This window comes from Bos grunniens, chromosome 21 (genome assembly GCF_055505025.1).
Source record: "Bos grunniens cultivar Pamir isolate PY7600 chromosome 21, Bosgru_T2T1.0, whole genome shotgun sequence".
Lineage (NCBI taxonomy): Eukaryota > Metazoa > Chordata > Mammalia > Artiodactyla > Bovidae > Bos > Bos grunniens.
The window spans coordinates 14,336,888-14,625,245 of record NC_141185.1 but is presented as its reverse complement, the minus strand read 5'-3'; the positions used below and the strand labels follow the sequence as shown (position 1 = coordinate 14,625,245).

The following is a 288,358-nucleotide window of genomic DNA, read 5'->3' as shown; positions in this document are numbered from 1 at the left end:
TGAGGTGTTGGGCCTGGGCTGCGGGGCTGCCGGGTTCTCCTGGTTCCGCCGAGCTGGTGCAGGGTCTAGTTGAAAGCCTAGGGAACGCGCTTTGGCAGGATTTGAAGGGGGTACGGGGAGGGGCCTCGGAGAAGGCGATGGCACCGCACTCCAGTACTCTTGCCTGGAAAATCCCATGGACGGAGGAGCCTCGTATGCTCCGCAGTCCTACCAGGGGTCGGGGTCTCGAAGAGTCGGACACGACTGAGCGACTTCACTTTCACTTTCATGCATTGGAGAAGGAAAGTGCAACCCACTCCAGTGTTCCTGCCTGGAGAATCCCAGGGACGGGGGAGCCTGGTGGGCTGTTGTCTCTGGGGTTGCACAGAGTCGGACACGACTGAAAGCGACTTAGCAGCAGCAGCAGCAGCACGGGGAGGGGCCTACGGCTTGCGGCCCCGCCCCCTTCTCCGGTTCGCCGGCCGGCGCCGGCCTCCAGCTTCAGTGGGCGCTGGGTCCGCGTCCCTGAGGCAGCTCATCAGCAGCCGCATGAGCTTCTGCCCGCAGTTGTCGGCGCCTAGGCACCGGGGCACAGCCTGGTTCGGCCCCATGATGGCCTTCTGGGCGAACCGGCGGGCCGGCCGCCTTGCCCTCCTTCGTTTTGGTGGTCCTGCTGGTGGTGATCGCGGTGGTGATCGCCGGTGATCACTGGTGATCGCTGGTGGTGATCGCCTTCAATTACTGGAGCATCTCCTCCCGCCACATCCTGCTTCAGGAGGAGGTGACAGAACTGCAGGGCCGGGTCCTGCGCACCGAGGTGGTCCGCGGGCGCTAGGAAAACCCAATTCGGACCTCCTGCTCTTGGTGGACTCACACAAGAAACAGATTGACCAGAAAAAGGCCGATTACGGCCGCCTCAGCAGTCGGCTGCAGACCAGGGACGGCCTGGGGAAAAGATGTGAAGATGACAGGGTAAGGACGAACCCTTTTCCATCAACCCCCATAGTTTCTTTCAGCTCCGTGGTGGGGGTGTTTGCCTGGCCGTGGCTGCCTATGCCTTCCAGAATTGCAGCCTTGGAGGCTCCCTTTACTGCTAACAACCCTATTTCTGTCAGACTTTAACTGGTTTACCACTGCCATTTTCCGCTCCCTGCTAGACGAAACTGCAAGTTTTTGGTTCTCAAGGGTGGCATCTACGTGGATTCCGCCTTTTCTCCAAGCTCAGCTGCTGATCATCTCGCCTGTGTGGCCGGTCGCCTTACCTTTACAGATATACAGATCTGGAGACTGCCAGATTTGATGTGAGTATTGTTGCCTTATCCTTTATTCCGTGCACACTGAGCATTGTTAATTTCTTTATTTAAAGAATGTGGCCTCCTCTAATCCTTCTGCTTATGGCAATCACCATATATTTTTTAAGCAGTCTAACTGCTCGGAAATCTCTATAGGGCTAGAATCAGAATTACTGCCTTTTTTTGTGATCAAAATATTTTTATAGGTGGGCTGTGGAACCTTATATGAGCCACACTTGTGACTTGGATATAGGTAATTCAAAATTATGTACTCAGTTTGAATTGTTAGTGAAATTAGCCCAAAAGAATCTAAAAATACATTCTAAGCAACAAAATCTCATATCATTGTCCTAATTGATCTCAAAAGGAAATAAAAATGCAATTTTGTATGCTTAACTTTTAGGGTTAGTGTTGGGAAGCCATAACTAGGTTTAAATTGTGAAAGTTTAAGGCTAGACTGTAACTAGACCCATGCTGAGTAGTCTTCGTTCTCACCAGCATATTGGGAACTATATTATTAACTTATGACCTATGCAATTTTTGTTGATATACTAGACATGTGAAAATTTCTGGATGGGATAAGTATAATAGATACCTTTCTTTCTGGACTCTCTTTTGGTAATCGTTACATTGTTTTTGTGTGTGTCTGTGTGTGTTCCCATTATAAGTTTTTATTTTGTATATCAATTATTTATAGTTAATCGTTATAAATTAAAATCTCCTGAGCTCCCCCAACTTCCTTACTGTCACCACCCTCTACCTTGTTTCTTATTTCATGAAGATTGAGGCCCTCAGGTAAGTGCATTTCAATAGCTTACACCTTCACCATAACATAGCTTCTGAAAGGAGCAACAGATTGGCAAACTTATGCTGGTGCTGCTGCTGCTAAGTCGCTTCAGTCGTGTCCGACTCTGTGCCACCCCATAGACGGCAGCCCACCAGGCTCCTCTGTCCATGGGATTCTCCAGGCAAGAACACTGGAGTGGGTTGCCATTTCCTCCTCCAATGCATGAAAGTGAAAAGTCAAAGTGAAGTCGCTCAGTCGTGTCCGACTCTTAGTGACCCCCTGGACTGCAGCCTACCAGGCTCCTCCATCCATGGGATTTTCCAGGCAAGAGTACTGAAATTCTCTTGGGTGGAATAAGCAGAAATCCATGAAATTTTGGAGTATTAAAAGGACATCTTCAGACTTGGATGGTTAGGCATTACTATTCAAATTCTCTACAATCTGAAAAGAAAGATAAGTCTTCTCTAGTCGTTTATCCTCTGGATTCCATTTCTTCCATCTCCTGGACTGTGATTATCAGTTTCTTTCAGTAGGTTTTCACTTTTACCTTCAACCATATGTAGGTGCTTGCTGTTCTAAAACTTTTTGTATTCTTCTATATACTCCGTTCTCCCAGTCAACCAATGTCTTTGTTTTTACTTTCATTGCTAAACTCTAGTTATTGGTTGGTCGGTCTATAAATGTTTCATGTATTTCTTTTTTTCATCCCCATCCTAATTTTTTTCATTCTGTATACCATCCTTCTTTCCTCCTCTTTTGTGAAGCTATTTTCTTGAAGGTCACAAACGGCAGTCTTCCTGGTCAAATCAAAAAGCATTTTTATTCTTATTTTTTTCACTTTCTCATTTGTCTCTAGCATTTTGGAAACTATCTCCTTTCTTGCTTCTTTATCATTGAATTCTCTGGATTTGCTTCCTACCTTCTTCACTATACTTATTCTTTTCTGGATATCCCCCCACCCCTGCAACTGTCTAATAATAATTGGGTCTTGGTCTTGGGTCTTTGTTTTCCCCTTACACCAGTATTTCTCAAGGTGGTGTTAAGCAGAATACTGTCCTAGAAATTGTTCATAGATGGTCAGGACAAAAAAGGAAAACTTTCTTTTTGGAGGAAAATGTTGAACAGTGTAAATAGTATATCCTCCTCTTGGAATTTATAATCCTGCTAGCATATAAAGCCTCTGAGAGATGTGTTAGTAAAGAAACCTATTTAATTTTGTTTAACTTAGTCTCTATCAGTTAATTTGATCACAGACTATGATTTTCATGGCCTGCTTGTTACCATGGTACAGAAGAATGTAGCAAAGCACACTAGTCTGGGAAATGTTGCCCTAGGTATCTAGATGATCCATAGATAAAATGTGTCTTTTAGAGGTGTTTCCTTTATTCCTGCTGCTCCCTCAAGAGCTGAGAAGAGAGATTTATCATGTGTAAATGGTCTAAAATCCTTCTGGATGGTGATAATGTTGGAGAAAGAAGTAAATTTGACAATTAAAAATGTCTTTCTTTTTAAACTAGACTTGTTTGAATGTTTAATCCTGTTAATGTCGTCTCTTTAAAGGCTCTCTCTGCCTTCCAGGGTTTTTACACACAGAACACACTGGTGCTGACCCCTTTAGCGGTCATTTGTACCCCTTTGGTTTTGTATGTATCCATCCTGATGTCTCAGGGCTGTGTCCTGATTGGTCTAAACTGATAACAGTAATTTCATTATTCCCAGTGATTAGTTCAGGAAGGGGTTGACTAGTGAGTTGTGAGGGGAAGCTTCCTTGCTCCTTAAAAGAGTTGTACTTGCACCTCTGTGATATTCTTCCCCCAAATCAAAAATCTCCAGTCTAATCATAAGAAAGCATCAAACAAACTCACATTCAGGGACATTCTACAAAGTACCTGAGAAGTACTCTTCAAAGAGTCACACTTGAAGAGGCAGTCTCTTCTGCCAGATGTTGTTGCTTCACCACGTGATACCTGAAATTAAGGTAACCAGAGTGCCAGAAAAGTTAGCTAAGGAATGGCTGAGGCACTGAAGATGAAGATGGCAGAGTGGACTGTTACAATAGCGTATTGGCACAAATAAAGAAAAATTCTTGGGGCCTTCCCTGGTGGCTCAGTGGTAAACAATCTGCCTGCCAATGCATGGGCTCAATCCATGACCTGGGAACATCCCACATGCTTTGGAGCAACTAAGCCTGTGCAACCACAACTACTGAGCCTGTCTTCTGAAGCCCAGGACTTGTGACTACTGAACCCACAGCTGCAGCTACTGAAACCGGTGCGTCCTAGAGCCTGTGCTCTATAGTAGGAGAAGCCGCCGCAGCAAGAAGCCCGAGCACTGCAATGAGAAAGCAGCCCTGCTTGCCGCAACTAGAGAAAAGCCAGAGCAGCACCGAAGACCCAGCACAGCCAAAAATAAACAAAATTAAAAAAAACCAAAATTCCTGTTGTGTAAGCCAGTCATGTTGAGAGTTCCTTAGTTACAGCCTAAGTTATCCTGTCTATTAAGATTCTCATTGTCACAGTGGTGTCTGAGATGTAGATTAAATCTTCTATATCCCCAGGGTAGTGTGGGCAGTAGCCTCAAGTCTACATGTGGTTTGAGGGTTCCTTAAGGGACTTTATCTTAAGATCAATAGTGGTGTTTGGATGCCTGACTTGGTACTTGCTTCACAGTCTTTTGGAGATCAGGATCCCTAGGTGGCATCACCTCCCTATTTACCCTTCCCTACTCCATGGATGTTCCAAGCAAAAACTCCCTTTGCCCTGATGAGATAGCTGCCTTAGGTATGATGTGTGTGTAGGGAGTTTTGGCAAGGCCACCCTTGTTCAAGTTACCTTTAAAAAAAAAGTTATTTTAGAACATTTAAGATCTATGGGATTATTGCAAAGATAGTACGGACAGTTTCCTCATACCCCACACCTAGTTTTTCCTGTTTTCACGTTAACATGGCACATTTGTCATAATTAATCAACCCTTATTGATGCATTCAAAAAACTAAGATCATGGCATCAGGTCCCATCACTTCATGGCAAATAGATGGGGAAACAATGGAAACAGTGACAGACTTTATTTTCTTGGGCTCCAAGATCACTGCAGAAGGTGACTGCAGCCATGAAATTAAAAGACGCTTGCTCCTTGGAAGAAAAGCTGTGACCAACCTAGACAGCATATTAAAAAGCAGAGGCATCACTTTGCCAATAATGGTCCAAATAGTCAAAGCTATGGTTTTTCCAGCATTCATGTACAGATATGAAAGTTGGACCATAAAGAAGGCTGAGCACTGAAGAATCGATGCTTTTGAACTGGGGTTTTGGAGAAGACTCTTGAGAGTCCCTTGGACTGCAAGGAGATCAAACCAGTCAATCCAAAAGGAAATCAACCCTGAATACTCATTGGAAGGACTAAGGCTGAAGCTGAAGCTCCAATGCTTTGGCCACCTCATGCAAACAGCCGACTCATTGGAAAAGACCTTGATGCTGGGAAAGATTGAAGGCAGGAGGAAAAGGGGACAACCGAGGGTGAGATGGTTGGATGGCATCACCCATTCAATGGACATGAATTTGAGCAAACTCTGGGAGATAGTGAAGGACAGAGGAGCCTGGCGTGCTGCATGCAGTTCATGGGGTGGCAAATAGTCAGACATGACTGAGTGAGTGAAGACCACAATTGATGCATTATTAATAATTGAAGTCCATACTTTATTTAGATTTTCTCAGTTTTTCCCTAATGCCCTTTTTCTGTCCCAGGATCCCATCTAAGATTCCACATTACATTTAGTTGTCATGTCTCTTTAGGCTTCTTTTAGTTTTTTTCAGACTTTATTTTTTATGATCTTGACAGTTTTTTTCCGTAATTTTTATCTATTTAGTTGGTTATTTTTGGCTGTGCTGGGTCTTTGTTGCTGCATGAGCTTTTCTGTACTTGCAGAGAGTGGGGCTACTCTCTAATTGCAGTGCTCGGACTTCTCATTGCAGTGGCTCCTCTTATTGTCGAGCACGGGCTCTAGGGTGTGTGGGCTTCATTAGTTGCAGCCCATGGGCTTAGAAATTGTGGCTTCCAGACTCTGGAGCTCAGGCTTAGTTGCTCCATGGCCTGTGGGATCTTCCTGGATCAGGGATCAAACCTACCTCTCCTGCATTGGCAGGCAGATTCTTTCCTACTGAGCCACTAGGGAAGCCCTGATCTTGATAGTTTTGACGATTACTGGTTAGGTGTTTTGTAGAATGCACTCTATTGGGATTTGTTTGATGCTTTTCTCAGGATTAGACTCAGGTTATTGTTTGGGGGAGGAAGATGGCAGAGTAAAGTACAATTCTCATCATATCAAGAGAACGTCTATCAAAATGACTTATCTCTTGATGTTGACCTTGATCACCTGACTTGAGGTAGTGTTTGTCAGGTTTCTTCACTGTAAAGTTGCTCTTTTTTCCTCCTTTTCCGTGCTGTATTCTTTGAAAGGAGATTGCTATGTGCAGCCAACGCTTGTGAGTTGGGAGTTATATTCTGTCTCCTTAAGGCCAGAGTATCTATGTAAATTACTTGCAATTTTTCTGCATGGAGCTTTGTCTCTTCTCCCTTATTTATTATTCAGTTCTTTATTTATATCAGTATGAACTCATGGATATTTATTTTATACTTTAGTTTATAATCCACTGCTACTTTATTTTGTTGTTCAAATTGTTCCAGCTCAGGCCATTGGGAGCTCTTTCATTTGCCTCCGCACAGAATACCCCATCATTGTCACAAACCCCTTCCTGTCACTACTACAGTTTCTGTCACTACCAGATGCTCTGGCTTATCTTGTATACTTCCTGCCCCAGTCCTAGAATCCTTCTCCTTGGAGCTCTAGTTCCTTTTATTGGAAAACAGTATTAGAGACCGAAGTCTAGGTGCTAGGTGTACTGATTGCTACTGTCAGACTATCTTTGGAAATCTTGAAATTCCTGCTCCATAGATACCAGGAAGGTGACATTGGATAGCTTCCAATTTATTATTCTGTCTTGCCATTTTCAGTTTTTTACCCGGGCTGTTGGAACACAGAAATTCTTTCTTTTTTCCTACACTTTGAACTTTTTATCTTGTGTTGAGGTATAGCCAATTACCAGTGTTGTAATAGTTTCAGGTGAGCAGTGAAGGGACTCAGCCATACACATACGTGTGTCCATTCTTCCTCCACCCTCCCCCCAATCCAGGCTGCCACAGAACATTGAGCAGAGTTTCCTCTCCTATATAGTAGGCCCTTGTTGGTTATCCATTTTATTATTTTTTTTTTTTTGGTTATCGATTTTAAATACAGCAGTATGTACATGACCATCCCAAACTCTCTAACCATCCCTTCCCTCTAGCAATCATAAGAACACAGAAATTCTTTAAGGGAGCCTGAAATTGTCCTTGGAAGTGAGAAACAAGGTCCACTTCTCTGGGATTCCCCCCATATTTACCTTGTTTGTTTGTTTTTTAATCTTCCTCCCTAGTTTCAGTCTAGAGGGGTGTGTTAGTTGTCTACAGCTACCATACAAAACACCACAGATTGGTTGGCTAAAAACAGCAGAAATTTGTGTTCTGATGGTCCTGGAGATTAGAAACCCAAGGTGACGTACTAGCGGGTTGGCTTCTTCTGGAGCCTCTCTCCTTGGCTTGTGGATGGCCTCCTTCTTGCTGCTTTGTCATCACACGGTTATCCTTCTGTGCTCCTGCGTCCCTGGGGTTCTTCCTCTTCCTATAAGGGTACTAGTCATATTGGATTAGGGTCCCACCCTAATGGCCTCATTTTAACTTAATTACCTCTTTAAAGACCTTATTTCCAAATAGGTCACATTCCGAGGTACTGGGTGTTGAGACTTCAGTGTGTGGGTTTGCGGGAACACAGTTCAGCCCATGACAAGAGGGAATCTGTGATATACACGCTGCTTTTTCTTTCCTCTTTCTGTGAGAAAGACCCTTTCTTCTAATTCCTAGGTGTGGGCAATTTCTCCTATCCTAACTTGAATTCTTCCTGCCTGTATCTTGTACCAAAGTTATGGTGGGCCAAGGCAAGCTCTTGATAAATCAAAGCTGTTTGAATATAGAAAAAGTCCTTCCCAAAACTGTTATTTTGTTACAGATGGAAAAAAAGAAAATCAGTTTTGAGGTTTGAAGCCGAACAGTAAGTGACCTCTTTTCCCTCTAACAACCATAATCCTCCTTGAGGCAGTACATACGTTTGCTTGAACAAGGAAAAGGTCATGTGCCAGAAAGGAGGGTGGGAAGCATATTGCTTTTTTTTAAAATACCTTCATTGTGTGTATATGTTCACAATGCTCATATACATAACAAATGAATATATGTAAAAACCATGGCATGGAATAAGTGTTCATTACCATGATCTCAAGTCCTGACTATGCCATCTAGTATGTGTAGAACCTTGAACAAGCCACTTAACTTCTCTGTGCCTTGGATCCACATCTGTAAAATGAGGACAATAACAGTTACCTCTCGAATTCTTGTGAAGTTTAAATGAATGAATTCATTTAAATGCTTTGAACAGTGAGTACCACATTGTTAAAAAAAAAAAAAAGAAAGAAATGTTTAGTAAGTGTTATGTTAGCTATTATTCCACAACTACTTCCTTATTTCTGACCTGCCTTCTTTCCAGGATGGACTTCTATCTGTGTTCCTGCCTAAGATCCGGTCCCAGTTCTAGCCAGCCTGCCTTGCCCTTTGCTCCTGGCTGTCTGACTCTCCTCTTGCCGCCTTTCCTGCTGCTGCTAAGTCGCTTCAGTCGTGTCCAACTCTGTGCGACCCCATAGACGGCAGCCTACCAGGCTCTCCCGTCCCTGGGATTCTCCGGGCAAGAATACTGGAGTGGGTTGCCATTTCCTTCTCCAATGCATGAAAGTGAAAAGTGAAAGTGAAGTTGCTCAGTCGTTTCCGACTCTTCGAGACCCCATGGACTGAAGCCTACCAGGCTCTTCCGCCCATGGGATTTTCCAGGCAAGAGTACTGGAGTGGGGTGCCATTGCCTTCTCCGTCCGCCTTTCCTGGTCCATTTCTAAATAGGCGTAGTTGACTCCTCTCATGTTTGTCTCAGCTGACTCCCCAACACCTGCCTTTTTATTGTTGTTTAGCCCAAAGTGTCTGACTCTTTGCGACCCCATGGACTATGGTCCACCAGGCTCCTCTGTCCATGGGATTTCCCAGACAAGAATACTGGAATGGGCTGCCATTTCCTCCTCCACTGATGCCTGCCTCTGTAATTTGAAGATAAGCCTTGTGCAGTTCTTCTGACACTCTACACATGAAAATTCCTGCCTTTGCCTCCTCTTGTCATAACCTGGCCAAATTCTAGCTGTCATTGAATCGCTACTTCAAATTACTCATAAACCATACAGAGCTCATTCCTCCTTTCTAGACTGCATCTCTTTCCTACCTCCTTGGTCCCTGTAATGTAATGTATTGAGATTGAGGTTAGAAATTTTGGTATCATCTTTGATTACTTGAGCATCTCAGATTCAATGATCAACATGCAGAGGAATTACTTGATCAGATTGAGTTTAAAAAAAAAATTCACTCTGGTTGCAGAATAGAGAATTGATTGGAAAGGAAGCAGGAGCTTCCTAACTAGTCTCCTTGCCCTGAACTCTATTTCTTTCGGTTAGTCCTACCCACTTAAGCAAACCAGATCTCACTTCAACCTTACTTTCAGAATTGTATCACTCACTGTGTCAAATCAGAATTCTGCTGTCTAACCTTTAAGGTCTTCCATGGAGGCCCTCCGTCTACTTTTGTCTTCCACTGTCTCCCGACCCAAACTGTTCCAGATGTGTTGCTTTGCTAACCTTTGTCTCCTCGCCTGCCTTTCTGTGTCATGTCAATTCCTGTTTCTGCACTTCTGTTCTTATTATTTGACTCATAGCTTCTTGCCTCTTTTCTGTTATACTAGCTGTTCGGTGCATCGACCATGAAGCCCTCTGACTTCTGACCTGGCATGTGCTTTTTTTTAATATACAGTTAACATTTATTGTTTGAACCACACTAAATTATTTTGTTTTTCATTTTTCACTGATAGCTTCTTAGATGTTAACTTTGTCTTCTCAACAAAATTTTAAATTCCTTGAGGAAGGACCATATTTAAAATTTTTTCCAATGAGTTCTTGATCATTCTTAGTGCCAACACAAAATGTTACAGGTTACAGGGTTAGAGTGGACTCTAATCCAGTCTGTGTCCTTATAAGAAGAGGAAATTTGGATACATAAAGAGACATGGGGAAGAAGGCCACATGGAGATGGAGGCCTTGACTGGATAGGCCAAGGAATGCCAAGGATTGTCAGCAACCACTAGAAGCTAAGAAAAAGGCCAAGAAGAATCCTCCTTTAGGGCCTTCAAATAGAGAGCATGGTCCTATAGACAACTTAATTTTAGACTTCTAGACTCCAGAACTGTGTGAGAATATTTTTGGTTGTTTTAGTCACTGGACTTGTGGTTTGTTTTGTTGTTGTTTAGTTGCTAAGTAGTGTCCAACTCTTTTTTGACCCCACGACTGTGGACTATAGGACTGTAGCCCCCCAGGCTCCTCTGTCCATGGGTTTTCCCAGGCAAGAATCCTGGTACTTTGCTATAATGGCTCTAGGAAACTAATATAAGATTCAATAAAAACTCTGGCAGACTTTTGAGAGTTATTTTATTTTTGTAGAAATTGACAAGCTGATTCTAAAATATATGGAAATGCAAATAACCTAGAATGGCCAAAACAATTTTTAAAAGAACAAAGTAGGAGAACTTAATACTCCCTGATTTCAAGACTTATAATGTAGTAATATAATACTATATAGATACAGTAACAAGACTGTGGAGTTATTGAAAACAAGAGGCATATAAATCACTAGGATGGAATAGAGTACACAAATAGACCCACAGATATATGGTCAATTCATTTTTGGCGAAAGTGCCAAGGCAGTTTAATGGGGAAAGGGAAGTCTTTTCAACAAAAGATACTAAAGCAACTGGATATCTTTATGGTGGTGGGGTGGGTGGTGCTGTTATAAAACCTGTGCTACTTCACAACATAAACAAACAAAATTAACTTGGATCATGGATTTAGATGTAAAAGGTAAAGCTATAAATCTTCTAGAAGACAAAATAGGAGAAAATATTTGTGACTTTGGATTGGCATGGGTTTTTGAGGACACAAAAAGCTTGAACCATAAAGAGAAAAATAGATAAATTTGACTACCAAAATTAAAACCTTTTCTCCTCAAAAGGCACTACTTAAAAAAAAAAAATGAAAAAGCAAGTCATGGGTTGGAAGACATATTCAGAATACGTTTATCAGATAGGAGAATTGTATCAGTGCAGCCCCCTGTACCAGGACCCAGCCCACCTACCAAAAGGCCAGCACCAGCCCTGATACCCCCTTGGCCCCAGCCCTGCAGAGCATCAGGTTACCACCAGCTCTAAGACCCCAGGGCTGTACAACCAGAGACCCAGGAACCCTGCTCAGCCTACCAGCATGTTATCACTAGCCCCTGGGACCTCTTGGGCCCCAAACTCACCTACCAGCAGGCCAATACCACCTTCAACCCCTTAGCTAGCTACCCTAGTATCCAGCCCCACTCACTAGTGGGCCAGCACCAGCTTTGAGACACCCTAGACCCTGCAACCTGCTGTGTCAGGAATTAGTCCCACCCACCAGTGGGCCAACACTAGCCCTAGGATCCCAGGCCCCTCAGCCAGTAGCCTGTGACCCAGCCTCACCAACCAGGGGCCAGAAGCCTCCACACAAGGAAAGGCCTGGAAACCAATGGGACTGGGGGCCAGCCGTACCTATCAGACTGCCCACAGTAGACCACCAACAACAGAAGGACCCACGCGGCCCAGACAGGGGGGTCCCCTAGAGCATGTAGCTCTGATGACCAGAGGGGAGTGTGCTGTTGGGATGCATAGGATATCTACAAAAGCCCACTTTCCCAAGGTTGGGAAATGAAACCAACCTACCAGATACTTAGAAATAAAAACAGTAAATTAGGCAAAATGAGGCAACAGAAGAGTATCTTCCAAAAGAAGGGGCAAAATAAAACCCCAAAAGAGCTCAGTGAAGTGGAGATGGGCAATCTGCCCATCTTTGTAGATAGTTCACGGTAATGAGCATAAAGATGTTCAAAGAACTCGGGAGAAGATTAAATGAGCAGTGAGAAGTTAGTTTTTAACAAAGAGTGAGAAAAAAAAAAAGAACCAAAGAGATGAAGAATATGATAACTGAAATGAAAAATACACTAGAAGGACTCAACAGTAGATTAGATGATACAAAGGAATGGATCAGTGAGCTGGAAGGCAGAATAGTGGAAATCACTGAAGCCGAACAGAAAAAGGAAAACACTTTAAGAGAAACTTAAAGCGTCATGAGAAACTAAAATTACTGCATGCCTTGCCTGTGCCAAGAGGAACACAAACTTTAGTCAAAGGGAACGTTGATTCTCTTACAAAGAAGAAGCCAAAATGCAGAAACCATTGGTCTTCATTCACAAAAAAATAGTTCCTTGCTTAATGAAGTTACAGTTCAAGTATTCCCTGTTGCATCAGAGGACATATACCACATCACCACATGATATGAATTGCTTCTTTTCTTCTATGGAGTGGGTGGAAGGAATCTCCTGAATGTTTTTTTAGGTTTTTCTGTTTAAATTGTAGCCAACATTTTTCAAAAATCAGTTTTATGATCTTCATGGAACTTCCTGAGATTACTCTGACCCTTATCATGGGAGCAAGAAGCAGCAGAGAAATAAGGAAATAAGAAAGGAAGACAAAAAAGAAAAGTGGATACATGTGTCTAAGATCTTTGTAGTAGCAGTACATTAACCTCTGGGAGGTTGCCAACGAATCTCACATGGCTGGCAGGTGACTGAGTTGGAATTTGAACTCAGGTTCTGTCTGACTCCAGAGACCGGAATAAATGCTCGGCTATGAAGGGGCTTCTCAGGTGGTGCTAGTGGTAAAGAACTGGGCGGCCAATGCAAGAAACATAACAGACAAGGGTTCGATCCCTGGTTGGGGAAGATCCCCTGGAGGAGGCACTGAGTCCATACTGGAGGCAACCCACTCCACTATTCTGGTGTGGAAAATCCCATGGACAGAGGAGGCTGGCAGGCTATAGTCCATGGGGTCATAAAAAGTTGGACATGACTGAAGTGACTTAGCATGGAGGGTGACCTTGAATTAGGGGAAACCTTCCGCGGAGCTCTTTGGCCTTGTGGATCCCTTCCCAAAGAGAATGTCCAGTGCTCCCAGGAGAATGCCTGATCGCTGTTGTTGGAATGAACACAGATCCTTTCTTGGGTCACCTGTGTAGACTGATGGCACCACCCCTCTCCCCTCCTGCCCACCTCTTCCCCCCTCCCCCAATACCTGAACAAGCCCCAGAGAAGTCATTTCCTGTGTAGGCTCCCCTCCACCCACAGGAATTTTATATCTGCATCGAGTAGAGAGCAAACTTCCTGGAACCTTGGGACACGTTCCCCGCAAAGAGGATGCAGATGCAAGCCTTTTATTTTTTTAAAGGCCACCTCCAGCATGGAAACTGGGAATGCGAAAGGTCCACGTGAGCAATCTTAAGGTACCACAGCAGCTTCGGGAGAAGGGGACTGCAGGGAAGTGGACTCCCCGCTTTCCTTTACATTCTGTTTCAGCCCATGTTTTTCAGAGCGAGTAGGTGCCATGGTGATAGGTACCATAGAAGTAGATGGAGCACAGCACCCAGTGCAGGATGGTGGAGCCGGCCGTTTCCATGGAAACGCACCACCAGTGGGGAGAACCCAGGACTCAGCTGTGTTCTGCTGCAGTGCAGGGCAGGCCCCCTGAAGGACCGACTCCTGACCTGTCACCCTTGTAGCCAGGGGAGAAGACGCTGCTTTAGGGTGGCCCCTTGAGGCTTCCAACATTCTCCGCATGATTGTCTGAGCTCCCTGATTGCACACCTCCCTCCAAGGGCGCCTGAGGGGCCTCTCTCTGAGTCGACCCGGAGACTGCTTATGTAGCTCTGGCTTTCATCTAGGCCAATCGTGCGGTGCTCAGCTGCTCAGACCTGTCCGACTCTTTGCGACCCCATGGATTGTAGCCCACCAGGCTCCTATGTCCATGGGATTCTTCAGGCAAGAATACTGGAGTGGGTTGCCATTTCATCCTCCAGGAGATCTTCCTGACCCAGGGATCAAACCCACATTCCCTGAGTCTGCTGCCATTGGTTGGTGAATTCTTCACCACTGAGCCACCTGGGGAGCAATCCAGATCAATAGTGACCTCTAAACTAACACTGCCAAGGTTCCCGTCCCAACTGATGGGAGCGCCCTGTTCCCATCCTGACTAGATGGGGAACAGTGCCTGGTTTTATGCAATGGTAATAAAGAGCTTTTACAACTGGGATCGAATCCCAGACATTTGGTGGCCAGGAATACTCATAAAATGAAATCTCAGAAGATCTCAACTAGAAAGCAGAGCGGGGAGGGGAATATTAACGTCTCAGATTGTGCTTTCGGTTTGTGAACCCTCCCTCGGGCAGTACAGACTCAGGCCAGGTCTCAGCTGTTTCTGGAGGCACTGAAACACCCTTTGAAAGAACTGGTTGAGCCATCCTGTAGAATCTGTATAACCATCTCGGCATCCCTGTCTGTGACGTACACGCTGAGTTGCTTCAGTTGTATCCAACTCTTTGAAACCCCTGGACTGTAGCCTGCCAGGCTCCTCTTTCCAGCGGATTCTCCAGGCAAGAACACTGGAGTGGGTTGCCATTCCCTTCTCCAGGGGATCTTCCCATCCCAGGGATCTAACCCCCTTCTCCTGAGGCTCTTGAATTGCTGGCGGGTTCTTTACCCCTGAGCTGTTGGGGAAGCGCATCGCTGTCTATAGATGTATGTAAATGATCCCTTTGGAACTCAGCTTGTTTTTGTTTGGATTTAGGCCAATTATACATCTTCTGAAATATAACCCATATGTACACATGCCCTTTAAACTGAACTGTCTTATATTAGACCTGGCATAAGAGAATTAAGTTTAAAGGACATATGTTATATGTGTCCCATCATATATTCTTCTGCAATAGGGCTCTATTATATATGTTTGTTTCCATACATTTACACTGTCAGATGGCATACATCCTTCAGGGCAGCATGACTATAATTCTGGATTAAAGTATACTTCTGAGACTAGTAATTCTAAGTAATGACCAATTCAAGATAATCTTACTCTCAATTAAAGAAACACACACATACTCTTAACAAATGAATTTTTTTTAAAAAATTGATAATCATACCACCATCAACTCACGAATTACTGCCTAGGTAATTACAGATTATGAAAATCATAGCATGGGGGGACTTCCCCGGTGGCTCAGTGGTTAAGACCTGAGCTCCCAAAGCAGGGAGCACAGGGTCAATCCCTGGTGAGGGAACTAAGATCCCACATGCCAAACAAACAAAGAGAAAATCATAGCATTGGAAGGCTCTAAAGCAGTGTCTATCCTGGCATATCTGGGACTTGACGTGAAGAGGCTGAGCCCAGTGACTTGAAGTGCTTGGCTGTTGAGCTCAGCATATCTTCTGTGGATGCAGGCAGTGTGTCTGGTCATTATCACTCAGCCAGTCCTTTCCCAAGCAGTGGACATGCACGGAGCCTTCCGCTCCTCCAGCTAGCCAGTGATGACCTTGAAGGAGGCTTGTAGGTCATGCCATTGGTGGAGCTGTGCAGTGGAAGAGTAGTCAGACATTAAAGCAGTTTCCTGGTTTATCCCTAGGACTCATCCGTGAAACCACATGACTCCACACTCACTGTTAGTAGCATCGTACATGTAAACTGCCTCTGGGTCCCCTGTGTCCTGTTTCGTGGTTACAGGAATTTGGTGTGACTGAGCATTGCAGAATCTCTGAACTAAATAAGCAAACATGCGTGCTCTAGTTTTTCAGGCCAAGCCAACTATGAAACAGACAGGCTTGCCTTTCCCGCCCATAGCACTGTCATACCTTGGAGTTCTGCCACCGGGTGGGATTGCTTTTTTTTGGCTTAGTAACTACAAGCAGATTTGCTTTGAAGAACAAGGCTCTCAAATCTTCTGTAAGTCTCTAAGAATGGACATCCACAGTCAGGTTTGGCAGAAAGAGTTTTCCCAGATTTTTCAGAGTGATAAAGTTAATGTTTGGCCATGTGAAACATCAACACAGAAACCTTCCTTTCCAAGATAAGATTCTTTCTATGATGTTGGAACAGGAAGCCTGAATTAGAGACTATTTGATATTTAATTCAAGACACGCATAAACTCAGGTGTCACTTTTCCCACCAACAATTTGAAACTAAACATTTAATGTGAATGTAACTTAGCGATTGGTTTCCCTTTTTAATTTTTATTGTGGGGAAAAAATATATATATAACACAAGACTTATATCTTAACCAGTTTTACGTGTACAGTTCAGTGACATTGAGTACACACACATGGTACAACCATCCCCACCATCCACCTCCAGATCTTTTTCTACATCCCTGTCTTAAAATCCATCCCCATTAAGCACTAATTTCCCATTCCCCCATCCCCCCAGCTCTATGTTACCAGCCAGAGCTCTTGGCCTTCCTCAGTCAATAGAAATTGACTACGGGGAAAAAGTGGAAACAATAACAAATTTTATTTTCCTGGACTGCAAAATCACTGCTGATGGTGACTACAGTCATGAAATTAAGAGACACGTGCTCCTTGGAAGAAGAGCTATGATAAATCTAGATGGCATATTAAAAAGCAGAGATATCACATTGCTGACAAAAGTCCGTAAAGTCAAATCTATGGTTTTTCCAAAAGTCATGGACAGATGTGAGAGTTGGACCATAAAGAAGGCTGAGTGCCAAAGAACTGATGCTTTTGAACTGTGGTGTTGGAGAAGACTCTTGAGAGTTCCTTGGACAGCAAGGAGCTCAAACCAGTCAATCCTAAAGGAAATCAGTCCTAAATATTTATTGGAAGGACTGATCCTGAAGCTGAAACTCCAATACCTTGGCCAACTGATGCAAAGAGCCAACTCATTGGAAAAGACCCTGATCCTGGGAAAGATTGAAGGAAGGAGGAGAAGGGGATCACAGAGGATGAGATGGTTGAATGGCATCACTGACTCAATGGACATGAGTTTGAGCAAACTGTGGGAGATAGTGAAGGACAGGGAAGCCTGGCACGCTGCAGTCTATGAAGTCACAAAGAACTGGACACGACTTAGTGATTGAACAACAGAGGCCAGACAAGAAACTGACTAGAGGCCAAGCGAGGCTTTACTGGGGCCCCTGCTGCAGCAGGGGGAAGTGAGAACAAACAGCAGGATCCCTTGATTGCTTGCTCCGTGAGGGGTGGGTGAGCTGGTTCTTTATATGGAATGAGGGTAGGGGAGTGTCCAGCGGTCCAGCAGGACGGGTGGCTTAGGTATTTTGCCCACCCCTTGGGTGGTGTTGAGCGCAGGGGGCATGCGCAGTACCCTATTTTAGCTCCCAACATCCTGTTTTTGTCCGAAGCTCTTCAGAAGTAGCAGGTGGGGTTTTTTGTTTTTTGTTTTGGTCTCTTTGTATCTGTTTGGGTCCAGAATCTGCCCTAACTGCACATGCATGAAGTTATTTTTAGTCTAATAATTGTTTTGTATTTTGTTGCTCTAGAAGAGGTGTGTCCAGGCGCAGGCATTGCAGCCCTGCAGCAGAGAGGCCCATGTCCCAAGCCTGTCTCCCCTTGGCAACCACTCTTCTGTTTGCTGTCTCTGTGAGATTCTCGTATCTCATATAAATAGAACTACATGGTGTTTGTCCTTTTGTGACTGACTTATTTCACTTATTTCACTAGGGCTTCCCTGGTGGCTCAGCTGGTAAAGAATCTTCCTGCAATGCAGGAGACCTGGGTTCGATCCCTGGGGTGGGAAGATCCCCTGGAGAAGGGAAAGGCTACCCACTCCAGGATTCTGGCCTGGAGAATTCCATGGACTGTATAGTCCACGGGGTCACAAAGAATCAGACATGACTAAACGACTTTCACTTGCTCACCTGCTATTTCACTTAGCATAATGTCCTCAAAATTCACCCATGTTGTCTCATGTGACAGGGTTGCCTTCCTTTTAAAGGCTAAATAATATTCCATTGTATGTATATACCACACTTTGTTTACCTACCATTTAAATTTTCTGTATTTATTTCTTATCATTTAAAAATTTTGAAATAATCACCAAGTGACAGAAAAGTTGCAAGGACAGTTTGAAAATAAGATACCCCGATCCTCATCATCTTTTCATACTTTCTTGTGTTTTTCTATAAACAAAAATACTCTCCCACCTCATCAAACAGCCACCACCACCAGGAAGCTCACACAGATTCACAGCCACCGTGGAAGCCGCAGACTCCACCCAGGGTTTGCCAGTCATCGCAGTGGGGTCTTTTATCACAAAAGGATCCAACTCAGAACTACTCTTGCGTGAAGTGATATCTTTTGGTCTCCTGCAGGCTGGAAGAACAGCCCCTCAGTCTCTCCTTGACTTTCATGACCTTGACATTTTGAAGATCACAGACTTTGTAGAATGTCTTTCTAAGGTTTCCTCTTGGTCAGAGTCAGGTGATGCATCTGGCAGAAATGTCACAGCAATGGCACTGCATTCTTCTCCTTACACCCTGCCAAGAGGTTCAGTAGTTTGATTTGTTCCTATAGTAATGATGAGCACTTTGATCCCATGATTTAAGGTGGTGTGTCTACCGGGGTTCTCCATTATAAAGTTAGTCTTTACCTCTTTGTAATTAATAGGTATATTATGGGGAGATACTTGGAACCTAGGTACACATCCCTTGCCTCATCAACTTTATTTTTTATATCCATGTGGACTTACGGATTCCTATATTAGTGAGTTATACTCCATTCCCATCATTATTTATTTTAAAGCTCACTTTATTCCCAGTTTGACTAGTGAGAGTGCCTTTGATCTGCACCCTTCCTACATGGACCCATCGTTCATTGAGCGCATCCTTACTTTCTGGCATGACAAGATGTTATAGACTCATTTTCCGTCCTTGTCCCAGTTCTAGAATCAGCCATTTCTCCAAGGAGACTGAATTCATTTTAAAAATTTTCTGACATGTGCACATTGCTATATTTATTTATATTTATTTTTTATTTATTTATTTTTTACATTTTGAGAGATTTTTTTTTTAACTTTACAATATTGTATTGGTTTTGCCATATATCAACATGAATCCGCCACAGGTATACACATGTTCCCCCTCCTGAACCCTCCTCCCTCCTCCCTCCCTATACCATCCCTCTGGATCGTCCCAGTGCACCAGGCCCAAGCATCCAGTACCGTGCATTGAACCTGGACTGGTGACTTGTTTCATATATGATATTATACATGTTTCAATGCCATTCTCGCAAATCGTCCCACCCTCTCCCTCTCCCACAGAGTCCAAAGACTGTTCTATACATCAGTGTCTCTTTTGCTGTCTCGTATACAGGGTTATTGTTACCATCTTTCTACATTCCATATATATGCGTTAGTATACTGTATTGGTGTTTTTCTTTCTGGCTTCCTTCACTCTGTATAATAGGTTCCAGTTTCATCCACCTCATTAGAACTGATTCAAATGTATTCTTTTTAATGGCTGAGTAATACTCCATTGTGTATATGTAGCACAGCTTTCTTATCCATTCATCTGCTGATGAGCATCTAGGTTGCTTCCATGTCCTGGCTATTATAAACAGTGCTGCGATGAACATTGGGGTACACGTGTCTCTTTCAATTCTGGTTTCCTCAGTGTGTATGTCCAGCAGTGGGATTGCTGGGTCATAAGGCAGTTCTATTTCCAGTTTTTTAAGGAATCTCCACACTGTTTTCCATAGTGGCTGTACTAGTTTGCATTCCCACCAACAGTGTAAGAGGGTTCCCTTTTCTCCACACCCTCTCCAGCATTTATTGCTTGTAGACTTTTGGATCGCAGCCATTCTGACCGGCGTGAAATGGTACCCCATAGTGGTTTTGATTTGCATTTCTCTGATAATGAGTGATGTTGAGCATCTTTTCATGTGTTTGTTAGCCATCTGTATGTCTTCTTTGGAGAAATGTCTGTTTAGTTCTTTGGCCCATTTTTTGATTGGGTCATTTATTTTTTTGGAATTGAGCTGCAGGAGTTGCTTGTATATTTTTGAGATTAGTTGTTTGTCAGTTGCTTCATTTGCTATTATTTTCTCCCATTCTGAAGGCTATCTTTTCACCTTGCTTATAGTTTCCTTTGTGGTGCAGAAGCTTTTAATTTAAATTAGGTCCTGTTTGTTTATTTTTGCTTTTATTTCCAATATTCTGGGAGGTGGGTCATAGAGGATCCTGCTGTGATTTATGTCGGAGAGTGTTTTGCCTATGTTTTCCTCTAGGAGTTTTATAGTTTCTGGTCTTATGTTTAGATCTTTAATCCATTTTGAGTTTGTTTTTGTGTATGGTGTTAGAAAGTGTTCTAGTTTCATTCTTTTACAAGTGGTTGACCAGTTTTCCCAGCACCACTTGTTAAAGAGATTGTCTTTTCTCTACTGTATATTCTTGCCTCCTTTGTCAATGATAAGGTGTCCATAAGTGCGTGGATTTATCTCTGGGCTTTCTATTTTGTTCCATTGATCTATATTTCTGTCTTTGTGCCAGTACCATACTGTCTTGATGACTGTGGCTTTGTAGTAGAGCCTGAAGTCAGGCAGGTTGATTCCTCCAGTTCCATTCTTCTTTCTCAAGATTGCTTTGGCTATTCGAGGTTTTTTGTATTTCCATACAAAATATTTATTAAAAAATTTTTTTTGGCTGCATGTGGTCTTTCTCTAGTTGCAGACAGTGGGGTTACTCTCGTTGCAGTGCATGGGCTTCTCATTGCAGTGGCTTCTCTTGTTGCGGAGCACGGGCTCTAGGGACATGGGCTTCAGTAATTGCAACTTGCTGGCTCGAGGGTGCGTGGGCTTCAGGAGTTGTAGTGCCTCAGCTTAGTTGCTCCATAGCTTGTGGAATCTTCCTGGATGGGAGATTGAACCTGTGCCCCCCGGATTGACAGGCAGATTGTTATCTACTGAGCCACAAAGGAAGTTCCACATTTTAATGGAAAATGGTATTTAGAAGCCAAGATCTGGACAGTAGATGTGCTCATTCCTATTGAGATGTTACTGCTCCCAGGCAAAGCTGAGGAATGTACATTACCCTGTGTTCACTTGAATACACAGATACACTCCTTACCCTCTGATACCACATTCCAGGCTACCATTCCTCAGCCTTCTGAAGAATCCCCCCTTACCCTGGTCAGCTGGTGATACCACAGGCCAGGCCACCCTCCCTGCGTAAGTCCTCCTTGTCACTTGGGCTCTGACCCCCGCTTTGGGCCTTCATGACTTCCTGCCCTCCATCTCCACCATGAACTCCTACCTCTCTGCTCCACCTAGTGACTTTAGCACTGAATTGTTTAGGAGAAAGAAGTTGAAGGGACCACTACTGACTTTGGTTCAAAGTATTGATACTTGTTATTGTTAACAGTCGTTTGCATATTGGGTATACTTGTATCTAACCTATTAATTAGACAATACTAATCATGACTGTCAGCATTTCCCCAATCTTTTGTCTCTGCTATTGTAATGAAAAAATTTTCATGAAATATTTATACAGCTAGGATATTTATTTATATTATATTTATGCAGCCTTCTTCCTTACAGCAACATCTATTTTGCAAATTCGCAGTTGTATTTAGGCAACTCTTAGCAAACACTGAGCAAGTCCTACCTCAAGAATTAATGAGTGAAGACAAGGTCTGTAAACCTATTTATTCCATGCATTCATTATCAAGTTACAGGACTCTGGTGAAGTGATCCAGGGGACAGCTACAGAAATCAGAAATAGAGTTTTGTAATTCTGTGATAGGGCTTCCCTGGTGGCTCAGATGGTAAAGTGTCTGCTTTACCCTGCAATGTGGGAGACCCGGGTTCCATCCCTGAATTGGGAAGATACCCTGAAAAAAGGACTCTTGCCTGGAAAGTTCTATGGACAGAGAAGCCTGTTAGACTACAGTCCATGGGGTCACAAAGAGTCGGACATGACTGAGCAACTTCACTTTCTTTTTTTTTTTCTTTCAATACTGTGAACTATGTTGTGAATAACAAGATCTTCCTGACTAGACGGTGAACATCAAGGAAATGGGCTGTGTCTTCTACTATTTTTGTAGCCCTCAAGGTCAGGTCCTAAATACGATCTGTGTACAAATGTATGTGATGCTCCCTGTGCTTGTTGGCTGACAGAGCTGTGACAACATTGTCATGGTAGTAGAGTTACAAAATCTGATGGACTCCTATTGGACTTTATCCTCCCTTTTTTCTATTTGGCTGTGCTGGGACTTTGTTATGGCAAGCAGGCCTCTTTAGTTTCAGCAAGAGGCTTCTCTAGTTGGGGTGCATGGGCTCTAGAGCGCAGGCTCAGTAATTACAACATTCGGGCTTAGTTGACTTGTGGGATCTTAGTTCCCTGACCAGGGATCAAACTATCATTCCCTGCATTGGAAGGCAGATTCTTAGTGACTGGACTGCCAGGGAAGATTTTATCCTCCTTGAACCACAAATCACTCCTTGAAGTACTTTCTTGTTTGGCTGCTGAGCCACCAGGTTTATCTCCTGCCTCCCTGGTTGCATCCTCTTGATGGCCCTTGTACATCCTATTTGCTCTGCCCATCCCCACCTCCCCGATGGTGAGTGTTTATCAGGTGCCTTCAATGTGCCAGGCCCTGTGGTTGGCACTGGCGATACAGCAAGGAATAAAACAGACCAAAAGGCCTGTCCTGGAAGAACTGAAGGGAAACAGAAAGCCTTCTGCCTTGTGTGTGTACGATCCCTTGTCCCCACTTCACAGGAGTAACCTCTGCTGAGCACGGGCTGGTCCAGCAGGGCATATGAAGGGGTTAAGGCAGCCTCTGTCCTGCAAGGTTCTTTTCTGGGAGGGAGACTTTCTACATGCTCATCTCTCTGACCTGGCGCCCTCTCTCATCTGCCTGCTTCCAACTTTGCCCGCCCTGCAGTCAATCTGCTACCTGCAGTCAGAGCCGTCTTTGTAAAAGGCAAGTCTTACCAAGTCACTCTGTTGCTGAAAACCTTTGTGAGTTCCTGTTGCTCTGGGGATAAATCCAAATTCCTTCACGAGCTGGCCTCTGCTTACCCTTCCAGCCCCTGCTCCCAGCACCTCCTCCCTTGCATTATACACTCCAACAGCACCAGAAGCTAGTTCCCTCCACGTGTTTCCCTGCCTTGGCTCGAGCTGTGCCCTGGCCTAGAACACCCTTCCTCCCCACCCTTCTGCTAGTCAAACCCCGACTCTTCCTTTAGGCTCAGCCACTTTTCCTCCTCCACCTGCAGTCCTTATGGCCCAGAAGTGCTCAGCGGTGATAGTTACCTATTTATTTTTCTGTCTCTCCATTGGAGACAGACACAATGGTAATGATGTGTTTAATGTCTGCCGCCAGGGATGGTAAACCCTCTGTGCGTGTGATCTGTGGCTGTCTCATTCCTGCTGTATCTGTAGCGTGCTGGGCTGGGCAAGGAGTAATAAACACACATGATACTTGCAGAGTGAGCCCAGTGAGGAATTGTTCTAAGAACCTCACAAGTGTCAGCTAATTTCATCCTTACCACAACTCAATGAGGAACAAACTGTTTTTAGTCCCTGTTTATAGATGAGAAAATAGGCACAGAGGGTTAATGATCCCCTCTTAAGTGGAAAGGCAGGCTTAGCATCTAGTCAGCCCTGAAACTGTGCTCTGGACCACAATGCCTGTTGCATGGACCCTGGGCTCCCAGCAGGCGCTCAGTGAGTGATAGCTGATGATATTCACACTCCCAAGCATACATGCCTTTCACATAGGAGTAAGGTCACTTTTACTCACCTCTGTGTACTCAGCATACGCTACATGCTGCTGCTGCTAAGTCGCTTTAGTCGTGTCCGACTCTGTGCGACCCCACAGACGGCAGCCCACTAGGCTCTCCCGTCCCTGGGATTCTCCAAGCAAGAACACTAGAGTGGGTTGCCATTTCCTTCTCCAATACCCTACATGGTCAGGGCTAAATCAATATTTCCTGAATGAATGAAAAAAATAAGTGAATCCTCAGAAGTATAAGGAATAACTTATTTTATCATTATGACCTGAGTACCTCCCGAGCATAAGTTTAAATTTAAATTTCATTTTTTATTAGGTAATACTTACATGTTGTGCTAGTCAAGGTTGCAGAATCCTTTTTCCACCAGGACCGTCTCATGGCACAACTCCAGAGGGCGCCATTCACAAAAAAACAGTGTGGCATCCACTACTCCTGCTCAGGCCCCCATCCACCCAATTTCCCTCCCTGCAGCCCCCACTGATACCAAACTTCTCCATCCTTCCAGAGCTGGTCTCCGTGCATTTGAACTGATCAATTGCGTGGGTGTTATTCAACATGGACTTCTTCGTCTTGCCTTGTTCATTTTACACCTTTGGGAGATTGTTTCATTTGAGGTGTATAGAGTAGGCTCATTCTTTTAATTATTAAGTTACATATTATCTATGTATGGTATGGACAGATGGTATGGATGTAACAGAATTTAGCTATTCCTCTCTTTAACCAGTCCTCCATGTATTTAATCATCCTCTATGTGTTGTTTCTAAATTGTTTTTACTACAAATAGTGCTGCCACTTGCTGTTATTATCCCATCCACTTTTTAAACACATCTGAAGGTTATATTTGCAGAATTGGATTGCTTGGGTAAAGCAGAGGAATGACTTTCTAACAGTAGAATTTCAGTCATCTGTGACAGGCATGGATGAGATATATTTACATTGGGGCTTTGAGTATGTCAGATTCTGCTAGGAATTGATTGTCCATCCCCCTGCCTCCATATATTCCATGCTGGGGAATGATATTTGTGGATCTGATGGTTTGTTATCCATTAAAGAGAAAAGAGAGATCTCACAGAAGGCCACAGAAAGGTGGCTTCTTGGAGTCTGACCAAGGCTCACTGGTTGGATCCCATCCTGCCTCACTTCTAGAGAAAGACCTTGCTAGATAGCACAGCACCTGCGCCACTGAGCAGTAAGTTCACCGGAGGTCCTGAGAAGCCTGAGTTCAGGGGTCGTTCCACAAAGAAACATGTTTGAACTCTGGCCCCAGAGTCACCTTGCAGGGAAGAAGGAGAAGGTCATTGCTATTCCTGAGACTCTGAGGATGTGATTCCTACTAACACCACAAGATAGATGATGGATAGGTGGATGAATGGATGGATGGGAGGTGGGATGGACACATAGATGCATAGATACAGATAAGTAGATATCGATCAAGTTAGCATGAACTTAGACTTGTTTTGAATTTGTGCTCTGGCACTTCCTCTTTATGTGACTTTAAGTAACTTCTTTGATCTCTCTGAGCTCCAATTTCCTTGTTTATAGTGGGATTGTCTTCTTTGAGCAGTGCCAGTGGTTATAAACCAATGAGGGTAAATGGCCTAGCACAGTGCCTGGCCCACAGTGGTCTCCTCTATGTGGTTGTAGTTGCTATAATTTATTTTATGACTGGACAGTCTCTGGATGGTATATTGAGGGCATCTCTTTAGGAGTCAATGAGCATGTACTTCATGCTCTGTTTGGCCCCTGCCTTCAAAGGAATGAACCTGTAGTGTGTAGTTCTTGGCCTTCTTTCCCTCTCAGCATGCTTGGCTTATGACATTCAAGTGCCTGGCACTTTCCCAGCATGCATTGTACAGGGCAGGATTTCTAACTACACTCATCCATCTCCAGGCTAAGAAAATAATGTTATTATAACAATTACCCAAAAAAAAAAAAAATTACCCAGATCCTCTGAAATTATATTAAAACGATAAATAAAGGAAGGGCAGTTACCCTTAGATTTGGGTCTCCTGGCTACAATTTATTTGCAAAACAACATTAAGCTTGCACCTGCTGCCTTATAGTACAATGATGGGGGGTGACGGCTAACAGAAACTTGTGGGGTGTCTCCTTCCATTGGGTTTGGGTAAACTCCATTCACTCTCCAGATGTGAAGTGAGGTCGGTTATCACTGGGGTCCAGCCACTGTTCCCATATGACTATTGAATGGTTCTCTCTTGTAAGACGTCACTTTGCTGAGCGTCTGACTTGAGGTGCTAACCCCCCACAACAGGGACCTCAGGGAACCACAGACATCAGGGCCTTAGCTGGTGCCTTGGCTGTTTGGGTAAAGGTCAGGCTTGCCAGGCCTGCCAAGCCCAGGTGGGCTCTCTCAGTCCAGCAGGTAAACACAGGTTGACCTGCCAAGAAGCCCCTGTGTCTTCAACTAGGGTGTGGAAACCAACTTCACCTGACCCTCCCAGCACCCCCACCCCAGCCCATGGGGGGCTACTGTTCTCTCCTCTATGCCCTCACAGCATGTTGTTCCTGCAGCTATTAAAACACCTGCTGTAAGTTTTAAATACATCTCTACATCACTTTGCCGACAAAGGTCCGTAAAGTCAAAGCTATGGTTTTTCCAGTAGTCATGGATGGATGTGAGAGTTGGACCATAAAGAAGGCTGAGTGCCGAAGAATCGATGCTTTTGAACTGTGGTGCTGGAGAAGACTCTTGAGAGTCCCTTGGACAGCAAGGAGATCAAATCAGTCAATCGTAAAAGAAATCAGCCCTGAAAATTCTTTGGAAGGACTGGTGCTGACCCTGAAGCTCCAATATTTTGGCCACCTGATGTGAAGAGCTGCTGCTGCTGCTACTAAGTCACTTCAGTCGTGTCCGACTCTGTGTGACCCCAGAGACGGCAGCCACCAGGCTCCCCCGTCCCTGGGATTCTCCAGGCAAGAACACTGGAGTGGGTTGCCATTTCCTTCTCCAATGCATGAAAGTGAAAAGTGAAAGTGAAGTCGCTCAGCAGTGTCCAACCCTCAGTGACCCCATGGACTGCAGCCTACCAGGCTCCTCCCTCCATGAGATTTTCCAGGCAAGAGTACTAGAATGGGGTGCCCTGATGCTGGGAAAGACTGAAGGAGGAGGAGAAGGGGATGACAGAGAATGAGATGGTTGAATGGCATCACCAATTCAATGGACACAAGTTTGAGCAAACACTGGGAGATGGTGAAGGACAGGGAAGGCTGGCGTGCTGCAGTCCATGGGGTCTTGAAGAGTCAGACATGACTGAGCGACTGAACAACAACACCTTCCAAGGCAGTATTTTTTATATTTTGTTTGTTAGAAATTTTATAAAATCTTGAATTCTTTATGAAAATGGCCATGGGGTTTACATGATCTTCTATCTGGGAGGTTAGAGCTGAAAACAACACATGGGTGATTTGGAATTCCATTGGGCTCTTCTCTGTAGATAAAAAGAATTGTGGGAAGTCAAGCTTGTACAGCTTCATTACGAACCTTCACTATGAACACTGCTCTTGAATCCCATTTTCATCCATTCTGCAGTCAGTCAGTCATTCAACAAACACCTATCAACTCTCACTTTGTGCCAGGCACTATGCTAGGCATATGGTATAATTATGTGAGGAAGACATGGGCTGTGCCTTGGCAGCCAACACAATGTGACTATCTAGCCCTAAATTTTGCTAACATATTGACACCTCTTTCCAGAGTATAAGAAGTCAATTTATAGAATTACTTTTGGAGCATAATTTCCTGGAGCTTTGAGACTATCTATTTTTAAATTTACAGTATGTGTTCATTCACCAAAAATCTGTGTAAGACACTGTGTCTATAGTAGTGGTGAGAGGAGGATATAAAGAAGAAAACATAAAATCTCTACTTTCTAGGACCCAAATCTAAATAACAGAAGTCATATGTAGGCAGAAAATCCAGCCTGTTAATTCCTTTGTGATTGCATGTGGCATTGACTCATTTCTTCATTTCTCATAAGTCTGTTTGGTGTGTGCTGTGTGCTGAAGCTGTGATAAGGGCCTGTGGAAGAGTTCTAAAATGTAGTCTTGCCCTCTAGGCACTCTGGAGTCTCCCCAGGAGAGAGAAATAGGATTCAGATTCAAGTAGAACATCCGGCCAATTGTACCTGCAGACCAAAATCAGTAGCTCAAAAAATGCTTTGGTGGCAAGGCAGCCCAGCACCAGCCAGCGTGAGCCTGTTGGATGCTTCGTGGGGGCAGAAGATTCTGCACCAGTTCTGAGGAATGGAAAGGCCTTCGGGAGAGAGGCAGGGAGGACATTCCAGGCCAGGGCAAGGGCAAAAGCAGAGCTCTTGAAGTGTCAGGAATTTCTCTTTAGAAACGGAGACATGAGGGGATGGGGTAGGGCGGAAACTTGCTCCAAACAGTAGCCCATCCCAGAGCAGTGCCAGGAGCAGTCCTGGGTGGCGGTCCTGATGCTGAATCTGCCCCCTTAAGGGGAGCTGTGAGTTCTCATCTGTTCCTCTCTGTCCATTCCTCAGGTCCTCTGTGGCCCACTCAGGGATGGCATAATGATCTTCACATTCCACTGGAAGTCCTGCCTTCCCTCTGCCTTAAGGAGTTTGATTATACAAAAGAAACCAAACACCAGAAACATGTCCAGCATGAGTAGGGTGGAGTAGTACTTGGTGTTAAAAAAAATTCCCTGGAAATACCAGCCATGTCCGTTCCCAGAAACTCTCAAGACTCCCAGCTTCTAACTGGGAGACAGAAGGTCAGAAGCAGAAGGAGATTCTCCTTGGTCACTGCTTAATTTTCTAGAAGAAGCTGATGCCTTGGACCAGACTCAGGTGTGAAGTCTAGTACGACCCAGCTCTGCTTGGTACCCACAGATCCACAGGGAGAACCCCCAATGACCTCTGATGATAAGGTTTTCCCTCCTGGGAGAAGTTTCCCCAGATTATGCTACATTTTAGTTTAGTTTTGATTGAGACCAAGTTTCCCCACATGGGCTGGTCTTTTCTGGGTGGCACCCATCCTTACACTATCTCCCAGGAGTGACACCCAAGGCTCCAAAAGGTCCTGAAAGAGAAAACAGGTATCCGTGTTGTCACCAACCTAAATCCCAGCAAAATTTCACAATAACAAAGACATTTCTGGTTATGGTGGAGTCACCAGCAACATAGACTAGAGTACTAACGCAGGACAACTTTCATTGTTTATGGACATATCTGTCCTCTGTTGCCATTTGAGGGCCAACAGTTACCTATTGTTGCCTATCAAAGCACCCCCAAACTTGGTGGCTTAAACCATAATTCTCATAATCTACACTGAGGCTAGGCTCAGTGGGGTGGTTCTCCTGCTCCACGTGGTGTCTCCTGGGCCAGCCCACCAAGCTGGTGTCTTCCTCACATGTCTGGAGAGTCCACTGACATGGCTGGAACCACTGGGACCAGCCTCACATTTCTCTCTCTAGGAAGCCTCTCCATCAGTAGAGGCCAGAATTCTTTACAGAGTAGCGCAGGCCTCCGTGGGAGATATTCCAGGAGAACAAGCCCTAATGCACATATCCAGCCTCTGCTTGCTTCATACCTCCTGAAGTCCTGTTAGTAAAGCAAGTCGTGTGGCCCAGGCCAGTGTCAAGGTGGAGGGGCCTCCCAGTTGTGAATACCGGGGAGCGTGCTTTATAGTCAGCACGTAACAGTGGACCACAGCCCTTCATTTACATGATGGACCAACAAACACCAGCTTCACCAGATCGACCTCCACCCACTAGAACCTGGGGGAGAGGGACCAAGGGAAGAGCACGGCTCCTTACTGGCCATCTCTGGGGGCAGACTGTGCGATCTCTCTAAGCCTCACCTGTTAGAAAGCAACCACAGAATCCTGCCCACGGAGCTGACATAGGTGAGGTGCTGGACCCATATTTGCTGCCACCAATCACCTCAGATATGCAGATGACACCACCCTTATGGCAGAAAGTGAAGAGGAACTCAAAAGCCTCTTGATGAAAGTGAAAGAGGAGAGTGAAAAAGTTGGCTTAAAACTCAACATTCAGAAAACGAAGATCTTGGCATCTGCTCCCATAGCAAATAGGGAAACAATGGAAACAGTGACAGACTTTATTTTTGGGCTCCAGAATCACTGCAGATGGTGACTGCAGCCATGAAATTAAAAGATGCTTACTCCTTGGAAGGAAAGTTATGACCAACCTAGATAGCATATTCAAAAGCAGAGACATTACTTTGCCAACAAAGGTCCGTCTAGTCAAGGCTATGGTTTTTCTTGTGGTCATGTATGGATGTGAGAGTTGGACTGTGAAGAAAGCTGAGCACCGAAGAATTGATGCTTTTGAACTGTGGTGTTGGAGAAGACTCTTGAGAATCCACTGGACTGCAAAGAGATCCAACCAGTCCACCCTACAGGAGATCAGTCCTGGGTGTTCATTGGAAGGACTGATGCTGAAGCTGAAACTCCAATACTTTGGGCACCTCATGCGAAGAGTTGACTCATTGGAAAAGACCCTGATGCTGGGAGGGATTGGGGGCAGGAGGAGAAGGGGACGACGGAGGATGAGATGGCTGGATGGCATCACTGACTCGATGGACATGAGTTTGGGTAAAGTCCGAGTGTTGGTGATGGACAAAGAGGCCTGGCGTGCTGCGATTCATGGGGTCGCAAAGAGTCTGACACAACTGAGTGACTGAACTGAACTGAACTGATGGTGGATTCTCCAGGAGGAAAGTGGCTGTTTCTGTGGGCCAGCTGGAGCTCTCCAGCTTAGAGAGCTATCTTCCAGGGCTTTAAATCAAATTAGTACTGTTAAAAGGCTTTTGCGTCTTCCTTTTCTGTCTCTCGTTATTAAGTTTAAAAAAAAAAAATGGGAAAGCATTGCTCTTTGGGTAAAAGGACTCAGAGGACTCATTTCATTTCTCTCTGCAAAGAAAAGGCTAACATGACCTTAAATGGAGCCGGAGAGGGCAGACCGTAAAGTACCCCTGCCTCACGTGTCCACTAGTGACTAGTGAAGTCACTCAGTCGTGTCCAACTCTTTGCGACCCCATGGACTGTAGCCTACCAGGCTCCTCTGTCCATGGGCTATTCCAGGCAAGAGTACTGGAGTGGGTCACGTGTCCACAGCCCCTTCCAAAAGGGCACCATGGAGGCCTCTATTCCATGTCCTATTACTGATGAGGATGATGTGGAGACTTTCTATGACCGGCAGTAGAGGTGAACAAAACCAAAACACAAAGCCTTCAGAAGTGCACTTAATTAAAAAGGAAACAGAGAAGCTTTGTGTGCATAATACCTCGTGATTTATAGTAGTCATCCAATTGCTCTGGAAACAGGCTTCAGAGGTAAGAGAGTGGTGGCCAGGGGCTGGGAGGCCTCCAGGCTGGCTGAATTCCCTTCCACTCACTCTAGATTATTTCTGAAACACTCTGGGCTTGCTCAAGCCATGCACCCAGCTTCCTTGGGCTTTCGGCAGCAGGGGGTGTCCAGTTTGTCCTCCTTTGGAAAGTCTGTAGCACTGGCAGGCACTACAGGCTTTGAAATAATGAATTCCAGGCAGTTTGAGTGGGGACCAGTCCCAGACTTGTCCTGCAGAGGATTGCATCTGCTTCATTGCTCTATTCCTGAAGGAGGAAGGTGCCGGAGGTGGTGATGGACCCATCCTGGTTGGGGGTGGGGGACATGCCTGCAGCCCAGTGGTGACCTGAGAGGACCTCAGGGGTCACCTGTCTGAGGCTTGACTCCTGACTGTGCCACATACCAGCTGTGTAACCCTGGGAAAGTCACGCCATCTCTCTGAGCCTTATTCTACTCGCCTCTTGTATAAAGTGCAGATGATTCCACACATAAATTTCTGAGCACAGAGAATGTGGCATATAATAAGCATTCAGAAAAATATTAACTGATAAATATTACTGCAAAAAAGAAATGTCCACATGTTGATAGAGCAAGTCTGGCATTTAGGAGATTTGTCACCAAGATTATTTCTCCAAAAGAGTACAATTATGTTTTTCTTTGGGATGATCTTCTTTTTAAAGGAAATAGCCATTTTTTTTTTTGGAAACATAAATTTCTTGTTTGTTTTTCCTCCAGCTACAGATTGATACCTGTTTATTGCATAATTTTTAGCATATTAAGGAAACCATAAAAAGAAAATTAAAATCACCCACAATCTTGTCAGTAGAGATAACCATGATGAACATGAAGATATGTTTCCTTCTGGTTCTTTTTTAAAAATTAATTTATTTTTCATTGAAGGACAATTGTTTCATAGAATTTTGTAGATTTCTGTCAAACCTCAACATAAATTAGCCATCAGATCAGATCAGTCGCTCAGTCATGTCCGACTCTTCGCGACCCCATGAATCACAGCACGCCAGGCCTCCCTGTCCATCACCAACTCCCAGAGCTCACTCAGACTCATGTCCATCGAGTCAGTGATGCCATCCAGCCATCTCATCCTCCGTCGTCCCCTTCTCCTCCTGCCCCCAATCCCTCCCAGCATCAGGGTCTTTTCCAATGAGTCAACTCTTCGCATGAGGTGCCCAAAGCACTGGAGTTTCAGCCTCACCATCATTCCTTCCAAAGAAATCCCAGGGCTGATCTCCTTCAGAATGGACTGGTTGGATCTCCTTGCAGTCCAAGGGACTCTCAAGAGTCTTCTCCAACACCACAGTTCGAAAGCATCAATTCTTCAGCGCTCAGCCTTCTTCACAGTCCAACTCTCACATCCATACATGACCACAGGAAAAACCACAGCCTTGACTAGACGGACCTTTGTTGGCAAAGTAATGTCTCTGCTTTTGAATATGCTATCTAGGTTGGTCATAACTTTCCTTCCAAGGAGTAAGCATCTTTTAATTCCATGGCTGCAATCACCATCTGCAGTGATTTTGGAGCCCCCAAAAATAAAGTCTGACACTGTTTCCACTGTTTCCCCATCTATTTCCCATGAAGTGATGGGACTGGATGCCATGATCTTCGTTTTCTGAATGTTGAGCTTTAAGCCAACTTTTTCACTCTCCTCTTTCACTTTCATCAAGAAGCTTTTGAGTTCCTCTTCACTTTCTGCGATAAGGGTTGTGTCATCTGCATATCTGAGGTTATTGATATTTCTCCTGGCAATCTTGATTCCAGCTTGTGTTTCTTCCAGTCCAGCGTTTCTCATGATGTACTCTGCATATAAGTTAAATAAGCAGGATGACAATATACAGCCTTGACGAACTCCTTTTCCTATTTGGAACCAGTCTGTTGTTCCATGGCCAGTTCTAACTGTTGCTTCCTGACCTGCATACAAATTTCTCAAGAGGCTGATCAGGTGTTCTGATATTCCCATCTCTTTCAGAATTTTCCACAGTTTATTGTGATCCACACAATCAAAGGCTTTGGCATAGTCAATAAAGCAGAAAAAGATGTTTTTCTGGAACTCTCTTGCTTTTTCTATGATCCAGCGGATGTTGGCAATTTGATCTCTGGTTCCTCTGCCTTTTCTAAAACCAGCTTGAACATCTGTAAGTTCACGGTTCACATGTTGCTGAAGCCTGGCTTGGAGGATTTTGAGCATTACTTTACTAGCGTGTGAGATGACTGCAATTGGTGGTAGTTTGAGCATTCTTTGGCATTGCCTTTCTTTGGGATTGGAATGAAAACTGACCTTTTCCAGTCCTGTGGCCACTGCTGAGTTTTCCAAATTTGCTGGCATATTGAGTGCAGCACTTTCACAGCATCATCTTTCAGGATTTGGAATAGCTCAACCAGAATTCCATCGCCTCCACTAGCTTTGTTCGTAGTGATGCTTTCTAAGGCCCACTTGACTTCACATTCCAGGATGTCTGGCTCTAGGTCAGTGATCACACCATTGTGATTATCTGGGTCGTGAAGATCTTTTGTGTATAGTTCTTCTGTGTATTCTTGCCATCTCTTCTTAATACCTTCTGCTTCTGTTAGGTCCATACCATTTCTGTCCTTTATCAAGCTCATCTTTGCATGAAATGTTCCTTTGGTATCTCTGATTTTCTTGAAGAGATCCCTAGTCTTTCCCATTCTGTTGTTTTCCTCTATTTCTTTGCATTGATTGCTGAAGAAGGCTTTCTTATCTCTTCTTGCTATTCTTTGGAACTCTGCATTCAGATTTTTATATCTTTCCTTTTCTCCTTTGCTTTTCGCTTCTCTTCTTTTCACAGCTATTTGTAAGGCCTCCCCAGACAATCATTTTGCTTTTTTGCATTTCTTTTCTATGGGAATGGTCTTGATCCCTGTCTCCTGTACAATGTCATGAACCTCATTCCATAGTTAGTTCCTCAGGCACTCTATCTATCAGATCTAGACCCTTAAATCTATTTCTCACTTCCACTGTATAATCATAAGGGATTTGATTTAGGTCATATATGAATGGTCTAGTGGTTTTCCCTACTTTCTTCAATTTAAGTCTGAATTTGGCAATAAGGAGTTCATGGTCTGAGCCACAGTCAGCTCCTGGTCTTGTTTTTGCTTCTGTATGGAGCTTCTCCATCTTTGGCTGCAAAGAATATAATCAATCTGATTTCAGTGTTGACCATCTGGTGATGTCCATGTGTAGAGTCTTCTCTTGTGTTGTTGGAAGAGGGTGTTTGTTATGACCAGTGCATTTTCTTGGCAAAACTCTATTAGTCTTTGCCCTGCTTCATTCCGTATTCCAAGGCCAAATTTGCCTGTTACTCCAGGTGTTTCTTGACTTCCTACTTTTGCATTCCAGACCCCTATAATGAAAAGGACATCTTTTTTGAGTGTTAGTTCTAAAAGGTCTTGTAGGTCTTCATAGAACCGTTCAACTTCAGCTTCCTCAGCGTTACTGGTTGGGGCATAGACTTGGATTACTGTGATATTGAATGGTTTGCCTTGGAAACGAACAGAGATTATTCTGTCGTTTTTGAGATTGCGTCCAAGTACTGCATTTCGGACTCTTTTGTTGACCATGATGGCCACTCCATTTCTTCTGAGGGATTCCTGCCTGCAGTAGTAGATATAATAGTCATCTGAGTTAAGTTCACCCATTCCAGTCCATTTCAGTTCGCTGATTCCTAGAGTGTCGGCATTCACTCTTGCCATCTCTTGTTTGACCACTTCCATTTTGCCTTGACTCATGGACCTGACATTCCAGGTTCCTATGCAATATTGCTCTTTACAGCATCAGACCTTGCTTCTATCACCAGTCACATCCACAGCTGGGTATTGTTTTTGCTTTGGCTCCATTCCTTCATTCTTTCTGGAGTTATTTCTCCACTGATCTCCAGTAGCATATTGGGCACTTACTGACCTGGGGAGTTTCTCTTTCAGTGTCCTATCATTTTGCCTTTTCATACTGTTCATGGGGTTCTCAAGGCAAGAATACTGAAGTGGTTTGCCATTCCCTTCTCCAGTGGACCACATTCTGTCAAATCTCTCCACTACGACCCACCCGTCTTGGGTTGCCCCACGGGCATGGCTTAGTTTCATTGAGTTAGACAAGGCTGTGGTCCTAGTGTGATTAGATTGACTAGTTTTCTGTGAGTATGGTTTCAATGTGTTTGCCTTCTGATGCCCTCTTGCAACACCTACCGTCTTACTTGGGCTTCTCTTACCTTGGCGTGGGTATCTCTTCACAGCTGCTCCAGCAAAGCGCAGCAATTGCTCCTTGCCTTGGACGAGGGATATTTCCTCACCACTGCCCTTCCTGACCTTCAATGTGGGATAGCTCCTCTAGGCCCTTCTGCGCCCGCGCAGCCACGGCTCCTTGGACGTGGGGTTGGTCCTCCCGGCCAGTGCCCCTGGCCTCAGTCGAGCTGATTAGCTCTAGTGATTTTCTGACACTATCTTTAGGGTTTTCTATGTACAGTATGTCATCTGCAAACAGTGAGAGCTTTGCTTCTTCTTTTCCAATCTGGCTTCCTTTTATTTCTTTTTCTTCTCTGGTTGCTATAGCTAGGACTTCCAGAACTATGTTGAATAATAGTGGTGAAAGTGGACACACTTGTCTTCTTCCTGATCTTAGGGGGAATGCTTTCAGTTTTTTCACCATTGAGAAAAATGTCTGCTGTAGGCTTATCATATATGGCCTTTACTATGTTGAGGTAGGTTCCTTCTATGCCCATTTTTTAATTATAAATGGGTGTTGAGTTTTGTCAAAGGCTTTTTCTGCGTGTATTGAGATTATCATATGGGGTTTTTTAATATAAATTTATTTATTTTAATTGGAGGCTAATTACTTTACAATATTGTATTGGTTTTGCCATACATCAAAATGAGTCTGCCACGGGTGTACATGTGTTCCCCATCCTGAACCCCCTTCCCAATTCCCTCCCCATACCATCCCTCTGGGTCATCCCAGTGCACCAGCCCCAAGCATCCTGTATCATGCATCGAACCTGGACTGGCGATTCATTTCACATATGATATTATACATGTTTCAATGCCATTCTTCCAAATCATCCCACCCTCACCCTCTCCCAGAGAGTCCAAAAGACTGTTATATATATCTGTGTCTCTTTTGCTGTCTTGTGTACAGGGTTATTATTACCATCTTTCTAAATTCCATATATATGTGTTAGTATACTGTATTGGTGTTTTTCTTTCTGGCTTACTTCACTCTGTATAATAGGCTCCACTTTCATCCACCTCATTAGAACTGATTCAAATGTATTCTTTTTAATGGCTGAGTAATACTCCATTGTGTATATGTACCACAGCTTTCTTATCCATTCGTCTGCTGATGGGCATCTAGGTTGCTTCCATGACCTGGCTATTATAAACAGTGCTGCAATGAACATTGGGGTACATGTGTCTCTTTCAATTCTGGTTTCCTCAGTGTGTATGCCCAGCAGTGGGATTGCTGGGTCATATGGCAGTTCTATTTCCAGTTTTTTAAGGAATCTCCACACTGTTCTCCATAGTGGCTGTGCTAGTTTGCATTCCCACCAGCAGTGTAAGAGGGTTCCCTTTTCTCCACACCCTCTCCAGTATTTATTGCTTGTAGACTATTGGATCGCAGCCAATCTGACTGGCATGAAATGGTACCTCATTGTGGTTTTGATTTGCATTTCTCTGGTGATGTAGAGCATCTTTTCATGTGTTTGTTAGCCATCTATATGTCTTCTTTGGAGAAATGTCTGTTTAGTTCTTTGGCCCATTTTTTGATTGGGTCATTTATTTTTCTGGAATTGAGCTGCAGGAGTTGCTTGTATATTTTTGAGATTAGTTCTTTGTCAGTTGCTTCATTTGCTATTATTTTCTCCCATTCTGAAGGCTGTCTCTTTACCTTGCTTATAGTTTCCTTTGTTGTGCAGAAGCTTTTAATTTTAATTAGGTCCCATTTGTTTATTTTTGCTTTTATTTCCAATATTCTGGGAGGTGGGTCATAGAGGATCCTGCTGTGATGTATGTCAGAGAGTGTTTTGCCTATGTTCTCCTCTAGGAGTTTTATAGTCTCTGGTCTTACATTTAGATCTTTAATCCATTTTGAATTTATTTTTGTGTATGGTGTTAGAAAGTGTTCTAGTTTCATTCTTTTACAAGTGGTTGACCAGTTTTCCCAGCACCACTTGTTAAAGAGATTGTCTTTTCTCCATTGTATATTCTTGCCTCCTTTGTCAAAGATAAAGTGTCCATAGGTACATGGATTTATCTCTGGGCTTCTATTTTGTTCCATTGATCTATATTTCTTTTTTTTTTTTTTTTTTTTTTAAATTTTATTTTAAAAAAAAAAATCACATGCTCCCCATCCTGAACCCTCCTCCCTCCCAACCTCCCCATACCATCCCCCTGGGCCTTCCCAGCGCACCAGCCCCAAGCATCCAGCATCGTGCACTGAACCTGGACTGGCATCTCGTTTCATACATGACATTTCACATGTTTCAATGACATTCTCCCAAATCTTCCCACCCTCTCCCACAGAGTCCATAAGACTGTTCTATACATCAGTGTCTCTTTTGCTGTCTCGTACACAGGGTTATCGTTACCATCTTTCTAAATTCCATATACATGCGTTAGTATACTGTATTTATGTTTTTCCTTCTGGCTTACTTCACTCTGTATAATAGTCTCCAGTTTCATCCACCTCATTAGAACTGATTCAAATGTATTCTTTTTAATGGCTGAGTAATACTCCATTGTGTATATGTACCACAGCTTTCTTATCCATTCATCTGCTGATGGACATCTAGGTTGCTTCCATGTCCTGGCTATTATAAACAGTGCTGCGATGAACATTGGGGTACACGTGTCTCTTTCCCTTCTGGTTTCCTCAGTGTGTATGCCCAGCAGTGGGATTGCTGGATCATAAGGCAGTTCTATTTCCAGTTTTTTAAGGAATCTCCACACTGTTCTCCATAGTGGCTGTACTAATTTGCATTCCCACCAACAGTGTAAGAGGGTTCCCTTTTCTCCACACCCTCTCCAGCATTTATTATTTGTAGACTTTTGGATCGCAGCCATTCTGACTGGTGTGAAATGGTACCTCATAGTGGTTTTGATTTGCATTTCTCTGATAAAGAGTGATGTTGAACATCTTTTCAAGTGTTTGTTAGCCATCTGTATGTCTTCTTTGGAGAAATGTCTATTTAGATCTTTGGCCCATTTTTTGATTGGGTCATTTATTTTTCTGGAGTTGAGCTGTAGGAGTTGCTTGTATATTTTTGAGATTAGTTGTTTGTCGGTTGCTTCATTTGCTATTATTTTCTCCCATTCTGAAGGCTGTCTTTTCACCTTGCTAATAGTTTCCTTTGATGTGCAGAAGCTTTTAAGTTTAATTAGGTCCCATTTGTTGATTTTTGCTTTTATTTCCAATATTCTGGGAGGTGGGTCATAGAGGATCCTGCTGTGATGTATGTCAGAGAGTGTTTTGCCTATGTTCTCCTCTAGGAGTTTTATAGTTTCTGGTCTTATGTTGAGATCTTTAATCCATTTTGAGTTTATTTTTGTATATGGTGTTAGAAAGTGTTCTAGTTTCATTCTTTTACAAGTGGTTGACCAGATTTCCCAGCACCACTTGTTAAAGAGATTGTCTTTAATCCACTGTATATTCTTGCCTCCTTTGTCAAAGATAAAGTGTCCATAGGTACATGGATTTATCTCTGGGCTTCTATTTTGTTCCATTGATCTATATTTCTGTCTTTGTGCCAGTACCATACTGTCTTGATGACTGTGGCTTTGTAGTAGAGCCTGAAGTCAGGCAGGTTGATTCCTCCAGTTCCATTCTTCTTTCTCAAGATTGCTTTGGCTATTCGAGGTTTTTTTGTTTTTCCATACAAATTGTGAAATTATTTGTTCTAGCTCTGTGAAAAATACTGTTGGTAGCTTGATAGGGATTGCATTGAATCTATAGATTGCTTTGGGTAGAATACTCATTTTCACTATATTGATTCTTCCAGTCCATGGACACGGTATATTTCTCCATCTATTAGTGTCCTCTTTGATTTCTTTCACCAGTGTTTTATAGTTTTATATATATATAGGTCTTTTGTTTCTTTAGGTAGATATATTCCTAAGTATTTTACTCTTTTTGTTGCAATGGTGAATGGAATTGTTTTCTTAATTTATCTTTCTATTTTCTCATTATTAGTGTATAGGAATGCAAGGGATTTCTGTGTGTTGATTTTATATCCTGCAACTTTACTATATTCATTGACTAGCTCTAGTAATTTTCTGGTGGAGTCTTTAGAGTTTTCTATGTAGATGATCATGTCATCTGCAAACAGTGAGAGTTTTACTTCTTCTTTTCCAATTTGGATTCCTTTTATTTCTTTTTCTGCTCTGACTGCTGTGGACAAAACTTCCAAAACTATATTGAATATCATATAGTTTTTATCTTTCAATTTGTTAATATGGTGTATCACATTGAGTGATTTGCCTATACTGAAGAATCTTTGCATCCCTGGAATAAACCCAATTTGATCATGGTATATGAGCTTTTTGATGTGTTGCTAAATTCTGTTTGCTAAAATTTTGTTGAGGATTTTTGCATCTATTTCATCAGTGATATTGGCCTTAGTTTTCTTTTTTTTGTGTTGTCTTTGTCTGGTTTTGTTATCGGGGTGATGGTGGCCTCGTAGAATGAGCTTGGAAGTGTTCCTTCCTCTGCAATTGTTTGAAAGAGTTTTAGAAGGATAGACATTAGCTCTTCTCTAAATGTTTGATAGATTTCACCTGTGGAGCCATCTGGTCCTGGACTTTTGTTTTTTGGGAGATTTTTGATCACTGCTTAAATTTCAGTGCTTGTAATTGTGTTCATAATTTCTATTTCTTCCTGGTTCAGTCTTGGAAGATTGAACTTTTCTAAGAATATTTCTATTTCTTCCAGGTCATCCATTTTATTGCCAGTTTAACAGCTGATTTTTCAGTAGAAACTCTGCAGGCCAGAAGGAAATGGCAGGATATATTTAAAGTACTGAAAGGGAAACATTGACAACCAAGATTACTGTACCCAGCAAGGATCTCATGCAAAATTGATGGAGAAATAAAAAGCTTTTAAGACAAGTAAAAGTTAAGAGAATTCAGTACCACCAAACCAGCTTTACAACAAATGTTATATAGTCAAGAAATACAAGAGAAGAAAAAAGATCTACAAAATCAACCCCAAACAATTAAGAAAATGGCAATAGAAACATATATATCAATAATTACTTTAAATGTAAATGGATTAAATGCTCCAACCAAAAGACATAGACTAGCTGAATGGAAAAAAAAGCAAGACCCATATGTATGCTGTCTACAAGAAACCCACTTCAGACCTAAAGGCACATATAGACTGAAAGTGAGAGGATGGAAAAATATATTCCATTTAAATGGGAAGCAAAAGAAAGCTGGAGTAGCAATCCTCATGTCAGACAAAATAGACCTTAAAATAAAGAAGATTACAAGAGATAAGGAAAGACACTACATAATGATCAAGGGATCAATCCAAAAGGAAGACACAACAATTGTAAATATCTATGCACCCAACATAGGAGCAACTCAATATATAAGACAAACACTAACAGACGTAAAAGGAGAAATTGACAGTAACACAATAATAGTGGGAGACTTTAACACCCCACTCACACCAATGGACAGATCATCAAAACAGAAAATTAATAAGGAATGTCTTAAATGATGCATTAGACAAGATGGATCTCATTGATATCTTCAGGACATTCCATAGAAATGCAGAAGAATACACCTTCTCAAGTGCACATGGAACATTCTCCAGGATAAATCACATCTTGGGTCACAAATCATACCTCAGTAAATTTAAGAAAATTGAAATCATATCAAGCATCTTCTCCAACCACAATGCTATGAGACTAGATATCAATTACAAGAAAAAAAAAAAACTGTAAGAAGCACAAGCACGTGGAGATTAAGCAATACATTTCTAAGTAACCAACAGGTGACTGAAGAAATCAAAAGGGAAATGAAAAAATTTCTAGAAACAAATGACAGTGAAAACATGACTCAAAACCTATGGGATGCAGCAAAGACAGTTCTAAGAGGGAAGTTTATAGCAGTACAATCCTATCTCAAGAAACAAGAAAAACATGGAATAGACAACTTAACTTTACACCTAAAACAGCTGGAAAAAGAAGAAGAACAACACACACACAAAAAAAACAAATTAGTAGAAGGAAAGAAATCATAAAGATCTGAGCAGAAACAGGTGAGAAAGAAATGAAAGAAACAATAGTAAGATTAATAAAACTAAGTGCTGGTTCTTTGAGAAGATAAGCAAAATTGACAAACCTTTAGCCAGACTCACCAAGAAAAAAAGAAGAATCAAATCAACAAAATCAGAAATGGAAAAAGAGAGGTTACAACAGACAATACAGAAATACAAAGGATTATAGGAGACTATTGTGAACAACTATATGGCAATAACATGGATATCCTTCTAGTTCTTTCCCTTATCTTCTTTAAAAAGGAGAATATTCTGAGAATACTATTTTCTTAACTAGTAATGTTCCTTTAATGATACATCCAAAACATCTTTTAATATCATTAAATATTTCTTATTTACCATAATCTTATTTTATCTTATTGGCCATGCCCTGTGGCATGTGGGATCTTAGTTCCCTGAGTGAGGATCAAACCTGCACCCCCTTCATTGGAACCACTGGACCCCCAGGGAAATCCTTGCATAATAATTTTAAATGTCCTCGCAAGATTCACTGGATGAATGTAACTCCAACCCCTACTTCCTGAGTACCCACGTGTTGGGTAATTCACATATAGGAAAGGACTCACAGAGCTCTCTTTGAGGTATGTATGATTACTATCATCTAATCCATGGCAAAAGCAAGCCCGGGATCATAGCACTGGTCAGAGGCAGAATTGGAATTCAAACCTGGTTTGTTTGCCTCTAGAACCAAAGGACTTCCCATTCCAGAGACGGGCTGGTTGCCCCCAGAGGAGAATGTGTCCTGCAAGTGGTGGGCATGGCAGGATGATCTTCCTCTAAAACTATCTCTTTGGAGGGAGTCAAGGATTCCTTGAACCTGCTCAGTTAAGAACGTGCTCATACAAAAAGTGTGAACCATCTCTTTCCCAAAAAGGATACCCAAATGGGCAGTAAAACATACAATAAGGCACTCATTGCATTACTCATCGGGGCAATGCAAATTAAAATCCCCATTTGATGCCATTGGAAAGGCTGGAATGAAAAAGGCAGGCAATACCAAGTGTTGAAGAAGATACAGAGCAACCAAGAGCTCACACGCCCCTGTTGGGTATGTCAATCCGTGAAACAGACGGACTGGGACCTGGCACCCTGTGCTGAAGTGCTGGACTGCTTGTACCCGGGCAAACATCTCCTCAAGCAACAACATGCAGAGAAACTACATGGGAATAAAAACAGCTGCGTGCATGCGCAACTGGGGTAAATTCTGGGCAAAAATACAAAAAAGACCAAAACACCCAACTGCCACTTCTAAAGAGCTGGGAGCAAAAATTGTGTGTCAGGAGCAAAAGCAGGGTACTGCACATGCCCCGTGCACTCAACACCATAAAGAGGTGGGCAAAACACTGAAGCCACTGTCCTGCCTGACCCCTGGACACACCCCTACTCTCACCCCATATAAGGAACCAGCTCACCCAGTCTCAGGTGTGAGCCAAGGGACCTGTTACTTGTTTTTGCTCCCTCCTGCAACCACAGAACACCAATGAAGCCTTGCCTGAGTGTCTTGGCCTGGCCTCTTATTAATTTCTGTTGACTGGGGAAGGCCAAGAACACTGGTCAATATCACAACCACCTTGGAACCTGCTTAGCAGTATTGGCTCAGACGGTAGTGTCTGCCTACAATGTGGGAGACCTGGGTTTGATCCCTGGGTCAGGAAGATCCCCTGGAGAAGGAAATGGCAACCCACTCCAGTACTCTTGCCTGGAAAATCCCTTGGACAGAGGAGCCTGGTATGCTACAGTCCACAGGGTTGCAAAGAGCTGGACATGACTGAGCGACTTCACTTTCACTTTTCACTAAAGATGAGCAAGTGTATTTCCTATAATTGTAGGTGTGTGCCAAACAGCACTGGGCATGTGTGTGCACAAAACGAATGTACTCAAGTGTTCTTGGTGGCACCATTGGTAATAGCCCTACACTGGAAAGGATTCCAATGTCCATCAGCAGTAGTTTGGGATAAAAGCAGTATGGTAATGAGTGTACCTAAAGAAAATCAACCCTGAATATTCACTGGAAGGACTGATGCTGATGCTGAAGCTTCAGTACTTTGGCCACCTGATGCAAACAGCTGACTCACTGGAAAAGACCATGATGATGGGAAAGATTGAAGGTAACAAGAGAAGGGGACGACAGAGGATGAGATGGTTGGATGACATCACCGACTCCATGGACATGAGCAAACTCCGGGAGATAGTGAAGGACAGGGAAGCCTGGTGTGCTGCAGTCCATGGGGTTGCAAAGAGTTGGACATGACTGAGCAACTGAACATCAATGAGTATACCACACATCAGTGAGAATGAACCTGCTATTGGTGAGCAAAGAAAGGTAGCCTCAAAAGACACATGCTGTATGATTCACAGGAAGAACGCGTGTGAAGAACAGGCAAACATGATCTGTCGTGTTAGAAGTCAGGGTAGTGGTCACCATCATGAGGGCTGTGGAGGGGGCTGACTGGAAGGGACATGGGGGGCAGGATCCTGGGATGCTGGTAACACTCTGTGCCTTTACCAGGATGCTGGCTCCATGGGTCTGGTCATCTCATGAAAGTTCATTAAGATGTACACATAGGTGCATTTTTCTGTGTGTGTTATGCTTCAATAAAAAGTTGAATTATAAAGGCTCTCCAAGAAGAAATAGACTGCATTCTTCCCTTTTCTCAGCAAATTCAGGGCTCCAGCCAGCCAGTGTGGTGGTCCCGCCCAGGCACCTTGCTCTGGCCTTTGAAAAGCTCTGCCAGGTTTCCCCCATTTAAGTGGCGCTAGTGGTACAGAACCCGCCTGCAAATGCAAGAGACATAAGAGACTTGGGTTCAGTCCCTAGGTTGGGAAGATCCCCTGGAGGAGGGCACGGCAACCCACTCCAGTATTCTTGCCTGGAGAATCCCATGGACAGAGGAGCCTGGCAGGCTACAATCCATGGGATCGCAAAGAGTCAGACATGACTTGGCATGCATGCCAGGCCAACAGTGGCCCTCTGCTGCTGCTGGGCCAAAGTGAGCCAGACAAGTGGAATTGCCCACTCTGGCCACTGTTCCAGGCACCAGGTAAAACACCTGAGTTTTGGGGTTAAAGCTTGGGAGTGGCCAGATGCTGCAGCCAGGTGCATCTGTCACCAGGGATCACTCTGTCCTGCCTTGGGGACCGTGGGTGCCCGGCACGGAGCCTCACTCATGACTTGCGCAGGAAGGAGCTGCCCACCCCATGTTCCCACTCTGACCCCTGTCCTCTGCCAGGTCAAGAAATTCAGGCAAGGCTTTATTGGTGTTGCCACGACTGAGAGACTAAGCACATTACCAACACCCAGAGATAAACATTGTTAATATTGTCATGAATGCTCTCCCAGCCTTTTTTAAAAAAATAGTTATGTTTATTTATTTTTGGCTGTGCTGGGTCTTCGTTGCTGCTGGGGCATTTCCTCTAGTTGTGGAGCGCGGGCGGGGGCTACTCTAGTTGCAGTGCGAAGGCTTCTCATTGCAGTAGCTTTTCCTGTTTGTGGAGCACTGGCACTAGGGTGTGTGGCTCCCGGGCTCTAGGGCACAGGCTGAACAGTTGTGATACAGGGACTTAGCTGCTCTGTGGCACGTAGGATCTTCCCAGACCAGCGATAGAACCCGTGTCTCCTGCATTGGCAGGCAGATTCTTTACCTCGGAGCCACCAGGGAAGCCCTCTCCCAGCCTTTTAAAATACAACCTCTGGAATAAATGGCCCCACTGACTCTGCTTCCACAGCAGTGCTCTGGGGAGCCGTTTCTCCGGGCCTCCTGGCTCAGGCTGACGTCCCTCTCCCTAAACTCCGAGGACGTCTTAACTGTTCCCTGGTGCCACTTACTCCCTCCTCCTCTCCCCTCCACCCCTCATTCCCATCTGCTTCTCTCCCACTGGAGTGACTTTGTCCGCATCTGATCACGTGACTTCCTCATTTAAAGTTCTTCGGCGCCTTCTCGTGACTCGTCCTTTACCCGGTATCAGGCCAGTAGTGACCACGCCCTGGCCCAGTGCTTACCCCACCCCGACACTCTGGTCATACCTGACACTCTCCCCATAGAGAAGCCCCCAGAAGCATTCTTCTGTTATCGTTTGTGGATTCCAGGAGTCGGAGGGTCCTTCAGAGCCCCCACATAAGCCCAGTGTCAGCTCCTTGACTCATCCCTCCCACACTGCCATCTCAGGGGCTCCTCGGGTCTCAGTGCCTCCATGCTGTTTACACGCTGCTTCCTTTGCCTAGGATGTGCTTTCTTCCGCCTCCAACTGGCGAACTCCTATTCATCCTTCAGAACCCCATCCATCTGTGGGAGAGAATGGATTTCTCCCTTCTCTTAGTCATTCCTCTATCTAAGCAGTTGGCACTCACTGCTCTGTATTGCAAGCATCTGATTTCAGTGGCGTCTCAACTGCCAATGTAGGATTTCAAGCTTCTGAAAGGCTGGCTGGTGTCCTGTCCATCCCTATAGTGGTCATCTGACCTGTGTCAGGCAAGGTGGGATGACAGCAAAATGGTTTTGGAGTGAATGAAGAATAGGCTTGTAACCAAAGACTTTCAACCCTGCAGAGTTTTTCTGAGAAAGAGAAGGTCTCTCCACTGCTGGCACTGAGAGCTTCCTCATCCCTTTGGTCTGTGAGTCCTGCCTCCATGGCAGAGAGGGCACCATTGTTTTTTTCTTGCTGGTTTGGCTGGTTTCTGGTCCAGGTTCCAGGAAATATAATAGAGTGGAGACAGGAGGAACGTTATCTTCACGCTGATTTAATAGTTTACAGTCTGGCAAGATTTGAAAGATACTAACAAGGCCCTCTGCTCAACCCTGTGCTCCCCGCCTTGATGCTGGTACCTGAAATTTCAGACCCGGACGTCCTCTTCTCTCTGCCCAGCTCTTTTTAAAAACGCATTATCCAGTATTGTGTGATTCTGCTTCCATGAGGTTCCAGGAAGAGGCAAATTCATAGATAGACAGTAGAACTAAGGTTACCAGGAGCCAGGGAGGGTGGTGCAATTGGAGAGTTCTTGTTTAAGCACAGAGTTTCTGTCTGGGATGATGAAACAGTTTTGGAAATGAATGGTGATGACAGTTGCACAATTTTGTGAATGTAACTAATGCTACAGAATTGTATACTTTAAAATGGTTAAAATGGTGAATTTTATGATATATATATATACACACACATATTGCCACAATTTTTTTTTTAAAAGCTTTCATCTGATAAATAAGAAAAAGTGCATTTTCAGAGTCCATATTGAGTCTGGGGGCCTACGAGCTTTCCTTTGTGTCCCCAGGATGGGCTGTCCCCAGTTTGGGGAGTGTGAGTTCAGCGTGTACACGGGTAGCCTGCCCTCGCTGGAGGAGTCCTCGGAGCAGCTGAAGGACACGGTGACCTTCCTCCTTGGTGGCAGCTTCTCCCTGGGAGAGGTCTGGGAGGACATGGGCCTGCCTGCATATAAGGTAGGGACTGGTCCATAGGAGCAAACTGACCTGAAAATGTGGATTATCTTATATTTTCCTGCGGTGGGGAGAACACTGTCACAGGAGGAAGGAGACCTAAGCTCTGGCCCCTTCCTAGCTGTGCAACCCAGGACAGGCAGTGAGCCTCTCTGAGCTTGTTTCCTCCTCTGGAAAATGGGACCGCCAGCCTCTCCCCTGCCCACCGCTGGGTCTGTTATGAGTACCCAGCCTGCCCCTGAGTGTGGGGGTCCAGCCCTTCTGGACAGATCACTGTGCTGTGTAAACCAAGCCTGCTGGGAATTTGTCTGGCTCCTTTGACTTCGGGCATCACAGTGAGATTTCTGAAAAAGCTCCCTGGCGTCAGGGAGATGTGCCTGGCTGGGTAAATGCCCAGGGATTTGTGGTGGAGCCTTGGACAGGCTGCTCACTGCTGGGTGATGTTTGTCAGGGAAGCTGGTCACGTTGTTGGCCGGAGGCAGCCTCTGGTGGTCACAAGCACAGCGTGGCCATGTCTCCGGGACATGCCTGCCGTGGGGCCACCTCCCTGCCGTGTCCCTGAGGTTTCATCCCAGCCACTGCCTGTCATGGTGGGGAGAGAACCAGGTCCCTCACTCCACTAACCCCTTCCTGACACTCATGTGAAGTCTGGGAATTCACTCTGCTTCTGAATGGATGGGCAGCCAGGGTCAACAGCCGGCCCCAGGTTTCTTTCTTCCTCTTTTGACATTTTTGCCACACCTCGTGGCATGTGGGATCTTATTTCACCGACCAGGCAATCAAACCCACACTCCTTGCATTGCAAGTGCAGAGTCTTAACCACTGGAGCAACCAGGAAGCACCCAGGTTTTTTATGGAGGGCTCAGATTGGAGATTTCATCTTGGGTCCAAGACATTTATTAAACCTTGCCTGGAGAATTCCCTGACTAGGATCCCACAAGCTGCGTACCATGGCCAACAAACAAACAAAATGAAACAAAAACAAAACCTATTGAGATCAAAAATAAATAAATAAAAATGAAACTTGCCGGGTTTGGGCTCCTGCCAGAAGGGCCTGAGCTGCCTTTAGTGAGGAACAACTATGTCCACAGTGATCGCTGCTTTTCATGTGTGAAAACTGCGCCTGAGCGGTTTTCTTGAAGGTTGGGAAGGATAGGGGCAGAGCCGCAGCTGCTAGCTGGCCCGGGAACATACCACTGTTTGTAGCAGGTAGGAGCTGAAAGGGGCTTGAGGTTCATTGTGGGCGGCCTCTCATTTTATTTTATTATTTATTAATTTATTTAATAAGTAAATAAATTTATATTTCATTTTAATTGGAGGATAATTACTTTACAATATTGAGATTTTTTTGCCATACATCAATATGAACCAGCTGTAGGGGTACATGTGTCCCCCCCATTTTGAACCCAACATCCCTCCCCACCCTATCCCTCCAGGTGTCACAGAGCATCAACTTTGGGTGCCCTGCTTCATACATCAAACTCACACTGGCCTTTCATTTTAGATGCAGAAACAGAGGCTCGAGAGAGAAAGGAACCTGCCCAAATCCCAAAGCCAGGCTGGAACCCAGGACTCCTGACTCCCATCTGCAGAATGCCCAGAGTGGAGGTGTGACGATTACCAAGATGCTTTGCATGGAGGCGTCTGTTGCTACTCACAGGAAGTGCTTGGTAGAGCATGGCTTAGCCACACCTCAGTTCAGTGCTTACCAGGTAGCTTTCTGTTTAACACTGACTCCTCTGCTGGGAGAAATGGCCAGGCTGCCATGTGGATTCAGTTGATGGCCTTGAGGGGATGCAGTGAGCACCCTCCCACCTCCCAAGGAGTTTCCTTGGCTTCAGGGAGTGCTGCCTGTCTCCTGTGAGCCTCCCTGGCATGTGCCCTTCCCAAGTGCTGTTAGTCAGACCCGAGCCTGGCAAGCACACCAAGGTTTCATCCTGCTGCTGACAGGGTGCTAACAGCAAGCCCTTCAGGTGGCTGCCAGAACTGTCCCGGTGGTTTAGCCTCCTGGCCATGTACTAAATCTTTCATAAGCCCCACTTCAGGGACCAGAAACCTCATCAGTGAAAGTCACACAGGTCACCCTGGGCAGCTTCTGCTGAGGAAGAGGAGTGAGCGGGGGTCTGTGGATGCAGGAGGGCAGAGGAGACCCTGGGTCCCCTTTGGAGGTTCCCACCCGCTATGGACTCTCTGCCTCTGATTCTCCAGAGGCCTTCATGGGCCCCTTGAGGTCTATGGAGAAAATTCAGAGGATCCATGAAATTGGGTGGGAAAAAAATTTATTTTTTAATTTTCATAGCTTCAAACTAAAATTGAGCTTTGCCTTTCATTATGAATGCAGTGGAAATGCTGCACCATGTCAGCAGACCCGGTGATTTTGTGGCTGTCCAGAGAAATCAGGCATTTTCATGTCACACTGAAGTTCCTTCCTGATATCTCATAAATATCCTATACCCAGATCACCACTTCAAAATTCCAGGCAGAGGTCTGCCATTTTGTTCCTTGAGTTGCTAATGAAGACACATACGAATTGCCATATCACAGTTTTTTCATAATTTGATAACTGCATTTGCAACATAATTGGTTTCCTTTGTAATCCTATGCATTTCCTTTTATGCAGGTAAAAATATGACTTCCATAGCTGCATTAGACTACCAAAGGGGTCCAGGGCACATACAATGTTAAGATTCTGTTTTAGATAATTACCAGCAATCTTCCTCATCTCGACATCACATAAAAGTAGAAACTGTGTTCTCATTGATAGCTTCTTGGACTTCTTCCTTCATTCTGCTGCCTTGAACACAGTGCTCAGGGCTTTGATCTGTGCTGATTCTTTTTTTATATATATTTATTTCACTTGATTTCGTAGCAGACAGCTGTGTCTTATGCCATCATCACTGGCTTTTGCTGCCCTCTTGTGGTCACAATGATGCCCGCTCCCAAGGACAAGCTGGGAAGGCTGGGGCAGGCCACTTGGTCCATGCCCGGGTGAGCAAGGACAAAGGCATTCACAGTGGTGACCCAGGTCAGTGTCCACTCTCGTTCATGGTTCTGACAGCTGCACTTGGACTTCAGCCCAAGAAGACAGGAACTTGCTGTGTTCCTGAATTCCCCTGATTTGTCCTCATCTTTCCCAGAGGTCCCAGGAGTTAAGGTCCTGGACAAGACCCAGATTCCGGCAGCGGTACCAGGGCTGGGCTTGCAGATGCCCTTCAGGTTTTAAGGCAATGCCCTTGTTTGTAGAGCCAGCCTCACCCATTAGTCCCTGTGAACGTCAAATGAAGCTGGGGTAGGGGAAGCAGGTGGTAGGGAATGTCAGCTGAGTTGTTTGTCTTGAGATTTGAAATCATAGTAACCACTAATCTAGGCTATTGTTTGGTGGCTTATTTGAGCAGGGGACGGCTCCTTCCAAATGTTAACTTGAACTGAAAGCCATTGATCCCCAGTGTATTAACTCAATCTGACAGCAAGTGAACAACAGATCCAAGTGTGGAATCTTCCCAGGCCTCTTGGAGGCTCTCAGAGGCCTGATGAGAGCTTGGGATTTAGGCCTTGGGTGAGAGTCAGAGTTCAGCATAATTGAACTCACTCAGCTGCATAACAAACAAAATCAGACAAAGCCTGCATTCTGTAAAAATGCAGGTGACACTTGCCAACTCGCTCACAGAAAGATGGTCTCAGGACCACCCAAAGCAAAGTGTCTGCTGAGTTGTTTTATCATTAGTGGATGGATGGTACCCAGCACACCCATCTTTGCTGTCCTTTTTGAGTACTGATGGCCAATGGTAGGGACATTGTTAGTGGTCAAGCCACAGAGTTTCTGTCTGGGTCATGTGACAGTCTGTAGCAAGATAAACTCAAGATCGCTGGCTTTGTTAGTGATCTGTATGATAGCAATGCTGAGCAAAAACTGCCTGCAAGTCTGCCCCAGAAATCATACTAGGCATTTCAGATTCCATGCTCTGAAACTGGGGCTTCCCTGGTGGCTCAGACAGTAAAGAATCTGCCTGCATTGTGGGACACCCGGGTTCGATCCCTGGTTCGGGAAGATCCCCTGGAGAAAGGAACGGCAACCCACTCCAGTATTCTTGCCTGGAGAATCCCGTGAACAGAGGAGCCTGCGGGGCTACAGTTGCAACTATTCTTCTCAAAATGGATTAGAAGTCAGCACACATCCTGGGCTGTTAAAGAGACTTCTGGCCTCCTCCCCATCCTTCTCCAATGCAATTTACAGCAATTCTGTGACTGGAGTTCCTCTTGGAGAAAGAACCATAAACTACTCAATGGGTCCAAATTGGATTGTACCAGCCAGTACAAAACCCTGTGGGATTCACTTTCTTTTTCCATCAGAAGAACTGTTGGGCATCAGAGATCTTTCCAAACCTGACTACAGGGAGGTTGTGGTGTGTCAGCCTGGGCGTGTTCCAGTGTTCTGGCCTTCTCAGCTGACCAGTCTCAAAGCTGTCGGCAGCTGCATTATGTCTGGGCTTAAGGGGGCTGTTACTCTGACCTAGGAGAGAATTGGGTGGGTCTCCAGTTCCTGAGTGAATAAGGTTTATGGTGCAATGACTTAAGGGGCTTCCCTGGTGGCTCAGAATCTGCCTGAAATGCAGGAGACAAGTTCGATCCCTGGGTAGGGAAGATCCCCTGGAGAAGGGAATGGCGACCCACTCCAGTATTCTTGCCTGGAGAATCCTATGGACCTGGTGGGCTGCAGTCCATGGGGTCGCAAAAGGTTGGACATGATGGAGTGGCTAAGCACTGACACTTAAGAAATAAAGCAAATGGCTAAGCAATGACTTAAGAAATAAAGTCATAAAACACAGGAGTGCAGCCCACAATGAAGATCTGTTTTCATTCTTTTCATTCCAGTGCTGGGCCCCACCATAGGAGCTTGAATTTCAGCTCAAAAATGGTTTTTTTTTTTTCCTTTTTCTTTTTTTTAAACTGAAATATAGTTGATTTATTGGGTTGGCCAAAAAGTTTGGGTTTTTCATACCATCTTTCAGAACTGAATGCAAAGTTTTTGGCCAGCCCCATACAATATCGTATTAGTTTCTGGTATATTTCTATCAGCAAAGGCTAACAGCCCATTCCAACAGAAGGACCAAAGTGTTGCTTGACCTTTGGAGACATTTTTGGACGTTGGTGGAGCTTTGAAAGCCAAAGTGAAGACAAGCAACTAAACGAAGCATTTCACATGGTGTTTGTCAGATACTGGTCAGTCCAGTTTTTCGAAGGCTGAGGGTGATATTACAATAAAGTGACACACGAGGGCGCCCTAGCTAGCACACAGTTAGGTAGGGATGTGACAGAAACATTAAAAATAACTGTTGCAGCCCATTGTCCTAGACAGAAGAAAATTCTAGCCAGGTTAGCCTGGCTTATATTACAAATAATAGAATTTAGTGCTACTTTCAATTTATTTTTCAAGCTTTTATGGAAGCTTGGCTATCAGAATAACCTCATGAGAGGGGAAGATTATCTCTAAAATGTTGAGGAGGCATAAACACCAAGATACACAGGATTCCATTCATTTGTTTATTTCATGTAAACATACTGGAAACGTACTGTGTGCCCAGATCTTAGGAGTGAGATGCTGCAGGAGACAGGATGTAGTCCTCAGGGAGCCTGTGGTCGTTTCCGAGTGTGTACTCGTGTATACACACATCCACCCAGTGGCAGTAAATATCTTCCCACACGTAGGTCTCAGCCCTCTCCTTCCCCTGCCAGGGGAATGCCCTGCAGAAGGGCTCTCACTGCAGCCACTGTCCCAGCACATGGTAACCCTTCAGTTCTGGCTTTCAGTAGCATATTTGATTGTAAATGAGAACAAATGACACCATTGGTCAGGGATCACCTTGAATCTTCCTGCTGTTGTTGTTCAGACGCTAAGTCGTGTGCGACTCTGTGACCCCTTGGACTGCAGCATGCCAGGCTTCCCTGACCTCCACTATCTCCCAGAATTTGCTCAAATTCATGTCTGCTGAGGTGGTGATGCCATCCATCTTGTTCTCTGTTGATCCCCTTCTCCTTCTGTCTTTAATCTTTCCCAGCATCAGGGTCTTTTCCAATGAGTCAGTTCTTCACATCAGGTGGCCAAAGTATTGGAGTTTCAGCATCAGTCCTTCCAATGAATATTCAGGGTTGATTTCCTTTAGAACTGGCTAGTTTGATATCCTTGTTGTCCAAGGGACTTTCAAGAAAATTCCTGCTCAGACTTCAGTATTTAAACTTTTATTAGCAATAGATTAAGTGCTACACATCTCACAACTGATGGATCAAAACCCAATGTCATACTCGAACTGATTGTTCTAATGTGTGATGGCTTTAGAGTGACCAATTTTAGGTTCTGTCCAAAACACATAAAACCAATGATTGGATTCATCAAAATCCGTACTTCTTATCCTTTACATCAAGGCTAAAAATTAATTTAGAACACTTGAGGTTCTAACTTAATTGTTAGAACCTATTGTCAATAGGTTTTCCTTCTGCAGTTGCCTGACTTTGGCTTTCTGTTAGGTCTGAGAAATTTTACTGTTTTCTGTGAGATCCAAGATGCTGTTACTTGCTCAGTTCATATCTGCATTCACTGAGCAGTTATTGTGTGCACTTGTGAAATGAAAAGGCAATGGTCCCTCTTCCCTGGAAACATACAGAGGAGTGGAGATGGAGTACTCAAGGATGATAATGACACTGAAGAAAGCAGAAGGTCTAAATGAAGTATAGTGAGGATTAAGCACCTAACGGAGAAGGCGATGGCACCCCACTCCAGTACTCTTGCCTGGAAAATCCCATGGATGGAGGAGCCTGGTGGGCTGCAGTCCATGGGGTCGCGAAGAGTCAGACACGACTGAGTGACTTCCCTTTCACTTTTCACTTTCATGCATTGGAGAAGGAAATGGCAACCCACTCCAGTGTTCTTGCCTGGAGAATCCCAGGTATGGGGGAGCCTGGTGGGCTGCCGTCTATGGGGTCGCACAGAGTCGGACACGACTGAAGTGACTTAGCAGCAGCAGCAGCAAGCACCTAACAGGCCAGGGTCAAGGACATGAGAATGAATAAGATACGGCACCTGGTTCAGTGATGCAAACCATCCTTCCCGAGGGCTTACACTGGGCCAGGCACTTTGTTAGACACTTTCACGTGCATTTTCCAGCTCGGTTCTTACAACAACCATAGGAGGCATTATCACTTTATAGTTAAGGAGGCAGGTTTAGAGAGGACAAAGGCACATCTCAAGCTCAGGTGGGTTCGCCACGCTAAAGCCATGTTCTTAATGACTACACTACAGTGTATCGCACTGCCTGGGATCTAGTAGGGAAGAGTTTTCAAAAGGACAAAATTAGCATAAACTAAAGCAAAATATATGGGATATGAGAAAAATAGAAACTGTTCAGAGAGAGTTGCATGTGTGTGTGCTAAGACATTTCATCATGTCCAACTCTTTGTGACCCTATGGACTGTAGCCCACCAGGCATCTCTGTCCATGGAATTCTCCAGGCAAGAATACTGGAGTGGGTTGCCATTCCCTTCTCCAGGGGATCTTCCTGACCCAATGATCAAACCCACATTTTCTGTGGCTCCTGCATTGCAGGTGGATTCTTTACCGCTCTGAGGGGAAGCCCCTGAGAGAAAGCTGCTGCTGCTGCTAAGTCGCTTCAGTCGTGTCCGACTCTTTGCAACACCATAGACGGCAGCCCACCAGGCTCCCCCGTCCCTGGGATTTTCCAGGCAAGAGTACTGGAGTGGAGTGCCATTGCCTTCTCCAGTGCATGAAAGTGAAAAGTGAAAGTGAAGTCGCTCAGTCGTGTCCAACTCTTTGTGATCCCATGGACTGCAGCCCACCAGGCTCCTCCATCCATGGGATTTTCCAGGCAAGAGTACTGGAGTGGGGTGCCATTGCCTTCTCCGTCAGAGAAAGCTACTTGTTAGCAAATCTAACATCTGCTGCAAAGTAGTTAGATTGCTTGAAGGGTTCAGCAATTGTAAGGGTAAGGATAATTAAGGGTTCAGGAGGTCCTTTCTGATATCCATGGGATAGCATTGAAAGAAACTACAGCCCCAGCTGTAGCGGTGGGTACTTCATTTCTTTCTGCACATTTAACATATCATCACTTTCCTGAAACTTGGGGTCCCCTGTTAAAATGGAACTTGATTTAGCCATAAGCCAACTTGTTCTGCCCTGGTGCCAGTAATGGTGTAAGGAGTCCTAATGGGTAAGTCCAGGCATGGGTGCCATCTTTTCCTATCAACTTGATGGAACGGACAGGTTTGATGAAATGGGCTGGGCTCAGTCACTCCTGTTGTGTGCCTTAGAGACCCCACTGGCTTTCACCAGCACACCAAGGTTGCACAGTTACAACCAACCTGAAGGGTACAGCAACTCCAACCAGACATCTCACCCCTGAGGGAATTCCAGAGATCCATCACATTTCCCAGGATCCTTTGCACTACAGCATGGCATCAGCTGCAGCCATTCAGAGAATCAGCGAACTGGAGATGATAATTGCCATCGACCCAGGTAACAAGCCAGTCACAGCTGCAGACATAGAGAACAGACTTGTAGACACAGACAGAGAAGGGGAGGGTGGGACAAAATTGAGAGAGTAGCACTGAAACGCGTATATTACCATTTGTAAAATTAGACAGCCAGGGGAAATTTGCTCTAGGACACAGGGAGCTCAAATCCAGTGCTCTATGACAACCTAGAGGGGTGGGATGGGGTGGGAGGTGGGAGGGAGGTTCAGGAGGTAAGGGACATATGTTTTCCTATGGCTGATTCATGTTGTATGGCAGAAACCGGCATAATATTCTAAAACAACTATCCTCCAATTAAAAGTAAATTTAAATTAAAAAAAAAAAAACAGTAACCAAGCAGTCATACCTCAGAGACCTAGAGAAAGTCATCAATGATGTAATGTTCAGGGGGAAAAGCAGCAAGCAAACTCTATCTACAGTATGACTTTTTAATGCTACTATTATGTATGGATCCTGAAAAGGTAAATGCAGCAAAATACTGATGATGGTGATTGTGATTGTGGATGATTTTTGTTTTCTTCTAATGTTTTTCTCCCAAATTTTCAACACTAAACACATGAGAGTTTGAGAGGCGGGCACATTCCCATCCAGAACTAAACTGGGGTTGAATAGGGAGGAAAAGGGGAGAAATGTTTCCTACATCATCAACTGCCACCGTTTACCCCGTGTCATCGGTTATATAATATTGTCCCTAATCTTTCTCTTTTGTGTCTTTGTCCAGGGTTGGTGTAGACTAGATTTTGTGTGCCAAGCAGCTGAGACAGGACTGGAGGGTTGAGTTTCTTCTCCTTGGGGGATCCTGGTGGGGCGGGACCCTGCAGAGACAGTCTTATAACAGTTTGCAGCCAACATGTATATTGTTTACGGTGCCTCGGAGGACAGTCTTTTGAAAACTTCTGACTTTCTAGACATGATATAGCATTGGTGGAGTCCAGTAGGGGTCTGCTGGTTCCAGTTAGGAGGAAGTTTGCTGAGAGCTGGTTGAGGGGCTTTGAACTCCCAGCAACATCTTCCTTTAAGAGCTGAATTGCTAATCCCAGATGGCCAACAGAGGGCGCCATTGTGCGTAGAAAAATTCAATCTGTTTTGCTGGCAAAGGCTCAGGAAAGAAATAAGGTGTGGACCTCACAGCCACTCCCCACCTGCTTCCTCATCAGTGTAACAGGGGTAATGAAAATTATTCCTCCTCCTTGAGGGTGTAATAGGCAATAAGAATAATCAGTTCAGTTCATTTCAGTCGTTCAGTCGTGTCCGACTCTTTGCAACCCCATGAATCGCAGCACGCCAGGCCTCCCTGTCCATCACCAACTCCCGGAGTTCACTCAAACTCACGTCCATCAAGCTGGTGAAGCCATCCAGCCATCTCATCCTCTGTCGTCCCCTTCTCCTCCTGCTCCCAACCCCTCCCAGCATCAAAGTCTTTTCCAATGAGTCAGCTCTTCACATGAGGTGGCGAAGTATTAGAGTTTCAGCTTTACCATCAGTCCTTCCAATGAACAACCAGGACTGATCTCCTTTAGGATGGACTGGTTGGACCTCCTTGCAGTCCAAGGGACTCTCAAGAGTCTTCTTCAACACCACAGTTCAAAAGCATCAATTCTTCAGCGCTCAGCTTTCTTTGTGGTCCAACTCTCACATCCATACATGACCACTGGAAAAACCATAGCCTTGACTAGACAAACCTTTGTTGGCAAAGTAATGTCTCTGCTTTTGAATATGCCATCTAGGTTTGTCATAACTTTCCTTCCAAGGAGTAAGCATCTTTTAATTTCATGGCTGCAATCACCATCTGCAGTGGTTTTGGAGCCCCAAAAAATAAAGTCTGACACTGTTTCCACTGTTTCCCCCATCTATTTCCCATGAAGTGATGGGACCAGATGCCATGATATTCGTTTTCTGAATGTTGAGCTGTAAGCCAACTTTTTCACTCTCCTCTTTCACTTTCATTAAGAGGCTTTTTAGTTTCTCTTCACTTTCTGCCATAAGGGTGGTGTCATCTGCATATCTGAGGTTATTGCTATTTCTCCTGGCAATCTTGATTCCAGCTTGTGCTTCTTCCAGCCCAGCGTTTCTCATGGTGTACTTTACATATAATTTAAATAAGCAGGGTGACAATATACAGCCTTGACGTACTCCTTTTCCTATTTGGAACCAGTCTGTTGTTCCATGTCCATTTCTAACTGTTGCTTCCTGACCTGCATATAGGTTTCTCCAGAGGCAGGTCAGGTGGTCTGGGATTCCCATTTCTTGAAGAATTTTCCACAGTTTATTGTGATCCACACAGTCAAAGGCTTTGGCATAGTCAATAAAGCAGAAATAGATGTTTTTCTGGAACTCTCTTGCTTTTTCATAGGTATCAGCTAATCAGTTTCACTCTAGGCCAGGCATATCCTTAAAATATTTACATGTTTCAACTTATTATACTGTCCCAGTGACTTGATTAGGCAGCTATTATTAACCTACTTTAACAGATGAGGAAACTAAGGCATATAAGGCTAAGAAATTTACCCAAGTCCACATACCTAGATGGTTGAGGCAGAACTTGAACCCACACCCACTAACTCCAAGGCCCATGATCAGTAGGTATCGGATACTGCATATTAAAAAGCAAAGACATCCCTTTGCTGACAAAGGTCCATCTAGTCAAAGCTATGGTTTTTCCAGTAGTCATGTACAGATGTGAGAGTTGAACCATAAAGCTGAGCACCAAAGAATTGATGCTTTTGAATTGTGGTATTGGAGAAGACTCTTGAGAGTCCCTTTCTTAGACAGCAAGGATATCAAACCAGTCATTTCTAAAGGAAATCAGTCCTGAATATTCATTGGAAGGACTGATCCTGAAGCTGAAGCTCCAGTACTTTGGCCACCTGATACAAAGAGCCGACTCGTTGGAAAAGACCCTGATGCTGGGAAAGATTGAAAGCAAAAGGAAAAAAAGGGCGGCAGAGGATGAGATGCTTCAACAGCATCACCGACTCAATGGGCATGAGTTTGAGCAAACTCTGGGAGATGGTGAAGGACAGGGAAGCCTGGCATGCTACAGTTCATGGGGTCTCAAAGAGTTGGACCCAACTTACTGACTGAAGGACAACAACATTGGAATCTAAGTCTAAATGCTGTGTCACAGTTTCGCCTGGGCAGTGAAAAGAATCCTCTTGGCTCATACCTCATTTCCTCTTCTGCACCTTCTTGTGGGCTGTGGTTCCAGAACTGCAAGTTCTTTGTACTTTGAATGTTTGGGGAAGGCACTTGGGATGTCCCTGCTGGCCCACCTGACACCTGTTTCCCGAGCAGATACGTGCTTGATGGTGGCAAGGGCCCTGTGGAGAGCAGAGCAGTGAAGCCAGCTGGGGAATTTGATCATCCGGGCCAGGCTCCCAGGACCCAGGCAGAGCCGACCATGGTGATGTTAGGGTGGCAGCCACTTAGACCATGCCTGTGCCGGCTTGTGGAGCTGTCAGCCTGGGTGCCCTTTGCTGTTGGCCAGCACTCGCCCAGAATCCGATGGTGCAGGTCAGCCTTAAAAATGTCTGCTCTCTAGAGAACAGACTTGTGGACATGTGGGGGAAAGAGAGGGTAGGACGGATTGAGAGAGTAGCATTGAAACATGTTCGTTACCGTATGTAAAATTAGACAGCCAGGGGAAATTTGCTATATGACGCAGGCAGCTCAAATCCTGTGCTCTATGACAACCTAGAGAGGTGGGATGGGGCGGGAGGTGGGAGGGAGGTTCAAGAGCAAGGGGACATATGTATACCTCTGGCTGATTCATGTCGATATATGGCAGAAACCAACCCAATATTATAAAGCAATTACCCTCCAATTAAAAATAAATAAAATTTAAATTTTTAAAAAGTAAGACCAAAAAAATAAGATGTCTGCTCTCTTCTCTGGGCCTGGAAGCAAAGGTTGCCCCCCAGTTACAAGGGGTCTGCAGTAACAAAGCTTCCTGTGACGTCACAGGGCGTAGTTTTTTGCTTGTCCATTGGTTAGGTTGTTCATTCATTCATTCTGCAGAGAACACAGTTTCTTTTACATGCAAAAGCACAGTAAATTTGGGATATGTGTTCAACAAAAATACACCTTTGAGGACTCACGCATACAGAGAGGTGACTGCTCCTGTCTGCGTAGACACAAGAGTATCTGACATAGTTGGCCTTCTGGGTGAAAACGTTTAGAAAATCTGCAACACTTGCTCTCACCAACATTCTTATCCAAGCTGACAGCCCTCCTGCTAGTACAAGTGTCATGAGGGAAGATGTATTCCGAATTCTGCCATTGGCTCAGATTAAAAAAAAAAGTAACTGGGAAGTAAATTCACTGCAGACCCAGTGCTCCGGCTGCTTAATACAAATGCTCCAGGAGGTCGTCCACAGCAACCCCCTCAGCGCTTGTGCAGACGCTGTGTCAAGGCTTGAGGGAGGCTCGGGGGAGAGGCAGATTAATGACTGTCCGGATATGCCAATATTGACTTTTAAGGAACATCTTTAATCCTTAAGAAAAACAGAGCCTCCCAATTCCCACTGTATTAAATAAGCAGACGTAAGATTGATGGCCGTGTACTGAACACTAGTCGCTCGGCATAATAATAGAGCCACTCAGTCATTTTTGAGAGGACATTGGCTGGCATTTGAGGTGTCTGGGGAAGATGAAGTGCCGGGTTGATCATCGTGATGTTTGTATTAATAATAACATCATCATAGGTGGAGGGACTGCTTTCAAGCTGACAAGTTTCAAGTTCCCTATTCTATTGGCGCTCACCACATCCTATGAAATGGGTTATGTTCCCGTTTTTTCCCCTTAAAATGTTATATTCGTCTCCCCACTTATCAACAGTGGAGAGAAACTTTAATCCATGTTTATTGTAGAAATATCAGAACCATGAAAGAAATGAGGCAACAAAGATAACCGTGATCCCATCACAATTAATCATTATTAACATTATTATTTGTTAGTGGTAACCATTAAATAACCATTATTTTATGTTTGTCCTTAAAATCTTTTTCTTCAGTCTTGATCCTATAAGACTGAGTATGTATATGTGTTGCGTGTTAGTCACTCAGTCGTGTCTGACTCTGGACCCCATGGAATATGGAATGCAGCCCGCCAGGCTCCTCTGTCCAGGGGATTTCCCAGGCAAGAATACTGGAGTGGATAGCCATTTCCTTCTCCAGGGGATCTTCCTGACCCAGGAATTGAACCCAGGTCTCCTGTATTACAGGCAAATTCTTTCCCATCTGAGCCACCAGGGAAGCACTCACTATATGTGTCTGTATATATATATATATATGAATATATCATATATATGAATATATGTATCATATATATGAATCATTGTTGTTATTGTTTAGTCACTAGGTCATGTCCAACTCTTTGTGACCCCATGGACTGTAGCCCACTAGGCTCCTCTGTCCATGGGATTTCCCAGCCAAGAACACTGGAGTGAGTTACCATTTACTTCTCCGATAGTGGAATCACTGTGATCCTATTTTAGAACTTGCTTCTATCCCTTTTAAATATATTTTAAACACCCTTCTGTATCATTAAGTAGTCTCCACAACATCCTTCATAATGTTTGCATAGAATTCTATTTCATGAATGTTCTACCATTTTATTAATAGCAGATTGTTTGACACCACAAACAGTGCTGCAGAGAACAACTTTCTGACCACATTTGCAGACCCATGAGCACTTTATTAGAATAAATACCCATGAGCACTTTAGTAGGATAAATTCCTGGAAGTGAATTGCTGGCTCCAGTGGAATGTACACGCTAAGGTACAAATCAACCTCCAGGGAAATGTTCCCGTTTCCACTCCCTCGGGCGGTATGTGAGGGGCCCTGGCCTCTCAGCCTTCCTTCACCTGGAGCACTCTCTAGCTCCATGTAGGAAAACTGACATTCAGAGCGGTCAAGGGAGGAGGCCAGGGTCCCACAGCTGCCCAGGGACGAGTCCAGGGTCACAGAGCTGCGATACATCAGCACCTGGACTTGAATGTGTGAGTTTCCAGATGCTGAACTTGGAGCTGCTCCTCTATAGCCAGGATCCACACCCTGTGCTCCTCTATGTGGTCCAGGCACCTTGAATGCAAGCCCACTGGGTTCCTCAGGCCCCTCCCCTTTCTACCAGCCGCTGCTGGGGTGGGTGGGAGTTCTAAATCACATTGCCCCCTTCCACGGCACAGATATGCCCCGAGGTGCCCTGAGCGTAGACAAAGGCGCTGCTGTGTGTGAGGAGCCTCTGGGGCTGTGCTGCCTTCTGGGGCTGGCTTGGGAGCCACGGTGACATCTGCAAGATGCAGCTGGTCCCCCGCCCAAACCCCCAGGTGAACTGCAGCTGCAGTGGGTGCTCCCAGCATATGGGCTTCCCACCTGGGCCTCAGGTCTCTCTGCTCCTCCAGCAGGGCAGGCACAGCTGAAACAGCCGGGCATCCACACCCCGACAGGCAGCCTTCACCCAGCAGTGATGGAGGCGGTGCATACAGCCCAGTCTCCCTGTCCTCCAGCAGGACCATCCCCAAGGACTGGCTAAGGTACCACACAGTTTCTTAGAAGATCTCAAGCAGGACCAAGCCCCAGTTGCATTCAGAGTTAACTCACTCACACACACATCCTTCGGTGGCCTTTCACCTTCTTCCACCTTCTGACTTCTTTCCTGGGCTCACTCTCCACTGAAATTCATGCCCTCAAGCCCTTGTCTTAGGGTCTGCTTTGGGGGCCTCCCCAACTGGGACACCCCTAGTTCCCTTCCTCCTTCTGTGCTCCCTGTGCAGATTGTTGTTGGTGGTTAGTCGTTCAGTCGTGTCCGACTCTTTTGCAACCCCGTGGACTGTAGCCCACCAGGCCCCTCTGTCCATGGACTTTCCCAGGCAAGAATACTGGAGTGGGTTGCCGTTTCCTCCCCCAGACGATCTTCCTGACCCAAGGAGTGAACCTGCATCTCGTCCATTGCAGGCAGATTCTTTTCCACTGAGCCACCTGGGAAGCCACCTGTATGGGTCACGGTTTGATAAACTGTTCTAACAAATGATTCCCAAGAGGCTTTGTGAAAACACAGCAGAAATGTGTGCCTCTCACACAAGAGTCCAGGGTGAGTTCTGCAGGGTGAGTGTTCTAGCTCAGCAGGAAGGGGATCTGATTCCCTGTCACTCGGGGACCCAGCAGCTCTGCGTCTCGTCCTGAAACCCCCAGGGGGCGCTAGTTGTCAACATCCCAGCCCCTGGAAGTGGCGGGAGCTTGGAGGAGTGCCTGGAACTGTGTGCGTGGCCAGGCAGGGAGGAGGCCACATGACTCTACCCATGCCCCCTTCCCACAGCTCTCTGAGAGTCTCCAGGAGAGAACCTGGTCTTGAGGCCATGCATACATGCTAAGTCACTGCAGTGGTGTCCGACTTTTTGCGACCCTATGGACTGTAGCCTGCCAGGCTCCTCTGTCCATGGGGATTCTCCAGGCAAGAATAATGGAGTGGATTGCCATGCCCTCCTCCAGGGCCTGTTCCCAACCCAGGGAGCAAAACCACCTCTCTTAGGTCTCCTGCATTAGGCAGGCAGGCTCTTTACCACCAGCGCCACCTGGGAATCCCAGTCTCGAGGCCACACTTAACTAAAAGAGAGGCTGGTGAGCCCCTTACCCAGTGATCATTCTCGACTGGACCAGGAGGGGTCTGCCACACCCCCAAATCCATTTCACAAACAAAAAAAAAACCCGAATGAGTGTTCACATAAAATTCTACTTGAAACACAGTTGCATGATTTTGTGATTTTACAGTTAAGTCTCCTACATACAAACAAGTTCTGTTCCAAGAGTGTGTTCCTAAGTCCAATTTGTAAGTCCAACAACGTTAGCCTAGGACCCAGTTAACATGATCAGCTATTCAGTACTGTACTATAATAGGTTTATAATACTTTTCACACAAGTAATACATAAAAAAATACATAAATAAACATTTTTAATCTTATCATACACTAGTCCTGTACAACAGCTGGCATACAGGGGCTGGCATCGAGTGAACAGGCAAGAAGAGGTACTGACTGAGGAGGGAGAGGAGGTGGGAGATGGTAGAGCTGAAGGATCATCAACAATAGGAGACGGAGGGCAAGCTGCAATGTCACTCACGCCTAACATAGATGGAATATGCGTTTGTGTCTTTGAAAGTTTGCAACTATAACATTAAAATGTAGGGGACATACTGTATTTCGTTTTTGTGTAATTTCAGGCAGCGTGGAGATGGGTGAGCTGTCTAGGTGAGCTGCTGCAGGCCTCCCTGGCACGGTCCCACGCCCGCTCTGTGCTCCTCACCACCATCTTCCCCATGTATTTCAACTACCGGCCTCCAGACCGCTTGCCAGGAGCCGTGGCCCTAGCCGCCTTCCTGCAGGCCTTGGAGAAGGGGTCCTCCATGGTCGTCAAGCAGAGAGACTTGAGTGTGCACAAGAAGCTTGTGGGTGAGGCTACCGAGCAGGTGAAGTGAGGGGACGGGGTCCCCCTACACAGACAAGCCTTTGTGGGTGGAGGTGGAGGGAATCAGCGTTTGCAGAACTTCCGCCCAGCACCAGGCAGAGTGCTATGCACTCGGCACCGGGCGTTTTCCTTAACGCTCAGAACACCTCTTTGATATAAGCTGTATTATCCCATTTGGGGCTTCCCACGTGGCACTAGTGGTAAAGAACCCACCTGCCAATGCAGGACTCATAAGAGACATGGGTTTGATTCCTGGGTGGGGAAGATCCCCTGGGGGAGGGCATGGCAACCCACTCCAGTGTTCTCGCCTGGAGAATCCCATGGACAGAGGAGCCTGGCAGGCTACAGTCTATGCGGTCATTAAGAGTCAGACACAAGGGAAGCGACTTTCACTTCACGTTCATCCCCATTTTACAGATGAAGAGACTGAGATGCTGAGAGGTCCAGGTGATTTACCTAGCTGGGGATGATGAGCTGGAATTTGAACCCAGGTCCGCCAGGCTCTGTGATCCCACTTGTGCATGTGCTGCCCTATGAGAGGCAGGGGTGACCTGCAGAGGACACTCAGCAACCCGGGACAACCCTAGACCCCCAAGTTAGGTGGTAGAATAGTCGAGGATAGAGGGGTCGAAAGGCTGAGACAGCCAGGGCCACAAGGCCCAAATAGGCCCAGGCTGCCCAGGTTCCTGGAGCACCCAGGTGGGCATCAGGGCCGAGAGTACCGCCCATGTGAGGCTGGGATGCTGGTGTCTGTGTGCTGGGACCACCTTGGCTGCAGGGTGGACAGCTGCCCCTCATCACTCTCCGTTCTGCGGTGATCCTTGGGCAGCAGCTGGAGGCCTGGTGACTCCAACCTGCTTCCCACTGCCTGTCTCTCTGTGTCCATTCAAAACGCATCTTTCAGACTTAGCCTCTAAAAAGGACTCCCACCCGTTGGGCATATCCTGAAGCACCTGCTGCATTCATTGTTGTTGTTTTTGTTCAGTCACTCAGTCGTATCCGACTCTTTGCAATCCCATGGACTGCAGCACATCAGGCTTCCCTGTCCTTCACCATCTCCCAGAGTTTGCTCAAACTCATGTCCATTAAGTCGGTGATGCCATCCAACCATCTCATCCTCTGTCATCCCCTTCTCCTCCTGCCTTCAATCTTTCTCACATCAGGGTCTTTTCTAATGAGTCAGCTCTATGCATCATGTAGCCGAAGTACTGGAGCTTCAGCTTCAGCGACAATCTTTCCAATGAGTATTCAGGACTGATTTCCTTTAGGATTGACTGGTTTGGTATCCTTTTACCTGCTACATTAGAAGCTGCAAAAAGGCTGTGTCTGGACGTACAGAGTCCATTTCATACAACAAGTATGTATTGAGTACCTACTGTGTGCCAGGCACTATTTAAGGCTCTTGAGACCCATGGCTGAACCAGACTGTGCTGTATTCTTTTCCTATGCTGTTTATGGTCTCCATTAGAATATATACTCCATGAAGCCTTCAGCATAAGAAAAGAATACAGTACATATATAGTGTGTTGAAAGTTGAGACACTGCGGGGGAACGTGGACCAGGACCAGGAGAATGGGGATCAATGGGCCAGGGGGTGGGACTGGAGGGTGGGCTGCTCTCTTAAACAAGAGGGTCAGGGAAGACCTCCTGGAGAGGGTGCCTCCTTGAAGTGGATGCAGGAGTGAGGCCTGGGCTGGCTGCAGGAAGAGCGTCCCTGGGTGTGACGGTGGCCATCAGGGGGAGTAGGGGCCTGGCAGGCTTCAGACAAGACAGCAGGCAGACGACTGGCCTGGAGTGGAAGAGGAGGAGAGGATGGAGGGCAGAGGTCACAGGGTCAGATGGGGGAGGGACTTGAGGGCCACTGTAAATAGCTGGGCTGCCCTGGGAGCCACAGAGTAGAGGAGGGTGGTGCCAGCTTAGGTTCTAAAGGATCCCTGGTGGCAACAGGGCCAAGGGGAGGGACAGGAGATGGGCCGGGTTATTGCAGGCAGGAGATGACAGTGGTGCCCTGTGGCCAGTCCTTCTGTTCCCTGGTGATTTCAGCCACAGCTGCGCTGGAAGCTCTGAGTCACACAGACCTGACCAGGCCCGTGCCCTTGGGGGATTCACCCAGCCAGGAAGTATGGGGGCTAATGCCTCCAGGGCTCCCTCAACCTGTGGAGGGTGGGTGCTAATGACTTACCTCCCTGACTTTTGGAGACAGGGAACTGAGACCCCGTTGCCTGGAGCAGTGAGCTTGAAAATGCATGAACCCTCCTGTAGGCTTTTCCTCCTTCCTGCCCTCGTGGTCCCTGCTCCCTCCCGGGCTCATCTCTCAAATAAACCACCTGCACCCAAGTCTTTGTCTCAGACTCTGGCTTCAGGGGACCCCAGAGAGACAAATGGTGTGGGTGGAGGTGGTGAGAAGTAGTCGGATTGGTCTCTGTTTTTGAAGGTAGACTTGTGATTTCTAGGTGGGTTGGAGGCAGGGATGAGACTGGAGGCGAGATTGCTCAGAGGTTCGGGCAGTTACTGAGAGGATGGAGTTGCTGTGAACTGGGATGGGGAAGACTGCGGGCAAGCCTGAACTTGTGCCGTGTTGGTGAGGGTGTGAAAGGGGGCGGCCGCTGTGGAAAACAGTATGGCAGTTCCTCAAAAAATTAAAAATAGAAAATACCGTATGATTCAGTAACTCCTCTTCTGGGTATGCACCCAAAAGAACAGAAAGCAGGGACTCAAATAGACATTTCCACACCCATTTGCACACCCAGCTATAGTGTTCACAATAGGCAAAAGGTGGAAATGACCCAAGCGCCCATTAACAAATGACGGGTAAACACAATTGGTCTATACATAGAATGGAATATTAGGCAGCCTTAATAAGGAAGGGACTTGTCTGGTGGTCCAGTGGTCAAGATTGTGCTTACAATGCAAAGAGTTCAATCCCTGGTCAGGGAACTAATATCACACATGCTGTGTGGCTCAGCCAAAAAATGGGGGGGGAAAAAGTTGAAAAAAAAGGGAAATAAATGTTTTTTTTTTTTTTTTAAAAAGGAAGGAAATTCTGACACATGCTCCAGCACAAATAACCTTGAGGATATTGTTATTAGTTATGTTAGACTCTTTGGGACCCCATGGACTGTGGCCCACCAGGCTCCTCTGTCCATGGGATTTCTCAGGCAAGGATAATGGAGTGGGTTACCATTTCCTTCTCCAGGGTATCTTCCCGACCCAGGGATCAAACCTGGGTCTCCTGCATTGCAGGCAAATTCTTTACCCTCTGGGCTACCAGGGAAGCCCCACACAAAGTAGTTAAAATCACAGGGACAAAAAGTAGAATGGCGGTTGCTAGGGACTAGGGGTGGGTCGCGGGAGGTAGTGTTTAGTGGGCTCAGGGGTTCAGTTTGGGAAGATGTAAAAGTTCTGGGGATCGATGATGGTGATACATTCACAATGATGTGAAAGTTCTTAATGCCAGAGAATGTACTCTTAAAAATAGATAAGATGGTAAATTATATGTTATGTATTTTACCACTGCTGCTGCTAAGTCACTTCACTCGTGTCCGACTCTGTGCGACCCCATAGATGGCAGCCCACCAGGCTCCCCCGTTCCTGGGATTCTCCAGGCAAGAACACTGGAGTGGGTTGCCATTGCCCTCTCCATTGTGTGAAAGTGAAAAGTGAAAGTGAAGTCGCTCAGTCGTGTCCGACTTGTAGCGACCCCATGGACCGCAGCCCACCAGGCTCCTCCATCCATGGGATTTTCTAGGCAAGAGTACTGGAGTGGCTTGCCATCAACTCCCAAATGGCTTGAGGTGATGACATGGGGGAATTGGGATGGGAAGCAGCTGTCTCAAGGCCATATGGGTTTTTCTATATAATTTTAATTAATTTTTTTGGCTGTGCTGGGTCTTTGTTGCTTTGCTCGGGTTTTTCTCTAGTTGTGGTGAGCAGGGCTACTCTCTCTCTAGTTGTCTGCAGGCTTCTTATTGCATTGACTTCTTTCGTTGCAGAGCCCAGGCTCTAGAGTGCGTGGGCGTCAGTAGTCGTGGCTCCTGGGCTCTAGAGAACAGGCTCAAGAGTTGCGGTGCACGGGCTTAGTTGCTTTGCAGCATGTGGGATCTTCCTGGCTCAGAGGTCAAACCTGTGTCTCCTACACTGGCTGGATGTATTCTCTACACTGATGGATTCTCTACCACTGAGCCACCAAGGAAGTCCCAGCCATATGGTTTTAACACAGACAACATGCTTGTTTGGCTTTATGTGAGGAGGTGAGGGGCTGGTGATGGAGCTTATGGGAGTGACCAGATCTCCCCCAAACTGCCCCTTGGCACCACTCCTGGGCCATGGAGTAGTCCAGGAGCTCTTGTAGAACCAGCGGTACCATGAGTACTGGGTCCATTCTCCCATCCCAGGCCCTCACAAGCTCAGGCTGGACAAGACTTTATCCTGGGCCAGCAAATGCACAGAGATCCTGCCCCAAACAGCTATGAGGGGTTTAGTGAATGAAAACCCTATCTACCTTATTTTGGGATTTCTGTGTGTGTTCCACATATTCTACAACCATATGTCTTATTATTATAATTAGAAAGTGTGCTATTTTTAAGAGTCAAGTTCACTTTGGAAATCACTTTGATGCCAGTAGCTAACTCAAGACCAGACTCTCAGACTTTTCCTCTATTTTCTTGAACTTCCCTGACGATAGTCAGGGGGTAGGGGTGTGGAGCAGATGAGAACTTATGTTGGGATCTAAAGTCATGACACCAACCTACATACTGGACTTCGCTCAAATTGTTTAGCATTTCTGAGCTTCAGTTTTCCTCCTCTGTAAAATGAGGGAAATAATGATTTTTATACATAATTGTTGTGAAAATCGTGGCTCTCTGGACATCTGTATGCAGCATCTTTGCTCGTTCACAAGACGAGACAGGCTGGTGACACTAGCCTGACTCCACTTACATGCTGGCCAATTTTAGGGTTTCAGTTCAGTTCAGTCGTTCAGTCGTGTCCGACTCTTTGTGACCCCATGAATTGCAGCACACCAAGCCTCCCTGTCCATCACCAACTCCCGGAGTTCACTCAAACTCATGTCCATTCAGTCGGTGATGCCATCCAGCCATCTCATCCTCTGTCGTCCCCTTCTCCTCCTGCCCCCAATCCCTCCCAGCATCAGAGTCTTTTCCAATGAGTCAACTCTTCGCATGAGGTAGCCAAAGTACTGGAGTTTCAGCTTTAGCATTAGTCCTTCCAAAGAATACCCAGGACTGATCTCCTTTAGAATGGACTGGTTGGACCTCCTTGCAGTCCAAGGGACTCTCAAGAGTCTTCTCCAACACCACAGTTCAAAAGCATCAATTCTTTGGCGCTCAGCTTTCTTCACAGTCCAACTCTCACATCTATACATGACCACAGGAAAAACCATAGCCTTGACTAGATGGACCTGTGTTGGCAAAGTAATGTCTCTGCTTTTGAATATGCCATCTAGGTTGGTCGTAACTTTCCTTCCAAGGAGTAAGCGTCTTTTAATTTCATGGCTGCAATCACCATCTGCAGTGATTTTGGAGCCCCCCAAAATAAAGTCTGACACTGTTTCCACTGTTTCCCCATCTATTTCCCATGAAGTGATGGGACCAGATGCCACGATCTTAGTTTTCTGAATGTTGAGCTTTAAGTCAACTTTTTCACTCTCCACTTTCACTTTCATCAAGAGTCTTTTTAGTTCCTCTTCACTTTCTGCCATAAGGGTGGTGTCATCTGCATATCTGAGGTTATTGATATTTCTCCCGGCAGTCTTGATTCCAGCTTGTGCTGCTTCAGCCCAGCGTTTCTCATGATGTACTCTGCATAGAAGTTAAATAAGCAGGGTGACAATATACAGCCTTGACGTACTCCTTTTCCTATTTGAAACCAGTCTGTTGTTCCATGTCCAGTTCTACCTGTTGCTTCCTGACCTGCATACAGGTTTCTCAAGAGGCAGGTCAGGTGGTCTGGTATTCCCATCTCTTTCAGAATTGTCCACAGTTGATTGTGATCCACACAGTCAAAGGCTTTGGCGTAGTCAAGAAAGCAGAAATAGATGTTTTTCTGGAACTCTCTTGCTTTTTCCATGATCCAACGGATGTTGGCAATTTGATCCCTGGTTCCTCTGCCTTTTCTAAAACCAGCTTGAATATCTGGAAGTTCACGGTTCACGTATTGCTGAAGCCTGGCTTGGAGAATTTTGAGCATTACTTTACTAGCGTGTGAGATGAGTACAATTGTGCAGTAGTTTGAGCATTCTTTGGCATTGCCTTTCTTTGGGATTGGAATGAAAACTGACCTTTTCCAGTCCTGTGGCCACTGCTGAGTTTTCCAAATTTGCTGGCATATTGAGTGCAGCACTTTCACAGCATCATCTTTCAGGATTTGAAATAGCTCAACCAGAATTCCATCACCTCCACTAGCTTTGTTCGTAGTGATGCTTCCTAAGGCCCACTTGACTTCACATTCCAGGATGTCTGGCTCTAGGTGAGTGATTATACTTCTAGGGTTTACTCAGAACTAAAAGTAAATGTTTATGAGCTGACTCATTGGAAAGAAAACCCTGATGCTGGGAAAGATTGAGGGCAGGAAGAAATGGGGCAACAGAGAGTAAGATGCTTGGATGGAATCATCAGTTCAATGGAGATGAGTTTGAGCAAACTCAGGAGATATTGAAGGTCAGGGAAGCCTGGCGTGCTGCAGTCCATGGGGGTTGCAGAGTCAGACACAACTTGTTGACTGAACAACAAGAAAAGTAAACTTAAGTATTCTCCGTGTCAAATTTTGGCTTACCTAGTAAAGTATTCTATAGGTTGACGTCATTCAGTAATGGTAATGATGCTTTCTGAAGAAGTTCTTGAAAAGCCAGCATGAGTTCCTCAAATGCAACACTAGCGCTGATGGCTCCACGCTTTGCCTTTATTTCCAAGGCGTTCTGAAGATGTCGACCCCAATGTTAACTTACCAAAGCGGATCAGTAGGAGCTGATCAGGTGTTTCTGTGCAGAGATGGGAACCCCAAGTCACCCAGGTATGTGTGTCTCATCCCAGTTTAAATGGGTGACAGTGAAGAAGCCCAGGTGCTATTAACTTTGACAACAAAGTATCTGCACACCTCAGCCCTCCAGAGAGGACAGAGCCAGGAGCCCTGGGTTCTGATGGGCCAGACTCGCCAATGAGGCAGCAGGGGAGCGGGGGTCGGGGATGTTCAAGGTGTCTAGGGGCTTTGCAGAGAATCTCTGGAAATCGCAAGTCTCTGAAAGGTGGCATATATTGGTAATAAAGTGAGAAGATATGAAAATTATTATTTTAAAAAAAGACCATCAGTTTCTCAAACTGAATTATGACCCATTAGAGAGAGAAGTAAAATCATTTCAGTGGGGGTTAACCAGCATCTTTGGAAAATGAAATAGAAACGTTGTATTGCTTGTATAGTAGTGGTAAGTACCCTCTTGTGAAACTCTGTGTGTGTATTTTTTCACTGTGCAGTGGTCAAACATTTTGAAAAATACTTCTTAATTATATGCTCTCTCCTGTGTGCATGTATGTGCTCACTAGTGTCCAACTCTTTGCAATCCCAGGGACTGTAGCCCACCAGGCTCCTCTGTCCATGGGATTTTCCAGGCAGGAATACTGGAGCGGGTTGCCTTTTCCGTCTTCAGGGGATCTTCTCAACCCCGGGACCAAACCCATGTCTCCTGCATTGGCAGATGGGTTCTTTACCACCAGCGCCACCTGGCAAGCCCGTGATGTATATTAGAAATGCTTATATTCTCCAAATTGTTGGCATACAAACAAAGCTCTGGCAACTCAGAGAGAAACTAGAGAATTCTCCTGGGTGGGACCCCTGATGCCAGATAACACCAGTGTTGCTCTGTTTGCAGAGTGGAGGGAGGGGAGCCCGATCTGATAGTGGGGAGAGAAGATTTCGCTGTTTTTGGATAAGATGCATGAGCTCTTCCCAGGGAGCAGGCTTCCCAGGACTGGATTACTTCCCACTGTAGTTAAATGGACCCTTATGGCCTAAAAACATCAATCCGCCTTCACGTGGTATGAAACGAGTTCCCCGAAGGGAAAGTCCAGAACAGAAGATATATTCATCTCGACTGGAGCTCTTATTCTGAACTGCCTTTTCATCACCACTGATGTAAATCTAGCTGGAATTCAGGGTCAGAGCTCCTTCCTCTTCCTGGTTCTGCTTCTCAGAAAAAGGGGCTGCCTTTTCTGACACTGCACATGTAGCCTCAGGACCACATTGAGGTGGTAACACCTACTCAGTGGCCTGCCATCTAAGCATACGTGATCCTCCATCTTCCAGCACAACAAAAGGACATGGACAGGCATGTAGATTTTGTTTTTGTATTTTTTAGTGCTGTGCTGGGTCTTCGTTGCTCAAGAGCCTTTGGTAGTCACAGGGACTGGAGGCTACTCTCCAGTTGTGGTGCAGGGGCTTTTCACTGCAGTGGACCACGGGCTTAGGTGCCCAGGCTTCAGTAGTTGGGGCTCCTGGGTCCAGCAATTGCGGCTCACGGGCAGAGTGTCTTGCGGCATGTGGGATCTTCCTGGACCAGGGATAGAACCTGTGTCCCCTGCAATTGGAAGGTGGATTCTTTACCACTGACCCACCACCAGGGAAGCCCAATTTTGTTCTTTTAAACATATCCAGAAAAAGGCACTCAGAGTTCAGACTTTTTTGTATTGTGTTACTAATGAAACATGCATAATGTAAATTTGTAACCATTTTTTAGTGTGTGGTTCAGTGATAATAAGGTATATTCACATTGTTGTGAACTATCACCACCATCCATCTCTTGAACTTTTCCATCTTCCCAAACTGGAGCTCTGTCCCCATTAAGGAATAACCCCCCTCCCGCCAGTCCCTGGCAACCACCAACCTACTTTGTGTCTCAGAATTTGACTGTTTTAGTCTCCCATGTAAGTGAAATCATTCAGTGTTTGTCCTTTGGTGACTCGCTTATTTCACTTAGCAAAATATCCTCAAAATTCATGCATGTTACACCTTACCTGCCTCCTGGGAAAGCTGTATGCAGGTCAAGAAGCAACAGTTAGAACCAGACATGGAAGAACAGACTGGTTCCAAATTGGGAAAGGAGAGTGTCAAGGTTGTATATTGTCAATCTGCTTATTTAACTTACATGAAGAATACATCATGCAAAATGCTGGACTGGATGAAGCACAAGCTGGAATCAAGACTGCCAGAACTTAGACATGCAGATGACACCATGCTTATGGCAGAAAGCGAAGAGGAACTGAAGAGCCTCTTGATGAGAATGAAAAAGCTGGCTTAAAACTTTCACCAATCAAAAAGCAGATGGCATCTGGTCCCATCACCTCATGGCAAATAGATGGGAAACAATGGAAACAGTGACAGATTTTCTTGGGCTCCAAAATCACTGCAGATGGTGACTGCAGCCATGAAATTAAAAGATGCTTGCTCCTTAGAAGAAAAGCTATGACCAGCCTAGACAGCATATTAAATAGCAGAGACATTACTTTGCCAACAAAGGTCCATCTAGTCAAAGCTATGGTTTTTCCAGTAGTCTTGTATGGATGTGAGAGTTGGACTATAAAAAAAGATGAGCACTGAAGAATTGATGCTTTTGAACTGTGGTGTTGGGGAAGACTGTTAAGAGTTCCTTGGATTGTAAGGAGATCCAAACAGTCAATCCTAAAGGAAATCAGTCTGAATAGTCATAGGAAGGACTGATGCTGTAGCTGAAGCTCCAATACTTTGGCCACCTGATGCAAATAACTGACTCCTTGGAAAAGACCCTGGTGTTGGGAAATATTGACGGCAGGAGGAGAAGGGAACAACAGAGGATGAGATGGTTGGATGGCATACCGACTCGATGGACATGAGTTTGAGCAAGCTCTGGGAGTTGGTGATGGACAGGGAAGCATGGTGTGCTGCAGTCCATGGGGTGGCAAAGAGTTGGACATGACTGAGTGACTGAACTGAACTGAACTGAATGACATGTCAGAATTTCCTTCCTATTAAAGGCTGAATAATGGTCCTTTGTATGTACAGACCAATTCTGCTTATTTGTTCATCCATCAGTGTACACGTGGGTAGCATCCACCTTCTGCTTAATGTAAATCATGCTGCCACAGGTGCATAAATACTTCTTTGAAACTCAGCTTTCAATTCTTTGGGGTTTCAAAGAATACTCTGGCATCTGTACATCTGTACACAGAAGTGGAACTGTTGGATCATATGGGTTGTTTGAGTAATCTCTGTACTGTTTTCCATAGCAGTTAAGGTATTAAAGAATTCCATCATGGGGGTATTTAAAGAGATATAAAAGTGTAATTTTCATGTTCTTAGATGATTAAAACAGTATTTCTCCTAATTGTGATAGAAGCCACCACCACTAACACTGAGCCCTGGGTAGGTGTGGAGGGCTATGCGCTCATACTTTTTCTCACTTAACCCTTCCGACACTGTATGAGGCAGGTCCTATTGTTAGGTTATCTGACCGATGCAGAAACTGAGGGTTCAAGGGTTTAACTACTCACCCAAGGCCAGCAGCATCAGGACCTAAAACCTACACAATCTGATTCCACAACCCACTTTCTTAACCCCTGTCGCATCTGTGCCCCTTCTTTCTCTCTCTCGTCTAAAAAAGTTTATCTTGTGTTACAGTCATCTGTCTTCCATTTCAGTTCCTTTTTAGTCTGTTTTGAGGGCTTCCCAGGTTGCACTAGTAATAGAGAAACTGCCTGCCAATTTGGGCGATGTAAGAGATGCAGATTTGATCCTTGGGTCAGGAAGATCCCCTAGAGTAAGGCATGGCAACCAACTCCAGTATTCTTGCCTGGAGAATTCCATGGACAGAGGAGCCTGGCGGGCTACAGTCCATAAGGTCACAAAGAGTCAGACATGACTGAGATAATTTAGTCTGTTTTGTGTCTGTAAAGCAAACAAGATCCTGGAAGAGGCCAACAATGGGCCAGTAGCAGCCAGCACTCGCCCCACTGGGTTTTGGCTGCCCTGCTGGTTAACAGAGACTTGGGTGGGCTACCAGCAGCATCCACCACGGTGACCCGGCCGCTGGCCTCCCTGCTCTCACAGCCTCTGACTCTAACACAGCGCTGAAGATTCTGATTCCATTTCTCAAATTGATCTGATAGGGTAGCCCCCAGCACAGGCGCTGGCACACAGTGGACGTTCAACCAAGTTCTGCAGGAATAAAAAAAGAAAGAAGGGTCCTTCGCGCACAGACACAGGAAAGTGTGATCCTGCCAGGCACCTGGCTCTCCACAAGGACCCTGTGCCCTCGCCCCCTGGCAGGTTTGACCATCTGGTGGCGATCAAGCATGCGGAAAGGGCTGCCACTGCTACAACTCGAGGAAGAGGAACGTCGAGCTCTTGGGGGACCCTATTGATGACCTTTTCCTTGGTGCACACAAGATTCCTGGAATCTCGTCAACTGGCAAGCAAGGAGCACTGAAAATTCCACAAGAAAATGTCAGCACGAAATGCCTTTTTTATTGACTATTGAACAAATGACAGGAAGGAGTTATATGGGACCATTGTTTTCCACTCCAGAAATGGTCTTTGTTTATTCTGGTCGGTATAGGCAATAACGACTCTGAAATCCAGTGTTTACAAGAGCAGGAAAGGGAAATGACGTCTAACCAAGAATATTCTATTTGTCCAACTCTAAAACATCAAAACTAATAATAATGACTACTAAAATCAAGGCCTGGCATATTATTTCGGTCATATAAGATGAATGCACCATATGTGTTCTGTGTCATCTTATGAAGTAGATTATTTTTAAGTATATTTTAAATTTCTGATCAGTGTGATATTTTGATAGCTAATAATGTAATAATGTGATCATTTGTGTTTATATAGAATTTTATAGTATTCAAAGAGGATTCATAAAAATTATATTGCTTAATCCACTTTTAAAACCTATATGGGACTTCCCTGGTGGTCCAATGGTTAAGACTTTGCCTTTCAATGCAGAGGGTGTGAGTTTGATCCCTGGTTGGGGAGCTAAAACCCCACATGCCTCATGGCCAGAAAACCAAAATGTGAAAGAGAAACGATATTGTAACAAATTCAATAAGAATTTTAAAAATGGTCCACATCAAAAAAATCTTCAAATACTTATTTAACAAAGTAAATAAACACATAAATCTGTAGGTAAGGAAGGTCCACTCCAGTATTCTTGCCTGGAAGATCCCATGGACAGAGGAGCCTGGTGGGCTTTAGTCCATGGGGTCACTAAGAGTCGGGCACGACTGAGAGACTTCACTTTCACTTTTCACTTTCATGCATTGGAGAAGGAAATGGCAACCCTCTCCAGTGTTCTTGCCTGGAGAATCCCAGGGATGGGGGAGCCTTGTGGGCTGCCATCTATGGGGTCGCACAGAGTCGGACACGACTGAAGCAACTTAGCAGCAGCAGCAGCAGCAAGGAAGGTATAGTTTCCGAAAGTGAGGTCTAGGGTGGTGTCTCGAGGTTCCCTAGTTAATTAGGAGTAGAGGTCAGACTCCCAGGGTCTCACCGGACATACTTCAGGGGATCAGGTTACCTTTATGAATTTCTGAAAGGCTTGATGGAACTGGAACACCAGCGTGCCTCCCCTGGGGGGATATCAGCCTGTGGGGGCAATTAAGGCGTGTTTGTCGTCCATATTTACTTGTTCTCTGCTTTCAAACAGTTCTGAGTGTTTCCCAGACTCATTAGTTGCCTTTGGCTTTTTGAGGTTTTGATGAGACAATGAAAGCCTTCCTGGCTGCGTAGAGAATTTCTGCCAATCTCCCAGGTCTTTCCCAGAAGAGGCCTTGGGTGTGGCGCCCACAGTGAAACTGGCTTGCTCCTTTCCTGCCTCTCGGGGCTGGGTGGGTGAGGACCTGAGGCCTGTGGGGAAGCCTCCCAGGGTAGGATGGGGGGAAGGAGATTCTGCATTGGAAGGGGCCCAGAGGGTCCAACCTGGACCTGTGCAATTCCCCGCTACTGAGGCCCCCAAGATCCTGGAGGAAGCAGATGGAGCCGGCTGTTGGTGTTCTCAAGCTACTGACTTTGTGCACCCTTCTCTTGGCCTCAGGATCCCCGGCCCCTCCTGTAGCTGCCCAGCCTCCTGCTCGGCCCACTACCCCTCCTGGGGTGCTCCTCTCTCTCCTCCACTCCATCAACACCCTGATTCCTCAGCCCCACAGGCAGTTGCCTTGTCGTGGAATCGCACTCAACTGAGAATCAGGACACCCACCTCCCACTCACTACCTGGGCCCTGTCCTTCTCAGAGACCCCGTGAAGTGAGGAGATCAAGGGCACTGACGGGACAGACCTCAGGAGTGAGCAAGATGAATTTAAGATGCTGAAGGGCAGAGACAGAAACAGACAAGCTAGCAATGCTGTGTCGTTATTTTCTTTCATTCAGTGGGCTGTCGTGGATCTAGAAAACTGTTCTGAGAAAATTCCTCAGGGTGTGGACCTGAGGCGCCTGGTCATTCACAACGAGCACAAGGCACCAGGTCTCTGAAGCCCCCGGTGAGTTGGCTCCACACCTCTCTCCACCGTCACACAGTGAAATCTCGCCTCTGGTGGTTCTTCCACATAGTTGTAGAAACAGACACAAAGACCATCCTACAGCATTCTGTAGGCTGGGGGGTGGGAGGGGGTGTGGGGGGCAGACCATCTGTCCTTGAGGCACTGGTGTAACCAGGAAGGGTGCATTTTGAATTTATGCTGGATCTGTGTGTTTAGTCGTGTCCGACTCTGTGAGCCCATCGACTGTAGCTCGCCAGGCTCCTTCATCCATAGAAGTTTCCAGGCAAGAATACTGGAGTGGGTTGCCATTCCCTTCGCCAGGGGATCTTCTCAACCCAGAATTAAACCCAGGCTGCTTCATTGTGGGCAGATTCCTTACCATCTGAGCCACAAGCACCTTGGTGAACGGTTAGCTAGAGGCAGCTGTAACCACCTTCTGGAGGCAGGATGAGCTGACCTCTAGTCTACAAAATCCTCCAGAAATACCTGGACGCAGGACCAGATGGTGTTCGTAGGGCGCCACCTGAAAGGGTACAGGCTGCAGGGCTTGTTATTAATAGATTTTTTCATTTTCTGGCAAAAGTGGCATTGCCTGGTAATTATTTTTAGCCAATTATTATTAGCCAATTATGTTTAGCCAATAATTATTTTTAGCCAGTTCACCTATCTTGAACACCATTTATTTCACCAATGCATTAAATAATTTCTAGCACTTACTTATTCTGACATATTTATTCTAGCATTTATTATGCTAATTAACAAACCTTCTGGTGCCTATCAGATGGGTCTTTCAATTGTGGTCTCTTTCAAATGCTAAACCGGCCACCCGTGGGGTGTGAATTTCTGATTAGGCCACTTTACATATTAACCAGGCGCCCATCTGGTGTAAATTAAAATTAACTGACACACATACATTTCACATACTTGAGACAGAAGCCTTTTAATTACAGAATTGACTTTAACAACCTATGCCAATTCCCGTCTACAAATGGAATGCTGTCTGGTCAAACTAATGGGACTCAGGGTCTTGCGGCCACACCCTGTTCAGGAGCCGCTGGAAAGGAGACCAAGTCCTGGGTGTCACCATCTCCCATGGACCTGGCACTTTCAGCATAGAGGGCACTCCATCTGTGACTGGAGAATGTGCTCTAAAAGGGGACACAGCCACACTGTTGAGTTCCAAACCTCTGCTGCTAAGTCACTTCAGTCGTGTCCAACTCTGTGTGACCCCATAGACGGCAGCCCACCAGGCCCTGCCGGCCCTGGGATTCCCCAGGCAAGAACACTGGAGTGGGTTGCCATTTCCTTCTCCAATGCAGGAAAGTGAAAAGTGAAAGTGAAGCCGCTCAGTTGTGTCCGACTCTTAGCGACCCCATGGATTGCAGCCCACTAGGCTCCTCTGTCCATGGGATTTTCCAGGCAAGAGCACTGGAGTGGGCTGCTATTGCCTTCTCCTCCAAACCTCTACTCATTTTCTATTAATTAATTAATGTACTTATTTCTGGCTGAGCTAGGGTCTTCGTTGCTGTGTGCAGGCTTTATTTAGTTGCGGTGAGCAGGGGCTACTCTCCAGTTAACGGTGTGTGGGTTTCTCATTCAGTGGCTTCTCGTTACTGAGCGCAGGCTCTAGTGGTGCAGGCTTCAGTAGTTGGTGCTCAGGCTTAGAAGCTCTGACACGAGCACTTAGTTGCCCCAAGGCATGTGGAATCTTCCCAGATCAGGGATCGAACCCACGTTGCCTGCATTCGGGTGGATTCTTAACCACTGGACCACCAGGGTAGTCTATCAACTTGTTTTTGTTTAATTTTTAATTGAAGGACAATTGCTTTACATTACTATGTTGCTTTCTGCTGTACATCACCATGAATCAGCCATCAGATCAGATCAGTCACTCAGTCATGTCCAACTCTTTGCGACCTCATGAATTGCAGCACACCAGGCCTCCCTGTCCATCACCAACTCCCGGAGTTCACCCAGACTCACGTCCATCGAGTCAGTGATGCCATCCAGCCATCTCATCCTCTGTCGTCCCCTTCTCCTCTTGCCCCCAATCCCTCCCAGCACCAGAGTCTTTTCCAATGAGTCAACTCTTCACATGAGGTGGCCAAAGTACTGGAGTTTCAGCTTTAGCATCATTCCTTCCAAAGAAATCCCAGGGCTGATCTCCTTTAGAATGGACTGGTTGGATCTCCTTGCAGTCCAAGGGACTCTCAAGAGTCTTCTCCAACACCACAGTTCAAAAGCATCAATTCTTTGGCGCTCAGCCTTCTTCACAGTCCAACTCTCACATCCATACATGACCACAGGAAAAAACATAGCCTTGACTAGACACACCTTTGTTGGCAAAGTAATGTCTCTGCTTTTGAATATGCCATCTAGGTTGGTCATAACTTTCCTTCCAAGGAGTAAGTGTCTTTTAATTTCATGGCTGCAGTCACCATCTGCAGTGATTTCGGAGCCCCCAGAAATAAAGTCTGACACTGTTTCCACTGTTTCCCCATCTATTTCCCATGAAGTGATGGGACCGGATGCCATGATCTTCATTTTCTGAATGTTGAGCTTTAAGCCAACTTTTTCACTCTCCACTTTCACTTTCATCAAGAGGCTTTTGAGTTCCTCTTCACTTTCTGCCGTAAGGGTGGTGTCATCTGCATGTCTGAGGTTATTGATATTTCTCCCGGCAATCTTGATTCCAGCTTGTGTTTCTTCCAGTCCAGCGTTTCTCATGATGTACTCTGCATATAAGTTAAATAAACAGGGTGACAATATACAGCCTTGAAGAACTCCTTTTCCTATTTGGAATAGGTATATGTATATGTCCCCTCCCTCCTGAACCTCCCTCCCACCTCCTACCCCATCCTGTTACTGGCCCAAATCTTGGCTTTCTCTGCCCACCGAAAACAAGTAAAAATTACGGAGACAGAGTTTGGAGGCAATAGAAAGGTGGCTTTAGTTCTCAGCTGGTGGAGAGGGGAACCCAGTAGGCTCATGCCTCCAGAACTTTGCCCCCACCCCCATGAGGAGTCTAGGGGCTGGTATAAGATGAGGGCTCGCAGTCAGGAGTTGGTGATGAGCAGCCAAGGTGTTAGGATCTTGGTTTCCTTCTCCTGCATTGTTTCGAAGACAGTCATAGGCTGGAATCAGTAACCCAGTAATTGAGTCTGGCAGTCCGGTGGCTCTGTGGCCTTCTTTCTGATACGTAACTACAAGGGGAAGGGTGTTGTAAGGGGAAACATCAGAGGCAAGATGTATCTAGCATAGAGTCAAAGGAAAAATAGGTGCAAAATGTAGCTCCTACAGAGTTAGGGGACAGAAAAGCAAACTTAGTTACAGACATGCAGAGTTAGGAGCAGTTAAAGTTGGAAAAAAAACCAAAAACCAGGGCTGTTCAGTCCTGCTCACTCACTGTTCTCTTTATCCTCTTTGTTCTCAGGACAGGGAAAGAGAAAACTCATTCCTCGTTTTTCTTTTCCACTGCAACAATTCCACCCCTCTAGGTTGTCACTGAGCCTTCAACTTGTCTTTGGTTAACTAGAGAAGTTTCTAGAATACAGGAAGAAGTACAGCATCTCCTGGTTGTCTGAAATGTATCCAGGTCAACCCCTTTTCTCACCCTGAGGCACGCGGGTAGGAGCTGCCCTGCCCCACAACCACCCTTCATTTTGCCTAATCCTGTTTCCTGACTTGGTTCCCTTCCCTCCAGGAGTCAATGACAAAGGCAACAAGCTTGGGATGGACAAAGTCAAGGAGGCCGTGAAGAGGCACATACGAAATGGGGACATCCTCGCCTGTGATATGGAGTCTGACTTTGTGGTCATCGCGGCTAAGTGCTCAGATGGTCAGCCAGTCAGGCAAGGTTGCCCAGGGGGAGGCACCTGGCTTGGAGCCTGTCTAGCCAGAAACTCATCTCCTCCATGAGTGGAGTCTTGAGGCACCAGAGGAGAAGGGGACCTGGTTCTTAGCCTCTGGCCTCTCATTCAGTCGTTCAACAACCATATACTGTATGCTAGGCGTTGCTCTGTGTGCTCTGTGTGCTGAGGTAGGAGCAGCTCCCTGCTCCACAGAGCATCTGCTCTAGTGTTGGGAGATGGACAATGAACCCTAACAAACAAATACACCAGAGTGTGCTGAACGGGTTTCCCTGATGGCTCAGACAGTAAAGAATCTGCCTGCAATGCGGGAGACCCAGGTTCTATCCCTGGGTGGGGAAGATCCAGAAGAACCTGGTGGGCTACAATCCATAGGGTCACAAAGAGTCAGACACGACTGAGCAACTAACACACACACACACACACACACACTGTCCTAAACAGAGATGAGAGCTACAGGTAGAGGAGAGACAGGCCACTTCAGATCAGCGGTCAGGAAAGCCTCTCTGAGAGGGGTCACCTCTGCCTTTATTTGTGCTTCCTGTGTGATGGAAAGGAAGAGAACAATGCAGCAAATGTTTGGAGGATGCAAGAGGCTCCGTTCTGCTTCCGCTTTCTTCTGCCCCCGCTGCCCCTCCCCTCCCAGCAGCTGTCCTTCCCATCAGGGCCAACCTTTCCTGTGTCCGGGTCCTTCCAGGCCCCACCCTTCCTCTATGATGGCTTCACAAGTTTCAGGAATTTTGACTGATACCTGAGAACAGCCCTCTCCCTTTTCATCATCAAAAACAGCCCCAGAGATGAGCAGAAACCTCTGAGGGGACCAGTGCCTGGGTAAGAAAACCTGAACTGTAATCAGCAGATTGCTGGAAGCTTTGTGTGGGCAAGTCTGAGAGTTAGAAGGTCCAGGAGGACCTAGTCATAGGGGGTTCCCACACTTCCATGAGCATTACCTCCAGGGACTCTGCCAGGTCCATGCTGAATACTAGAGAAAAGTCCCCTCAGGCTTTAGGTAGAGGAGGGGGAAGGAGCCACTTGAAACACACCTGAGCACTCTTTTCTGAACAAAGCCTGCCCTCAGAAGAAATTATTTCACCAGTGCCTAGCCTGCTGGGGGGCTTCCCAGGTAGCACTAGCGGTAAAGAAACTGCCTACCAATGCAGGAGATGTAAGTAAGAGACGTGGGGTCAATTCCTCCCTGGAGGACGGCATGGCAACCCCCTCCAATGTTCATGCCTGGAGAATTCCATGGACAGAGGAGGCTGGTGGGCTATGGTCTGTAGGGTTACAAAGAGTCAGACACAAGTTAGCAACTAAACAACAACAATGTCAACTACCTGTCAATAAAACTGAAGGGAAAAAATTGAAAACTTCTGCTCTGCAAAGGACCATGTCAAGAGGACGAGAAGACAAGGCATAGACTGGAAGAAAACATTTACAAAAGATGTTTTTGATGAAAGACTGTAACCCAAAATATACAAAGAACTCTTAGAACTCACCAATAATAAAATAAATGGCCCAATTTTCACCAAAGAAGATGTACAGATGGCAAGTAAGGATGTGAAGATACGTTCAGCATCCTTTGTTTCTGGCCTCCACCCTGGATTAGTTCTTTGGTTGGGTCACCCAGACAATCCCCACCCTCAGGCCCCTCGAGCTTGTCTTCTTATTACAAACACCTGAAGATGTTTGGGTCTACTAGAAACATGGCTTATACCACATTGAGAAAATGGGAAATTATGCTATGAGGAAATGTATGTTTCTAGAAACAGATTATTTCTAATAATACAAGCAAAAATACATTATACATTATGAAATGTACTTTAAAATGCTGGTATAACAGTTTATAATTGCTTACTTCTTTGTTTTCACAAGAAATTAAGGTTTCTAAGGCTTCCCTGGTGGCTCAGATGGTCAAAGAATCTGCCTGCAATGCAGGAGACCTGGGTTCAATCCCTGGGTCAGGAAGATCCCCTGGAGAAGGAAATGACAATTCACTGGAGTATTCTTACCTGGAGAATCCCATGGACAGAGGAGCCTGGCAGGCCATAGTCCATGGGGTCACAAAGAGTCAGACACAACTGAGTGACTTACACTTTCACTTTCAAAAGTTAAGAATTCTAATTAATATACTATAAAAAAAAAAGTAAAACAAAAGTTAGTTGCTCAGTCATGTCTGACTCTTAGTGACCTCATGGACTGGAGCCTGCCAGGCTCCTTTGTGGAATTCTCCTGGCAAGAATACTGGAGTGGGTTGCCATTCCCTTCTCCAGGGGATCTTCCCGACCCAGGGATTAAACTCAAGTCTCCTCCATTGCAGGCAGATTCCTTATTGTCTGAGCCACCAGGGAAGCCCCATATGTACCATAAAACTACTAAAATAAATAAGGAAAACATCTTCATATGTAAGGAAAAAATTTTTAAAGTATGAGTGGGAATGCATTTTGTTAAGGGAAAATAAAGTAAAAAGGTTAAAAAAAGAGGGAAAGCATAGGATAAAGTCTGAATATTGGGGGTGGGGGGGCAGGGAAAGGGAGTTATAGAAAGTTAATGGGAAAGGAACCATGAGAAAAGAGTTCTCTGTGTGATCAGGACTGGCTAAGATTAGAGTATATTTAATCGGACTTCGCTGGTGGTCCAGTGGCTAAAAATCTGCCTGTCAATGCAGGGGACAGGGATGGGAGTCCTGATCCGGGAAGATCCCACATGTCATGGGGCAGCTAAGCCCACGTGCCACAGCTACTGAAGCCCTCAGTCTCTAGACTGAGGCTCTAGCCTGTGCAGCAAGAGAAGCCGCTGCGATGAGAAGCCCGTGCACCGCAACTAGAGAGTCACCCCTGCTCTCCGCAGAGAAAGCCCGTGCAGCAAGGAAGAGCCAGTGCAGCTAAAAATAAAATACAATAATAAACATTTTTAAAGGTAAGCTGATACAAAATTAGAATTCTGTTTCCTCTCTGTGTTAAAAAGACAAAAGTCTGCTTTTGACAAAGAATTAATAAAATGTTTTTCTTTACTTTTGAGTAGCCTGTCTAAAAAGAAGTGACTTTATGTTTTATCGAAACAGTTTCCTATATTGTTTTTGTTAGGTCTTTGGTCATTTGTTTGGTCCCAAACCAATGCTCCCCAAGATCCATTTTTCTTTAGCTGAAGGTGGTGTTGTATGTAAGGTGAGGGCTTCAGCGGTTTTTGGTTCAGCCCTCATTTTCAGTTCTCCCGGCTTTCTCCCGTGTATACGTCTTATTAAACTTTTGTTTGATTTTTCTCCTGTTACTCTATCGCAGATCAGTTTAATTGTTAAACCAGTCAGGAGCACCTAGAAGAGTAGAGGAAAATTTCTTCCTCTAAGGCAAGCTATATGACCTTTCCAATCCTATGACGAAATCTTCTTTTGTTCCAGATGATTCTAACCTGGGAGGTCATTATGCCTTGACCTGTACTTCCCGAGCTCGTGTGAGGTCCACAGGCGTTACCTGGGAAAGAGACTGGGCCCTTCAGACCACCTGGAGAGCAGAACTGGACTCGGGCCCTCCCATCTCTCACTAAGGTATTGTAGCCCAGCAAACCACTCTCGTGGATGCAACTTTTCCCCTGGATGAAGAATGGACATGGTATTTCAAGCCGTAAGCCAGGGACCTGCACTCCTGGAAATCAGGAACCAGGTCTTTCTTATCTGCTTTCCCCAGCAACCATTGGAGGGAAACCCGGTGCTTGGTAAATCCTTTTTGAATGAAGGAATACAGTGCTTTATTAGAGTGGTGATTCTTCCAACTCTAGAGGCATCAGAATCGCCCCAGGGGCATCTTAAGCCACCCAGGGTAGGGGGCAGGTGGAGATCAGGGTTCCTGATTCAGGCAATCTGAGTTGGCCTGGAGAGTCTGCGTCTCTGACAAGTTCCCAGGTAACGTTGCTGTCTCTCCTGCCTCGGGGACCACGCTTTGAGACCCTGGACTAGAAGGTTGGTTCCTAGGGTCGTGGAAGAGGCTGGTGTGTGGAGATGGGAAGGCAAATCAGGAGGCAGGAAGGTTCCTGAGCGTGGAGCCTGGAACAGCAGCGGGGATGGGCTGGTGCTTTGCAGGTCCTCCAGCCAGCAGCTGAGGCCCCGGAGCCCCTCACCGGTGAGAAGTGTTAGCATCCAGAGGCCCTCGCTGCCTCCTTCCTGTCCTGCCTTTACACTGTCTTGTACCTTTTCTGCTCACTTTTTCCTTCCGCCTGTCTTTTACTCCCTCTCTCTCCCTCCTGTGCATGTGTGCATGCTAAGTCGCTTGAGTCTTGTCCTGTTTGCAGCCCTATGGACTGCAGCCCACCAGACTCCTCTGTCCATGGAATTTCCCAGGCAAGAATACTGGAGTGGGTTTCCATGCCCTCCTCCAGGGGATCTTCCCGACACAGGGATGGAACCTGCGTCTCCTTGGTCTCCTGCATTGGCAGGGATTCTTTACCACTGGACCACTGGGGAAGCCCCTCCCTGCTACACCTGCCCCGATTTCTCTCCAACATCTCCCTGGACTGGCTTGTTATCCCCATTTTACAGAGGAGGGGCTGAGGCACAGAGAGGGAAGGTGGCATGCTCAAAGCCACCCAACTAAGAAACAGAGCAGAGATCTGGGTCTGGATCTTTGACTCCATACTCTGGGTCCTTCCCAATGAGATGCAGAAGTTTCCAGTTCCTGGCAGTGCCAGGGTGCGGGGTGGAGGGGGGAGGAGTCAGGCAGCTGAAGTGACATTTTCAGGGGAAATGCTCTGCTCTAAAGGGGCCCAGGGAGCCTTCTCTGCTTTCTCTGCACTTCCTGGATCGGAACTGGAAAAAAGCACTCAGAGAGCCATCTCGCACATGGTTTCTGATTCACACAGACACAAAAGACTGAACCCAGCCAAGCAAGCTCACACAGCCCCACACTTATCCTCTGGGGATGGAAATTCTCCTTCCACATTTCCACCCAGTCTTTCATAAATATATTAATAATGCACCACCCTTGAAAAGAAAAGGGAACATCATTATAGCAAAATTACAAACACAGTTTTATATAACCCTTTCTCTGGGCCAGGCCTGGGCTTGCTCTGGAGACAATGTTGGAGGGGTACAGAACTCAGGGTCCACGAGGGGAGGTGATTTCAGGAGCTGGGGTAGAAGTATGCACGCTGCTTGTGAGGACACAGAGAATGGGTGCTTGGCTCGTTCCGAGAGCTCAAGCAAGCCTGCCTCTAAGAGGTGGCTCTAAACTGGGTCTTGGAGAGTGAGTAGGATGTAAGAGTCAGGTGAGGAAGGGTAGGAAGGACCTTTCAACAGCAAGACACACAGAAGCGAAGGTGCAGAGACATGAAGCAGTGCAGGGGATAACTGGAGACGTCATACTGGAGTTCTGGGGGTCACTCCGTGGGGACCACAGGGTCATCAAGAGATGCCAGACAGAGCTGTGGCCTGAGCTTTGGAGAAGCTTGGCTGGTTAGATGCAGAAGAATGTCTCTCATCTCTCTTCTTGCGTTGCTTATAAGAAGGCCCTCCCATACTCAAGGGATCTTATCGTGATTGTAGCAGGAGTGGGCACCATGTTGAAGAGCCCGAGGTAGGTGGCCACCACCATCCAGGGCACATCCTGCCCCCTCTGGCCCTTGGCTGTGCCCCAGGGGTTTTACTTGAGGGCAAAACAAATGGTCAGAGAGCATTTCCCAGAGCTTGTCAGGAACCAAGAGCTGATTGATGATGCCTTACAGGAAGGACTAAGAAAGGAAGGCAGGATGGATGGATGGATAGATGGACAGACTGCAGGTGAGCTGGCTAGCTGGATGAATGGATAGATGAATAGCCTGATGGATGAATGGATAATGGATGGATGGATGATGCAGAAAGACAGGAATGTGGCCTCTGGCTCTCATTCTCTTCCAGCACTTTCATCCGACTCTACTTTAAATCTTTTTTTAAAAAAATTGAGATATAACTAACAACGTGCATGACCTTAAGTGTACAGTGGGTGAATTTTTACACACGTATGCACCTGTGCAGCCACCAGCAAGGTCACAGTGTAGAACAGTTCAGCTTCCCAGGAGGCCCCTCTCTCCCTTCTCTCCATCTGACTCTGAACAGCAATATCACCTAACCATGAGCATCAGCCCGTTATGCTCCAAGCCTGAATCAATAGTGACCACCCACATACTCAACCTCTAAGCCCAAAAGTCATCCCGGAGCCTCATCCCCCACCCACAATTAACCAGGCCCTGGATCCAGTCCACTCTGCCCACTTGAGTCCTCTGTCCCCCCGCTCCCGTCCCTCTGTCTCAGTCTGGACTGGTATGGAAGCCCCCAAGCTCTCTGCCTCCAGCCACTCCCTGGTCAGTACTCCTCCTCCACCCACCCACCCGCTCTTGGCAGGGCCTCTTGAAGATGGTGTGGTCATCTGGGGATTCCCGGGAATTTGCAGGCCATCATGGTTGGTTCAGCTGGTCCCCACAGCTCTTAGAGGCTGAGTGCCAGCCAGTTCCTGAACTGTTGACTGATCGCATGCACCCTGAGGATCCCCAGGGCCCTCTCTGGACCAGAAGGATGTGAATGGTGAGGGCAGGCAGGGTGTGGGAGGAAATGGTCCCATGGTCCCAGAAGCACTGACATGTAAAGAGCAAATATGATCCAATGGAGAAGAGAAATGGGAGAATAAAGTCCACACACATGACGGAAAATGCGACTCTGGGCCGGGTACCCCTGGGAAGGGGCTCTTGGACAAAGGGCTTGCCCGGAAATGCTTTTGGGCCTCCCTCCCACCTTGGTCCCTTGGGAAGAATGGACACGCAGGTTCTCAGGCCGGTTGTGAGTAGAGACAGGTCCCGAGTGACATTTGCCAACACTTGCCTCCTGTTTTGAAAAGTTTTCATGGGACTTCTCTGGTGGTCCAGTGGCTGAGACTCCACGCTCCCACCTCAGGGGCCCAGGATTTGATCCCTGGTCTGGGGACTAGATCCTGCATGCCACAGTTAAGATCCGGCACAGCCAAATAAATTAATAAATACAAATCTTTAAAAAGAAAAGTGTTCAGTGAGTGGCCTCCATGGCCCCTGGCTTGACTCACTCCTGCTTTTGCTACCTGTGGTGCTAGCTGTCCCTCATCCAGAAAGTCTTTCTTGAGCCACTCCAATAAATTGGGTTGGGTGCCCCTGCTGTGTTCCATGATCCCCACGCACTGTGCTTGCCTGATCACTCATCTAGAATGTGATGCCTCTGGGAGCAAGGTGATGGGGCAGGGGCTGTATCCCATTCACCACTGTATCCCTGCTTCAGGGCCTGGCACACAGGTGCTCAGTAAAACTTTGATGGGCGATGGAATGAATGTGCAAATGCCTGATTGGGAAGATGAGCCCCCTCCTCCTGTATGTCCTGATCTTCCTGTTCTAGATCCCTTTGTCCCCTTCCTTTGTTTGTAGAGGAGAAGAAGGGTGTACTTGATTTCTTCCCCTCAGGCATCTCTCTCCTGTGTCTCCTCCTGAGATCCTCCTTTCTCGGGGGAACCTGAACTATGTAACAGGGACAGACATGTTAATAACTTAGACAAGTGGTTCTCTGGGACCTTGTTTTTGGAAAGAGGTAGAAGGAAGCAAAGCAAATCACTTTTTAAAAAATCAGCAAATAAGTAAAAGGAATAAAGCTCTGGGCAGAAGGCCAGGGGCCCCAGCCCTGCCGACAATAATCCACCTCATTTCGTGAGCACCTACTGTGTGCCAAGGACCATGTGAGGTGCTTTACTTGCATTATCTCATTTAATCCTCACAACAACCTTCCAAGGAGGCATTATTATTATCATCCACCTCCCCATTATACAGATGAGGACACTGAGGCAGAGAGAGGTTGACACCTCTGCCAGGAAAGACCTAAGTCAGAGCTGGCTGATTGCAAACCATTCTCCCTGCTGGGCCCAGGATGGGGCTGCCTTTTCTCCATGGTTCTGCTCCCTCAGCCACATGGAGGTAATACCTAGAAGGCGACGGCAGTGGGACCTGGTCCATCCCCCATTGGAGGCTAACAGTAGTGTTACAGGAGGAACAGGAGCCATCCTGGCACCAAAGCCATTGGCAGATAATGCAAAGCTGGGCAGGGCTGGCTTGGCAGGAAGCGGGCATGCTGCCCCTGCAGAAATGAATCTGTAGTGTCAAGAAAATGGAAATTTCCAGAAAAAGCATACTATTTAGTTGCATGAAGAAACAGCCCAAACCGTTCAAAGCGGCAGCTCTGGGGAGTGGATCTGGGACGTAGGACACATTGATTTTTCGCTATGAGTCTTCCAGTGACATTAGCATTTTTACCCAGTTTTATTTTTTAAAAAAGAGACCATGGCAAGTCAAATGCTCTTTTTCCACTTGTAATGTACGTTGTGGGTTTTTTTCCCCATTTTTTTCTCCTCCTCCACTACTTTTATCTCTGTCCCATTTTTTTTTTCCAGGAAGAAAAACTGCCGGGCATCCTCGTGCAGCATGGAGTCTGGAGCAGATTCTCGAGCACCCTGGGCACAGAGGTGGACAGGCTGCTCTTCCATGGCACTCATGCCCAGATGATCCAGAAGCTGATGGGCATCACCCTGCCATAAGGGTGACCATGCCTATTACAGGTGTGGGAGGTGGGTACCAGATGGTCCCACCTGGTTCTAGGGAGGAGCTCCCTGAGGGTCCTGGTTCCCTTCCACAAGAGTCGTGCAAATAAACACTGGCCCTGGGTGAACAATGTGCTCCACGCAGTCCTGGATCACTGCATGCTCACCTCCTGGGGACGTGGGGGTCATGCAAGTGATGAGGACCAAGGAAAACAGTTCTCTGGGGTTCCCAGTTTTTGCTTTTATTCCCAAGTTCTAGGAGGCCTTGAATCCAGCCTCCTCACTCCAGCTTTTTTAGGCCACCCGTGTGTTCTGGAACTGTACACAATTAATTTTATTATCAAATAATAACATTTTATTATCAAATAATTAATTGGTCTTCTGACCAATCACTAATGGGGATGCCAGTGAGCAATGGACGGCCAGGCAGACATAGAGGGCCCTGAATAATCCCTCTGGTTAATTAAGAAACAGAAAATGTACAAATGGGTAGTGTACATTACAAAGTTCAAGGGTTCACTAAAGGTTTACTCATCACTACCACTGACAAAATATTTATACCTCGGAAATGCTCTCTTTTTCAAACAGCATTTCATTTATTTAGGCAAAAGATCCCTCAAAACTTACATTTATCACCATCACCGCTCCTCTTCCCCTCCCTTTTCCTCACCCCTACACGTCCTAAGACCCCACCGTGGAGCCTGACACATCTCCCACCTCCTCCCCATCTGTTCACCCCCAACTCTGGAGCCAGACTCTAACCTTCTTGCATAGGAGGGCAACCACATTCCCAGAGCCCAGGGCTGAGTGAGTCAGGACCTTCCAGGGCTTAGATCACTCAACGAGTCCCGGACAACTCATCAGCTTGTCCTTATCTCTCGTACCACCTCCCACCGTACATGCCCCAAGAAAATCCAAAGCAGAGTCACTGACCACATCCCATTACATTCACATATTAAATCAGTACAGTGTCTTGCATTGGCTCATCTAGGTGTGGTGGTGTAAGCAGTTATTTGCAAGAAAGAGCTCTCTGCAAGAGGCCCCTTTTGTCTTGTCGCTTTGGCAAAACTATATTGTAAGTAACCTTAAACCAGGCACTCACAACATTCTACTCATCTCTGACCCAAGCACACCTTTCAGATCTTTTACTCACACAATACCTTGCCTAAGCTCTTGGTTCTTCCCTAGATCAAAGAAGTAAACATGAAGAATGATTAACAGATGACCTGATCATTTCCCAGCTTCCCTTTGAGTAATCTTGAGAACAAACTGCGTCAATGAGATAGCATCTAAAGAAAGATCACAGGAGGTGGTGAGCCTTCAAGCAGTGGGAGATGTCTTATGAGTCTGATCCCTTATCTCAATGATTAACTGAAATTACTTTCTCTTTTCCCTTTAAAAACTTTCAATCCTGAGCAGCATCTTCAGTGTTGGCTTTGAGGACACTAGTCCACCTTCTCCCCAGATTGCAGGCTTTCAGATTAAAAGCAACATTTCCCGTTTCTACCAACACTTGCCTGTCCAGTATTGATTTTTGAGCAATAAGCAGCCAGATTAGAATTCAGTAACAATAGTCCTTTCCAGCTAGGGCCCCAAGTGTTTATTGTGTCTGTTGTATTTCCTTAAACATGTTGAGTTTGATTCTTTTAGGAGTATTAGTTGTAAAGCATGGAACACATACTGTGGAAATTGACTCTAAATTGTACACTGAACAGTAAACCCTAAGTGTGGAGTTCGGTGATCAGGGGTTAACTTGCAATGCTGCCTATGCAGGATGTAGTAAAGTCTTTGGCCAGGAGTAGCTGGGGTGGGGGCTGTCCTGATGTCCTTTTGTTATTCTGGTGGGGAGTCCCCACCTATGTGTCTGTGCTCCTGCTGGGGTGGCATCAGGGCCATTGTAATGTGCTCATAGTCCCTGTCCATCCTTGACTTCTCAGGTCAGTGGTCCCACCTCAGCTCTAAGCCTCACTGGCCAGGTCTCCAGTTACAATTTGTAGAGTCTGGGTCTGCAGAGCTCCATCTAATGGGGGCCTCTGACTGAGAGTGCACCCTGGTATTGTTGAAATCCTGATGGCTAAAGAGACAGGAAACATCATCTGCTAAGGCTGCCAGCATTCTTCTGATTCATATTTTAGGGGAATACACTAATGGGCCTTTGGTTTTGCAAAAGTAATAGCAGAATTCTATTCTGCATAGAGAAGTTTGAGACATGACTGTGTAATAGGTTATCTTCCCTGAGGGTAGAAGTTTATGGGGAGATGATTAAGTTGTTTAGGAAAGAGACTAAGACCTAGGTGGAGCCCAGAGAAGGCTGAGAGTACAGATCCTAGGTCTGGAGTGAAGAATCCAAAGCCCCCACCCCCACCTCCCATGCAGGGAGAGACAAGCTGTGGCCCTACACTAGGGCCTAAGGTGGAAGGAAGGGCCAGGAGAAGACTTAGCATGATCCAGTCCAGGAACCATTGGAGCGCTGAGTTCTAGGATCCAATTTTATGCTTTTCTGTTCCACATTATGATTCCTGCTCTGGTCTTTAGTAAAGGTTTGCTCATTTCACCCTAGTCATCTTTTATCCTTTTGGGGAGGGACCTGTGTCCACATCTGAGGCGGCATGGTGAGCATGGCTATGACCTGGAGAAGGTGGTTACAGGGGGACAAGAGGTGATCTACAGGTATGATGGGGAAGCCCAGGGTGAGGGATGAGCTAGGGTATCAACCAGTCAATCCTAAAAGAAATCAACCCTGAATATTCATTGGAAGGACTGATGCTGATACTGAAGCTCCAACACTTTGGCCACCTGATGTGAAGAGCCAATTCATTAGAAAAGACCCTGATGCTGGGAAAGATTGGAGGCAAAAGGAGAAGGGGGTGGCAGAGGGTGAGATGGTTGGATAGCATCACCGACTCAATGGACATGAGTTTGAGCAAACTCTGGGAGATAGTGAAGGACAGGGAAGCCTGCTATGCTGCAGTTCAGGGGTCACAGGGAGTCGGGCACGACTTCGCAACTGAACAACAGCAACAATTCACCAGGATGGATTCCTGGGGCATATGAGCATCCCTGGGCATTTCCAAGAATATTGAGGTCAGAGCCTGATAAGTAATACCTGGATCTCTGTCGGTCTTCAAGGGCAGGCTGGTGAACTTCAGACCTTGGGTACACTGAGGTGCACATGCCCCACAGACTCTGCTGGTGGGATTGGAAGATAAGCGAGCCAGGAAGGGGATCAGGGCTCCTTAGCCCTCTTGGCCATCCTCTGGACAAGTGCCACCCCATTGCTCCACTGAGCAAGGCAATCCTCTGAGGTCATTTCCTGCCTTTCATTGTACAGGCTCTGATGACCACCAGCCCCACCTTAGTCCAGCCTACTACATTCTACTACTCTCCACCTATTCCATGTGGGTTCCACTGGCTCCACAAAGTCTAACTTTCAGGTTAAAAAGGCCACTGCTCAGAAATTCCCCAGAAGTCCAGTGGTTAGGACTTTTAGTGCTCACTGCCGGGGGCCTGGGTTCGTACCTAGGTCAGGGAACTGCAAGCTGCACGGCACAGCCAAAAAACAAAACAAGACAGACCAACCCAAAAAAACCACTGCTCACATAAACTCAGTATATTTCAGTGATGTGATGTGCTTGCCAGAGAGGCTGTTGCATCAGTAGAAGCATAGTGAGGTAACTGATCTGTGTCTCCTCAGCACAGGTTGCACAGATCTAATCTCGCTTCAGATCCAAGCATCACATTTGAAGATGTGGGTGTTGTTCAGATAAGTTACAGGAAGGTGAACGCTTAAGGAGGTGTTAAGCGGAGCTGTTAAGTGGAGGTGGCTTGAAAAGCTGTATGTCTGTGACCGGCCAGATGCTCACAAATTCTGCTTCTTCCTTCACACACAGGAAAACTACATTTCCCAGCCTCCCTTGTAGTTATACTGGGGCCATGCGACTGAGATCTGGCAATAGAGTGTGAGTAGCGGGAATACTAACCACATTGAGATTTCCCATAACCCCCATGTGAGATTCTTTTCATCCTGCTTTCCCTACCTGTGTGGATGGAAGAGGAAGACCCCAAGATGGTAGAATCTCTTAATGCATGAATCCTGAATCACTGCCATCACTTGGGGGAAAAAAAAAACGCCAGAAAGTAGTTGCTCATCTGGCCCTTGCATGAACAGGAGATAGACTTTTATTGTCTTAAGGCAGTATGATTTGGGGGTATATTTCTTATTGTAGTATAATCCAGCCTTGTCTAATACAAGCTTTGGAGATTTAACACTGAGAAGTAGGGTGTGAGAGTTGTATCTAAAGGTACCTAAAGGGCTTCCCTGGTGGCTCAGATGGTAAAGAATCTGCCTGCAATACAAAAGACCTGGGTTCAATCCCTGGGTCAGGAAGATCCCCTGGTGAAGGGAATGGCTACCCACTCCAGTGTTCTTGCCTGGAGAATCTGATGGACAGAGGAGCCTGGAGGGCTACAATCCATGGGGTCACAAAAAGTTGGACCCAACTGAGCAACTAAGCACACACACACCAGTACCTAAAGGGTCACTTGGCTCCAGAGGCCAGAACTAAGGCCAGTGAGAAAAGTGGTTCCACTTTGGCTCATTCAGAGTTACGATTTTCTGCCCAACCTTGGAATGACCTGTGTTGGACAGCAGTGAATTGGTATCCATGGTATTCTTTGCAGAGAAACTGGGCTATCATTTTAGGGGAGACGGTGAAGGGAAGCCTGGCATGCTGCAGTCATTAGGGTCACAAAGAGTTGGACCCAACTTAGTGACTGAACAACAGGGGATAATTCACAGGTAAGGAACTGGAGATCATGACCTCTGTGGGACTTTCTGACACTGTTATCTATGTTAATCTACCAACGTCTTCCTTATATTGGTTGACCCACCATTTCCCCAGAACACTGGGCACTGTTGTGACCTCAGGGTTATTGCCATCAAAGACCATCATCTTGCCAGATGAATTCCTGGAAGCTGCAGGATCACCAGCTGAAAGAAGCACATTTTTCAAAAAAGCATTGAACCAAGAAGGGCCAGATTCTGGCTCTCTCTTGATTGTACCAGCCAGAGAAAAGCGGCAGATGGAATGTATTTTGTGCTGCAAATTTCTCCCACACTTGTCTAGCCAACCCACAGACCAGTGTGTGTAAACAGGAAGATGAGCCCTCATCTTGCTAAGCAACACTGGTGAATGAGAAAGCAATCTAATGGCTCTTGCCATCTCCAGTCGAAACCAGATGGACCTTTTCTTCCCGCCCCCGCTTCTCTTGAGAGGAAGAAGTCTTAATCTCCAGTAATACCTTTAGTCTGTCTGAAGGATCGATTCTTCCAAAGCACTCCAGAACTCCAGGAATTTGACCCAGGAGGGATTAAGTGACTAAAATCAAATTTACTTTTTAACATGATGCATTTAATCCTGTGGTAAACACACAGCCCGTCACTGTTGAAAAGATGCTCCAGCTTAAAAATGCTAATCACTAAATGGGGGGCTCCTCAAACAAAATTCAGACTGTGAGGATAAGGAGAGCCCCCAAGAGGTGGGTACAACAGGTGTTCCTGCTTTGGCAGTTTTCACTAGTGAGGAGAGGACAGTCTGATCCAGCTCTTTCTTACTGGATGTTGTGCTCAGTCGCTCAGTCATGTCTGACTCTTTGCAGCCCCATAGCCCGCCATGCTCCTCTGTCCATGGAATTTTCCAGGCAAGAATACTGGAGTGGGTTGCCATTCCCTATTCCAGGGGATCTTCCTGACCCAGGGGTTGAATCCACATCTCTTGCATCTCCTGAATTGACAAGCAGATTCTTTACCACCAGGACCACCTGGAGTAGAAGGGGGTCCTGTGTCCAAGGACAGGGAATGATAGTCTCCAAACCGCAGGGCTGAGTTGCATCCCCAGAGTCAAGGGGTGACCAAGTTAAGTCCCAGAGTGGATTTGCAACAATGTGCTGCAGTGTTTAGGACACTTCATGAATCTCTAGAGGACAGAGAAAAGCCTTCATTTAAGGCTTCATCCTTCTTGGCCACTACTGGGTAATCGAGGGCAAATTCTCTAATTGACCTGTTTGAATTTTTTCTGAGAAAGTCAATCCCTGGACCTTTCTGACTCTGTTGGGTACTTCATGGACCCTCTAGATGTCCCTGGTGTTGAAAGACCCTCCCTCCCCACGTGAACTGAAATACATTCCAACTGTGGCTGGTTAGGTTGCTTTATTTGCAGACTCAAGTTTGCTACATAAATCCACTGCATGGTCCAACACACATATACTTGGCATAAAAGAAAGGACAATACAAAAATACAACTCTTGATAATAAATGAAACTGCCTTCAGCTCATGCCAGTTTATCCCAGTGGGAATGCCCATGTTTAAGATCCAAATAGGAGGGAATTTGAAATGAGGAGGTATGGAGGCCTCAACCAGTGCCATTGCCTCTGTAAGATCCTGGGTTTTTCTTGGCTGTATGGTCATTTTTTCCACCTTCAGACCTGATCACTTCCTCCTCTATGAAGGGGAAGAGAACCTCCACAGGTTATGGAAGGGTCAGGGATTACACACAGTCAGAATCAAGTATAGACTTGGAATCCCACTTCCTTAGGGCACATCCAGCCTAGGCTATCAGCTTCTGGATGCCTCTGAAGAGAGGGTTAAGAAACTCGGGGTGGAACTATCTCTGGGAAAGGGTAAGAGAGACACAAGGAGAGACTGAAGATGTTCTCTGTGGTCCCTCTTCGGCAGATTTCAGAAATGTCCCACTGATACCAGTTTCTATCTTCCCATCCCTGGTCCCTCCCCAGGCTTGAGCCCACCAAGATCCTTGGCTGTAAGAGCTCAGATTCCAGGTCTCTGAGGGAAGTCAGAAGTGGTGCCGGTCCACTCCAGGAAATCTAAAGGGCTAGCATTTCTGAAAGGTGGGCAGGTCCCTGGAGTAGCAAGACGCTCTTCTGGTCCTTGGTGTAGTCCCCAGGCAGAAGCTTAACATGACTGGGTGGGAAGCTTCAGGAGAGATGAGCCCTGTAACCAGTCTTCTAGGACAGAACAAGAGACAACATGTAGCCAGTGGGCCATCCCGTCACTCTCCAGGTGGGTGAGGGGGAACACTTGGGCAGAGGAGTGGAGATGGAGGACCAAGGAGGCAAGACAAGCCCAGGGTCTTTTCCTCTCTCTGTCACAGGGGCTACTTAAACCACAGTGGAGCTTCACCCACCCTTTGGGCTGAAAGATGCCAGAGAATTCATCTCTTGTATTTGTTTTGCTCCATCTAAGACCTTGGGGTGAATGTCATGCTCTTCTCAAAGACTGCAAGGCACTCGTCTGTGTATGTGGCAAACACTATCAGCAGTCCTATGACCTTAGTTAGCCTCAGTGTCTTGGAGCAGAGCTGTCACGGAGACCCTGGCATTTTAACCACGGACATACATACACATACAGAGTCCCAGACTTCTGGGTCTTGTATACTTTGGGGCAGATAGCAACAGAAGTTGAATTGGGAGGGATCTGTCAGGAACTCAGTTGAACACACTGCTTTAGGCCTCTGACCTGACACTTGACAGAGCCCCACGGAGCCCTAGGATTTGCTGTGCATTAGTGCTGGGACTTGGAGAATCCGCTCAAATCTCCCTGCAGGTGAAAACTGTGAGTTGCCTGGATCTGGGGTCTCTCCTCTGCTTGTCCCTCCCCCACTGTCCCTGCCACACACAGTCTCAGGGCCTCAACCCCTCCCCACATTCCTTCTCCCCATCCAACCTCCACGGGGTGGGGCTCAAGTGGTAAGGATGAAACACACCTTCCTGCGTCATCTTCTCAGGTAACACCAGTGCATTTGGACAAGGGTCACCTCTGGCATTGGAAGGCCCCGGCAGGTGAGCACCTGGGTACCTGCCTCCTCTCCCAGGCCCCTCTCTCCACGTCCTCACACTCTGTCCCCCCACGAGCTTCTCTAAAAACCTCCTGGAGGTGAGTCTTCTTCCCACCAGCAGCCCAGCCGATGGCAGATGACCCTCCACGTGCTGTCGGGGCTTATCCCCACACTCAGCTAGCAGCCCCGTTGGACTCGGCAGTCACACTAGGCTCCCTGGAAACCAGAGAGGTCGTGTTATGGCCCAGACCTGGGGCCCCGTGGCTCCACCCATCATCCCCTCCAGCAGCAAGAAGCAGCTGCCTTGGCCAAAAGGGCAGCAGCGATGGAGCAGGCTCAGGCCTCGCCTCGTCCTGCACGTGGGTGATGGGGTGACCAGGCTAGGACAGCCCACCTGCGGGGGACCCTCCCATTCCAGGCGGGTGGGGGGTCTGGAAGGCCGGGTGGAGCCTTGTCAGGACCTCGGGATCCTCGCTCTTCCCGGAGGCCTCGGGGGCGCCCAGCGGGTAGGCCTCCCGGGCCCGGCCGGTCCTGGCGCAGGTGAGGAAGGCCAGGCAGGCCCCGCGGAGGCGGGCCAGGTCCCTGTGCGTGGTCTCGCTGACGAAGCAGTAGAGCACGGGGTCGGCCACGCAGTTGAAGCTGGTGAGGAGCAGGGAGAAGTGGTAGGCATTGAAGATGCCCTTGGCGAAGTCGCAGCTGGACTCCCAGAGGCTGCGCACCAGCAGCAGCACGTGGTAGGGCAGGAAGCAGGCCAGGAAGATGACCACGGTGCTGAGCACTAGCCGCTGGATCTGGTCCTTGCGGCTCTTCTGGGTCCCGTGGCTGCGGCGCACGGCCCGCAGGATGCCCCGGTAGGAGGCCAGCAGCAGGCAGATGGGGAAGAGGAAGCCCACCAGGAAGCGGTAGTAGTTGATGCCGCGCTGGCGCGGCTCGAGCGGATAATGCTCGAAGCAGACGCGGTGCCGGTCGGCGTCTTCCACCACCTCCTCGTGCATGAGGAAGTAGATGCTGGTCAGCAGCTCCTTGACCCAGATGAGCGCACTGACGCCCATGGCGGCCTTCAAAGTGCGGAACTGGTGGAAGCGGAAGGGGTGGGCCACGGCCAGGTAGCGGTCGATGGAGATGCAGCAGAGGAAGCCCACGCTGATGTAGATGTTCTCGTAGAGCAGGATCCCGCACACCTGGCAGGACAGGTCGTCGTGGGACCAGTGGTCGTGCTGCAGCACGTACTGCAGCCAGAAGGGGAGGGAGCAGATGTAGAAGAGGTCGGCCACCGTCAGGTTGCACAGGTACACGCCCAGCTCGTTCCGGGCCTTGATCTGCAGGTAGCCGTAGTAGAGGGACAGGCAGTTGGCCGGAAAGCCCACCACCAGCACCATGACGTAGACCACCGGGGCCAGCGTCTGGTGGATGGTGTGGTCGATGTCACAGTTCATCGAGGTGTTGTCTGCTGTGATGTTCCCCATCTTCGGGCCTGCCGGGGCCTCACCCCCCATAAGCTCAGGAATACGCCAGTCTCTCTGTGGCCATCTTGTTTCTAGGATGTGGTTCAAGCCGCAGCGAAGGCTTGGCCTCACTGGTGATGCATAAGCCCCTGAAAGTCAAAGGCAGAAAGGCTTAGGATAATAGAAGCTAACATTTATATACCACCTACCGTGTGTCAGGCATTGCTCTAAGTGCCTCACTTAATTTTTTTCCCTAATGATTATCTTGATGCACACAGTTTTAACATCGATTCTTTTGATATTTTTTGCTTGTTCTGAAAAGGACACATTCATCCAAATTCCATTCAAGCATTTTTTTCCCCTATTAAACAGTACTTCTCTTTAAGATAGGCGATATCGTCATTTCTGTGCAAAGCAAAACACAACACATACTTTGTTTAATGAGGAGCTATTTGGGCATCATATGCAGATAAAGAGTAAACCTTAGGATAGTATAACCTAGACAGCGCTTGAAATAACAGTCGTCCTACTTGAGCTTAAATAATGGTGACAGAACAAGCGTTAGCCAGGCAGAGAAAAAAGGAACTCAAGCTGACAGCTCATTCGTGTCGCTGGATCCATCGCTCATTGCAGGGCAGAAGGCAGTCGAGCGGTCGTGCTTGTGCCTTTCACATTGGTGTAGTGCCTCAAAATTTAGAAGATGACCCAGCCCACGAACTCCAACTCAACTGCACTGAATATACAGAATGCACAGACCAAGACACCGACATGCGATTTCTGTCTCCCCATCCCCCTTCCCTGGCCTCCTGTCCCTTATTTACTTTCCTGGTCCCTTGGTCCAGCAAGCAAGGCCTGGAGCTCTTGTGAACGCCATCCCATCCCGAGCTGGCTCTCCAAGGTAAAGATCAAATTCTACCCACAAAACAGCACGGGCCCCAGACACTCTCTTCTGCCAACATTCAGCACCATGCACATTTTTCCTTCTTGCTCACAGGAATTTACCAGATCAGTCAACACTGAGGCCACAGCCCGTCCTGGGAGCTTCTTCAGACAGCACAAAAGAGACCCAACTTTGTTCACATCCTGCTGGGCAGTGACAGACTTTATTTTCTTGGGCTCCCAAATTACTACAGATAGTGACAGCAGCCATGAAATTAAAAGACGCTGGCTCCTTGGAAGAAAAGCTATGACCAGCCTAGACAGCATATTAAAAAGCAGAGACACTACTTTCTGACAAAGGTCAGTCTAGTCAAAACTGTGGTTTTTCCAGTAGTCATGTATGGTTGTGAGAGTTGAACCAAAAAGACAGCTGAGTACTGAAGAATTGAGGCTTTTGAACTGTGGTGTTGGAGGAGACTCTTGAGAGTCCCTTGGACTGCAGGGAGATCACACCAGTCAATCTGAAAGGAAATCAGTCCTGAAGAGTCATAGGAAGGACTGATGCTAAAGCTGAAGCTCCAATACTTTGGTCACCTGATGTGAAGAACTGACTTGGAAAAGACCCTGATGCTAGGAAAGATTGAAGGCAGGAAGAGAAGAGAATGACAGAGGATGAGATGTTTGGATGGCATCACCGATGCGAGAGACATGAGTTTGAGCAAACTCTGAGAGTTGGTGATGGACAGGGAAGCCTGGAGTACTGCAGTCCATGGGGTCACAAAGAGTCGGACACAACTGAGCAACTGAACTGAACTACTGTGCTCTGGCAAGAAAACAGGCCAAGCTTCCCACAGGGCACTGCTATTTCTCCTCCACGGAACCAGGAACCCAGTACAGAGCACAAGGCACTGAGACATGAGCACCAGGCGAGGGTCAGCAGCTCACAGGCTGTGCAAGTCTTTACCCTTCCTCAGCTTCAGTTTCCTCATCTATAAAATGGGGATAAAGACACTTGCCCTCAGGGTCAACATCAGTTCAGTTCAGTTCAGTTGCTCAGTCATGTCCGACTCTTTGCGACCCCATGAATCTCAGCACGCCAGGCCTCCCTGTCCATCACCAACTCCCGGAGTTCACCCAGACTCATGTCCATCGAGTCAGTGATGCCATCCAGCCATCTCATCCTCTGTCGTCCCCTTCTCCTCCTGCCCCCAATCCCTCCCAGCATCAGAGTCTTTTCCAATGAGTCAGCTCTTCGCATGAGGTGGCCAAAGTACTGGAGTTTCAGCTTTAGCATCATTCCTTCCAAAGAAATCCCAGAATCAGGGCCACATAAAATATGTCAAATGGCATGGCATTCTTTCTCCAGAGGCAAAGAAGCAGAATAAAAGATGATAGTCTGACTTGCAGTAGTGAACAGTTCATATTGTTGAGAATGTAATTAAGAAAATGCTGTTGCTGGGCTTCCCTAGTGGTCCAGTGGTTGAGAAACTGCCTGCCAATGCATGGGGCACGAGTTCAATCCGTGGTCTGGGAAGATCCCACAGGCTGCAGGGCAACCAAGCCCCTGCGCCACAACTACTGAGCCTGCGCCCTACAGCCCATTCTCCACAACCAGAGAAGTCACCGAGGTGAGAAGCCCGTGCACCACAATGAGGAGCAGCCCCCACTTGCTGCACCTAGAGGAAGCCCGAGCACAGCAGCGAAGACCCAGGGCAACCCCAAAACCAAAAAGTTAAAAAAGAGAATAAAAGAAAATGCTGTTGCCATATATACAAATGCATTTGAACAAGAGAGAATAAAAAATTTTTGCTGTAGGCCTACCTTACAGATTGGGCTTCCCTGGTGGCTCAGCTGGTAAAGAATCTGCCTGCAATGAGGGAGACCTGGGTTCAATCCCTGGGTTGGGAAGATCCCCTGGGAAGAAGGCTACCCATTCCAGTAGTCCGGCCTGAAGAATTCCTTGGACTGTAGAGTCCATGCGGTCACAAAGAGTCAGACATGACGAATGAGCAACTTTCACTTTTCCTTTTAGATTAATATACCATAATGAAAAGCCTGAGCAGTTCTATCGATTTAAGACTCCTGGCTCAGATGAAAAACCTCACTGTGTTTAAATCAACCTTGTTGTTGTTCATAATCATCCTCCCAAGGAGATTTTATAGACATATTTTTTTTTTCCTAATCACCTGCCCCCATGGAATGTTAATATCCTTAGATGTATAGAATATCTGTTTATGCACCATGGCCTTTTGGAGGGTGCCAAATCACTGTAATATTATCTCTAAGATTTTTTCACCCCACCCTCTGAGAATGTACGGTCTATACGGCTGCAAATTCCAAGTGAACGGAGTCTGCATTAAGTTGTAGTTTTAGCAGATCAGTCTTGCCCTTTGCTCTCTCTTCACCATACATAGTCAAGCTGGGACTCACGGACCAGGAGGGAAACCCCTGCCACAATTGACAATGTCTCATCACCCTCCCTCCTGTGGGCTCCTAACTGGCCCTGTGGGCACCAGAGCCAGGGCTCAACCTGAAAACTGACAGAGCCTGCTAGGGAGGGTCCCAGAGATATCCCAGCCCAGCAGTTCCAGTCCTGGGTCTCATGGTAAACTTGAGGGGTTCCCCTGAAATCACATGCTCCATCTTGTAAATATTTAAGTATGTGCACTTTTCCTGGAAAAGGTCCCGTGGCTTTCATGAGTCTCTAAAACAGGCGAGAGATGGGTCCAACCCAAAGCTGCACCCTCTTACCTGGATTCCCTGTGGCTCTCCCCATGGCCAAGCCACCCCCACTCCTGTGCTTAGTCGTGTTTGACTATTTGTGATCCCATGGACTGTAGCCCACCAGGCTTCACTGTTCTTGGGGATTCTCCAGGCAAGAACACTGGAATGGGTTGCCATGCCCTCCTCCAGGGTATCTTCCCAACCCAGGGATTGAACCCAGGTCTCCTGCATTGAAGGTGGATTCTTTACTGTCTGAGCCACCAGGGAAGATCAAGAATACTGGAGTGGGTAGCCTTTCCCTTCTCCAGGGGATCTTCTTGACCCAGGGATAGAACCCAGGTCTCCCGCATTGAAGGCAGATTCTTTACCAGCTGAGCTACGAGGAAAGCCAAATCCCAGCATTCTCATTTTTCCCTGACCATTATTCCCCGGGGCAGCCACAGTGATCTTTCCAAAATCCAAACCGCATCCTCCTCTTCCTTGTTTAAAACCCACTGAGACAGTTTCACAGTGAGTTATCACACCCCCAGAAAAACCCCCAAACTCCTACAAGGCCCAGTGTGACCCGACCCCAGCTCCTCCTACCTTCCCGCCACCAACATGTTGGCCAGCTTTCTGTGCCCTGGTCACCTGGCCTTGCTCCAGTTGCTCCAGGAGTGCCGCCCCCTGCCAACCCCTCCCCTCCACCTCCAGGTCAGGGCTGGTTCCTTTGCCGCCAGCTTGCAGCTTAAACACCACCCCTTTGTGAGGCCCTCCCTGACCATCCCACTGGACTGGCCCCCTCCCCCAGCACCATCACTCCTTCCTATGTGCCGGCTCTGCAGAGTTTCCATCAGTATCTGAGATTTGTTTGTTTACTTGTCTGCTTGTTGCTGATCTGTCTTCTCCATGAGGATGTATTGGGTTGGCTAAAAAGTTCATTTGGTTTTTTCCATAAGATGGTACCAAAAAACCCGAATGAACTTTATGGCCAATTCAATAAATTCCAAGAGGGCCGTGTGTACCTTGAACAGTGCCTGGTACATCACAGGCACTCCTGAGGACTTCTGGAATGGATAAGTGGGTGCCACCTCCCCACCTTACAGATGAGGAAACTGAGGTTCAAAAGGGGAAGGGACGAGCCCAAAGCCAGCCTGACGAAGGAAGTATGGGCACTAGAATCCAGGTCTTCTTGTTCCAAGCCCCACCTCCCCGCCACAACCAGTCCCTATCTGAGCCTTGGCCCCAAGCTCTTAGTCCCTGAAGATGAGGACTCCGGGAGGGCCCACCTCTCCAACCTTTCTAGGATATAGGCCTGGATTTCAGTGATGGTGGTGGAGGGAGGTGCTTCTTGGTGCCATTTTCAGTTGTGGTTTAATATACATGACGGGAGCTTCCCTGGTGGCTCAGATAGTAAAGAACCTGTCTGCAATGCAGGAGACCCAGGTTTGATCCCTGGGTGGGGAAAATCCCTGGAGAAGCGAATGGCTACCCACTCCAGTATTCTTGCCTGGAGAATTCCATGAACAGAGGAGCCTGGAGGGCTACAGACCATGGGTGGCAAAGAGTTGGACATCACTGAGTGACTAATACTTTCACTTTCATACATAATATAAAATTTACCTTGTTAACATTTTTAATGTACAATTCAGTGGTAATTAAGTACACTTAAACTATCATGCAACCATAACCACCATCCACCTCCAGAACTTTTTCAGTTTCCCCAGCTGAAAATCTGTTCCCATTAAACACTAACTCCCCATCCTCCATTCACCCAGGCCATGGCAAACACCAGTCCACTGTCTGCCTCTGTGAATTTGACCACTCTAGATACCTTATGTACTTCCCTGGTGGCTCAGACAGTAAGCTGAGTGATATAGCATTTGTCTTTTTGTGTCTTATTTCACTTAGCATCATGTCCTCAAGGTGCATCCATGTTGTAGAATGTTATTAGAAGCTCCTTACTTTTTAAGGCATAATAATAGTCCATCATACATATATACTGCATTTTATTTTTCCATTTGTCAATGGACATTTGGGCGACTTCTACCTTCTGGCAATCATGAATAGCGCTGCTCTGAACATGTCAGGTCAGGAAGCAACAGTTAGAAATGGACATGGAACAACAGACTGGTTTCAAATAGGAAAAGGAGTACGTCAAGGCTGTATATTGTCACCCTGCTTATTTAACTTCTATGCAGAGTACATCATGAGAAACGCTGGGCTGGAACAAGCACAAGCTGGAATCAAGATTGCCAGGAGAAATATCAATAACCTCAGATATGCAGATGATACCACCCTTATGGCAGAAAGTGAAGAGGAACTAAAAAGCTTCTTGATGAAAGTGAAAGAGGAGAGTGAAAAAGTTGGCTTAAAGCTCAACGTTCAGAAAACGAAGATCATGGCATCTGGTCCCATCACTTCATGGGAAATAGATGGGGAAACAGTGGAAACAGTGTCAGACTTTATTTTTGGGGGCTCCAGAATCACTGCAGATGGTGATTGCAGCCATGAAATTAAAAGATGCTTACTCCTTAGAAGGAAAGTTATGACTAACTTAGATAGCATATTGAAAAGCAGATATATTACCTTACCAACAAAGGTCCGTCTAGTCAAGGCTATGGTTTTTCCAGTGGACATGTATGGATGTGAGAGTTGGACTGTGAAGAAAGCTGAATGCTGAAGAATTGATGCTTTTGAACTGTGGTACTAGAGAAGACTCTTGAGAGTCCCTTGGACTGCAAGGGGATCCAACCAGTCCATCCTAAAGGAGACCAGTCCTGGGTGTTCAGTGGAAGGACTGATGCTAAAGCTGAAACTCCAATACTTTGGCCACCTCATGCGAAGAGTTGACTCATTGGAAAAGACTGATGCTGGGAGGGATTGGGGGCAGGAGGAGAAGGGGACGACAGAGGATGAGATGGCTGGATGGCATCACCGACTCGATGCACATGAGTTTGGGTGAGCTCCAGGAGTTGGTGATGGACAGGGAGGCCTGGCATGCTGTGATTCATGGGGTCGCAAAGAGTCGGCCATGACTGAGCGACTGAACTGAACTAAACATGGGTATACTACTTGAGTCCCTGCTTTCAGTTTTTTTGGGTATAGATCCAGAAGTGGAAACACTGGATCATATGGTAGTTCTATTTTTAATTTTTTGAGGAACTGCATTCTGTTTTTTCACAGTGGCTACACCATTTTACATTCCCACCAACAGTGCAAAGATGTTTTCTTGGTTTTTGCTTTTCGTGTTTTGGTTTATATGTTTTGATGGCGAGATTTGGGGCGAAGGGGAAGCTGAGGACTGTGACCTCTGAAACTTGCACAGTCCCATGAGTCAAAATTTGGCCTCACTCCTCCTCTTCTTGACAGCTCTCCTGTCCCTGAATCCCAGGCCCACACCTGAGGGTCCAAATGGTTCACGTGGCTCAAACGTGAGGAAGTCCCTGAGCGGTCCCCAGGGACACTGGCCCGGGACATCCGTGTCTCTGAATTTATCTGAGGTTCTCCACAGTACACACAAAATTACCCTCAGGAAGATAAAAATTCATGCATCAGCACGGGCTTCCAGGCACCCACAAAAATGGGCAAAAGAAACCAAATGAAAACACATCCTGTCTGGTCTCAGGAATTTGTTGAGAGTCACCTGGCCGCAGCCTACTGTTTGCAGGTGGTGAGTGTATGCATGTGTGGGACAGGCTGGGGTGACCATTGATAAGTTCCTATTTCCTAGGACAACAACAAGCAACTTCTGGCAACCAAAGTCAGAAATATTCAAGTCTGCAGAGCAAAGAAGAAACACAGACGATGCTTAAGTGAAAGCACCTCCTATGTCCACTTTGGAGCCAAAAGAGGTTTGGGGGGATTCTAGAGCAGTCGTTCTTAAACTCAGGTGCACCTGAGTCACCCGGAGGATTTGTTGAAACAGATCAGAGCCCCACCTTCATAGTTCCTGACTCAGTGTGTCTGAGGCAGGACTCGAGAACCTGCAACCACCCACCGGATGATGCTGGTGCCGCAGGGCCACGGACCACACTCTGAGAAGCAAAGCATCCAAGGGTCTAGAGGCTCTGGGGTTTCACTCCTGGCCGAGTGTCATCCATGAGTTCCCAGGTCAAAGAACAGAACAGCTGGAAGGGGAACTTAAGACCCAGCAGAACTCGATGGGCAGAACCAGAATGCAGCCCTTGGGAGGTCAGCAGCCTGACTCAGGCTCTCAAGACAAGTGAGTGCGTCTCTTTGGTACTCACACTTGGTATTTGCCAGATCTCCCACAGTTGACACAGCATTTCACATCTGCCCTCCTGTCCCATCTTTGCAACAGCCCTACTGTCCCCCCATTTTAGGGATGAGGAAACTGAGGCCCAGAGGGATACAGTGGCTTGTCCAACAGTCTGGTACCTCCTGGTTTCATTCCACAAGTATCTCTGGAGCATCGGTTCACAGCCCCAGACTGGACATGGGGGACTTAGAGATAAATAAGAAGAAATGGCTCCCACCCTCAGGGAGCCTCTGATCTTGAAAGGCAGGAACAAGTCAGCACCACTCAAGGTCACGTGTGGCGGGAAATGGGGGCATCCCTCCCACTCACATTTAAAGCTGACTTGTTCTTTTCACCACACACACACTCACACACACACACACTGCACCTCCTCCATGGTTTTGACCCCCCAACACTGATGACTCCCAGATGTCCTCCCCACCCCGAGGGGGAAGGCTTACAGAACCAGCGTCCTCCTGCCACACAGGGCATGCTCAGTGAGGCCGCCCTGCTCCCACTGTTTCTTCCACCAGTCTGTTCTTGGAGGTAGCATCTCCACCTGCCCAGGCTCTTGTGTTGGATGGCTGTGTGGGTTGGTTGATCTTTATCTTCATCCACAGCATCCACTCAATCAGTCAGTTCTACCATTTCCAAATCTTAAATATTTCCCACATCCATCTCCTCCTCTTTAGCTCCCTCCCCAGTGCCCCAGATTGGCTTGGTCAAGGCTTCCTCCCCAGAATCAATGCATGGTCTCCTGTGGGATTCCCTGTCTCCATCTCACCATCGTCAAAGCCATCTTCTAAAACACAAATCTAAGCTAATCACTCCTGCTTCAAACCCTCCAGTGGCTCTCCAATCATCCATCCACTCACCAACCACAGCAGATACTTACTGAGTGTCTATTATACAGAAGGCACCACACTAGACACTGGCTCCTGGGGTAGCTCACATTGCTTTTAGTCTCATGGGAGAGGGGAGAAGAAAAGAGAGGATTAGCTCCTAGGGAGAGTACAAGACATTAAGTTCTGAGTTCATAGGAGGTGACTTAGCCAGAAAAGCCTTTCTAAGCAGCATGATACTCTAAGATCAGGAGAAGAGAGAGGGGCAGCCAGGGAAGAAAGGAGTTTCTGCCTGTGGAAACAATACATTCAACAGGCCAAATGCCAGATAGACAGAGAGTGAGCACCTGTAAGGAACTGAATGTGAGGAGGGTGTGACCAGAGAGGGGACAACAAGAAGCTACAGAAATGTTACCGAGTCCATACTGGCTCTGCTCGCCACACGAGAGGCCAATGAATTGGAGATGAGGTGTAGAGACAAGAAATATGACTTTATTCAGAGGCCTGGCTGACCGAGAAGATGGCAGACTAATGTCTCTAAACAACCATCTTGTCGGGGTCTGGATGCCAGTTTTTTTTTTAATAGAACCAGAGAGAGAAGAGCTGAGGAACTCAAGTCAAAAGGCAGAATAGAGAGGGAGAGACAGTAAGAAAGTAAAATAAAATGGGTCTTCAGTCTTGCAAAACATCTCCGGGAAGGGGTGTGTCAATCTCTTCTTTCCTGCAGCCTTCACAGGTGGGCAAGGTCAGATTATCTGTGATTATCTGTGAGCTACAGATTGCCTGTGAGCTGCAAAGGCACTCACAGTCAGGCAGAGGGACAGGGTCCTCTGAGGCAGGCCATTATGTATGATGATAATAACAAAAGCAATGAAAAGCAAGTCAAAGAAACAGTTCCATCATGGAGTCAGAATTAGCTTCTCCCTGGAACAGGAACTGCTGACTAATTAGAAGGAGCTGAGGACAGTCAGGGACAAATCTGAGATGTATCTCAGTGCTTGGTCCTCATATTATTTGTTAAAATGGATGGATGCACGGAGAGGTAGGTGGGTTCGGTGGATGGACAGAGGAGTAGGTGGATGAATAAGATGGGTAAATAGAAGGATAAGGGGGTAGATGGACAGATGGGTGAGTAAATGGGTGGAGAGATGGGTGGGTGCATGGATGGATGGGTAGAGGGTTTTGAGGTCAGGTGCTGGGACGGACGATGGAAATATCATTAACTCATTAATGGAAACAGAAAAGTGAGAGGGAGGAATCATTATGGCCTCCTCTTCAGCCTGTGGCATCTGTTTAAGTGACCTGAGCTGGTTGCAGAGGATCCTGCTTTGTCACCCAGGCCTCATCACAGCCAGCTCTCCCTTCTGCCACTCCCAGAGGAAAGGTACCCCTCCATGGAAATTGCATTTTTCCAGGAGTGTCCTCTCTACCTGTACTCCACAGAAAGCCTGCTCCCCAAAAATCAAAGGCACAGTGGGTGCATGGTGTTCTGTAAATGGGAACGTGTGGCTGGGACAGATGGACCAGGCCATTCCAGGGAAGAGCCCTCCACGTGCCAGGAACATTGCTGCACATTCATCCTCTCTCTCACCAGCACCCATTTTCCAGATGAAAAAACTGAGGCTGCTCAAGATTCTAAATCCGTGGGGGGCCCTGCGGAGCTTGCAGGCACGAAAGCCTTTTTGTGTCTCCCTCTTTCTTGTAGGCCAGCCTCCAGCCTTCATGATCTTCCCTTAGGTCCGAAGGGCAGATTTGAACAGTTGCTAATCAAGAGAGGGGCAGCCAAGAAACCACCTGAGGCAAGATTATATGGGAGGAGAGAAGCTCATCATCATTAGGAGACTGACCACCCAAGATGAAGTTAAGGGAGTGAAGGCAGGAGAAGAAGGGGACAACAGAGGATGAGACGGTTGGAAGGCATCACCGGCTCAATGGACATGAGTTTGAGTAAACTCTGGGAGATGGTGCAGGACAGGAAAGCCTGGCGTGTTGCAGTCCATGGGGTTGCAGAGAGTCAGACACAACTGAGCGACTGAGCGACTGAACAAATGAACAACGACAACAGGCCCTGCTCATACCTAATCTTATCAGAGACCTCACCCTTGAACCACTGATGAAAAACCCTTCATCAAATCCTCTGGGGCTGCCACACATAGTTTTTCACGGTGAGAGCCCCCAGTGTCCCTCTTTGGCAAAGTAATACAGTTATCCGTTTGTGTGTTGTGGTAGTCACTTAGTCGTGTCTAACTCTTTGCGACCCCATGGACTGTAGCCCACCAGGCTCCTCTAACTGTGGGATTTTTCAGGCAAGAATACTGGAGTGGATTGCCATTGCCTTCTCCAGGGGATCTTCCTGTCTCAGGGATCGAACCCAGGTCTCTTGCACTGCAGGCAGATGATTTACTGTCTGAGCCACCAGGGAAGCACTTTCTCCTTTTCTACTTCATCCAAAACTCTGTCTCCACGATTCAATTCAGCACCAGTGTATACAGAAGTTGAGCTTTCAGCAATAATTACATGATGTAAGCCAGGGCTTCCCTGGTGGCTCAGTGGTAAAGAATCCACCTGCAATGCAGGACATGCAGGTTCAATCCCTGGGTCTGGAAAATACCCTGGAGGAGGAAATGGCAACCCACTCCAGGATTCTTGCCTGGAAAATGCCATGGACAGAGGAGCCTGGCGGGCTACAGTCCATGGGGTGGCAAAGAGTCAAACTCAACTTAGCAGCTAAATGACAACAAGAACAAATGATGCAAGCCAGGTTTTGAGCTCAGATTGGTCCACGCTTTCCTTTACACCGCACTTTCTGACCATCACAGTTGTTACAGAGCAACCACCCCTCACTTCCAGGCTTTGCCAGGCTCCAGTTCACCCAGATGCCACCTGGAGGCCAACAGGCTTGGGCCTGGGCTAGCTTCACCCCCGCCCTCCCCGCTCCTCACCACACCTGGCATGCCAACCATCTTCTCACCACTCAAGGTAAAGAACCTACTGTGTGGCCAAGGCTTGGATCCCCAAGGTAGAGGGGATTGGGACAAAGAATCAAAACACAGAGCCGCTGCGTCTGCCTCACGTTACCATTCAGCTAAGAAACTGAGGGGCTTCCCTGGTGGCTCAGTGGTTAAAAACAAAAAAACCCAGCCTGCCAATGCAGGTTCGATTCCTGGGTTGGGAAGAGTCCCTGGAGAAGGAAATGGCACCCCACTCCAGTATTCTTGCCCAGGAAATTCCACGGACAGAGGAGCCTGGTGGGCTACAGTCCATGGAGTCGCAAAAGAATCAAACACCTCTTAGTGACTAAACCACAACAAGAAACTGAGACAGTACGTGTGAAGCAACCCAAAACCTCATAGAGGCCTCCGAGGACTTGAACATCCAAGAGCAGTTCAATCCCCAAAGGCAGGAAGGGCCTCTGACTCGAGCTGGGAGCCCTATGCACGTTCTAGGCCAAAAGTGCTGAGCTGGTGCATAAACAGCGGTCTAATCTGTCACCCGTCTCTTCTGAGTGGTGGCTTGATGGCACACACACAGTTACTCATGGGCTGGGCAGCTCTGCTCAGGGAGCCACCAGCACAGCGAGCTGGGGGATTTCCTGCATGCCCAGCTTCCCTTCCCTTTGGCTGGTCAAACTTCCACATGCTTTAAACACTTCCTAAAAGTGCCCTTTTCAGAGGTCGTTGATGTCTCCTTCTGGGGCAGGAGTAGAATCAGACTGCATTTTCCCCTTAGTCCCCAGCTTTTCCCTAAATAGCCTCACTCCAGCAAAAGCAAGGAGACAACCTCACTTCTAAAGCCCTCGTCAATGTTTAAACATTCAATTCCATCGGGAGCTCACAAAGGCACAGTGAGTCGGTGGGGCCGGCACTGTGAACCTATTTCACAGAACCTGAAGCCCAGAGAGGCTAACCTAGTTGCTCACGTCCATACAGTAAGTTGGGTGGATCTGAATCCAGAGCCCAGACCACTGGGCACCAACCTGCTGCCTTTGAGCTCTTTCCATCATAAATCACAGCAAGGAATGCACTTGACACATAGAGACACCAGAGACACATGGACCCAGAGCAGTACTTACCTTATCACTTGTGATGCACTCGGATCATTTCTACTCTATTTTGTTTTTCTAAGGGTCGTGAGCTGATAAATCGATTTCCTGACCTGCTCTTCTGTCAGGATCCCACCCCTGTCTGCCCAGGCTCCAGACCCCAGGAAGGGGACGGCCGCTGCTGCCAGGTGGGGAGGAGCAGACAGCGAGGCAGGGAGCCGCAGCCTCGGGAGATCTGGGTCCTCTCCGACTCTGCGGGCCCGCCTGAGCTCAGCCCGCAAATCTCCACCAGCCGGCTTCCTCCGGCGCTCGCAGAGGAAGGACCCCGCAGCCAGGACCCAAGCTCCCCCTCCCGCGATTTCCCGAAGGCCACGCCCCCGACAGGCCACGCCCCCTAGCTCAGTCTCGAAAATCCCAGCGGGAGGCTCTGCCCATTCCCGAGCTGAGGCAGGATCATGTGAACTCAGAGCTGGTGTCAGGCTGGGTGGCTGTGAGGAAAGCTCGCCCACCACAGGATGAAGGCGGCTGGACAGGCGCCCTGAGCCTGCCTTCCATACACCCCAGACATAGTGCGCGACCTTGCCGAGAACCCTAAAGCCTCCATTTGGGGCACGGACCCCAAGGACTTGGGGGGATTCAGGAGGAGCCGGGTGTGCTAATGGTACCCACCCAACCGCCTTTGAGCACCTGCAAGACACCAGGAGATTCAGGATGCTGAACCCCTGAGCCAGAGGTCTTGACTTGAGCCAGACAGGCTGACGCTCAGATAACTAGAAAGTATCACAGACCTACCTGCCAACGCAGGAGACTGGGGTTCAATCCCCGGGTTGGGAAGATCCCTTGGAGGAGGAAATGGCAACCCACTCCAGTATTCTTGCCCGGAAAATCCCATGGACAGAGGAGCCTGGTGGGCTACAGTCCATGGGGTCGCAAAGAGTCGGACACGACTGAACGATGAAACAACCACCACAGACACAAGAGGGAGAGGACAGCAGACACGGCGGAGGAAGCTGACTGTTTCCACTCCACCCCCAGGCTGTCACCCTTCAGAAGCCAGCATCTGGGTCAGTGGGGCACAACTACATGAGCAAAAAACTGGGCAGCTTATGACAAATAACACCACTGCCCGGGCCCCATCCCAGATGAATTAAATCATATTTTCTGGAGGTGAGGTACCAGCCTCGGTGTTTTTAAAAGCTCTCTGGGTGGTTCCAGGGGACAGTCAGGAGGAGAAGCGCTGAGGTGGGAGCGAGGGGGGTGGGGGTGGGGGGTAACTTGTTCTGCAGATCAACAGAAGGAGGGCATTGGAGGAAGCCTCTGGGTTGTGAATAAGGTGGACATCAATGTTTTGTTTTTGATGTTTATATATTTGGCTGTGCTAGGCTTCCCTGGTGGCTCAGATGGTAAAGAATCCACCTGCAGTGCAGGAGACCAAGGTTCGATCCCTGGGTCGCGAAGATCCCTGGAGAAGGGAATGGCTACTCACTCCAGTATTGTTGCCTGGAGAATTCCATGGACAGAGGAGCCTGGCAGGCTACAGTCCATGGGGTCCCAAAGAGTCTGACACGACTGAGCAACTAGCACTTCACTTCAGATCTTAGCTGCAGCATTCAAGATCTTCAGTCTTCATGGTGGCATGTGGGATATTTAGTTGTGGCATGCAGAATCCAGTGCCCTGACTAGGGGTTGAACCCAGGCCCTGACTCACTGGAAAAGACCCTGATGCTTGGAAAGATTGAGGGCAGGAGGAAAAGGGGACGACAGAGGATGCGATGGTTGGATGGCATCACCGACTCAATGGACATGAGTTTGAGCAGACTTCGGGAGATTAGTGAAGGACAGGCAAGTCTGCAGGTGTGCTGCAGTCCATGGGATCACAAAGAGTTGGACATGACTTAGCAACTGAAAAACAACCCTGCATTGGGGGGCCCAGAGTTTTATCTACTGGACCACCAGGGAAGTCTCAAACATCCATGTTTTTAAACAGCGTGGCCCCGAGCAGGGAGCAAGCATGGGGCTCTGGCTTCATGGGGTCTTCTGGCTCTCAGGACCATTTCCTGAACTCCCTCAGCCCAGCAGAGCTAACAGGATCCATGGAGGTGACCTAGCCCAGTCTCTTCCCTTTACAGATGGGGAAACTCAGGCCCAAAGGGGCAAAAGCTCTAGATACGTCTTACTAAGTGATAGAGCCATGAATCTCCAAATGGTCTGCTGTGCTGTTTCAGTTTAACCTCCTCTCTCTGTGGTGTCTCCTTGGAAGTTGATTGGAAGAACACTGCTGGAGCCAGAAAACCAATGTCCACTATGGGCGGGGGACATCGGGGGGCACTGAGGATGTGCATTCTCTATTTTGTTGGGTGATTTGTGATTTCATCTTCTCTAGGAAGTGAACTGGTACAGTCCTGCCAGGAGGCTGTACTGGTAGGGGGCCCAGCAAAAATGCCCCTCAGTGGGGCCTGGGCCTCCAAGCAAATGCTCCTCCTCTGTCCAGTACAGCAGAAGCCTTGTCACCGAGCAGCAGTGTGTGCGGACACAGAGTGGAGGAGTCTGTGGGCTCTTCCTGATGCCATATGAAAGGAGGTGGGGAAGGAGTGCAGGATTGACCTAAGGGTGAAAGTCTGGCTGCCCCCAGGGCACACCCAGCAAAGAGAGCCCCCCTGACTCTTTACAGGGTGGCCCAGCCTAACAGGATGCACACACACAGGCTGTCTATACCATCAGCATCCATAGCTGCAGGACCACTGATGGCAGTGGGTACCCTGCTTTCGCCAGGGACCACCCCCCCCCCTTCCTATTGGGCCTTTGGAACTGCAGATGGAGAGATGACGCTGACTTCAGATGAGTGAGCCCAGATCCTCTGTGAAATGCCCGCTCAGGAAGAGAAAAAAGAACCTGTGTGTATTCTACTTTGGTGCTGATGTTTTTTAAATATAAAACAGGAAAGAAGGACTAGAAACCACAATGACATCAAGCACCAAGCGGTGGCCTGATGCATCCTACAGACTCCATCGTAACCTCAGTCCCCCTGCAACTTCTCCAAGTAAACCTACAACCAAGTAAATGCAGTGAGCTTGTGATTAAAATACAACCTCAGGAGAAGACCACCTCTCCCCATTCGGACTTCTCTCCTTAAGCCCAAAGTGGGCAGAATGTCAGAGCTGCCACTGATGAGAGGCGGGCATCTGGTGAGGGGTGAGAATGCCTGAGTCCTCTGGGATGCTAGGGCTGCCTCTGTGGCTCTTTCCTGCCTAGAAAGACATAAGGGCTGAAATTGGGCCAGGCTTGTCACCTGAAATCATTTGCTCATTCTGCTCTTCCAGCCCCATGAGAGCAGTCATGAAGCACTGTAGACCCACTGGGATGACAGCCCTGGAAACCTGGATGAGCCCCGTGCTGTGCTGTGCTTAGTCGCTCAGTCGTGTTCGACTCTTTGTGACCCCACGGATTTAGCCCACCAGGCTCCTCTGTCCATGGGGATTCTCCAGGCAAGAATACTGGAGTGGGTTGTCATGCCCTTCTCCAAGGGATCTTCCCAAGCTAGGGATCAAGCCCAGGTTTCGCGCATTGCAGATGGATTCTTTACCATCGGAGTCACCAGGGATACCCAGGATAAGCCCTGGGCATCCCTATTGTGTCCTCAGCATAAACACCTGCTTCATGAACCTAGAGGCTTGGAAGGGCTGGTGGACTTTCCTGGGCTGCTCTAGAGGTCACCAAGAGGGCCCCAGGGCCCCAGACCACAAGGCCTTTGGGCATCTACTGCCGACTCCCTAGAGGTCCAGACAGCCTGGGAGTCATCAGAGGGAGGGTTCTGGAGTGGGCCCTGAGCTGGTGACAGAATGCAAGTTCCTCCAGCACATGACAGTCACACAGTGCTGGGGTCCAGCCCCGGTGGATCCAGGGAATTCGAAGCGAGGACGGTGTCGGCGAGGACCAGGAAACAATTGCTTAATTAAATGTTAATTAAGGATATAAAGAGTAATAGAATAAGGATAGCTCAGTGAGAAAATTTAGTGGAGAAAAGAGGCTGAATAATTCAGCCAGAAGGTGAAAGATAATGGGGGAAGGGGTAGAGTCATGCAGTAAGCCAGGCTTTCTTCCTGTAAACTTATCATATGCAAAAGTTTAGGTGATTTGCATCATCTTCTGGCCCAGAGGCCTGTTAACATCTTAAGACCCTTTCTTCAGAAAACTTATTTTTCTCTAAAGGTGATTAGTCAGGTGCCACCCTCCAAAAACATTAGATAAAGTTGCATTCCTACAGGGCAAAAGTGTGGTGGGCTATAACAAGAAAAAAAATTAACTCAAGGGTCCAAGGTTACAAACATTAAAGCTACTACTTACATTCCTATACACCAATTATATTAATCAATACACTGCCAGGGACACAATAGGTAAGGGATACGGAAACTTAGCAGCAAACATTGGCCCAACAAGTGAAAAACCCTTCACCAATACAATTTCTAATCAATCTTTTAACTGCTCAAAAGAATCTGTATTTAGACAGTTTAGAACATCTCATGCCTCTCATGGTTGGGAGGCTCTGAACAATCACATGTGGCCAGAAGAACCTATTCAGGAGAGAGATGGTGGTGGGGGACAGCCCCCGTAAAGTCAGAGGTGTAGGTGAGAACACAAGGCAGTAAAGTAGACAGACTCTGGTTTTGGGGGGTTGATGCTCGAGAATTTCCAGGGGGACTCCTGAGGCTCGATCCCGCCTTTGCGTATGCCGAGCCTCCTTCCTCATGACCTTTGCCATGGGCGGAGTTCCTCACGCTGGCTCCCGGCAACACGGAGCGGTTAAGAACAGAAACTCTGGGCCAGACTGTGGAGGTTAAGTCCCCGTGCTGCTACTGTCTGACTATGTGACCTTGAGAAACTCCATTCCTGGATGACCAGTTGGCACTTGTGAGAATCAAAGATGAGGTCCAGCAAGTGCCTGGCACTTAGTAGGTCAATGGTAGTGAGGATGCAGTGATGATGAGACTGGTGGTGGTGATGGTGATGGCCCCACTCCCTCGAGCTGGAAGGTCCTGCCCCTCCATCTGAGTCTCCCTAGAGAGGGTGAAGGATGGGCAGGCCAGCCTGGTAGGATGCTTGTCACGGTGTGTACCGTATTCCCCACAGGTATTCTACTGAATGGGGCTAGTTGGGGTAAAGGTCTTGGAGGCTCCCCAAGGGCTCCAAAAAATAGAAGAACTCTCTATCATGAGATGTCTGCTGTTTGACTGCAGGGACGACTTGTGCACTGAAAACTGGTCTTGGCCTTCCCAGCCTCACACTGCAGCACACACCTACATCAGAGGAGCTGATGCAAGGCTTCGCACTGCTGCAAGTTCCAAGTGGCCAGGTATGAATTAGGATGGCTTCAAGGACCAAGAGAAGGACAAGGAGAGAACCTCCCGTAGTGCCTGGCTCTGCTGCCCTCCCTCATGGGGTCAGAAAAGAGGCGGGAGCAACTCAGGATCAGGGAGCACAGGAAGTGCCATTTTGGGAGCACGTGCTGAGTGCCTTCCAAATGTCTCCCGTTTTAAGCTTCACTTCAACTCTCTTCGATAGGCAAGGCAACTGAGACTCAGAGGGGGCCAGCATCTTGCCCAGGGTCACACAGCAGGCTAAACGCAGAGTGGTTTGACTCCAAAGACAGGGCTCTAGACTAGCTTCCTGTTGCTGCTGAAACAAATTACCACAAATTTAGCTTTAAGACAACACACGTTTCTTACAGTCTGGTGGTCAAAAGTGGGTCTTAAAAAAATAAAGAGGGCTTCCCTGTTGGCTCAGTGGTGAAGAATCTGCCTGCAGGAGACATCAGTTTGATCCCTAGTCTGGGAGAATCCCACATACCTTGGAGCCACTAAGCCCATGAGCCACAGCTACTAAACTCTAGAGCCCAGGAGCCACAGCTACCGAAGCCTGAGCACTCTAGAGCCCATGCTCTGCAACAAGAGAAGCTACTGCAATAAGAAGCCTCCACACCACAACTGGAGAGTGGCCCGCACAGCAACTGAAGACCCAGCACAGCCAAAAAGACATAAATAAAATTATTCAAAAAAATAAAAAAGTTGGGACTTCCCTGGTGGTCCAGTGGTTAAGACTCTGTGCTTGGAAAATGCAGGGGAACTAAGGTCCCATATATTGCGAGGTGTGGTCAAAAAAAAAAAAAAAAGGGTCTCGCTGGGCTAAAATCCAAGTGTCAGCAGGCCTGCCTTTCTCCTGGAGGGTATGGGGAAAACCCACTTCCTTGCCTTTTCCAGCTTCTAAAGGCTTCTGGCATCCCTTGGCCTGTGCTCCCTTCCGCTTTCAAAGCCAGCAGTGGCAGGCTGAGTCCATCTGTCATCACACCACACTGACCTCCCTCTGCTCTCATCTTCACATCTCCTTCTCTGCCCCCCCAGCCCTCTCTTCCTTTTAAGGACCCTGTGATCACACTGGGCCCACCTAGATAATCCAGGACAATCTCCCTATTTGAAGGTCAGCTGATTAGCAACCTTAATTCCACCTGCTGCCTTAATGTCCTTTTACCATGTAAGGTAACATATTCACAGACTTCAGGGACCAGGAACTGGACATCATTTGGGGGCCATTATTCTGTCTACCACAACCCCCATGTTGTACCTAAGGCCCTGTGAGCAGCACTTCTCAAATGTCACTAAGTCTCGTCTGACTCTTTGTGACCCCATGAACTGGAGCCCACCAGGTTCCTCTGTCGGGGTTTCCCAGCCAAGAATACTGGAGTGGGTTGCCATTTCCTACTCTAGGGGATCTTCCCCACCTGCATTGGCAGGCAGGTTCTTTACCACTGAGCCACCAGGGAAGCACCCCCCCACCCCACCCCCAGCCCCAAGAAGCTGCACTTTGAGCAATTCCCTTGGGTTTTTCTGACACACACCAATTTGAGAACCACTGTTTTAAGGGTGACTCAAATGCCACTTCCTCCACACAGCCCTCCTTGACACCCACGGGATGAGCAAACCTCCCTCCCCATCCCATCCCATGGCATTAACCAGAGCCTTCCTTGGGTTCTTTTCATCCCTCCCTGGCCAACTTGCCCTTCGGAGTGGAGATGCCTGGGTGTTTGATCACTCTGCCTGCCAGGGAGCTAGGACCAGAGCTCCTCATACAGACAGAAGGTGGCCTGTGAGGTCTGAATGATAAATGGACACAGGACAAGGGCACTGGCGTGGGTGGTTACGTGCTCTGAGCTTACCACAACACACAAGGCACTGTGCTTCCATAAGGCGCCTTGATAACTCCACACAGCAACCCCGCCAGGAAATTATTACTATCCCACCAAAGAGACCCAGGATCACCCGGCTGGCAACGGGCAGTGCTGGGATTCAAGTCAAGGTCTGAATTAATTGTATTTTAATAATTCCCCAGGCAGTGCATGGGAACTTGTATGACTATGTCTTATGCCCATCTCTCCTTCCAGACAGCAAGCTCCATGAGAAGGGAGGAGCTGGGTCTATTTTGTTTTCTGTTGGAGAGAAGGTGGTTCAGTCCAAAAGAAAGAAAAGAAAGTGAAGTCGCTGAGTTGTGTCTGACTCTTTGCTACTCCATGGTCTGTAGCCTACCAGGCTCCTCTGTCCATGGGATTTTCCAGGCAAGAATACTGGAGTGGGTAGCCATTTCCTTCTCCAGGGGATCTTCCCGACCCAGGGATTGAACCCGGGTCTCCACATTGTAGGCAGATGCTTTACTGTCTGAGCCACCAGGGAAGTCCGAAAGGCACAACAAAAATGTGTTGAACGTTTGAATGAATAAATGAATCTAAACTCCGTTTCTTTCTGCAGTCCGCCTGGAAGGCCAGCGTGGCTGAAATTGAAGTTGCTGCTGCTGCTAAGTTACTTCCGTCGTGTCCGACTCTGTGCGACCCCATAGACAGAAGCCCACCAGGCTCTCCCGTCCTTGGGATTCTCCAGGCAAGAACACTAGAGTGGGTTGCCATTTCCTTCTCCAATGCATGAAAGTGAAAAATGAAAGTGAAGTCGCTCAGTCGTGTCCGACCCTCAGCAACCCCATGGCCTGCAGCCTTCCGGGCTCCTCCGTCCATGGGATTTTCCAGGCAAGAGTACTGGAGTGGGGTGCCATTGCCTTCTCCAAAATTGAAGTTAGGAGCTAGCAAACTGGGGAAAGCAGTCAGGATATGGGATGGGGCAGCAGGAAGAAGGTTGGTTTTGACTCCCGGGGCATGTGTGTGCGTTGGTGTGTGAAACGCATTACAACATAAACCCAAAAGACAGACTCTGGTCTCTCTTTGGAGAATCTGTGGTCTGTCTGAGAAGGTCTGAGCTGTCTGGGCCATCCTTCCCGTTCTGAGGCCAGAGCACAAACCACAGGCCACAAGGTTGCCATGACAACCCTCCCTGCACCTGCTTCTCCCATCAGCTTCCTGCCTTTAGCCCCAGAGTGCTCCAACCCATCAATTAATAACCTAATAATGTCTGACAACAATCACTCCAAACACCCAGGCAGCAACCCTCTTGAGAAACAGACTTCTCCAGGGAGCAAGAGCTACAAAGATGCTCAGTCAGCCAGGGCCACCTGCTAAAATCTAGTTTTCTGAATTCAAATGACTCTCTCTGGCTTCTTCCTCTTGTTTTAAGGGCATGGGGTTGGTAGAGCTGATGACTGAAGCCTCAGAGGTTCCAGGGAAACAGATTCTAGAGAAGCTGCCATGCAGCATGTCTGCTCCCTCAGCCTAGAATCAGATCCAGAGAAACTGATCCTGACCAAATGGGCTCTGGGATAAGGCCCTAGTCATGGATGGTTGTATCCCTGCTAGTCTTCTCCTAGGAGAAGCCTATGTCTTCTGCAAAGATTAATTAATTTGTCACCATGGCATTCAGAAAAAACAACAAAACAAAGGAAAGACTTTCAAGTTGTGGTAGATTCAAGATGGTTAGAAATTATGTGATATTCTTCTCATGAAGAGATATGTCAGTCCCCTCCCCTTGAATCTAGGTGGGCTCTGTGACTAGTGACCAATGAAATGATCCAGAAACCATACTGTATCAGCTTCTGAGTCCAAGTCTAAAGAGACTAGGGGCTCCCTCTTCCTGTCTCTTGGGATAGTAGCTCTTGAAACCTAGATGCCATGCTGTGAGAAAGCCCAAGTAGGCTCAGAGAGGCCCACTGAGAGGAACCTAGACCCTGGGCTACAGACCCAGCTGACAGCCAGGATCAATTGGGTTACCATACAAGTGTGTGATTTTTGGAAGAAGACCCTCTATCCCCAGCTGGGCCATCTCAGCTGATGCTGCAAGGAGTAGAGATAAGCTATACCCACCAAGCTGTGAACAAATTGCAGATTCGTGAGCAAAACAGGTGAGTTATTTTAAGCCACTATCTTTTGAAGTGGTTTTTGGTGTAACAAAAGATAAATGGAACATGTCTTTTTTTTCCCCCTGTAAATCATGAAAGGGCTTTTTAGTGTGTGAGGTGGGCGTAATAATCTCCATTTTCCACATTAGATACTAAGGCTCAGTTTGCTGACAAAGGTCCTATAGTCAAAGCTGTGGTTTTTCCAGTAGTCATGTACAGATGTGAGAGTTGGACCATAAAGAAGGCTGAGGAGAAACTGATGCTTTTGAACTGTGGTGCTGGAGAAGACTCCTGAGTGTCCCTTGGACAGCAAGGAGATCAAACCAGTCGATCCTAAAGGAAATCAACCCTGAATATTCACTGGAAGGACTGATGCTGAAGCTGAAGCTCCAATAGTCTGGCCACCTGATGCAAAGAGCTGACTCAGGGAAAGACTGAGGTGAAGAGACCCCGATGCTGCGAAAGACTTAGGGCAGAAGGAGAAGGGGATGACAGAGGATGAGATGGTTGGATGGCATCACCAACTCGACGGACATGAGTTTCAGTGAGCTGTGGGAGATGGTGAAGGACAGGGAAGCCTGGTGTGCTGCAGTGCATGGGGCTGCAAAGAGTCAGACACGACTGAGAGACTGAACAACAACACTAAGGCTCAGAGAGCCAAGGTATCTTGTTTGAGACCAGCCCGATAGGAAGGATGAAACTGTTTTCCACTCTTTATTTGCTGTTAGATGAGTCTTCTTTCTCTACAATGTGTGCTGTACCCAGAAGGGTGCAATATAATAGTAATAACAAGAATACTCAGAGTATACAAGAATACTTCCTAGTGGTCCAGTGGTTAAGGATCTACCTTCCAATCAATGCAGGGGATATGGGTTTGACTCTTGGTCAGGGAATTAAGATCCCACATGCTGCAACTATTGAGCCGGTGCATGCTAGAGTCCACGCACCACAACCAGAGAGAAACCTGCATGCCCCAAGGAAGATCTCAAGGGCCACAACTAAGACCTCATGCAGCCAAATAAATACATAAATATTTAAAAAGAAGAAGAAGAATACTCAGAGCTAACATTTAGGGAGGACTGCAAAGCTTTCAAGGCAGGATCCTTACCTGCACGATCTCATGCTCTAGGAAGGATACTCTATTATCATACTCATTTCACAGATGGTGCTACTGAGGCTTAAAAGGCTTAAAAGTAGTAAGAGCTCTAAGTGGAAAAGCCCAGATTTGAACTCACAATGTCTCGTTCTGAAACTAGGCTCTTGTGGGCAGATAATTCTCATCTGTACAGTCTAAAGCATCCACACTGCTCCAGCCCTGCTTCCTCTGTTAGGCTCAGGAATTCTCTTCTCTGCTTCCTTCTTCTGGAAACTCATGTGCGTTGGTGGGCGTGGGGGGTGAAGCCAAACCCTAACCATATCATCTCAGCTTCGCAGAATTTCAAACCATTCCCGTATCTTTTTTTGTCCTCACAACCCTTCTGTGAAGTGGCAGCTAGTAGTCATCTCCGGTTTACAGAGGCCCAGCCACAAAAAGTGACCTTCCCAAAGCCACACAGCCTCTGGCTCCAAGTTAGTGCTCTCTCCTAGGTCCACCGCTAAACCCCAAAGAGCCTTCCCGCTCGCTGCGCGGTTCTCCAGCTCCAGGACTAACTGGGCCGGTTTCATTGCAGACCGGGGCCCAGGCCAACCAGCCACCCCACCTGGCATTTATTCGGCCAATCGCGGGCAGGTTTTCCCCTTCCTCGGTGGCAGGGGGACTTATTCTGGCCCCTGTAATCCCGCCCTATGCTTGATGGAGCTGCCCATCGCGGGAGAGGAACCGCGCGTAGATATGGGGCAAGGCAAGGAAAGCCTTTGTGGATCACCTGTGCCTTCCAGCTCTAGAAGGAGAAGGGTTAGCTGTCTGACTTTTTTTTTCGCGGGGAGGGGCAGGCGGCCGGGGAGGGCAGTAATTACCAGGTGGCCACGGAGCTAGCCCAGGGGGTGGCGGCAACCGCAGGCAGACATCCTGCCGGGCAGCCTCGCAGCTGCCGCTCCTGCCCGCCGCCTTCACGCACCCGCCGGGCCCCCGCTCTTGGCCTCCCCGCGCGCACGTGGGGCCCGGTTGACCCCCACCCTCTCCGCGCGCTCGCGGGCCGCGCGGCGGGCGGCGCGGAGCTGGATGCCCGGAACCCGGGGGGCGGCCGCTGCCCGCACGCGAGCCGGCGACCCCACCGCGGTGGCGAGGAGAGGAAAGGCTCCTGGGATGGGGGCACGTACCTGCGCTGCGAGAGGCCGGGGCGCAGTCACCCGCGTCCCTCTTACAGCCGGCGCGCCGCCAGCGGGGTGGACACTGCGTCGGCGGCTGCTGATGGGGGTGGTCGCGGGAAGCCGGCGGCCCGCTTCCCGGCCAGACTCTCCTCCTCCTCCTCGAATTTGGAGCCACAGCGTGCCCCTATCTTCCCTCCCCCAGCCCCTCCTCCCGCCCCCGTCGGGCACACCCATTCTGGCCCCAGCTCCCTGCCTTTCTCTGCGACCACAGGCTTGGCGCCGGCCGGGAAGAGCCGCGGTCGGTCGCGCAGACCCGTCCTGGAGGCTCAGCTCTCTCCCGCCCTCGCTACTATCCTGCCCCGGGGGACAGACTCCCGAGCGGCCAGCGGGGGGCTCACCCACCCTGGCCCGGCTGTAAAAGCTCAAGGGTCCTTCTCCAGCCACATCAGGAATCCCTAGGTAAGGAGAGTCCCTGAAACGACCTTTCTGTGCTGTTCACCTCTGTGTCCCCAGCACCATGACATCAGTAGCCATCCAGTAGATTCAGGGTCCCCTGGCTGTCAAGGCCTCTCTCCACCGCGCAGGGACCTCAGAAATGAGGCCCAGATAGAGGGGTCGATGGGTTGGCGGGGGGTGGGGGGTGGGTGGGGGTGGGTGGTCTGCACTTAGGTTTGCTGTCTGGTGGATCCCTACACTGGTGCCTTAGACCGCCTGAGTGTGCCTGCAGGAGGGGTGGCCAGGGACAGCTCAGAGGACTTCCTATTGGTTTTGTTGAGAATGCAAGGAGGTTTCAGGGCCCTTTGCCCCACAAGCTTCCAGACAAAAACATTAATAGTCATAACTCTGGGCTTTTGAGTATTAATACTTACTGGGTGCCAACACTGCTGTAAGTACTTAAATGCATGAACTCATTTGGTTCTCACTGCTCTATGAGATAGATACTCTTATTCACTCTTATTATCCCCATTTTTGGAGAAGGAAATGGCAACCCACTACAGTGTTCTTGCCTGGAGAATCCCAGGGATGGCGGAGCCTGGTGGGCTGCCGTCTATGGGGTTGCACAGAGTTGGACACGACTGAAATGACTTCGCAGCAACAGCAGCAGCAGCATCCCCATTTTATGCATAGGGGAATGAGGCACAGAGAGGTCAAGTAACCTGCCAAAGGTCACTCAGTCAGTTCAGTCGCTCAGTCGTGTCCGACTCTTTGCGACCCCATGGACTGCGGCACACCAGGCTTCCCTGTCCATCACTAACTCCCAGAGCTTGCTCAAACTCATGTCCATTGAGTCGGTGGTACCATCCAACCATCTCATCCTCTGTTGTCCCCTTCTCCTCCTGCCTTCAATCTTGCCCAGCATCAGGGTCTTTTCCAATGAGTCAGCTCTTCACCTCAGGTGGCCAAAGTATTGGAGCTTCAGCATCAGTCCTTCCAATGAATATTCAGGACTGATTTCCTTTAGGATTGACTGGTTTGATGTCCTTGTAGTCCAAGGGACTCTCAAGAGTCTTCTCCAACACCACAGTTCAAAAGCATCAATTCTTCGGTGCTCAGCTTTCTTTATGGTCCAACTCTCACATCCATACATGACTACTGGAAAAACCATAGCTTTGACTAGACTGACCTTTGTTTACAAAATAATGTCTCTGATTTTTTAAGTAGAGGCAATGAAATCCAAACCCAGGCAGGTGAGTCCAGAGCCCTCATCACCACCTGCATCCTATCCCAAGCCACCCCTTTGCTGGCCCCTCAGCATCTTCTGCTCTTTCACATCTGCGCACCTTACCTCCTGTGTCCCTGTCCGCTCAGAAGACCTCCTGTCCTGCCTCCTGGACCCTTGCCCCAGTTTTAAGATCGGAAATTCACCTCCCCTATCAGGTCTGCTTGGCTGTCCCAGGCAATTTGTGCTGAGTCCCTCTCCCTGCTCACTTGGCTCCCTTCCCAGCATCCCTTGCACTTCCCATTGGGGTCACTGGCCCACAGCCATCGCTCTGCAGGACCCTCATTCCCTGCCCTGTACCTAGCTGAGAGCAGGGCATTTTGTTCCTGTTTGTGAACCGAGTGTCTGGGACTGGTCGCTGCAGGAGTCCATTGAAGCTCGTGTGGTTGGTGGGTCAGATGGATGGTTGGGGGTTAGGGATGGCGGGCAGTTGGAGTGCAGGCAGAGGAGGGATAGAGGCAGTCTGATGGCTCACCTTCTGCTAACTGTTCTGGGGGCTCAAAGTTCCACACTTCATGACTGAGCTGCTAGGTGAGCCCCTGGAAGGAAATGAACTGTGGGCAGGGGAGCAGGGAGAGGCAAGGCATTTTGCTTTTCCTGTTGGGCATGTGCCCAGCAGGCTCTTCTGCTGGTCCTCATTTTGAAATTCCTTCTTGTGAAATCTTCACAAATGGAGTCTTCTGGATTAACTACTCATGCCACAAAAATGCACAGATAAACTTTTTGAAAGATTGCCATACTGAAAGTGGTTGTGAAGAGTTTGGCTTGGAAAGCCAGAGTGCCTGAATTCCAGAGTGTGAATTCTGTCTCTGCACCTATTAGTAGGGTGACCTTGGACAGATCCCTGGACTCCTCTGTGCTGGGTTCCTGGTGTGTGAAATGGGGATGCAGCTTCAAAAGGAGGTTGAGGTGACTGCATGAGTTAAATCAAGCCCTTAGCTCAGTACCCGGCACATACTAGGGTTCAGTAGATGTTAGGTGTTATTGTTGTTTACTCCAAATACCCTCTTATATATAGCTGTTATTATGGTCCATTCCAAATACCCTCTTGGTTCTTACCCTTTGAATACTGTGGTTTTATTCTCTGCCTTTCGCAGATCAGGAAAACAAGTTTCAGTGAATTGCCTAAGGCCACTCAGTTCTGGGTGTCTGAGCCTGGCTGTGAAGCTGCTTCCTGCAGCAATTACATTATGCCTCATCCTATCCCTCCTGGATAGAAGCGGGGTTTAAAGCCCATCATCAGTTGCTAGGTCAAGGATTCTGACTCTCAGGGGTACAGTGCTTGCGACGTAGAAAGTTTATTGTAAAGTGAATCCTGCAAGGGCTGCCATATTGCCCATTTCCAAGGGTGGGAACACACTGTAATCTATCAGGTGGGGGCGTCTGGAGTGGGGCCGTATGGCAGTACTCGGTGATCCCGTCTCCCTGCTTCTCTTTTTCTAGCCTACAGTCTCTGTTTACAGATGTCCAGACATATCTGGAAACTTTCACAGTCTTCAATTAAAACAAACTCCATTTCAACTCACATTTCATTTTTTAGTGTGATAGAACAGCATGGTACCTATGTTGTTATTTAGTCGCTCAATGGTGTCTGACTCTTTGTAACCCCATGGACTATAGCCTGCCAGGCTCCTCTGTCCATAGGGTTTTCCCAGGCAAGAGTAATGGAATGGGTTGCCACTGCCTTCTTCTGGGGATCTTCCCAACCCAGGGATCAAACCTGCCTCTCCTGCATTGGCAGGCAGATTCTTTACCGCTGAGCCACCAGGGGAAGCCTTCATGGTACCTATACCGCTTACTTAAAAATCCAGAATAGTCCTGTGGAATAGGGGGATGGGCACCTCTGGCTCTCCCTGAGAAAATGCTAGGTTTGGAGAAGCAAAGAGATTCATTGCACCGCCTGCAGAGTCAGTGGCTTTTGGCTAGACTTTACTGTGTTTCTTGGTGTCAAGATGTCCAGACCTTGGCAGGGTCAGCAGAATTTGTAAACAAAATTTGGCATTGGCCATATATAAACAACAAAGAGCCCATTTAGTTAAAACGAGGCATGTGTTGTTTTCCAGAGCCTTTTGGGACCTAGAGAATGGTAAATTATGGCCCATGCTCTTGGAATGCGGATTTGAGATGCTGTGCTAATAACTGTGTTTCTTGCCCACAGAAATCCTCTCCCACATTGGGCTGGGCTCCAGAGACGTGGTCAGAATTCCTCCATAGCTGGCACAAGTACCGATTATGTCCATGTCTTCTTTTCCAGTCTCTTGTAGGTTTTTGGTCTTGGCACTGGCGTTTTCTGCTGTCAAGCCCAAGAAGCGTGCAGCAGGGACTTAGAAATGGCAGCTGATGGAAAGCATGGAAGAGCTGGTTGTCTCAGGCTGGAAGTGGATGGAGGACTTTTTATTGGCCCGTGCAGATCCATTCTTCACCCTTCTCCATCCTACTCTACTGATTATATCACAGGGTTCCCTCACTCTCTGGCTTCTCTGTTAGGTTGGGCAAGCGGAAGCACTCACTGGGGTCAGAGGGTCACCGGAGACTGGGATCAGGGGAGTTGGGGGCACTTTAGACTGGTCGCCCCCCCTTTACTGCACTCATCAGCTCCTGTTGGAGTCTCTCTCCTGTGCTGTTCACCCCCTTCCTCCTACAGGTCTGGGGACAGTAACAGCTCCCCAGAGATGCTAGTCCTGGGGTGCTGCACCATCCTGCATTGTTCCCTTAATCCTCCCCAATCCCTTGAAAACCATCCCTGGGTCACCCTCTCCCCAGTCACCCCGCCAGAGTGGCCTCTTCTTTCTGCCAAGACCCTGGCTGGTACAGATGCAGGTGTTTCTAGATGTGTCCTCATGGTGAGCTCATGCTAATGGAAGGATGTGTGCCTATTTAGGAATGTGTATAGACTATTTACCTTAAAAAAAAAAAAAAAAAGATACCATTTTTCCAGTTCCTTCTTCCAATTAGCACAGCTGGCCAGCCTCAGAGGAAATCTCTCTTTATCCCCCAAACGACGGGATTGAGTCCCTAACTTCCTCACTTGGCTCCGACACCGGCTCATCTCCGCCCAGGCCTCCTCTTGCAGACTCCCTTGCCCTGTGCTTCCTGTTGCTGGGAGCTTCCTAGCTCCTCCTTAAGGTGGGCAACTTTCCTTTCGAGAAATACTCGTCACTGCGGAATCCAGCAACTCCCAGGACGGTTTCAGGCAACAAGGGGCTGGTTTTTCTGAAAATGATCTTTCCTGGCAGCAACCACACGCCAGCAGGCTTGGACCTGAGTTGATTAATCAGTCGACCAGCCTGATTAATGCCACACTGTTGCTTCTGCTCCCGCTCAGATCATCTGTGGGCGCTCAGACAGTATGTGACTAACCTGGACACCCGAAGGCAGGAAGCTCTGAGCTCAAGTCCAGTTGAAGCATTGGCACATACATCTGGAGAGCTGGGGAACCCGTGTCACCTTCCCAGCTAGGCTGTGGACTCCTGGAGGAGGCCTGCAGGCTGGGCTTGCTCAGGCTGAGTTGGGAGCATCTGAATGTCTGGGTTCAAATCCTAAATCAGTTGTGCTCCGGTTGTTAGAGCTCTGGCAAGTTACTCAGCCTCCCAGAGGTTTCATTTCTTCTTTAAAATGGGGTTAATAATGAAGGTTGGTGTAAGAATGAAATATAATGGTGCTCTCAAGAAATCTGGTTGACCTACAAAGTGGGAGCCCAGCTGCGCAGGTGCAAAGGGAGGAGGTTACACTGAGAAGGGACAAAAGAGGACTTGGCCGACTGAAGTGGAGTGAGACAGGGCAGGCTGGGGTTGACCAGCTTCCTGCTCATGGAGAATAGGTAAAATCCTGGCTCTTCACACTGGCTGTGTGACCTCAGAAACTTACATGACCTCTCTCTGCCTCAGTTTCCTCATCTGTGAAATGGGGATAATAACAGTACCTCACAGAGTTGTTGTATTAAATGAGTTAATATGAAAAAATCTTTTACAACCATGCTTACCTTTAGTGGGTGCTCAATAAATGTTAGGACACCCTCTTATCCAGTGCCTGTAGAAGGCTTAAGTGTGTCTCTCCAGTTCAGGTTCCACAAACTCTTCCAGACTTATCTGTCTGGAGCCCCTAAAAGGAACCCTTGGGAGCGTACTTCAACTTCCCTGGATAAGCTCAGGTGCCTCTGATGGGGGGTGAGTGTTAGGCTGGGGAGAAAGGGCTGAAATGAGAGAGAACTGGCAAAGAATTTATAGTCTATGTGATGTCTCACCCAGAAAGTCTTGGTGAAAATTCTCCCTCAGTGTTGGGCTTCAGACCTTGCCTGGGCTGCTCCCAGGCTGTCGACTCATCTCCTGGGTTGATCATGGTGCCAGAGAAGGTAGCCTCAAAATTAGGAGATGCTCCCTGGAGCCAGACAGCCTGGGTTCAAACCCCAGCTCAGCCTCTTGCCAAGTTATTTAACCTCTTAGGGCTTCATCCATGAAGTGAGGTGGATAAGACTGGCATCTTTCTCACAGAATATTGGGTGATGTGCTCTGAACAGTTCCTGGCCGAGCTTAAATGCTCGGCAAATGTCAACTATTGTTAATATACCACAACCTGCTGTGTCCTCTGCCTACCAGGGGACAGCTATTGTAGTAGCCAGAATAAGGGTCTCTTTCGAGGATGCCCACGTCCTAATCCTCAGAACCTATAAATATGTTGCCTTACATGGGGAAGGGGGCTGTGCAGACGTGATAAAGTTAAGTATCTGGAGACGGGGAGGTTGTTCTGGGCTATCTGGGTGAGCCCAGTGCAATCACAAGGGTGAAAGATGGAAAAAAGATGGAAGAAGAACAGGGAGAATGTCAGAGTGGCGCGGGGCGGGAGAGACTGGACCAGCCGTTGTTGGCTTTGAGGATGGGAGCTGGCCAAGAGCCGGGAAATGCAGGCCACTTCTAGAAGGTGAAAAAGGCAGTGGAATGGATTTTCTCCTATAGCCTTCACAATGGAACTCAGCCATGAATCCCATTTCTGACTTCTGGAATTGTTAAGATAATCAGCTCGTGTTGTTGGAAGTCACTGAGCTTGTGGTTAGTTTGTTACAGCAGCAATGGGGAAGTCTTACAGCTGCTGAGGCAGATGCATCCTTGAAGGGGGCACCATGTGGAGTGACTCTGCGGTAGTTATTGAGCACCTGTGGCATCACCCCCTTCTTCTCGCCTTCTGGACATGTGGGGAACACACTGGACTCTGGAATTGAACTTCCCCTGGGCATAGGCACTGCCAGGGATGGACTATTAAGAGGCAGGATTGCCTCCTGGGGAACCCTCAGCAGGGCCTTGAAGGATGGAGCATGCTGAGTTTGACAGGAGGAAGAGAAAGGCAAGGCAAGGCTGGAGGCAGCCCAGTGGGATCAAAGTCAAGGAGGTCAACCTACATATTCATTCATTATTCATTCATCTGTGCATTCACCACCTGTGCTCCAGGCCCTGTGGGGGGTACCTGGATAGAGGAATGAGTCAGACAGACCTGGTGGAAGCCAATATGCCACTGCGATAAAACATGACAAGCCTTACAGCAGAAGGCTGGCTTGTAAAGGGGGCATATCTTTGGGCTCTGTGTGATACCCTGCACTCAGCAGGTGCTGAATGATAGGAATTTAGCTATGTAAAGATTGCTATTCCCAGTCCAATTCTATCCTAATCCATTTTATTACACGAAGGAGAAAGTCTCAGGTGGGTGCCATTATGTCCCAAGCACCACTTTAATTCTTGCTATGCTTCCTACGTGGCTCAGTGATGAAGAATCCGCCCGCCAATACAGGAGATGTGGGTTTGATCCCTGGTCAGGAAGATCCCCTGGATAAGGACATGGCAACCCATTCCAGCATTGCCTGGGGAATCCCATGGATAGAAGAGAGTCTGGAGGGCTACAATCCATGGGTCCAAAGAGTCGGACACGACTCAGCAACTAAACAGCAACAACAATCTCCCTTTCTAACCTAGAGAGTCAGCCTCAGGTGTATTCTGCAGGTAACAGGTGCTAATTCAAGTTTAATACCACTGATTCTTATTTAATTACCTTCCTTTTGTGGCCAGGGGCACTGATTTTCCACTTCTGGGAGTAGAATACAACTTCTATTCAATTTTTTTTAATGTAAAGTATAATTTCCGTGGTGGTCTAGTGGCTAAGACTCTGGACTCCCAACGCAGGGACATAATAGTATAATAGAACCATGAGTCGAGGGTTCTTTCTCTTGCCCTGGAATTGACCACTGGGGTCCAGTTGAGGACAAAGAAGCACTAAGTGTCCCTCAGTGATGGATCTGACTCTCCTTCAGAACCTCCCCATCCTAATCCCCACCCCTAACACAGGCACACTCAGTACTGGGGAGGGCGGAGTAGGAACTGGGATCAGAGGTGAGCAGTGATTGGCTGTGAGATTCTCCAAAAGTCTCCTAGAGCTGGAGGGTGGGGCTGCCACAGGGAGAGGAGCCCAGGGGACGAGGTCTGCTCTGGCAGGGGACACGCTAATCTGCTCAGGATGCCTTTTGGGAGAGGAAGAGAAGAAACCTGGAGAGAGACAAGAGGCGGCCCAGTGGACAGTGAGTGGCCTAACACCCTCCAATCGTCATGCAGGGTTGTGTGGCTGAGTGGATGAGGAGGAAAGAAGCTGACATCTCTCAGGAGGACTGTCTAACAGTGGGGTGGGAGCCAGGAGCCATGGAGGAGATGGTGCTGCAGCCAAGGCTCCCACATCAGGGATCTGGCCAGCAGGGAGGCCCCAGTGCACCTCTGAAGAACTCTCGTCTTGTGCCCCTGAGGGGGCAGCAGGGCCAGCGCAGGCTGGCCGGTGAGAAGAGATGACCAAGGGCAAGGGGACCTCGGGTGGCAGGCTGCATCATGGGACACAGACGCCTGTCCCTCTCTCTCCTGTCCCCAAGGCACTGAGGGAGCCAGGCCCTGGAGGAGTGGAGAAGGGCGGGGGGCTGTCCTCTTTTTAGAATGTGGGTTCTTAGACCCTCTTCGTCCTCCGCTGGAGACCAGTTGGGGAACCTAGGCGTTATTCTGAGGTATCAGGGTTTGGACCCAAGGTAACAAAAAAAGTGATGGCCTCTGCCCAAGAAACTGTGGAGGAGCACAGGGGAGATCTGAAAATAGAAATGGCAAGCTTCAAGTTTCTATTACTCTGAATAGAGGTTCTGCAGTAACCCAGTCTCCAGAGTAAACTATTCAAAGGAAAACAGCATAAGGGACTTCCCTGGTGGTCCAGTGGCTAAGACACCACACTCCCAGTGCAGGGGGCCCGGGGTTAGTGCCGCAACTAAAGATCCTGCATGCTACGACTAGGGGAAGAAACGTTCAAAGGGAAAACATCACGCATATAATAACATGGAACTTGAATGGCTGAGTTTTCGAAACTCTGATTCAGAAGGGAAAACTGGCACTGACACAGCAACTACAGTACTCTGATAACAGCTATGATTGGAGGGTGATGGGCAGGAGGAGCCACACTGGGAGCCCAGTGTACAAAAAGCATCTGATCAAGAGGAGGCAGTCAGGGTAGCCCTCCTGGAAGAGGTGTATTCTAAGCTGAAGTCTGCAAGGGGGGACTAGGAGGTATCTTGGGAGTTCTCCCAGTGACTGGTATGCGTGGTGCTGTGGATACAGAAGGGGCCCTTTGAGTACTGATGGTGGGGATGGGGGGCGGTTTCTAATTAGTCCAGGAGTGTATTGCTGGGGGGCAGGTGTCCCTTAGTTAGCTTAGTCATCTGGCGCAAGAAGGAGAAGCAAGGTGTACCTCCCACCAGTCACTTCTTGAATTTGAGTCTGTCTCCCCAGCTAGAGTGTGAGTGGTCTGGGCAGGAACCAGCTCCCTCCACCCGGGGTTACCACTTAGCTGACAGCCAATGTGCTGGACTAGAATGGATGTAAAGATCATCTGAGACAGTTGCAGGGGATGACGCCTCTGAAGCCAGGCACCAGCAGGCGTCACTAGATGGCAGTTGGCCCCTACTCACCTCCCTCTCAGGAAAGCGCCCAGCCTGGGACTGGGTCCTTGGACTCCTCTCCCAGGGCTCAAACCGACCCCCTTCCCGAGCCCCTCCCTCTTAGCTGCAGTTACCCAGGGTCGGGCCATGCCCTAGGGGAGGTGGACAGTGTTAGACTTCGAGATCAGCCTCCAGGGTCCCTGGGCAGGGCAACCCGCTCTGGCCCGCAGCACCCCAAACGCCACCCTCGCGGCACGCCCTCTGGGCGGTAGGACCCTGGACCCCCAAAGCACTATCAATTTGGACCCCGGAATGATAAGGACCTCCCTCCTGGCCTTTCTCCTCTCTCCACGCCCCCGGCGCCCCCCCCCCCCCCCCCCCCCCGCCCCCAGGCCTTTGTCGGAGACTGGATTTTGCATTTTCCTTTCCAGGTGGGCGGCGGGAAGTGGGGGTGGGGCACCGGCCTCACTGAAGGTCGGTGGTTTACTCGGCCGGGCGGCAGCCGCTGTCCTAGCCCCACCCGAGCCATCCCGGCGCACTCACCTCTCTCGGGTCCGGGTGCCGGAGGCCAGGCCGCGGGTCCGTCCCGCCCGGCTGGGCCCGACGCCGGCGGGCGGGAGGAAAGGACTGCCGCGCGGCGGCGGCGGGACCCGGGTCCGGCGGGGGCGTGGTGTGGACCGCGCTGCGCTCGGGCTCCGGCTCCCGCTCGCCCGCGCGTCGCGCCGCCACCTGGAGGCGGAGGAGGGGGCGGAGGCTCGCGGCGGCCAGGGCAGGGTGCGGCTTCCCGGAGGGCTCCTCAGGGCCATTGCTGTCCCGTGGGGAACGCGGAGGGGCCCGGGGGCTTCTTCTCCACCTGCTCATTTGGGGTCTCTTGCGGGTAGGGGCAGTCGGGAGCAGGTGGCCCGTTTGCTTCTGCCAGAGCTCAGGCTGCGTGTGTCGTGTGACTTGGTGAACTTGACCTCGGTGGGCTGGGCCCCAAAGCCCGAGTTTGGGAACGGCATTTCTGAGCCCTGCCCCAACCCCCACCTCTTTTCTGGTCCCTGCCAGGACCCTCCCTTTCCCCACTCCCCACCCCTGGGTTCCTGCCCGACTTCTTGTTGTCCACTCTGCCCCACTTTACAGATGGAGAGGTCCCCCATGCTGTCAACCTCCCCAGGCTCACTCCTGCCCTAGCTCCAGGGAGAAGGGCAAGAAGAGAGAATGGAAGAAACGAGAAGCCGGAGGCAGCCTCCAGACTTGACCCGAGTGGCCTCTGTGTGCCCTTGTGCGGAGGAACACTGCGAGGAACACTGCGCACACCTGCGTCTCTGCCAGGACGGTCAGCTCTGCACACCAGCTGCTCTGCTCTTTGATGTTCCTCCTTCTTGGCCCATTCTTCTCGGTTGTTCTGTCTCTTCCGCTTTTCAGCCCATCCCTTAAAGGCGGTGCTCTCAGTGGTGCACTGAGCCAACCTGTACTGACCTGTGAGAGCAGGTTAGTGAATTTCCCGGAATTTTCCAAGCCAGTTGTTAAACAGGGCCATCATTAAAAATGAGTTTATGTAAAGCTGCGAGTAATTTATGTTAAAAGCCATAGTAATAAATACTCAAAATGTGTCTCTTCTTAATTATTTTACTGTTACCTGTGCTTTTCAGGTTATTTGCACCTGTTTCCATCTGGCATGAATATGTTACAGGGTACACTGCACGTCTCCTTCTGCCTCTGTGGTTAGTAACACCATGGCTGCAGCTTGAAATCAGCCACGGCCGGAGTATTTCTGCCACAGAAATTGGCATGTGTTACCAATCAGGGCTTGATTTATGTCTTCTGCAGTGTCTAGACTCTCTAGACTTGATTGAGAAAGTGATAGGAAAAATGTGAATAGTGCAGATTAAATTTAGAGGTGTATCTTGGGTGAATATAGTATGTAGACTATATTTCTTTTATTTTTTAATGTGCTGTGTCTGTAAGCCATCACAATGTGAGCAGCACAAAAAAATTGAGGAAATTTGGCCAGCATTCAGCAACTACTACCTGACTGAGCAATTGCTCATGTCATCAATGAGTGAAGTTCTGATACACATCTTTGGCTTGTTTCACTTTCATCTTACTTGCTAACATAAAACATCAACTGACATTCACATTGGAACTACACTCATTCATCTCTTGCAGGCATAGGCTGGCTATAAATACATAGGCTTGGCAAAATTCAGTGAGAGCATTCTAAGAGAATCCATTGACTGTATGGATTTTATAATAAAAGTTTGTATCTTATATATAGTTTATTTGTAAATTATGTCATAGGCCTTTATATCTGTAAATATGTGCATGTATATGTACATTCCCTCACCCTGGCTGGTTGATAAATATTTTGGCTGGATGTCTAGTGTTGGCTGGTGCTTCCCAAGGTTTGCCTTATGCTTTCTCATTTTCTCACTTTAATGTATTCCACAGAGTAGCCCCTTGTCCTGCGTGCATGTGTGCTAAGTCACTTCAGTCATGTCCGATTCTTTGTGACCCTATGGACTGTAGCTCCTCTGTCCATGGGATTCTCCAGACAAGAGTACTGGAGTGGGTTGCCATGCCCTCCTCCAGGGGTTCTTCCCGATCCAGGGATCAAATCTGTGTCTCTTGCATCTCCTGCATTGGCATTTATCTCGTGTCTCCTGCATTTATCACTAGTGCCACCTGGGAGGGCCACAGATGATCCCAAGTCTCCCTCCAGGCAGCAGTGGGCATGAAAATCCAGTGGCCACATTGATATTTCCCAGACACTGGGTCACATGTCTCCCAGGCCAGTGCAGAGAGGATGGGGCCCTGGAGCGCAGAAGCATGATTGGGATGCCCCCCTCAGCAACAAGGCCCAGGGTACCATCCAGAGGAACATTGGCAGGGGCTGGCTGTGTGAGTGAGGTGTGGAGCCAACTGATGGAGTGATGGATAGGGTGTGGGGAGGAGAGAGGGGTGTCAAAGGCTGTCTGGAGGGACGAGATGGGGGAAGGACAGGGAATTGTGTGTTGAGCACTTTGAGTTGGCAGTGTCTTGGGACTTCCCAGCTGAGAACAGATCTGGAGGTTTCCAGCAAGAGCTTGGGGCTGGAGATAATGGAACCTCTGCAAACAGATTGGAATGAAAGCCGTGGATGTGTATGAACTTGTCTGGGACCAAAGGAGGGAGTGAGAAGAGGGCTGGGTGCGCCTTGAGCTGAGCCCAAGGGCCAACCAAACCACAAAGGCTGGGTGTGGCAGGCGTGGAGGTCATCTGGGGTGAATGTCCTGAGGTGCTATGAGGGCTGAGCTGTCTGAGGCTGGCAGACTAGTTGGCAGGCTCCCGCCAATACCCAGGGGCAGGGGTGTGTGTGTGTGTGACCTAGGATGAGAACAGCTGGCTAAGACGAGGACACCAGAGTCGACAAGCACTCTCAGGTCCAGGATGTGATCCATGAAACATGGGATGTGAAGAGACGAGGGGTCAGGCCCACATCACAGAGGGCTGTGCTCGTGTGACAGCGTGGTGTCACTGGAGGAGCCAGGGAGAGGAGTTGAGGAAGCCTCAGGCCGGGGCTCTGAGGGGCAGTCAGCACTTGAAGTGGGGCAGGAGGCCAGCTCTGAAGAGGTTCAAGGGGGAAGAGGTCTGGAAGGCGGAGCCTAGGACTTGGCACACAGGAAGCTTCCGATGAACCTCTGTGGAAGGAATAAGTGAATGAATGACGGGCTGGCAAGTCAGCGCTGAAGAGCCATACCACAGTGGGGAGAATTGGGAGACAGAGAGTGAGGATTCCAAGGAGTGATTGGCCAGGTGTCAAAACCTGCAAAGGCCACACGGCATGAAGCCCTCAAGGTGGCCGCTGTTCATATGCTAGAGGTAGCTCCACTGAGTGGCCAGATGCACAGATCACAGAGGCTGGGGAAAGAATGGGCAGAGAGATAAGAGGAGACCCTTTGTCTAATTTTATTTTTTGGCCACAACAAGAGGCATGTGGATTCTTAGTTCCCTGAAGAAGGATCGAACCTGCGCCCCCTGCATTGGACACTCAGAGTCTTAACCACTGGACCGTTGGGGAAGTCCTGAGAGGAGATCCTCTTAAAGAAGTCTGGTGAAAAAGGAAAGGAGACACCGAGGCAGCAGCTGGACAGAAATCTACTGGAAGAAAGATTTTGATGTATGGATATTTATATGCCTTCCTTCCTTCTGACTTCCACCAACCCTCTCCCCTGCCCCCACCCCCTCACATCCATCCATCTGATTTAAGCATCTGATCTGAGGCCTCTAAAGGTCTAAATTGCAGGTCTGGTACTTTCTCGTTAGGTAGCTTTGGGAACATCCACAGGACCATTTTAAGCTGAGCTCCTGCCAGACACAAATCCCATAGCGAAATAGGATTCAATTTACACGAAGTTAAAATTCAAGTCTGGAAAAAAAAAAAAAAAAAAGCTGTTATAAGAGAAAAACCTTGCTCTCTACGTTTTCTGACCTAGTGGCCAAAGGAACTGTGGATTCCAGTGGCCAGTGCTAAGGCAGGAACCCTGAGCTCCCAGCACCTGGTCAATGATGCCATGATGAATGGTGAGGAAAACCAGGACTCAGTACTGGTCCATGTCCATTTATTACAATCCTGTCCTGTGTTCCAGAACGAATGGCTTTTTAATACACAACCCGAAGCACTCTGAAAAGCTATCTTAACTTTCCATTTCTTTCTCAGTATATCAAATCTAAAGGAAAAAAAAAAAATCACCAGGTTTAGTACATCTCAGAAAAAGCACCTTTACTAAACAACAGGAAATAAAACGTGCCAGGAATCTGACCAAAGAGACGAAGCAGCAGGTGAGATTCCCGATAGGAAAGAATGACTCCCAACGGAACATAAATAGATTCCCCTCAAAGTACATACATTTCACACGGGTGTGTACATACATAGGTAATATATTAAAAGAAATTTGGTTTCTACCATGAGAAGTTTACTCAGAAATAATAAATCAACATCTCACCTGAGACAGGGAGGTCGGGGCGCTGCAGCCACGGTATAAATCGAGGTGCACCTCGCTGCTGCACACGCCTCCCCACTTTACACTATATACATTTGCTGGGTAGGGGGGACTGGGGCAAGGGTTTCTCCCTGCCCCTCCCGCCAGGACCAGCAGATCCAGTGTTTGTAGAAAAGTGAGCCAGGGAAGGCAGGTGGCTATATGGCCCGGGAGCCCACCCTGCAGAGCCCAGGAGCTGGCTCCAGCGGGGAAGGCAAATGCCCGAAGCCACCTCACCTGCCTGGAGAGCCGCTTCAGCTCTGGGGTGAAGGGAAGCGCTCAGGACCCCAACAACGGCATGACAGCAAGCCTGCCTCTGGGGTCCACCCACGGCCTCCAGATTTTTGTAGTTTGGCCAGCGGGGGCTTCTCCTGGGATCAAACGGCTTTGGGGAATAGAATTTCCAGACCCACCAGGGCTCAGCCCTGGGAACGTGTGTACGTGTGTGTGTACATGCCCTCGTACACACATGCTTCAGTGGAGGTCAGCAAGTTGTAAACAAAAGTGTTCTACAGGGGCGCGCTCAAATAGTGTCTGCTTTGTCACTGCGTTCTGAGTGTCCCCATACCAAAGTGGATTTGTTCAAAAGATACTGGTTGCTGGAGGCTACAGATACAGAAGACAGGTTGTACACCAGCGGGGCGCAACCCTCTCAAGGCTTGGCACAGCATTTTTAGCAACAGAACAGAAGACATGCACAGGAACCCTCTCCTCCTCCTCAAACCCTTTCCTGGCGCCGCAGGCAGACAGGGAAAAGGCTGCGGTGATCAGCAGGTGCGATCCAGGAACTGTGGGCCAGGAGCCAGGTCACACGCAGCCGTACTCGTACCACACTGTCTGCTGGTCGCCACCTGGCTCGGGGGATGCTGGCGTGCTCTTGGAGCTGCTCCCACGCCCGAAGTCCTCGGGGATCCGGCTGCCCTGGGGCGCCAGGTCTGGAGACCTGCCTGGGACCTTAGCAGGGAGGCCCTCGCTGTGGCCCTGCCCCGGGACCCCGTCCCCTTCTGAGGGGCTGAGCCCCCCTCGGACGGGGGGGATGGTGGCCAACTCCCCCGGGTGCAGGGGGCCTTGGGGCTTAGTCCTGGGGGCCGGGGCTGCAGAGGGTGAGAAGTGCTGGAGCTGCGAACTGCTGCTGCCACCGCTGCCGCCGCCACCAGTGGCAATGGCTGGGGATGTGGCGGACTGCTGCAGGGGGGGCGGCCTCTCCTCCTTCGGGGGAGCCAGCGAGAAGCGCCTCAGGTCCAGCGGCCGGCTTCGGGGGCTGGGGCCCTGACAGGAGCCGCCAGCCTTTCCCACAAGCGGGGTCCGCTCACGGGCCAGGCCATGGGAGCCAGGGGCTGTGGAGCTCTGCAGGTTGTGGCTGCCTGGGTCTCTGCCCCCTGAGGCCTCAGGACCCCCCAGCTCTTGTTTGCAGGCCTCTGGCCCGCTGGCCCGGAGGAGGTCAGCAGAGGCCAGGCTGAAGGCCCGGTTTAGGGATGCACTCCGGCTGGCAGGCGTGTGGGAAGCGTGGGGCATGGCGGCCTGCCGGGCTCTGCCCAGGGACAGGCTCTGGGATGGCTGGGCCTGCCTCTGGGGGACACTGGGCATGGCCTCGGCCTCAGCGGCTCTGAAGTTCGGCTTTACATACTGCCCAGGCTTCAGTGGCTTTCCCTCAGAGGTGCAGACAGGCATCTTGATGGTGGGGGCCACAAAGCTGGTGGGCATCTTGGCCCCTTCTTTCCTGGGCAGTGGGCCTGGCTGGCCTCCAGTGGATGGGAGATCACTGGCCTTTCTGAAGTAATCACTCAGCAGGTCATCCCGGCAACTGGGAGCATCCTACAGGGAAGAGAAGAAGAACTGAATGAGTCCAGGGGCTGTGTGACTTGGTGGGGGTGTGTGACTTGGAGATCCCTCCTCCCACCCAGGATCTCCCCTGGGCTGCCCACATGGCCGGGACTGAAGTTTCTTGCTTGGCCTGTTGAGGGCCTAATGTCCCCACTGCACACACTGTCCCGGTCGGGTGGGGGTCAATGTGAAATGAGGATCATTAGGGAGCTGACCCAGGCACCACTCAGTCGCCCCCTAACTTCACAAGCAAGAAAGCAGATTCAGAGAGGAAATGACTTCCCACAAAGCTCATCCATTTTATGAAAGGATCAGGACAACCGTTTTGACCTGGGTCTCCTTTTCCACCAGGCGGCAGAAAGCTGACGGGCAGGACTGGACCTTCTTTGTCAGCCCACCAGGCTCAGACACACTGCAAGCGCCTTCCAGTGGGCCACAGAGAGGAAGACAAACAAGGCCAGCTCGGCAGAAGCCAGAACCAACCACACACAGCATCCTCACTGCCTCTCAGATCCTTCTCCTGATTTTAGGAAGGGGAGAGGCAGGCACAAGGGGCAGAGGAGGGAGAGGGAACCAGAAAGGCCCAGGAGAAGGCAGAGGCGGCCCAGCCCTCCAGATTGTCCCCCGTGCCAGGCAGCCACCACCTGGCTGGGCTTCCCCTGGCCAGGAACCAGTGTTCTCTGTCACCATCCTGGGGGCAGGCGGAGCCCCCAGAGCCAACAAGCTCGGTGGGCCTGTTCAGGTCAACTTCAGCCTTCTGCCAGCACCTCACAGCCTAGAGGAGCCCAGCTAGAGGTTTCTCTCGAGGCTGGGGATGGAGCAGGGGAAAGGTCAGGGCTGAGAGCTGCTGCAATCAGCCCCCAGCTGGCTGGGACCTGTCAGGGGGGAGTCAGCCTGCAGGATGGATCAGCAGCTCAGGAACCACCTGCCGACAACTCCTGGCCCCTGAAAACATTTGGATGCTCAGCTTGACAGAGGCACACTCTGCTGTTTCATGTTAGCCTGAAGCCTTACCCTTGGGTGTGTGTGTGCAGTAAGAACCTGGGTCATCAATATGGACAAGAACCATTTACCAAGTACTTCCCACATGTCAGGCACCGTGCTAGGAACCAGGGATGTAATCCCAAAAACTTAAATTTGACAGCAACCTTGTGTGAGAGTTGTTTAAGGTTGTATGAAAACATCACTTAATACGTAAGAAAGGACTTCCCAGGTGGTTCAGTGAGTGGTAAAGAACCTGCCTGCCAATGCAGGAGACGTAGGTTTGATCCTTGGGTCGGGAAGATGCCCTGGAGTAGGAAATGGCAATCCACTCCAGTATTTTTGCCTGGAAACCCCATGAACAGAGGAGCCTGGCAGGCTACCGTCTATAGGGAGGCAAAGAGTTGGACACGACTTTGTGACTAAACATATGTAAGAAAACTGAGGTCACAGAGATTAGGCATCTGAAGAACAGCAGACTGAGGATTAGAGCCTACGGCTGTTTGACTCTGGAGCTGTCTGCCGTGCCTCCTGGCCCCTTTCTGCACGCTTCTAGTTAGCCTCTTCATCCCCACTTTCAGGAGGCCACCCAGGGAGCCCATCGTGTGACTCTGCTCTCCCAGCATCACCAGTACTCAGGGAGTGGAGGCATGGGTGGCTTCTCTAGGCCTGATCGGGGGAGGATGGAAGTGTCAGGTGGGGCTCGTGGGGTGAGCACCTGGGCCGATGGAGGGGGAAGGAGGTGGCTCTCAGAGGCTGAGCACCAGCTTCCAACAGAGACTGCTGCAGTGAGACAGCTTTGGCCTCATTTAAGCTGAAAAGGGACATGTGCTGATAGCGGCCTGAGCAACAGTGTCTGTATAGGTCTAAGCTGAGTGCAGAGGGGCCATGCCCCTTGTAAACAAGGGGACCTGACCCCTGAGATCTGTCCAGGGATAGGAAACCCACTGGGACAGGCACACAATCAGAAATGGATTGAGGAGAAGAGCCATTCAATTGCAGGTACCCTCGATTTCTGGACTTCTCTCGTTTGCTCCATCAGGTCAGTGCCCCTTAGCCTGTGATGCCTGGACCCCCAGTGACAGTGAGAGCACCATCTGGGAACTCGGCAGAGATGCAAAAATCTCAGAATCCCTGGGGCCAGCCTGTGTCCTACCAGGTGAGTCTGACGAATGCTAGAGTTTAAGAGCCACTGCATCAGACCATAAACTTCTGGAGGGCAAGGTTTTGGTCCTTCTTAGCTTGGTTTCCCTAGTTTCTAGCCCACAGTAAGTGTTTGATAGACAAATAAATGAAGAGGGGGAGGGGCCATGTTTTATAATTCTTTGGCACCACCCAACCACAAGACCAAGCATCTAGCAAGTATGCTATAAAAATTGGCCCATTTGCTTTGTTTTCTGAGCAGGCAACATACATATTGCCTAAGACACAGTAGCTGCTCAATAAATATCTCCAAGACAAATATTTTGTGTTCTCTGTGTCAATGTGATGCATTAATGTGGGTCACAGAGTTTACCATGTGGCTACAGAAAGTTCAACTGTATTTATTTAAGGGAAATGAGATGCCATCACTGAAGCCTTACACCTTAAAAGATCTCAATTATGGAAAAGACCATGATGCTGGGAAACATTGAGGGCAAGAGGAGAAGGGGGTGACAGAGGATGAGATGGTTGGATGGCATCACTGACTCAATGGACATGAATTTGAGCAAACACCAGGAAATAGTAAAGGACAGGGAAGCCTGGTGTGCTGCAGTCCATGGGTTGCAAAAAGTTAGACATGACTTAGTGACTAAACAAGAAGAAGACAGTATATAAGCCATCTGTTCAATAACCCAATAGCTCAGGGGACTGAATTTAGACAGTATATATATAAAAAAAAAACGGCAACCCACTCCAGTATTCTTGCTGGGAAAATCCCATGGACAGAGGAGCCTGGCGGGCTATAGTCCATAGGGTCGCAAAGAGTCAGACACAACTGATTATGCACATATATACATGTGAAAGAACAGATGCGCAGCTTCAGAAAAGCTAAATGGAGACACTGGAAAGGTGACATGGGAGGGAATCCTAATAATGGGGGTGTCTGGGTTTAGATCTGCAGAACCGAGGTTAGCAAACCAGACCTGTGGGAGGTCCAGTGTGGGGCCCCTTTTTGTATGGCCTGTGAGCTAAGAATAGTTTTTACCCTTTAAAATGACTGGAAAAGACTTTTTCTTAAAGAACAATCTTTTGGGACATGAGACAACTGCATGAAATTCAAATTTCTATGTCCATAAGTCAAGTTTTATTGGAACACAGCCATGCCGACTCATTGACAGATGGTCCAGAGCTGCTTTCCTACTAAAATGGTAGCGTCGAGAGGCTGCAACAGAGACCGTCCTGCTTGGGAAGCCTCAAATATTTACTCTCTGGCTCTTTATAGAAGAAACTGATCTCTGCTGGTGAGGGCTCAGGGGAAGTGGGCACGCAGAGCTCTGCCTCAAAACCTGGTGAGATGCTAAGCCCAGAGTGGGTGCTGGGCACATGTCTCAAGAAGCTCGCAGCGGTGGGCACACACCATCCCTGACCTCCATGCCGGCACCAGGCTCTGCCCACTCACTCCACAGATGGAGCAAACAGCCTCTGTGGTCTGGGGCTGGCTGCCAGCACCAGGCCCTGCAGGCTCGTGGGCTTCCTCCCCATCTAAGGAGCCCCGCACCTAGGCTGCCCCCTGTTCCATCTCTGTATTTCTGCTGCCAGTTTCTGCCTGCTATCCCAATCCAGGGAGTATGCAAGGGATGATGGACCCGCTGTGTCCCTTTGAGCCCCAGGGCCACTCACGGGGGACGGGGAGTCCCGGTTGCTCTCCTCCAGGAACTCCTCCAGGGTGACCATCTCGCTGCTCGGGGAGGTGGAACAGGGCCGCGCGCCACCGTGGGGCTGGGCTGTGCTCCTCTTCTGGACACCCTCTTGGGGGAGAGGCCCGTTCCGCAGTGGGGGGTACTCATGGCGGCTGAGGGCGGGGCGCCCCGGGGTGCTGGCATCCCGTGGCAGAGTGGCCGTGTCCCTGCTGGGGATCAGGTCTTCGCTGCTGAAGCTCTCGGACCTGCCGTGGAGCTGGTCGGAGGAACCTGGAGTCAGGGCGGGCGGCACAGAGCACACATCAGACCTCTTCTGCCTCCAGTGGTCTCCGGGCTGCCTGCCGCTCACCTACAAGAGGACCCTGCCCGAGAACCCAGGGCACACTTCTCCCAGGCTGGGATTCTCCACGTGAAGAACACTCTGGGATGCTTAGAATTCAGAACAAAATAGTTTGAGATAAACGTGGAAGGTTTCTGCTAAAGTTCATACTGTTAGTAGTGCTAAGGTCCCTGGTGGCTCAGCTGGTAAAGAATTCGCCTGCCACGCAGGAGACCTGGGTTCGATCCCTGGGTTGGGAAGATCCCTTGGAGAAGGGAACAGCTACCCACTCCAGCATTCTGGCCAGGAGAATTCCATGGACTTTATAGTCCACGGGGTCGTAAAGTGCTGGACACGACTGAGCAACTTTCACCACACTCATTAGCTCTCATCCATTCATATATTTAAAAGCTTTACTGAGCACTTGCTATAAGCCAGATGGTCACATGGACACTAAGAAGTGAAAAAAATTTGTGTAAGAGTTTATGGTCCCGGGACAGCAAACACATTCTTTTCAGACGTAGGGGAAACATTCATTAAGACAGACTATATTTTGCACTATAAAATCAACTTAAAAAAACCTGAGAATCAAAGCCACTCTGTTCTCTGACCACAGTGGAATGGAACTAGAGTCACAATCCCCCTTCTAAAGATGAAGTAACTCGGATTCAGAGGGTGGGTGATTCGCCTAGGTGCCCAGACTCTGTCAGTGGGGGTGAAGGGATTTGAACTAAAATCCGTTTAAACTCTCGGCCTGCACTTGAAACCACGTGATGTGGCCTTGGAATGCAACAAATGTCGAATGCGTGGAAGGTCTTGGGGAACTGTATTTTAAAAATTACAAATATAAACACAAAGACCCACAGACACTGCAAAGTGCCCGGAAGGAGGGCCAGCTCACCTTTCAGGTTAAGAGGTGAGCTGCCGCTGGACGCATTTCTACTGCTCTCCAAGCTCCCTGGCCGGGATGCTGAAAGGAAATGCCAACATTCAATCTAAAGGCCCGTGACCAGGTCTAGCCTGGACCAAACCATCTAATCTGAGAAAAATTATGGAACAAAGTCACTGCAGAAGTGGAGCTGAGCACGCCCCGGAAGGATGAGCTTCGGGACACCCCATGTTCTCCCATGAGGATGGCTAACTTCCCCGAGTGCCAGGTATGGGCGTCCAGAAACGACTGTGTGCAGATTTTTGTTTTTTTAAAGTTAGGTCTAGGGCTGTGGCTTCAAACGATTTTGTTAACGAAGAAGCTCTCATGCAGAACTGAGAAAGTAGATGAAAAAAGGGCTGCTCTGGGTGAGCTGAGGGTTGGGTGCAGGTCCCCACCCCTCTTCCTGCACAGATCTTCCTGGAACACGTGTGAAATCTCCTGCCTAGATGACAGTGCAGCTCGGTGAGGGCGGGAGCCAGGAAATGGTGGTGTGTGTTCACGTGCGTACATGTGTGCAACTTCAGTTCCCTGATCCAGGAGGAGGAGCTGGGACCCTCAGCAGGACAGGGAGCACTTGCTTTTCCCAGCTGTCTGCTGTCCTTCAGCCCATCCATCTCAAATTCACATCTGCCCCGGAGGAAACAAGTGACCTATATGGTGACGAGCGCTGGAGGGAACCAGGCCTTGGGGCTGCGTCTGCGCCGAGCGTGTCTGCGGTGGCTCTTGGATCAGAGACTGAGTGCCAGGACCAGGGACGGTGCCCCCCTGCCCTGCCAAGGGCAGGCTGTGCCTTCAAGGCCTGTGGGCCACCCCTCTGGGTCTCCTCCGCCGGTTGCACTGGGCACCATTGCTCTTATCAGCCTGCCCTGTATCAGTTTGTCCTGCTGGACCGCAAACCCCCGGGGGACAGGCCCTGTGTTTCTGTCATCTCTGCATCCTCCCAGCACACAGCTGGTGTTGAGCGCGCTGAAAACGGAAGACACGCTGCTTACAAGCCACCTCCCCCCACCGCCTGCAAATCTGCTCTTGTTCTTCTGGGTCTTTAGGGCACCTAGTTCCCAAGTGCTGATGTGTTCACTGCAAATAGCATGCATCTGGAAAACACTCACTAGCAAACCGGGTTTGGGGACGAGCCAAAAAATACACGTTTTTTTTTTTTTGTGCATGGTATAAAAGCAAAATAAGTCCTCTTGTTGAAAGGGGAATTTTTGAAATTTAAAAATGCACATCCCTCTTTAGAAAGGAAATTAAGTTTCATTAAAGAAAACTGTGATACAAATCAATGGGATCTAAAAGCACTTTTATCTAACTGTTGCATCAAAAACCCCTTGCCCTTTTTTTTCCTGAAAAGAGAAGCTCAAGGAACCAAATACTTCGGAAGAAAACCCTTCTGGTCAGCTGACAAGCATAAATCAGGCTACTCCAGTTTACTGAACGTTGCAGGAGATCCTTGCGATTGTGTTGCCCACCACTCCGTGCAAAGACATAAGGGCTCCTTGTGTCAACCTGTGTCACCACAGAGCCTATAAACTGGGAATGTCTGTATCATAAAATTTTTAAGAGATGCTAGCTAGTTCCCACACACTGTTGATCAGAAGTAAACTGAAATAAATGTAAACTTTGAGGGTTTTTTTTTTAAGAATTATCTTCCAACCTTCCTATGACTTCTGTTTTGCAAAATTAAAAAAAAAATCCACTTTTAATTTTTTGAGAAAGTTAGTATAATTTTGGTTTCCCTTCCGCAGAAATTTACAATATGCCTAACTCAAATGGCAAGTACTTTTAACAGTTTCTAAGACTAAATGTAACTTGGAGCCACTCTGCAAGTGAGGGTGGCAAGAGATCTTCCTGAACTCAGTGCTCCCTGTGTGGGTCACTGGAACATCCTGGCAAACATGAGGGGTGCTTTAAGGCAAGGGAAATTAAAGTCTCCAGAAGTGGGATGCTTCATAAGTAGTGAGTTCCTTGTCATTGGAGGTATGTAAGCAGAAGTCAGATGCTCGGGCCCCTGGGGAGGGGAAGGAAGGAGCTTGGATGAACTGTGGACCCATCCCCACTTCATACAACTCCACTTTCACCTGTTTTGTGTACTGGACTTCTGTGCAGGATTTAGCTTGAGGGAGAGGCACTATTGCTGAGAACAAGACTGAGAATCCAGGTGGAAGGGCGTGTCGCGCTGACCACTCACCGTACTGCCTGGGGTGAAGCAACTCGAGCTCCAAGGACGGGTCGCAGAGGCTGTCGTCGGAATTATAGCCTGTGGTGAAAACAGGACAGTGAGTCAGGGGTTCTGGAACATCCATGGGGAAACTCAGGCCCTCTGCCAGATGGCCACCTCTGAACCTCGCCTGGCACCTGGGTTGTGGCAGCCCTTGGCTCCGGGTGAGGCGGGGGGAGCGTGGACCTGGCCTCGTCTGTGCCTCCTGCTGGTATAAGCCTCATACTCCTGACTCCTATTTAACTTTAGATCCCCTTTCCGCCTGTGTAGTGACTGGGGCTTGAAGGCTACAGCAGTGATCTGGCCTAACACTGCAAAAGGAGTTGAATATTTAGGGTCCTGGGGACCACTTCCCAACCTCCAAGGCCAGGCCATGCCGGCAATTCTGGTCTGGGGGCCACACTGCCTTCGGGTCATAGGAGGAGGGCAAAGGAAAGATTCCAGCACCTGACCGGAGAGGCCGACTCCCTGGAGATAGCCCTGCCCTGGCAACTCCAGAAATAGACCCAGAAGCACAGGCCAGCCATCCACGGCCCTCTCTGAGAGGGACTCAAATGCCCTATGCCTCGGACCTGCGAGTTTCTTTCTGACAGTAGACCCTGGGTCCCTCCAAAGTGGCAAAAGGGTTTCCAACCCACCCCTGACTCCTATTATAAAAATTCTGGTAGTGAGAGACACTCAAAGTTAGGTATGATCTTCACACTATTGTAAATAACTATATATAACTAATAAGGACCTACTGTATGGCACAGGGAACTCTACTTAATACTCTGTAATGGTCGATTTGGGAAAAGAATCTAAAAAAGTGAATATATGTATAACTGATTCATTCTGATGCACCGCAGAAACCGACAATCACAACACTGTTAATCAACAGTGCTCCAATAAATTTAAGTTAGATATGATCTAAAGGCTTCCTCTGCAGGTTCTGTCTCCCAGGAGATGACAGCAGGACAACTCCTTTTTTTAATTCACTGAAGGTAGCAGAATCCTACTTTTTGTGTTCTCCCTTAACGCCCAATGGGCTTCCCTGGTGGCTCAGTAGTAAGGACAAGCGCCTGCCAATGCAGGAGACACAGGTTCGATCCCTGAGTCGGGAAGATCCCCCGGAGAAGGAAATTGGCAACCCACACCAGTAAACTCGCCTGGGAAATCCCATGGACAGAGGAGCCTGGCAGGCTACAGTCCACGGGGTCACGAAAAGAGTCGGACATGACTTAGTGACTAAGCAACCTAATGCCCAACTCAAAGTAGTGGCTTAATTAAAACTTGCTGCCTTGATTACAATAGTAAAATATGGCTAGTGATATGTAGGCTCATTGCTGCTAAGTCGCTTCAGTCGTGTCCAGCTCTGTGTGACCCCATAGACGGCAGCCCACCAGGCTCCCCCATACCTGGGATTCTCCAGGCAACAACACTGGAGTGGGTTGCCATTTCCTTCTCCAATGCATGAAAGTGAAAAGTGAAAGTGAAGTCGCTCAGTCGTGTCCGACTCTTAGCGACCCCATGGACTGCAGCCTACCAGGCTCCTCCGTCCATGGGATTTTCCAGGCAAAAGTACTGGAGTGGGGTGCCAATGCCTTCTCCAAGGTAGGCTCATTAAACCTGGCTAATTATCAGAATTTTCTGAAGAACCTTTAAAAAAATATGGAATCTTATTTAGGAGAAGTATATTTGTACTCGTCTTTTGACCCAGCAATCCTAATTCTAGGAATCAACTCTGGGGACTGGTTGGTTGAATACCGTCATATCAACATTTTAATTATTGTGTACTTATACAAAGAATGAGAAAGATCTCCATGATATATGTCTAAGTGAAAAAAAAACCCCAAGATGTAATATTTTTATTTATTTATTTTTTGCAAAAAGAAACACAAAGTATAAATAAGGAACTAAAAAAAAGGTTATCTATAGGGTGACTTTGGAATGTAATGGAGGGGAAAGGGAGAGACGTGAGGCTTAGAAATCTAAGCATGCCTTTTTATGTAATTTAGGTTTAAATTATGTAAATATTTTATGTAGTAAAAAACAGAATTTAAAAAAGAAAAAACTCTACAATTGAAGACAGAAACAAATAAACCTTAGTGTATATGAACCCACTAACATAATCCATAAAAGAAAAATTCCAGTGAATTTTGAATATAAAACTCTGCGCATCCTTCATGAGATTGAATCTAAGCACTAGAAAAATTACAAAGGAAATAAACATCGCTTGGTGATTTTGTTAGTAGCAGTAGCAGTATTAAAATTTTTAACCATCACCGCATATTTTCAGGAAATATAAGTAAATGTTTTGAGAGAGAAGACGTCTGTGTAAGAAAAGGACACACATGTGAAATCGAAGGGAAAAAAAACCCCAAGGAATTGCTGAGGGCAGTCTGGGGGCACCGATGGTGACAGGCCCTTGTGCTTGCTCTGCAGGCCAGTGATGATTCCAGGATGATTCCAGGCTTGGGCTCCGACGGGATGCAGGCTGAGATAGCCTGTGGGTCAGCCCAGAGGGCTGGACCTTGAACCACAGAGACCCCCCAAAACCCTGAGGGGAGATGGTGTTCCCAGCTCTTCCCCAGGACCAGGCAGGGCCTCTGCACCCCAGAGCTCCAGAAACCAGTGGGGACTGATGGCTGTGGACAACAGACACCCTTGCCATGCGGGCTCAGGGCACGGTTCTCCCAGAGAGCTCACGGCACAGCTCCACTGACGCCCAACAGTAAGTGACTGCCGGCAATGGGGAGAGGCTGCCCACCTCTCCTGTGCCCACCCCATTCACCTGCTCCCCTGGGGGGCTTCCTACTTATAAGCAACCGGGACAAGGGCAGGGACCCTGTCTGCCTTTGCTTGTCAAACCAAAGTTGTGTAAGCCCCTGGTTTTAAGGGCAGAGTGGGTGCTATTACTGTGAAAAATAACAACCACGTATTGTTTTCCAACTTCTAACACCTCAGAGGCAATCACTTTCAGTCCTTTTAGCTGTGTCTTTGGATATCTCCTATTTTTAAATTAACAGCCGAAGGTCTTTTTTGGTTTTAAGCTTTACCTGTTCCTCTCTGGGTAATTTCCCAGTACTCTCCCTCCTCTTTTGGTAGCATCCTATTCTTGTTTCATGGGTGCAACAGCTTTGCTCATCTCTGACTGTAAATGACGGGCATCGTAAAGCTCCCGTCTCTGTGCTTATGTCTGTTTACTCCATGATGTTTCACTGTTGCCTCTCACACTGGTTTTGGTCTCTGCTACTAGAGGCTCTAGAGGTGTTGCTGGGCTTCACCTGGCAAGATCTGATGGAGACATTCAGCTGGGATCTTCTTAAGTTGATCAGACGACTGGGACAATATTTTAATTTCATGTCTAAAGGTGTGAACACGCATAGCTACTGGCAACCTGGGAGACCTTCAGTTTGTAAATCCTTCCCTACAACCCCCTTGTTTTTGACTTGGGAAACTTGCCTTCCACTCTGTCAACTCACCTCCAGTTCAGAGACCCTCTTGTGTATCCTCCACAGAGAATGAACCTCCAGACTTCTACTAAGGTGGGCTGGAGAGGATGCCTCCTTTTAGCCCAGATGCTGGCTTATCTCCCTTCTAGACCTACTTGGTGCCACCAAGTTCTGCATGGTGGTTGTGGGAGTGGGTCCCGGGGCTTCCCCTCCAGTGGCTTGGGATCAGGCTTCTTATCTGTCCAGAGTCACCCACCCAGCTGGCAGGCAGGGCTGAAGTCTGAACCTGTGTCTGGATGATGCCAGAGCCTGCCCACAACTTAACCACCCTACTCACTCCCTCTCAGCCTGGGACCCCTTCTCCCACCGAGAGCCTGGGGTCTTTAGGAAGGACCTGAACCCCAGATGCTCAGCCCTCTTGTTTCTTGAGAGGCCCGTGACTCACCTTTGGTGCGGCCTGGGTGCCGGGAGATGGAGCTGGAGCTGGAAGGGGTTGTAGTGATGGCTGAGGTCGAACAGGGCCGGGGGCCCAGCTCCAGGGGCCAGGGCTTCACGGCTGGGTCAGCAGAGGCATCCTTGTGGTCCAGGCTGCCTCGGTGCGGGGACCCTCGCTTTGGCTTTAGGTCCCCAGGGCCTGGGGCAGAAAAGGACATTGAGAGACGGGCTGGCAGAATCTTGGGCTCAGGCTGGGCGACCACACGGAGGCCTAGAAGCAAGGGCAGCAGGGCACACAGACCACAAGGACGAAAAGCTGAGTTGCCCCCTAGCCACGCCACCCCCTTCCCTGCCGACCCAGGGCTGTGGTTTAAACAGGAGGGCCCTGGCTACAGGCCTGTATCAGAGACCCCAGCTCCACTGATGGGCCATACTGCAAGCCCTAGAATTTTGGCTGGGAGACAATAAAGGAAAAACTCAGGAGGACAAAGAAAATGCTGGTAGAAGTCCAACATATTAACTACAGGGCACGCCTGCCACCCAGCACCGTGTATCATGCAAACCCCTGATGTAAAAAGATCCTGGCAGAAGAAAATCCAAAAAAGAGGGGATATGTATATACGTACAGCTGATTCACTTTGCTGTACGGTAGAAACTAACACATTGTAAAGCAACTATTCTCCAGTAAAAACTGAATCTAAAATAAAAACAAAAAAGATTCTGGTAGATGTCTGCTCAGGATCACTGCAACCTAAGGCTGAGGCCCTGAGGTCCAGGACGTGCATCTTGCCAACTGGCTTCACTTATAAACTCAGAAAACGTTGATTGTCACCTTAACAAGAATTTAAGAGATCTTTAATGTTTGCATGGTGAGACTGACTACCAGAAGGATTTTTATCTTGTCTTATGCTTTTCTGCAATCTCGAAGTTTTCTACCATGAAAATATACTCTTGTCAAAGTTAAGTAAAGTCCTATTTAAAAGCATTTTTATAAAACCCAACCCTCCACCTATCTCGTAGTAAGAAAGGGGATGGGCTCTCCAAATACGAGACAGAAACGAACGCAGCTGGAGTTCCTGTGAGCATTAGGACCACACTGTCTCCCATGGCGTCTCACTCCAGGCACCCCAAGGCTGCAGACCCAGAGCCTCACCCACTGCCGGGCTCTCAGGCCCCTCCCCTCCCCTCCTTCGTGGACCTGACCCTGTTGGGCCCTCGGCCACTCCAAGTCTGGATTCACGGTGAAGTTTTAATCGCCTACATCTTATCATGACTTGAAATCAAGGTAGAATTTGGATTCTGAAAGATAACCTTGATGAGAAGCAAGATTCAAGTCTGGTGGGATGCATGGGGCAGACATCCAACAGGTGAAGTTAAGAGCAGGAGCAGGTGGCGGGGAGGTGGAGATGACCAAACAGTTAGCACGAACAGCAGAGAAACAGCACTGTTCCAGCAGCATGCTCAGAGGACAGGGGGCCGGGACCACAGCAGCCCAGGGTTCCCAAGGCGGCGAGTGAGAGAGAAGGCGGTACCACATCAGCCAACTTTGAAATCAGCATTTCAATACGTGTGGACTTATTTTTTTAAACAGTTACCTTGTTTTTAATGGTACTGGCTCTCCATTTACAGTACAGGTAATAATCTATCCTTTGAGGATAAATTTAAGTGGAAATGGTGGGTCAGTCCAAGGGGAAATATGTCAGTAACCACACAGGTGATGGACAGAGGTGGCAAAAATCATGAAGATGGAACAAGAATGATTGAAGACAGAAAGAAACTGCAGTAGCTAAAGGCCTGTCTCGACCAGCCTTTCTCCCGCTCTGGTCGTGACTGGCCTGCTGATGCTCTTTCTGTCCACCGCTGCTTTAACTTCAGCACCAGAGATGTTCAGAGAACGACAGCACAGTCATAAAGCTTCATTCTGGGCTGGCCTCTGGCTGGGCATCATTGATGCAATTATTCAAAACGCTTGCATGGAGCACAGTAAATCCTTCAAAACATACAACACCTCTAAAAAGGACCCTATTTGGCAAAAGCCATCAATTCAGGGCTCTGACAAAGAAAGAGGAGAATAGGGCAGCGGTTTTAAATTTTAGCTGCTTCAAGATAAGCCTTAAGGGAAAAAAAAAAACTCACTTGACAGAGGCCGTATATTTTAGGAAGCATAGTGACAACTGACCAGCTCTGCTTTATTCTTGAGCGTTGACAAAAGCCTGCGGGTGCGAGGGTGGGGGGCAGCACACGGCCACTGGACTTACTCAGCACGGACATCCTGGCCCCAGGACCTGGGCACGCATGTCCCGAGGCGCCCCTACAACTGTGCTGTGCTGGAGAATCGGTCCAGAGGGTGTGGCAACTCATCTTCTCTTTTGAAATCAGAATCCACGCTGGCTACTTTAAAGTCTGGCCTGGAATTGGGGTTAGGAGGAGGGGTCCGCTAGGGGTCATCTGGCCTTTAGGTACTGTTTTTTTTTTTTTTTTTCCGTTTGTTTGAATTTCAGAAATGAAGGAGGATACACGATGAAGACACATGGTAAAGGAAAAGGATTAGAAGTCTCCAATTTCTGAAAAGGGGAGAGGCTCATTAGGAGAGGATGGGATGTCAGAGGAAGACCAGAACCGCAGGCGTTTAGAGAGAGCCGGGTGGGCCGTTGGAGACTTGTCTTTGTCCTTGCTTTTGCTTCTCAAAAAGGGACTCTTTTTGCGCTGAGTTGCTAAATCGTTATCCCCAGGATAACCCGAGAGGGGAAGGAAAAAAGAAGAAAAAAAAAAAAAAAACACAACAAATAAATGAAATGAATAATAACATGTAACTCTAAATTAGTTCAGTGTACTTTGGAAATCAGAATCCAGTCCAGGAAAGATGGAAACAAAACCACGACAAGACTGGAATCAGGAGTCAGTGAATCATTTATGCTCTGCCTCAATTTAATTAATTTAGCGGCATCTCAGTGCCAACACTTTACTCAGCACGTGAAGAGAATTACATATTGCTCACGGAGCCAAGGGCTTAGATGATTTTCAATTTCAATGTGTTAAATTATTAAATAAGAATGTTCATTAATTTAGGACCCAGCTTCTCTTACTCATCCATTTTAATGACCGACTCCCTGACAATTTGGCTCATGTGTTACTCTCATTCCTGTTCAAAGACTTTGGAAACAACACTTTTCTGGCCTGCTGTAATAAAACAGTCAACCTGACTATTATTCACCAATAATTCTTATACATCTGAAGTAACTTTTGGCAAAATGAGTTCAAAAAATAATGAAAATACCTCTTTTTCATACTCCAAAACACCAAGAATTACTATACCCTTTCTTCTATTACATGACTTTTAAATTATTTCTAATTTTTATCAGAAATAAAAATTATCAGAGCAGACAATTGGTCTAACTTTTTGAACAGGTCATACAGAAACATAACCAATACATCCAATTTCTGACTTAGAATTAAATTTGGAACCAGAACCTCCATTGTTTATTCCTCCATAGCGCCACCTGGTGGTCAATATTCACACCATCGGTAAGGGACTGACGATGTGATGCTGGGGCCCTTAGCTCTGCTGGGGGCATGCCTAACATCTCTGTTAGGCAACATGTTTAATCAGCTTTCACTGCAGGTAGTGCACTTGGTGGCCTAGAGCTCAGATTCCAGGGTTAACAGGCCTGTGTTCAAATCTAAGCTTTGTCACTTATTACAGCAGCATGTGTCTCACCTTGTTAAGCCTCGCTTTCTCAGCTCTGAAAAGGGGATGATTAATCATGCCTACCTCACAGGGCAGTTGGGACTAAATGAGGCAGATAAAGTAAATTAAAAAGGTGCTGGCTGCCCCCAAAAAGGCATCCAATGAATGGCTGCTGTTAATAATTATCGCTGACTTGCTCACTCATGGATTGGTACAAGCAATTTTTCCCCATGAACGTTTTCCTGACTCAATTGGGCTGATTATGGTTAATTGAGGATTTCCCTGGTGGCTCAGTGGTAAAGAATCTGCCTGCAATGCAGGAGATGTGGGTTCAATCCCTGGGTGGGGAAGATTTCCTGGAGGAGGAAATGGCAACCTGCTCCGGTATAGTTCATTAAGCCAACTTTAATACAAGTTGAGGTGATGAATGTCAAAACAATTAAAGAGCCAATATGAAAACTAGTGGCCAGAGAACCTGCCTAGATGAAAACAAACTTTGAGTTTCATCATCACTGACCCGAACAAGAGCCTTTTACATAATCTGACCTCCTGCGAAGAATGGGAGTGCAAATAGTCCCCAAACAACGTGTGAAAGCACTTGCTTTTGTGCATTTGAAAGCGACACGACAGTACCTGTGAACACAGCCTCCTGAAAGGCCTGTGCACATCCCACTCAGCAGAGGTGGCTTGTCACTGGCTCTTAGTGGTGTAATGTCAGCCCCCACGTGGGGGTCTCAGGCACAGGCCTGATCTTCAGGAAGTCCTGGTGTCTTTCATAAAAATTTACATTACTCAGGCTGTAGGTTTGGTATAAATAATCCGAGCAATGATATTTGAAAGTAAATTTGGAAACTGAACAATGTTTGAAGTAACTGCTGTGTTTAATCAGTTCTAAGATGTACATCTCCCACCCCTAAATCTTAACATCACTGAAATCAGGGTGCAGCTTCCACAGTATCTTAGAGTCACCACTGGGGGGTCCAGACGAAACGGTGACAAAATTGTTGCTGCCACAACCAATATATTTTGTTTATATTTTCCTTTCATGTGTGTACACAAAAATCTATCTAATTAAGTCCTTTAGAAGAGCTTTTCAACCAGAGGATGGTAAAAGTTCTAAGTGGTAAAGTTCTACATCATTGGATTGCCAGCGGTATGTAGAGTAATTGTGCAGTTTATAATTGACAGCCTCTTAGATTTGATGACATGAAGCACATTCAACTAGAAGTCCGTTTCAGAACCTCTGGCAAACTCAGAAGGACAGTCTTCATGGAAAGATTAAGCCAAACGCCCTGGCTGGTAGGACTGAAGGCCAGGTCAGGCTGAGAAGAAAACCTGCCTGCCTTTCCAAGTTATGAAAAAGACTGAAACCACACACGGACTTGCTGAGATCCCATACGTGCCTATTACCCATGAAATGTGCCTGGGATGTCCCTACAGAGACAGCTTACTCTAAATCTCTAACCTGTACAAGGAAACCCCCAAGCCTATGCTACTGAGCTTTCTTCTGGTGCCTGGAGGGTGTCACTTTTGACCTGAGTACCTCTCATCGTCTATAGGATTAGTGATGCTTCTTATTTGACATGGGTGTATATTTTCCTGGCTATTAACACACCCCTTTCAGGCTCTTACACACACATGTGCACATCTACATGCCACCTCCCTCTACCCCGTCCAGTGAGAGGGTCCCTTAGGCCCACCTCCGCCAGCCAGGTCAGCATACCTACCTTTTCCCAGGGGCCCATTATGGGAGTCACGTTCTTCTGGGCAGCTTGAGCCCGATGGGGTGGACTCGGGGTTCTCGGGCTGAGATCTGAGCGGCTGAGAAGCAGATGGCAAGGTTGGGTCTGGGGACTCCAGCTGCCGGGGAGGGCTGTCTGTGGTTGACTTCAAGCGTTCTCTGGAACCCTCTTTCTTTGGTTTGATGAGTTTGACTAAGGCTTTGGCTCCAATCCAGTGGTTTTTCCTAATGAGAAGTAGATTTTTAGGACACAGTCAACCCTCACTGCCTGCTCCAGCAGGTCACTGGGTGCAGTGTCCCAACATGGGCTGGTCTCCCCATCACCAGCCTGGGAAGGTGGCAGGTAACTGGGGTTTCGAATAATGGCACTGTATTTGGGGCTCAGGAGATAGAATGGAATTCTCAATCAGGTACAGCTCAGGGATGGTAGAACCACGTATGGGTGCAGAAATCCACACCACTCTCTTGCAAAAACAGAACTTCAAGTGCACCCATTAACCCTTTTTCTTTTTAAAAATGTGGACCATTTAAAAAGTCTTTATTTGGCTTTGTTGCAATATTGCTTCTGTGGTTTATGTTCTGGATTTTTGGCCAGGAGGCATGTAGGATCTTAGCTTCCCAACCAGGGACTGAACCCACAGCCCCTGTATTGGAAGGCACTGGACCATAAGGGAAGTCGTCTAGTCGCAAAGTCGTGTCCAACTCTTTGTGGCCCCATGGACTGCCCCTGCCAGGCTCCTCTGTCCATGGGATTTCCCAGGTAAGAATACTGGAGTGGGTTGCTGTTTCCTTCTCCAGGGGATCTTCTTGACCAGGGATTGAACTCCCATCTCCTGCATGGGCAGGCAGATTCTTTACCACTGAGCCATCTGGGAAGCCCTTGCCCATTAACTCTTGATTACCTCTGTGAAATAAAAGAAGTGCTCTGCTAATGTGATCTATTAGGTGGCCATTTTTCTGCCAAAATGCCATTTTCAGCATCACATTCCTCCTCATTCCCTGCTAAGTTTCACAGGAAGTGTAATAATAAGCTGGCATTCCCTGACCACTCCCCGCACCGAGGAATCTGGACGTGGTGGCAGAGGGCTGTGAAGAGTGGGCCGTGTGGATGAAAAACAGGGACTATAATGAGTAAGTGATAAAAGTTGTAGCTAACAGGAAACAGAGAAGGCTTCTGCTGGATAGAAAAGAGAACCATGTCCGGATTCTCCTCCTCTGCTGAACTGCACTGAACTGTGCTTATACAACTCATTGCACTTCTGCATCTGGGCCTCAGTGTCTCCATCTGCCAAAGGGAACGCTGGGACTGAGGTTCTGAACCTCTGTGGTTCTGTGATTTTAACAGAGAGGCCATTAGGGATGCACAGCGATTCTGACTTCAAGGCTGGGCTGGGCCAGGACCATCTGTAGGGCCCAACTCCTGGAGCCCAGGCCCGGGGAAGCGCTGCTTGATGCACGGGGCCAGTAGCCTCGGGGGACGGAGCCAGCCCTACAGCCCAGCACAGGGCTGAGAGAATTTCTAAAATCTTTCCTCTGTGGGAGGGATGTGCACAGAGGCGGCCTGCCAGCATGGAAGACACTGGCCCTACAACTGGGGGCTGCTCCCGATGGCTACTGTTTTCGCCCTGAGCGTGAACAAGGAATATCTGTTGTTCCGTGTTTCAGCCCCTGAAACTTAAGTCAACTCACTTCTTTGGAGCAGGATCATAGAATTTGTACTGATCCATGATTTTTTCTTCCAGTTTTTCCTTGTGTCTCCGTAACGCATTTAATTTGTCTCTGTGGAGAGAGGGGACAGACCACCAAGTCAGGTTTAAGCCAGAAAAATGAAGTCACTCAGCTCGGCCTGGGACCTGGCCCAGCACACGTCACGTGGGCCACCCTGGTCACTGAGTCAGGAATATGTGAATGGAAACACGGGATACAGGCCCAGGAAGTCCTAATGCCTCGAGGCGGCCTGCGAGCACCCAGGACCCAGCTGAGTGACCTCAAGGAAGCAAACCCCTGACCGTCTGAAAACCCAGCTCAGAAGCAAGGACTTTCCAGCCTGGTCATTCAGGACGTGGGACACCCCAGGGTCACACTCAGGGCCAGTTCCTGGGTGTGCATATCAACCAGACCTCGGTGGTGGGGTGAGGTGTGCCCTCAGATGCTAGGTGGGCATCAGGGCGGAAAAAGTCATCTTAGCGAAAGCAGACCTCTGACTCGGACCCATTCCAACATTGGGTTTCTGACTACACTTTTGTGCAACAAACTTGAAAGCTTCCAGGGGCCAGAAAAAAAAGACGAGGAGCACAGTGGGCCTGGAAAGACCAGGGAGGGCGGGGCGGCCTGAGGCATGGTGAGCCACCTGGGATTGCTGCCATGTAGGAAGAATGCAGACCTGGGTCGGGGGATGGGGTGGATCTTCTCATTTCCCAGAGAAGCCAGAAACTCAAGATCGTGAAGCTAAATCTCCCAGCTTGTACATGCTGGAAACCAGTTTCTATTTCCAAAAATGCAGAAAAGACCAGAAAGACACGTCCTGAACCCTGGGCTGCCAGAGAGCTCCTCTGCTTCCTGGGAGAGAGATGCTGGTCTTCCTTATTCACAGGGTGTGCTTTTATCTCAGGAAGCCCTGCGGGCGGACTCCGTACAGCACTGCCCACAGGGCCACCGACTCCTGTCCCCTCCAGCCTCTCACCACCTGGGTGGTCTCTTCACAGCGTGGACCCTCGGTTTTCTCACTGGAAAATGAGGCTTCTGGGCCAGAGGCAATGGCTCACGATTCTTTCTGTCAAGGCACTGCCAAAGTTCCACCCAAACCAGGGACTTTCCCAAGCATTCCCCATGAAGGAAGCTCCTCATGCAGAGAGGCAGCTTTGGGAACCACTGGGTCCCAACCCCTCACTGCTTGAGTCAGCCCCCTTGACTCGAGGCCTGTGATTTGTTCCTCTGTCCTCATGGCCCTGCAGCGTGGCCTTAAGCCTGGAGGGCTTCCGTGGCTGGGTTCGCCTCCCACAGATGCACGCAAAGTCAGAGAGCAGGCCCAGGCCCCTCCCGGCCACCGGAACAGCACTCTGCTCCACTCGAAACAGCCTCCAGGAAGCCTGCCAAGCCCTGGCCCTCTGCAGACGCTCTCTAATGCAGAACTGTCATCCACCCATCCCCCTGGGGTCCAGGCGCCTCCTCTTCTAGTTAGCACCTGCCCGGCGTCTGCAGCGATTATTATCCGCTGGATTACAGAGGGCCAACTTCAGGCAACGGTCGTTTCTACCCCCAAAATTATGGTGTGGTTTTTGATGCAAAGCATTTTCTGGTAGGTGGTGAGCCACCTCTGAACGTGGAGGTGAAACCAGGAGGATAACAAACAAGTCTCAGGACACTTGAGAGCTGGACGAGACCACGCCCCTCTACAACATCTCCTTCCTTCCCCAAGCCGGCCAGGCGCTCCTGCCCACAGCAAGGACAGTCCAACCGCCACAGCAGAGTGGTGGAAACCCCCTGAATCCACGGACCCATCCTGTGTTACTTCACGTCTGTGCCACATCTCAGTACCAAGCCTCCTGAGCTCATCTCTGGCAGCTTCCTAGGTCTGGCTGGACCAGCATCCTATAACACTTCCTGGTGTATCCCGACTCGTGAGCCAGGCATCGGCGCCTCCTCTGCTGGGGCTCCTCCAGGTTCCCTGCACCCAGGCCCCTGCCATGCTCCACCTCCACATCCCCCCAACTGCCCTGCTGGTCCCCGTCCTGCATCAGCAGCATTAACCCCATCTCCTCCTTCTCCATCTCCCTGAAGCTCCTCAACCTCTGGTACGGACACAGCTCTAGTCATATCCCATCGGTCCCACCAATTCCCATTCACCAGATCGCTGTGCACCTCGCAGGGCCCATGTAAAGCCGGGAGAAATAAACACCGTGGCACACTGGTCACCCACCCTCCAGACGATCATCGAACACAGACATGAGTGAGAAAGAGTCCTGCAATGGCATCTGTGCTCAGCCTTCGAAGTGAATTCTTTCCCTGAGCTACTTCTCGGTGGCACGCTTCTATGTATTTTTAGAAGTGCACTTAATTCCAAAAGCAGAGTAAGAAGCTTCTGGCGGTGGGCAGTGCCTTTAAAAATCTAACGAAAGCCAAATGCCACTACCTGCAGAAACCCAGAACCACTCCAGGGCAAGAGAGAGGAGGACACGCTGGTAAGCTGGCCTGCCCTTGCCCTCAGGACACTGACGGGCCCCAGAGCTGCTCTGGCCTGGCACGGGGAAGCCAGGATCCCCATCACCCGGGCCCCTTACATGTACTGCTTCTGTTCCTCGTGGTACTGCTCCTTGTTCTCCAGGTTCTGTTCTAGAAGCATCTGGTTCTGCTGGCTCAACAGCTGGATTTGGCTCAAGAGGTGATGGTTTTCTTCTTCCAAGTTCCCCTTGAGTCGGGATAGCAGCTGAAATACACATCAATAGTGTCTTAAAAATGGTGTGACCCCGTGAGTCTGCTTCTGGGAGGCCAGCTTCCGAAAGAACGAAAACGCCACGTGCGCCAAGACATCCATCTCAGGCCTCCCCGGTGGCTCAGTGGTAAAGAGTCCACCTGCCAATGCAGGAGACAAAGGTTTGAACCCCGGTCCGGGAGGATCCCACATGCCACAGAATAACTGAGCCCATGGGCCGCACCTACTGAGCCTGTGCTACAGAGCCCGGGAGCTACAAGCACTGAGCCAGCACGCCCAAGGGCCCGTGCTCCGCAGCAAGAGAAACCACCACAATGAGAAGCCCGAGCACTGGAAGTGGAGAGCGGCCCCTGCTCACTGCAACTAGAGAAAAGCCGGAGCACCAGAGAAGACCCAGCACAGCCAAAAGAAAAAAAAAAAAACAGACACCCATCTCAGTATTATCCAACTCGTGATAATTAGAAAGGACCCAAAGGGCCACTGCCCAATCTGACAGCTGTGGGCAACAAGTGGCTGCTGAGCACTTAAAACGCAGCCAGAAAAACAGACAGAAACAACACAGCCAGTCCTCGCCAAGACGAGCAGGGCAAATATAGCAAGTCCTAAAGACTTAACTCGGAGAAGGCAATGGCACCCCACTCCAGTACTCTTGCCTGGAAAATCCTATGGACAGAGGAGCCTGGTAGGCTTCAGTCCATGGGGTCGCTAACAGTCAGATACGACTGAGCGACTTCACTTTGACTTTTCACTTTCATGCATTGGAGAAGGAAATGGCAACCCACTCCAGTGTTCTTGCCTGGAGAATCCCAGGGACAGGGGAGCCTGGTGGGCTGCTGTCTATGGGGTCGCACAGAGTTGGACACGACTGAAGTGACTTAGCAGCAAAGACTTAACTAAAAAACGGATGTGAAGTATCTGTGTAAACAAAATATATTATTTAGGATTAATACCACCTGCTTCCCTTCACTTTTTAAATGTGGCTAACTTGACAATTTTAAATTATTTCTGGTGGCCACATCATTATTTCTATGGGACAACTCTGTTCTAGCTGAGGGTCAGCACACTTCTCTTGTAAAGAGCCAGGCAGCAAATATTTCAGGATTTCCAGGCCAGATGGTGGTCTTTGTTGCAACCACTCAACTCTGCTGTTGCAACAGGTGAGAGCCAGAGACAAGACGTACATGCATAGGTGTGCCCACACTCCAATAAAACTTGACTTACAGATGCTGACATTTAAGTGTCACAGCATTTGCACTTGCCACACAAAAAAGAAAGATGGTAACAATAACCCGGTGTACGAGACAGCAAAAGAGACACTGATGTATAGAACACTCTTATGGACTCTGTGGGAGAGGGAGAGGGTGGGAAGATTTGGGAGAATGACATTGAAACACGTAAAATATCATGTAAGAAACGAGTTGCCAGTCCAGGTTCGATGCACGATACTGGATGCTTGGGGCTAGTGCACAGGGATGACCCAGAGGGATGGTATGGGGAGGGAGGAGGGAGGAGGGTTCAGGATGGGGAACACATGTATACCTGTGGCGGATTCATTTTGATATTTGGCAAAACTAATACAATTATGTAAAGTTTAAAAATAAAATTAAATTAAAAATAAAAAAAAATAAAACTTTTTTTTTTTTCACTTTCTCAACCATTATAAAATGCAAAAGTCATTCTGAGTTCACAGCCATATAGAAACAGATTTAGGGGCTGGACTTGAGTTTTGGGCTGAGGACGGCCAGCTCTTGCTCCAGAGTATGTGTATGATGGTTGGTGTACAGCAAGACGACTAGCTTTTTGGCTTCAGATGGCCTGGGTGGCAGCAGGCTCTGGCCTGAAGTCCGCACGGAGACCCTGAAGCACAGCCCGTGGTGGCGGGGCTCCCTGGGACAATATCTGCCAGTGTTGTGGCCCCCATCTCCTCCACAGGCCCCAGTCCCAGCCCAGAGTGTCTTTGGGTGTCTTGGCACCCTGGCCTCTGCTTCCTCAGCTGCGATGCCCCATGGGGCTACCGTGAGCTCAAAGGAGAAGACCCTCCGGAGTGTTTCTCAACAAAGGGCAAGAGGAGCTGTGTCTGGAGTCCTGGCCGTCTTGGGCCATCCCGGGGCTGGGGCGGGACCCGGCCACTCCTCCCTGCCCTGTCTACTCTGTCTTACTGTCCCGGGCTCTGCTAACAACTCCATCTGAGAGAGGTCTGCTGCTGAACACAGTACTTTCCAACCGAGTACACCAGAAGGCAGGGCTCTGCTCCTTTGGAAACCGGGGGAATGCGTGTGTAAGCTCCAACCTGACCGCCCCGGGATCAGGAGCCAGGCAGACAAACCCCAGCACAGAAAAAAAATAACAACAACAAAACCTGTGACATTTCCCTAGAAGAGTGCAGCTACTACATGAAAAGAAATGGAACAACAGCATGGACACAAGAGGGCAGGGATAACACAGCACACGGCTGTATCGCTGCACCTGCTCCGACCCCTTGCAAAAGGCAAAGATCAGATGCAATGGTGCTTCTGCGTGCATCCTGACCAGTCGAGGTGTCCGTTCCCCACCCAGACAGCTCTGGCCTCCTCTCGGTCTCTGGACCACCTTTACACGCGTCCTCAGAGCATACGCGCCAAGGAGGACCCATCTCGACCCCGCTGAGCCGGAAGGCTGTCACGCCAGGCACTCGTTCTGGCGTCTGGGGACCCCACCGCCCAGCCCCAGGCCTCACCTCGCAGTGGTTGTCCAGCTTGGTCAGCGAGATGTCCATGCTCTGGTGCTGCTCCTTCAGTGTGTCAAACCGGGCCTGCCAGCGGTTCAGCTCCAGCTGCGAGCTGTTCAGCGAGGTCTTCAGCTCCTTGGTGTGGGTGTGCAGTTCCTCGTACTCCCCCTTCAGCTGGTGGTGCAGGAAATTGACCCTGGGGGTGGGGGGCGCAGAGAGCCACAGGGCTCAGGGCCAAAGAGCACTCCCAGGCCTTGTCCCAGCTGTGCAATCTTAGACCAAAGCACAACCTCTCTGGGCCTCAAAACGAGGGAGTAGAACAAAACCAGGGGTTTTTAAGCTGGGTTCTTTGGGGTCCTGTGAAGGTACCCCTGGTGCCCCCACCCTGTCTGGGGCAGACAGCACAGGCAGGCTCAGGCACCCACTCCAACAGAGCATCACTGTAGTTAAGGCTCTGGCATGTGTGCCTCCTTGGAAAAAAGGGTTCTGCTGTTCAAAGATTTTTTTAAACACTGAACCACAAAATGCTCTAAAACTCTTTGTCTCTGCTCAGCTCCTCTTCCCAGTTCCAAGCTCCTTTTCTAATTTCAACTCTCGAGATAAATAAAGTATGAGATGCTGGGGTATTATGTAAATCTGCTAAAATTATCATCATCATCTTAACTATTATCTAACTGGGCTTTCTCAGGGGAGGATGTATAACAGAAAGCTCAAAGTACCAGGGGCTCATGGACTTGATTTTGACACAGATGGGTCATTTGGCTCACTGATTAAATGAATTAGGGGGTTGACATTTAAAACTGTGAAAGTTTCACATCAATATTCAAATGTGCAACTTCTTTCAAGACAACAAGCACAAACAAAGGAATAATCTGGCAGCCCCAGGCCTGCCTCCCAGCTGACCACCTTGAGACCAAGTGGCTTCTCCGTTTCACTGTCTGGTCTACGGCTGGCACTCATCACCCACGTGCCTGACCTGCCTGGCACCTGAGCCTGCAGTCCTCTGTACCCATGAACACAAGGACATGGGGAGGAAGCGGCATCATGTGGCCCTGCCAGAGAAAAGACCCGATTCAAACCCTGTCTCTGCCACTGACTACAAGCATCGGCCCCGGACGAGGCATTTAATCTGTCTGTTCCCTCATCTATTTTTTAAAAAATGGATGATAATAATTCTATGACGGTTAAGAACCTGCCTACTATGCAGGAGACCTGGGTTCAATCCCCGGGTCAGGAAGGTCCCCTGGAGGAGGGCACGGCAACCCACTCCAGTATTCCTGCCTGGAGAATCCCATGGACAGAGGAGCCTGGTGGGCTACAATCCATAGAGTCGCAAAGAGTTGAACACGACTGAGCGACTAACGTACACGATGATTCTGTAGATTCCTGTCACTCTCGGTGGGAACAGTCGAAGGTCCCCGAGACACTAAACCAGCTCTTAAGGAGAAACGTGGGGTGTGTTTCCGTGAATCTGGTCACATGTTTGTGTCAGCTGGTCAAGACACACCTCGTTCAGTGTGGCTTCCGCCTGTGATGTGCTCACAGCCACCAGCAGTGTACTCATGCCTGAAGGAAGCTTATCTACCACACCTGTATTCTCTGCAGTGTACATCACAGCCCTGCACTTGGGAACGTGAGAAGGCATCCCACCTGGGGGCCATTCATGTTATTGCCTGGGGGAGTTTTGCAGAAATTAATGCCTGTGGCTGGCGATCTGTTATGTAAGTGAATATTGAAACGTCTCTGGTCAATAATGTTCAGGTAATGAAAGACGCTGTTAATATACCTCCCATTAATAAGCTGTTGAATGGCAAAACTGTCACCAAAAAGTACAAAACCACGAAAACCATGATTCTAAACAGGCCACGAAAAGGACGCTCGTTTGCAGCATGGGCTGCTGGGACCGAATACCCTGGGCATCCTTAGCTGGAAATGTGTGCGTCAGGCACCTCGAATGTCCCACCACCCTGGGCATGTCCTCAAAAGCGTCACGAGCGCTGATTTGGGGCTTACAGATGAACGTGAGCAAGGAGGTGAGTTCATAAACAGGGAACCCGTGAGATGATGAATGTGCCTGTGGCTGACATAATCGTCATCTCGGGGTGGGAGGTGAGGACCGCCAGCTTACTGGACGCGCTGTCCCAGGTACTACACTGGTCCTTCCATCCCAGTCCATTCTCGGTGACCTCATTACCAACCAGCTGTTAGCATGATGGGCTGTAAAACACACGATGACCAGGAACACCCTTGACCTCAGGGAGTGCTGAGTGGGTGAGATGCCGCTGCCTATGGGCAGGTGGGTCCCGGGGCCCCAGCGTTTACCTGTCTAGCTCCTCCTGCAGCCTCCGGTTCTCGCTCGCGGCCATGGCGCTCGTCCTCTGCTCCTGCTGCAGAGCCTCCCTCTCGGCCCTCAAAACCTTTTCCAGCTCGTCCAGCTCCGCCTTGTGCTTCAGCATGTCACTGTGCCTGCAGGAGGGGACACCTTGCTGGCAGCCCGTTCCCCAGCCATCTGTCCCCACAGGTAACATACACCCTGGAAGACCTTGGAGCCTCCTCTGTGGGGAGCGAGGCTTAGACGGTAGGCAATCTCGAGGGTGGCGGCTGAGAAGCGTCCGAGCCAGCAGCCAGGGAGGTGGTGCCCAGGTTTGGGGATCTCTTCCAGCCCTGGACCCAGGAAGTCCCTTCCTCCCACCCAACACGCCTCCACAGTCCCCTCGATCCCCTGTCACCGCAGCCTTCCCTCCCTTGGGTCATCTGGAACTCCAGAACTATGTCCTCTGAACCCTACGCCCTTCTCTTAGGGATTATAAATAAGCTACCAGGTGGTTCACTAAGAAAGTGGTAGTTGCTCAGTCGTGTCCGACTCTGTGACCCCATGGACTGTAGCCCGCCAAGTTCTTCTGTCCGTGGGATTCTCCACGCAAGGATACAGGAATGGGTGGCCATTCCCTTCTCCAGGGGATCTTCCCGACCCTGGGATTGAACCCCAGTCTCCCGTATTGCAGACGGATTCTTACTGTCTGAGCTACCTATTCAGCTAGGTTCACTAAACACAAACAGATTTAAAAGAAATCACCCTAATACCAAAACCTGACAAAGATCCCACAAAAAAAGAAAACTACAGGCCAATATCACTGATGAACATAGATGCAAAAATCCTTAACAAAATTCTAGCAATCAGAATCCAACAACACATTAAAAAGATCATACACCATGACCAAGTGGGCTTTATCCCAAGGATGCAAGGATTCTTCAATATCCGCAAATCAATCAATGTAATACACCACATTAACAAATTGAAAAACAAAAACCATATGATTATCTCAATAGATGCAGAGAAAGCCTTTGACAAAATTCAACACCCATTTATGATAAAAACTCTCCAGAAAGCAGGAATAGAAGGAACATACCTCAACATAATAAAAGCTATATATGACAAACCCACAGCAAACATTATCCTCAATGGTGAAAAATTGAAAGCATTTCCTCTAAAGTCAGGAACAAAAAAAAAATAAAAGAAATCACAAAATAAACAGCTGAAGTCCAGTACAGGTAACAGCTAATAGAGCAGCGAATCCCTGGGGATGGGGGTGGGGTGGGGGAGCCCTTCCCACTCTTGTCGAGCCTCGCCCTGGGGTCAGGGGAGCAGAGGCTCCCTGATGCGGTGCTGGGCATACGGCTCTGCCTGGCTTTCTGGGGTGATCTTTTTCAGGCAGGTTAATGATTCTGGGAAAAGTCATCCCAAGTCTGACAAATCAGGGCCATGGGCTGACCATTAGGGTCCCTGGCTCCCACTTCCCTGTTGTAGCGTCTTGGGACAGCGCACTGATCCAGCATCTCTCTGACCGTCAGTCACCACCCCACTGCAGGACAGGGCCCGGGTGAGTCTGGCTCATCACCAAGTCCCCAGTGGAAGGAGGCACCGTGTTCAATAAATATGTGTTAAGAGAATAAATGAGCAAGCGTCCGATTTCAGTGTCAAAGGAAATGAATGTAGAGCCTTTGTCCCTGTGAGCCAGGTACCCAGACTCCTGAACCTGGAGCCCTGCCGCAGACAGACCCATGGGGCCTCCAGCCTGTCCACAAGCGCTGGGTAACACAGTGGCTCTGTGCTGCATTGAGCCAAGGGCTACAGGAGAAGCAACGATGAACTCCAGTCCAAATTCCACCTGCAAAAGCCTTCCCCTGCTGAATACACATGAAGAATATCATAAGATATTATAACACATAACAGGAGAGGTGAGTGCTGGGCATTGTGCTAGCTTCAGAGTTGAGTGAACACTTCTCACGCCACATTGTTAGTAAATAGGGTGCCTCCCCTACCAGTCTAGACTCAGCGCCAAGCACACTGCAGGTGTGTGCAAAGGATCACATGTGTACGGAAGGGTGCAGAGGAGGCCGAAGACGCTCAGTTTGGCTGGAAGGAGCAATCTTACGGGAGCAGACGTCTCAGCAGGACGTCAACTGTCTCAAGGATGGCAATCTGGGTGGATCAAGTGAGTGGAGGACTCCAGACAGAGGCAAAAAGGAAGCACCAGGTGAGTGGATGAATGAACGCCATCACCCCCGGTCCACAGCACCATCAGGCACCCTCACGCAGCTTTGCTGGCTGTATACCCTTCCCCTGGTCTGTGATGAAACACCCCGCACTGCAGCTTCACTGAGCATCGTAAGGCCGAGTCGAGGGAGGCACTGCCAGCAGGGCCATCTCACAAGCGGATGACGAGGACAACTGCTTCTGCTCACCCACCACCCACCCTCGCGAAGTGTTAGAGAGACTCTCCCTCCTGCATTAGAGCCATGTGCGTATCACACCTGTCCCCAGGTGTGATGGGTTCTGCCACCCCTGCCCAGGAGCCTGGGACAATCACTGATCTGCCGGGGCAGGTGCTCAGGCGATGCTGGTTGACTGAATGAATGTACACAAAACCCAGAACCCACGAGCTGTCAACAGTGCAAAGTGAAGACTTGTGCATTTCAATGTATGTAAATTCTATCTTAAAGTATAGGGCTAGAGAGTGGAAAGTAAAGATGAAACAAAGATGGCAAAAAGCACTCACTGCCGAAGCCAGTCATGGGTCTACAGAGGCTTCACTCTACCATTCTGTTTAATTTCTATATACCTAAAATTAAAAGTTGTTTTAAACTATGATGCTGGAGGAGACTCTTTAGAGTCTCTTTGACAGCAAGGAGATCAAACCAGTCAATCCTAAAGGATATCAACCCTGAATATTCATTGGAAGGACTCATGCTGAAGCTCTAATACTTTGGCCACCTGATGTGAAGAGCTGACTCATTGGAAAAGACTGTTGCTGGGAAAGATTGAGGGAAGGAAGAGAAGCGGGCAACAGAGGATGAGATGGTTGGATGACATCATCGACTTAATGAACATAAGTTTGAGCAAGCTCCGGGAGACGGTGAAGGACAGGGTAGCCTGGCGTGCTGCAGTCCATGGGGTCACAAAGAGTAGGACAGGACTGAGAGACCCAACAACAAAAGGTTAAAAAAAAAATGCAGCTCAGACCTTGAAAGGCAAGAACAGAACAGAAGGCAGGGTGAAGGGCATCAGTGTACATGAGCTGCTATGGTGAACTTCTTCCTTATTCTTGGTTTGGAGAGAAGAGAGAGGGAAGAAGAGACTCCTCACGGGAGCAGGGACCCCACACCAACAAGCAGTTTCCCTCAGCCGGGACTGGCCGTGACACCCCTTCTTCCCTGGGGATCCTCTGGCCACCCGTTCTCCAGCTGGTCTCACTCCGAACCACTGAGGGAGACTCTGATTTACTTCCCTTTGGGGAAGCTCCAGTGCCCCAGATGGTGTGAAGCCGCAGGCCAAGAGGAGACTCGCGGGGCACGGAGGGACACAAACCCGGGGGACCCGCCTGCCGGCCCGCCAATGCGCACCTCTCGCCGAGCTCCTTGTGCTCCAGCTCCAGGTTGCGGTGCAGGGTCTTCAGGCAGCTGTGCTGGTGGATGAGGGCCTCATACTCGGCGGACTGCCGCTCGTGAAGCGCCCCCAGGTGCTCGTGGTCCTGCAGCAGCGCCTGGTAGGCGGCCGTCAGCTGCTCCTGCTGCTTCTGCAGGCTCTCGTTCTCGCTCTCCTTGGCCGTCTGCTGGCTCTGCAGCAGTGCGTACTGGGCGCTGAGCGAGGCGCTCTGGGAGGTCAGGGTGGAGTTCTCCACCTGCCGGGAGGGAGACGGGGATGGAGGCTGACACGAGGGAGCGGGGACCCCCCCGGGCCAGGCAAAGACCCAGCTGGGACCAAAGACAGTTCTACTCGGACTTGAGGAATGGCTGGGGGAGGCCAGACGGTGTAACAGGCTGTCACATGGTGCTTAGTCCTGAAGTCTCTCCACAGATGTGACTTTCGGTGGCAAATGAGGCCCTATCTATGAATAAGCTCCTTGGATACCATCTTTGAATACTCTTAAAAGCCTAGTTTTAAAAGAGCATCACTGAGGACACAGGATACCTGAACAACCTACCTTAACTTAATTGACAGCTTCAGAACCCCCACCCAACATCCAAAATTATGAGCAACTGCAGGGAAGGGAACACTTCATAACTCATTCTGAGGTCAGAATTAACTACCTTAACATCAAGATGAGACAAAGATATGACAACTACAATCAAAACCCCAACAAAACAAAACTACAAACCCTATTTCCTTATTTTACTAGAATAATTTCCAACATCTTTGCCAGTCTCTTGTTTATCACCCCTGACCCATAAGTTACATACTTTCAGACCCCTTTCTCAGAAACTGCAATGAATAATTCTTAATTTTTTTCACAATCTATTAACTGTAAATAAATATCCACATCTTAAAATGCACGATCCAGAACACTCGTTTGGCTAGATGCTCTCAACAGACATGTGATACTCCATTTCACTCGTGGAGATGAAAAATTCACATTTGCTTCAGAAAGATTCTACCAGGTCCTACGGTGAAGAAATGTGCTTGGCTTGGTTGAACTCAACTTATTTGATTCCAGAGTCTCTTTTCCCAAAAAATTCCTAAGAGCATCTCAAGAAATAGATTTTGGGAAACAGACAAGACTGCAAATAAAAGCAGGGAAATGAACTTTTTTTAGCCTGGGCAGCCAGGTGTTTAATCACTGAAAACTATTTTCAAAGATCCCGAGACTAGGAATCATGGTGTATGATGCATCTGCTAAAAAAAAGCCCCAAACTCTCCCTCTGCTTCATCTTGCTGATTGGGAGTTGTGAGCATGCTGGGCCGGCCTCTAGGAGACAAGAAGCATCCTCCCCGCGAGGCTGGCCCGCCCGGCCCTCACCTGCAGCTTGGCCGTCTGTGTCTGCAGTGTGGTGTTATGCTCCTGCAGGAAGGTGCTCTGCTTCTGCAGCGTCAGGATCTGGCTGCTGAAGGCCGTGTTCTGGGTCTCCAAGTGCTGCAGCTGTTCCTTGAGCAGCTGCTTCTCAGCCTGCAGGGCTGCATTCTGGGGGAGGGAAAAGCATGGGATTGATCAGATGCCAGTTCCATATCTGCTTCCCTTGTGGCTCAGCTGGTAAAGAATCCACCTGCCATGAGGGACACCTGGGTTTGATTCCTGGGTTGGGAAGATCCCCTGGAGAAGGGAAAGGCTACCCAGTCCAGTATTGTGGCCTGGAGAATTCCATGGACTGTATATAGTCCATGGGGTCACAAAAAGTCAGACACGCCTGAGCGACTTTCACTTCACTTCTTCCATACCTGCTAAGTGGCAGCGGGGACCTGAGTTGCTGGGAATGAGAACCCTCAAGAGTTGATGCTTTGGGGGCTAAAGCCAGACTCCATTAAGTAAGAGAAGTAACACTTTCCCTCTTAGAAAGACAATAGCATCAGAAAAAAAATTTTTTTTGTCCATGTTTTCATGATAGAAATGATGGGGATACACATGATGGGGGTCTTGCAAGGAACCTGAGCATGTGAGTGTGAGACAAGGGTGAGCTGGAGTTACAGCTGCTTTCTTTAAAGTTATCTGTCTTTAATGCTTCTCTCTGTTTTCTGTCGCTCACCCTGAGAATGCATGTCTGTGAGCTTGCCCAGGACAGGAGTCAGGGCCTGTGCCCACAGCCTCATCCCACTCAGGGGTGACAGCAGGTAGGTTAAGGCGGTTCATCCTCTGCGAGGCAAATGAAGGCCAAGCAAAATAGGCCACCGACTGGACTAGGATGTGTGGGTGGTGGTTGTGGCCTGTCCCTTACCAGTATAGGGCTTAGGGTCAAGTTTCGTACACTCTATCTCACCTTTTTCATCTGTCAAATGAAAACCATCACTATCTACTTCATAAGGCCATTGGGGGGACATCAAAGGACATCAAGTGTTTAGACATGCATGGACAAGCTTGTTCTGTAAAGGGCCAGACAGCAAATATCTGGGGGTCTGCTGGTCGTGTGGTCTCTGTCGCAACACTGACCCGCCGCGGGAAGGCAGCTCCACACAACGTGGAAGCAGAGGGTGTGTCTGTGGGCCAATAACGTCTTATTCATGAAAACAGGTGGAGGACTGTGGTGGACGGTTGACCCCCCGCAGAGCAGTGAATCACAGAGCCCCGTGGAAACGGTGCGGGTGTAGACGCTCCAGGCCCAGTGATGTGCTGGGAGGCAGAGAGCGCGTCTTCGGGGAAGACGTGCACACACCCTTTCAGTTAGAAACTCCGAAAAGGGACCTCCCTGGTGGTCCAGTGGTTAAGAATCAGCCTTCCCCCGTAGGGGACACAGGTTCGATCCGTGGTCGGCGAACGAAGATCCCACGTGCTGCAGGGCAACTAAGCCACGTACCACAGCTACTGAGCCCATGTGCAACGACTAACATCTGACATAGCCAGAAATAAATGAACAATTTAAGATAAATAAATAAAATGCTCACTTAAAAAAAAAAAAAAGAAAAAAGGCTGAAGGGATCTCAAGTGGAAAGGAGCTCACAGGACCTGCCAGGAAATACAAGAAGTGGCTGGTGAGACCTGTGTCAATCTCAACAGCTCCTGCTGCCCGGGGTCCTTCCTGGTGATGTGAATTCCCACTCCACCTACACGACGGTTCATGGACGGCCTCTCCCCACTCACGTTGCGCTCCAGTTCGATGGCCCGGTCCTTCACACGCAGCAGCTCCATCGTGGCCTCCTTGTGGCTGGGCGCCCAGGGATCCTTCCCCTGGTGACCCTCGACTGACGTCCCCATGGGGTGTTTGAATGAGTTTTGTGCCTGCGTCCCCCCTTCCTGGCTCTGCTTGAGGATCTCACACTCCTTCTTCAGCTGTGGGAACAGGAGTGCAGACTTGGGGCAGGAAGGGGCCCAGCTGGGGGCCCCCTGCACCAAACCATCTCCTCGCCCAGCACTGGCGCGGACCCGCCAGGCACCTGCCTTTGCTTTTGCAGGGGGCACACACAACCTCCATCCTGCATGTTACCCCCTCCCTGTAGATGGGATTGAAGGGCAGCGCTGGGACCCAGCCCCGACTTCAGCTACATGACTGTGGCCAGTCTCCTCCCTCCCCTGAGCCTTGGGTGTCCTCTCCACAAAAACCTGCCCCAGGACACGGGCATCCAAGTCTCCCCTCTGCCACCCAGGTGAGGGTCTGGGAAAGGTGAGGCGGGCATCTCACAGCCACGACCCCTGGCCTGTCTCAGGGCGGGTTGGGGGGACGCTGCTCTTACCACCTGGATCTCGTTCTGCAGCTGGTGATTCAGGCTGGCTTTCTCTTCTACCTGCGCTTCTAAGAAAGCAATCTTTTCTTCTTTCATGGAGAGTGTTGTTTTTAAAGCTGATTCATTTATGCTCTCCAAAATCTTGTATTTCCTGAAAAAATAAAAATACACGGTAGTATTTATCTGTCTCTTCCTCCCACAAGCTCCCAGTCTCCCAGCTGCCCTCAAGGCCCTCCTGCATTAAGCTGGTTTCTTCATCTTGTTGAAGGATGTGGCCCAGAAAGACCGCAGGAGCCAAACACCGTCACCCAGAGCCCTTCCCTGGACTCCTGGTATAAACACATCTGGGACACTCGTAAATGAAACGTTATGGCTATAGTGTTCCAGGCGTCATCTTAGAGAAGTACTGTTATGCCCATTTTACAGATGGGGAAACTGAGTCTCAGAAAGGTTAACGAATCCATCCACAGTGCTAGGTAAGTGGTAAATCTCTGTGGACTTGTAGCCACACCAAAAGGACATCATGTTGGTTACAAGTCCAACAAAAGTCCAAGATGCTGGATTTCTTGGAAAAGCGAGATCATTCAGGAAAGCACTGCAGGCAAAGTAGCAACAGTTCAACTTTAAAAATCAAAGTGCTGGGCCCAGTGGTTAAGAATCCTCCTGCCAATGCAAGGGACGCCAGTTCGATCCTTGGTTTGGGAAGATCTTCCATGCCGCGGGGGCAACTAAGCCAGTGGGCCACAACTACTGAGCCCACGAGCTGCAACCACTGAAGCCCGATGCCCTAGAGCCCGTGCTCCACAAGAGAAGCCACCACAGCGAGGAGCCCGCGCACGGCAACTAGAGAGTCGCCCCTGTTCACTGCAGCTAGAGAAACCCCAGTAAAGACCCAGCATGGAGGGGTGGTGGGGAGAGAGCGAAAGAAAGAAAAAGAGGAGAGGAGAGAAAGAAATAGAAAGAAAGAATTGCAGGCTGGTTTAAAAAAAATCAAAGGGCTGGTGGAAGGACAAGGGAACAAATGGGTGGAACACAGAGGATCCTTAGGGCAGTGAAAACACTCTGTATGACCCCAGAGGGGTGCATACATGTCGTTATATATTTGTCAAAACCCACAGAACGTGCAACACCAAGAGTGACCCCAATGTCACCTGTGAACTCTGGGTGATGACCTGTCAGTGTTACTGCATGTACCATTCTGGTGGGGGGTGGGGTGTTGATGGTTGGAAAGGGTATGCATGTCAGGGGGCAGGGGTCCACAGGTAATCTCTGTACCTGCCCCTCAGTTTTGTTGTGAATTTAAAACTGGCCTGAAAGAGCCTAACTAGAAAAAAAATCAGGAAGCCTTTTCATTGGACAAAAGAAATCCCCTTCCACTCCCTGCTTGAAATCTCCAGGAAGGAGGCCTGGGATAGAAAGCCCCATGCGACAAGAGGCCCTTGGGTGTGGAGACTAAATGCAGCACTGGGGGGTGGGGCGTGGAGCCTGCGGGGTGTGGGGTGCACGGACTCCTGCAGCCACCCGGGGCGGGTAGGTCCTCACGGGTCGCCGTTGCTGTTGTCATCCTGCAGCAGCATCTCCTTGTGGAGGCCGACCTTCTCCAGCTCCTGGCTCAGTTTGTCCAGCTCACTGCTCAGCTTCTGGCTCTTCAGCTTCTCCTGCACCAGGTCCTGCGGGGACAGTGAGGATAAGCATGGGCCAGGAGCCCAGCAGATGCGGCAAGAGAGACAGACACAGGCCCATCTCAGGGCAGAGCAACCATCTTCTCGAGTCACGGCCAGCTCGGGAGTCTCGAGGGACAAGCGGGTGGTTCTATGTGGACAGCAGACCCCGGGGATGTCTTGAAGGGAAGGGGTGAACACACCTTCCCAGGCCCTGGGGTTCAGGACACGAGGCCATGCAGCAGTGTGTCCGGGAAGGACTGAACATGTTCCAAACACATCCAGAGACGCGTCTGAGATACCATTTATGGTGACCTTTGAGGAGCAGGTTTGAATTCTTCCAACACGACTGCCTTTTCTATGAAGTGATGTAATTAAAGGCCCATTGCAGGGAATTTAGAACATAAGAAAAAAATATAAAGGGGAGAAAGATTTTACTTTTAGACAGGTTTTGATTTACTTTTCGAAAGTGGATGTTGACCTCATCTAGGAGTTCACTTACTGTGGTCCACACCTCTGTAGCTTTCCAGGCAGCTACCAATTTCTGCCCGGTGACATAGCTACATGCCCTCACATGGACACCTACCATACCCCAAGGCCTGGAACCCCTAACACATTTGGTGATGTTTGCTGAACATTCCAGGGTCGCTCCCCAGGTGTGGCATGGAAGGGCCGGTACGTGACCTTACAGCTGCCTCACCTCTGCCGCGGGAACCGCCCTAACCCCACGGGTTAGGGCGTGGGGTTAGGATGGGGGAGCCATAATGTCAAAGCAGACTGGACTACTGAGCCCCAGCACAGAGGACAGGCTCCCTGGAGAGTCACCTGGACTCGCACGAGAAACCAGCCTTGGATAGGATGAGCCCCTGAGACTGTGGGGTTGATCGTTACTGCAGCAAAGCCTAACCAATGCTTATGAGGCAGGGGCTACTGCCTGAGTTGGTGTCTTGTATCTTCCCCACAGCATGGTGATCTGTTGCACTGACAGTCAGTAATATACACACATATGTATATATTTAACATGGAGACCTTTCTGTGTTCTCAAATTTCCTTTTCTTCCTTAGCACACAGCTAGAACATTTCTCAGCCTCCCCAGCAGTTGGTGCAACTCTGTGACCCAATTCTGCATCAAGAGGTGTGGTCCTTCTTTTCCGCATCTACCTGCTGCAGGTAGGTCCACCGTGGGATGGCCGAGCCACAGGATGGAGGAAGCCAGGTGCCTGTGAACAGCCACAGTGAACTTCCACATGTGGGGAGACCCAGCTTCTGTGATGTGCCAGGGAGATGCTGAAGTCATTTACCAGAGCAGTGACTCACCCTAACACATGCAGGAAAGCCCAGATGACCACACAAAAAAAATATCAGGGAGAAGTAAGACAGGTGTTCACCAAGAAGACTTAAAAATTTGGACCCTTTCAAGTGTAATTGCACTTCGAGGTATATATCCTAAGGAAATAGGTATCTGTGAAGGTGTACTGTTAGGATGCCCAGTGTTATTTAAAAAAGTAGGAGGGACTTCCTTGTGGTCCAGTGCAGGGGGTGTGGCTTCCCTGGTTCCCGGCTCTGCCAGGTCAGGGAGCTGAGATCCACATGCCTCTCGGCCAAAATACCGGGACACAAACAGAAACAATACTGTAATGAACTCAATAAAGACTTAAAAAAAATAAAACAGTGGGAAAACTCAGAAATAATCTGATTGTCCAAAACATGTGCTAGTGTGTGTTAGTCGTGTCTGACTCTTTGCGACCCCATGGACTGCAGCCCTACCAGGCTCCTCAGTCCATGGAATTCTCCAGGCAAGAATACTGGAGTGGGTCGCCATTCCCTTCTCCAGGGAATCTTCCTGACCCAGGGATTGAACCAAGGTCTCCTGCATTGCAGGCAGATTCTTTACCGTGTGAGTGGCCAGGGAGGTAATCACAGTAAACCTACAGAATTAATCACAGTAAATCTACCTCACAGCCATTAGAAATTGTGGCTTGAAAGCTATTTAGTGTAATGAGAAAAGGTGAAGTTAAGTGAAAACCAGAGCAGGGCTAAGGTGTACAAAGCAGGGTACCAAGTGTGTGTATCCAGAAATGCACAAGGAAGAGGATGGAATAAAATACCCCAGGCACCGGCTGTCTCCGGGCAGTCAGATCCTAACAGGGTACGTCTACTTCCTCTTCATACTTTCGGGCGTCATTCTGGTTCGAAGCAGGGGGCACGTGCCAGGGGCCTCCCGCCGTCCCACCTCAATCCCACAGCACACACGGTGTGGCCCGGCGGCCCCGCGGCCCCCGGCTCACCTCCCTCAGTGTGGTCAGCGTCCTCGTGTGCATAGTGACCTGCTTGGTGAGGTCCCTGTTGTCCTTCTCCAGCTCCTTGAGCTTGCCGGCCGCGTCCCGGCAGCGGGCCAGCTCCTTGTCCAGCGCGCGGCTCTCCCTCTCGGCGGCGGACAGCTTGGCGGAGCTGTCGTCCAGGACAGCGTCCTTGAGCTCCACCTGCTGCCACAGCCGCCGGGCCTCTTTCTCCAGCAGCTTCTTGTCCTTCTCCAGCTGGGCCACCTCCTGCTCCAGCGCCTTCCGCTCCTGCTCAGCCCGTTCGAGCTGCCGGTGGGCCAGCCGGAGGGCCTCCAGGTCCCGCCGCAGGCCCTGGTTCTCGGCCTCCAGTTGCCCCAGCTCCCGCTCCAGGGCCTGTGCCTTTTGGCTGCCGCTGTCCAGGCTCTGCTGTAGCCGCAGGTTCTCGGCGCTCAGGCTCTGGTAGCTGAGCTCCAGGCGCTCCGACTTCTTGCCCAGCGCCTTGAGCAGCTCCACGCTCTTCCTCAGCTCCTGCTTCTCACGCTCCAGCTCCTGGTTCTCGCGCTCCATCTGGGCCACCTTGGCGCCCGTGAAGCGCATGGCCTCCACCATCCGGCGCAGCTCCAAGTTCTCCTCGTCCAGCTGCCGGTTGTCCTGCTCCAGGCCGGCCAGCTGCACCGACACGTTCTGCAGGGCGTCCAGGGACTTGCGCAGCTGCCGGTTCTCCAGCGCCAGCCCGTGGCTCTCGCGCTCCGCGGCCTCCGCCCGCTCGCCCGCCGCCTGCAGGGCGCTGGCCCTCTGCGCCAGCCTCCCCTTCTCCTCCTCCAGCCGCCCCTTCTCCTCCTCCAGCTGCCCCAGCTCCCGCTCCAGTGCCTCGGCTCGGCCCGCCTTCTCTTGCGCCTGCTCCAGCGCCCGCTGCAGCTGCTGCTGCTCCAGCTCCAGCCTGCTCAGCCGCCCGCTGGTCTCCGCCACCGTCCTGTGCAGGGCTTTGTTCTCCTGCTCCACGTCCTTGGCGCGGGCCTCGCTGCTGACCTGAGACCTCTCCCGCAGTGTCCACACTGCCTGGTTGAGATGGTCCTTTTCTTGCTCAAGGTCCTTGATCTGGGGGAAAACACGATGGGAGAGACATTGGCTGTTGCACAAACATATTGTGATCTGGGGCTGAAGTCTGGTTTAATCTGGTGACCAAAGCCCAGGCCCTAAAAGACCATTCCCCGCCGAAGTCCTAATGGTATTACTGTACAGCACAGAGAACTATATCCAATAACTTGTAATAACCTATAATGGAAAAAGCATATGCATATATGTGTACATATATTTTTTTATACACATACACCCACATATGGGCTTCCCTGGTGGCTCAGCGGTAAAGAATCCGCCTGTGATGCAGAAAATGCAAGAGACCTGGGTTTGATCCCTGGGTCGGGAAGATCCCCTGGAGGATGGCATAGCAACCCACTCCAGTGTTCTCGCCTAGAGAATCCCGTGGACAGAGGAGTCTGGCGGGGTATGGTTCACAGGGTTGCAAAGAGTCAGACATGACTAAAGCAACTGAGCAGAGACCCATGAACGCATGCACATACGTATCTGAATCACTTTGCTGTATGCCAGAACTGAACTATAGTTCAATTGAAAAAACAAAAATCCCTAAAGTTCCTAGGGGCAAACATGGACACGAGGTGACGAGCGTGGAGACCCTTAGGAAGACACTTCAAGTTAAAATGCCTTCAGGGCGGCCAGGAAGATGTAGAAACAGAAACCCCTCTCTCCCTCTTACTGAAAACGATGGAAGTTGATTCCCTTGGTATGCTCGTCCTGGCCGCTCGCCTCTGTAGGCTCCCCTGAGGCCACTCCTCACCTGCAGACCCTGCACACTGTCTTCCCTCTGCCCTGGACGGCCCTCCCCTGGCCTTCAGCATCCTGACTCCTCCCCATCCTCCAGGGCTCCGCATGTGAGCGGCAGCCCCTCAGGGACAGCCTTGCACCCCGACTCCTCAGCGCCTGTACCCAGCAGGATTCTCTCCGTTTACTCCCTCAAGAGCACACGTCTGGGATCGCCTTGCTTGTCATCTTTTGCCCTCCACGTAAGCCACATCCTGCCAGGGACCCTGCCTGTCTTTTCTCCAAACATGGCACTATCCCATCCCCTTTTTTTTTGCTCCAGCTCAGCGCCTGAAAAACTCAAATACTTGAAACCTCGGCCTCCCCTCGCAGGTAGGGGGTAGTCGCGTGTTGAGTGTGACCAATGAATGTGACAGAAGGTCCCAGAGCGGAGGGGGGCAGTGGGGAGTGGCTCTCTGCTCCTCGCCCTCCCGTTCTTTCTCTCATTCCTTGAGGGCATGCGGCAGTCCCAGCTAAGGCCGGCAGAGGAGGAGGAAGAGCCTGGCCCCTGCCCGGCATCACAGAGCTGCCGCACCAGCCCTGGACTGCCTCCCACCTCAGGCGTGAGGCAAATAAACCTCAGGGGCTCAGCAAGGCGCGACAGATGTTGGGAGCCGGATCGTTCTCGGTCACGCGGGGCTGTCCTGTGTGACGCTGGACATCTAGCTCCACCCACCACACGCCAAGAGCATCTCCTCTTTCCTCCTGTCATGACACCCGTCTCAGGCGCTGCCAGTGTCCCCGCCGGGTGGGGGGCACACCCACCCCCACCACTGAACAAGAGTGGCTGGTTTGAGCTGCAGCTAGGCCAGATGCCTGGTCACCTGCGTTTCCCCTACAGACTCCCGGGAAATGGCTAAATCCTGGACTACTCTCCCTCCTGCAGGCAGGAGTTCCGGGACAGGCATCCATTCCCAGAGGACCTACCTGCCGGGCTTTGTCAGCCTTCAGGGTCTCCATGTCGCTCTGCAGCTGTTCCTTCTCTTTGATGAGCTCCTCGCTCAGGGTCTCCAAATCCTGGTTACTCTGCTTCTCTCTCTCCAGCTGGGTCTTTAACTTCTCAATCTGCGGAGCCAGAAGACCCAGACGGGCAGCAGTGAGCCTCACAAAGTGATCTATATTTTAAAATCAACTCAAAACCCATCAGCCCCACCCAACATTTGAACGGGCCTTTTTCTCAAGGGAAAGTGGCCCGGCCTTGCTCTGAAGGGACCTCCGCACACCCTCGACCCTCAGCTCCCAGCCCGCGGCTTGCATTTCTAGCTCGTGGAAGTGGAAGGCCATGGGCACCATCGGTCAGCTTCTTTCAGCCGACCTCTCTCTCCTCATTCTCAATGCCATGGGCCCAAGTGCCCCCAGGGTTCCTTGCTCTCAACCCAGGCCTTATCCACTGTCCCGAGGGTCAGACCACATGCCTGGGACCACCACCACTGGATGCCCCACAGACGCCACTTGGTAACACTCCGGTTCACCCAGATGCTCAGAGAGGTCTGCGGACAAGCCCTTGCTTCCTCTTTCACCCTCCAGTAATTCTGTCTCCAAGCCCTGCCTTCTCTACCCAAGCTTCTCTATTGCCGCTGCCTGCCTGGGGCTGGGCCACCTTCCCCTGGCCTGGAAAACCACCCCATCACCTCCCTGACACCAAGCTCTTCTGCTGAGATCTACCAGCCCGACCTTCCTAAAACAGGAACTACTATTTCATGGTGCCTAACACCTGGATAAGGTGGTGGACGAAGATTCTGACTCAGTGGGTCCAGGGCAGCACCTGAGACTGGGCTCCCAGGAGAAGCCCCTGCTGCTGCCTGCACTGGGAGGGCGTCCAGGCTGCTGGTCCCCTTCCCACCAAACCCCTCGGCAAGGGGGCACTGGAGCTCGGCAAGAGGCATGACTCTGGTGCCACGGGGACAGGGTTCAGATTCTGGTCCCTCCCTACTAACGGTGTGACCACGAGCAAGTCTCCATAGCTGATGCAGGAGCAGCAGTGAGCATCCTCGTGAGCGTCACTGTGCTGTGCTTGGCACGTGCTGGCAGGCGGCAGGTGCAGCAGTGCTCGCTGCCCCTTCCTGCGAGAGCGCGGCCTCACCACCTACAGATCTTCTGTCTGCATTTTGACATGGTCCTAAAGGATCCTGGAGAAGGAAGTGGCAACCCACTCCAGGATTCAGGTCTGCGAAATCCCATGGACAGAGGAGCCTGGTGGGCTACAGTTCAAGGGGTCGCACACAGTCGGACGTGACTGAGCGACTAAACAATAAGGGATCCTGATGTGCTGGTTTGGGACAGCTCTTCTAAAAAGATGGATCGCAAAGACCAGATGGGTCTCAATGCTTTGAAAGATCTTGGACCCCAGCCCATCAATCAACCTCTGGGGTAAGACCCTGAGATGTCCAGTGACCTTTGTGAGCAGCAGGCCTGGAGCTGCTGCAGTTCAGCCTGTCTGAGCTGGGGCCTTGCACGGAGAGGTGTCCAAAGCTCTTGGAAGGATCGCTGCCCGTGGGCAGGCTCTGTCTACTTGTCGTACTTTTCCTTTCTGGCTCATGGGTCTGGGAGCTCTCAAACCTCCACGGGAGGAAGCAGCGGGCATGCTCCTTCCCCCACCAGTGGGCAGACTTGGGCCAAGCAGGACCCATACTCAGGTCATCACATCACCTCGTCAGCACTTCAGCCCCGCACCCCAAGCCGGGCACCTCAGGACGGGGGAGCCTGGCCCAGCTGGGGCCAACAGGAGAATGAACTGTGATGTGGTGTGCGTCTGAGTCATCCTCAAAAGAGGAGTGCAGGGCGGGGGTCGAACTGGGGGGGTGTATTCCAGCCCTGCTGTGTCCTCACTGTGAGGCTCAGGCAAGTCACTGAGCTCCTCTGGGCCCGTGACCTCCTGGGTGGGGAATGAGAGAGCCAGGCTGGCCCCCATGGGGCCTGGGGCTTCACCAATTGACTGAGGAGTGCCAGCTGGTGCCCAGACACACCGCATGGGAAGATCGGGACAGTGGGATGGCTGAGGCCCGGGAAAGGAAATTCCGACAAACTGAGCCGGATGAAGGCCCAAGGGGCCTGGGGGTGAGTCCTCCCACGGGGGCTGTGGTGTCTGCCCATCCATCATCAGAGAGCACCTGTCGGTGCCGGACTCGGGGTGTGTGTGGAGGGAGGAGGAGAACGTGAAACCACACCTGCTGGGCCAGGACACGGTCAGTCAGACGGAGGCAGGCTAAGTAAGACAGCAAGAGGTACTCTGGAGGGCAGAAGGCCGCCTCCCAGGGCTCCCAGCACCGGATACAGGACAGGTCTGGGAACCGTGGCCCTCCCTCCTGCCAGGGACTCTGTGCCAAGCCCTGTCTCTTAAGGACTGTGGCAGGAGAGGGCTGGTGTCCCACCAGGGAACCGAACCCAGAGGAACCGGGAGGGTGGGACCCGAGAGATGGGGGCTGAGCAGTACGGCCAGGGGGGTATATTCACTGCCCCTCCTCTGTGCAGGGGTGCGGGGCCGGGGTGGACCACGAGGGCTGGGAAAAACGTGAGTGCTCACCTCGGAGGCCTGCTGGGAGCTGGGCCAGAGCTATTACATCGTGGGCTTTGTGCAGCAGACCCGTGAGGACCTGCGGAGCCGATGGTTCTCATCTTTCTAAAGGTGGATTCTTTTCCTCTTGGCTGAGATCGAAATGCCACTTATAAAGACATCTCCTGTGCTAGGCCCATGTGAATCTAAAAAACCTAGCTGCCTTCCCCACGCTGTTCTGGGTTGAGACATGGCATGAGATGGGATGGGGTGGGGGTTATCTATTGTCCTATGAAGCCAGGACAAGATATTTGTTGGCAGAAATGCTGCAAGGCACACAAGGCTTCAAAGGGACAAGAAGAGTGAGTAATCAAGCCTGGGAGGTCCCATGAGGGGGCTCCAGAGACCCAGTCACAGGAGGAGGAGGGGCTGTCCCAAGCCTATCTCAGAGATAAGGGACAGCAGAGTCAGGACCAGCGGTGCCCAGGTCTCTGCCTGTGGCTGGTGGCCCTCCCACTGCCCACGCAGCCTCAGTAAATGATGCTGGCAGGACTCATGGGCAAGTGGGACGGCTCAAAGCACCAAGCCTGTATGGTGGCCAGCAAGCAAGCGTGCTCACGCTCTCACCCTCAGCTGGACGTTGACAGCTACTGTGCTCAGAGCCTTCAAATGTGATTGTGCCACGGCAGCGTGATGTACTGATGCCCTCTGACCTGGAGTGGCCAAAGCCACGGAAGCCATCCCTAGCCTCTCAAGGACCCTTCCTGTGCCTGAGACTGAATCCCCAGTGCAAATGGGGGTCCCTGTAACCACAGAACGAAGACTGGTCTGTAAGCCCCTGTCTGCCCTCCCAGATGTCTGGGTTTTACTGTGCTCCTGGGAAGACCCAACAGCTGTCCCGAAAGGCAAATGCAGTTTGGCCCTCTCTACTTCTCCATCCCATAAACCCAGAGGGAGAGGTGGGTACTGGTCCTGTTCACCACCAGCAGTGCCCCAAAATGTCCACCAATGGTCCCTACCCCCCATACATGTATGTGTGCATGGCTTACATCATTGCTTCCTCTCCCCTATGCCCCCTAATAGTCCACTGGTTTCTTCTCACTGAACACTTATTACATACCAGACCCCTCACATACACAAACCCATCGAGTCCTTGCAACATCTGTTAGACGGGAAGTCCACAAACCCCATTTCAGAGATGAAGACAAGGAGGCACACAGAGGTCACACCTTCAGGGTCGTGCAGGCACAGGACCCGCTGTCTGCTGACTGCTCTCTACGACTGCTTGTTCCTCTGTTATAGTTAACTGCGGCTGCACTGGCTTCTGCTCTCCTCTCAGCTGCGCATCCTCACTTATACCTGTCCCCTTTCCAGCCTCCAGACGGTAGACCGGGCTGGGGGAGGGGTATCCACCTGCCTGACACTCCCTCCACCCCACCCCTGGCAGGGTTACCTTCTTGATGAGCTGCTGGTTCTCCTTCTGCAGCTCCCCGCACTTGAGGGTGCTCTCCTCCAGTGCCAGGGACGCATCGCGCAGCCCCTGGATGGTGCTCTGGAGGCTCTGGTTCTCCTTCTCCAGCTTCAGGATGCGGCTGGAGGCGCACTCATTCAGCTCGAACACAAACGACTTCCTGGAGGCTGAAGCACAAAGCCGAGTCAGCTCCAGGCTCCAGCTGCGAGCCAGGCGCATCAGGCACCCCATGCCGTGGTTTGAGGGGCTGGGAAGGGGGTCCCAGGGGCCGGCTGGGGGGTCTCCTCCATTTCACAGGGTACTGTCACAGTCAGTGCCTGAAAGTCCCTCAGACAGCGACAGTCCTCTGCTAGCTCAGCTGGGCCCAGAGCTTCAGAGGAAAGCAGGTTGTAGCGAAGACGCCAATGCAAAAGTTAAAGATCATGTCAACTGCTGGGAACCATTTTTTATCAAGTGGCTCACATGACCATACAACTCAAGGATCTTAGAGACTAGCAGAGATGGAAAATAGACAATATTTTCTGTTCCAGCTCTGAAAGCAACGGGAGTATGGGTGGCTCAGCAGGAGGGGCACAATAATCGACTAGTTATGTCTGCCACCGGTGGCAGAAGGCTCCGTGGGTACATATGCCCAATACTTGCCATCCCTGGATAAGGTCCCCTGAATGGAGATTTCATTTTGTAATTTCATGATTACATTGGGGGGAAAAAATGAGAAAGTTTATGTATATTGCTTTAAAAATTCTAAGTGTAAGAAGGAAATCTAAAAAAGGGGGGATATATGTATACGTATAGCTGGTTTACTGTATTGCACAGCAGAAACTGTCACAACACTAGAAAGCAACTACATGCCAATAAAAATTTTAAAAAATCTCACCCTTTATAAGTATAAAAAAGAAAATTAATGCAAATATTATTAATTTTACTTTCTACTTTTCTAGTATAAGTTTCCTTCCACAAACTGATATACCCATAGTACCAATTTTCTACATATGATTCAGTTGCTTCCTAATCTCTATTTGATTTTTTTCTTTGATCGAGGAGTTTCTTAAGGGTATATTAATTCATTTCCAAATATTTGGTTGTTTTCTTAAAAAAAAAAAAACAAACCTAAATGTGATGAAAATATAAGCTAAAGCTAGAAAGAGGAAGATTATTTATTCCAGCGGTCCTCAACCTTTCTGGCACCGGGGACTGGTTTCATGGAAGACAATTTGTCCACAGACTAGGGTAGGGGAGGGGACGTGGGCCAGTACCAGTCTGTGACCCGGGGGCTGGGGACCCCTGAGCTGTTTCCTTTCAAATAGCTCAAATGCATATGGAGAAGGGGGGCAGTGGGCACAAACCCGAGAGTCAGGAACGGGAGTTCTTAGCTCCTTCCTGCCACCAGCGGGTGCGTGACTTTAGGTAAGTCACGGGATTTTAGGTGAGTCTTGGGACTTTTCCAGGAGGAGAAAGGAACGCGAATGAAAGCCCTCGAAAGAAAGGGCTGGGGTTGTACTGTCCTCACTGGTCTCAACAGTGTCACATACTGAGCTCTGGGAGCCTGATCTGAAAACAGGGCTGCACCCTTACCTGCCTCTTACTCATCACCTCCAGGGGCGAGGATACAGGCAGGACAACGGCATCCATAGTGAGCACATCGAACCGGACACAGACGTGTATGTTCAGATCCTTTGGGCGGATATCCTAAGGTCTAAAAGGCATCCGCCACCCTCTCTGAGTTCTCATCTCCCACCAAGAACAGCAGTTCAGAACCCACCAGCCTGAATGTCCTCAAGACCCCAAGCAACAACAGGCAGCACGGCAGGGGAGGTGGACAAAGGTCCACAGCCCAGGTCCAGCGCTGACACACACAAGCACATGTGCTCGCCACACACGAAACTATGCCACAGACAAAACAAACCTCAGCTGAAACCCCATTAATTCAGAGCCTGTGATTGTTTGGATGGTACCATGGCATTTGTGAAAAATGAACATTTTTCTATTGGGGTAAAACATTATAACATAAAATTCACCATTTTAAAGCTCTGTGGCATTAGATGCACCCCCAGCGATGTGCAACCACCTTTACTATCCCCCTCCACACCTTTTCATCATCCCAGACTGAAATGCTGTACCCATGGGGAATAATTCCTAAGGGTCCACAGGTTTAACAACACAGCTGACCACAAGCCTCCTCTCCTCTTCCATAAAAGCCAGTGCTTCAGAGACGATCACGATGACACAAGAGTTCATTACTGAGTGCTATGCTCATTAGCACCCAAGCAATCAGAGTGATGGGATCTATTTTAGTGAGACTGTGGCTGTAAGAACAGCATCCTTTAGTGTGCCGTGGGCCAGGCATAGCATAGAGCTTCACCGCTCCTGTGAGGCAGCTTCGTTATCCCCACTTTGCAAATAAGGAAATTGAGTCTAAAAGAGGTCACCCAGCTAACAAGCGGAGGAGCCAGGACTTTAAGCCAGGTCTTTCTTGACTCAAGAAGCCACCACACCACACATGAAAAAGTATATTCAGGCTCTACTTGCATTATGCCCTCATTCAACCTAATGTTCAATAGCTCCTAGCTAAGCACTAGGAGTTGGGAACATCGAGAATAAATCATGCTCACTGATCTGAAAGGGCTCATACACTATACTGAGTAGTCTGAAGGAGCAAGACTTTCCAACCCCCATAGGCCACCCTGGTCTCTTACAGAAATACTCGTAAGTCTAGGACTGTCCCTGGCAGCCTGCACCACCTCTCTGCTCCACCAGGGGGCAGTGGTCCTCCCCAATGGACCTACTCTCCTCTCAGGGCTAGGAATCAGAGTGATCCCACCCTCAGCCCCCAGCACAGGGTACAGGCCCCAAAGCACAGACAAAGCTCACTCCCCTCACAGGCTGGTAGTTTAACAAACTGATGTTTGGTTTGGAACTGATGGGACACCCCTCAAAGAGAAGATGCTTTCCAGCTACGTTCAACAAACTTTCTACTGTTTGGGGGGATGCTTATGGGAATTGAAAAAGGTGACTCCCAGCCCAGCTGAAAGCCCTACCTTGCTCTGCACAGCTCTAAGTAAACAATAACTCGCTCCATCACAGGCACGTGTGCTATTTCTGAACACAGGAACTGGCTTATTGTTTGCTGGGCACCGAAGCTTCCTGCCGCAGTGCTGACTGCTGCCCCACCCACCTTTCCCTGGCCGAGACGCCCCGTCTGTCTCGAACAGGGACAGCGGTGCAAGCCAGAAGAGGCCTGGGTCCTGGAGAAGCAGCCACTTAGCAGCCCCCGCCCGGGGAGACAGAGAACAGACTGCATCCGTCTTGCCCAATTATGCAAATAAATGAGAAAATAATGCCCAGGATACACTCATAGCGGGGATGAGTGACCACTGGGGATGTCTCCTGCCATCCAGGGCTTTCAACCGTCCACAGATAGGCCTCTGATGCCCTCCGGGCGTCAGCGCGCGGTAATCTGCAAGCTCCTGGGACTGTCCATATGGGAACTGGGAAAGCTGGCAACACTTAATTTGTGTTTCATGTCCTGACATCAAGGCTGCCAGACCCCTCCTGCTCTCCTTGGGGAGAAGGGTAATGAAACAGTTCCAAATGGCACTTGAAGGAAATCCTATTTACTCGGGGTGAATGGATGGCCTGACACGGAAGATTTAGAGCCCAGGGCTCGGCTCCCTGGATGAGGAAGCAGCCGCGGGCTGGGCGGCTCCCGGGCACCGGGCGCCCCCTACCGTCCGACAGGTCTGCGTTCTTGGACAGCTGCTCCAGCTCCCAGCCGAGGTGGGCGGATTCGTTCATGCTCTGCTTCTGAGCAATCTCCAGGACCATGTTCTCCTCCAGCAGCTCCTCTATTCGCTTCTTATCCGTGTCCCGATCCTAGTGCGGGAAGAAAGACGGAGTGAGAATGTGGCTGGGGGACCCCTCTGGACAGGCCCTGGTCCTGGTGTATCCACCCCCACCCCATTCCTGAAGGATGGAAGACCTTCTAGGCACCTGCTCGCTTCCCCAAAGAGAAATGAGTCTAGCCCAGGGCCCAGCTGGGAGTTACGGCCACTGAAAGATACACTGACTGGCAACGGAGGGTGATGGGAGCGCCCAGGTCTCTAACTGAATGCTGTCTGAACAAAGTGACTTATAGCCCAGGGCTTTAGAGCAAGTACCCTGGTGACAGGCGGCTTCATGGCTCTAGGGTACCTAACATGCCTCGAGAAACCTGGAAGGGAACTCAGGGATCTCAGCTCAGACCTCACCATAAAAGCCAGCAGAGACTCTTCTTGCAAAAGACACACACATGAGCTCATCCATACATGAGAGGTCCGGCATGGTGGTCTCGTTCTGTCCGTCTGTGGGCGCCCAGCGGGGCCCACCCTGGCCGCCAAACTGAGTGAGCTACTCTCCGCAGTCAGCGCATTACCATTTTGGCAGCGGCACCAAAACCAGTGTTGGAAAAAATCAGAGAAGGGCATGGCACAACCCGAAACCACCCCAATCTGTTTAGACAGGTCTGTGTGGCAGCAGCCTGCAGTACCAATTCCAGGTCGTGAAGCTTCGATTTCAGCTGCAGGTTCTCTTTCTCCAGCTCGTGAACTTTATCGCCCCGGGCCCGAGCAGCCGTCAGCTGTTCCTCCAGCATAGCCTTGGTTTCAATTAAAATGATATTATCTTCTCTTAGCTCCTGAGCAGCAAAAACATACATGAGAACCATCAGATAAAGGCACCTGCTTCGTGATGACAGCTCGTCCAGGTCTCTGGACCAAAACAAATAATCCAGGGGAAAGGTTGCTGCCTTGAGAGAGTTCTGTCCCCACTTTTGAGCACCGCCACCTTTTTCATTAGGTCAGGCCACATGGACTTTCACGACTGAAAGAAAATATCCATGAATTATCTGACATGTGCACACACTGTTGCTGCTGGTTGGTAACTAAGTTGTGTCCGATTCTTTTTCGACCTCATGGACTGTAGCCTGCCACACTCCTCTGGCCAAGGGATTCTCCAGGCAAGAACACTGGAGTGGGTTGCTGTTTCCATCTCCAGAGGATCTTCCCAACCCAGGGATCGAACCAGTGTGGGATCGAACCCAGATCTTCTGCTTGGCAGGCGGATTCTTTGCCGCTGAACCACCAGGGAAGCCTAATATCCACACTACCCAGTGTAAAATAGAGAGCTAGTGGGAAGTTGCTATATAGCACAGGGAGCTCGGCTTGGTGCTCTATGATTACCCAGAGAGGTGGGATGTGCAGGTGGGAGGGAGGTCCAAGAGGGAGGGAATATATGTATACTTAATAGCTGATTCACTGTGTTGTTCAGCAGAAACTAACACAACATTGTAAAGCAATCATACTCCAGTTAAAAAAAATAATAATAAATGAAATCAATCTGGGAAGGTAACACTTTCTTTGCTAGCCACAGTGCACAGGCATGTGACATCTATAACCTCGCCTGGTTGGACAACTAAACTCCACTGACAGCTCCCGGACCTCGCTGAGCCTCCATTTCCTTAACAAGGAAGGAATGGGGTTAAGAGTCTGTCCCAGTTCAAGGGCTAAGTCTAATCCTCTCAGCTCAACATTCATTCCATTGATCAGGGTGTTGGGGAAGCTGTTCTTTCGTTCAATCAACAGCTTGTATGTAAGCATTTTATACATATGCTCTTGGAAAAACAACTGTTCTCAGCCGTTTCCTGGAAATGGGGAGTCTTTAAGACAGTGAAGTCACAAACACACGTGAACCCCACAAATAAGTTCCGGGCACATGCTGGGTGTGGAATACTATGGCTGCCCCCTTGCAGAGTAGTCCGTCATGCAGCCCAGCACCACTCAGCATCTCGGGGGAACCAAGAGTCCCCTGAATGCTTTCATCTCACAAACATGCACACAGGGGATGTTTCTCCCGGTGGGCAGTGTTCTAAGGCTGGCCCCACGTGTGGATTCTAACCATTGAGAGCTGGGCTGGGAGCTGTGTTATCCACTGCATGTCCACTCGCCCTGCATGGACGGGCCAGAATCCAAGATTCCTGGTAGAAGGGAAACTGCAAGCCTTCCGGTCAGCGGACACGGTTCTGATCAAAGCCTGACAGCCATAAAAGGTATAATCATCAAAACTCTAAATTCCCCTGGGCACCCTCTCTGCTGGAGATGACATTCACCGTGTGGTTGGCCCTGCACCAGGGGCTCCCTGCCCCCATCCCACTCACTGTTCACCACAGTCCGGAGGGGGAGGAGAAAGAGGCCGATTTGGGTAAATTAAGGAATAAATTCCAAATCACAAAGCCAGCAAAGGGTGAAACGAGGATTCGAACATGGGCCAGAGAGCTCAGACTGCCTGCAACCTATCCTCCAGGGGCTCATGTGGGTAAGAGGCTCAGACTACCAAAAACAGTGAGGCACAGCAAAAGAGGGATTTCAATCAGGAAGAAGACCTGGTCCTCCTCTCTGACCACCGCCTCCACTGTTCGCACCTGTATTCCAATAGGTCCGCCCACCCGCACTCCCAGCCCTGAGTTCCAAAACAGGCCATCCCTTCATCCTCATAACGAACTCCTATTCCACCCGCAAAGCCCAGCCTGAGCTGCCCCTTCTGAGAAGTGCTTGCAGATTCCCACTGTCCCACTGGTTGAGTCAGCTGCCTGGGCTCCCAGAGCACCCTGGGTACACTGTGCGACAACGGTGCGCTGGCCTGTCCTCCTCCTCCAGACTGCGAATTCCTCAGGGCAGGCCTATTCCACTTCTGCTCTTGTGGGCCTCACAGGAGTATTCAGTAAACACCTGTCAGCTGAATCACGTCATGAGGGGGGATCACAGGTGGCATTCAAGATGGCCTTGATTTCTGACAGGCAGGGATAAACAAGGGCGACCAGGGGAGCAGAATACAACACAGGATAACTTCTAACTACTACTCAAAAGTGTTCAATTTCCTGGTGGTAACCACTTGACCATACATTAGACGACAGAAATAACTACCCTTGTGCACGTCCTCACCTCAGAAGTGAGAAGCCTGCAAGAAACGAAGCTCACGCTCTCACACAGCCCAGGGCTCGGCCCCCAGGCAGATGCCTGCCTCCCCACCTCTGGGGCAGCTGTCAGCCAGCCCGCTCCTGAGGACAGGACCCCAAGTGAAGCAGGTGGCCTGACCCAGCCCGGCACACAGCTGAGGGGCCGCATTTAGGAAGTCACAGTCCAGGCCTGGCGGTCAGGGCTCATGTGGTTCGAGAGCTGCCCCTGCCCGTCTGTGAGGTGACTGGCAACGTGGGCTGACGGCTCAGGTCCCAGGGCTGCCACGTGTGCTGCCAGCCGTGGGGCCTGGAGCAGACACCTTTCTCTCACCGTGGATCCTGCCTTCCTCTGCTGGACATGAGACAGGGCTGAGGTGGGGGTTGGCTAGGATAAGGCATGCGAAATGGTCTGTGCATGGCGTCTGGGGCCCAGTAAGCAGGCCAGCTGCTGATTACCATCTCTTTTTGCCCCCGTGAGACGCTGTTCAGGCTGGCACTCACTGAACATCACATAGCATCAAGCTAACAGTTATTTCAGAGATGCCTTATGTCCCCCCTCCCAAAAAGCACCAAAATTCAGAAGGAGGGGTAAAAATCAAAGCAACCACCAGCTCCTGGCCCACTGCCCTCAGGACCACCCAATGGATCCCTAAGCACCCAACGGATCCCTAAGGTGTCCAGAGCAATGGAAAGCCAGCCCTGAGGGGCCCTCAGGGGAGGGAGCCCTGGGTTACCCTACTTGGGGCAAGCAGTGGCTTCCCACTCAGGAAGGACCACCCCTCGATAATCTGTGCCCACCCATCCCATTCCACTGGAGGCCCTGAGGCTTCACCGAGGACCTGCCTGCTTTTAAACTTCGCCCGACTCAGGAGCGTGGTGGGCTGAATCATAAAGCAAGCATTGGGTCTGTCCTGCACTAACTTCTCTGTGCACCAAACTTTAAGACAACTCCCAGAAGTCATTAGGAAACAGAGTCCCAATTGGAACAGAGGGTCTGCCCTCATAAGGTGATCTTAGCGGGGATGTGATCCTACATGGGGACAAGACTTGCTCAACACCCAGCAAGCTGATGTGGCAGCTGTTCTAGCTGTGCACTATGTCTCCACCTCTCAAGCTACTGTTCATTTCAGAGTCAGCACAGACCAGGAAGCTACAAATCTCAGAGAGGAGTGGAGACAGGCCTGCCTGGCTTTCACCCTGCCCAGACACACATGATACTACGCATCTGTCCTTGCTGTCGGGGATTTCAGACAATGAAACGTGGGACAACAGGAATCTCCCAGGCAGTCTTTCTGCCTTTGTCCTCCTCCCATGCGGTCCTCTGGACAGCAACCCCTGTGCCCTGACAGCAGTGAGGTGCCACCACCCTCTGCAAAAGCACTCAGGGGTCTGCCTGTGCGACCCCACATGCCCCACTGCACCTAGGGGTCTCCATGCCACGGTCCTCTTCTTGCTTGCTGTTTTAATCCCTACATAAATAGACTAGGACCCACATAAAAGCCAACAGAAGCTGAAAAACAAAACATGGAAATTTGTGTTCCATATTGTTGTTTAGTTGCTCAGTCCGTGTCCGACTCGTTGCGACCCCATGGACTGCAGCCCACCAGGCTCCGCTGTCCATGGGATTCTCCAGGCAAGAATACTGGAGTGGGTTGCCACTCCCTTCTCCAGAGGATCTTCCCAACTCAGGTCTCCTGCCCTGCAGGCAGATTCTTTATTATCTGAGCCATCACAGACCAACATAAAAGCAGACAGAAGTTGAAAAGCAAAACATGGAAATTTGTGTTCCATATTATTTTAACCAAAATTGACCTTGCCCTCGCCCTGAGTCCAGTTCTTTATGTTTCCGCCCATGTGGCACTAACACATTTTCTCTTCCGCGATGTCAAGCCTTTTCTCAGCAGTGAGACTAGACAGACGCCAGGGGAGGGCACTTGGCTGCCTGTTGCTGCCCCTGTCCCAGAGAAGCGTCCCCCTCGCATGGCGGCTGTCCACAGACGTGAGCTGGCTGGAGAGCATGACCACGCGCCTTTCTGCCCTGCTGCTCGTCACACCTAATGCTGCCTTGTTCCAGAGGAGACAAAAACTCACGCTTCTTCTCCATCCTTCTCCCCAGACCACAAGTCTGTTCCTTACTGAGCAATGGTTTTTTACTTGCCTTGCACAGTGATTTCCAAGCTCTCTGTGTGTGCCAAGCCCTGGGCACACGGTCAGGTAAGAGCCAGGCCCTGTCCTTAGGGCTCGTGGTCCACATGAAGCATCTGGCCACACATGGCAGACGGCAGGTCTGCAGACGGCTCGCAAGGCCACTGCATCGACTCCAATCAAAGAAGGCGTGCACAGGTGGCTCTTTTTCTCCGTTCTTGAGACGCCAACATTATGGGCATCCAAGAAGAGCACGGCTCATCCTCTCTCTAGCAGCCTGGACTCCCCGGACCAGGCCCTCTGCAGACTCACGCGTGTCACTGCCTGCCCTCCAAAGAAGCATCCTACACAGACAGACGCTACAGGACTTTTTCTTGTGACAACAAACGCCTGCAAAATTTGAGACATCGCTAACCTCATGGTAAACTTTACTATGAAAATTATCATTATTATGATAATAATGACTATAATGAATAATAATAAAATTCATCATTATGAAAATACTGGGGCTTCCCTGGTGGCTCAGTTGTAAAGAATCTGCATGCTAATGCAGGAAACATGGATTCAATCCCTGATCTGGGAAGGTCCCACAGGCCATGGTGCAGCTAAGCTCATGTGCCTCAACCTCTGAGCCTGTGCTGTAGAGCCTGGGAGTCCCAACGATCGAGCCCACGCATGGAGACTACGGAAGCCCGAGTGCCCCACAGCCCATGCTCCGCCACAAGAGAAACCACTGCAATGAGAAGCCCCCACATGGCAACTAATGAGTCGACCCCGTGTAGCAACGAAGACCCAGCACAGACGTAAATAAATAATAAAGTAAAATGGAAAACACTGCTGTCACCACACAGAGGCATAACATTTGAGAATACGGAAAAGGGGTTCCCATGTGAAACCATCCCCCACAAAAGGCAGGAAACACCCTGAACGTAGGGAGCAAGTCTGATCTGTGCCCGGATCCCTTGCTCCTGTCGCAGGGCTTGGCCCCATGCAGGCGCCGAGCCCGTGTCTGCCCAACTAAGAGAGGTTGCTCGGACAAGGTCAGGAATGAACACGGAGACTAAAGACAGGACACCGAAACCCATCCCCTCCGAGGCTGGTTGTGGGGGTGAGCTGTGCGAACTGCGCTCCATCCATGATTCCACTTGGGGGCTGCGTGAGGACTCCCGGTGCAGGTGGGGCTGGAGGGGCTGCTGAGGCAGCAGTCTGAGGAAACTCACACATGACTGTCCCCACCTCTCCTGAGGGCAGCTCGTTCGGCCAGCTGTGGGAGCCCTGCGATGCATCCTGGAACCTGTTTGTGCTGGGAGTCACGCCTTTCAAACTTAGCAAGGCCGGTGGACCATCTCAGGACAAAGCCCAGAGCTGGTCTCCCACCCCCATCGTCACTGGGGCCAGTGCTGCCTTCCCGGAACACCCAGTGCCTGCCCCGTGTCACTGACAGTCCTCAGGGAACAGACACTCCCTGAGTAGGTCTGAGGAGCAAATGGGCCCTGGACCACAGGCTTCTCCATCCCACTTCCATGCACCCCAGGGACCCCAGGGCCTGTCTCCGTGGTAGAGCAGGTTGCAGTCAAACAGCCATCCCCACGCATGCTGGCCAGCAGCTCAGCAGGAGGCCGTGGATAGGGAGAGGGCAACACCGTCCCGAGACCTATGTTCAGTCTCTCAGAAGCCTCCTGGGCGGCAAGAAGAGACTTGAGAACCTTTTCGTATGCGCTGACATTCAGATCTCACCCTGCTAGTTAAAGTGTTAGTCGCTCAGTTGTGTCTGACACTTTGCAACCCCAAGGGCTGTGGCCTGCCAGGCTCCTCTGTCCATGGAATTCTCCAGACAAGAATACTGCAGTGGGTTGCCATTCCCTTCTCCAGGGGATCTTCCTGACCCAGGGATCAAACTCAGGTCTCAGCATTGCAGGCACATTCTTTACTGCCTGAGCCATCAGGGAAGCCTCTGCTCATTAAAACCACCTCTAAACTCCAAGATTTAACGTGGGGGCAAAACCCCTCAATTCTCAGAAAAGAGGGTTCTGGAAGCTGCTGCTGATGGAAGGCAAAGGGTGAAGGGTGGGAGGTCAAAGCATCAGTGACCCCACCTGGATACTGGTCTCTGTTCCCCCTTCAGTCCCGACACCCTCCCTCGCAGCTCCCCACAACCTGGGTATCAAAGGAGGGCCCACCATTGAGGGCTTACTATGGCATTTGCTCAAACACCAGGCATTTCACCTCTTTCATCTTAGAAGCCTCATGAAGTAGCACCACTATCTCTACTTTATAGATGAGCAAGGGGTTGGTCTTGGCAAGGTTCAGCCATAGAAACATGCGAGAAGTCTTAAAAGAAGAAGACACCTAAACCGAAGCCCATTACTGTGACATGACGTGAGAGAAAGAAAGAAATCAAGACCCTTTTGTTACAAATCACATTCCTTCCTCGCACCCATCTGACACCTCGAGATGGAGGAGAAGCAGAGCGGGAGGCCCCTGGGGAAGAACAGGCAGGTGAGGGGCAGGGACGGCGCCAGCTGCTGAAACCTGCTGGCTCCTCATCCCCGAACCACCAGGACAGAGAATCGGCAGGTCCTTCTCAGGACCGGTCTGGCGAGCCCACCCCGAGGCTGGGCGCCTACCTCCATGCGGGCCTTGTAGAAGTCCACGTCATGCAGCTTCTCCCGGCAGCGCACCAGCTCCATCTCCAGCCTCTCCACGCGGTTCGCCTTCTCCCTCAGCGAGTCCAGCTCATCCCGGTAGGCGCGAGCGGACCGCGCGTCCGCCGCCAGCTGGATGTTCTGGGAGACGGGCAAAGACAGGGGAGACTGACGTGGGGGCACCCCTCTGGGGAGGGAAGACACAGCCACGGCTCTGAAGTGCGGCATCTCCGGGACATCCTGGTAGCTGAGGGGCTCTCAGTGCAGGCCACTGCATGGTGGCCCCACCTGCTGCCATAAGAAACGGTCACCCCCACGGCCGTTCTCAGGACGACTGGCTCTCGGCAGTGTCACTTTGAGTGGGAAGGAAACAGCAGCCTTTGCTGGGAGCTCCCAATGCTGCATTCCTGAGCCCCTGGGCCACAGTTACTGGGGCGTCCCAGCCGCCCTGCCCTCTCGGCATGCATGTGCACATACACACACACACACACACACACACAAACACAGTTACTGGGGTGTCCGTCACCCTGCCCTCTTGGTGCATGCACGCACGTGCACACACACACACACAGGTACGCCCAGCTACCGGGACATCCCAGTCACCCTGCCCTCTCGGCATGCGTGTTTACACACACATACAAGTATACACAGTTATTGGGGCATCCCAGCTACCCTTCTCTTTCAGCATGCATGTACACACACACACAGACAGACACACAGGTACACACAGTTACTGGGGCATCCCAGTCACCCTGCCCTCTCAGCATGTGTGTACACACACACACAAACACAGGTACACACAGTTACTGGGGCGTCCCAGTCACCCCTTCTTGGCATGCGTGTACACACATACACACAAGCACAGGTACACCCAGTTGCTAGGGTGTCCCAGCCACCCTGCCCTCTTGGCGTGCACATATACATTCTCGCTCACCTCCTGCTTGACCTTCTGCAGCTCCAGCACCAGCTGATCCACCTCATGCCTGGTGTCCACCAGCTGCTCTGTCTTCTCCTCCCTGGGGGGCGATCAGAGCAATCGGAAAACAGTGAGAGGGCCTGCCGGGCACGCAGCGGAGCAGCCCACCACCCCGTAAGACCCCAGCGGAAGAAGGAAAGGGAACTGGGTTTCTGGCAGGGGGGAGGGGTGAAACTGGCATGTGATGTCTGCAAAAATGTTCCTGATTTCCGTTCTTTTCCATTTTTAAGTTTACAATGCCCACCACCCTCAAACTACCTCCATTGGGCACCCGGTGGGCTTCCCTAGGAGGGTATAGGAAGTTAAGCAGACACTGGGCACAGTGGCACCACCTCACTGCCAAACAGGTAGCAGTGCCCACTGGTGAGAGGCAGGCAGCCCCCGAGATGATGAGCAAAGTGGCATTCCCCCGCTGCAGGAAAGGGGAACAGCCTCACCAGACGGGGCAAGCCACATCCCCCCTCCAGCCCCAAACCGTACCAGTGTGTGGTCACCTGAGTCCAGATGGGGCCTGGGTGTGGACTGGCGGGAGCCCTAACCTCTTGGGAGAACCCCTTCTCGTGCCGGCCCCAAGAGGCTAGCTGACGGTGCTCAGCGTGGAGTCAGAGCCCTCCTGCTCCCCGCACCACACAAGCTGATAGAAACGTGTGTCCGCAGCCCACGGCACAAGAGCAGAACCAAGAGCCCAGCCGACTGGAGGACTCACAGCTCCTGCCTGACGCGGCGCAGCCTGGCCTTGGTGTCTGCCAGCTCCACGGCCAGATGCTGCTTGTCCTCGCTGGAAAGGCTGCTGGTGGGGCTGGGGGTGGACTCGGCGCTGGAGGACTTGAGGGGGCTGGGGGGGTGCTGCGCCTGGAGGTAGTCCCGCTCCTGGGTGAGGTCCACAATCAGCTGCAGAAAGGGGGGTGGGCGGGACAGGGAAGGGAGAGCTTACACCCAAACTCAGTGCACAACGGTCAGCAGACAAGAGGAGCTGGCTGAGAACCAGAAACCATGAGGAAGCAGGAGGCATCGGATATAATTTTTCGAAAAAAGATGAAATGTTGAGTGGGACAGAAACCAGGAGGGACCCGGAGCTCTGCGCTTTGATGAACCTCCCCCTGTGCACAGGGGTCTCAGAGGTGGCCGTTCATACACTGCAGGGCAAGCGCCACCCCACTTATCCCCACCAAAAACCAGACAGAGAGAACCAGGGGGATCTCAGGTTGGAGACAAAGCATCAGGACGAGGAGCTGTCCCTCCTGGACCCGCCAGGCCGCCTGCAGACGCACCTCCGTGCACTCGTCCCGCTCGTCGATGAGCCGCCGCAGGTGAAAGACCATGTTCCGAGACAGGGCCTCCAGCTCCTCCGGGGCCACGTCCGGGAGCTCCAGCCACTGCAGGTCGAAAACGTTCTCCTGGTTGTGGGTCACCTGCGGGCATAGGTCAGGTGCTGAAGGGGTGGGCAGGGCATAGCCGGGGTCCCGGGAGCAACCCCTCCCCATGACCGGGGGGCAGGGCCCCCGCTGACTGGTCCTCCGGACAGATTTCTTATGGCTGGCAGGGGGCACCTCCAGTCTGTGCAGACGCCCCTTAGCCAAGCTCTACTAGCAAGTCAGGCCTGCTTACAACACCAGCTCCTAGAGGACACGGATTTTTATTTTTTTTTATTTTTTAAATAACAGAGAGCACACCTTACAACTCAGAAGAACTTCCCTAACAAACCATCCTCAGATATTCTTACTGTAGAGTCAATTTACAACACAAACAAGGTAAGTCCTAGGGATGCCAAGGGTAAAGAGAGGAACGGTGTGTTATTTCTTACAATCTAACGCAAGTACAGCATATGTTAAAAATCTTATGTTGACATGTTGGGTACGCAACAATCTTACATTGATTTTTCGGAAATATTTCCTAATTTAAAGCAATTTGTTGGCGGGGGTGGGGGGTAACCTCCCTGTCAGTCCAGTGGTTAAGACTCTGTACTTCCACTGCAGGGGGCACAGGTTCGAGCCCTGGTCGGGGAACTAAGATCCCACATGCTGCATGGGGCAGTCACAAAAAAAAAAAAACAGTTTTCAGGTAGGCTTGTGTCTCGTCCCCACAGGCCGCATAAGATTGGTGGTTTTTCCCTTTCTGTCAGGTGTGAGTGGAAACCCACAGCCAGGCCTACAATGGGCAGCCTCTTCAACCTTCAACTACTCTGCTGACCTGAACTTCTCAACCTGACACCCCAAAACCTGGCAAAGGAGGTAGAAGATCTATTTTGAGTCCCCACCTTCTCCATTTGGAAAGATAAGTATTAGCACACTCAAGCCTCAACGGGGGAGAAAACAAAAAGAAACCAGGGGTTATGCACTCAGACAGGCACACCACGTATTTAAATTTTTCAGCAGCAGAGAGAGGAGGAACGGTTCAAACACAAATAACAAAGACAGGGCCCTTCAGTTTCTCAAAAGACACCTGCTTTCTTACCCCTCCCCTCCTTACAAGGAAAATTTGGGGATTTCCCTGGTGGTCCAGCGGCTAAGACTCTGAGCTCCCAAGGCAGGGGGCCTGGGTTCCATCCCTGCTCAGGGAACTAGATCTCATATGCTGCCGTCAAGAGTTTGGATGCCACAACGAAGACACAGCACAGCCAAATAAATTAATTTTTAAAAATTGGGGATTCAGTGAATCTCAGAGAATGAGGAAGAATCTTACCCCATAGTACAGGGCATCCTAAAGTATGAACTGGGATTGAGAGGCTGGGTTCCAGGCCTGTTCCATACCAGGGCTACGGAAAGGCCTCTATAAAGGGGGTTCAGGGCTATAAACACAGCCGCACCCCAGTAACCCCAGGAGCCTGTAATGAAAGGCTTATGTCTCTCCTCCCCATTCTGACACAGTGGGTTTCCCGTGAGGCCCGGGCACCTGAATGTTTAAGAAACACCCAACTAATTCCAAAACCCAGTCCCCAGGCGAGCCACCGACTTTGATAATCATGCAGGACTTCTTTCTGGGCGCATACCTTTTTATCTTTTAATATCCTGCTGGTGGAACAGGGGAGACAGTGAGCAGCAAAGTCCTGGCTAGTCTCCAGGACCTAGTCCCCAGATATATTTTCAAAACACAGAGACACACAAGGAAAATCAAAAGGCAGAATGGTTCTATGGCTAGCAGGTCACTGACACGAACGGCTGAGAATATTTCCTACAACACTTGACTGGCTCTGCTGGACGTCCTTCCCACAACAAGCCGCATCCGTCTCTTGCATTCAAATCCTGACTCGGAGCTCGCCACCCACAGTGCCCCGGCGGGCTGAGGAAGCCCGGCAGCTGCACCCCGTGAGGGGAGCTGGTGAGGGGAGCTCCGTGTTCAGCTGCCTCTGCCAGTCACGCACCTGCTCCTACGTGCTTCTGCTCATGTCTTTTTCATGCATTTATCTCAGCTGTCCAATTAGACGGAAGGTTGAACTGTACCTCCTAAGATAATTAAAACACATAAGGCTTCTTTTGCAGGAGGGTGGGGTGGAGGTCAGGGCAGTACGTTTCAGGTGGGGGCTCAGTTTCCAGGGAAACCGTCCCCCCTCAGTTGACACCACCTCTGCCAAGGTCAACAGCACAGGGGGTGCCCTCAGTGCAGAGCCCCCCACTCCCAACCCCACCCAGGCGGGCTGGGTGTCCAGAGACAGACCTTCTGGGACTCGCTGGTTTTCAACTTTCCAAGCGGTGGTGGTTATTTCTCTGCCATGTCACTGACAGGAGCAGCGACTCTCTCTCTCCATAAAGATCAGCCATTCGAAACGGGGTGACATTTGCCAGAATACATTTTCAGGGACTGTAAATCAAATTCTGAGCCTAAACTGCTTGACAGCTCTTAAAAATAGTCTGAGTCCATATTAGGCAAGAAGAAGAGGCAAAAGAAGACTTGATTGAAGTTTAAAAAAAAAAATTTTTTTTTTTTGGTTTCAAATCCCCATTTTAGCTTACTGACAGCTACCTTTCCAAATAGGATCCATTTGTCGATGGTGTCTGAAACCTTAAATTAGCAAAATCATTCATGGGTGATGTGTTCTTTAGCCTTTTCAGGGGGAGAGAACCTGCCTCCTGGGTGACCCAAGAACAACGGTCCACAGCTAAGCACCTCCCCAGAGCCTCCCACTTACCTCCTGTATATGAGCCACGATCCCCGCCTGGGTCTCAATGTCCAGTTGTTTGATCCTTTCAATAAATTCCTCTTTCCTCTCACACTGTGGAGGGTTACAAGTGTTAATGAAAGCATTTAACGATGAGGCCCACCTGAGGCCACCAGAGTCACAGAAATACAGTTTCAAAAGGAGCCCCACCCCTGACTTTTTCTTTTATAACCAAGAATGCTCTGCACCCCCCACCAGCCGTCACATTGATGTTTCTCTGTAAGTGGCTCAAGCTATCTGTATCACAATCACCTGTGCGGGGGCGGGGTGGGTGGGGTGGGTTGCTGTCTTTAAAAACACCAGTGGGTGGGACACAGACAAATTTTCCAGGGGATTCTTAAACAAGTAAAGACCAAGAGCAGCTGGTTTAGGCCAGTGGGGGGGTTGGGGAGGCAAACTTCATCTGTAAAGGGCCAGATGGTAAAAATCTTAGTCTGGAGAGGCCGTCCATCTAAGCTCATGCCATAAGAAGAAAGCAGCCACAGGTCCTATGTAAAGGAACCAGCATGACTGTGTCCCCATGAAACTGTTTACAAAAACAGGTGGCAAGTCAGATTTGGCCCACAGACTGTCTGCTGATCCTTGCTCTAGATGTTCCTACACTGGGGACAATTTGCTAAGGACACCTGGCCCCGGGGATCCCCACCTGACCTCTTGCCCAAGATGCCAGGAGCTAAAAATGGTTGCTACCCAAGATGCCGTCACGTCTCTCACAGGAACCCTTCGACCTTCTGTCCCGCTGGGCTGAAAGTAGCTTCCCCCCCACATCACCGAAGCGGGGGCGTCTTCCCCGCAAAGCAAACACAAGAGCAGCCCTCTCCACCCACCTGCCGAGCCCTACCTGGACAGCACAGCCGAGCACCAGCAGCAGCACCTTCTTAATCTCCTCCATGCTCTTCCCTAGATCAAAAGAGCCACACAGTTAACTAAGCTCAACTGTCTGAAAAATTTCACCAGTGATATACACACACCTGCTGCAGGGGGGGTGAAAATCAGATACGCTAAAAACGAAGCTCTCTGCCCAATGATGTCCACTTAGGGTGTACACACTCCATCTGTTTTCTGCATATGGGTTTGTTTATTTCTTAAACCAAATAAGAATTCTCGTCCCTCACTACTTGGGGCCCTTTTCCATTCAGATGTATCATAAACTCTTTCCACGATGATCAGTGAATATGAGCATCCCTTTCTAATGTGTGTGGTCAGCCAAGCACAATGGAAGAGAACCATCCCCCCACAGGGAATACTCAGTCGACCCTGAGATAAAACTGGACTTAACCCTTCCCTTCCACCACACAAAATTTCCAACACACAAGGGAGAAGAGTAAAGTGAACCCTCCGCTCATCACCCACTTCACACAATCAACATTTTAAACGTCTATTCCATCCCCCGACCCCTGCCTTTGTTCTCAATGTCTGGCTGGAGCACTCCGCAAAGCAAGTCCCAGACACCACACACTGCATTTTTGATGGTCTCCTACTTACTTTGTACAAAAGCCACAAATGAATTCAACTACCCCCTTTCCAGAGATCTGATTTTTTGATATTTTAATCTAAATGATGCTACAAAGAACATCTTCTGGCTAATTCTTTCATCCGTACTTCCCTCTTTAGGATAAACTTGCCTTTCAAGGTTTTCCCACTTTCAAAGAGCTCTGCAGAAAGGCTCTGCCATTTTACTCCCTCACAACTAATATATGATAAGCCCCACATCCCCACACCCAGACCAAGACAGCTTTAATGCTCTTCCTCAGCTTTGCCAATCAGGCCCCCCAAAAATCACATTTCATCATTTTAGATCATGTCTCTTTCACTGTGCTTGAGGCTGTCAACTTGAAAAATAGCTGCAACCTAAAAGCCAAAGAGTTATATTTTATTTGGTGGGAATTTTTAGGACTTCAAGCCTGGGAGACAGCATCTCAAGTGACCCTGAGAGAACTTGCTCCGAGGAAGAGAGGGCAGGAGTCAGATCATATAGAAGTCTGCAACAAAGGGCAGGTAGTCTGAACATCCAAAGTATTTTTGTGAATTAAAAAAAATCAGATATCTCAAGGGATTTAGTGCTTTTCAATGTATGGGAAGATGCAAGCGTCTGGGCTCACTGCAATCATTTCTTTCATACGCATGAAATGAAAGCTATCTGGGGCCAGTCTCCTGTGTTTTTCACATCCCAAGTTCCTCAGTGCTCACTGTAGGGAGGGGCTGCAGCCTAAACGCGGCCAGACGGAGGAGGTATCCTTTTCCTTCTAGCTGCCCTGGAGGGCTGGAATCGCTGATGACTGTGACATCCTTGTTTACCGATAAGACAGAAAATATTCCATTTTTCAAGGCCAAGTGGGCCTTCATCTATCGTTTCAGTGGCTTAAACAGAGTGAGGATATAGACGCTCCAGACTTGATTTGTTCACCAGGAGGCCCCGTGATCCCAACAAGCCATACTCTGCTTCCCAGGCTCAGTGTCCACATCTGTGAAAGGAAGGTAGCCAGCCTGGGTGACTTACGGGGTGGTTTTCAAGTGGAAAATTCTAGTTTTCTGCCTTTCCCATTATATACTCTATTCTGTTGATGTTTCGTGGAGAAGGAAATGGCAACCCACTCTAGTATTCCTGCCTGGAGAATCCCATGTACAGAGGAGCCTGGCGGGCTACAGTCCATGGGGTCGCAAGAGTTGGACACAACTTAGCGACTAAACCATCACCACCACTGATATTTAGAGGAGACGTGACATGCCAGAAAAAAAGCATCATTTTCCTGAAAGACTTGCCAACACCCACTTACACTGGGTTAAAATGGTCCAAAGCATCATCAATAACCCCAGGATGAAGAAAACCAAACTTGTGTCCAAGAACCAGTGCTGTGGTTCATTTCGGGTCCTTGGGTGCAAAGTATATACAGAGTAACCTGTGACCTCATCCTAATGCCTCTCAACTGAGACACAGCTCAAAACAGCTTTTCCTGAGATGACAGCATGATGGTCAAGTCTCACAACCAGGGGCGGGGCATCCGCCTTCCTACCTCCCCAGCTGGAGGTGGGCAGGATGGGCTGGACCATGGGGTTCCCACAGAGCACTCAGATCCCACACTCTTTTTTCAAAAAACTTCTTTATTTATTCTGGCTGTGCTGGGTCTTCGTTGCTGTGCGCAAGCTTTCTCTAGTTGCGGCAAGGGGGGCTATTCTCTAGCTGAAGTGCTCAGGCTTCTCACTGTGATGGTGTCCCTTATTGCAGAATACAGGTCTAAGGTGCACAGGCTCAGCAGTTGTGGTGCATGGGCTTCAGTGCTCTGAGGCATGTGGGATCTTCCCGGACCAGGGATGGAACCGGTATCCTCTGCACTGCAAGATGAATTCCTAACCGCTGGACCACCTGAGAAGCCACTCTCTATGAAGAATCAGGTTTGGGGTTGTAGATCAGTCATGATGACCAAATCTTCTCTTTGCTGGTAAGTGTAGAATTTCACCCATGTTTAAAATGAAAAAAATTCTCAAAGACTTGTGTAGATTTTTTTCACCTGAGGCCTTTAATTTGGCCTGAGAGACTCTAATCCATAGACATAAGTACATGGAACTCTACAATGACTTAGCTGAGGTGGTGATCAGTCACGATTTTAGTTCTGATAAAACAGAAAAGGAAACGCCCACCTGAGTATTAAAAACCTCCAAGAGTCTCACCAGAATCTCCCCCCGGCCTCGGTGCTCACGCCAGCCCATGTGGCCGTCCTCACCTCTGCACCCTCAGGGTCAGTCCCCAGAGGCCTGGCAACGGCCCCTCATAGGCCCTTTGGTGGATATAACAGGGACAGACCCCTTCCAGCCACCACGGGCTCCTCTTCCTGCATTAATTCAGCTTCCGCAGGCCATGTACCTGGGGCTGAAGCCAGCGGAGCTGACACACAGGAAGAAAGCATTTTAAGAGCCTTGGAGCAGCTCAAACAGAAGTCAGGGTTCAGGGGATCTTTATAATACTGTTCACAGCTAAGGCCCCAGAGGACCTAATTATATCATACTTTGGATAACTTAAACAACTTGGATGATCCATTCTCCCAGCCTACAGGAGATAAAAACAGCAAATTCAAAGTGGACAGGAGCACAAGACAGACCCACCGAGAGGAGCTACAGGGTAAGCTGGTTATCTGAGAGCAACAAGAGACAAGAGGCCCTGCACACATCCACGAGAGCCACGGGCTGAGGCAGTTCAGGCAAAGAATGAAGGCCTCTGCTCCCTCAGCCTCCTGCAGAGACACACAATGGCAGCCGTGACTCGTTTATTCCTTCCTTTCTTCAGTCACACCCATCACAAACCAAGGAAAATCTCAATCTGATCCAGAGACCTATTGGGAGAGTACGGAATTCCAGTGGGCTAATTTTATAACAAAGGGAAAAAAAAAAAGATCTTAAAAGTAGAGAATGCATTTCTTCATTTTAGAAATATGGTCAGGGAATAATTATTTAAAATAAGCTTTGGGGGGTCTTCCCCGGTGGTCCAGTGACTAAGACTTCCTACTCCCATTGCAGGGGGCCCAGGTTTAAACCCTGCTCAGGGAACTAGATCCCACATGCTGCAACTTGAAGGGGAAAAAAAAAAAGATCTCATATGCCTCAATGAAGATTAAAGATTCCACATGCTGCAACTAAGACCTGGCACAGCCAAATAAAGTAATAAAATAAATTAAATTAGATAAGCATTTTGGTGGTGAGCAGGGCACTAGGGAAACTCACCCCTGCCCGCAGTCACATGAAGCAGTGCTGTGCTCATTCTCACCAAGCTAAGTGAATAAAAACATTTGCTATAACAAATGTATCCTGTGATTTTTACCCGTACACAGATTTCTAGCAAACTTTAAAAAAAAAAAAAAAGAAGAAGAAGAGAGAGTAAGAGAGAAAAGCAGAAATTCACTCATTTCTCATGGGAAGCTGATGCCCAATTTCTCTCAGGATTTCTGCTATTTTCAAAAGCTACCAGATTGTGGGTTTTGAATAGTTTTACAACATAACAGAGAAGACTCTCTGCTGGGTCCCTGCCAGCAAGGGCGGCTCTGTGGCACAGTTATGCAGGCAAAGAAGGAACAGCCCTACAGACAACTCCCTCCAAACACCTACCAGGTGCTGGGTCCTTGCTGAGCACATCCATAGTCAACACAGTTCTCTGAGCTCAGCCGAAGTGTGATCCATCGTGTCCGACTCTGTGACCCGATGGACTGGGGCCTGCCAGGTTCCTCTGCCCATGGAATTTTCCAGGCGAGAATACTGGAGTGGGTTGCCATTTCCTACTCCAGGGGATCTTTGACTCAGGGATCGAACCCGCATCTCTGAGGTCTCCTGCACTGGCAGGCAGGTTCTTTAACCACCAGCGCCACCTGGGAAGCCCAAGAAAGCTTGGCTCAAACCAAGAAAACCAGCAATTTTAAAAGCTGATAAATGCTATGGGAACCCAAGGGAGGAACACCTCGTTTGCAGTAAGGATCAGGCAAGGCTCCTTGGAAGAAAAGCTATGACAAACCTAGACAGGGTATTAAAAAGCAGAGACATTATTTTGCAGACAAAGGTCCATATAATCAAAGCTATGGTTTTTCCAGCAGTCATATATGGATATGAGAGTTGAACCACAAAGAAGGCTGAGCACCGAAGAATTGATGCTTTTGAAATGTGGGGCTGGAGAAGACTCTCTCAAGAGTCCCTTAGACAGCAAGGAGATCAAACCAGTCAATCTCAAAGGAAATCAACCCTGAATACTCACTGAAAGTACTGACGCTGAGGCTCCAATAGTCACATCACACCTGATGTGAAGAGTCGACTCATTGGAAAAGACTTGATGCTGGGAAACACTGAGGGCAGGGGGAGAAGATGACAGAGGATGACATGGCTGGATGGCATCACTTACCCAATGGACAAGAGTTTGAGCAAACTCTGGGAGACAATGAAGGACAGGGATGCCTGGTGTGCTGTAGTCCATGGGGTCGCGAACAGCTGGATACAACTTAGCAACTGAACAACAACAAGGCTTCCAAAAGGAAATGACTTCTGAGCCGAGACCCCAGGAAGAGGAGAGGTAGGTATGGGGGCTTTTCAGGGAACAGCGTATGTAAAAGCCTAGATGTAAGAGAACACGGTGCTTGTCAAGTTATAAACGCTTTGGTCTTAAGTTGGGGGTGGGTTTTCATGAGGAATGGGAGGCAGGGTAGGAAACGACACGGATGTCTGTACCTAGTGAGTCATAAGCAACCAGTGGGTGGGGGAAGCGTCGAACACATCTGACACCCTCTGCATCAACCCACAAACCCAGGGGACATCCCAGGACAGGCTGAGCTAATAGTTGAGTCTACGAAAAATCTTAAGTTTACTACCCGTTTCCTGGAGTCCTGATACAGAGAAACTCCCTCCAGCCTTTCTTAGTAGAAATGGAATGCACGTAGGCTGACCTAAGCTATAAATAAAGCTACAGATGTGTGCAGCCAAAACAGAAGGGAAACGAGTTCTGCACATGGGGTAGAGGTGGACCTGGGGACAGAAATGCAGTGGGACGATTAAAGCGCACCAGCCTCTAAAATGTGGAGGCTGAGTAAGAACAAGGTTGGAAAATTCCCTGACTTTCTAATCTCATGTCTGCGGCAGACATAACTAGTCAATCACAACACTTTTTTTTAAACCGAGCCTGGAAGGAAGCTTCGGAACCCTTCTGAACACAGCACTCTCCATACAGCCAGTGCCAATCAATAAACATTGGCCCAGGAAACAAAACCTGTCTTCCGTGCCTGGTACCTAACTTCTAGGGTCCTTTTGGTGCCAGTCTTTGATGCTCCAAGATGCCGTCATTTGAACGTTCGTACATCCTCTGGATATGGAAAACGAATCTTATGTGTCAGTGATCACCTGGGTATGAAGACAGGCATTTAGATAAAGGAAGGCAAACAACCCTTTCCAAGAGCAAGCTCTTCCTGCTGCAAACTGCACACTGTCTTGCTGAGGCTGGAAAGTACAGTGACTGACCCACAGAGACCCCACTACCACAGAGGCCCCCAGGGCCATGAGTCTTGAGCCAGGCTGAGGGCTGAACCCTTTACAACCTGGAAGGACTGACCCACTGGAGTTAATCCCGCCCTCCCCGTGTGCCCTCGCACCTACAGACCATTCCAGTCCTTTCATACAACACTCTATCATCTGACTGGATCCCCAGAGCAATTCCCAAAGGCTGCTATTATCTGCATTTTACAAACAAGAAGAGGCTCAGACAGGCTGAGCCACAGATCTGAGGTTTGGTCACCACCTGCTCACTCTTAACTTGCTACCGCCCTCTCCCCGAAACTGCTGCTATTTCTGTGCATTTTCTTGCAGAGCTGGGCTCCCTCTGGCTTAGCTTCTGATCCCAGTGCCATGGGGCAGGTATTTCAGCCAGGGTCTGCTGACTGACTGCAGGTAACTGTGAACACCACGTCCGGGTAGAAGAACAAAGAAAGCACAGCTTCCATTTGCTTTCTTGTTGGGATGGAGACCCCCCCACACACACATTTTTCTTAATAATTCTACATTCTGTTCTCTCCTAACTTATGTGCTGGGGTGAACCGCTCACTGTGCTTTCCCTGGTTTCTGAGTTTAAAACCAGTCATTTCATATGGATGATTATGGGGGCTGTCTCACTGATTTGAAAATAGCACTGCACTGAACATGACCCTGCTTCTCCTCAAGGTAATAATGACATCTCAAGACTCACCCACACAGGCACAGCTCTGTGCGCCCTCCTGGGGGCTCTGCTTACACTGAGAAGACCTGTTATTACTTTAGCAAGGTTACCTTGGGTTCCATAAGGAACAGTATGGGCACATGGGGACCCTCCATTAATATCCGTCCTGGGTCACGGGGTAGGAGGAGACGGGCACCTCTACATGCCACCTCACAGCCTGGAGGGCGACTCCTGTCAAACCTCACCAAGATCTCTTACACCTGGAACATTATACTTGTGACGCCCATCAGGCACACCCCCATTTATTTAATTAGTCATTCAACAAATGTTTATCACAGGTGGACTCTGCAGGCACCGAGTTGCACATCCGTGTGAAATAGCTCAGGGGTGCTCCAGAGTGTACCCTGACCAGTGACCTCCCGCTTATCCCCACGTCTCTCCTGCACCTGGCCCAAATCTGCCCCCAGCCGCAGGGATACCCCCACCACCTCATGGAGGTAACGAGAACCTCTGCCCTGGTCACAGAGACAATCTGAAACAGCCACATCAAGCCCCTCAGACCAGCACCGCCAGAAATGACTCCCGAGCCCAGCCTGCCCAGGGCACAGAAGCTGAGAGCTAATTCATTTCCCAGCACCAAACAACTGAGGATCAGAAAGGGAGATGGAACCCTAAGAAAGCAGAATCTGCACTGGCTGGAGGTGAGGCGATGGCTGAGGTGATCAGAGAAAGGGTCCCCCCACCATGCACCAGGCAGAAAACACAAAGCCCAAACATCATCGGGGAACACAGAGACCTTTGACAAATAACAGCTCGTCCCTCCTCCTCGGACGGCCACAGCCACAGAGAGCAGACCCGGTGGACGCCATGTGTGCTCACGCAGCCAGGGAGTCCCTCTCTGTGTATGGCCCATCGCTAGGAGGCGACCAAACAAAGTCCGGTTTCCAGGCAGGTCCTGCGGCTGCTCCAAAGGCCGGCATCCAGCCGCGCCTGAACGCTCGCTGGGCTTGGTAGTGTTACTCAAGTGCTTCACGTTCCTGGAAGAGCCAAGTGCTGGCTCTCGGCTCCAGTGCCCAGCACCCGCCTCACTCTGGGTGGACTGGAAACTCATTTCTGAGTCCAGCGGGCAGCACAGAGCTGAAGGAGCAGGCTGCAAGCCACGCCATGTGAACCCCCGCGTGGGCACTTTTCTGAACCTGCTCCCTCAAGAATGAACTGGAAACATGAATAGGATCAAGGCCAATGAGATGAACTTTTATTTACTAACTTCTTCCCTCCTCATTTGAAGGACCTATGTGTGTGCGTCAAGTCACTCAGTTGTGTCCGACTTTCTGTGACCCCATGAACTGTAGCTCCCGAGGCTCCTCTGTCCATGGGATTCTCGAGGCAAGAACACTGAAGTGGGTAGCCACGCTCTCCTCCAGGGGATCTTCCCGACCCAGGGATCGAACCTGTGTCTCACATCTCCTGCACTGGCAGGTGGGCTCTTTACCACTAGCGCCACCTGGGAAATCCTAAAGGACCTAAGGTTTTTGCAAATGCAAACATAAAAAAAACACATGGGGTAAGAATTCAGGAGAACTAAAAAGAACAGCCCAAGTTTGGGAGAAAGAACACAAGACCTGCATTGCTCATTAGCCTCTAAGGGCAGACCCTTGACTCCCCTATGTTGCTTGGCAAGTAGGGTGCTGGGGGCAGGCGGGGGCAGGTAGCACAGAGCACAGGGTGATGGCCGGGGAGGTAAGACAGCCGCCTGCTTTCTCAAAGAACAATCTCGGAGGCAGGAAGACTGCTCATATCAACCCGACATGGAGCCCTCTCCCTGTCGCAGGGCTGGAGGTGAGCCAGCTCCCTGGCGCACCGGCCCTTGGAGGTTCCAGCTTGTCATCAGAGGCAGAGCTGTGCCTTGAGGGAAGGTTTCTATGGGATCCGAGAAACACTTCAAGGACGTCCTTGACAAGCGAGCAAGTAAACATTTAGAGGGTTAAATATTAAATTCCAAGGAGTCTCAGGAGTTCCGTTTCCTTCTGGCCTTTGAAACCTAAACTTCAGCTGTGATAGAACACTTCCTCCCTGCACCCTAGGCTCGCTGCTCCTCCTGGGACTGCTGGTACACTCCCCCTCCTCCAGGCTCATCCCACGTGGACACTCGCACTCTGCTGCTCTGTTCAGAGTTCCCTGAGGCTCTGCCACATATTGCCTCCTCCAGGAAGCCTTCCTGACCTGGCAGGGAAGAACTTATTACCCGCCGTGTATTCTGTGGGAAGTACACTCACACTGCTTCTCGCCCTGGAGCAGGCTAGTGATGGACCCCATCTTCCACCTCTCTTGCCCCAGTGCAGACTGGGGGCTCCATGAGCAGACACAGCCTGTTCATCTCCGCAGCCCCTGGACCCACAGTGGGCATTTTACAAGGAGAGGTTGAGGCAGGCTTGGGCTGAGCTCCTCTGAGCCTCTGGCCCAGGGGTGCCACTCGGAGGAGGAAGAAAGCAAGGGGTTCTCATCTTCTATGTGGGAGGGTCAGAAATCGGCCTTCTGGTTCCTTCAGCTGGAGCAGCAGAAGAGAGGCCTGCATGAACTGTGAAGGAAGCACGTTCACAGCGTCGGTGGGCACAGACTCCCTGACTCCTCAAGGGGCTTCCCCTGTCCCTGGAAGCCCCTTCTGTAACCGTGGTGAGAGCGAAGACTGAGGATGAGGACCAGATCTCTGAACAGCAAAGAACAGATTCCCCAAGGCTACCCTCCAAGGTCCCAGCCATATTCACAGACAGGACCCTACAGGGTGCAAACACAGGGTCAGCCCCTCCAGAGACCCACGAATCTTGACTGGCATTTAGAACTTGAGAAACGCCAGGCAGAATAACGATGATGGCAGGTCATATATAACCATCTGCATGACTTATGGTGATACACATATCTCTGCATCTCTTACTTACAGGACCACCACGCTGAGTGCCTCGGAATGAGTTCCCTCCCCTCTCTGGGCAGGGTTTCTGTACCTACACGGCTCCCGCCTTTGCACTCTAAACAGCTTGGGAGCGATCAGCAATTCACAAGTCTGAAACCCACTACCGAGCTTGGATACAAACCTTGGAAGACAACACAGTGCCCTCTTCCAGCATGACCGCTCTATGATTCATCGCAGAAATTAATTTGCTAACACCCTGGCTTCTTGTCAGAGCAATCTAGTCTTCTTCATGTGGGTAGCACGGTGACAAGCCTGGCTGCAGAGAAATCAGGGTGTGGCGCTCTGGCAAGCACTTTACAGATGCTGCAGACACTGGGATCCCTTGGTTCTCATGTAGAATACATTCTTCAATAAACCAGGTAAATATGTTTCATGGAAGCATAGCCAGCCAGGCAAGGGTGAGAGCAGCTTCCAGTGCAGCATCACCAGCCTAGGGCAGCCGCACACGTGGTGTTGAGCAGAGGTCGACTCTCATTTGACCCTGACCACTGACACTTGACAGTTTTATCTGTGGGAGCACGTGGCTAACATCAGTAAGGAGCACTAGCTTGATGGAAGAGGGAAGTGGGGACAGGACAGACAAGTAGATAAAGTCCGTTTCCAGCAGTTACGCTCTACTTATTTGGCACCTACTACGTGCCAGGCACTGCTCTAGATACTTAGAAGACGCTGGCGGGGACTTCCCTGGTGGCCCAGTGGCTGAGATTTTTGCACGCCGCAACAAAGATCAAAGATCCCACGTGCCACAACTAAGACATGGCAGAGCCAATCAATCAATCAATAAAAACTATTTTAAAAAAAAAACCCCAAAACCACACAAGACATTGGCAACAACAACAAATCCCCTAAAATTCCTGCCTTCGTGACAGATTACATCCTAGAGGGGGAAAAAACAAGCAATGGGGGAAAAAAACAAGCAATGCAGCAGACAGGGAAAAATAAGTAAATGAGAGAGCGTCGTGGAGGGTGATAAATGTTATGAAAGAAAAGAAGGCAAAGCAGGATGAGAGAACAGAAGTCCCAGGGAGAAGGAGGATACAGCTACACACAGGGAGGTCATCAGGATGGGGTGCACTGAGAAGGTGACATCTGAGCAATGACTTGAAGGATCTATTCCCTTTTCCAGTAGTCACATATGGATGTGAGAGTTGGACCATAAAGAAAGCTGAGCGCCAAAGAATTGATGCTTTTGAACTGTGGTGTTGGAGAAGACTCTTGAGAGTCCCTTGGACTGCAAGGAGATCCAACCAGTCCATCCTAAAGGACATCAGTCCTGAATATTCATTGGAAAAACTGACGCTGAAGCTGAAACTCCAATACTTTGGCCATCTGATGCAAAGAACTGACTCATTTGAAAAGATCCTGATGCTGAGAAAGATTGAAGGCGGGAGGGAAAGGGTACAAGAGAGGATGAGATGGTTGGATGGCATCATTGACTCAATGTACTTGAGTTTGAGTAAGCTCCAGGAGTTGGTGATGGACAGGGAAGCCTGGCATGCTGTAGTCCATAGGGTTGCAGAGAGTGGGACACGACTGAGTGACTGAACTGAAGTGATTCCTGTGAATATCTGGGAAAAGCATTTCAGGCCAAGGGAACAGAGTTAGAAGGCCACCCAGGTGCTAGGCAGGAGAAGGATGGTGGCGGCTGGAACCAGGGGGGCAGCGGGGCAGGAGGAGAGAAGAGTGCGGCTCTGGTGCAGGTAGAGCCAGGGCACCTGCCTGAGGGATGGGAGTGGGGTCGGAGAGAAGGATCAGACGTGGCCGCCTGGAAACAAGACGAAGGACAGCCTGCGACACCAGTCCCGGCAGCCTGCACTTGGCCCAGCCGCCGGGGAAGGCTCTTCTGCTGTGCACCCGTGGACGAACATGAGAGGCCTACAGCAGGGTCCAGGGGACCCCAGGCCAGGCTCCAAGAAGTGGGGTCCACAGTAATGAGGCGCCAGACAAGATGCTTCCCCAGGGACAGGTATCCAAGGAGACGGGAGCAAAATCATGCAGTCAGAGAGGAAATGCAGAGATGATTCGAGGTACAGACAGGAAAGCAGAGAATGGGGACTGGAGGCCAGGAGGGCAGCTAGTGAGGACAGATTTTTAAATATATGAAGTCTTTTCTCATATTCACTGAACTGCCCTTGAATCCCACCTGAGGTAGGGAAAAAAGAGAACATCTTTTGTCTGGTGGGTGCAGGATGACAGACATACGGAAACATCTCATAGTGTGAGTCGTGCCATCTCCCTTGTTTAGGTCAGAGGGAGGGGGACAAGTGATTGGTGTTCTGGGATCATTCAGTGTCACTGTGTGTGTGACTGTGTGTGTGTGTCTCTCCATGGAGGTGCATTTACCAAAACCAAAAAATAACCCCAAACTGAAATGTTATAAATGACGGTACAGTGTCAGCATCAGCTAAAAAGAACACAGGTGTGCTCCTGAGCTGGATGACAAAATTTGTTTAAAAAAAAAAAAAAGCCTCCCATCCACCCCTTCTAGGCAACCACACAAGAAAAAACCAACTTTATTCTTTATTTTAAATGAAGCCCCAAATGCTTCACCCACCTACTTTTAAAATTTAAAACAGAAAACACCATTCCACAAATGTGTCTCGGGCACTCATGTTTGCTTCTTCTCGCTGGTGCCTATCCCCTGACAACCTTCTTGCTCTCAGAGTTCCCCTGAGACTCCTGTCAAAACCTACCCATGCGTGCTCCCAGCTCTCATCCCTCCAGCCTCGCTCTGGGGGAGGCAGCCCCTCCCCTCTCGGCAGAAGCCGCTGTCAGTCAGCCCTGCCTGCTGGGGGCCCTCTCAGATTGCCGCACTGGGTGGAATTCTCGTCCTTAACTTTCCCAGAGGTCCCCATCTCATCTTAACTTCTCCATTGAACTGGGGCCGGAACCTATTCGACTGATATAAGTTGATTCCATACGGCCCTAGGGACTTGGAGACATTCCATTCACCTGTCCATTTAAAGGGCTTCCCTGGTGGCTCAGACGGTAAAGAATCTGCCTCCAATGCAGGAGACCTGGGTTCGATCCCTGGGTCAGGAAGATCCCCTGGAGGAGAGCATGGCAACCCACTCCAGAATTGCCTGGAGAATCCCCATGGACAGAGGAGCCTGGTAGGCTACAGTCCATGGGGTTGCAAAGAGTCAGACACGACTGAGTTTAAAATCCATTAAATTTTGAACTGAGTTTAAAATCAGCTTCCCGAGAGTGTTCTCAAACTGGATTGTGAGGAAGGCTGTACCACTTTGTACATTTATGGGGGGGAAAAAAATCACTAAACTATATGCTTAAAATAGGTGAATTTCAGTCTTCCCTGACAGACCAGTAACTAAGATTTCACGCTCCCAGTGCAGGGGGTACAGGTTCAACCCCCAGTGGGGGAAGATCCCACATGCTATGTGGAGTGGCCAAAAAAAAAAAAAAGGTTAATTTTATGGTATGCAAATTATATCTTAATAAAGCTATTTAAAAATCAGTGTCCACATCTTCGCAGGTGTTTCTGTTCACTGCCAGACTCGAGGTGGGACCTGGGTTCCCTGCATGTGGACAGTCTCTCTCCCCATGTGATTCAGAGAGGCTGGAACAGAGAGGCTCTGAAGGCAGGGCTGGAGCCAGGGTTCTGGTGAGCAGAGGTGCCTTCTGGAGAAGGGGCCCCCCACAGCAGTAGGAAGGGAGGGGCCAGCACAGGAAGGTGGCAAACCACGCAGTGTGATGGGGTGATGGGTGACACGGTGGGGGAGGAAGACGTGTTTAGCACGAGAATGACTCATAAATGTTAGTTGCTCAATCGTGTCCAACTCTTTGTGACCCCATGGACTGTAGCCCACCAGGCTCCTCTGTCCATGGGGATTCTCCAGGCAAGATACTGGAGTGGGTTGCCATGCCCTCCTCCAGGGAATCTTCCTGAACCAGGGATCAAACCTGGGTCTCCTGCATTGCAGGCAGGTGTTTTACGATCTGAGCCACCAGATTAACTCATACGTCACTGTCATTTTTGTAGGTCAAAATGGTTAAACACTGGCAATTGCCTGAGCTGTTCATGTGGGATAAGGACCAGGGCTCAGGCCCAGGGTTCAGGTGGAACAAACTCCCACTCAAACTCCCCTCTGCTCATGGGTCAAGTGGCTGAGGGCCTGTCACTTCGACCCTGCCATTCTCTCATCTATAAATGCGACGGCACGGCCACACCCCAGAAGCACATTTTCACTTCCGCTTTTAAATGCACGTCTGGTGCCTAGCACACACTGGGTCCCGAGTGTTCAAGCAGGGAGGGACCTTCTTTCCTGCTCCTCTGCTTTCCTCTCCTCATCTGACAACGCTGTCTCTAGAGCAGGTGGAACAGCAGAACTATGCCTGAACCACCAACCTCTCTGGGCACCTCTCTCTTAATACCAGTCCCCCAAATAAGGCAGGACAAGCAGCACAGTTCTGCTAAGCAAAGCAGTCCCTCATTTTCCTCATGTTACTGCTGAAACACGAGAGAGTCCCAGCTGTCCCTGGTGCCCGGGGCTGCATCTGGCATCCCCTACCTGGTGGTTTAATCGTAAGTCATGTCTGACTCTTGCAACCCCGTGGACTGTAACCAGCCAGGCTCCTCTGTGCATGGGGTTCTCCAGGAAAGAATACTGGAGTGGATTGCCATTTCCTTCTACCTAGGGGAACCATGAAATAAAGCCAGAAAACAAATGGCTCCAGGGCAGAGCCAAGGACAGCGCAAACCAAGGGCTCCCTGTTACTAACACAGCAAGTAGAGAAGGGCGTTACTGCCAGGGGCTGCCAGGTGGGTCTGGGTGTACCCTGAAGAGCCAATGTGATGCTCATGGGCCGGTGGCACTGAAGACGAACAGGAGATCAAAAAAACCCTTTCCTTGGGCTCTTGCAGAGAACAGGGGAGTGGGGTCCAAGAAGGACCCCCCCCCGAGCAAAGTGATTTCATGCTCAGCTTCCCTTGACCCAGTGCCCCCAGAAGCTGCTGCTGCTGCTTTCAGGGCCAGGGCTCCTCGACGAGGAACATCCTCGGCGGGTCACAAGGTGTACCGCTCCTCTGCGCTCCAGACGACCTGAGCTCACGTGGACAGGCTCCCCTGAGAGCAGGTCGAGGAGGTACCCGCAGAGGCAAGCTTCAGCTCCTCCCGCAAAAGCCTCTCATGGTGGGATCCTTTCCACATGCCCTGACCCCACACCCAGTCCAGGAGGCTCCCAAGGTCTCCACGGGAACCAGGGGAGTCCCAGCCAGCAGGCACATCTGTCCCTGGGGCCCACAAGTTTCCATCCATGAGCCACAGGTTCAGGTCAACACTCAAGACCATGGAGGGGAGGAAAGGAAGCACCCCGTTCAACTCACAGTGCATTAATCCTCAGGTTGGAGCTAAGCTCTGGCTTTCTGTGAGGTGTCCGGGAGGACATTTCAGGCTTTCAAAGTCATACCAAGTGTCCAAGACCAGGACTCAGGACCTTGCCCACTCGGGCCCCAGAGACCAGCAGGAGATGTGAGAACGGACGCGTGACAGGGGGTCCCAGTGAATGTGCATGGGGCAAATAAAGTGGCACAGGATACCAGCGGAAGGGTGTTAGTTCCCTCCAAAGATTCTCTCCCAGGTGGCTCAGAGGCTAAAGGATCTGCCTTCAAGACAGGGGACCTGGGTTCGATCCCTGGGTCGGGAAGATCCCCTGGAGGACAGCATGGCAACCCACTCCAGTATTCTTGCCTGGAGAATCCCCATGGGCAGAGGAGCCTGGTGGGGTACATTCCATGGGGTCGAAAAGAGTCAGACACGACTGAGCGACTAACACTTTCCCTTTCAAAGATTTTTTCTTGTCAATAGGGACCACACCCCATGATGGTATGAGGAGAGACCCCTGGGTGGTGGGGGAGCCACCATATTACTTCAGCCCCACAGACCAAGGAAGCGGTGCTTCACCTGCCTTGGAACTCCCATCTGAGCGGTCGTGAGGATATATTCTTAAGGAAGAAACGTGCTCTTGGCGTAAAGCCTTGGGGTTATAAGCCCATCCTTTACAATCATACCCAAATGAGCACGTGTTTTCACTGTGCTGGCTCCAGGCTGGCAGCCAGAGCTCTGCCTCCAACAGCTGCCCAGGGCACAGCCCAGGCTCCACGGGGGGTGAGGGCGGCCTCCACTCACCAGACAGCGGGTCTTTGCCAATCATCAAGACATTAGGCAAATTCATGACGATCAGCTGCTGGAGAACTTCCTATGGAAACAAAGGGGAAAGGATGCCATTAAGAACAGAAAACAAAATAAAGACTGATTAAGAAAATTACAGTGTACCAAGAAACTGGAGGAGTGTGCAGCCATTATGAAAACAGTTGCTATGAAAATACTATATATATATATATATATATAATAGGAAGGAAAACGTAAGATATAAATAAATGAAAAGTCCAAACAGCTAACTGTGCTTCTGCCTTGATTATTACTAAATAAAAATTATGTCTGCATGTGTACAGATACTTTGGGGGAAAAGAAGATATATTAGATGCTATATTAGTAGGACTAGCAGTGAGTTTCTTTTAAAGGATGTCTTTATTTTTATTGTATGATTTGCTTGTGCAACTAAAAAATGCAGAATAAACATTAAAAGGGTTTCCCTTGTGGCTCAGCTGGTAAAGAATCTGCCTGCAATGTGGGAGACCTGGGTTCGATCCCTGGGTTGGGAAGATCCCCTGGAGAAGGGAAAGGCTACCCACTCCAGTATTCTGGCCTGGAGAATTCCATGGACTGTATAGTCCATGGGGTTGCAAAGAGTCAGACACAACTGAGCAACTTTCACTTTCACTTTGAAACATTAAAAGAGATGTTACTGAGTCTTTACAAACTGACAGTTCAGGATTCTGGCATTCAGTACGTCTTTGGTACAAGCTGTAAATAAAGACACTTCTCTTTTTTCAGCAGTGACTTCCCTGTTGCTGTCGTTCGGTCACTCAGTCATGTCCAACTCTCTGTGACCCCATGGACTGGAGCACGCAGTCCTTCCCTGGGGGAGGAATAAGTCAGAGCTAATCCGAAGCCCCCACACACACCCCCAGAGACGTGGCACACAGGAGATGCCCAGCCTCCTGCCCTCACACCAAGGGTCCCTGAAGGAAGGCCCAGGCATCAGCCATCGACATGCCCCCTTGTCATGGGGGTTTTAATAAGTTCCCATCCGAGTGTGCTGGCCCACCGCTCACATTTCCCAGAGTACTTCTCAGGGCAGGTTGGTCTCCCCTGCCCACATGTGCCTTGTTTCTCACAAACCCAGAAGATAAAATATCTAATTCTACAGAAGACAAGCAAGGCAGTAGGATTCAGTAATATTCTTGGTCTTGCAAAAGTGGTCACCATAGAAACTCTTGACCAACAAAGCTCCGCTTACGCCTTTAAAAAAAATGTTTCCATTGAGAGACAACTTTTTTTCCAGCAGTCACTCTACTGCATGGCGTGAGGACTCTCTGAACTCAGGACACTGCCAACCAGCGCTTATGAATTAAAAGGGGACAGTGAACACAATCGGCTAATCCCGCAGGGCCCAGCTGATCACCTCGGAGCTCTCTGAATCCTCAGATGGGAATGGCAGCCTTGGCAAGCTCGCCAGGAGAGGCCGACACCGTCACAGTCTCAGCTACAGACTGTGCTGAGTGCTGCTGCAGCTGCTGATTTCCAACACCCCCTGAAAGGCGTTCAGGGTGGAGAGGAGAAGGGAGGCACTCTGTGCTTGGGGGAAAAACTGGCAGGAGGGGTCTTCAAATAATTAGGTATTTTCAGGAGCTGATTTTCTGAGCCCAATTCTTATATCTCCCCATGTCTAGAAAAGCACAAAAATCCTTCACAGTGACAACCGTTCCTCATGACTAGCAGAAAGCTTTACCAGACTAGCAGAAGCCTTCTGGAAAAAATATGTGCTTGACTGCGTGTACTCCCCCTTCACCCATATCACGTATACAATGACCTCCCCCTACCCTGCCTCTTTGGAGCAGCTTCTCAGAGCTATCTGAGGTGCTGTCTCCCAGGCTGCAGTCCTCACTCTGCCCCAAGAAAAAGTTAATTATCAGACTCAGTGCACGTTTTTAAAGTCGACAACAGAATGTGCAAAATGAACTGCTCCACCCTCCTCATTATCTTTCCATGGCTCCCACCACACCAGAAATTGAGGAGGTGTACCCCACTCCCAAACACTCCGGGCCCCTCTGTGCTCAGTGTTGGAGGACATCTTTCTTTACGATCTGAGGTCACATGTCACTGCATCTGAGACGGCCAGTGTTTTCTCAAGCCAAGTCTCAGTGTTGGGCAGAGTCTGAGTTGTGTAACAGCCTCAGCCTTCCTTCAGGGCTTGGAAAAGTCAAGGCAGTCTCTCTCAACTGGATGTGCTCACCAAAGGATTCCGCAGTAGCACCCTCGGGCAAAACACACACAGCCAGTAAAATCAGATAAATCCACTCCCAGCAAAAGGAGGGACTCCCAGCCAAGTCAGCCGTTCTGTCACGGCTTCCCTGGTGGCTCAGGCAGTAAATAATCTGTCTGCAATGCAACAGCCCCGGTTCAACCCCTGGATCGGAAAGATCCCCTGGAGAAGGAAACGGCAACCCACTCCAGTATACAGTCCATGGGGTTGCCAAGAGTCAGACTGACTTAGGGACTAAACCACCAAGAACTGCTAAGTCACATCAAAACTAAGTCACTTTAACTTGGGGACATTCAATAAATAATAACATTGCTAGCAATGTCACGGAGTCCCTATCTGGTCTCAATGCTAAACTCAAGTGCTCAGCCCAACTTCTAGAAGATTTCCTTGTTATCACTGTCAACCAACTACATTCCCTTCTGGAGTCTTGGCTGGTTTCTGCTCTGCTGTGGTGCAAGTGTCTGGAGCACCAGCCCTATTATCAGGGTGCTTGAAGAGGGTGCACATGTTTATAAAGGAAATTTGTTGTTGTTCAGTGATTCAGTCGTGTCCGACTCTTTGCGACCCCATGGACTGCAGCACCCAGGCTTCCCTGTCCTTCACTATTTCCCAGAGTTTGCTCAAACTCATGTCCATTGAGTTGATGGTACCATCCAACCATCTCATTCTCTGTCGGCCCCCTTTCCTGCCTTCAATCTTTCCCTGCATCAGGGTCTTTTCCAGTGAGTCGGCTCTTTGTATTAAGTGGCCAAAGTATTGGAACTTTAGCTTCAGTCCTTCCAAAGAATATTTAGGACTGATTTCCTTTAGGATTGGCTGGTTTGATCTCCCTACTGTCCAAGGGACTCTCAAGAGTCTTCTCCAACACCACAGTTCAAAAACTTCCATTCTTTGGCATTCAGCCTTTTTTATGGTACAACTCTCACATCCATACTTTACTCCTGGATAAACCATAGCTTTGACTAGACAGACCTTTGTTGGCAAAGTGATGTCTCTGCTTTTTAGTAAGTTGTCTAGGTTGGTCATAACTTTTCTTCCAAGAAGCAAGCGTCTTTTAATTTCATGGCTGCAGTCACCATCTGCAGTGATTTTGGAGCCCCCAAAATTAAAGTCTGTCACTGTTTCTATTGTTTCCCCGTCTATTTGCCATTTAGTGATGGGACCAGATGCCATGATCTCAGTTTTTTGAATGCTGAGTTTTAAGGCAGCTTTTTCACTGTCCTCTTTCACCTTCATCAAGAGGTTCTTTAGTTCCCCTTCACTTTCTGCCATTAGCTTGGTGTCATCTGTATATCTGAAGTTACTGATATTTCTCCTGGCAATCCTGATTTCAGCTTGAGCTTCATGCAGCCTGGCACTCTGCATGATGTACTCTGCATGTAAGTTAAATAAACAGGGTGACATTATACAGCCTTGACGTACTCCTTTTCCGATTTGGAACCAGTCTGTTGTTCCATGTTCGGTTCTAACTGTTGCTTCTTGATCTACATACAGGTTTCTCAGGAGGCAGGTCTGGTGGTCTGGTATTCCCATCTCTTTAAGAATTTTCCACAGTTTGTTATGAAGCAGATACAGAATGTGAAATCATCTTGAAGGTCTCTGCAGTAATGTAAAGCTGAATTTTTATGCTAACGATAACCTAAGCAAAAGACTGCTGGGAAATACTTCTGGGAAATCCATGTATTCTCCTTCTAAACCTGGAAGTTTAATTTTATCTAATTTGGGCTTTCTAATTTTCCCACAATATGTATGTATCACTTGCACAGTTAGGAAGTAATGTTTCATGAACAATGTTTTATTGATGTGTTCCTTTCAAAGCCTCATGGGTCTCCTAAGATTTAATCCTGTGGCCCAAAATACCTCTAAGATCTTAATTGTTCCCCCCAAAGGACCATTAATCGTATTCCAGCAAAAATAGCCTCGGAGGTTTGAGTACCACGGTGAGAACTGTCTAGCAGAAATACATGAGAAACATTCATTTCGAATGTTCTTTATACCTGAGGCTGATTGATGTTGATGTATGGCAGAGGCCAACACAATATTGTAAAGCTATTATCCCCCCAATTTAAAAAAAGAAAAGTAAAAAGAAACAAATGACAACATACAAATAATATACCTTAATTAAACCAACATTTCCAAAATATTATTGCTTCACCACCGAATCAACATAAAACCATGAAAGAGATGATTTGATTTCACACTTTTTTTCACACTAAGTCTTTGAAATCCACCGTGTAGTTTACACTCGCAGCACATCAGAATTTGAATGCCAAACTGTCATTGGAAACATGATCTGAATAAGTAGATTCACACACCCAAGTTGTTCCAAACACACTTACAGTTCTTCCAATAACTGAATTCCAGAATTGGTTTTTCAATCTAAGTAAATGAAAAATTCACTTCCTCTGTCACACACCAGCCACATTCTGGAGGCGGCACCAGCCACATGTGGCTAGTGGCCGTCATGCTCCACAACACCAGAGACAGGGGAGCCAAGCAAATGCGTCTCCTCGGGGTGGCGGGGCCTCCAGGGCGACAGGCCAGGCCCTCATCTAGTGGGGACGTGAGGAGGCTGCTGACGAATGGACCCTCCCGCCTGCTACTCAGAACAGAAGGCCACTGTGGAGACCGCAGCTGACACTGGCCTGCTGGGCGGGCGATGGCCACACCCCCGCTGGCTGCAGGGGGTGGACGAGTACGGAGATGTGCTCTGGGCAGTCCTCAAATCTGCCAACAAGCCTTCCTGGGGCCACACGGGCTTCTGCGAAGGCAAAACAAAGGCCACTGTCGCATTCTGAGGCCGCGATGAGGGACGAGGGCACACACAAGCCTTGCGGCCTCTCATGTCACCCCATCCTTCTTGTGGCCTGACAGTGGGAGGGAAGAGTCAGGCCTGGGGCGCCGCCATTGCAGAGACCCCCTCCCTCTGCAGAGAACTGGGCTCGGGCCAGTGAAGGGGGAGGGTGCAGGCGAGAGGGATTTAAGCACCGAGATCCAGAGCAGACTTTGTACACCCCTCCCCTCTCTGTCCTGCACCTCCTTTAGATTTGTTCTGAGATGCTAGGATAAGATGTGGGGGAAACCCCAGATTTCCCTTTTCCTAAGCGAAACTGCACTAACTGCATCTTGGAAGGACCTCGTTGCTAACCACTTTAAACAGACAAAAAGAAAAGTCACAAAAGTAGGTCAGAGGAGGGTGGCAGCACTTGGATTCTCAGCAGCAAGGGGCTGGGGCTAGAAAGGGCTTTGTAACGTAAAAGGGGAAAGAGCCCACTGGACCTCATCCAGGCTGCAAACCTGAAATTTAGGAGAAACGATGGTTTTGAACTGTGGTGTTGGAGAAGGCTCTTGAGAGTACCTTGGACTGCAAGGAGTCCATCCTAAAGTCATCCTAAATGAACATCAGTCCTGGTGTTCATTAGAAGGACTGATACTGAAGCTGAAATTCCAATACTTTGGCCACCTCATGCGAAGAACTGACTCATTGGAAAAGATCCTGATGGTGGAAAGACTGAAGACGAGAAGAGAAGGGGATGACAGAGGATGAGATGGTTGGATGGCATCACCGACTTGATGGACATGAGTTTGAGTGAGCTCCTGGAGTTGATGATGGACAGGGAAGCCTGGCATGCTGCAGTCCATGGGGTTGCAAACAGTCGGACACGATTGAGTGACTGAACTGAACTGATCAACTCCAAAGCTCCTTCCAGGGCTGTGTCAACACAAACAAGGCCCGACACCTTGGGGAAGGACAGACTGAGCAGGACGGTCTCCAGGAAGCGTCTGGCACCCCAGCTGGCGGTCCCAGCGGCAGCATCTGGCTTCACACCGTGTCAATAAGCTCAGAGACTCCGACTGCCCTCGGACTGCCAGTTTCCTGATCCAGACTCTCTGGAGGCCACCTGGGGGGAGTGGCAAGGGGCCGTCTGGAAGCCAGGGCACTGGCTCCCAGGGGTCACAGGTGAGAGAAGCTCTCAGAACCAGGAAGTCAAGGGGAAGGAAGATACTCCCTTCCTCCTAGAATCCTCTTAGGACAAGTACAGATGTATCCAATGGGGAAAATCCAGGACATGGGACAGGGTGCTCCGCTTCAGGCTTCACCAGTGACAGGGCTCTGCCATGTGGCAGGAAGGACAATACAAGAGGGGGACAGCAGACTCCAGAGACACCTGGCATGCACAGAACTTAGATGTGATCACAGCTACACAAGTGGCCGTCGTGGTGGTGGGACCTCCTGGCCTCCCCACAGCAAACAAGACCAGCACCCGGGCTCATGGCTTCACTGAGCCCACGATGCCAAACCCCTCAGCCCATGATGCCAAGCACTTGAGCTTACGATGCCAAATGCTTGACCCCATGAGTGAACACTGCTCCCAACACAGGGCCCAGGCTGCCATTCCAGGCTGGCTCCAGGGGTCACCTGAGCCCTCGTCATCCCTCCTGTTACCAGCCTTCACACAGGCCAGCGCTTCAAGTTACAAATGTCCTCCTTCCCAAACTCGCTCAAACCTCACTCCCCCCAAGGGAGCTTTGCAGTTTCCCGACTGCCTGCACTTTACGGATGTCGGCAGTGCTAAGTCTTAGGATAACAAGATGGGGCTTTGTCATTGCCCTCTGGAGGAGGGTGTCTCTGAGAGAGGTGGGAGTGGAGGGGAGGGGAGGCAGAGGCCAGGGGCAGCACAGCAGGGGCTCGGAGGGACCCCAGGGCAGGCCTGGATGCCTCAGTCTACCGGGTCTGTCCCTCGGGCCCGAGGTAACCGGTGGCTCCCAGAGCTGGAGTTCAGTGAGGCTCATTTCCAGCACGTCACTCAGTGGGCTCCATTAGGTCCCTGTGGGGTCAGGCCTCCTAATTCCTTTCTAGCCAGTCTCTATCCAGAACTTATAAATAGTGCACCCACTCAGTCATGGCAGACAAACGTCTTGGAAGCCCTCAAAAAATGAGCCTGTGCTTTTCTCCAGGACCTCCTCCCTTGGTTTGGAACAGGAGGACTCAGCTCCGCTCAGCTCCCCACCCCGCAAAATGACCCCCTCGACTCACCTCTGAGAATAAGTGTGTACCCCCAAAAAGCTGTCTGCCATAAAACTGTCAACAGCAGAATAGTAAACAGAAGCTCTAAAATACCCCCATCAAAGCTTCACCCCCAAGTACGACAGGGCGTGTGACAAGGGAGCCGCACTTTAATAATTAGGCCACAAACGGACACTGGGGAGTGGTTGGGTATTCACTATCCTGGTTGGGAGGATGGCAGAAAATGCTTAAATGCATAAAAGAATACCTAACTGGGTGCAGAAAATGAAAGATATGCCAAAGGGAAGAAACCTTCAAAGAAAAATATGCCAAAATGACAGAACTCTCTTTATTAGAGTGGTCAGGCCAAGAGCAAGCTTTCCCAACATTTTGAAAAGATTCCGGGATTTCCCTGGTGGCACAGTGGATAAGAATCCACCTGCCAATGCAGGGGACAGGGGTTTGATCCCCGGTCCAGGAAGATCCCACGTGCCACGGAGCAACTAAGCCCGTGCAGCACAACTATTGAGACTGCTCCAGGGCCCACGACTCACAACTACCGAAGGCCAAGTGCCTACAGCCTGCGCTCCGCAGCCAGAGAAGCCACTGCGGTAAGAAGCCTGTGCACCGAAGCGAAGAGTACAGAGCCCAGTCGCTGCAACTAGAGACAGCTGGCGCAGCAATGAAGACCCAGCACAACCAAAAATAAATTTAAAAAAAAAAAGGTTCTATAAATGTGGTTCTATCACCTTAAATCATTTTAACCCTGTAGCATGGCTTCCCACAAAGAATGTATGATCAGCAGTACCTCTTTATCAGTTATGGAACTGTGAACACGACAGATCCACTAAAAAAAATTATCCTTTCTCCTGAGACAATTCACAATGCAACATGAAAAACGATGCGGATTATTGGTTTCTTAAAAATCACCCACTCCAAATCAAACAATACCCCATCACCCCCCATCAGGAAGTACAAAGCCTCCATCAGCTGGGAAGAGACACGAGCCAGAGGAACCCAGGGATGACGGCAGAGGCTGGCATGCAGCTCTGGTGCCTGTGCTGGGGCCGGAGGCAGGAAGCCCTGTGAGAAGGGTAGGGTGGGGTGGAGGATCAGCTCCAAGGGCATCAGCCCCTGGAAAACAGAGGCTCAAGAATCCCAGAGACGTTCACCCACCACCTGTGGCAATGTAGGGGCCTCACTGAAAAGGCTTAAAATGCTGCAACGGCTCCTGCCAACCTCTGTGCGTGCTCAAATAGAAAGGTCACTTTCTCTGCTGGTGGAAGAAACAAAAGGTCCCAGCAAAGTTGCCGGGTGGAAACACTTTCCGTGTCTGCGGCAAAGGTTATCTTCAGTTTCCACTGAGAACACTGGGATTATTGGATTGAGAACAATGATTTCATGAAGAAAGAAATCTTTTTCTCTTGCCAAATGAAAGAAACAATTTTATGGTCTGACATTTTGCCAGGAAGGAGAAACAAATGCTGCTAAATGCCATGAGTTTAGGTCCATGGAATGACCCTCCACGAGGGTTTGAAAAGGAGCCGTTAATGCAGAGCCAATAAGAGAGAGAGATCCCAGAGAAGTTAAGACAAACACTCCTGAGAGGCATCCAGGAGGAAGATGATGCTCATGGTTTCCAAGGAGACCAGGATGGTCCAGACAGCAAAATGTGCCTTCCACACAGCCGGAGAAACACAAAGACCTGTCCAATACTGAGAATCAGAAAGACGAGTGATGGCTGCTTTGAGTATGCATCCAGCATGCGCGTGCGCATGCACACACACACACACACACACACACACAGAGCACATCTTAAGTCTTGGGTTCAGAGAGTCAAAACCACACATAGAGGACCTTGCCATGCACTGACAAGTCACACAGCACAGCAGCAGGTACACTGCCAAACTCTGCCCAGACAAGTCCGGGAAAACTTCCCAGAGGTGCGCGCTTGTGAGCTGGGCTGTGGAGAATGCTTAGGAGTTCCACAGGTAAAGGTGGGAGCCAGGAAATGTATTAGTTACCATGTGTGGCCAGTGAGTCAAGCCGTTGGTTACACTGTTCTGTGCATACTGTACATTTTCCACTGGGCGCTGTTTCTGCCTCACACAATGGCAGCCCCAGGTGCCACCAGATCAGAACCCTATCCATCCTCCAAAGCTCAGTGAAAATGCCACCTCCTCCAGGAAGCCAGCCTTGATGCCTTTAGTCACACATGACTGCCTTTCCCCTCAAGTCTTAATGCTTCACCTGCCTACTCCTGCGTTACTTTCACATTTTGCCTCATCAGTCGGCTCCCCGCCCATGAGGAGACAGCAAAGAGGCAGTAGCTAAGTAACCGCTGACAAAATGAGACTGACTCAGCTTATGGCAAAGTGCTTGGTTTTATTGTTTTTAAAATCTCTTTTTTTTGGAAGCGGTGTCTTCTCTTTCTCACATGAACAAAGGGACCGAGTCCTGAAAAGCAACTACTTTGCTACACTACTATGAGTTACTTTAGTCCCCTGTTAAAGTTCCTTCCTACGCCTTCAAGTATTTTCCCTGGCAAAATCGGCCACCACACGTCTGAAGATCCCACATTTAACATGTCTGTAGATGAAAACCAAAGTTACAAACACCTCACGGTGAATCTGTAATGCTGGTTTGAATACATCAGGCTTTCCAACTGTAAAATCCCAAATGTGATAGTTTTATGAGCAAGTGAAGGAAAACAAGGGGAATTTAAAATTCCTCAACAGGGCTTCCCCGGTGGCTCAGTGGAAAAGAATTTGCTTGCCAATGCAGGAGACATGGGTCTGAACCCTGGTCCAGAGATCCTACATGCCTCAGAGCAACTAAGCCCATTTGCCAGAACTACTGAGCCTGTGTTTTAGAGCCTGTGAGCCACAACTACAGAGCCCGTGTGCTGCAACGACTGAGGCTCACAAGCCTGGAGCACGTGCTCAACGAGAGAGCAGCCCCCGTTTGCCTCAACTAGAGAACAGCCTATGAAGCAAAAAAGACCCAGCATAATGAAAATAAAGTTATTTTTAAAATTAAAACATAATAAAATTCCTAAACAAAAGAAGTGACTCAGACAGGAAAGGCAGCACACATATGTATCCAAGGACCCCAGCATCTATCCCAGGGCCCCAAGAGAGGAGGCAAGACCACAAACCCCAGAGCCCTAACTCTTCCAGAAACCACACAGCTAAGGTTCACGCAAGTGAGGTACCTCTGGGATCTGGAAAGGCTGAGATGCTCACAGAGCACCCCATGGAGAGACCCAGGAAGTCAGGACTAGTATTCCAGGCAGCCTCTGCACACATCGTGGGGGTTTATGCTCCTGCCATCAACTAGTGCTCCTCCAAAGCTCCCCCTTCGATGGGGCCAAGAGGGGTTCCCTTCAATAGCATCCTGGCCCAAACAAAAACTGTCTGACAACCCAGATGGCAAACACACACCCAAACACAGGGGAAGGTCCCCTCTCCCCCTCCTCACATCACGTGAGGGCACCAGGACAAGAACTGTCAGAATTTTCAATTGGAAAGAACCATGGTACTTGCTGTAATGGGGTTTAACAGCAGGATGCAGAGCAATGGCCAAGCTGGGCGCTCTGGGCTGGTGAGCTTTCCCTGAGACCCCAAACCGAGGCAATTCTACGGTGATGCTTGTCTCCTACCTTCCATAATGACAGCCTGCTGACCCCATTCCCAACCAATCAAAACTCCCACGATGTCACTGCATCTGATAGCAACAGGGACCTGACCCCCAACCCCCGTGGCACTGCTCACTTTTGGTGACATTACAGCCAAGAGAATGATTCTGTAAATTTAGCTACTGTGCAGAGACACAAGCCTGATGAATTATCCCCAGCCGCCTGTTCGGAGGCGGGCCGTCAGCCACGTGCCTGTGATTCCATCTGGACGGGGTAGGGGGACTCCCGTTTCGGCCACATTCCCTCTGACTCAGGCAGGGAGCCCCGGCGGAAGGAGTGGGTAATGAAGTGTTTTTATGTTAAGAGGCTGTCACGTAAAGCTGCTGATAGACTCAATCCATCTGTTCCACCTCATTTCAATTAATCCCGGGGTCCCCAGGGCTTGAAACCAGCTCGGGTCTGCACAAGCCCAGGAACACCAGCTCCCCTAATGAGGCCACACTGAGTCTCAGGACTCAGCGACTGAAGGCCACCAACCTGGTCCGCCTGTGGGTCCCAGACAGTCAGAAACCCCCACCCCTGAACACTTGGCAACTGCCTGTCCTCGTGGCTGTGTTCACAGAAATGAACCAAGCCCAGCCTTTGTTCTCAGAAAGGAAAACAAATATTTCCTTTGAGCTGACCCAGGAGGAGGGAGATCCGTGGGAGGGAGCACCCGGAAACGCAAACACCACCAAGTGAGGGCAAAGCTACTTGCTGTGTGACCTCAGGCAAGTCACAGGCCCTCTCTGAGCCACACCATCTGTAAACGGAAGAGGATCATCTCTAAAGGATGTCTGCCTCCTTCAGATGGAGGCTGGCACACAGACTCACAGCACATCGCTACAGTTACTAACTCAGGGCTGCCAACTCTGAAAACAGGCAAGTGCCCACATGTCCATGAAGAACCCGGGGAAACCCGCAGGGATGGGACTGGAGGACACCTCAAGTGTCCCCGAGGATGCCTGCCACCTTCCCATTGTGTTGCTCTGTGGGTGGACTTATCTGATGCTAGAAGCACCTGTTCCGAGTCCCTGCACCAAGGAAAGTGGTAGGGGCAGCCCCAGGAGCACAGGCAGGGCGCCGCATTCAACTCTTCCGAGAAGAACTTCTGCCCACAAATGGTGTCCCAGGAACCATATTACATGGCAGATACAAGCCTGGGCAGCAGCAGCTAAAGCTGGGCTCCAGGCCTGAATGTCTGCGGTGAAGCCACCAGCAGCCATAGGTGCAGTGGCGGGAGCAGGGAGCCAAGTTGGACCAATGCAGGAGATGGAAGAGACACAGGTTCCATCCCCAGGTTGGGAAGATCCCCTGGAGGAGGGCACGGCAACCCACTCCAGTATTCAGGTCTGAAGAATCCCATGGACAGAGGAGCCTGGCGGGCTACAGTCGCACAGAATCAGACACGACTGAAGCGACTTAGCACACAGGCAACCAAGAAGGATTTAGGGGATTAGGCAGGCTGGGGAGGCAGGGGTGGGTCCTGTTCTCGTACTTCAGTGCCTGGGGTGGCTCAGGGCCGCCTTGTCCTCTCTTCCCAGCAGAGCAGCAGCATCTGTGCTTGGGGGTGATGCAAAGAACCCTATTTTTATGGTGGCGAGGGATCATGCAGCTGCAGAGTTCCTTTCTTTGGGCTTCTTGCAAAAGCCAACCTTTTTGGCAATGGGCAGGCAAGGGAGGGTGTGCGGCTCACAACGGCCAGAGCACAGCGTGCGGGATCACAGCAAAGGTGGGGACACCTGCACAGCCACCAACACCAGGTTCCCCAGGTCCATGGGCCCCAAACTGCTCCCTGCACCCTCGCCAGCTGGGGGCTCTAGGCTGGCGTCCTGGCACCTTCTGCCCCAGGCACGCCCACAGAGCTCAGTGGGAGAGGCACGGCCATTCCCCGCCCCCCGCCCGCCCTGGTCCCAGCAAGCAGCTGGGCTGGGAACATGTGTCTGGGTGGCTGCTGTGCCCCGCAATGCTCTACCCACCACTCAGGCCAGTCAGGGCCGGGGCAGGCGCCACCCTTGGCAGCCCCTCACCCACTAGCTGCCAGTGCTGCTGCACCAGCTCCCTCACTCCCAGGGGACACGTGGGAGCAGGTGGGGCCGAGTGTGCCTAGGAGCCACCCGTGGCAGGTGGCAGCCTGCTGGGACCTGTGAGGGTGGGGAGAGGCAGGCCGGGAAGCCAGGCCCCCCTGCCGGTTCCCCCACCAAACAGCATGAGCGCCACAGCCCACAGGGCATCGCTGCTCCTGAGTCAGCTCGCCAGGCCTAATGCCCATCTCCCCAGGGCAGGAGGAGCAGAAGGGCAGCCATTCACACTTAGACTTACATCACAGTATTTCCTGGAGATAAGTGGACAGGGGAGCCTGGCATGCTGCAGTCCACGGGGTCACAAAAGGTCAGACATGACTGAGCAGCTGAACAACCACCACAGGTCTCCTGGGCACCTATGGGGTGTCAGGCGGTGTGCTAGTCAGGTGGTGGGGTAAATAGACAAAATCTGTGTCCTCAAATCTAAGAAATGCAGACAGACAGACAAGCTCAACAAAACCGAGAGGGAGCAGGAAGGGTGTCCAGGGTGTGTGCGTGGGGCAGGGCCTGGCCCTCAGGGAGCCCACAGCCTGGCAGGAGACAGGCCTGTTGGCAAGTCTGATGCCCTTACAGAGGGGATGTGAGGCATCTGAGCTGGGGGACAATGGGAACATGTGGGAGGACTAATCCAGAAAGGCTTCCATGAGGAGGTGGCGCTGAGCTAAAATGGAAACAAAGAGCAGGTGTCGTCTGGGAGGCAACACAGACAAAGGCAGCAGCAGAAGGCCCTCCTCCACCGCCTGTCTCCCACCCCAGGCGCTGGAATCACACCCGCGCCCCACTGCAGTCTCAGGATGGAGAAGCAGGACCCCGCACAGGGAAGTGGGGCCTGGCACCCGCTCTGGGCTTATCTCGCCAGGGGCAGCAGTGGCTCTGGGGGCCCCAGCCGGGCCCACCACCAGCCTGTCACTGCTTCGAGCCCTGACAGTGGCTGGGCAGGTGGGCATCACACCTAACCCACAGGAGACAGCACAGTGCCTGGCACTACTCAAGCCCACAGTGGGTGCTGCCCCAGACACGCTCAGGGAGAACAGCCATGCCTGCCTCCGGCTTCAAGGGTCCCAATTTCGCACAGCCCTGTGGTGCCCACAGGCAGGAGGCCTGCAGCGACTTGAAAGGGAAACCCATAAAGGAGATGGCGCAGCGACTGGGGTGTGGGGGGCTAGCCCTGGAGGTCCCCAGGCCTGGGGAAATCCACCCCACCCCCAGGCTCACCCACACCCCTTTCCTGCCTAACCCTTGGTGTTCAGAGCAAGAGGGGAGGGGCTGAGCGGGAACCTCTGAATGCCCGCCCCCCCATGCCACCTGCTTAAAAACTCTTTTTCCTCTGGTCTCAGGAGAAGCATACACATGACAGTTTGTACTTTGAAGGGTGACGGAGGTTTCACTCGAAGGGCTGGCGGGCCGCCAGGTTGAGAGCTCTAAGGGCAGGTTTGTGCTGGGGGGAGGTGGAGTGTGCACGGTGGATTAGCGATGCCTGCCTTGGGCAGAGTGACAGCACTTGAGCCTCAGAGAAAAGGCTGGAAAAGTGGGGGGCAAGTTCTGTGGGAGCGTGGTGGGAGCAGTAAAATCTTGGATAAATGAGGCAGCGAGGTTAGACTGTATTACCGCCTCCTTCACTCCCACTTGGCCCCCTGAAAGAGCTACACATGAAATAAGCAAACAAACAAGCCCTGCAAACCAGCTACTACTACTCACTGTCATGGGAGTTTGCAACAAACGATCAGACTGCACCCAGAAAGCAAGAAACTCTGGAGGGTTCTGTAGTTCTATCACCAAGAACTTAATTCTCTAAGCAGGAAACGGGGGGAGAGCAACTCAGGACACAGTTGAAAAACCGGGGAGGAGGAAGGTTAAGAAATGACGCGTTTGTAATAACCACCATCTCAGCAGGAAGTGAGAATCTCAACAGATGGTATCAACTCCAGGGCAGCTGTCCATGCTGGGGTGGATGGGGGGGGAGATGCACCTGACCCAATCCTTGCCCCCACCATGCCCACCTCCAGCACCTCCTTCCCTGCCCAAATCCCTTGGTTGGAAATAATTACTGCATCTGTGCCCCCTGAGCCCTGGCACAGTGTACCCCACATTCGAGGTGACTAGGAACCTCAGGGTCCGGGCGTAGGCCCTGCCATGTGCTCGTATCTGAATCCCCTCCACCCCCAGCCTCCACATGCGCTGCCCACGGCAGAAGCTCGCCAGCTGCCGGCTAAACCGAAACACTGACCACAAGGAGGAAGGGTCGCAACCAAACATGCCCTGCCCCTCCTGCTAGAGTACAGAAGCCTTTTCTTTGGAACAATGATAAAGCAGAGCCTGGACTTGACACTTTGTACTATCTCATTTAATCCTAACTGGCAGGGGCTATGCCTGGCCCACTAGGATTTGTGGCCACAAGATCCACAAGTGTTTTGGTAGCTGGGGATGCCATAGTAAACGAGAGAGACAAAGAGGTAAAAGAGTAGGTCGTGTGAAGTGCGAAATGCTAACAAGAAAAATAAGGGTGGGCCGACCCAAGAGACAAGGAAAACGAAACTATCACAGGCAGGTGGTCAAAGAGGGTCCCCCGACTAAGGAACAGTTGAACAATCATGCCAGGCGGACACGTGGAAGAAGACCGCCGGGCAGAGGGAGCAGCGAGTGGAAGGTCTGTGTCTGGAGAACGCTTTGCAGCCCCACAGAGCCTGGAACTGGGGGCGGCCCGGCCTAACCACCGCCAGCAGTGCCGTGGGCCCCCACGGTCAGACGTCTCATTCTGAAACAGGGAGCTCTCACACGAGTAGCTCACCACGAGAGCAAGGGCTTAGGCCCAGGTGCCAGGCACAGGCTACTGGTAGAACTAACAGCATCTGGAGTGCTGTGCTGAGAAGGATTCTGAGGCCAGGTCTGGGCTCAGAGGCAGGGAAGCACACACAGATTCGTGATGTCTGCCTGAACCAGGATGTAAGCTGCGATGGCACGCCCTCGGGTAACCCAGTGTGATAAGCGCTGCAAACATGTTTAGGGCATAAAATGCTGAGAGGGTGTGAGGGAAGACCAGCAATCCTCTGCCTCTAGTTATAAAGGTGCAGCCTGGGTGTCCTCTGCGAAGCCAGCTTCACTTTTCAAGTCTCCTGACCAGGCTGTGGGCTGCCCAGGGCGAGCACCTGGACTGTCCCCCTCCCCTTTGCCCCCCAGCGTCTGGCACAAGGAGGGGTTCACTTGGCATTTGTCAGATGAGCTAATGAAGGGCCAGGAGCCCCAGACTGGTGCGTGTGTTCACAGGGTGGACTTTAAACGTGGATCCAGTAACAATGCTCCACAATTAGAACACAGGGCCCCTACTGGGTGAGGCTCTGATCTGAAGATGGGGGGGAAAAAGTCCCCCTTTATTTCTTTGGTTCTTTTTTAAAAAATTTATCCTCTTTAATTTTATTCTCTTTCACTTATTTATCCTCTTTAAACTTATCCCATTTATTTAAATTTTTAAATTTAATTTTTTTTTTTTTTGCCATGAAGTAATGGGACCAGATGCCATGAACTTAGTTTTCTGACTGCTGAGTTTTAAGGCAACATTTTCACTCTCCTCTTTGACTTTCATCAGGCAATTTGATCTCTGGTTCCTCTGCTTTTTCTTTTTCTTTTTTAAATTTTATTTTATTTTTAAACTTTACAATATTGTATTAGTTTTGCCAAATATCGAAATGAATCCGCCACAGGTATACATTTGTTCTCCATCCTGAACCCTCCTTCCTCCTCCCTCCCCATACTATCCCTCTGGGTTGTCCCAGTACACCAGCCCCGGGCATCCAGTATCGTGCATCAAACCTGGACTGGCAACTCGTTTTATACATGGTATTATACATGTTTCAGTGCCATTCTCCCAAATCTTCCCACCCTCTCCCTCTCCCACAGAGTCCATAAGACTGTTCTATACATCAGTGTCTCTTTTGCTGTCTCGTACACCGGGTTATTGTTACCATCTTTCTAAATTCCATATATATGCGTTAGTATACTGTATTTATGTTTTTCCTTCTGGCTTACTTCACTCTGTATAATAGGCTCCAGTTTCATCCACCTCATTAGAACTGATTCAAATGTATTCTTTTTAATGGCTGAGTAATACTCCATTGTGTATATGTACCACTGCTTTCTTATCCATTCATCTGCTGATGGACATCTAGGTTGCTTCCATGTCTTGGCTATTATAAACAGTGCTGCGATGAACATTGGGGTACACGTGTCTCTTTCCCTTCTGGTTTCCTCAGTGTGTATGCCCAGCAGTGGGATTGCTGGATCATAAGGCAGTTCTATTTCCAGTTTTTTAAGGAATCTCCACACTGTTCTCCATAGTGGCTGTACTAGTTTGCATTCCCACCAACAGTGTAAGAGGGTTCCCTTTTCTCCACACCCTCTCCAGCATTTATTATTTGTAGACTTTTGGATCGCAGCCATTCTGACTGGCGTGAAATGGTACCTCACAGTGGTTTTGATTTGCATTTCTCTGATAATGAGTGATGTTGAGCATCTTTTCATGTGTTTGTTAGCCATCTGTATGTCTTCTTTGGAGAAATGTCTATTTAGTTCTTTGGCCCATTTTTTGATTGGGTCATTTATTTTTCTGGAGTTGAGCTGTAGGAGTTGCTTGTATATTTTTGAGATTAGTTGTTTGTCGGTTGCTTCATTTGCTATTATTTTCTCCCATTTTCTGTTGAAGTACGGTTGATTACAACGTTGTGCCAATCTCTGCTGTACAGCAAAGTGACTAAGTTATACATATATACATCCTTTTTTCATATTCTTTTCCATTATGGTTGATCACAGGATTTTTTTTTTAATTGTAACTTGTTAAAGTATCTAGCAATTATTTATAGATTTGTTTATTTGTGGCCACACCAAGTAGTGTGTGGGATCTTAGTTCCCCACCCAGGAATCAAACCCAGGCCCCCTGCACTGGAAGCACAGAGTCTCACCACTGGACTACCAGGGAATCCCCTATCATGGGACAGTGACTAATGTTCCCTGTGCTATCCAGGAGGACCTGATTGTTTATTCCTCCTGAACATAAGAGTTTACACCTGCTAACTTGCATACTCTTGAACAAAAGAAAAGGGAAACTTTTCTTCAGATGTGAGCAAGGTGGGTGTGCAGACCGGCAGATTCAAAGAACACACCAGAGAAGGCGGGAGAAGGAATGAAGGCACGCAGACCCGCCCCGGCACCTGGGCACAAGGCAGGCAGCTGCCTGGCCTCCCTCAGGGCCAGCTGAGAACCCACAATTCAAGTAAATAATAGGCACCCTCACCAGCTGTCCCTGCGCCCAAACTGACACTCTGGGCCCATCTCGCCACCACAGCGAGTGGACTCTTCCAAGCCAAGCCAAAAAAGAAGAGGCTCAACTCTGCACATCAAGTGAGCCCACAGTCACGTGTAAGGCTCTGCGAGGCATTGGGGGGTCGGGTGTATGCCTGAAGGACATCTCGCTCTGGCCCAACACTCTCTGGCGTGTCCACGTCATCTTGTGTCCAGTGGGGCAGGTGTCTGACTGTGCCCTAGCAATGCACTGAGATGCCCAGTTGGACCTTGGGTCCGGTGGCAAATCATGAGCAAGCTGGGGCAGGAATCTAGGGAGTTCACGGCACAGTTGGTGAGGAGAGACACCGACACGGTCAGTCTGGAGCCCAAGGGCATCCTCAGGGGTACCCTGAGGAGTTGGGAAGTGGAGCGGTCCCTGCAGGCTCCAGCCACCAGGAAAGGCTTCATGGGTCACTCAGGCCCCAGGAGAGGCTGTTGATAAACACATCAGGCTTCTCACCATGAGCGACCTGTCCTGCCCTCTCAGAGCCTCAAAATACCTAAGTGCTTCTCTTAGGGCATTTGTACAGCTGGTTTTGGGGGGCTTTTCTGTTTGCACCCATCTCCCCAAACTCAGCCATGGTTCTCTGTACTCTCACAAACTGCCTTGATCTTATAATCACTCCTTCATTCATCCATACATTCAATAAGTATTTACTTGTTAAAACAAGCCCGGGAGCTTCCTGGGTGGCTCGGTGGTAAAGAATCCACCTGCCAATGCAGGAGACACAGGTTCGATCCCTGGTCCGAGAAGATCCCGCATGCTGCGGAGCAACTAAGCCCGTGCACCTCAAATACTGAACCTGTGCTCTAGAGCCTGGGGGCCACACCTACTGAAGCCTGCACTCCACCAGAAAAGCCACCACAAAGAGAAGCCTGAGCACTGCACCTACAGCAGCCCCCATTTGCGGCAACTAGAGAAAAGCCCATATAGCAATGAAGACCCAACACAGCCAAAAGTGAGTAGTTCAGTTCAGTTGCTCAGTTGTGTCCGACTCTTTGCGATCCCATGGACTGCAGCACGCCAGGCTTCCCTGTCCATCACCACCTCCCGGAGCTTATTCAAACTCATGCCCATTGAGTCAGTGATGCCATCCAACCATCTCACCCTGAATAAGTAAATAATAAGTAAACAAGCCTGGGTCTATTCCAGGCAGCATGTGAGGAGTCAGGGATGTGATGGTGCATGAAAGCAGACAGGATCTCTGCCCCCTGGAATTCAGATTTGCAGCGGAGACAGGCATTTATCCTCACTACCGACTTCAGGAACGGGACTCTGGTTGGGCATGGGACAGGCTCTAAATACATGCTTCCTGAATGAATGCAAGAGAATGACTGTTGGAAAGCCAGCAGTTGGTCATCATAAATACGCTGGAGCAGAGAGGAAAGATGCAGAAAACGGGGTATGTGGGGCACCCTAGCTGGGGCCAGGAGCCGGGGTTCGACTGTGGCCGCAGGATAAGCCATGGCTGATGGCCCCCAGGCAACACAGGCCTGCTGAGATAGGAAAGGCCTCTTCTGCCAATGGGCACACAGCCGGTCCCCTGGCCACTCAGACCCAGGAAATCAAAGCCGAATGCCAGACGTGGTACAGAACCACTCCGGGCAGGCCTGGCTCTGGCTGGAGCTCCCACATACGTGGCCCCCTCCACCCTCCGCTCACCGCTCACCTCTCACCAGCAGAGCCACCTCCCCAGCCCCCTGCACAGAGCGGCTCTCACCCTGGGTCCACTGAGGGCAGTGTGCTAAAGGAGAAAAATAAAAATAAAGAGGAACAAAGGCTACAATAAAGCACCACCAGCTGAAAAAGCCAGCTCAGCTCATTTCAGACTGTCCACCCCAAGCTTCTTCCCGAAAGAGGGGTCACAGTGTCCCCTCCGTGGCAGAGGGACAGCAGCATCAGGCTGGGGACACCTACAATAGGCACAGATGTGTTGTGGGGACCACAAGCCATTCCTGGAAAGTGAGGCTGCTGCAGAGGGCAGGCCTCAAGGAGAGCTTACGACCCTGTGGTAGAGATGGCTGAGAAAATTACAAAGCGAGCCTTCAGTGTCTGGGGCACACGGCCCGGGACGGCTGACCATCGACTGGGTGGCTGACCATCCACGCTGCTTTAACTCTGCTGTCACAGGCAGGGTTCCCAACTCCCTGACCTCGTGGAGCTCAGAGGAGTTAAGTGACTTGACCAGGTCACCAGCAGGTGAGTGGCACACGGGACCCAACACCAGCTCCATTTTGGTGTGGCTGACCTTTTTAATCCACAGGACTTGCGGGGCAATCATTATGCACTCAGTGCTCAGAACCACGGGGGCGGGTAGTTCACATGCTATACCCCTAAGAATTACAGTCTCTGTGAGCAACAAAGACCTGGGCATAGATAGGACCTCCCCGGGGGGTTAAGACAGCAGAAGAAGAGCAGTCCACGTGAGCCTCACCCAAGGGTGTCAGGGACCTGGGCGCTGCACTCTGGGCAGCAGGAAGGAGGAAGGGGGAAGAAAGGCACGCTGCCACCTCCTCTTAGGAAGACTTGTCAGAAGTGGCACTCAACACTGCCACTGACATCTCCCTGGGCGGCGAGGCCAGGCCCAGCTGGAGGGGAGGTTGGAGGCTCTTTGATTAAGGAAGACAGGGCGTGTGAACGGGAGCAGGGGAATAATCTGCCACATAAGAGGAGATAAAATGTGACCCCTGGCCTGGGGGAAACTACCATCGCCTTAGAAAGATACACACATGTGGAACCGATTACTGGATGAGGCCATTTATTACAAGGCACTGATTGTGTGACATGGATAGGAAGCAAGTGGTTAAGGACAAGCAAAGCCACAAGCCGGCTGAGGCCACTCCAGCCGGCGGGCACCGTGGAAGAACGAGGCTGGAGCTGGATGGACGGATGGCCGACAGAGAAGGCCGGGGGGCTGGGGAGGGTGGTGGGGATGTCAGCCACGGGAATGGAGGCTCAGTAAACACTGAGCCATCACAGCATCACAGCTTCTGCTGAAATGAGTTTAGGGTGGGCATGGGGGCATGCTGGACCTAACATGCACAGAACTGGGTTAATTATTCACCACAGTCCTTGGCTCCTGACATTCATCTGTCGTCACCCATGACTCACTTTCACTTACTTTTTACAATGTAATAACCACCTGCAAATCGCCCACCCCAAACAAAGGCTGGGCCCTTGACCAAAACCTGCATCTATCTAGATGGTGCTCCATTCCACACCCCGCCCCCTTCCATCCAAGATACCCCCAACCTCAAGGGGCACATTCTCTTGCCCCTTCCCCCATTTCTGTTTTTTTTTTTTTTTTCCAGCTTTACTGCAGCTGTAAAACCTTCCTAAAAAGCACATTTATTTTAGCTCCTTCTGACTTCACAAAGAAAAAGATTAGTGCTGTATGTAATCTTTGGAAGCACAGCCTCTTTTTAGCTAATATTTATGACACTGCTAAAATTCATCTACATCGTTGAGTGCTGCTGCAGTTAATTTGTTTGGACAGCTGTATAATATTCCATTGTGTGGTCACGTCTCAGCGTATTCATCCATTCCCCTACTGATGGGCATCTGGGCTGCTTCCAGCCTTTTGCTGTTGTGCACAGAAATGCTGCGACCATTCTTGTACACATCTCCCAGAGTCCACGCACAGGAGTTTCTCTCGGGTATACACTTCAGCGTGAAATCAGCTGGGCTGTCGGGGATGTGGGTGTGGGACTTTAGCCTTTAATTCCAGACTGTTTCCCAAAATGCCTGCATCAATTTGCATTCCCACCGTGGTGGATGAGAAACGGAACAGTGAATGCTTGTAGTATACTAGCTACCAAGAGCTTCGCTTCCTCCCCTCTCCCTGGGTCAGTGCCCCCTACACAGGGCGCAAACGATGACCCAGCACCACAAACTATTCTGTGCAGAAGCCGGATCTTGGCCCCCGGCCAATGTGACTCTCAAATTTGGCATTTCTCCGACTGGGGCTGCCCACTCCACAGGCCGACTCTTAATGGAGGGAGGGGGCTGGAAGGACAAGAATGACGTTGCAGTCAGAGGATTACATCAAGGATGACACCCCAGTAGGGTCAAGCTTGGGGTCAAGGGCTGAAGCACAGACACTCCAGGCCCGTCTGTGTACAGGATCCAGCCTTTGTATCCTGGGGCCCACGGGACGAGCCACTGTGAGGTCTGACCTGGTCTCACACAGCCAGCACTTTCTCACTCTGTCCTTCACAGTCCCTGACTCCATCACCTCCTCAAAGCGAGCCCATCTGAGCAGGATGTCAACGGTGGCCCCAAGAGTGGACTTGGTGAGCTCACCTCCTTCCACTCCCTTCCAGCACCATCCCCTCCTTGGCACCGAGTGCCCGCAATGGGGCCTTCCACAGCCAGGTCTGCACCTACGCTAGCGGCTGTGCCTCCTATTCGACTGCCTTATGCCTTCCCCATTTCCACTGGGCCCACCTGAAACCAACAAGAAAAAAACAATCAGCTTTCCCTGCCCCTGAGAAGTTTAATTACTGGAGAACGGGTTTAGCCTGAGAACAGGATGAGAAAACTTAAGGCAAAGGGGCTTGCGTGTGGTGGAATATAGGTGTTACAGTCTATCAAGACAGAGTGAGGGACTTCCCTGGTGGTCCAGTGGCTAGGACTCTGTACTCCCAATGCAAGGGGCCTGGGTTTCATCCCTGCTCAAGGAACTAGACCCCACATGCCACAGACGAGAGTTCGCGTGCTGCAACTAAAGGTCCCGCATGGCACAATCAAGATCAAAGATCCTGTGTGCCACAGACCCAGCACAGCCAAATAAATACATACACAGATATTTTTAAAAATATAACTGAGAAACCTGTATGCAGGTCAGGAAGCAACAGTTAGAACTGGACATGGAACAACAGACTGGTTCCAAATAGGAAAAGGAGTACGTCAAGGCTGTATATTGTCACCCTGCTTACTTAACTTCTATGCAGAGTACATCATGAGAAACGCTGGGCTGGAAGAAACACAAGCTGGAATCAAGATTGTAGGGAGAAATATCAAGAACCTCAGATATGCACATGACACCACCCTTATGGCAGAAAGTGAAGAGGAGCTAAAAAGCCTCTTGATGAAAGTGAAAGAGGAGAGTGAAAAAGTTGGCCTAAAGCTCAACATTCAGAAAACGAAGATCATGGCATCTGGTCCCATCACTTCATGGGAAATAGATGGGGAAACAGTGGAAACAGTGGTAAACTTTATTTTTGGGGGCTCCAAAATCACAGCAGATGGTGACTGCAGCCATGAAATCAAAAGACGCTTACTCCTTGGAAGAAAAATTATGATCAACCTAGACAGCATATTCAAAAGCAGAGACATTACTTTGCCAACAAAGGTCCATCTAGTCAAGGCTATGGTTTTTCCAGTGGTCATGTATGGATGTGAGAGTTGGACTGTGAAGAAAGCTAAGCACCGAAGAATTGATGCTTTTGAGCTGTGGTGTTGGAGAAGACTCTTGAGAGTCATTTGGACTGCAAGGAGATCCAACCAGTCCATTCTAAAGGAGATCAGTCCTGGGTATTCTTTGGAAGGACTGATGCTAAAGCTGAAACTCCAGTACTTTGGCCACCTCATGCGAGGAGTTGACTCACTGGAAAAGACTCTGATGCTGGGAGGGATTGGGGACAGGAGGAGAAGGGGACAACAGAGGATGAGATGGCTGGATGGCATCACCGACTCGATGGACATGAGTATGGGTGAACTCCGGGAGTTGGTGATAGACAGGGAGGCCTGGCGTGCTGCAATTCATGGGGTCACAAAGAGTCAGACACGACTGAGCAACTGAACTGAATTAAAATAATAAAGTGAGATATTGTGGCCTGGACCCACTGTAACCAAGCACCTCCATGCTACAGGGTGAGTCCTAAAAGGACCCACAACTCCCAGCTCCTGGTTGATCTTGAGAGTGCCAGGGCCCCTCCCCCACAACATTCATTTCCTCTTATATGTTCCGTCTTCATACGTAGATGCTCAATAAATGTTCATCCAATAAAAACAAAACTCATACAACTATTTAAACAAGAATACCCCAAACCTTTGTAAAATGTTATTGACAGAGTTCTGGCCATGTTGGGGTGGCTGAATGTACTGCAACTTTTCAGAAAACATTACACAAAGGAGTGCGTTAGTTTCAAAGAGCAGGAGGAAGCAGCAAGGGCCTGGAGGAAAACTACCACGTGTCAGTTGGACACGCATCTCTAAGCAGGTTAAAGCAGTTTTACGAAGAGCACCAAAAATTACACACATCAAGTTCTCAGTACAATCCTGTACCCTTTAAACACTGTTAATGTGAAAAACTTCTGATGTAAATAACAGGAGAGACAGTAGCACAATGACCCCCACGACCCCACACGCCAGTTCGACAGTGAGCAAGATTTGCTTGTCCATCTTTTTTTTCCCTTTGTCATAAAACCAAGAAAGAATTTAAAGCAAACTCTAGCACCTTGTCATCTCACCCCTCCATCAGAAGGCATCTCTGAAGAATACTGGGGTTTTTCTTACATAACTCACAATTACATGCTTTAAATTTTTTTTCCCTGTGTGCTTCTTAAAATGCAGCTCTCTACGCTTTTGGAGGCCAGCCCAGAAGTGGGAGAGAAGGGTAGTGGGGGGAAGCTGGAGAAGGGGCAGGCAGGGTGTGGACACAGCATTCCCATTGGTGAACCTGCAGAGGCTCCAGGCAAGGTCTGTGATTTGCTCACCCCGAGCAGGTCTCTGTGACTCCAACCACTGGCCAAGGAGACCGTGAAATTGGCAGAATGGTGACAAGCAAGGAGGAGTGGCTAGTGGGAAAAAAAATCAAGCAACTCCTGTAAGAGCCAAACGGATTCCTGATCCAGCAAGAGAAATGAGCTAAAAACTAAGATGTGAAGCAGTATGTGCCTGGATCCACCCTTGGTTCAACCCGCTGACAGCAGCTGCTCCCATCACAGAAAATGCCACACCTCCATCGCACAATGGCTCCCAGAGAAGCACCGGCTGGTGGAAGTTCAAGGTGCAGGGGCTACTCCGTGGGCAGCCTGCCCTGTGATGGGGGCTGTGACCCACAAGACCCATCACACTCTGGCCAAGGGGCTGAGTGGGGAGCACACCCCAAGTCTAAGCACCACCAGTACACAGGCGCTGGGCACACAGCAGGTGCGACAAGCCAGCAAACAGCAAACGTGGAAAGAATCCTTGGGGGTTAGGATTTGGTCTCCTCTGCATTCTCAATGCCCAGGTGGTCAACCCGTTCTTCCTGTTCCTGAAGGAAAGGGCTTTAAAACCTGACACATCGAGAGCCGAAGGTGGCGGCTTTTGCACTTTCTGCCCACAGCCTTGGGGGAGGGTCCTCATGGAGGGGTCTCAGAACTTTCACCCAAATCAGACCTTTTGTGCAAGACCCCGCCCTCTCCTCTCTCCTGTCAAAGCCCATCTCTCTGCCTCCCTGCTGATCTTTTCTATGGTGTATGGTGTATTTTGTTTAATTTATTGACTTATTTTTGGCTGTGCTGGGTCTTCACTGCTGTGCACAAGCTTTCTCCAGTTGCAGTGAGCGGGGGCTACTCTCTAGCTGCAGTGAGTGGGCTTCACATCACAGTGCCTTCTCTTGTTGCAGAGCACAGGCTCTAGGGTGCACAGGCTTCGGTAGTTACAGCCGGTGGGCTCAGTGGCTCTCAGGTTGAGTTGTCCTGTGGCTTGTGGGATCTTCCCTGATCCCATTGGGGATCAAATCTGTGTCCCCTGCACTGGCAGGCGGATTTCCCAACCACTGGACCACCAGGGAAGTCCATATGATGTCTTTTCTGAACAGCCCAGTCTGATACTTGCTCCTCGCTGCTTCACGCCTGTTTGTCTGGCCTCTCACAAAGCTGGGCTTTTCAGCGTCAGCGCCGTGGAAAGCACACTGGGTGGGGAGCAGCAGCCTCAGGTTCCAGTCCCGGACCCTCCAAACACAGAGACAGGCCACAGCTTCTCTGGGCCTCGGTTTTCTTCATGTGTAAATGCAGAGATAACACACAATACGCACGGAACACCGCTCCCCTCCACTCCTCGTCTCCATGGCAGACAGCATTAATAGATTAAAGAACCCCTGCCCTCAGGTCCAGGGCAAGGCCTCTGAGCCCTTCTCAATACAGCACTCTGAGCAGCCACAACAAATCCACCTGCATCCAAGAGTAAACCTACCTGCCATTCCCTGGACTAGGTGGTTTCTATTAAAAAAGCAGAGACATCATTTTGCCAACAAAGGTCTGTCTAGTCAAAGCTATGGCTTTTCCAGCAGTCATGTATGGTTGTGAGAGTTGGACCATAAAGAAGGCTGAGCACCAAAGAATTGATGCTTTCAAACTGTGGTGCTGGAGAAGACTCTTGAGAGTCCCTTGGACAGCAAGGAGATCAAGCCAGTCAATCCCAAAGAAAATCAATCCTGAATATTCACTGGAAGGACTGATGCTGAAACTAAAAGCTCCGATACTTTGGCCACCTGATATGAAGAGCCAACTCACTGGAAAAGACCCAGGTGCTGGGAAAGACTGAGAGCAAGAGAAGAAAGGGGCAACAGAGGATGCGATGGTTGGATGGCATCACTGACTCAATGGACATGAATTTGAGCAAACTCTGGGAGATTGAAGAACAGGGAAGCCTGGCGTGCTGCAGCCATGAGGTCAGAGAGAGTCGGATACGACTTAGTGACGGAACAACAAGAACACTGTAAATATGGTGGCCCCAAAACACAGCACCTAGAAGATGATGCAAAAAGGAACAGTTCATCCCTCTCTGGAGTCTGAATTGCTTTTGGGGGACGAAGGTCCTTACAAAGCGCCGTCATCTCCAGTTCAGCCTCTGCTACATACTGCAGTGTCGTAACCCTGAGCTCCTCCAGGGCCAGGAGGACATCTGCCCATCCCACCATCTCTCCTCAGGGCCCTGGGCCAAACTGATCCATGCTGGGCCCCGAGGAAGCCATCCAGCAGGTGAGAGAGAGAAGAGGGGGAAAGACACAGTTCCCAAGGTTGGGGAATAAAACCAAATCTGACTTCAGCCTGAGAAGTGGGTGCAAGCTCAAGTGGGTGGTCCTTGGGTCCCACACACTGTCTGGTCGCCTACAGGAAACTCAAGGGGAGACCACAGCCTTCCTGGACGTGAGGCTCAGACTCAGCCCTACCCTCCAAACCTGGTCCTGCTACAACCGGCTTTACATCCTGACCTACCCCACTCAGTCGGACCTACACTTACTCCTTGGAAGGAAAGTTATGACCAACCTAGACAGCATATTCAAAAGCAGAGACATTACTTTGCCAACAAAGGTCCGTCTAGTCAAGGCTATGGTTTTTCCAGTGGTCATGCATGAATGTGAGAGTTGGACTATAAAGAAAGCTGAGCGCCGAAGAATTGATGCTTTTGAACTGTGGTGTTGGAGAAGACTCTTGAGAGTCCCTTGGACTGCAAGGAGATCCAACCAGTCCATCCTAAAGGAGATCAGTCCTGGGTGTTCATTGGAAGGACTGATGCTGAAGCTTAAACTCCTATACTTTGGCTACCTGATGCGAAGAGCTGACTCATTTGAAAAGACCCTGATGCTGGGGAAGATTGAGGGCAGGAGGAGAAGGGGACAACGGAGGATGAGATGGTTGGATGGCATCACCGACTCAATGGACATGGGTTTGGGTGGACTCTGGGAGTTGGTGATGGACAGGGAGGCCTGGCGTGATGCAGTTCATGGGGTCACAGAGAGTCGGACACGACTGAGAGACTGAACTGAACTGAACCCCACTCAGGACACATGGCATCCCCCAGACTGGGCCTCTCTAACACCCTGTGGTATACAGGCCTGTGGTCCCCCTTAAGCACTCCGGGAGAGGAGGCCCTGTCCCCCGAAACCCCTGCCCTGCCCCCTGCAGGGCTGGGCCTGTCCTCCCCTCTTGCAGCCCCATCAGGTACTGACCACAGCCTCTGAGATGAGGCTGAGACTCCCGCTGAAGGGCCCCAGGGGCTCTGGCTCCAGCGCTCCACTGCAGCCCCTTCTCAGCACCTGTCAGGCTCCTGAACCCCAGGAGGGCCTTGCTGACAAACCAAGCAAAAACTAATGAGCCCACAGCTGCCGGCAGGAGCCCCTTCTCCTCGCCATCAGCTGCAGAGCTGGAGGTGGGAGTGAAACATTCCCCCCTGTGCCCAGAGCAGTCAAGTGGACAGACAGGCCCATCTCCCAAGGAGTCTACTTAAGGCCCAGGCCCACCCTGTTTCAGTGGCGGGGCCGGGGAGGGTGCGGGGTGTCCAGCCAGGAACTTCAGGGGCCACAGTGAGCCCCAGGCAAAACTGGCTTTGTTTGATGGCACAAGCCCTCCTCCCCACTCAGAGGTAAGGGAAGGCTGTCCCTCCTCCTGCTTGCCCATTCAAGCGTTAAGGAGCAGGAGGAGTGAGGAGCCAGGGCCACTGGGCCTCCTCAAAGGTCTGCCAGTAACTTATTAAGCCGCACCATCCTTATTCACCCTGGATACCCGCCGAGGTATCGGTTTACTTGGTAAAACCAGTTCTAGCTGCTTAAGGACGGTGTGGGGCCTGGTGAATGGCGGGAGGAAACTGGACACCCCTGGGAACAGTGCTGTTCTTGGGGAAATGCAGCGCTGGGAAAAGACACAAGCACTCCCGCAGGTTGTAAAGCATTTTATTGTTGGCTGCATGCTAGGACAGGGAGCCGGAGTCACCAGTGGAGAGGACGCGCCCCCGAAATGCGATCGCCTCAAACTGCACAAGGCCCGTTTTCCCCATGGCGAGGCAAACACGTTTCTCTGTGTGTAAACTTTTCCAGTAACAGGTGATGCTCTGAAACCGGCAGAAAGGCGGATCCCTCTCTCCAAACTACGAAGGCCAATTCTGCATCCCGTGTGAAGGCAAGACCTTCTGGAGAGCCATACCTGGGGACCACGGCGCCCTGTGCATCCTGGGAAGGCACCCCAAGGGCACCACACCTGGGGACCACGGCGCCCTGTGCATCCTGGGAAGGCACCCCAAGGGCACCACATCTGGGGACCATGGCGCCCTGTACATCATGGGAAGGTACCCCAAGGGCACCACATCTGGGGATCATGGCACCCTGTGCATCCTGGGAAGGCACCCCAAGGGCACCACATCTGGGGATCATGGCACCCTGTGCATCCTGGGAAGGCACCCCAAGGGCACCACATCTGGGGACCACAGCACCCTGTACATCATGGGAAGGCACCCCAAGGGCACCACATCTGGGGATCATGGCGCCCTGTGCATCCTGGGAAGGCATCCCACATCTGGGGACCACGGCACCCTGTGCATCCTGGGAAGGCATCCCACACTGGGGACCACATGCACTGGTACATCCAGGAAGACTGAAGTGAGAGAATCAAAGCATCAAAGTGCACACCATGAGGCCATCCAAGTATCTTCTGGAGGAAAGACCCTGACTTTCACTACTATGCTGTGAACAGGGAAGAGGGTGGCTTCCCTCCACTGCACACCTCGGACCCCATCAGCCCATCTCTCCCGCAACTCTGGTCCACCGCACACCTCAGACCCCATCAGCCTGTCTCTCCTGCACCTCTGGCTGCTCCACGAGCCAGCTGGTGACCTAGGCTGGTCAGTGTGGTGCTAAGAGCCACATGCTGGACTCTGGGACCTGAGATCCTTGCTTTCCTGGTCACAGACAGCCCCTGGTAGAGCCAGGTCCACTGGTGCACCCCTGGTCACCAGAGGAGGACCCGTGGCTGCATCTGATGCTCTGAATCCTGTCCCTCAAATCCACAGCATCCGGGTGGCTCTTAGGTCACCATCCACCAGCAATGGACCGTACAGTCCCTACTCTCTTTTAGAGTAGGGACTCTAAAAAGACAAAATTTTTCTTTCAAAGTAACATCTCCCCATAAAGCACTGCAATGTGATCACCTAGACCCACAAAAGCCTCTTCTAATGAGCCGCCTGGTGAGACAAGTGCCCACACATCCTCCCTTTCCAACCCAGGAAAGGACCACCAGGACCACAGCACCCCAGGCTGATTTTGCTCTGCGGTTTAAGTTTGCAGGTCAGTAGGACCCCAAAGCTCAGAAGCCTAGGCGAAAAGTGCAGGATGTTGGCCAGGGATTTGATCCATAGGACTCCAGAGATTTCTAACAATCTTGGGAAAAAAAGAAGTCTACCAACAAATGTCATCCAACCACAGTCAGGGGCCAACACGCCTTTCCATCTCTCCCGTATTCCGAGTTCTGCTGTTCCATGGAAACAAGGAACTTGAACAGGGGAAAAGACCCCAGGGCTGCACTCTCTGTCACCCTGACCCCAGGGGCCCACAGCCCCCACCACCTCCAGTTCTGAAAGTGATACCCAGGCGTGCATCACAAAGGCAGGAACCTTCTGCAGACTCAACAAGCAAGTGAGCCAACAGGCAGGAACAAAACCTGTGCCTGGAGACAGACTTCACGTCACCAGACGGTGGGTGGCCTTGAAGGCAGGGAGCTGTGCCTTTTCAGGGTACTCCAGGGTGTGCCAAACGGGTCTGGATATTCTGGGGCTTTAAAATCCATCCGTGTTTGTCCTGGATGGGGTACACAGTTCACTGCTTAAGGCACATCTCCATCACTTCCTCACCACCTAGAAAACTACCCACATGTGTTATTTCAGAGACTATACGGTGCAGAAGAAAACACTGCACCAGGAGCAAAAAGGCCTGGGTGCCAATTTCAGGCCTGACACCCACTAGCTGCGTGTGACCCTGAGCAAGGCAGTTAACATCCCAGGGCCTCACTGCCTCATCTGACAAATGGGGGTAATGACACCTGAACCATCTGCCTCATACTTTTTATAGGTCCTTTGATGTCTGAGCGTTCTCTCTCCTATGACGAACCTACAATTACAAAAGTAAATGCAGCAGCAGACTCATGTCAGGACCCACAGGGCCTGTGTCTATCTGCACACGTGGGCACACATACACCCTCGTCATGGTCACAGCTGGATTCCCACCCCCCACCCCCCGCCTGGGAGGCTAACCAGCGTGTTTTCTGCCCATGCAGCCCAGGTGGCACGCGGTAGGCATTCCGTGACACCCGCATCATGGTGTGGGACATGACAGTTCAAATGGGAGGGAGTCCTCGCTGGTTCCTGAGGCCAGCAGCCTTCCTCCTCACGCCCAGAGGCGGGATGACCTGAGGGATCCAGGGCTCTGCTGTCTGGGCTATGAACCAGTCTAGCCCCTTAGACCACCCAGGGGCCTAAAAACCTACTAAGGCACCAGGAGGCACCAGTCTTCAACAACAGCGTGTTTTCCGGCCTCCCTGATAGCTCAGTTGGTAAAGAATCTGCCTGCAATGGGGAGACCCCAGTTTGATTCCTGGGTTGGGAAGATACACTGGAGAAGGGGTAGGCTACCCACTGCAGTATTCTTGGGGTTCCCTGGTGGCTCAGCAATGCAGGAGACCTCTGCCCTCAATGCAGGAGACCTGGGTTCAATCCCTGGGTTGGGAAGATCCCCTGGAGAAGGCAGAAGGGAAAGGCTACCCACTCCAGTATTCTGGCCTGGAGAATTCCATGGACTATACAGTCCATGGGTCGCAGAGTCAGACACAACTAAGCAACTTTCACTTTTCCATCCTGACTGCTGGCGGCTTGAGGATGGACCAGTCAGATTCAAAGGCCCAACTTGAGAAGGTGAGCCCCTGGGGGCGGCTGTGGAGCCCCACTCTCTCCTGACTGCCGCCGTGCTAGGACCACCAGGCAGAAGAAGGAGCCAGGTTCCAGCTCTGGGAGGCCTGGCCTGTGGGCTCCACAGGTTTTCTCCCAGCGACCCGCTCAGGCCCAGCCTCCAGGGCAGCACACCCTGTGTGCTCTCCCCAGAGTTCAAAGCCTGATGCAAACAGAAAGCCCTGAGCTCTCCTGACGTACCTGTCAGGCTGGTAAAGGCACCAGGAAGCAGATTCAGGGGTTCTCCGGTCCACCTGCTCACACCGGGCACACAAGCCAGAGTCCCTCCAGTGACTTTCCATAAGGTTTTCACAGCCACATGAAGATCCCTGGCCCATGTCTGGATGCCTGCCCTGGAGGCAAGGCCAGGAGCAGATGAAGTGACCATGGAGGGCCAGGAGCCCAGCCCCCAGGTGCTAGACTCAGCTGCCTGCAACTCGGAATCACTGACAGGAACAAAGGAAACCCAGGTGGCCTGAGTTTCTCTCTTTCCATTTGTTAATGAGGAGCAAGAGGAAGAGGATAGGGGGTTCCCAGGCCAGCTGCACATCAGCATCATCTCATCAGAAGCACCTAAGAGAGCTTTCGGGCTTCCCTGGTGGCTCAGCGGGAAAGAAACCGCCCGCCACTGCAGGGGACGTGGGTTCGATCCCTGGGTCAGGAAGATCCCCTGGAGGAGGAAATGGCAACCCACTCTAGTATCCTCACCTGGAGAATCCCACAGAAACAGGAGCCTGGAGGGCTACAGTCTATGGGGTCACAAAAGAGTCGGACATGACTGAGCAACTAAACAACAACAACTAAAGAGAGCTTTTAAATGACGCCGGTATTCCCGCCCTTCAACCAGTTACATCAGAGTCTCGCTCTCTCCGGGAAGGGGGCCACGTGCTGCATGGAAGGAGCTCCCAGGGGTCTGGCTGGGGGGGCTGAGAGGCTAGAACCACCCCACGGCCACTTCTTTCTTTAACGTTCCACCACCCACATGCCATCGGCTGAACCCTCCATTAGAGTCACCGAGCCTTAACAACAGAGAGGAACGTTCACCGAGCCCCAGGGATGTCCCGACTGTGCCCCTGGCCAGCAAGAGGGAGAGGACGGGGTGGTAAATGAGCCCCAGCTATGACCAGATTTCTGTCGAGTCTCAGGAGAACTAGTTTCCAGCTCTGCTATTAACTCGCCATGTGGCCACAGCCCATCTCCCCATTCCCCCCACCGAATCCCCTCCCTGCAGCTGTGGGCCGCCTCAGCCCAGCTTTCCGCCTCTCTGGATGCCTCCTCTAACCCCCAGGGCCTCCTGCCCTCCGAGGTTCAGGGGGGTACCAGGCAGCACCTGTTCTGGAAACGCCCCAGGCCAGGGTGTCTGTTGCCTCTGCTGCAGGGTCTCTAGACCCTGACCGAGGGCCACAGCAGTCTCGAAGAACAGCCCGAGACGGCGCCTGGGCTCAGGCTTGGCTTGGATGCTCACAGGAAGCCCTCAGATTGGTCTGTCAACAGAGGATACACACGGCAAAGTCGTCAGCCACTTGTGGCACACAGAAGCAAAACACCGTGGAGCAAAACACTCCGACATGTGACGTTTCAACCAAACGAAGGCAGAGATGTGTTCTCACAATGGTCCCTGGCCCAGAAGCACACTTGCGGCGGGGAGGAAGATGTGAACCCCTCCCCTTCAGGGTTGGCGGAGGACTTCCTCAGGGTATTAATAGCCGTCAGCTGTCCCCACGAAAGCCACAGATTCCCTTCCCAGGGAACGGCCGCAGGCTCCGAAGGACACTGAACTATGAACCACTTTAATGTGCTGAGGTGGCAGGATAGAGGGGGATGCGGAACATCTGCTTTCTCTCTTCAGAGGTCAAGTTTGATCCTGATGACTATCATTTATGGGATAAAAACACGAGGCGGAAAAGAAAACATCCAGGTTCCTGATTCTGCAACTGTGGGCCAAGGACTCCTTCACGGGGTGGGGGAAGCTCATTTCCAGACAGAATACGACCTCTCCCCCAGCAACTGCTCACCAGCCCGAGGCAGGATATCAGTCTGGATGCCAGGATAGCATCAAATTCTAGGAAAACCGAGTGTGCAGGAAACGCTCCAGTCCTCAGCTTAGTTCACTTTTTTTTAAACTGGAGGATAACTGCTTTACAACGTTGTAGTGGTCTCTGCCGTACATCGACAAGACTCAGTCACCATTATATAGAAGGGGACAAGAGAGGATGAGACGGTTGGAAGGCATCACTGACTCAAGGGACATGAGTTTGAGCAAACTCTAAGACATGGCGAAGGACAGGGAAGCCTGGCGTGCTGCAGCCCATGGGGTTGCAGAGAGTAGTACACGACTGAGTGACTGAACAACAATATCCCCTTCCTCTTGAGCCTCCCTCCATCCTCCATTCCACTGCATTTTACAGCCTCAGCAGCTAACAGTCATGTAGATTGAGGCCTTTACAGGCCAGGTAGGGGTGGGTAAGGAGAAAGAAGCGCCTCCATCAGCCCTCCCTTGGAGTACAGACACTAAAATGGGAACGGGGGCACTGCGCATCCTGACCTCTGCCACCGCCTTCCTCTTCGTCCTCCCCAGCTTCACCAGAGGCAAGTCATCACATGCTCTTCTAGACAGATATGATTTCAAGTCCAAAGCTGACATCACTGATCTAGACCCAAGGACCTCATGAAGAAAGGGATGCATCCGTGTATGCAGACAAAACTCTAAACCAAAAAGATACAGGCCGTCCCTGCGTTCATAGCAACTCTCTTCACAAGAGCCAAGCTATGGAAACAGCCCACGTGCCCATTAACAAAGGAATGGTAAAGATGTGGCAAGGGTGTACAGCGGACTACTACTCAGCCATAAAAAGAATGAAATAATGCCATCTGTGGCAACATGAATGCAACCAGAGAGCTCACTAAGTAAATCAGAAAGAAGAAGACAAACATCACATGATATCACTTTTATGTGGAATTTAAAATATCACACAAATGAGCATATCTATGAAACAGAAACAAAGCCAAGGCTATAGAGAAGAGACTTGTGGTTGCCAAGGGGAAGGCATGGGGGGAAGGATGAAACAGGCTGGGATTAGCAGTTGTGAAGTATTATATACAGAATGGATAAACGACAAGGTCCTTCTGTATAGCACAGAGAATTATATTATGATTACCCTATGACAAACCATAATGGAAAAAAATAGGGGACACGTCATTTTCGAGGCAGGAGCCTGCTGTGTCCCCCTTTGCCTGGCAAAGTGATAAAGCCATCCTTCTCTGCTTCATCCAAAAAAGAAATATTAAAAAAGAGAGTGCGTGTGTGTGTGTGTGTATAACTGAATCACTGCTATACAGCAGACATTAACACATTATAAGTCAACTATAGTGGAATTAAAAAAATAAAGTTTACTGAGCATCAAAAAAAAAGAGAGAGAAAAGGATGCTTCTGTTTCTGACAGTTTAATCCCAGTTTGATTTAAAGCATGAAACAGCTAAGAGGTGCTCACGCCCTAGGACTACCCTTCACCAACAGGAGTGTCCTGGTTGTTGGGACTTAAGCGCTCCATTGTGGAAAAACCTCTATGCTGACTCCCAGAGAGAAAAGGATTTTTCTTTAAAACAAGCAAGCAAAAAGAGCAAAAAAAGAAAAGCGGGGAGGGCAGAAATGCTGAGTTATTCTGTCCAGCTAGCCATGTACGGTCATTCAGCCACTAAGTGGGACAGACTCGCCACTTTTAAAGCTGGGGCTGGGGTTCCACGCCCTCACTGATCAACATCACAGACATTCTTACTGGATGCCCTTTTCATTCCTTAAGAAAATACTTGAGACAAGCATTTGGCATTCGGCCACGTGTGAGGGTTCAGTCCCTTTTTTGGGTAAAATTATGATAGAACACACATAACAGAAAACCAGATAAAACACACACTAGCATTTACAATCTTAACCAATTTTAAGTGTGCAATTCAGCAGTGTTCAGTGCATTCACATTACTGTACCGATCGCTAGAGTTCTCTTCATCGTGCAAAACTAAACGCCATCCCGTTAACCAATAACTTTCCACTCCCTCCCCCAGCCCCTGGCAATCACCATTCTACCTTCTCTCTCTCTGAATTTGACCTACGAACCTCACAGAAGTAGAACTTCTAGTATTTGTCTTTTTGTGGCTGACTTATTTCACTCAGCATAATGCCCCCACAGTCCATCTATGCTGGGCATGTGTCAGGACCCCCTCCTTTTTAAGGCTGAATAATATTCCATTGCGTGCGAGTACCACGTTCACCCACAGACAGACACTTGCATGCGTCCACCTTTGGCTTCTGTGAGTAACGCTATGAACATGGCTGTAGTTCCTTTATTTTTAAAAGTCAAAGATGATTTCCAAATCAGGCAGCTTCCTTAAAGACCAAAAGTTAAGTTTTTGTAAGCATACCATATTCCTCGTTACTTATCTATTTTTGGTCTACTCTGGAATAAAGTCTAGTTATCCCTCCTCACGCTTCCTAAACTTTCCAACCAGATCTGAACATACACTTGGATTTTAATAACACGTGGTGAATTCACCTCCCAACTCCATGTTTCTGCACCCAGGCCTTCTGGGACCTCTCAGGGTGGCGAGTACTGAGGCCACCACAGCCGATGTCCTGCAGACCCTATTCCCACCAACCTGGCCACCTCCTAGGGGTTCAAGCCCTCCCTTCCCGAGACTGTACCTAGGAGGAGTTCAAAAACACCTGGGAATTTGAATGATCTGTGTAGGTAGGCACTGGATCACCCTTTTTCAAACATATCCCCCAAGTCACCCAAAAACCCAACCCAGTAACTTTGGGTTTGGGGATGGTCATGGACATGTGACTCCGAGGTCCTGACTTCAACCTTCCAGAGCAGGGGAGGATACCTCAGTCAGAACCAGAGAAGAATACCTCCAAAGGGAAGAAAGAACAGAGGAAGGCTTCATTGGTCTCACGTCCAGTCACTTTCTATTTTAAAAAGGGTGAGATTAAAAGGCTAATAGTGGAAACAGTGACAGACTTCATTTTCTTGGGCTCCAAAATCACTGCAGACAGTGACTGCAGCCATGAAATTAAAAGACACTTGCTCCTGAGAAGAAACGCTATGACACTCCAAGGGTTGCCTAGGATCTGCCTGTATTAAAAAGCAGACGTTACTTTGCTGACAAAGGTCTGTCTAGTCAAAGTATGGTTTTTCCAGTAGTCATGTAGAGATATGAGAGTTGGAACATAGAGAAGGCTGAGCACTGAAGAACTGATGCTTTCGAACTGTGGTGCTGTAGAAGACTCTTGAGAGTCCCTTGGACAGCAACGAGGTCAAACCTGTTAATCCTAAGAGAAATCAACCCTGAATAAACACTGGAAGGACTGATGCTGAAGCTCCAATACTTTGGCCACCTGATGTGAAGAGCTGACCCATTGGAAAATATCCTGCTGCTGCTGCTGCTGCTAAGTCGCTTTAGTCGTGTCCGACTCTGTGCAACCCCATAGACGGCAGCCCACCAGGCTCCCCTGTCCCTAGGATTCTCCAGGCAAGAACACTGGAGTGGGTTGCCATTTCCTTCTCCAATGCATGAAAGTGAAAAGTGAAAGGGAAGTCGCTCAGTCGTGTCCGACTCTTTGTGACCCCATGGACTGCAGCCTACCAGGCTCCTCCATCCTGATGCTAGAAAAGAGTAAAGATAGAAGGGGACGACAGAGGATGAGATGGTTGGATGGCATCACCAACTCGATGGATATGAGTTTGAGCAAGCTCCGGGAGATGGTGAAGGACAGGGAAGCCTGGGATGCTGCAGTCCATGGTGTCTCGAAAAGTTGGACACGATTTAGTGACTGAACGACAACAACCACAAAAGGCTAGGCTAATCAAAGTGTCTTTGCCTTAAGAAATCAATTTATCCCACCTTTTGAATTCCAGCGTTGATAAAGACCCAGGGTTTCCATTCAGGCAGTGCATTAAAGTAGGAACATTTGAGAGTCCAGCCCATCACATAAACCTGGCCCCGGGAGAAGCCCCGGGCCAGGCAGGCACAGGTGGGCCAGTATACTCGCCTCTTTCAGACTCTGGTAGCTCAGCTGGTAAAGAATCCACCTGCAATACAGGAGAGGAGACCCTGGTTCGATTCCTGGGTCAGGAAGAACCCCTGAAGAAGGGAGAGGCTGCCCACTCCAGTATTTGTGGGCTTCCCTGGTAATTCAGATGGTAAAGAATCCACCTGCAATTCGAGAGACCTGGGTTTAATCCCTGGGTTGGGAAGATCCCCTGGAGGCGGGCATGGCAACCCACTCCAGTATTCTTGCCTGAAGAATCCCCATGGACAGAAGAGTCTGGCAGGCTACAGTCCATGGGGTTGCAAAGAGTTGGACACGAGTGAGTGTCAAAGCACAACACACAGCACCGGGGCAGCCCCTCAGCTGGCATCCCCTGTGCTCCCTGACCCTGGGAGGACAAAGGGCACCAGAGTCCCGGCCCTGAGGGAGCCTGCAAATCTGGTGCAGGACCCAGAGAAAGCAGAAGAGAGCTGAAAGGTGTGATGATGGTGATGATGACAATGATTAAACTCGGGTTCAGAACATCCCACAGGCTTCACAGAGGCAGTGAAGGGAAGGTGCTGGCCGGCGGTGGGGAAAGCACCGAAGCCTGATGGATGAGTGCAGAGGAAGGGAGAGCACAGACAGCACTGCAGCCCAGCAGCCAGCAGTGCCCACTGCACCAGCGCCAGCTCTGCAGTGCCCCCACGCTGGGCATTTCACATGCACGCTCTCTCTCTCTGGATCGTCGCTACCCAGGGCATCATCTGTTATCACCCGTTCTCCCCACTGGAGAAAGAAGGAGACAACTCGGAGGGGTCAGGCCACTTGCCCCAGGTCATGGTGGTGTGCGTGGTATTGGGAGGGGCGACGAGAGGGTTGCAGGAGAAAGAGGAGCCCCTGGAGAGGCGGGCAGGCCAGGCGTCTGAGCGGTGGGCAGGACGCTGGCCCGAGGCACCCTGGGGCTGCAGCTGAGGGGCTGGCAAGGTGAAGGCAGCCCGAGACGAGTACTCCTCCCCGGGAAGAAACCAGGGTACAGGTGGGTGAGGAGGAGAGAAGCAGGACAGACCCGCGCACAGCCATCCTCCAGGGCGACCCACCCCTCGGTCCTCCTCCACTTTGCTCTAAAAGTCATGACAAGCTTCAGTCTCAGGTGGGTCCAGACGAGCTCGGAGTTATCAGCAACCACCAGTTCTTCTTTCGGCATCTTGAGCTTAGGATGACCTCGGCTGCGACTCAGTCCATTTCTGTTGGAAAAGTCCAATTTTGGAAGCTCTGTTCTATAGAGCTCAAACGTCACAAACTCTCACCCCAACAATGGCGGGAGGAGGTTGTTGAGAACAGGGTCCCCCACCTCTGAGCCGGGGACCGGTATCCTATCAGGTCAGTGGGGGCATTATATTAGAAATAAAGCACACGATTAAAGTGATGCGCTTGAATCTTCCCTAAACCGTTCCCCTACCCCGGTCCGTGGAAAAAACTGTCTCCCACGAAATCGGTCCCTAGTGCCAAAGAGGCTGGGGACTGCTGGTTGAGAAGACCAACTTTGCACAAAAATGCGCGAACTGCTTTAGAGTCTCTGCTATCTCGTGCAGCCACAAATTCACAATGTAAGGGGAAAAAACTACCCTGACTGGTTGCGAGAACTGGACAGCCTGCTTGGTTACTGTGCTTTGGAAAAGGAGGCATTTATTTTTAAAGTTTTGAAGTCATTAAGGCAAAACACTGGCAAGCTCAAGGGAGCCAAGCTGGCTAGACAAAGTTGAAAACAATCAATTTAACTTCCACCCCCCAGGGACTGAGCCTCCTGGGTACCTGACATATGGCTTTTCCAGCAACAAAGCAAACACCGCATGAAAAGCCTGCAGGTTTGCGTGAAAGCGGCAGGGGGCGGGGGGGGGAGGTGGGGGGGATTTGAGGGGGGAAGAGGGGGAAGACCTCTGTAAGGGTGAGATTCAAAGGCTCCAGGCCTCCGCTTTGCCCTGCATCTCCACCCTGGTTTGCCCCCACTGACCCCCTAAAACAATCAGGTCCTGAGTGTCTGATACGTATGTCAGGCACTCAAGGAACACAGACTTGAGTACAGGAGGGCCCTGTCCTCCAATTACTCAACTGTCTAGAAACGGGGAACAAACCGAGGGTCTTTACAGGGTTATTTTAGCCTAGAGATAGGATCCTGGGCCCAGGCCAGTAATACATGCCCTGAGGGCAATGAATGACTTATCCTCTCTGAACTACTCTGAGTCATGGCTTCTGTTGCCCTGTGTCTTGCAACTAACACACACTGACTCTGGCAGGCATGTCTCCATGCTGTTGGGGTGAGAGGTGAACAGAGAAAGAAATGCAGAACCTGCTTTTAAGGAGTTTCATTGCTGGTGGGAGAGAAAAATCAAGAGGCTGCCACGAGATAGTGTGCCTAAGACACTCAGTTCACTGGAAGCACACGGTATGCTTTAAATTAAAAAATCATACAGGAGGACTTCCCTGGTGGTACAGTGGTTAAGAATCCACCTGCCGATGCAGGGGACATGAGTTTGATCCCTGGTCTGGGAAGATACCAAATGCTATGGAGCAACTAAGCCCGTGAACCACAACTCCTGAGGCTGCTACTGCTAAGTCACTTCAGTCGTGTCCGACTCTGTGCAAACCCATAGACTTCAGCCTACCAGGCTCCTGCATCCATGGGATTTTCCAGGCCAGAGTACTGGAATGGGGTGCCATTGCCTTCTCCACTACTGAGACTGGAGCCGCAAATACTGAAGCCCAAGCACCTAGAGCCTGTCCTCTGCAACAAGAGAAGCCACCACACTGAGAAGCCCATGCACTAAAACTAGAGAGTAGCCCTGGCTCTCCACAACTAGAGAAAGCCTGCATGCAACCAAGACCCAATGCAACCAAAATAATTTCTAAAAATCATACAGGAGAAAAATGGGCAGGGCAAGAGTTAAGCATGTTCGTCCACATGTACTGGATTAATCCAAGCAATTCAGAATCTAACTGCTGGAAGGTCCCCTCTATAATCCGCTCAGTAATAAACGAAGTTAGCATGGCCCAGAGAGGTGGGTCTGTGTAAAGACCCCCATGTCTGCTAGACCATCTGGTGGGCATCTTATCAGTGCCAGCAGGAAAAGTCCAACACCTCTGATGCAATACTCAGGCCAACACTATTCACATGCCCACTTTTCAGGTAAAAAAAGACTCTTGGAGATCAAATTGCCCAAGGCCACAGCTCTAAGAGGTGAGCTCAAAGGAGCCCACGACTCTTATCTTCTGTCTCTGCAGACAAACGGGCCTGAAGCTGCTTTTCTTCCTCTCTTCCTATTTTTACTTGGATGTGTGTGTCTCCCATCCTCTGCCTACACAAGTGACATGGCCCCCCTATCTGCAGAGCGTGGACACACAGGAACAGTCAGCCCTGCAAAGTCAGCCCTCAGGATGAGCTAGTGTTATTACTGTGCCCTGCTGACTCAAAACCTAGGTGCGATTCTGAGTCCCATGCCAACCTGTAATATGGTGTTACCCATATTTTATAGGTGAAATCAAATGATACACCAAAGTCACACTGCTAGAATGATGACACACAAATTTCTAGATCCTTGGAAGAATGAGATGACTTCTCCTTCCTGCTGCCCTCTCACTTCCCATCTTGTTCTTCCTCTGGCTTCACCTTCCTGACCTTCTAGGGCAGTGGTACCCAAGGGACCGGTTTTGTGGAAGACAACTTTTCCACAGATGGGGCAGAGGTCGGGGGTGTGATTTCGGGATGATTCAAGTGCATTACTTTATTTCTATTATTAATACACTGGTCCCACCTCAGATCACCAGACATTAGATCCTGGAGGTTGCGCACCTCTGTTCTTGGGAATTGGAGAAACCACCCAGCTCATCCTCTTCCACAGGGCAGTGGCGAAGCTCCTACCCCCAGCTGAGAAAGCAAACCTGACTTCTCCCTGCGAAGCTAGAGCCAACGCCAGCGCCAGCCCCAGGGGATGGGCAGCGAGGAGGGCAATGGCAAATGTCTCCCTGAAGTTGCACTGTACCCTCTCTTCCCATGGGGAGTCCCATACTCAGAGCACCTCTCCCCTTAACTTGCTGAAAAAGTGAAAGTGTTAGCCGCCCAGGCGTATCTGACTCTTTCTGACTCCATGTACTGTAGCCCGCCAGGCTTCTCTGTCCATGGGACTTCCCAGATAAGAATACTGGAGTGGGTTGCCATTTCATCTGCCAGGGGATCTTTCGACCCAGAGATCGAACCTGGGTCTCCCGCACTGCAGGCAGATTCTTCACCATCTGAGCCACCAGGGAAGCCCAACCTGATGAAACCCAATCCCAAACCAATGGAACCCTTGCAGCATTCAGCCGGCAGCCTCTTTACCCTTCTGAAACCTCCACCTCCTCTCAAAACATCACCAACAGACTCAGAATTGGGGGTGAGTTAGAAGGTGTAGCCTCCTCAATAATTCTGGCTGAGCCCATCAACCTCAGACAAGCGCTTCCTCATCCTCATACTTCACCGTCCTCCTTCCTGGAAAAATAGGACTAAAGTTATACTGGAAAGGACCATGGCCCTGAATGCCATGGCAAAGGAGCAGAGAAACTGCCTTTCCATAAGAACAGGCTGAATAAGAAAAACTGTTATTAGCCCTGGACGCAGGCCACACAGCCGGCTTTATGGAGCGCAGAGCCTGCCCAGGCAAGTTCTCCCATGAGTCCTTCTCACAAACTAGTTATAACATCAAACACGCTGATCTTGGCATTTAACCCCAAAACCTAAGGCAAGGGAGAGACTCCTTTTCTTTTTAAAAGTTTGAGAAATTCATTTCCCTCCTTTCTGTTGCCAAAGGACTTGGTACCTCTTACCACTTCCTACCTTTCTGGGGTTTGGAGTAGCCTGCGATAAGATGTGTTTCTAAACTCATTCATGCTCAACCCGTGATTCTCACACCCTGAACCATGCTGGTCCTGATTCTGCAACGAACGCAAAATGAGGCTGGGCACCTCCATCGGAAAGCAGCGTGGCTCCCTCTCGGCCTCTGAGGGCCGCACAAGGAGGTTTTCACTCCTTTTCTGCCAGAGGCACAGGCTCGGATCTCAGGCCTGATGACCAGGTGACTGCCCAGCTTTCCACCCTGACACAGACTCGCTCTCTGTGCATGGACCTTCCGTGAAGGGCTCGAAAACTGAATGCTTTAAGGAATGCCATGGATTAAGAGAAACGTCAAGCAAGCGATAAAAAAGTAAACACACGGTGAGAAAACATATCAGAAACACTGAGAAAGTCTGGATCTGTAAACCTGAGGAGGTCTTAGGGCCACTGTGAACTGGGCATCTGGGCTCGGCTCCATGCAGAACAGATCAAAGCCAGGCGGCAGCCCTCGGGAACCATCATGGACGCAAAGGGGAAACTCCAAGGCAAAGGAGAACCCAGCAGCTCAGAGATAGAAGGGAAACCCCAGCAATTCAAAATCTGGACTCACGGTCAGAAGGAGGAGCCCACGGAGCCCAGAAGGAGAAATGGGATTTCCCTGTTCACTCAGTGGTAAAGAATCCACCTGCAATGCAGGAGATGCAGGTTCAATCCCTGGGTCAGGATGATCCCTGGGAGCAGGCAAGAGCAACCCACTCCAGTATTTTTGCCTGGGAAATCCCATGGACAGGGAGCTCCAGTACATGCGGTTGCAAGAGTTGGACACAAGAGTTGGACAGGACCTAGCAACTAAACAAAGAGAAATATACAAGGAGAAATATCCCAGGACATCCCTATGCAAAGAAATGATACAAATGAACTTACTTGCAAAACAGAAGGGACTCACAGACTTAGAGAACAAACTTAAGGTTGCCAAGGGGGCTGAATGGGGGGCAGGGATAGTTAGGGAGTTTGGGACAGATATGTATATACACTGCCATGTTTAAAATGGATAACCAACAAGGACCCACTGTATATAGCACTCTGCTCAATGTTATATGGCAGCCTGGGTGGAAGGGGAGTTTGCAGGAGAATGGACACGTGTAAAATATGGATGGGTCACTTTGCCGTCCACCTGAAACTAGGCTTCAGCAATACATGAACCTTGAACTTCTAGATGTTCAAGCTGGTTTTAGAAAAGGCAGAGGAACCAGAGATCAAATTGCCAACATCCGCTGGATCATCGAAAAAGCAAGAGAGTTTCAGAAAAACATCTATTTCTGCTTTACTGACTATGCCAAAGCCTTTGACTGTGTGGATCACAATAAATTGTGGAAAGTTCTGAAAGAGATGGGAATACCAGACCACCTGACCTGCCTCTTGAGAAACCTATATGCAGGTCAGGAAGCAGCAGTCAGAACCGGACATGGAACAACAGACTGGTTCCAAATAGGAAAAGGAGTACGTCAAGGCTGTATACTGTCACCCTGCTTATTTAACTTCTGTGCAGAGTACATCATGAGAAACGCTGGGCTGGAAGAAGCACAAGCTGGAATCAAGATTGCCAGGAGAAATAGCAATAACCTCAGATATGCAGATGACACCACCCTTATGGCAGAACGTGAAGAGGAACTCAAAAGCCTCTTGATGAAAGTGAAAGAGGAGAGTGAAAAAGTTGGCTTAAAGCTCAACGTTCAGAAAACGAAGATCATGGCATCTGGTCCCATCACTTCATGGCAAATAGATGGGGAAACAGTGGAAACAGTGTCAGACTTTATTTTTCTGGACTCCAAAATCACTGCAGATGGTGATTGTAGCCATGAAATTAAAAGACGCTTACTCCTTGGGAGTTATGACCAACCTAGATAGCATATTAAAAAGCAGAGATATTACTTTGCCAACAAAGGTCCGTCTAGTCAAGGCTATGGTTTTTCCAGTGGTTATGTATGGATGTGAGAGTTGGACTGTGAAGAAAGCTGAGCGTCGAAGAATTGATGCTTTTGAACTGTGGTGTTGGAGAAAACTCTTGCGAGTCCCTAAGGAGCCCAGTCTTGGGTGTTCATTGGAAGGACTGATGCTGAGGCTGAAACTCCAATACTTTGGCCACCTCATGCGAAGAGTTGACTCATTGAAAAAGACCCTGATGCTTGGAGGGATTGGGGGCAGGAGGAGAAGGGGACGACAGAGGATGGGATGGCTGGATGGCATCACTGACTCGATGGACATGAGTTTGGGTGGACTCCGGGAGTTGGTGATGGACAGGGAGGCCTGGTGTGCTGCGATTCATGGGGTCGCAGAGTCGGACACGACCAAGTGACTGAACTGAACTGAACTGAAACTATCACAGCATTGTTAATCGCCTATATTCTAATACAAAATAAAAAGCAAAAAAAAAAGAAAGAAAGACCGTCTTCACCCATGTGTGCGCGCACACACACACACACACACACACACACACTCCTATCTCGTGGCCTGAAGCCTCCTCGGCCTGGCCAAATTCCAGCTCTGCTAATTGCATCAGACCCACCTTTCACCCCTCCTCACCCTCTGCAATTAGCCCAGATTCTCTGCTTCCTGCTGCTCTGGGGGAGGAGGGGCGGGGGTGCAGGGTGAAGTCTGAGGCCAGCTGCTCCCTCAGTCCCACCCACAGCCCAACCCCGGAAGTGCTGGTTTCAGAAGGTGCCTGAAGCAATCCAGCCCCTTCCTCTGGGGCTCCCAGCGGGTGTGAAGTCAGCTTAACATGGGGGAGCCCAAGCGGGAGACCCTGGGGAAGCAGCACTCCCAACCTGGCCCACCTGCACACAACGGCTAGTCTGCCCACCGCAAGCCACCTCCCTCCAGGACTGCAGAAAGCAGCCAATGACCATGAGAGCTTAAGCTCCACCAGCCTCACTTGCCTAATCTGTAAAATGGGGACAGTAGTTTCGTCCTCACAGTGACAGGGCTGAAAGCTCCTAGCACAGTGCCAAGCTGATAGCCATCCAGCTATCTTCTCTCAGCCATCTGACAGGGGCACAGGGCTGAGTCCCAAAGTTCCTGCTTGCTATTCAATACAGCTCTATAGCATTTCTTCTAAAAACAGAAGGGGAAAAAAAGAAATTCAAGTCCAACCAGCAGTTGGTCTCTCTCATGTGCTGCAAAAACAAAACCCTGCCTCTGGGAAGGTGTGGGGCTGCGTGGCCCATGACCAGGTGTCCACAGCCCTGTCGGCTCCGTCCCTGGCAGCAGGTCAGGGACGGTCACCGGTCAGGAGCACACACCTTCTGCTTGGTGTGGAGAAAGGGAATTCAGGTGGACCTGAAGCTGCTGTCCTCCTGCAGCCTCCCCGCCCCACTTCCAGCCCCAGACAGGCTGACTAGGAGCCACTGCCCTGAAGCCCAGGGAGCCAGCACCCTGCTGCAGGGCTCTGCTCTCCCGGGCCTGAGAAAGCATTTTATCCTCTTCCCGCTGTTCCCTCTGGGCAGGGGACCTAACAACTGCCGCCCACAGCCCCCCGAGCCTCTCGGGCTTGTCCCCTCTCCCCTCTGCCCCAGCTTTGGTCCAGGCTTCCATGACCTGTCCTGACTCCCCAACTCCCTCCTGAAGCCAATCCACTCTCAATATGGGTGTCAAAAGAGTTCTCTTTTTTTTAAACTTTCCTCTTTCAAAAGGTTATAAACACTCCCAAGTCCCTCTGGGATGAAGTTCAAATTCGTGAGCCTGGCATCCGCCCTGGGGAACCTCCCTACCTTTGGAGCCTCACCCATCACCACTCCCCAGCGAAGCCCCCACCCTCCAGCCACTCAGAGGTGATTTGCTCAGCCCTCAGGCTGCTCTGCGCCTCTCTGGTTTTGCAGGTGCTATTGCTCCCCCAGGACACCCCCCATGCACCCCATTTTCTGCCAGATTAGCTCCGTGCCTATCCTTCAGGGCTCAGGCCAAGCACCACCCCTTTGCAAAGCTCTCCTTGGGCACTGGCCCTCCCCTGGCTGGGGCACTCCTGCCCGTGCCCTGTGACATCCGTGTCCTGTGCACACAGGTGTTTCAGCAGTTGGTTTGCCTGGCTTGTCTCTCACCCCGCTAGACACGAGTATCTCAGGCATGAAGAAAGAGGAGGAGGAATAGACACAAGAACCGGGGGACTCCCAGCAGGACACACCCAGCTCTCTGGGCCACAGTGTTTCCATGTCCCATGTTTCATCACCCGATACCAGAGAGAACAGGGGACAGGAAGGGAGAGGAAGGAAAGAGGAAAGGAGGGGCCCACGCAGACCACCGCCCTCCCCAGCCTCACTTCCCAACACAGTCTGGAAGTGTCTCCCTTAAACTTTAGACAGAGAACAAGCATTCACAGGGAAGTCGATCATCTCCTGGGTCGAATCCACGGCAGACAAAGGCTCCCGGCTCCGAAAGGGGGCCGGGGTGCTGGGACCCCTCTGACGAAGGCCTCCCAGGCCTGGGGCTGGACCGCCCAGCCTCACCACTGCATTTGGTCACCATGTCACAGCCCTGCTGGAGACTCCAAACCGGGATCCAGTGACACGCCAACAAGGACGTTTGCCCAGATGTCCGGTATAAATAATCTCAGACCTCCATTCGCACGGCAGAGACACAGAAATCTTCAGCATTCAGCAGCAACACAGAACACGGCGTTTTTCATGGGTGCGGGACATAAAGGGGCAATTCAGCAAAGAAAAACAAAAGGCCATAAAGAAGGCAACTTTGGTAATAAGTAGCAAAAGTCCTCAAAGTATTCATGCCCTCTGACCCGGGGATTCCATGCTAGGAATTTATCCTAAGGACATAAAAACAGAAGTTGAAAGATTTATGGACCAAGGTTGTTCATGGTGGTATTATTTATAATTCTAAGACAGAAATAACTCAGTATCAATGAGAGGGGCATAGCCACATGACGAAGTGCCATGTAGACACCGAAATGCATTTATGAAAGAACATGGGAAAGGATATGAGGAAATGCTCACTGCACAGTAAATGAAAAGAAAGGTTTCATACGATCCCACATCTTGAAACACACATAGGCACAGACACAAAGTTAGAAAGCATAAATACCAAAATGTTAACAATGGTGTGCCTAGGTGGCAAGATAGTGGGCAGACTTAATTTTCTTTGCATTTCCCAGTCTGCAATCAGAAAATATAATCAAAAATATTACCTTTAATTTCCTCAAAACATAGAGATAAGCTACATCAAGAATACCCACCTTCCAATAAGAAAAAATGCAAAAGGAAAAAAAAAACCCATCTCACTGCCTTTCTCTTTTAAGAGTGGAGAGTCTGTCATACAGAGTAAAATGAGTCAGGAAGAGGAAAACAAATATTGTATATTAACGCATATATATGGAATCTAGAAAAATGGTATACTGCTGCTAAGTCACTTCAGTTGTGTCCGACTCTGTGTGACACCATAGACGGCAGCCCACCAGGCACCCCCGTCCCTGGGATTCTCCAGGCAAGAACAATGGAGTGGGTTGCCATTTCCTTCTCCAACGCATGAAAGTGAAAAGTGAGGGAGGAGGGTTCGGGATGGGGAACACATGTATACCTGTGATGGATTCATTTTGATATTTGGCAAAACTAATACAATTATGTAAAGTTTAAAAATAAAATAAAATTAGAAAAAAAAAAAAAGAAAGTGAAGTTGCTCAGTCGTGTCCGACTCTTAGCAACCCCATGGACTGCAGCCTACCAGGCTCATCCATCCATGGGATTTTCCAGGCAAGAGTACTGGAGTAGGGTGCCATCGCCTTCTCAATGGTATAGATGAGCCTATTTGCAGGGCAGAAGTAGAGATGCAGATGTAGGGAACAGACCTGTGGGTAAGGGCAGGAAAGGGAGGGCGGGACGCACAGACATATACACACTGGGGCTCCCCTGGGGCTCGGCAGGAAAGAATCTGCCTGCAACGCAGAAGACCCAGGCTCGATCCCTGGGTCGGGACAATCCCCTGGGGAAGGAAACGGCAACCCACTCCAGTATTCTTGCCTGGGAAATCCCATGGATAGAGAAGCCTGTTCATGGGGTCACAAAGTCGGACAATGTGTAAGATAGATAGCTAGTGGGAAACTGCTGTATAGCAGAGGGCTCAGCTTGGTGCTCTATGATGACCTCTGTGATGAGTGGCGAGAGGGAAGTGGGTAGGAGGGAGGCTCAAGAGGAAGGGGATATACGTATACTTACAGCTGATTCACTTTTGTACAGGAGAAACTAACACAACATTCTAAAGCATTAAGAGTGAAAAAGGTGGCTTAAAACTCAACATTCAAGAAACTAAGATCATGGCATCTGGTCCCATCACCTCATGGCAAATAAATGGGGAAACAACAGAAACAGTGACAGACTTTTTCTTGAGCTCCAAAATCACGGAAGATGGTGATTGCAGTCATGAAATTAACAGATGCTTGCTCCTTGGAAGAAAAGCTATGACCAATCTAGACAGCTTACTAAAAAGCAGAGACATTACTTTGCCAACAAAGGTCCATATAGTCAAAGCTAAAGGTTTTCCAGTAGTCATGTATGGATATGAGAGTTGGACCATAAAGAAGGCTGAGCACAGAGGAATTGATGCTTTTGAACCATGGTGTTGGAGAAGACTCTTGAGAATCCCTTGGACTGCAAGGAGATCCAATCAGTCCATCCTAAAGGAAATCAGTCCTGAATACTCATTGGAAGGACTGATGCTGAAGCTGAGGCTCCAAAACTTCGGCCACCTGATGCGAAGAGATGACTCATTGGAAAAGACCCTGATGCTGGGAAGGACTGAGAGCAAGAGGAAAAGGGGTTGCAAAGGATGAGATGTCTCGATGGCATTACCGACTCCAGGGACATGAGTTTGAGCAAGCTCAGGAGATGGTGAAGGACAGGGAAGCCTGGTGTGCTGCCGTCCATGGGGTCACAAAGAGCCAGACACAACTGAGTGAGTGAACGACAACAAATACTCCGATAATAAAATAGAGTGGAAAAATCAATTTCTCCCTTACAAACTCAATACACTATTATTCATGAAGCAGATTCCTCTGGTACCTGTAGACAGGGCCTGAGCAGAGTTAAGTTCCCTTGAACACTGTCTCTATCCAATAAAGCACATCACATCTACCTAAAGAGACTTCACTTTATCTAAAAAGCCTCCAGACCACATGAATTAGAGTTCACTTTGTTCCCACCAACAGTGTCAAATATACATTTCCTTCTATTTTTACTTTTGACAAAAGTCTTTCATTTTTTCAAACTGCACACATTTCTAAAGATAATTCTAGCAGTCAGCCCATGCTTATCTAATACAAATACCACAGAAAACCAACAGATCCCCAAAGTAAGGTGGAGTGGGCAAAAGGTACAAGCAGTAATATGGAGGTTTAATCTGAATATGTGACACAAAACCATATGTACACACACAGAGAAACTAACCACAGGAGTTACCTCCAGGGAGGCAGGTAAGGATAACTGGACGAAGTAAGAGAAACACCAGGGACTTCAGGCAGAAAAAACCTCTTAGAAGAAAGGTCTGAAGCAAATATGAAAAATATTCACATATGTTCATATTTATTTTGAGCAGATACACAGGTGTTCCTTAAAAGCATTTGTACTGTTTCATTTTTAATCTTTTCAAAGCAATGAAGGAAAAGAGAGATTACAGAAGAGATTACAACCCGGGACTGTTGCTTCTGCGACAAAGACCAATATTGTGGGTCTGTTCTGGCCTTCCAACCACGTGACAGACCAGAAGTCAGAAGAGCCAAGTTCCAAGAACTCGCAATACAGAACTTCCTCGAGGTGATCTGAAACTCTAAAATCTTAGTGGTCTCGGGCCGCCATGCAACTATGGAATTTCAGAACCACAAGGGCCCACCCTCTTCCGGACAGATGAACGCTCAGGAGGCCCACAGCAGGAAAGCCGCAGGTCCCAGGGCTCGGCCAGCGAGGGGAGGCACCCGGAGCAGCTCGGCCAATTCCCCATTTCAGAGCCAGCCCTGCGGGTGGGTCCCTGCGTTCACCTGAGGGTGCCGGTTTCAGGATCGACATCCACACACGACACGATAGTGAAGACGTACATCTCCACCAACACACGCTGAACTCGTCCGGGCCGCTGTGTGAAGTACTTCCCACTCGCAGAAAGCCAAAGAAACCTCAGAAATTTCACGTGACAATTAGGCCCCAGGTGTCGTGAGAAGGAGCTGGCTCACAGGTGTCCACGGCCCTCCCGGGGCCTGGACACCACGCACAACCCCCAGAGGATAAACACGCATGAGCCACCTGCCGCACCAGCGATTTCTGCATCTACTACTGGCCATGTTTTCCTACGGGTTCTGCGATCAAATGAATGTACACTCGACATCCACACTCAAGGCTCTGATGTGACAAATGAACCATTCTATAAATCCAAATTTTACCTTAAAAGGACTCAGATAGAAAAGAGTTTGGCTGTTGAGTGTATCAAACAAGCCTCATGTGATGCTCTGGAGAAGGAAATGGCAACCCACCCCAGTATTCTTGCCTGGAAAATCCCATGGACGGAGAAGCCTGGCGGGCGACGGTCCATGGGGTGGCAAAGAGTCGGACACGACTGAGCGACTAAACAATAAACAACACGTGACTCTGGGCTCAATGCTGACCAGCCCAGGGGTCAGCCCCTCGACCAGGGGCTCGAGGCAGCACACGCTTCTGATCCAGGCCCGCCTTCCTTCCAGGTCTCTCTGCAGGTTTAACCATTTGTGGATGCTCATCCTGACCCGCCTCTCCTTCTTTAAAATTCAGAGACTGAACCAGGTGCTGTCCCCAAGGGCTTGTCCATCTATGGCTTCCTAGCAACCCCCTCAATGACACCCGTTCCCCCTGGTCACCTTCTCATCACTGCAGCCTCTCCTCCACCTGTCCTGGGGCAGACGAGACGTGCCTCCGTTTTATGTGATGGACAGGAGTCACCCGAGTTCTCACTGAGCTCTCTCTGCCCCTGGAGGCCTGGCTGACAGGGCCTCTCCCCGGCATCCCTAGAAACGCTCTAAACCACTAGGTTCCCACGAGCATGCATCAGAATCGCCTGGAGGGCTTGTTAAGCTGCAGACTGCCAGACCTCCACAGAAGGTCCAGGGAAGGGGCCAGACCTGCACCTCTGACAAGTTCCCAGGTGACACGGATGCTGCTGGTCTGGGACCACACTGGGAGGACCACCTCTCTGGCCCACTGACTGCCCCTCCTGTTGGAAGGATGTTAAGACTTAAAACAGCTGGGGAACTTCTGAAAACGCAGATTCCAGGTGCCAACCCCAGAAGAGTCAGAGCAGCAGTTCAGAGGGAGGCCCAAGACACCGATGGTCAGACTGAACCGGGCCACGCTGGTTCTTACCCACTGTCTGTCCTCTGCGCCAGAAGAAGGTCAAAGGTCAAAAAAGGTCAAAGACCTTTTTTTGTCTCTGCAGGCTTTCGGGAACAAAACCTGAGCTTCCTTGTGAAAGAAGCCCGTGCTATTGACTAGAGGCCCCGTCCCTCCTGACTTTCCCTGCCCCATGTGCCTCAGAAAAGAAGGGGACAGCCTGGGGGTGGGAGCAAACCACCGCTGGGCAAACAAAACCCGGGGCTGGATTCGCCGACCTCGTGGTGTCTACTGAAAAGCCATGGCAAGAGGAAGTCCCTGTCCCGAAAGGGGGACCTCCCACCCTCCCCAGTCACCCTGGCCAGAACCTCACTGGTCTCACGTCACCTCAAGCCCTCACAGTCTGTAAGCCCTCTCTCAAAAGGGGACGCTGGGCAGTACTTCTTTTGGAAAACTTTCTTGAATGTCACTCGACAATAATAACCGGTTATGTTTATGCTACAATTGTCAGGTGGGAGGGAAAAAAAGGCAGGATATGCAATTGTATATAAGGCATGACTACCACGGAATAAAACACAAAAACTATTCATGCAAAAACTGGAAGGAAGCACTAAAAATGTTAATAGTGATTGTCTCTGGGTGCTGGGGTTCTGAGCAGTTCTTTTCTTCTTGCGACTTGTTTGTTTCCTAAGGGTTTGTTTATAAAGAACACATATTACTTACATAACCAGAACTAAGCTTTATTTTACAATAACTTGGAAGGAAAAAACAACAGAACACTGCCCACACCTAAGCTGTGTCGGTGCAAAAGGGCAGTGTCCTGCCAGCTTCCTCCAAGTGCGCGGGGCTGACTGAGGGGCAGGGACGGCTCACGGCCTTCAGCAAGTGCTTTCAGCAAACACTGCTCCGGGCTGGGGTTGAGGCTGTCCACGCACACCAGCCCTACCGTCAAAGAGCTGCTGCTGCTGCTGCTAAGTCGCTTCAGTCGTGTCCGACTCTGTGCGACCCCATAGACGGCAGCCCACCAGGCTCCCCTGTCCCTGGGATTCTCCAGGCAAGAACACTGGAGTGGGTTGCCATTTCCCTCTCCAGTGCAGGAAAGTGAAAAGTGAAAGGGAAGTCGCTCAGTCGTGTCTGACTCTTAGTGACCCCATGGACTGCAGCCCCCCAGGCTCCTCTGTCCATGGGATTTTCCAGGCAAGAGTGCTGGAGTGGGGTGCCATTGCCTTCTCCAGAGCATCACCTGAGGCTTGTTTGATACACTCAACAGCCAAACTCTTTTTCATTTGAGTCCTTTTAAGTTAAAATTTGGATTTATAGAATGAACAAGGATGCAGGGGTCTTCTTTTCTACCTGTAAGTCCTTCAGGGCCCTGAGAACAGACTAGCGACTGTCTCCTTCCAGAGACTGCTGCCCATCTTCTAGAACTCGGCTCAGTGACCCCAAGAGCAGTAAACTGCCTCCAAGTACTGGAAAGGGTCTCAAGCCCTTTGGCCAACCCAGACTGGACTGTCAGAGCTGGCGGGCACCACGGCATGTGTGCTCCTGGGCCGGCAAGCCCAGAGAGCAGTACCTGCCAGGCCAAGCAGCCCGCAGTAAGCTCCTGAGTGCCGCAAGCTACACACAGACCCAGAAATCTCACCTCCATCCCAACCCTTCACCACGGCCCTCAGGGAGGGTTACCACCTCCCAGCCACACCTGGAGCGGGAGACACATCTGTCCAGAGCTGGGGATCTCGTCTCCAACTGTTACGACAATCCACTTCCTCTGGCACTTGCACACATCATGGAAAGCACTGTGTGAGTGCTAAGTCTCTCCAGTCGTGTCCGACTCTGTGCGACCCTATGGACTGTAGCCGGCCAGGCTCCTCTGTCCATGGGATTCTCTAGGCAAGAATACTGGAGTAGGTTGCCATGCCCTTCTCCAGGGGATCTTCCCGACCTAGGGATCAAATCCACATCTCTTACATCTACCCGACAGCCACTATGGCCACCAGACAGCCTGCTCCATGCCCAGGCCCAAGTTCATGGGCAGCAGCAGGTTCCATAGAATGTGGCTGTCATGTGGGAAGCACTAGCTGAGACCCACTGGCTGACAGCATGCCTGGCCCTGGGCATGGCTCTCCTAGCAAGGAAACAAACCCCCCACCAGCCCCCAGATCCAACTTGCACAGGGCTCCCCCCAGCCCTTCCTCAGCACAGCTAGCATCTGTTACTAAAAGCATGGACCTGGTGCTCAGCCGCCCAAAGGCTGCTCAGAGTGCCCATGGTGCTGGGCTTTCAACGGGCCCTGAAATGAACACCAGGGGCTGGCTGAATTGGCCATAAAGCAAAGGCATCCAGCACCCCAACCCCAGAGGGAAGAAAATGGAAACTATCAACTCAGAAAACCCATGACATGTCCACTCCCTCCTTCACCCATCTTTCCTCAAACAGCAGCACCTACAGCCCTCTGCAGGAAGCAGACAAGCACACGGCCTGACGCCACGGCGCAAACTCCATCCGGCCGCCTGTCCAGCGACCTCAGTGACCTCAGAACCCGCACGGCTGCACGAGGGCAGAGAGGGAAGCCACACCTGGCCAGAGGGCTTCCTCATGGTGACAGGGACCTTATGGCTCTGAAGATGCTCCCAAGCCCCAGAACCGAGACGAAGTCACAGCCCAGAAAGCCGAGGGCTAGGAGAGATCTCAGAGGCAGAGGGCTCCGTGAAACCCCAGCACGATTCCGGAAGAGAAGGGCTCTTGAACAGTGATTCTCAAACTGTGCCCCCTGGGGTCCTGGGAAGCCCTCCAGAGATGCCCTGGAGGGCGAGGAGGGGGCTGAGCAGAGGGCATTCAAGCCCCCACGTCACTCAGAGTTGCCAGGGCTTCCCCTGGGGCCTTGAGAAAATTCATATGGGGCTAAAAAGTTTCATGCCTAAGTTTGACAAGCCTGGGCTCCAAAGTGCACACTTTAAATCTACTTCCCTTCAATGTCTCCATATAAAGATCATGAACATCAAAGATCCTTGCCCAACTAGCCCAAGGCTGGGATGGGGGTTTCACAGCCCTTCCCCCTTCGGGCCCTCTTGCCTGACCCACCTACCGGCGAGCTGAGATATGGGGAGCATTTCCATATCTCAGAATGTTAGGCAGACACCCCAACCCTGAACCCTGGTGCTCCTGTCTGCCAACTCGGGGCTGGCTGATTTCATATTTCGCCCGAACACAACCCTTCTGTGGTCCCTTCTCTTCCTCAACCCCTTGAATCGCTCCTGTACAGACTCGCCGAGCTGTGGGTGATAACCGTGCAGGGTGCCCCTCCCAGAGCCCTCATCAGCCAGGCCCCCCAAGACTGTGAGCTGGGGCTGCGGCTGCGGACCAAGGCTCATCTCCCAGGCCCACCCAGCACCAGGCACGCTGTGGTGCACACGGCTCAAAGGATGTTCCCTGGGCAGAGTAAAGCAATCCCACCTCTGACCCTTCTCACAATGTCAGAGAAAAGATGCATGAGCAAACATGCCAAGTGTCAACAGGCAGCTAGCTGCCTGGCCACCACTTCCTCTCAGCTTCCTGTGGGGAAACCATTCGAATGAAGGTATTGCCGGACGCACAGCAGGACTCCGGGGGGTGAGAGGGGGGAGGACCGCCTTACCTGGTAGTAGGTCTTGATGTTTCTCACCAAGATGGTCAAGTTCTGAATGCGAAGGTTCACATCGTTGTTGACGTGCTTGTTGATGCGTTGATTTGTTGGCCTGGGATCTCTAGTGGGGGTAAAAAATGATGAGAATGGAAATTGCACCTCCCAGCCCCTGCCATACCCCATCCTACCCCCGAGTGCTGAGTCCTCTTCAAGCCTAGGTCACTATGCAGCTGTGGCGAGTGTGGCTCAGGTCAAACCCTAAGTCTGCTACTGCCAAGCCGTGGAACCCTCAGGGGAGACATGTCACTTTCTGCTCCCCCTCCCCAAGCACCAAGCCCACTACCTGCCCTTAATCAATATTATTGTTTCCCCACTGCTGGCAGCAGCCACAAACGACCGAGTGTCAATGCTGACCCTGAAGTGACACTGTATAAAAGTCAGCTTTTGTTGCTCAGTCTCTAAGTTGTGTCCAACTCTTTTGAGACCCCCATGGACTGTAGAGCCTGACAGGCTCCTCTGACCATGGGATTTCCCAGGCAAGAATACTGGAGCAGGTTGCCATTTCCTTCTCTAGGGGATCTTCCCAACCCGGGGATTGAACTTGTGTCTCCCAGCATTGGCAGGTGGATTTCTTTTTCTTTTCTTTTCTTTCTTTTTTTTTTTTTTTTAAACCACTGAGCCACCAATAACCTACCTCAAAATATATTTCAAGACTAAAGAGAACAGGACTTCCCTGGTGGTACAGTGGATAGGAGTCTGCCTGTCAATGCAGGGGACACAGGTTCGATCCCTGTTCTGGGAAGATTCCACATGCCGCAGGCAACTAAAGCACCTGTGCCCCAACTCCTGAAGCCCATGCACCTAGAGCCCCGTCCTCTGCAGCAAGAGAAGTCAACACATGAGAAGCCTGTGCACCTCAATGCAGGGCACCCCCTGCTCACTGCAACCAGAGAAAGGCCACATGCAGCAATAGACCCAGTGCAACCAGAAATAAATAAATATTGTTAAAAAATTGAGAGAGCTAACTTATTAAACAAAAGATAAAAAAGGATTAAAAGCTAAAAGCCAAACAAAGCAAATTATGTGAAATATCAAGAAAGGGGGGAAAATGGTACATTTTCTGACTTCATAAAAATCAGTAAAATCATCAATGTTCCACTTCACATGAGTCTCCTGTGTGTGTCGCCGAGTGTTCATGCCTGTGATTTACATTCCAGGCAGACACTTCTGGCTCAAAAAACCGCCACCATGAGTCTGTGACACTATGTCGTGTACGCCACACCCTACAAGAAATGCTAAGAGACACAGATAATTGATGTGGGAAATCCCCAAGTGTCATTTCTTTTCCAAACTCAGGCAAAAGGCAGGTCTGGTTGTGATGAAACTCAAAATCTGAATCAAGTGATTTATAATATCATTCATCTACATACAGGACATTTCTCAAAAATTCTCAGTGTTAACGATGTTATTTGGAGAACAGACTGGACAAGAATGGATTTTCGCTCCCCACTCCCCCTACATACCACACACTGCTTTCTTTTCCTAACAAAGTCCTCCCGCCCATTCGACTGTCCCAAGACACCATGAAGGATGTCTCATTCAAATGAGGGCTGTGTTCATGGTTTCATCTGTCATCCGAGCCCCGTGATGAGGGTGCTGAGCCTCCTGGGGGCTGGTGTGATGGAAGAGAAACAGGTCTCTTCCTCCTTCCTTCGTACTCATGCCCCTCGATGATGATAGTGTGAGCACAGGAAGGGGAATTTGGGGGAGTAAAGCAAATCAATTGCAATGCCATTTGGCTCTTTCAAAGCCAAAAATTTATACAAGATTAACCAATAGAAAAAAAAATCTACAAACTGAAATTATTTCAAATATCACTGCAGGCATAATTTCTTAATAACACAAGCTGTTTAAAATTCAACCATTAAGTAAATATTTGATATAAACTCTATGAGTCCCGACACTGTACAGCGTGTGTGCAAACCCCTTCATGAATCATGCTGCCATAATCAGCCATGGATTTTATTCAATCATCCTGCCTCCCCTAAAACAGTCATATGAGCACGTTGGGGCAACCAGAAGACCTCTTTTCAACTGTCCCCACTTTTTTCCTGGGACAAAGCTTCTTACTGTCCTCATATAGTACAGAGTCCTGCTAAGCCATTTACATGCCTCTTCTGGAGCTATTCATTACTGAGAAAAAAAAGGTTAACAGTTGCATGGAAATTAATTTAGCCATAGAGGAGGTATTCGGAATTTAAACCACAAAGGCATTTTAGCTAAAGAAGTATACCTAGCATGACAAAATAATTTATCTTACGGGTGCAATTCTCCTCCCTTTACTACAGAGACCTGAAGAGATGAGAGACAATTTCACAAAGTGATGAATGTGCTACTTACAACAGGAGAACTTAGGGCTTCCCAGGTGGCTCAGCGGTAAAGAATCCGCCTGTCAGTGCAGGAGACACGGGTTCGATCCCTAGGAAAGATCCCACACGCCGCAGGGCAATTAAACCCAGGCGCCACAGCTACTGAGCCTGTGCCCTAGGGCCCAGGAGCCGAAACAAGAGAAGCTACTGCAATGAGAAGCCTACGCATCACAACTAAGACCCAGCACCATTAATAAATGCATATTTTTTAAAAACATAGAACTTAAGAGAAGATGCAGGTCCCAGTTTCCATTAAGTCAGACGGGACCACCTGAAGAGTACCAGGAGCCAGAGGACCTTAGCAAACACGTGGATGTTCACTGCACGAGCAAAGGCAAAACACACACCCGAGGTCTGGGCCTGGGAAGCCATCAGGTGACGGGGGAGCCTCTGACCATCCCCGCTCTTAGCCTCCAGTTCTAGGAAGCAACAGCTAATGGAAGCAACATTCCAAAATATGCTCACATTTAGTACATGAATAATTAGACTAATTATCATGATCATTATCTTAGCACTCCTTCCTTTAACTATGGCTTTCAAGGTAAAGAGAGATTAGAGAATAAATTGAACAGCAGTCAACTCTGGTTAAGGAAGGCCTATCCCTACTTGGCCTAGCATTGCATAACCCCCTCCCGTCCTGGAGCAGGAAATGGGTCAGAAGCCACTGATTCTGGTCTGGAAATGGGCCCAGGATGGGTCAAAGTTCTCTAGGCTCCATTGGGCTCATCTGCCAGGTGACCACAGGACTCTTCCGGCCCTAAAAGCCTACCGTTCCAGGAAGGCCAGGGCTGTACTGGCCAACGTGGTTCTTGATCCCAGGAAGATCACAGAACTACTGCAAGACTGTCTCCCTGAAAGCCATCAAAAGCAACAAGGCTCTTCTTTACATGACAGTCCTAGAACACAAAAGGCTGCCAGTCCCACACCGGGATGTGTGGGGCGCACAGAAGATAGGAGAGAGACACGGGTGCAAGAAAGTGTCTAGGAGCTTGTCCAAACTCGGAGACAAACAAGGCCAAAGTGCAGGGCCCTGAGGGCTTTCTTCTTGGGGAAAAAAAAAAATCACTCTCCCTAAAATTTCAAAGAGAACTATAATTTAGACTTATAGCAACCTTGTCTCCCTCCTTTGAGAAAAGGTTAGCCCTGAACTTTCCATCATATTCCAATGACTCCTAGATTTAAAATTGAATCCAGAAAAAAAAAAAAAACCCGAATCAAGAAACCATGTTTGGGGACTTCCCCGGCAGTCCAGTGGTTAGGACTCCATGCTTCCAATGCAGGGTGTACAGGTCCAATCCCTGGTCGGGGAACCAGGATCCCACATGCCATGTGGTGTGGCCAAAATGTTTTAAAAATAAAGAAGAAATTATGTTTGATACAGATGATAGAGATACTGATAATCTATCATAGGTTGAGCCCAACATTATATAAAAATACATTAGGAAGATATATGTATATACCACAGATGACATCTGGGAGGCACCAGAATATTAATACTACTACCTTGACATGGTAAAATTATAGGCAGTGTTTGTTTTGCTCATCTATATGTTTCTCCTGAAGGAGGAAATGGCAATCCACTCCAGTAGTCCCATGGACAGAGGAGGCTGGTGGGCTACAGCCCATGAGGTTGCAAAGAGTCAGACGTGACTGAGCATACACATGCATCTATGTGTTTCTACCTTCCTACAACGAACATGAATTTTTTCATTTAACTTTTACAGACTCAAGGCCCCACGAAGAGTGTCACATGCTGCAGCCATCAAAGAATATCACTTAAGTTCATGAGTAAAAACTCTTTTTGCTCCAAGACTTTAGCACCAACACAAACTCATTCAACTAACAAGTATCTGCCCCTTTATACTCAGCTTTAACATCTGCAAAATGGGAACATAACTCCTCTTCTGGCACTCTAAGGAAAAAACTTATGTTCAAATGCTTTTTATTTTTTTCTCCCGAGAAAAGCACTTTTTAAAAGATATACTTATTGGAGGATAATTGCTTTACAATGATGTGTTGGTTTCTGCCATACAGCATCATGAATCAGCCGTAGGTACGCATATGTCCCCTCCCTCATGAACCTCCCTCCCACCTCCTATCCCATCCCACCCCTCTAGGTTGTCCCAGAGCACCAGGCTGAGCTCCCTGTGTCATACGTAAATTCCCACTGGCTATCTCTTTTACATATGGTAATGTGTATGTGTCAATGCTATACTCTCAATTCGTCCCAACCTTTCCTTCCCTTACATAAGGTAATGTGTATGTTTTAATGCTGCTCTCTCAATTCATTGCACTCTCTCCTCCCCGCCCCACCCGGCTCCCGCTGTGTCCACAAGTCCATTATCTATGTCTGCGTCTCTATGCTGCCCCACATATAGGGTCATCAGAACCATTTTTCTAGATTCCATATATATGTATTAATATACTATACTCCAAATGCTTTTTAGAAGCTTAAGAAACTCTTCCATTGGCCTGCAGATATTTCCAACTTCTGAATAATGAATATATTATTCATAATTCTGCAGCTAGCACAAGGGGTTAGAAAGGAGTCTGAACAAAGCAAATAGTATTGGATTTAACGTAGGCCTTGCCCAGGTACAAGCTTTCAGTCCCAGTTTCCAACTGCACTCAACAGCCACTGCATCAACTCAGGTGTCCACTCTCATGTGGACAGATGCACACCAGCACAGGCATGTGTCCACACACATAAAGCCAGCTTCAGGCCTCGCTAACAATAATGATGACTGACATGATTGACATTTGTTGGGCATTTCCTATACATGCATATTCATATTTAATCTTCCCCAAATCTATAAAATACCATCCCGCTTATTACAGATCAGGAAATTGAGGCTTAGAGAGTTTAAGTAATTGGCCCAAAGTAACAGAACCAGTATAGCAGAGGGAAGACTTGAATTTGTCTGCCTGATGCTAGAGTCAGAGCTCTCTTGTTTTTTTTTTTTTTGAGTATTTTCTTTCGGGCTTCCCTGATAGCTCAGTTGGTAAAGAACCTGCCTGCAATGCAGGAGACCCTGGTTCAATTCCTGGACCGGGAAGATAGGCTACCCACTCCAGTATTCTTGGGTTTCCCTTGTGACTCAGCTGATAAAGAATCTGCCTCCAATGTGGAGACCTAGGTTCAATCCCTGAGTTGGGAAGATCCCCTGGAGAAGTGAAAGGGAACCCACTCCAGTATTCTGGCCTGGAGAATTCCATGGACTGTATAGTCCATTGGGTCGTAAAGAGTCAGACAGGACTGAGTGACTTTCACTTTAAAGTCTTTATTGAATGTGTTACAATATTGCATCTGTTTTAGGTTTTGGCTTTTTGGCTGTAAGACATGTGGGATCTCAGCTCCCTGACCACGAATCGAACCTGCACTCCCTGCACTGGAAGGCACCTGTCTCAATCACTGGACCACCAGGGAAGTCCCTGGAGTCAGAGCTCTTAATTTTCCTATGACACTGTGAAAAGCACGTCCACAGTGAATTAGACATCTTGTTTTCCCCTTGGGGACCAGTAGGTACCCCGGGAAAGTGCATTCACAGAGGAGCTATTCAGCAAGTTTTCCCAAGCCGCTCCATCCACACCACTCAGTGCCTCACTTCATTCAGGAATTCTCCTGGACCTGGGCCTCCCCTGAAAGCTGAGCCCACAGGGCTTTCCTGCTTTCAGGCACTCATGTCACCGAGAGGCCTGGCGAGAGACTACCAGTCCAGCCTTCTTCCGTTCCCAGAGACAATGCCCAGGTGCAGTCACATGACCCCCAGCCAGCCTCCATATGGCTCTCAAGTGTTAGGTAACACCCCTCTTGTCTGAGCTCTGGCAACACATTAGCACACTGCTCTCTGCAATTTTCTCAGCTCCGACCAACCTGGAGAGAATTTATCAAAAGAGGCGAACTGCACACAGTAGGGGCTACCAGCATGGGAGATAAGGCACAACAGCCTTATCGCTTACCCACTAGTTAGCCTGACACTTGGCAGAAGTGAAAACAGGCTTGGCTTAAGTACAGTGTTAGATGTGGGCTAGGATGTGGCTCCCACAGTCCAGTTTTCCCTCCGTCTCGTTAGGAGAGGGCTAAGACTTAAGAATTATTAAGAGCCTAAGAACATAGCGGGAAAGTAGACTGGAAAAAAAAAAACTTTTCAGCAGCGATGCAAATCCTTCCTGGACTAAGAAGGGAGACACGTAACTACATAACTGACACCAACACTTACTAAGTGGCAGGCACTGTGTTAACTGCTAATACAGCACTCACTTCATCCTCACAACCATCTCTTAAGGGAGGTACTTTTCCTGCCCATTTTACAGATGAGGAAACTGACATGGTAGTTATGTGCCCAGCAGCACAGGGCTTGCATGAGACCTAGGGTTTGAAGGTTACACAGGCTCTGAAGGTTACACAAGCAGGTTACACAGGCTTTTGACACTAGGACTAAAACTTTCTTTTTAAATTGAGGTCCTTTTTACACAGGGTGAAATGCATGTATCTTAAGTCACAGCTTGATGAGTTTTGAAAACTGAAATATACTCCAGTCAATACATGGACCATTTCTACCGCCCTTAGACGTTCCCCTGTGGACCTCCCTGGTGGTCCAGTGGCTAAGACTCCATGCTCCCAATGCAGGGGGCTCGGGTTCGACCCCGGGGTCAGGGAACTAGATCTCACATGCCACAACCAAGACCTGGACCAGCCAGCCAAATAAATGAATAAGTACTAAAGAAAAGAAGTTCCCTTGTGCCCCCTTTCCGATCAACCCCTACCTACTTCCAAGAGCAAACAATGCTGATTTGTCACCTGGAGCAGGGTTATTTTGCTCACTCACTCAGTAAACAGCATGCAAGTGGCACCTCCCTCCTTATGTCCTTCTAGAAAGCCACCCAGCTTCCCCACTGCTCTCTTTCTTGGTGCCTAACTCTGGCCAGAGGACCCAGAACCATTGCTTGAGGCCTGAGAAGCTGCAAACATATCAGTTCTCACTTGCAGGACCATTACCTTGGCACATCACAGAGGAGAAAGTAACACTGAAAATTGTCAAGGGGAAGGGAGAAGCCCTTCACACTGCATTTAGCTTCGGGGCTAAGTGTGAACAAGTGATGAGCTGGCATTTCTCAAAGGAATGGTCCAACAGGCTTTCCTGATTTACAAGCAAGTGGTAAACGCTTCAGGAATTCCAAAGGTCAGGGAAGAAAGAGAAACAGTCCCAGGGCTTTTGTTCTCCCCTCGCCTGGGTGTAAAACTCTGAATGAAAAAGCCGGGGATACTGCTGGTTTTTTTAATTAAACAGGACAGGTTGAAATTTCACTGGTTGTTGCACCAACTGGAATCCAGCAATTTTGGGGGGTCTAACAGGATGAAGAGGGGAAATAGTTGCCAGAACTTGAATGTGCCATGAGACAACCCCAGGAAAACTCCTTCTTGTGAACTGAGAAGTGCTGCCAAGCTGACAAGAGATTCGTCATTTTAGAATCTAATCAAACTCAAGACAGGTAACATTGGTAGTGTCTTAAAAAACATTAAAACTGAGATGTCTCTGCCACAGCATGACATCAAGTAACTTATTACGCTACAGGAGCAATGACCTCAGGAAATTGTTTAAAATAGATCTTTGTAGGTAGATCTATTTAAACCTCTTTCGGAATATACCAAAGCTGACCCTTCCTCCTCCCACAGGGGGCCACAAATGCAGCTGATTCTCATCAGCTAATGAGTTCCTGGCTCAAGATGACAACTTGCTTAGCTGCAGGTGAGTAGGTGAGCACAAGGGCCTGATCCACGGAGAACATTGGCTCCAAGTGCCTATGAATCATACAGACACTCAGTTCCAATATGTTCCCTGCACTTTCTGAGTTAAAAACAGAACGCAGTGGCAGGAGCCAACACCTACATGTGGCAGGCTGTCAATCAGACAGGCGCTGCAGAATGCAGCAACAGGAAAGGATGTGGTCAAACATGCTAGCAGGTGTAACCTCCACCAAAACTCTGTTTAAACCCAAGCCTCAAGACAAAGAGCACCAAAGCATTCTGGCTCCCCAGGCCTCTCCCAACACAGTGACTTTTCAATCCAATTTATAAGAAGGAACTTAACCAATTGCACTTGCTCTGGGGCAACTGGAAACACAAGATTAAAGGGAGGCAGAAACACAGGCATCCTGACCTTGAATGAAACTTTATAGTCACTCACGGATGCTCTGGTCCCACCCGACACTTCCTGTAACCAAACACTCTCCGTTCGTTACAGCTCCTTGCCCCCCAAAAGAAAGGTTGTTTTTCTTTTTTTTTCTGTGTCATTGTCATATAACATGTAAGTCCCTGAGTTCCAAGTCAATTGCAACATGTGGATGACAGTCACTCAATTTCAAATTCCTTTCACCAAACATCTGACCAAACTACTGTCCTGGAGTTCTTCACACCCAACAAACCAGGAAAAGACACCATTAATACCGAAATACCAGTTCTCTGCCCACATGCAGAGAACATTGCAACTTCACATTCTATTTCTACAAACTTAAATTCGACTTTCCGAGGCATCATTCCTTCCTTTCTCCCGGAAGGTAACTCACATTTGCAACATGATTTGGTTCAGAAAGATGCCATCCGCTAAATCCATGTACATGGTCAGGTTGTCCTGGTTGCCGCTTCCGAATGGGCCAAAAGTTTTCACCTGTGGGGAGGGGAACGCAGAGAGTAAGGCAGTAAAAGTCACCCCTACGCGCTCAGTCTAAAGCTCTCCAGGTGGGCAGAGGCCCTGGGGGCAGAAGGGAGTCACCCACGGCCACCCACCCTTCCACAGCACCCTTCTCCCGGGCCTCGGTCCCCCTCCCCGTGGCAGGCAACGGAAGCGAGACAGCAGAAAGAAAACTTCCTCGCCACTTTTCTGCGGCGTCTCAGAGCGGAAAGAAAATAAACTAAAGGGGACTTTTCAATAAATTTCTCACGTCTCAGATCTATTGGAAATCACAGCGCCCACCCTAGCCTGTACACGTTCTTACTCGAAACCCCCTAATCTCCACTGCCCTCCACCCGTTGGTCTCAGGGGTTCAGAAACTACACGAGGATATCTTAGGGGAGTGGGTCCTTTTTCCAAGAGGTCAAGCCATGCGCCCAGGGTGACCACTAGGACCCTGTCGCTCCAGGGCCGCCGGCCCAACGCCCTGGCGGGAACAGGTGTACCCGCTCAGCACCCCCGCCCGGCCGAGAGCAAGGCGGGGTCCTGCACCCGGCGCGCCGTCTCCAGAGTTGGAAATAACCCCAGACCCCGGGACACTGACCGCGACCCTGGCTGGGGGTGGGGGACGGAGGGCACTTGATGAATCCTCTGGGTCCAAGGGCTACCCGGGGCCCCGGCTGGGTCGGGTTTAACTGCGATCGCCAGCGGGCGGGAGAGGAGCCGGTGCCCCAACAATGGGGCGGGGAGCCAGGCACACTCACCCAGGTCACCAACGGGCTCTGCAGGAAGAGCTCCATGAGCTCCGAGACCGTCACGTCCATGCTGAGGCTGCGCCCGCCGGCTCCGCGCCCCGCGTCCCCGTCCCCCGCGCCGAGGCACAAAGCGGCTCTGGCAGCGAGCAACCGGCGCGGGGTTGCGGCGGCTCGCGCCCGGGAGACAAAGGCGGGGCGCGAGCCCACGTTCCGCGGCTTCGGCGGCCCCGCGCCCCGCCCGGGGCTGGGGGAAGGGGAGGGCCCGCCGCTCGGGGAGGAACAATGCGGGCGGCAGCCCCGCCCCTTGGCGGCCCAGGGCGATCGGCGCGCCGCCTCGCGGTGCTGGTGCTGGTGCCGGGCGCGGGCGCGGCGGCGCCAGGAGGGGGCAGCGGCCCGCACGTGTGCAGGGGGAGGGGGCGTCCCGGCCGCCCGCACGTGGGGCTGCCGCCGCGTGCAGATGCAGAGAGCGCTACCTCGGCGGGCTTGGGGCCCCAACACGTGGCTCCTAGCTGAGCGCGTGCGTCGGCCACCCGGCCCCGGCGCTCGGTGCGGGCCCGAGCGCAAAAGAACGTGGGTCCCAGCCTCTGCCTCCCCGGGTGCGCGCGTGGGAGACCGAGGGGGAGCGGGGTGCGCTGCCCACCCATGTCGATTCGGGCACACCACACGCTGGAGGCCCAGCGGAGCCCACCACCTCCAGGCTGGCGGCCCCCAAGCAGGTGCAGCGCATCGGCCGCGCGGAGCCTCCCAGGTGCCGCCGAGGCCCCGCTCGGCTCCGTGGCGACAGGCCCAAGCCCGCCAGCCTCAGGTGCTGGGGTCGACCTCGTGGGCAGGTGGGGCGCAGGCCCGGAAGTCAGAGGAGGAAAGTTGGTGTTGAGTTTAAGCCGTAGGAGCGCGACCTCTTGCGCCCCACCGTGCCACCTCCCAGGCTGCTAGCCTTTTAGAAGTTACCGCAGAAAAACGCGTGTTGTGGCCGCCCCGACCTGGACCCGCCCCAACTGGGACACCCCCTCCCTCCAACCCCAACACCACCGCCGCTTTGCCAAGAGTGAAGCCAGGTTCCGGATTCCTACTTGGAGGACGTAGCGGCAGCTTGGTGGTAGGCGACAGGAAAGAGCACAAGTGCCCCAACTGGATGGAAAGCCAGCCCTGGGCCCAGACCCACACCTCCCTGCTGAGACAGCTGCGGTGGATCTGGCGGGTCTCTGCCACCTCACCTTGGGCCGGTAATAATTTCACACTACGATCATTGTTCAAAACATTTTACACAGTTAAACTAGTCGAATCCTCAAGAGTTTCCCAGGTGAGCCCACCGGTGCAGTATTGACCTGGAAGCGCCTAGCATAATTGGTGGCGAGTATACAGTAGGCGCTAAATGGCTGCTGGTTGGTTTGCATGTGAAAGTTCACTCTGTCAAGCGTTGGGGCTGCGGCATCTGCCGGTGAAGTGTGGAATTGCAGCCGAGTTCTGTGGTACTTGAGTGGGTGACGGGGTGAGATTGTGACCCTGCCAGGCTCCTCTGTCCATGGAAATTCCCAAGAATACTGGAGTTGGTTGCATGTTTCCTCCTCTTTCTGGGATCTTTCTGACCCAGGGATGGAACCCGGGTCTCCTGCTTTGGCAGGCGGATATTATACCACTGAGCCACCCAGGGAAGCCAGCCAAGTCGACTAGGGGATCCCTAAAAAGAAGTGCCGAATTCAGGATGATGGAAGGGAAAATGGGAGACTGAAGAAGAACTAAAATTTCGAGTTTATGTGGTTTTCTTGTGCACCAGAAATTCATAATTCCTAATTGCCTATATCATGAAATCAGTTGGAAAATTGATAAAATATGTATTTATGTCCACTTCTGTTTAAAAGGCCCCTGTTCTGTGCGGCTGGGATTTTTTTTTTTTCCTTATTGATCCCAACTATTCTGGAAAGACAAGGAGGCGATCTTTAAAATTATTAGATAAGCATAATCTTTCACACTAGGAAATACATTGGACAAATGCTTTTCTGACATTTGTCCCTGAGGACATTGACACCTCCTGGGCCATAAATATGTCAGGAGTTTCTGTTTGGGGGTCAGTTAGCTGCCGTGTTGGTTCATTGTCATTGATGTATCCGCAGTTCATTGGCTCAAGCCCATTTTATTCCGTTGGGAACGAGCCGACTGAGCATCCTTGCTCCCTGGTGAGGCAGGGTGTCAGGTCAACTGGATGGTGCCCAGGTTGCAGGAGTCGAAGGCTTCACAGGGTTGGATGAGCTGGACAAGGCCCTTCCTAGAAATCCTCTCACTCCATAAAATCAGAATGAGTTTCCTGTATGACTTTACAGGGTAATTTTGAAGTTCGGGTGATGGGGTGTAAAAAGGTCCATAAAGGAGTCTCCCACACTGTCTCCGCCTCATCTGTTGCCACTGCCCCGACCCCTGCCCCCGCCTGCCATTATTTTAATAAGAATTGTTTCCCCCATGTCTCCATCGAGTTGGCCATAAATTTCAGGAAGCAAACACACAGACCGTCTATTAACCACTAAACAGTAACCCTCCATCCCCTGTCCATCCAGACCAACCCTTGGGTTTCACTCTTACCTGAGACTTAACTGCTGCTGCTGCTAAGTCGCTTCAGTCGTGTCTGACTCTGTGTGACCCCACAGACGGCAGCCCACCAGGCTCCCCCGTCCCTGGGATTCTCCAGGCAAGAACACTGGAGTGGGTTGCCATTTTTGTCTCCAATGCATGAAAGTGAAGTAGTGTCTGACTCTTAGCGACCCCAGGTACTGCAGCCTACCAGGCTCCTCCGTGCATGGGATTTTCCAGGCAAGAGTACTGGAGTGGTTTGCCATTGCCTTCTCCGGAGACTTAGCTATTTATTTACAATTTTTTTCTTTTTCTTTTTCTGCATGAAAAGTAATTGCTTTGTGCATTGCTTCCTAGACAGAAGCAGTACTTTAATTATGTTGTTCATTCTGATAAAGAAATTTTCTCCCTTTCTCAGAAAATCCTGGCTCAGCTGTGTAATCTAATGGCATCTCTGTAATTTGATAGGAGTTTTAAATAATTCGTACAACTTTAAGGAGCGGGGGGAGTGGCTATTTGTTAATGTCTTTGTGATTAACTTGTTATAAGGAGCATGTGTTAATGTCATAATTAAATGTTTGTGTTAAAATACACATAACATAAAAGTTACCGGCTTAACATTTTTAAGTGTCCAGTTCAATAGTGTTAAGTACATTCGCTTTGTTGGGCCACCATCCATCCCCGTAACTCTTTTCATCTTGTAAATCTGACAATACCTGTAACTTTCCATTCTCCCCTGCTCTAGCCCCTGGCAAACCTTATTCTATTTTCTGTCTTTCTTATTTTGACTACTCTAAGTGGAATCAGACAGTATTTGTCTTTTTGTAACCCACTTATTTCACTCAGCATCATGTCCTTAAGATTCATCCATGTTATGGCATATTACAGAATATCTTTCCTTTTTTAAAGCTGAATAATACTCCTGTTGGTGCGTGTTGAATTTTGCTTATCCATTCGTCAGTGGCTGGACACTTGGGTTGCTTCCATGTTTTCGCTGTTGTGAATAATGCCGCTGTGAATGTGGGTGTACAGGTATCTCTGTAAGACCCTACTTTTGATTCTTTTGGATGCATAGCCGGAAGTGGGATTGCTGCATCATTTGCTTCATCTATATTTTGTTGGAACCTCTGTACTGTTTTGCACAGTGGCTCTACCAGGTTACAGTCCCACGAACTGTGTACGAGGGTCCTTTTCTTCACATCTTTGCCACCGTTTGTTATCTCTCATCTTTCTAAGTTTCACGATTCTAACAGGTGTGATGTGATCACTTGGGTTTTTTATTTCCTTTTCCCTAATGATGATAGTGATGTTGACCATCTTTTCATGTACCTGTTGGCTATTCATATATCTTCTTTGGAAAAATGTCTGTTCAAGTCCTTTGCCCATTTTTAAAATTGGATTACCTGTTGCTTTTTCCTGTGAGTTGTGTGAGTATATATATATATGTGTATACATATATATATGTATGTATAGGGTTTTAACCCCATTATCAGATATATCATTAGCAAGTATTTTCTCCCATTCTATAGGCTGCCTTTCATCTTGTTGATTTTCTTTACTGTGCCAAACTTTTTTAGCCTGAATTTTACTTTTTGTTGCTTTTGCTTTTGGTATCAGATCTAGAAAATCATGGCCAAGATTGATGTCAAGAACCATACATGGCAACATTTTCTTCTGAGAATCTTTTTGTTTTCAGGTGTTACATTCAACCAAATCTATTCTGAGTTAATTTGTGTGGATGGTGTAAGATAGGAGTTTAGTTTAATTCTTTTGCATGTAGCTGTTCAGTTTTCCCGATGCCATTTATTGAAGAGGCTGTCCTTTCCTCGTTGCGTAGTTTTGCCTCCTTTGTCATAAAATAATTGACCATATATGCGTGGGTTTATTTCTGGACTCTGTTCTGTTGCATTGACGTATGTGATGTTTTTATTCAATACCATTCTATTTGGATTACTACAGCATTGTCATATAGTTTGAAATCTGGAAGCATCATGCCTCCAGCTCTGTTGTTCTTTCTCAAGATTGCTTTAACTATTCATGATCTTCCTAGTTTCATATAAATTTTAGA

At 49.5% G+C, this 288,358-nt stretch overlaps 2 protein-coding genes and 1 long non-coding RNA gene across 20 annotated transcripts; 1 reads left to right on the top strand and 2 right to left on the bottom strand.

Moving 5' to 3' along the window:
- Nucleotides 1–96,194: 96,194 nt before the first annotated feature.
- Nucleotides 96,195–134,651, bottom strand: GPR68 (G protein-coupled receptor 68). 5 transcript variants are annotated; one of them, XM_086363237.1, is made up of 3 exons: nt 134,566–134,651; nt 98,250–99,449; nt 96,195–97,022 (listed from the first exon to the last, which is right to left on the bottom strand). In XM_086363237.1, exons 2-3 carry the CDS (start codon nt 99,349–99,351, stop codon nt 96,973–96,975), a joined length of 1,152 nt encoding a protein of 383 aa, XP_086219363.1. In that variant the 5' UTR covers nt 99,352–99,449; nt 134,566–134,651; the 3' UTR covers nt 96,195–96,972. The 5 variants fall into 5 exon arrangements, with proteins under 5 accessions (XP_086219363.1, XP_086219361.1, XP_086219362.1 ...); XM_086363235.1 differs by lacking the exon at nt 134,566–134,651 and adding an exon at nt 133,810–134,393; XM_086363236.1 differs by lacking the exon at nt 134,566–134,651 and adding an exon at nt 123,611–123,879.
- On the top strand, nt 123,112–134,861 carry LOC147349135 (uncharacterized). The gene is made up of 4 exons (XR_015149476.1): nt 123,112–123,245; nt 123,873–124,060; nt 127,576–131,880; nt 134,389–134,861. It is a non-coding gene; the product is annotated as an uncharacterized LOC147349135 (long non-coding RNA).
- A 2,971-nt stretch (nt 134,862–137,832) lies between these two features.
- CCDC88C (coiled-coil and HOOK domain protein 88C) lies at nt 137,833–283,991 on the bottom strand. 14 transcript variants are annotated; one of them, XM_086363223.1, is made up of 30 exons: nt 283,738–283,991; nt 282,870–282,970; nt 273,886–273,994; nt 217,953–218,022; nt 202,005–202,063; nt 201,134–201,217; nt 198,279–198,419; nt 197,714–197,898; nt 196,966–197,047; nt 196,014–196,172; nt 188,779–188,925; nt 187,982–188,126; nt 184,236–184,420; nt 180,217–180,354; nt 177,418–178,509; nt 175,011–175,138; nt 173,478–173,619; nt 172,888–173,076; nt 171,118–171,279; nt 169,724–170,001; nt 166,142–166,285; nt 163,829–164,015; nt 160,961–161,106; nt 158,370–158,459; nt 156,667–156,905; nt 151,262–151,522; nt 147,356–147,424; nt 145,138–145,206; nt 143,898–144,187; nt 137,833–140,084 (listed from the first exon to the last, which is right to left on the bottom strand). In XM_086363223.1, the coding sequence occupies exons 1-30, from the start codon at nt 283,795–283,797 to the stop codon at nt 139,077–139,079; spliced, it is 6,159 nt and encodes a 2,052-aa protein (XP_086219349.1). In that variant the 5' UTR covers nt 283,798–283,991; the 3' UTR covers nt 137,833–139,076. The 14 variants fall into 14 exon arrangements, 11 of the variants coding, with proteins under 11 accessions (XP_086219349.1, XP_086219351.1, XP_086219350.1 ...); XM_086363225.1 differs by having other exon boundaries at nt 151,262–151,450; XM_086363224.1 differs by lacking the exon at nt 145,138–145,206.
- Between the last annotated feature and the right edge of the window lie 4,367 nt (nt 283,992–288,358).

Bases quoted from the DNA above. Each gene is read 5' to 3' on its own strand.
- GPR68 (XM_086363237.1), bottom strand. From the start codon at position 99,351: ATGGGGGGTGAGGCCCCGGCAGGCCCGAAGATGGGGAACATCACAGCA. The intron at 97,023-98,249 runs GTGGGCTGTCCT...CTGTCCTAGAAG, and splicing joins AATGGGAGGGTCCCCCGCAG to ACTGGTTACAGGGCTCATCT.
- CCDC88C (XM_086363223.1), bottom strand. From the start codon at position 283,797: ATGGACGTGACGGTCTCGGAGCTCATGGAGCTCTTCCTGCAGAGCCCG. The intron at 202,064-217,952 runs GTGAGTGGAGGC...CTTTTGATCTAG, and splicing joins TGGCAAAGACCCGCTGTCTG to GGAAGAGCATGGAGGAGATT. The intron at 140,085-143,897 runs GTGAGTGGCCCT...TCTTCCCTGTAG, and splicing joins ACCGGGACTCCCCGTCCCCC to GATGCTCCCAGTTGCCGGGA.